General features: G+C 39.9%; 4 protein-coding genes across 4 annotated transcripts; 3 read left to right on the forward strand and 1 right to left on the reverse strand.

The window, feature by feature from the left end:
- The first annotated feature begins 18,870 nt into the window (after nucleotides 1-18,870).
- Nucleotides 18,871-145,013, forward strand: ST8SIA1 (ST8 alpha-N-acetyl-neuraminide alpha-2,8-sialyltransferase 1). The gene is made up of 5 exons (XM_048955637.1): nucleotides 18,871-19,146; nucleotides 46,246-46,390; nucleotides 79,154-79,263; nucleotides 84,357-84,449; nucleotides 129,253-145,013. The coding sequence occupies exons 1-5, from the start codon at nucleotides 18,908-18,910 to the stop codon at nucleotides 129,737-129,739; spliced, it is 1,074 nt and encodes a 357-aa protein (XP_048811594.1). The 5' UTR covers nucleotides 18,871-18,907; the 3' UTR covers nucleotides 129,740-145,013.
- Nucleotides 145,014-210,801: 65,788 nt separating this feature from the next.
- LOC125687960 (C3a anaphylatoxin chemotactic receptor-like) lies at nucleotides 210,802-218,039 on the forward strand. Its single transcript, XM_048933353.1, has 2 exons — nucleotides 210,802-210,945; nucleotides 212,531-218,039. The coding sequence occupies exon 2, from the start codon at nucleotides 212,532-212,534 to the stop codon at nucleotides 213,921-213,923; it is 1,392 nt and encodes a 463-aa protein (XP_048789310.1). The 5' UTR covers nucleotides 210,802-210,945; nucleotide 212,531; the 3' UTR covers nucleotides 213,924-218,039.
- Nucleotides 218,040-242,373: 24,334 nt separating this feature from the next.
- LOC125685979 (sulfotransferase 6B1-like) lies at nucleotides 242,374-248,058 on the forward strand. The gene is made up of 6 exons (XM_048929526.1): nucleotides 242,374-242,518; nucleotides 243,371-243,555; nucleotides 243,788-243,914; nucleotides 246,400-246,494; nucleotides 246,668-246,854; nucleotides 247,940-248,058. Exons 1-6 carry the CDS (start codon nucleotides 242,374-242,376, stop codon nucleotides 248,056-248,058), a joined length of 858 nt encoding a protein of 285 aa, XP_048785483.1.
- Nucleotides 248,059-256,564: 8,506 nt separating this feature from the next.
- Nucleotides 256,565-267,072, reverse strand: CMAS (cytidine monophosphate N-acetylneuraminic acid synthetase). Its single transcript, XM_048968253.1, has 8 exons — nucleotides 266,836-267,072; nucleotides 264,904-265,046; nucleotides 264,542-264,697; nucleotides 262,856-262,989; nucleotides 261,913-262,007; nucleotides 260,616-260,787; nucleotides 258,600-258,750; nucleotides 256,565-257,804 (listed from the first exon to the last, which is right to left on the reverse strand). Exons 1-8 carry the CDS (start codon nucleotides 266,994-266,996, stop codon nucleotides 257,572-257,574), a joined length of 1,245 nt encoding a protein of 414 aa, XP_048824210.1. The 5' UTR covers nucleotides 266,997-267,072; the 3' UTR covers nucleotides 256,565-257,571.
- Between the last annotated feature and the right edge of the window lie 16,018 nt (nucleotides 267,073-283,090).

Genomic DNA, 283,090 nt, shown 5'->3' on the forward strand with positions numbered 1-283,090 from the left:
TACTGTCTTTTTCACGCTGTGGCTGTCTAAAGGTCACACTTTCATCTACTGTGTTTCATTAGACCTAGAGTAAATGCTTTTTCATCTCGAACATTTAATTCCTCTCCCGTTATTATTCTGGAAATGATGGATGTTTTTAACTGTTGCTGATTGAGATCTGGCTTTCCCTATTTGATCCACCTGGAGGAAGCCGTACTCTTTAAGTTGCTTTATGCGGTTTCTTTTTTCCATCATTAAAGAATATTTTAAAACAGTTAAAAGGGATCCATCTGTGCAAATGCAGTCGTCTGGAACACCATGCCTGACACATTTCTCATACTTAAAAAGCAATTTTGACAGAATAATTGAAGTTTCTGCTAATACAGGTACAGTTAATGCAAGATGTTCAAACCAGATGGGACTTCCAGGTGCAAGATAGCAAACAGGTTTGTTTTCTTTGTCAGGATCTGCACTCCAATAATAGCTGGTCAGGGACAAGCGCTAATGCAACTTGCTGCTTTCTCCTCGTATGAGAAATCCAAGTGACAGTAGGGTGAAAGTAGCCCTGCTCCTTGCTCCTATTTGCAGCTCTCACAAGTGCCATCAAGCTCAGGTTTAAACCTGAGCACCAATATTGGGAAGAAACCAGGTGGAATCACCCACTACGTCAGACGTGGTCCTGCACACAGATTGCTAGCAACTGACTGTAAGGTGGGGACAACAACAGAAGTAAGAAGGATGCAAGGAATGACAAATGATTGCGAAGAGTGAGATGTCAGTGATTGTGAAGCTTATGGAGAGCATTCCAGTGCTTGGATGGTGCATCAATATGAATGACAGTTTCCCTGGCAAGCACCTAATGAATGTCAGTGCTGAATGCAGCATCTGCCAGTTTCCCTTTGACCCTCGGTCTGTGTGGGCAAAAGCAGTTTTTTTGCTATGCAAAATTCGTGAGTTTGGTAGGTGGAGAAAGTACAGTTTGTGCTACAAATGAAATGATGATGTGCCATATCTTGTCTGTAGAACTGCGTCAGGCTTTGGAGGCCATGGTTACAGGCCCTGCCTGACTTCCCCCATCAGCCCAAGGCCCCACATCAGCCATGGGGCTGACAGAGCAAGGACTGGACCAGCAAGCAAGGACCAGCTCCCCCACAGTCCTGCCCAGCCTTAGGCCTTGCCGAGCCTGGGGCTTGCCAGCTCCATGCTATGCAGCACGGAGCTGAGTTTCAGGGTGTGGGCTGGCACAGGAGTTTAAACACAAAACATGGCTTGTTTAACATGTATAAAACCCGCATGGATTGTGGGAAGCAGGTCCTATTCCACACCTCCAAACGCTGCGCTTTGAATATGGTGGCAAAGGGAAATTGGCTGAAGGCTGTGGTGCCTGGTGTGCTGTTGTGACTGCCCAGGGAACTCGTGGGCTGGCAAACAGACCTTGGTGGTCTGCATCAGGCAGTGGGGAAACAGCTGATTAGAAGCTGCAGTTTTAAACTGGTAATTTCACTTTGGAAATGGCCTTCAAGTTTCAATTGACCCGCAGGCATTTAGGATAAAAATGCATATTCACATGAAATAGCTCACGATTATTTTTGTTGCAAAAGCATCTTCGTTAATGTGTACAGAAATATGCCCTTAAATCATAGAAAGGGTAGGAGCTAGGGAGTTTACTTACTGCAATTTGGGCTTTCTTCAAAGGAAGTGCTCCTAATGCTTCACAGGAGGAGTATTTCTGCCTGGAAACCTTGAGAGATTTGGAAACATCAGACAAATCGCTGCAATGTAAGTAAACCCCCCCAGGAACTCTTTGATTTCGTGGGAGTGCAGCTGAGACCATGGGGCTTTCTCAAGAGATGCCCTTCTCTGCTGGTGTGCACCGAAAAGCCAGAGGAGCAAGCAAGAGCAGGCAGAAACACTTCCTTTTTCCTGCCTTTTTCTGCATTTAGATGTGAAAATGGCAGCTTCTGGTCATGCTTTGCACTGGACACTGGATGGCAGAGCTGTCCGTGTTACATGGCTGTGACTCAGTTTCCAAGCTTTTTCTGAAGTTGTGGATCATGTTTTGGTCTCAGTCTGGGGGTTGGTGCTCTTTGCATGGGTGAAAATGGCTGAGTGAAGCTGATAGAGATAGTTATGATTAAATGGCCATAATCCCCCAGCTCTGTCTTCCTGCCCTTACTCAACCTGCCACGCACGCTCTTAGCTGCCCATGTGTGGAACTGGGTGTGCAGGGCTATCACAGCACACTGCTCTGGAGGGATGACTTGCTTACGCCTGAAACCTGCAAAGGGGCTTTTAAATTGTCACTTTAATTTTACATAGATCAGCCATTAAACCTACCCAGAGGCTGCATGAAGAGAATGCAACTCGGCACTAATGCTTTCACAATTTTGTTTCTGTTGACAGCACAGGGCTGTCGTGTTGGAGGTGAAACGCTCTTCTGATGCTGCTGTTGCTCTCGATATTCTCCACAAACAGCAGCAGGAGGGCTGAGACAAGGGAAAGGCAAGAAGGTTAGTGGAGAAAGAGCGTTAGCGAGGCAGGCAGGACAAGGAAAGAATTTGAATATCTACCAAGCAAAAAGGACAGAAAAAAAAAACCTAATTGGAGAGACAGACAAATAACAATTCCAAAACCAGAATAAAAAAGAAATTCTGAAAATAAAGTGTGATAATATATTGTTTTAGCAATTAGTACGGCAATGGCTTGCTCCCTTCCCATCTTTGTGGTGAGGGACACAAGAGTCAAGCTTTTGAAACTACTAAAACGAAAGACGTGGCTGGGAGTCTGAGGTGTCCACACTGCACATTTATGCCTTGCGCTGGTGGTCCCTCTGAGATAAACACATGGAGCAGTGTTGCTCTACTGGTTCTGAGAGGGAAGGTGCACAGGGAGGAGACCATGAGCCATTTGTGGTGATGCTGCTGTGCTCACAGCTCAGCGGCACGCTGCCTGTTTCTGAGCACTGCTCTTTGGGAAAGGTGTGTCCAACAGGGGAGAGCTCAGAACTTCAGCAAACACATTCTGAAGGGAAGGCTGAACTCAGCTGCAGTCAGATGGGGAAATGCTGGAGTTTCCTACATCTGCAGCAGAAGCTCGGGTGTAGGGTGTACAGGATGTAACAGTCCTCGAGTAAGGTGGGGAAGGTTCAGGTTATGCACATAGGCATGGTTTTGCAGTTGTGAGGAGCAGGAAGCACTGCCAAGTTGCTTGGGGAAGTCAGTTATACTCCACCGAATGCCTTGGAGAACTGGTGAGATGAGAGCCTTCCAGGACTTGCATGAGTGCCTTTGAGCGGGAATTCATTGGACAACCTCCTGAGATCCTTTTTGTTTGTCAGACTTCATGCTCCAGGTTCATGTGGGTTCAGTTTAGAACCAAGAAAAATAGGTTTCTCTGCAAATATTTTGATCTGGCCTGAGTGGCTGCTCCTAACCTGTGCTCCAGTAACTTCCTGAAGGAAGTAATGGACTTAATTATATACAGCTAGAAACAGACAGTGCTTTTTACAGTCACCTTGCCTGCAAATAAACAGATGTTATTTTAATAATGCAGTAAGACTGGCATGAAACCCAATGCAGTTGTTTTTTATTATGATTTGTCTGAGCTCGCTATTGAGTCTGGCCTTAAAAAACCTCAACGGACCAGACAATCAACCAAAAACAGCCCCTGAAATCAAAGGGTTTCATACTGTAATGGTTATATCAATGTCTAAATCATTTATGTTAAATGGAAATGTGGAAATAGCCTGCACAAAGTTTTCTCGGATCTCAGTCATAATGTTATTTGAAATACATGCACATAAATGTGATCTATTCTGCAATAAAACAGTTACAATGACATTGTGGTTCATTAAATTCAATGAGACATTATTTCTTGCAATTAAAAAGGTGTATGGTACAAGCAGCTGATGTCTCGCACCCCCTGGCCGTACTTAAGGGAGAAATTTCTTTGACAGGAAATAATTTGAGATTTTGCAATGAAATTGCCCATGCCAATAGGCAGCCTGACATGAGAAGCTTTGAGTGATGAATGGCTTCAGTAGTTTTGCCAAAGGTTTACTTGATACAAAGAGCCAGACTGTGAAAAATACTAACAGATTGCCATTAATTTCTCTGCAGCTCATTCTATCAAAAACTTGCATAGCTGATGGTTCCCAAATACCTGCCATGAGACTTTTTGACTGCCCTGAGTGTAGTGCAGAGCCTCTCTCCTTTTTTTTAAGAAGTGATTGTGGTTGAGCAGTGAAGCCCCACAGTGGAATAAAGATGTGTACATAGAGCTCAGGGAATGGGTGATGTGGAGTTGTGGCTGGTTCAGCTGTCACAGAGAAAGCTGCCATTACCTCAAGACAAAAGGGGATCAGAGGGTGATGGGAATTGGATTCAACCTGTTGAATCCTTGCCAGCAACTCATGATGCCTGGTGTCATGATGGTGAGAGTATCAACAGAAGCCAGCAGTAGGAATCACACTTGGATTGGGATTGAACTGCATGCTGAACTACAGCAACTGCTGTATTTGCTAAATGCAATTCACGTGGGCATTGTGTTTTCATATGTTTTAGATCACTCTACTGAGTCAGAAAACCTGTATAGAATCAAATATCTTCAAACAATTAAATTTGGAGTCTGAGCATGATAACAATCAGTGGCTATTGCGATCAGTTTGCTTTCTCTGGAGCTGTCAAGTGAGGCTTTTTTGACAGCATTTAGCTGCAAAGTCCAAGGCCAACAGGTGAATCATCAGTACAGAAGCGATAGGACAGAGCAGTGAATTTAAAGAAAATGGAAGACCTTCACGCTGTGATGGAGCACAAGACCATAAAGGTTCAGGCAAAATGGATATCACAGCTAGGCACATGCAAAAGAAGTTCTAGTGCAGCTTTGAACAAGGAAGCAACAGGTTCCTACTTCCCTTCCTTCCTGCTCATTTCACTGTGGCATTTCATTCACTTTGAGCTGAGCAATGGGCTTTGTGTGCTGCAGGTATCCATGGTTCAGAGTGGGCTGTGTGGTTTTGCTGGCTTTGTTTCTTTAGAAGTTTGTTCAAAATGAACTGCATCATTTTCTTCAGTAGGAGCTTCAAAGAAAGAAATCAGGGTAAATATTCCATCAGAAATAATGTATTAAAAGATGAGAGTTAAAACAGGGAACAGCCTGAGTACTTCTTTTCCTTTGCAGAATAATTGTCCATGGAATGTAATACAGGAACGATTTGTGTACTACATGTGATTCTACATAAGGACAAAAAAATGTACACTCCAATGGCAACCAAAGATATTTCTGGCTGGCTAGACACAGTTTTAATTCATAAGATTTACTTGAATGGTATAATTATTAATTTTCATCATGTTGGCTATATACAAATGCCAAAATCAGAAGACTGAATTGGCAGCCAATAAAATACAGTAAGCCCATAGGAAACATTCCAGACTAAAGTAATTTACAGATTATGAGAATGAGTGGGAGTAAAGCAGCAAGAGACTAGAATAATATCTATGACAAGGAGGGGATATCAAATTAAATACAGATTTAATCTCTATTGCATTTTACTTTCTCTTCCCCAAGAAAATATCACTGTATTAGCCCTGTCCCTCCGAATGACAGGGCATTCAGGTACTTATGATCGTTCTCTGACATAATGTCTAGAAAAATTCACCAGTTGCAGAATCCTGCTGTCATAGATGTGTGGGGCTGAAGACACCTGAAGGCTCAGAAAGGTCTTAAGGCTGATTAATTCGAGAAGAGAATGTGAAGCTGCACAGAGGATGGATAGAAGTATGCAGAGCTGTAATAAAGCAGGGAAATACCCAAGTGCTGACATAGCTTCTAAAAGTAGTGGGATCTTCATACATTTTCAGAACACTGAAGAGCATAAAAAGAATGGAAAATCAGCATGTGTGGGATTTAGGAAACTTTGAAAAGCCCCACTTTTAATCTTAGCTCTTAGTCTCATACGAGGCAGTGAAATATTCATAAAATCTATTTTCATCCTTAACTTTCCAGTTTTATCCACGGATATCAAGTCTATGCGTGGTATTTCTGGAGGCACAGAATTGTAACACGTACAAGCATACCCTAGAATATGCATAAATATTGTCGCTGCAGCACTTTTTACATAAAGATGTGCAAATTTGTCAGTCTGACCTTACCGTTTCTTTTTAACAGTTAAAAAAATCCAGCTAACATTTGAAGATTATACAGCAATCACGCTGAGATGCACAGCTAGATGGCTTATGGACTAACTGAGGCAAAACATGCTGCTCCTGGGAATCTAATTATGAAATTTAAGGAAGTCACTGCAAATTGAACATGGGACTGCTACAGAGATAACATACAAGCCAATAAATCAGTGGGCTACAGACATTATGGTAGTTATTTTTGAAATGGATAAGCTTATGCTTGAGCTAATTCCTTTCATATTAGAAAATTGAGATAAATGAATAGATTAGTAAACCATTTTACAGTGCTTGAGTGCTTCTGATGGTTACCTGATCACAGTTCAGTCCCAGGAGGAATCTCTCTAAATTAACAGATAGAACCAAGTGAACTTTGTTAGTGGATAGGCTGCAAATATAAAAAAGCTGAATGTCTCGCTGCGTTCTTCAAAGCTAGCTGGCAGTAGAAAGAAAACCTTCTTAGAATTGAACACACTTTGAAAATCAAATCAATTTTATCTCTACAATTTCCTTTTTTTTTTTTCTTCCTCCATTCTGTAATATATATTTCTGTTCCTTATGGAGTTAAATAACATATTTGGTAGGATTTGGTCTACAAGACCCTTGTGCTGTGAGAGGGGTAGATGAACAGTCAGTTCAGAAATACAGTTTCTGAAACAGTTCAGTTCAGAAAAGTTCAGAAATAGTTTTATAATGATATTTTAGAGTTGCTGTGAATCATTTGAGTTATGAGTAATTAACCCCTCTGGAAATCTGACTCTCAGGTTGAGTAATCATAAAATGAATCATTGAAATTGGACATTTTGAGTTAATCAGCCAAAAACTCGCAGTCACCATTAGAGCAGATAGTAAGTGCATGTGCTTCTCTGATCTGTCTCATGAAGGAAAATAAGCAATGTCTGAATTGATCTAAATTAGCACGGTATCCAAGATAGAGTAGCAAAGACTTGAATTCAATCCCAAGATGGGAATTTTGCCAGACAGTAGCCCCTGTCAGTGCTCCGGATTTAACGATCAGAAAGAGTCCAACTGCAATGAATTGAGCACACTTTAGTAAATCAGTTCTGTGCAGGTATGAAATGCAATTTGATGATCTACCTAGCTCTTCTTTATGCATTTGTTTCCTGTTCAGCCTCCAAGAATGATCTTATCTCTCTAAAACTACAACACATAAAAACAACTCTGCCAGCTTTCCATCTGAGGATTTTTTTTCTGCTTATTCAACATCTATGGATTCTGAAAGTCTGCAGGAAAAAAATGCACACTTTGCAACATGTTTGATGTTTATAATTACTGTAACTCCAAAACACAGCACATTATTTATTCCAACGACAGGCTGCAGCAGCAAAAAAGTGTGAGTGTGTCCCCTCCAGGTTTCAGCTGTGAGAAGTATTTTGACATTTGGACCCACAGTACATCACTGCTCATGGGCACAGTTGTTTTTCTTTTGGCTGCTGAAGAGTCGCTTCCAAGTTTGCCACAAAGTTTGCTTTTATGAGCACATTTTCCTACTATAATTGCTTACTTACACTCTCATTTGCTTTAGACAGAAAAAGATGGCTGCTATCCTGGTCTGTACTTACTGGTATAATCCTCTGGAAAAGTTTCACTGCTGTCAGAGGGACACCACAATGTTGGGCACTACTTATTGTAACACAACAATGACAGCTGCGATGGCAAGATAAAATGCTCCTGCAAACCTCAAGCTAGCACTCAGCCTGACAGCACCTCAATCACCAAGGCTCCTTTGGAGGCCAGCAGCTTAGGAACTGAGCCTGGCTTGGGCCTTTCCAAGGGCAGGTTTCTCCCATTTCTGGTGTCAGCTGTTACAAATCATGATCACAGAAATTGGAAGGTCACCCCAGCGACTGATAATGCTGTAACAATGCCTCTTTGATATTATTTTTCTTTCCTTGGGATGATCTGTTCTGCCATCCAGATAAGACACCAACAAAATCACCACCAAACAGACACTATGAGGATTGTGAGTTGCTGATTACATTATACTTCCAACTTGGAAACAGAAGTCACATCTAAAACCAGTTCAAACCCAGAAGCTGAAAGCAAGTATCTGGAGAATTCAGCATCAGCTTCAAGAAATCTACCCTCTGTGCCTCAAACCATGTACTGTTCACTTGGGGTCACAGTTTCTTTCCCTATTATATGCTTCAAAGCAGAGCCAGCTGCTGTATAAGAATTCACAGAGGTTTTAATTTCCTTCTCTGAAAAGATCACAATTCCAAAAGGCAAGCTCCATCTTTTTTTTCTTCCCAGTTTGTGGTTATGATAATTGTAATAGCTTTCATTGCAATTCAGAGCTTCCTGGTGTCCTGGCATCAAAAAGCTTGCTGGCTTCATGAATTTTGGTTAAGTGGTTTACGTTTCAAAGCTTTTTCCAAGCTCTACTATTTTGGAAAACTCATGAATGCAATGTCTGAGTGTTGTCTGTGCTGTCTGAGCAACCAGATCTGACCTGCTGCAATGGAAGAACATGAAGAGGAAAAATAAAACTTCACATATTTAACCTTTTCAGTCAAATTTATCTTCCCAGTGTATTTTTCTAAACTTCTTCGCTAAGTATTAATGTACAGACCTTTTGAGTAGTCACTTCTTGTACCTTAGACATAGTAGTTAGGGGAAAGGACCACCTTCTATGGTTTTGTGGAGCAGATTTCAGCTGGGATCATGTGCAACTTCACAATGCATTTTTTTGCAAACATTTTGCAAGGATATCTAAACCTGTTTCAATCTTTGCATCTGTTAAAAAAAGTCTTATACTGCAGGTAAGGACTTTGCTTGTTTCAATAGCTTTTTTATTTTATTTTATTTTATTTTATTTTATTTTATTTTATTTTATTTTATTTTATTTTATTTTTGTGATGGTGGTTGTTTTTCTTTTTGAATGTCATTCAATAATGTGTTACCTGATCGGTTTTCATGACTGCTTTTTACACACCTACCTATATTTTCTATATTTTGTGCCTTCTAGTTCAGCAGTCCATGTTTACGGTGGTACAACCACACCTGTAATCTTGGTGTAAGGAACATGTGACCAAATGCCTGTTTAATTGCAGGTCTTGTCCTTCAGTTCTGACATATGGGAACTCTTTGTTCTCTCTGGGCCCAAATAATGATTTATGCAGCCATGTTAAAATATAAGTTGAAAACTGCTTGAAGGTTGGAAAGTATGTTGTGTCTGCAAAAGAGTGCCTCTGTTGATATTTGTGCTCCCATCCAGCTTATGTTACCTATTAGACTCTACACCACCATCTGGTTGAATTAATGACTTGTGAAACTCGCCTTCTCGATGGCAGACATCGCAGTGTGACATTCTGTAAAACAAAGCAATCCATCTTCTGTGTTTCTCCTCTAGAGAGAAAACTGTTATTTCCTTTCAAACGTTTTGTGGAACTTGCCTTGAAATAGAGTGAAAATGTGGCCCTGGAAATGTTTTTAAACTTGTTTGAAGAAATAACTTCATAAAAACAAACATGGGGAAGTGCCATAAACAAAGGTGTCTTACATCCAGAGTTCGTGCAACCTGGACAGCATGGGAAGGATTACAGTTTTAACTGACAGCTGTGAGAGGACTGCTGTGACCTGAGACTGCATTGTGAAACTGAAATGCAGCAAAGGAATGTACAAGTTGTTCTGGACATTGTTCCCAGCTTCTGGGCAACACTGCAGATCTCTGCATAATGCTGCCTTTCCTCAGGAACCTTATGGGGTGCTTCTTCTTGTTTTGTGTTTTCCTTCAGCACAGAGAATATATATACATATTTTTTTCTAGTTTAATCTGTGTCCTTCAGTGAAAAATCTCTGTGGCAAGTCTTGCTTTTCGTATATTCCATCATATTTGTGAAGAAAGAAAATAAGCTTTCACAGAATCACAGAATCACAGAATCACCCGGGTTGGAAGGGACCTCAAGGATCATGTAGTTCCAACCCCCCTGCCTAGCAGGGCCACCAAACATACACATTCAGATCAGGTTGCCCAGGACCCCGTCCAACCTGGCCTTAAACACGTCCAAGGACGGGGCATCCACAACCTCCCTGGGCAGCCCGTTCCAGGGCCTAACCACTCTCCTAGTAAAGAACTTCCCCCTAACATCCAACCTAAATCTTCCCTCCTTCAACTTGGATCCATTTCCCCTAGTCCTGCTGTTGTCAGCCCTTTTGAAGAGTTTACTCCCCTCCTGGGTGTAGGTTCCCTTCAGGTATTGATAGGCTGCAATGAGGTCACCCCGCAGCCTTCTCTTCTCCAGGCTGAACAAGCCCAGCTCCCTCAGCCTGTCCTCATAGGGGAGGTGCTCCAGCCCCCTGATCATCTTAGTCGCCCTCCTCTGGACCCTTTCCAAAATCTCAATGTCTTTCTTGTACTGAGGGCTCCACACCTGGACACAGTACTCCAGATGGGGCCTCACAAGAGCCGAGTAGAGAGGGACAATCACCTCCCTGTCCCTGCTGGCCACCCCTCTCCTGATGGAGCCCAGGATCCCATTTGCCTTTTGAGCTGCCAGAGCGCACTGCTGGCTCATATTCAGTCTCTCGTCCATCAGGACCCCCAGGTCCTTCTCTGCCGAGCTGCTCTCAAGGACCACTCCTCCCAGCCTGTACAGGTGCCTGGGGTTCTTCCGGCCCAAATGCAAAACCCTGCACTTTGCCGTGTTGAACCTCATCCGGTTCACCTGAGCCCAGCCCTCCAGCCTGTCGAGGTCCCTCTGAATGGCATCCCTTCCTTCCACCGTATCAACCGCACCACTCAGCTTAGTGTCGTCAGCAAACTTGCTGAGGGTGCACTCAATTCCCTCATCGATGTCATTAATAAAGATGTTAAAGAGCACCGGTCCCAAGACAGACCCTTGGGGGACACCACTTGTTACCGGCCTCCACCTGGACATAGAGCCATTGACTACCACCCTCTGTCTGCGGCCTTTCAACCAATTGCTTATCCATCGGGTCGTCCACCCATCAAATCCACTTCCCTCCAATTTGGAGATGAGGATGTGGTGGGGGACCATGTCAAAGGCCTTGCTCAGGTCCAGGTAAATGACATCGGTCGCCTTCCCTTCGTCCACCAATGCCAATTTGCCCATTAATGAAACTTTAGATTGCTTTTTGGGTCCAGGTGAACCAATACTGCATAACTTTTGAGAAGAATTCTACAGTAGACTTGAAGCACTTCTCTAATATTAGCTGCCAGTGCATCCAAGAGCTTCAATTACAGCTGAAGTTGTCTCTGCAATGTGTGACTTACAGAACTGCTTTAGGCTTGAAAAAGTCTGTTACAAAGCTCAGTAATTAGTCCTCAGTCATTAGTCAAGTCATTTGGGTTCTCTGCTTCTGCTGGGGAATACTAATAGTGGCAACCTTCTTCTGGGAAAATAAACAAACTAACCACAGCAACAAACAAAAACTTCTGAGATCTACTTAAAACTGCTCGTATATAATTGTTATTGTTACTATAGACAAGCGTGCTTCAATTAACAGATTTGGAAGAACTCTCCTGAGGTCAACATGTAAATTTTGCCTTAACTAAATGGGTTGATGGAAGATTTGGTTAATGGGACCCTTGCAGACAACTCTAGCTCGGCACAGGACCCAGCAGTCTTTTACACTCTTTCTGCACTTGTTATTTTATCTAGCCAGGCTGTTCAATTTTCTATCACTTCAGCCTTGCTTTTTGCTCCAGATTAATTCAAGTTTCCACTCATTCTGTGTACTCCAGAGGTGGTTTTTACCCACCATCCTGCACAACACGGGCCACGAACAGCAAATGTCTGTAAGACTTCCTCTTAGATGGTCTGTCTCGGCTTTGAGGGTTGCAGCCATCCTTGCAGAAACTTCCCTTTACACACATTTCTGTATCACCCTTGTTCACTTTAGAGACAGACAACTGAAGAAATCATATAACCTACCCACTGACAATTCTCAGCAGGTGCCAGGAGCAGAGAGGAACTTCTGACGCCTCGCAAAAAGTCACGGTTCTCCTTAATGATAACTAAGGAGTGCTTGTCACAGGAAAAGAAGACAAGGCAATGATATCAATAAGCTCTTCCCTCTCCTCAGCTTTTCTTTCATGCACTTCGTCCTAGTCAAGAGGGATTACTTCTTGCAGACCAAATTTATTACGTCCCTCTGTCTATCAGACATGACCTTCTCATGAACAGGCGTTCCTAAACAATGCTGAGTTATGAATGATGAGTTCCTGACAGCAACAGCTCAGATGGAAATTTCAGCAAATGTCAGACATGAGGTCAGAATTTATCTGAGTCCCTGAGGAAAAGGAACTCAACAAGGAGATTCGCCTGAAGTCTGTGTGTGTGCATGTGTGTATGTGCATATTGTCATCTAGGTTTGTTACAGTAGAGCAGACCTACTGGATCCAATTGTGCCTAAGGGTCAAACCCATTAAGGATTGTAATAAGTTTACTGTGATTTTATAGATGCATCTACTTCAGTTGGATCTAATTATGCCAGTTGTGTGAGGATCTGTTTCATGAGTGTGAGAGGAAGGTTTGGATGTGTGCTTGAATGGAAGCAGGCTGATCTTGGAAGGGAGTTTCTTGTAGCAGGTGTGGCAGGACGTCCTTCCAGAATTTCATTGTACTGCCTTGTCTTCACTTTACTGGGTCTCCTGGCCATCCACATCTCTCATAGGCACTGAAGCCAGTGCTGCACAATGAAAGTCTGGTCTTTATAGCTTTCCTAAAGACACCGTACTGATGTACAGCAGTGATGGCATATTTGTTAAAAATTGGCTGTGCTCATCTGTTATATAAAAAACCCACCATTTATTTCCCTGAAAAACTGAAAACCACAGTACCTGTGGGTAATGGCTTGATGCATTCCATGTAGTAATGCTTGTAGATTTTTACTTCTTTCCCCACTTTGTAACTAGGTAACATTACTGATCACATACGAAGATGTTTTGAAAGTCCTTTCAGCACTGCTCAGAACAGAGGTTCTCTGTATTAGGGAACAAACTCTACCTTTGATCAGTAAGATCCTTTTTACCATTTTATGTTATCTTTTTCCAATTCCTCTCTGTAGCTGAAAAGATGATTGTAAATGTTGTCACAGTAATAATATTGTTACAGCATGATAGCTGAAAAACAAAGATGTGGCAAAATTTTCAAGGAGAAGTAATACACACACATTTTTTTCCAAGGCCAGCTGATACACCCAGTTAAAAATGGGTTACATTTAGGCACCACGCCTTCCCAGGAATATTAATTTGATATTGTACTTGGCTGCAGTTGAAATTCTGTCCCTGCAATAGGATTATATAAAACTGTCTGTTAAGTTAGGGGCTTAAAATGTTTTGTCACTGAGAATACTTGCTTGTTAGTGGTTTTAACAGTGCTGCAAAGTAAATCGTGATAGATAGAAGCAGCATGGGGATTTACCAACAAGTCTTTGCAGTGGCAACTCTGAGTGCTCATAAATGCATTCACAATGTTTGTGTTATTTGTATAAAAGATGCGTAAGTTAGCTTTTTTTTTTTCAAAATATATCATATGAGTGAATACAGTGAAATCAGAATGTTCCAAGGTGACACCATACAGCAGCTGACTTAAAATGGCATCTAGGATAGATGACGATTTCTAAACATTTTTCTGTTGAACATCTGGCCAAAACACATACAAAATGAGCACAGAGTATTTATAGCAGTAGGGAATAAGGGCTGCCATTATACACTAAATATCAAAATATCAACTCTTTTTTTTTTTGTTTTTGCATCTCCCTTCTCCCTTAGAAAATAAATCCAGCCTTTGCATAGACTCTGCTAACGTAGCATGAAATTCCACAGAACTGAGGGCACAGCATAGAGCAAGGTATTTTAGTCAGATGGTAATGAAGTGCAATTGAAAGATAAGAGATTTATCTTGTAGGTGTATTGCCCAATAGCATTCTCATAAACTGAAAGCCTGGTATAGCCTAAAAGCTGATCCCAAAGCAGCTGCTCTGCTGAAATCTGCAGAACAGAAGATGGGTGGGATGTTGAAACAGGAAATAAACCCATCATTTTGGAAGAAATAGGGCTTAAGGGGGGACAAAGACAAGGCACTTTAGGGTTTATGTGGAAACAGAAGATTCCCCAACAGAAACTATGCAAAAACTGGAATTTTGAAGGGAGACAGCTATGTTCTCTGTGTGTGTTTGTGTTGGGGATAACGGAAGGAGGAGGTGCTGTCTTGTAACTCTCAGAAAAGGTCTTTGCCCTTCCCTGTGCACAGCGTTCTCAGGTAGAGCTGCAGTGTAAAGCAGAGTGTCAGCTCCACCCTCGGGCAGAAAGGGAAATGCAAAGCCAGCTGATGAGTACAGCGAGTGCAGGGATGCTCACACACGACGTGAATGAATGCCTGCGTGGTTGTGCAGTTTATATAGTTGTGATAAGTAAACGGGAAAAGTAAAACTGAAAAGATGTGCTGATGGATTTTGCAGTGAACCCGGAAAAACGGTAACAGTTTTCTTCCTATTAGTAGATATAACAGTACTTCTACTTAATGTTTAAAATGCTAGTTATTCACAGTTCTCACCCACTGATTTTTCTTTCTGCTTTTCAGCTGTACCTGATCTGCTTATGAACCATGTCCAGAATAGTTGGCCTTTCCGGTTGTGGACCTTACCTTGGACCAAAGTTATGGAGATGAGATTAAACCTTACTACCCAACTACCATAACAGAGTGCAGCAGTGAAGAATTACAGCTGAATTTCTCTCTTTCTACTGTGATTTATAGTCATGGATTGCCGATCATTACATCTTCACAATGGCTGCAACCTCTCACTGAAGTACTTAGGAGCGTTTCTTTGAAAGCAAGATTCATGTTCAGCAGTTTATCTTACCTTCGGTTTGTTCTCCACCTGAAATCACTATCCGTAACATAAAATATCAGTACGTTTCTTTTCAGGCTCACAGACAGAGAGAAGGGAAAGAGGAAAATTCTACCTGTGTAATAATGAAGCCAGGCATTTTTCAGTCCTCCATGACATGCCAGTTACAGTAACAGCATAACAGGCTCTGCTTCATCTCTGTCTTCATACGTCTGGCTCCTCGTGGGCTGCAGGCAGGAAATGGTGATGGAGATACAGCCATTGCTCTAGACAGACTATGGATTGTCACAAATTCAGTGAATAGCCTGGGGGCTTGAGGTTGGCATATATTCAGGGAAAAAAAAAAAAAAAAAAAAAAGGAGAGGAGAGGAGAGGAGAGGAGAGGAGAGGAGAGGAGAGGAGAGGAGAGGAGAGGAGAGGAGAGGAGAGGAGAGGAGAGGAGAGGAGAGGAGAGGAGAGGAGAGGAGAGGAGAGGAGAGGAGAGGAGAGGAGAGGAGAGGAGAGGAGAGGAAAAGGAAGGGAAGGGAAGGGAAGGGAAGGGAAGGGAAGGGAAGGGAAGGGAAGGGAAGGGAAGGGAAGGGAAGGGAAGGGGAGGGGAGGGGAGGGGAGGGGAGGGGAGGGGAGGGGAGGGGAGGGGAGGGGAGGGGAGGGGAGGGGAGGGGAGGGGAGGGGAGGGGAGGGGAGGGGAGGGGAGGGAAAGGGAAAGGGAAAGGGAAAGGGAAAGGGAAAGGGAAAGGGAAAGGGAAAGGGAAAGGGAAAGGGAAAGGGAAAGGGAAAGGGAAAGGGAAAGGGAAAGGGAAAGGGAAAGGGAAAGGGAAAGGGAAAGGAAAGGAAAGGAAAGGAAAGGAAAGGAAAGGAAAGGAAAGGAAAGGAAAGGAAAGGAAAGGAAAGGAAAGGAAAGGAAAGGAAAGGAAAGGAAAGGCAGCGTTTTTTTTTATCTTATACGCTCACAGATTAAAAATGCTCCCAAATCTTACGTCTATGCAGGAGCAAGTCTCCTTTATTAAAGAAGCAATCTCTTCCTATATTAGTTAGGCAGGGGTTATATCACTGATGAAATTAACAAATAATTGTATAGATTTCATTTCCGTTTATTTCTTTGTATTTAGGTTGGACAGTTAAGGAACAGCAGTCCTTTCTATTTTCTCTTTGTTCTTTTTCCACTTTCTGCTTTCCCATGTCACACCAAGACTCTGGTTTGTCTCTCTTCTCAGCTGAAAGTGAGCGAAGAGGCAGAATTTAATTTGGAGTACTGTTTTCTGCTTTTTAATCGTTCATAATTATGATAAGTCTAGCTAACTATATTTTGAATTAGTCTCTCTAGAGATTGAATAGTTCTATTTGGTTTTAGAAGAGTTGATGGAAGTACTTTATTTACGTTACTGTTGGTAAATGACTTCCTCAACAAAAATACAAGTCCATTTAGGGAAAGTGAAAATATTTATCCTGCTCAAAATATTTCTGTCAGATGTTGGCCAACAATACACTTCTCAATTTCTTTTCCTTCCCATTTTGTCTTGAGAAAACAGTTCTACTGCTCTAGACAAATTTAGAACATAAAGTGCGTATGAAAGCAACTTTTTCATTCATTAGACACCACCTTGTTAACATCTTTTTGGTGGCATGTATTTCTACACAGCAACACACCATGGAAGACAGTATTTTTCCTCCTCTCAAGTGCCAAAAGCATGTTGAGATTCCCAAGCTTGCATTTTACTGAGAACTGAGCAGTGTCTGCTGGTATGCAGCTGAAAATTCTGTCTAAACAGCAAGTTCTTGTTTATGACTATTTAACTGCTACTTTATGGTTAGATATCCTACATTAACTGTTATCAAGCTTCCTCTTTGCTTTCTTTCCTTCATCTAAAGCTTCACTCATTATTAGTTCAGGGGGAAGTTTTGGACAGGCAAAAAAGGAACCGTGGAATGTGGGGCTGTCTATTTGCAAATGCAGAAGCTGGTTGACCAAACCTCTAGTTCTCAAGGGAACCACAGATTTTTCTGATTGCCCTTTGCGGTATGACTTACTTTCCTTCCCGCTCTTGAACAATGCCAGCAGGTTGGCTGGCATGGACAGCACTTCTCTGCACCATGTATTGTGCTGACATGCCCTCATTTAGGCAGAGGCTACTCTTCTTTTCTTGAAAGATTGTAAATGTCTTCTTGCTTCCATGGATGTCCCAAATCTGCCACCAAGCCTCAGAGTGACCCAGGTAGCACCAGAAAGCCCCGAGCGCCTTGTCAGTCGCCTGGACCAGGAATGTGGCCATGCCTGCATCCCTGAGAATGCAGTCCATGCATCCTTTCTCCAGAGACACAACCCATGGTGCTGCTTTTTTAATGTTGTTTGTGTCTGATAGTTTGCTGAGTTATCCACAAAGCCACCCCTTGATGCTCCGCATTGAGGCCACTCAAATGCATTACATCCATACGTGTTAGGGGCTGCTGGATCTGCTGGAGATGAGCTCCGCAGAGAAGGACCTGGGTGTCCTAGTGGGCAAAGAGGTTGACTGTGAACTATCCTGAGCTATGAGCTGTCCAAGCTACGTGAGCTTGCCTTTGCAGTCAAGAAGACCCCAGTCCTGGGGTGCACTAAAATGAGTGTGACCAGCAGGCCGAGGGAAGCGGTCCTCCCCCCTGCATATCTGGAATACTGTGTCCAGATTTGGGCTTCTCAGTTCAGAAAAGACAAGGATCTCTAGAAATTCTAGAGTCCAGCAGAGGGACACAAGGGTGATGTGGGGCCTGGAGACACTTTTGTATGAGGAAAGGCTGAGAGTCCTGAAGCTGTTACTGTTTATTCATCTCTAAGTTGTGGCAGTCAAGTCCGTGGAGGTGAAATCTTTTCGGTGGCAAGTAGCAATAGAGAAAAGGGCAAAGGGCAGAAACCAGAGCACAGAGGAAGTTCTATATGAAGGAAGAACTGACAGAGTGACAGAATACTGTCTGTAGAGGTTGTGAAGTCTCCTCTGGAGGTGTTCTGAACCTGTGCTGAGACACTTTCCTGTGTGACCTGCTTCAGGGAACCTGCTTTACGAGGGAGCTAGATGATCACTCCTTACGACCTCTCCAATTCTGTGGTTCTGTGGTAACCCGCAGCCTCCTGACCCGAACCCAGGGCTGACCCAAGAGAGCGAGACTTAGGCTCTGCCCTGCTGCAGACGGGCCGCTCGGCAGCCGCCTCACGGCGCCGGGCCTGAGGCGAAGACGCGGGCAGTCTCCTGCAGGTGACAAGATGGCCACCAGGGTGCGCTGCGGAGCGGCGCGGCAGCCCCGGGCCAGAGGCGGGAGCGCCCCCGCCGGGGGGGGGCCGAAGCTGCGGCTGCGGGCCGGGGCTGCGCTGTGGCTGGGGGCCGCGGCGCTTCCTCAGCCCCGCACTCAGCCGCGGGAGGGGCGAGGCGAGGCGGGGAAGCGGCCGCGCTCCCCTCACGGCGCTGCCCGCGGGGGGACAGCCCGAGGCGGGACCTCCGCTTGGACCCGCTGAAGCCCGGTTCCTGGCCGAGCAGGGAAGGGGCCGGAGCCGAGCGGAGCACACCTACGGGGAGGGATGGAAATGTACCGGTGCCGCCCGCAGTGAAAGGAGAGCGGCTCGGCGGGAAGCGGAGGGCGGGGAGCGGAGCGGCGCAGAGCATCGCATCGCATCGCATCGCACCGCATCGCATCGCCTGGCGGGGAAAGCGAGGGACCAAATGCCTATGAAGAAGGGCGGCAGCAGCCACCACCGAGAGAGCTGCCAGCCGCGGCGCAGCCCCGGGAGGAGCCCTGCCGCCCGCGGGGTCGAGCCGCCCAGCGGCGTCCCGCTCCACCCCGTCCGCCGGGGCTGCGATGGGCGCGGGTGGCGGGCGCGGGCCGGGCCGCCGGGCGTAGGGCGCGGGCGGCGGCGGGGCTGAGCGGCCCCGCGCGGTGCGGGCCTGATGCGGGAGCGCAGCCCGGCGCCGCGGCAGCGCTGCGGGAGGAGGATGGCGGGGCTGGCTTGGAAGTGGCCGCGCACCCGGCTGCCCGTGGGGGCCAGCGCCCTCGGCGTCTTCGTCCTTTGCTGGCTCTACATCTTCCCCGTGTACCGGCTGCCCGACGAGAAGGAGATCGTTCAGGGGGTGCTGCTGCAGCAGGGCAAGGCGTGGAGGAGAAACCACACTGCGGTCGCCGTCTTCAGGTAGCGGCCCAAGGGCACGCGGGGACGGGGACGGGGGGCCGGCGGTGCGCGCAGCCCCGCGCTCGCGTCTCCATCCCCGTCCCTTTGTTGTCGGAGCCCGCGGGGCGAGGGCCGGGCCGGGACCTGCCGACGGCAAAACTTTTCGGGGTGGCTCGTCCTTGCCGTGCCGGCTGCGCGGATGGGGGCTGCGGGAGGCGGGCTCCGGCTCTGGGGTGAGCCCGACTTGAAGGGTGTGCTGTGGGGGGGTGCTTGTGTGCTCTCCGATAGGTGTGTGTGTGAGAGAGAGTGCGGACAGATCACAGATCTCCTTTTCCGGGGGGAAGCTGGATTTTGTCTCTGTCCTCTAAGGAGCGCATATGAGCGGTGATCAGGCTGCCCTCAGGAAGGCTCCCTTTCTTCAGCAGCAGCCGGAATGACTTTTTTTTTTCTTCTTTTTTTTTTTTTTTTTTTTGTCCTGCTTTTGGTTGTGAATGCGACTCGGCTTTTGTTTGTTAATTGTGAACTGGGGCCGGTGTGTGCGGTGTGTGATCACTTAGCATCTCGTCCGCTGGTAAACCAACTTTGTGGGTTTCCAAAAGCGCACCCTTGAGCCTAAGAGCAGGAAAGAAAAGCAGTGAGAGGTGACAGTGAGTTTGTGGTAATGCCATCTCGTTGGGTAGGCCTGAGAGAAGCCCTCCCTCTAATACAGAGCTAACAGCTCCTCGTCCTAAAGCATTGGATACAAGCTGGGAGGGCAACTGCATTAGTCTTCTCAGGCTTTAATTTAACTAAATCTCATTACGCCACAGATACACATTTTTGGGACAGATGATTATTTTTTTTTAATATCCCTGTTAGTTGATGTAGGAAAGAGCCGGATGCATTATTTTTCTTGTTTGTAAACCAAGTGTTGCTTTGAAGTCTGAAACTACTGCTGCAACTTCAGTTAAAAAAAACAATTTTAAGACTGTTTCAGCCACATAGTTTAGAAGCAAACTCTATGTGGATCTTCAACCATTCCACTTCCCTGTATGTTTTTCCAGTGCTTAAGCTTTTAAGTGGCTTTCTCAAACATGCTTATGGAAGATTGTATCTTGCGGTAAAATGATCTGCTATTTCTTGTCTCTGCCCCTTGATCAGGTACTGCACTGCTAAACAAAAGGAACCCTAAATCATTTTGATTTAAGAAATACGTTTTATTTTTAAAGGAACTTTTCCCTGGAGATACATATACTGAATAAACAAAAGTCGTCAAATAATGGTGACATAGAACTCTGTACTCTTACTGACATAGATCTGCTTCTCTGCGAATTGGTAGAAAGTTATGAAATCAAAGTCCATATGAGGTAAACTGGTCTATATTGTGAAGTAACTAAAGGAAGCAATGTCAATCTCTGTGCTACCATTCCTTTAAGAGGTTCACATTTCAGTTTCTGCTGGAAACTGTCTGTGAATATGAGCTTTTGTTTTAACAGCTCCATATAGCCTGTGTGTGGACCTCGAATCAGTACTGCCTGCTATAATAGCCTAATACTGGGTCGATTGCTCTTCTCTCCAGTCTTCCTGCGCATGTTCTGGTTCTGAAACAGTTGTGAAGAACAAATCTGCTAAAAATCTTTGAGGAATTGCAAATTCTCACATTACTGTTTTGTAGAATACAGTGTTTGCATGTATTTCTTTGTATGTTATGATATTGTATAATAATACAATACAGGTGTTCAAATATCCAGGTTATTGCTGCCAAGAAAAGAGCTGACTGTTCTGTATTTCTCTTACTTGGCTCCTATTGAAGTAGCTTGTGGTCCCCAAGCAGCTAACTTTATATTAACATGTTTTTCAAAACTGGGCAGTGCTGCTCTGTTACTGCAAAGCAGCTGAAACTCTCTAAGACCTGGGTTGGAGTGTTAGAGAGCAGGCATTCTTCATTATCAGTGCTGGATGCATGGGGGGAATGCTCCTCCAATTGTGCATGTCTTGCACAAAAAAGGTCTTCAGCGTATATATATTCAGAGGTCTTCTGAGAGGTACATACATATTCAGTACAAAGTCTCATGGAACCTCGCTTATCTATGCAATACAAAGACACACACCCTTCCCATTATCTAAGCAAACTACAAGGTTATCCGTTAAGGGATTTATCAAGCTGCATCTTGTATTAGTTCCCTTTGTATTCTGTATCTGGAGAAAGAGAGCATCGGTAGCAGCTCAGCAAGGTCAGAGAAAGCTCCTGTGGTAACCTGGGTTGAAGCCTGGCAGCTGAGTAGCAGCAGCTCCTTAATTTGCACCGTGGCTCCTTCCTTCTCCTGCCTGTTAAAAGCAGAAGCCTTATGTGAAGGTCTGACATTCTCATGCGGGTATCCATACTGTCCTCGTGCTTGCATAATAATTTAAACCAGGTTTTGCAAGTTTCGTGTTTGAATATAGGCTAGCAGAATTGTTTTCCAAATATAAGCACCTGTGTAAACAGCCATGGATTTCTCAGTCTCAATCCTTCACTTGCAGTATGTACGGCTGTGAATAAGGACAGGCTGTGAGAGTAACAAAATGAGCAGGATTCAGCCTTTGGCTTAGGCATGAATCTGTTTCAAGCATGCTCTCAGCCCTGAATTTGTGTGCAAGATTTTGTGAGTAATCTTCGTGTGATGTTTGCGTGCCGGGTCCCGCTGCCATCAGTACCGTGGGTGTCTGTATAGCAGTTGTCTAGGATCTCAGATGGAGGGACAGGTCCAGAAAAGCCTGAAGATACAGATGAGGTTATTTATTAAGAGCCCTTGGTCCAAATCCTTTCCTCTGCTGAATATAGCTTTCTGTGGAGCCTTCAAAGGGCAGCCTTCTGCCCGTTCTGGGCATGCGAAACACAGCCTCATAACAAAATACTGCTATTAACATCCTTTAAGTTTCAAGATGCTACTGGCTGAAGACCATCTAACTCTGCTGTGGAAACATCTCATCTCTGACCATTGCTGAATAGCAGTCTGTCAATAAGATGGTAAACTGCTTGATCCCTAGTTGCCCACTACACAATCATCAGAATAGGAGTGAGACTGCCATTAGAATCACAAATGTTTAAGGCCTGTAATTTACTAGGGGATAATGACTGGTCATCCTCTGAGGTGCTTAACATTATTGCTCCCTAATTGTTTTACAAATCAATTTTTTTAAGGGCTTAGTGCTGTTTAAATTATTTAGGCAAGAATTTTGTTAATTGAGGTTTGTTATTAATGAAGTAAGTGAGGTGTAAGAATACCTTTAGGATTATTTTATTTAAAATTACTGCAGTTGATTAAAGTCAGAGCAGAATCTTTCCATCTGCCTTATAAGCTCTATGCAACCATACATCTCAAGTGCTCTATTTGTATCTGACATTTCTTAATTTCTTGGCCAGGGTGAACTCCTCTGGAGACTCAGCAAGATTTTTTGGACAACCCTGTGGTCTCCTATGAAGACAGGTTGAAGGAGCTGGGTTTGTTTTAGCCTGGAGAGTAGAAAGCTCCGGGGAGACCTCTTTGTGGCCTGCCAGTACATAAAAAGGGATCTACAAGAAGGATGGGGAGAGACTTTATCAGGGAGTGTAGTGACAGAACAAGGGGAGCTGACTTCAAACTAAAAGAGTTTTTATATTTATATTTATATATTTATTTTTATATATCTATATATATATTTATATTAGAAGAAATTCACAGTGAGGATGGTGAAGCACTGAACAGGCTGCCCAGATAAGCAGTGTATGCCCTATTCCTGGAGATGCTCAAGGCCAGGGGTGATGGGGTCCTGGGCAGCCTGATCTGGTGGCTGGTAGTCCTGCCCACAGCAGGGGATTTGGAACTAGGTGGGCTTTAAGGTTCCTTCCAACCCATTCTGTGACTCTAAATGGTCTCCCACTGCATTAACCTAAAGGTTTTAGTGGCAATTAGTGTCTGAGCTAGAGGTTAGAGACTCCTCAGGAAGAGATGGGACAATCTCATGATGAGGACAGTGGAAAGGCTGCACTTGAGATTCGCTTTGCTTTTGCTGCAGCAGCTTTGTGTGATGCTGGAAGGTTGCCCAAGCTTTATTCTGGGGGGACTTGGCAGAGCTGGCGGCAGACATTTCCTGTGAACTCACTGTTTGTGACCTGCTTCCAGTCCAAAGCAACTGCTGCAATTTGGGTCTGCTCCCCAGTGCTGTCACCTCCGTCCCCAGATTCACACTGGCCATGCTTATCTTGGCGGATGGCTTCTCTGCTGTTTTCCTTACTTTTGGCCTGTTGTCCATTTTCCAGGAGCAGAGAAGTGAAGCTAATGGCCTGAAATCACAAAGCAGTGGCTGAATGTCCACATAGAATATCCAGGCTTGATGGACTCCAGTGCTTTCATGGCTTTTAGGCTGTGTAGGTGTGGACAGACTGTGAGGCTTTTCTATGATTAGCTTTCAGCTGCCAAGCAAAAATAATGTGTGGTGCCAAGTGGGTCTTCCTACTGTGGTCTCTGTCAGCTGTCAATACCTGTACCTTGGATATAAGCACAACAAACACTGAAGAGCATCCTCTTGTACAAATAATTTTCATTTGAGATCACATTAATGCAGAGCTGGAATTCCAGGTCACCTCCCAGTCTGAGTGAGATGAATGCTATTGCCAAGTCAGCAGGAGTTTCCTTAGTTTGGCTGGCTTCTCTTCTGTTTCTTCTGATGGAGGCTCTGCACATTACATAAGAGGTGTGATCCTTGCCAGGATAATTCAAGGCAAATCTGAGATGAAACTTCACCTTGCTCAAGTTGACTAGATAAGAATTTTGCCCTGCTTAACCAGCTTTATAGGATACTGAATTATCCCCTCCTATTTCACTGAGACATGGGCAGAATGGCTTTAAGGTCAGAGCTGGGAACTGCTGGATTGAGGTTACTTTTGCCTCCATGTCTCATGAAGCCCAGTCCTAAAACTATCAGACGCATTCAAATTTTGTATTTTGTAGTTGCCAATTCCAGCTCATTTTGCTTTCTGGAGTAGGTGTCACTACTGCATGTCTGTATTTTTGTCTTGCTAACATTTTGAATGGCTTTTTTTTCCCATTATACATGCTACATTTGGTGACAGTTGGGTATTTGTTATTTGTAGTTTCTTAGTGTCTTCATCTGAGATGGGAAATGGTTCTGGCAGAGAGCAACAATTTGAAGAGCTGTTTAAAGATGAGAGAAAAATGGTGCTCTTATCCCATTTTGTTATTTGGATGCTGTGGCGAAGAAAGCAAGCTGTGGAGAGGTCTGGGTTCTCATTTAAGACCTTCAAGCTCTTAAATGTCTTCAAATACCTAAATTACATGAAAATTATGAGAATTAGTTATCTGTGTTGGTTCAAGGAGTCTTTGCAGCAAGGAGTAGCAAGATAGGAATTGGCTTCAGGATTCCTGAGTTGCTTCCTGGATCTCCTCCTGATGATGGTATCTTCCTTGCTCCTGAACAGGCTTTTCTTATAGAGTTTGTTTATGCCTACCACAGGAAATGTGCAATCAGACCCCTATTTCTAATACCTGCACTTGGAGATCTTAGAATTGCTGCTTTCTTTGAAATCTGTGAAGGCACCATGCTGCCAGCATTTCTGGGAGAGTGCAGCCAGTTCCAAGACTCCTTTCCTATTAGCTGGGAGCATCTGAAGGCCCAGAGCCAGATAGCAGGGAACCAGAGGAACAGTGATTTGCTAGAATTTAGGTTACCTTGCTAGGGCCCCAAATGTCTGCTATGTGCATATGCAGGTAGTACTGGGTTTATATAGTTGCACATCTGTATATTCTCCTTTTTTACCTTGTGGTGGATGTAATGGGCACTGAATAATCTGTACAATACAGTAACTTATGATTTATTGCCATGCTTGTAATTTTCATCTTCACAGCAGTGAAGCAAACAGCACATTTGATGTGTTTTCAATGACATAGATAAAAAGACCTATTTTTGAGACTTAGTTCCTACTAGGTAAATGCATGGAAAATGAATTACCTGTCTCTTTTCGGAATTTATCTTCCCATGGTGAGGATGAACCTCACTGAATTGAAGAAGCTATTTCAACTGCAGTCGTCCATCGTTCCAGTTTTCTAAGCATTAAAAATACTTAATTTTAAACCTTTCTATATATTTTCATCTTTTTCTGTATGCTAAATAGGGTTTCCAAAATGCAAGGAAATCACCCTTAATTGTTACACGTTATTGCAAAATCATTTAAACATAGCCATGTGCAGTTTAATTCCTACTGAAGCGCATTAATCCATGTTACATAGTATTTGTAAACCTCAGGACAGATTAGTTTCATTTTGTCCCAATTTTTGTGTATATAAAAACCAGTGACAGTTCTTCTCTGGGGTCTTACAACCCAGGTAGATTAGATAAAGGATGGGGTGGATGTGGACATCAGTATGTTTTTAGAGTAATTATTTCAGAAGCTCAGAGATTCTGTTATAAGCTGTATCTGTTGCTTTAGCAATTTAAATCAACAAATTGAGCTATTTTTACTTCTCTTTCTATTTCACCAATTTGGAAAAGGCCCTTCTGAATTTCTTGGTTTAGAAACTATTTTACTTGTTGGTTTTTTATTTGTTTTTTTGTGTGTCAAAAGTCACCCTGCCTATTTTTGGATTGTGTAGGGCGGCCATGCATGTAATTGAGGAGTAACTGCTTTAAAGTGTTTCCTGTTGAAGATGAAAGACAAACAAATGAAACATGTATTTCTTTTCAAGTGAAGGGATTTTAATGTTTTTCTTTCTGCTCTGCCTTGGCCAAGTTTTAGCTCTGGTAGTGCTATTTCATCTGTATTTGGAGTTTCTGTTGTATACGATGTTCTACTTGCACTCGCAGTGTTGTGTTATGGCATACCCCAGTGCAGGGTGATGAAGTATCTAGTGATATAGGTAATGCTCAGAAGCACCACAAGACTTGAGAACAGTCCAAAAAGCATTCAAATATGCAATTAGGGGGTGATTCTGAATCCAAGGCTCACTGATGCCTGCCTCTCTCAGTGACAGTCAATAAGAGTTAGGCTTAATGGGAAATAGGATGAAGACTCTCAAGTTACTCAGCTGTCTTTAAGTCTTTACTTTTCATTATCAAGGGAGACCTGATTCTGTTTCACTGTGTACTCTTTTTCATATGGATAAGGAAACAGATTTACAATGGAATTTAAGGAAGCGTTGCCTATTATAAGGCTGCCTCTCGTAACTGAACTTCAAGTTTGGGTCACAGCTGATGTCAGTTGGAAGTTCTAGGAGTAACTGCCATTCCCTACTAAAAGTCTTGCTTATAATGCGCCGTAAGTTTGCGGAGAGACGTTCTATGCTCTGAAGGATTTTCAGCCTGAGAACACATACAGTGAGATTTATCCCAGTTGTACCCATTAGGAATTTTGGTTAATGGAGTAGATTTCCCATTCATTAGTATATTTGTCACGCAAAGAAATAGCTGGGCTGTTTGCTAGCGACACACCTTCCGCGTGTTCTCTGGAAGAACCTGTGCTGGGGATCTGGTAGAGTAGTGGTCCTTCTTGCCACTCACAGCATCACCTGCAGGCACCAGCTTAGTACTGGGAACATGCTGAATGCTTTTCTGTAGATTTTTGTCATCTTTCCAGGCCTTCCACCAAAGCATTAATCTGTTTAAAAGGGGTTGGAGTAGCTCTTTATTCGAAGTATTCACTTGAGAAATTAAATTAATCCCTGTTCTCAGGTACTAATTTACAGTTTTGTTTTCCCTGACAAGTTGCAGTGTTAGAAAGCAGTGAGGTGATGCATTTCTGAAGCATGGAGGATGTTTCTGCATTATATCATTTAATGCATACTGCTGCCTGACAAGGTTAAATCTTTCCAAAGTCTCCAAAGTCTTTTGACAAAGACATGTGTGCTAGCTCTTGCAATCTAGTGACAATCTAGTGAATCTATGACAGACTTCATTTCAGGAAATGAAAATGAGTAAGGACTTTTTTAGGCCTTAACTAAAGTGGAGAGCTTTGAATGCATGAATGGGGGGCTTATATGCTAAAAGGCAAATAGAAATCCACTGTGGATAGTTGTTTTCCAAATGCCTAATTTCTGTGCCTTAATCATAATTCTGGGGGCCTGACTCATGGCTTCCAAATGGTAGGGATTGTTATGGTGAGAATTACATACCAACCTATAATTAGATGCTGCTGCTGCTGCTTCTTCATTTTTTTTTTTTATTTTTTTTTTAACTGAAGAAGCTGCAACAGTAAAGTGAAAAGGAGAAACAAAACCCATCTGGGCATTCCTTTATAGGGCATGCTATTAACTGAAAATTTTGTCTTGGCACCTAGCAAACATCTAGCACAAACACACTTGCTGAGCCTTACGGACAAATGCTGAGTGTCTCCAGGGTTTAATATGCTCTGTTAGATGAAGCAATAAAAATGCACATACTGTATTTATTCTTTCTATCCCACTCTAGTCATTGCCTTTAAATGCTTAAGCATGTCCAGAAGAGAATGTGGCAGAGTGTAGAACTTGAGCTAGCTGATCCAAAAATGGTAACAGAAACAAAGGAGCAAACCTATCATTAGAGAAATCACATCTTTTGATAGTACTGTTTAGACAACAGAACAAGTGAAAACACTTATCTCATGTAGTTCAGTAAATACTAATTGGTCCAGCATGTGATAACATGTTTATTTTTGTGTCGGGTCTTTGTTGAATGAACGTAATGCTTTTTCTCATTTTGTTTAAAAAAAATCTGTTTTTTGCTCTGCTTGTCAAACAGACCATAGCTGGGGAAAATCTTGAACTCTGAGTCTGTTGTTCTTCCCCCACTTCATCTGTGGAAGAAAGTATTGGCTGCCCAAAGTAGTTACAACTTCAGCTGCTTCTGTAAGTTTAGATCTACATCATTGATAAGGGCAAAATTACCTCTCCTGGCATTGGGGTGAGTGGTCCAATGGAGTTTTAAGTGGGATGAAAGCTGTCTTTGTATGTCACATAATCAGGAGCACGTCTGTAATGAGCTTTCATTTGAAACTGGGGGCCAGCTTAGGTGAATATGAACTTGCTCAGAGCTACAGATCTTAATAAGCTCTTTCCTGAATTTGACTTAATCATGTGGTTTCAGTTGTCTTGTCTGACTGTGCAGTGTGTTCTGTGTGACACTCCTTTTAATTTAAGATCAATAATTTAGTTAGCCCTAGAGGAATTAAGAAAAAAAATCCTAAGAAGTCTGATAAATAAGTTGCTTCCACTCATGAAAAGTCCTTCAGCCCGCAAATATTTCTTAAACAGTTTGATGACCACTAAGAACAAATTAGCTTTCGACAAATGAATAAATAGCTAGGCTTTGTCATTTCATTATTACTGTATTTAGTTCTAAAGCAAGTGGGTTGAGTGTATCAGGGAGGAAAATCTCCTGAAATATGTTGGCTCTGGTCTAGGCATCAAGCACATAAAGGTGATTTAAAAGTATTCTGAAACCAACCTTCAGGTGGTTTTCTTATCTTAAGATGCCTACTTGAAGGATTGAGTAGACTGAGTGATTTGTTTAATGAATTTTTACTTTTATCTTCACACTTAGCAAGCTTTTTTTTTGCATTAATTGCTTGAAGGTTTGTTTGGGATTTTTGCTTACTTTGTCTACCAGCATATTTTACATGTTGATACTGAAAAAATGATAAATAGAATGTTGTTCAAGAAGTACAAAAGCAGTTTGATTTATACAGTTTATATATGTGTATATTTTATATATATGCATATTTTATATATAGCATATAATATAGATTTAGTATATATTTGGGCATTCTTCTGGAAAAGTCTTAAACATTGATTCACAATTAAAAATATTTCGTATGCTTTCCCTGTGGAAGCTGGCAAACCATTCTCCACAAAAGAGTGCTACCAAAATCCCCTTTTTTGTTTATCGAAGTTTGTATGATGTTATGTGCCTTGATAGCTAACCTATATTGTCCACTCATCCATTTCTATTAAATTAAATCAGATCATGAAAACTATTCAGAACTGTTCTCCACCTCCAGCATTCCTGTAATACTCCTCTAGTTAGCAGACCTCCTCTAAGCTCTTACCTGTTTCTTTTTCTTTTTTTTTTTTGTCATCTCTTTGGTAGAGGGATCCATTGCTGTTCTGTGCATGGTATCCAGACCCTCTCAGACTCAGAAAATAAAGGAACAATGAAACAATGACAGACCAGCAGATATGCAGCTGTCCTCAGGGTTTCTTGCTTCCTTTCTCTCTCTGGGCCCTCGTGTTCCTGCCTGCCTGGATGCTGGGTTGCTGTGAAGTTAGCTGTGAGCTTACTCACAAGTGACATTCTAGGTGTTACCAGCTCAGGAATAACTTGTGCCCCAGTGTTTTTGAAGCTGCTTACCTTAATTCTTTGGATCAGCTCCAGAACTACCTCAGTAGACACCACCATCTTCTTCCATTTTGAAGAATAAATTCTTCTATAAATAGCATTGCTAATTAGGGTCAGCCTGTGTCCCAGTTCCCTCAGCTCCTTTGTCCCTTGTGAAGTGACTGTCACAGTGCTGGCTGAGCTGCAGCTGCTCTCAGGCAGGGTGCATGGGGCTTGTGTGTTTGGGTTTCCTTTCTACCCAAATTGTCACAAAGCTAGTGTGATATTAATTCTCTGATAATTCCCCTCCTCGTCTTTCAAGCATTGCTGAAGTTAACCAACAAATTCAACAGCCTGTGAGATAGACAGGTATGTCAACCATGCCTTTTTGAAATACATGCTCATCTCGCAGGTGCCCTCAAAATTCCTCAGCGGCTGCTTGAGCACTGCTTCTCTGGTTTCTGAAATGTTAAATCTGGTGTCCCCAGCCCTGCTCAGCAAGGAACAGCCCTGTCTCTGTGACCAAGGACACAAAGCTTCTCACAGCTACCAGACTTCTGTCCTTGTCCCAATAGATTTCCCTAGCACAAACTCAGCTCAGACCAAACCATAAACCATAGTGAGCTATTGAGCAGGCAACAGACAAATTGACTTAGTCTCAAGGACAGCAGTGTGCTTTTTCTTGCCTAAGAGAAACCACGTATGATATTCCTTCTTCTGTCCCTGTTTCATTCTTGTCCTGGTTGCTGACTGTTCTCAGAGACAGGTTGTTTTTTTACATAGTATTCGTATTCTTGGTGAAAACCTATTTTTCTGTTAGAAAGCATGTCAGAACCCTTTTGTCAGGTGAGAATAAGAGATTGTGGAATGGGGTTTCCTAGAAAGGAAGAAAATATACATGCTTGGAGGGGGGAGTATGGGAGGTGATGGTAGGGTAGTAAGACAGAGGGTCCCTGGGAGATTGGTGGGGGGAATAAAGGTTGGCAGGGTTTCTTACAATGGAGGCAAGTAGATTGTAGTAGCAGGGGCATGAAGAAGAAGAAACAATAAAACCATAATAAAGTCAAGAAATGCTTATGTTAAGCAATGTAACTGAGAAAGGACTGTGATTAGGAAATTTGTGTACAAATATGTGGGTAAATCAGACAGGCAATCAATTAAGAATGAAACATTCATTGAATTGGGCAATTTAAAAACAGCTCAGTTGGGCAAGGTAAACCAGGGAAGTAACAATTAAATCAGTGTGGGTTAAATTATAATAATCTCAGTTAAGAAGATTGAGTATCAGTTGAAAGGAGATCACTTCGGTAGATTGGAGATGGAATTTCAGTTACTATATGCAATATGAAAGAGGATATGAAACTGTAATAGTAGAGGGCATTTTTATGCCACAGTCATGGGAATCATTTTGCTCTAGAGATAGCGGTTAAAGCAATGAGATTTAGAAGCAGAGTGATGAAATATGTGGAGTACAGCCCACTCACTGCAGCTATCTCTGGTACCTGTCCTACTTCAGAGCTGTGGTAGGGAAAATGTCCATATGGTTAGCAATAAGAAAGCAAAACAACATTTGTCGCTCTGCTTTTTTTTTCTTCATTCTGTGGTTGTATGTTGCCAACTAGGCAATCCACAAAGTTGGCATCTTCTGAACTTTATATATGCTGAAGTTTCGACTACCCACTTGGGCACCAGCAGCTCATGCTTAGGATGATGAATTACAAGGGGCAATTCTTTGGCTGCTCATATAAAAAACCGGGCTAGTTATTATGGCTTTGTAGTGAAACTTGAAAATAGAGGCCCTCTTTGTTTTCTCTAGACGCACTCATAGCTTTTCTGCTGAACTGACTTCTCACTTGGTGCTCTAGTAGGACTGGACACATGGCTGGCTTTAAATGATGCATAGATTATGCATAGTCAGTAGCAAGGATTTAAAATCACACTGTGGTGAGCAGATGCTGCTATTCCAGAATTCCTAAGCCATCCACATTTGGATAGCTTTGTCTTCAAAGTGTGAACCAGCTCTGGGAAGCAGAGGGATTTTTTGGAGTGGGCATGGAGCTTCTATGCTTCTGGTGACTAAATGGCAGTGTGTTCTCCAAACTGATCTCAGCAGGCAAGAGGCAGAGTGGAAAGCAGTGAAATTCAGTCTCTCAAATCTACTCTGTGTTTATTATTTTGAAATGTTTTCTTCATTTAGTTTCTGCCCCGAACACAGCTGATTTCCTGTGGCTGTAAAAAAAATGCTCTTTGGGGAACTGCAGGGTTGATTTGTGAGAAGTGTGCAGCATAGATCAGTTGATAACTAACTTTTATTACCGTGTGTAAGAGCACAGGAAAGTCTTTTAGCATCCTGCCTCTGTCAGGGGCTCTCACCAAATGTTGCAGGGAAAGTCATGCAATAGACAGGGGTCTGTAGCGTAATCTCCCACAGAAATAAATGTCTCAGGTTCTTACAGTTATGAGTCTTACCCCCAGTAATTTAATTTAATGCTTCATTCAAAATTACCGTTGTCATTTGCAATATCTTTGGTGTGTACCAATCCCTTTTTAAACATCATTATGCCTAGGAAGTTCAAGTGCTCTCAGAGTGGTTCATCCCAAAATGTACATTTAATTCTTAGCATAGTGCTTATTAACTTACAAAAAATATATTTTCTCTTTTGCTGATGTACTCTTTTTGTACTGATTTGTTTATTTCTTTAGTTTATTTTTAGGTGGTGACATGGTACCAAAAAACCAAAATGTTATCATGCTGTTAAGAATGATATATCTTGTTTTCAGCCTCACAGTAAACAGTTTATTCACTGTGGAAACTGAACTACTGCTCTTGGAAATCGTTTAGTTACCATTTCTGATTTCTCTTTTCTAAATAACTGCTTGAATTTCTTGATGTGAATAGCATGGACCAATTAAAAGATACTCCTGTGGTTAAATAGTGCTTTATCTCCTGTTTTCTCGACATGCACCCTTGAGCTGCAATACTAATTTTCAGGGCTAGTTTTGGAGACTTAAAAAGCTGGGAACTGCACTGCTCCATTGCTGGATGCTCTCAAGCATTTTGTAAATTTTCACAGTCAAGTTCAGTCAAACATGTTCCCAGAAAGAAATTGTTGCTTCACCTTTTGTACAGTACACATCCTGTGGGTGTGATTGTTTTCTGACATTGGTCATGGAGACTAACATTTGTCTGTGTGACAGGACAAATTTCTCATGGTCATTCGGTGGCAGGAAGAAAAACCACAAAGCCAGCGATTATATTGGAGTTTCTTGTCGGTTTCTCATGAAATCAATTCAAAGCTGCCCCAACAAGCTGGAAAGGATGAAACACAGAAAGAGGAAGCATCCTGAGTGACAGTGTCTTTGGGTCAGAGGCTGCCTGTGCTCCCTGTCTCTGCTGTTGGACCCTCGTTCTTGACAGGTAGTTGAGCAGAGTGGGACAACCCATTCATTCCCTTGCCCAATGACCGTGGTGGGCCTTCTGGCTGCCAGGGTGCACTGCAGACTCAGTGCTGATTCAACCTGCTGCCAATAAACCCATGATTCTTTTTGTAGAGCTGCTCTCCAAGCCCTTATCCCCTACTCTGTACATACATCCAGGGGTGCCCCATCTCAGTTACAGAATCTTCATGCGGACAGTGACTGGCCTAGAATTTGTCAAGATCTTGGTGCAAGGCCTCTTTTCCCTCGAGGGAGTCAGCACTCCCAATTTAGCATCATCCACATATTTACTCAATGTAACTCTGGAGTTCTATAGTCCAACCTCCTGCTGAAAGCCTGGTCACCTATGAGATAAGACCAGGCTTCTCAGAACATAATCCAGCTGGTCTCAACCTCCACCCAGGGATGGCAGCCATACAACCTCTTGAGGCTGCCTGTCCCGTTGCATGGCTGTTCTTGCTGGGAAGAACCTCTCATGTTTCAGCTTAGTGTTGAAACACTCCGGAACCATTCCTTCCCCCAGCCAAGCTCCCCTAACCTCTCCTCACAGAGCCAGTGCTCCAGGCCCCACCTATCTTAATAGCCCTCTGCTGAAATTGTGTCAGCTTATCAACATATTTCTTATACTGGGAGCTCTAAAACAGTGTAATAATACAGAAGCAGTCTACTAACCACTTGTAGATGGAAGTGAAGCAATGGAATTTGAGAGGCAGAAAGTGAATGGGAAATGAGGAGGAGGTTCCTTCCTTGGGCGGAAAAGGAGACAGTGTAGTACTCGAGTGTGTTTAAAGGCTGTTGCTTTTCCCCATGGTGAGTGCCTGTTATGAGATGAAGGTAGAAGGCCTGAGTGGATGCACTGGATCTCTGCTGGCCTCTGAATTACTGTTGAATAGGACACTGTTGGTTGGAGCTCTGGGCTGCGCAGGCATCACATAACTCTCCGGGAGCAGTGCTGCTCCTCCTCCCCTTTGCTGATCAGTGAGATCACTTATACATGCTAGCCTGAGAGCAATAGCTTGGCTGCGAGCTCAGCATTTTATGTCTTGTTTGTAATTGTGGGTTCAGAAAACCTCCTCTCAGAATTCCTCTTCTCAGAACTTAGTTCCAGGCTTACTCTTACTTTACTCTTACCTTTTAAATTTAGATTTATTTGGGTTTATTTGGATTATGAGTATTCTGTGAAAGCTAGACTGAGGCAGCTCATTAAATGTAGGATTTCAACAGTCCTTCAGACAAAGATAGTTTCTTATATGTGTGACTATATGTCAGACTCTTCAGATTTTGTTTTTTATTTAGAATTTCGTGATGTTGCAGAATATATAATGATTGCAGTCATCACAAGGTAGCATGTTCTGCATCACTGTATTACATTTCCAGTAGGGAAGCTGTTTTGCAGCCCTGGAATGCTAAGGTGTCTCAGATTTGTTGCCTGTGCGTTTGTGCAGAGGAGGTGAGATTACATAGCTGGGGGCAGGGCCAGCAGATGGCAGAGGCAGAAGATAGAAAACAAACATTTTGGCAAAGTTAGGTAGGAGTCATAGCATGTAGTAATCTTTCTGCAATTTTGTGTTTGATAGGCTTTTAGGAATTCTTTGTATGAAGTTAGGCCACCAGATTAAAGGAGTGAAGTTGGACGCTCTTTGGGAGCTACTGAGTCAGGGCCTGAACCTCTGATTGATCACCTGAGGCGAGCCATGAGTCAGCCAGAGTAGCACAGGTGGAGGCAATTCACCTGTGCTGCCAGAATAGGGTGGAGCCTGGCTGCACCCCTCCTAGACCTATTGAAGAGCTGGCTACCAGTAGGGAGGGATCTCTTCTGGAGGTGTACTCTGCTGGGGTTTTGTAAGTGAGCTCAGGATAGGGGTAAGCTTTCTATCTATTCTCTTTTTGTCATCATTGGCTGCTTTGCCTAACTCTCTTGTTTATTTTGTAATTATTGCATCTTAATATTCATTGATTATACAGACACATTGCTTTTTTTTTTTTTTTTTTGTTTATTTTTGCTGTGACTTCAGGTCTTAAAGAGCTTAATACATAAATCATGTTTACCCCCTGGGAAACTGTTTGGTTGCTTTGGGTAATGGAGTTTATGGATTCCTTATTCCCAGAAGCAAGGAGCTTGGTATGGCAAACTGGGTTAGATTACACAGAGGAGCATAGCTCTTCTTTTCTTCATCAGCTCTTTTGTTGCAACTAACAACTGCCTGGTTGTGACTTCTACTGTTCCTTTTATGCATACTTAGCCAGTCATACGCCCCAGTCCACTAAGTGGTGTAGTCTGTTGTGAAATTGTATTTACAGTGAACACTGCCAAATACAAGTTCTTTAGTGGTAATGGCAAAAGAGCATGCAATGACTTGGAAGCAGAGGTTGTAAATATGAGATGACCTTGATGGCTGAAGCAATTTGGATTATGCTCAGGACTGCTTGGAAGCACTAACTAGATGTAGTGATCTGGCTGTGAAATTCTGGATGCTTTGGAAATGGGAGTTTTGGAACTATGTTTTCAGAGCCATTTAAATTTTTGCTGAAAGGCCAGTCCTTGTTCTCTGATTACATGGGCAAATTCTTTCTAACTGGTTTGGGGTAGTGTGCAGGGGGGTCCTGCCAGCTCCTTATGAAGTCTGGAACTCCTCAAATGATAAGCCTGTACTTGCCATTTGGAAGCACCATGTTGCTAGTACAAGCGCAGAATATGGGCTTAGAGGAAATTCAGAGTGCTTAGGTCCCAGCTATCAAGTTTGATCCAGGAAATTTCTGACATTTTATATTGTGTGGAATCAGTGCATATAGATACAGTGGTATACAGATGATTGGAGATCTGACTCTAGCCAAAGGGAACTGGTTAAAGCTGGGTTGCTAGTGTAGGAGTGGCGTGACTCAGAAATGAGATCACGTGGATGGGAAGTGGGAAAACTTCTACTGGGTTCTTCCATCTCTGCTTTTACAGTCCATGTTATTTTGCAGTAGTGAGCATTGATGGGAATGTAGATCTGAGCATGTGTAAAATATTGTCTGTGATTATATAGTGCTGTCAGTAAACCTGCAATACAGTTGTGAAGAAAATGGCAGAAGTTTACTTCTGCATCCACATTTTCACTTTTCTAGTGAGATGCTGGAGGGAGTTAGGTATAGTGGCAATTTCTTTGCTATGTTCAAAAAAACTTGCCTGTGATTGTGTTCCTTTTTTTCTAGCCCAGGTGATAAACAACAAAATTTAAAAATACATAGTCACTTATTACTATGACAGATTAGTTAATACTCCTACTATAGTTACCTCCTGCTGTAAGTAATGAAAAGACAGAAGTACTTGCAAATACTGGCAGCTCTCTTGTGCCTTAAGTACCTGCTTTAGGGTAGAGTAAGCATCCTTCTGTGGAAAATCTTGATGACTAATAGTGTAATGGTTGAGCTTAGGTGATATCACTTTCTTATGAAGACCTCTGAGACTTAACGTACATCAGTAGTTCACTATATTTGTGCAAAATGGGGATTCAGCTGCTAAGAGTTACTGCAGTGTAAATCAATTAATACGACATAGTGCTGTCACTGTCAGGAGAAGGAGAGTGGCAAGAACAAATGCTGTGATTCACTGACAGGTTTGGCATTTACTTCTACTTTATTCTGTTTGATTGCAACAGAATACTTGTTCTGCAGTATATGCTGACCATCAGTAAACTTGATTTTTTGCTAGATTCTCTACAGGAGAGACAAGCTGTGAAGATGGAGAGAGTACCTATACTTTTTCTTCTTGGGAAGATATTTGGTGGTGTCTCTTGAAAGCATCTCAGCTGACCGTTCCTGTAAGAATATATTCTGAGACAGAGTTGGTGAGATCCTTTCTGATTTTAGTTAAGTCTGTAAATTAGCCAAGGCCTGTATTTAAATATAACAGAAGTACGTGTGCAAGATTGCTACTTCTTTTCCTCCAGCAAAGACAGAAAAAAGTTATAAAGCAGTGGAATTGGAGCTAATAAAATAATTCTAAACTGAATGTGCCTTTCTTTTATTTGAAAAGACTTACTACACTTAACATGGGATTTGCATCAATGAAACTCGGATGAGATTTGAAGCACATTGGCAAAACTGTTTTGGAAATCTTGTAACGACAAATGTCAGGAATGCTAGTTCAAGATATAGTTCCAACATATTTCAAGTAAATGACTGTTTCAGTCTGTGATAATTTTGCCACTTTTTTTTTCCTCTGCGCTAGAAACCATCTTTCAGAAGGATCACTGAATTCTGTTCAGAAAGTACTTGGCCAAACTATTTTCAAAAGTGGTGCTGCTGGTTGCAGCAAGTCAGGCTGTACACGAAGCCACGTGTCGGTTCTTCACAGTGCATTAAATCTTGGCTTTGATCCCAAGTTGGACAATTACTGCTTAATTGGAAAATAATTCTAGGTACACAGGAGCAGCAAGGAAAAGAATGTTGTATGTGGTGTTCTTTCCAAGAAAGCTGAAGAAAGGTGTTACTTGGAGTTTATTGGATTCTTTTCCTCATCCAGTAGGAAATGTGACTCACATGATTGAAATCTCAGCCATATTCCATTCCCTTTCTGAAATACATTTCATTGGCCAATTTTATCCAAAGTAGGATAGAAAGTTCTGAAAAGTTTCATGAAAATTGGAAGCTATGTTGAAGAGAGGGATCAAAATCAAAGTTTCCTATTTTATATGACTAATCATCTTGTACTGATAGCTGGCAGAACATCAAGTGTGCTTCCCAGCCAGGTGAGCCTTACTCTGTCTCCTGAGCAACTTGGTAGTTACGAATTGTGGGAAGCAGCTTATGGAAAGTGAGAGGAGCAAGTTTCTCTTCAAAACAACTTCCTTGAGTTGTCTATTTGTGTGTTTTTGGGTTAAAGCGAAACCCCAAGCACAGAACTTTGTATGCCTTTGAGAGTAAATTGCTCTTTCATGTCTGTTCATGTGATGCTTTTACAGTTTCTTGTCTCTATCACATCTGTAGCCAATGGCTGTCTACAGGTTTTGCATCAAACCAGTAGAGAATTATTTCTTTCCCGTTTGTGCATGTGGTCTCAGTTTTTGGGACCATTCAAGATAGAATTCAAATAGTTTTCTCTGGCCAGTCTGCTTTCTTTGGAGGGTGTAACATAAACTGATCAAGTGAGTAAAATTCTCCATTTGGATTTTCTTAAAGCATAGGAATGCTTTTGTGAGCAGCATTATATAATACTTACGGGGCTTTTATCTAGCTTGCAGAAGCAGGTGGAGAAGTTGCTGTAGTGTGAAAATTGATCTAGGTCATATGTATCATTGCTCTAGGTATTGTAAGCCCAAAGTTAGGTTATTGCTGCTCAATTTATTTTTAGTGAATCATCATCTTCTGGAAGAATACAGCCATCCCACATCTTTGCTGAAGCTGAATATCTCTTGTGCTTGTAGCTGGGCAGAACAAGCAGCAGTTTTGCTGAAAGGAACCAGGTGATAAGAGCAATGCATTTTTACCCCTGTGGTAGCACAGTCATGTAATCTATCTTGCTGATTCAACTGCTGGTTCTGCAGTTTTGGAATACAGTAATTCATTAACTTCAACTCCTCTCTTTGATAGCAGCTTTTCTGGTTACGAATTTATAAGATTAAAAAAAAAAAAAAGGCACATGAACAGGTTAATCTGTTTTCCCTTCCCTAGTTCCTTTTTTCTCTGAACATTCTCTGACAAAAATGCCAGTTTACAGGGTAGTGCCATCTCATCCTTCTGGCACCCCACTATATGAACAGAGTTGGAAGGCCATCAGATGAGGCTGCTGGCAGATGGTGTTCCTGTGTAAGGTGCTGCAGAAAGAAGAAAGGCCTGCAGTCTCCCCCCCATAGCTGACTTTATAGGCTTTGTAGAACCTGCAGTGGCAGTTCTGGCTTCTTGGCTTGAATTCATCTACCAAATGTAGATGTCACCGTCTCAGGTAGTCACCATTCTAATGCTCGTTGGAGAGGAAATAAGTGTCTGTTTAGCTTGAGATGAATTGCATCCAAAAAGAAGAGCTCTCTGCTGAATATGAATAAGGTTCTTACATTTGCTGTAAAAGAAGCAAGGTAAACCCCGTGTTTTCTCTGCTATCAAATGTAGCTGTCATGTTTAAGGGCTACTGGTGGTAGTATTAGCAGAGCAAAGGAGTGGTCTGGTGCAGGGCTTGTGAATTCCAGCATCAAGTGAAGTAATTTCTCTTGAGCCACCCATACTGCTGGCCAGAAACAAGCATCGTATGATCAAATTCATCATTTCTCTGGGGAATGTGTCTGCCAGTTGCAGCTCTGAGGAGGGGAGGCAAGTCACTGCTGCTGTCTCTCGTGTGTGGGGTTGAGGTTTCCCTGGGAAGGGCATGTACAACTTGGAGGCATTCAGTATTCCAGTAAACTTAACTGTGTAAGTAATAAAGCTGTGCTGTTTTTACAAATTGCAAGTCGCAACTTGTGATTTTTATGATGGTTTCCTTACGTATAATTCTTCACACATCTGGTATAAAAATCCCAGAAAAAAATCATCTGACCAAATACTAGGATTACTACATTATAATTCATATACTGTAATTTGTGTTTCAGTGCTCATACATAGGCTTTGTGTGCAGCAGTTTAAAGCCATTTTGCATGAATCAGAATATGTTTCTATATAATATTCCCCCCAGAATAAACTAAAAACAGTATTTCAACAGCTTTCCAGGCCAAATCTACCCAGATTGTAAGTAAAAGAATTGGCAGGGGGAAAGGTAAACTTAAAACTTGTCAGATGTTTAGGTAGACTTCTATTCACTGCGAAATGTCCCAGCTTATTCTGGTTTGCAAACATTGTTCAATAATGAAGATACTCCCTGGCAACTTTTGTTCTTGTCTGTACTTCTACAGTGTAAATGTTGCGCTGTTCAGTCCTCCTCTTTGCTTGCAATATTAATGAAGGTATGGAATAAATTAATGTCACGCTATTAAAAGAATTGTGTCTGATTACAGTGGTAGGAAAATATATCCCTTTAATTACTCTTTTTTTTAAAAGATCAAAAGGCTTTTGATCAAATGAAGAATGCTCCATCAACTAAAGCAGCTGCATGTCTTTATCTTACCACCTGAAATCTGAGTATAATTCAAAAGGGAAACTGAAAGCAATGCAGACTAAATAATCAAAAATCAAGTGAAGATTTAGAGATTCAGATCTGAGAAATAGTTCATTTTGGTGAGAGCAGAATGTAGGCAAGTTTGGGGAATTACATTTTTGGTTACAAAATGCTGTAATGCTGTTGCTATTGCTGAAAAAGCCTTCTGAAAATACTGCAAATCCTTGAAGTTTTAAACACAAAATCAATCTTTGCTTTGTTTGGAAAGAAGGTAGATGAAAAGTTTTTTCCTTGATACTCTGAACAGTTCTGGAAAAAATACATCATTTATTCTGTGGTATGTTACACTGAAAAAAAAAAAGAGAATTTGGTCAAAACGAGTAGCAGATTAGGGTGGTACGATGTGATGGATGACAGCTCGCATTTTGCCAAGTGCAAGGCAGTAGGGTTTGTGCTGGGCCAAGGTAAAAGGGATAGGGAACCCATACACAGCAGAAAAGGTGTTTTATGTTTCTTTTGCTATCTGGAAAGTAAACTGCTAAATATACAGCGCAGGTAGCACCTAATGTTTTGTTCAGTGATTTTAAAATAGTGAAAACTCAATGATACATTCTCAGGCCATGTAAAATACTTCATTTCCATTTTGGGCACCTTGAGAAGACCTGGAAGAAAGTTCTAAAGGAAAATGCAGTGATGATGCAGAAAAGCTTGAAGCGTTTAATTTCGTTGTTGTCCTCCCTCCTTCAACTTGGCAATTTGTTGTAAATTATCCAAATGTTTTGTTATTAAATTTATTACTTTAAAATATCACAGATCTGCTTTTTGGAAATAGTTTTCACAGGCTGTCCTTACTCTGAGAAGTGTCTGTGGTCTCTGCAACCTCTTTCTTTTTGTGTAGGTTGCAGCCCCAGGCAGTTCAGTACCTGGTTTGCTTCAGCCTGTGACCTTCATATTTTCCTGACACCTTTCCTCTCTTGGGGAGCATAGGGGAAATGACCCTTGTGAAAACCAGATGCCTGGAATTGCTTCAGGGAGCATTGAAATAGGTTGAAATTTTCCTAACAAGAAAAACACAACAATAAATGTGAGGAGGAAAACTGCTGTGACTTCTAGACTTCGTAAAAACTTACCATGTCACGGAAAGCTTGGTTGGGAAGTAGATCAGATTCTCTCCCTGTTCTGCTCCATGATGGTTGCTCTTTTTCATATTTCTTTTTCACTGCATTTAGGTATATTCTCTGAGCTGAAGTAACTGTGGAATTTTCAGCAATATACCTGTGCAAAGTGATGTATTCTTGATTTAGGTGTCCTGTTCCTCTAAATGTTATCTTCATCAAATGTCTTGATGTTAGTGAATGCTTAAACTAGCATTACTTCCCCTCCCACCGTCTCCCCTTCCCCCCTGGCAGAGATTAATTCTTGACCTGTTACTTAAATGATCTTTGGGAAAACACTAAAATATAGTTGCCAGATGAGAAAAGGATCAGGGCACTAAATGATCCAGAGAACAGGCCCATGAGATAGAGCAGCCTCACTTACCTGATAACCTTCCTAATTTTTCAGTAGATTGTCATGGTTTTATGATTTCTATTATTGGTAACCCACATCATAACATTATGTAGTGCACTGGGAGTTAAGAAGTTAATGTTGCAGTTCTGTGGATTGTCAATATTTTGGCTATACCTTTCTCAGAAGAGAAGAATGAGCTATAGATCCCAGAAGACTTCATTTTCCATTTTCCAATTAGAAGGAAAGATAAAGCTGTCTGGGAGTCATGAGACTTTCTTTTCTGCTGGTCTTTGCGGTGTGTGCGCCCTAGCTGTCTCATCCACCTTTTCCCTTCCTCCTTTCTTAGGGCAGGGGTACTTTGCTCCCCAACCCCATTAATCATGGAACTAGGCCAAATCAGGCCAGAACTGTTGACGTAAATCCAAATGAGAAATCCCATATTTAGCAAAGCACAAGATGCAGTTACAGGTGGATTTTTCCACCCCAGGCTGCATTGGCAGTGGAAAAGCGTGCTGAAGAGTTAATCAGGTAAATGCGTCTTGGCTGTGGGAAGTGTGGGTGATAGCAGGGTGGTGTGTGGGAAGGTTTGCTGTAAAACTGTCCCTTGGGGCAGAAAAAGGTGTAGATAATGCCAGCTGTCAGGGTACCAGTAGGTCTTAATAGACCCTTTCACCCTTCTTCTTTCCCCTGTATGCCACGTTGTGCCACCTTTACCCACTGCTCCATCTCAGATGAGGCTTATGCCTTTAACCTTAGCCCAGCCAAAGGAGCTGGAGGAGCAGTGTTGTGCTGGGGATGCAGGAGCTGCCCCACCTGTGGAGAAGTAATAGCAAAAGGGCTGTCATCTCCTGGCTGACAACCTGTGCTGTGGAATTGCACGTTTCTGCTTTTAGATATTGTCTTTGTCAGTTTGAAGATGCTTGGGTTGCTTAATCTAGCTGCTGAGTCATTTTTGGCTGGGACTGATGTCAAACCAGGATAAGATATAGCTTTAATTGGCTGCAATTTGAAACTGAACTGAAAAGTTCACTAGTTTTAAGTCCAGAACTGATGGTTTATTTTTTTATGTAAACCTTTTCACTGGCTATGCATGCAAGTTTTGGTTTAGACTTACCAAAGAGATCTGGCTTCTCCCCTTTTAGGTGGGGAAGAGTATGTGTATGTGTGTATTAGCCCTTTGGTGAGAGGCAGGCTTTTGAAGCAGATCTCCTGATTGACCCCAGTTACCACATGTTGGTGATGCTCTCCATGTGCTACAGGCTCTTTGTAGGATCAGATGAGAGCTGGTATGCTGTAAATCCCATGAAGATTGTGTTGTCTGGGTGCAGGATTCTTGGGACTGGGATTTTGTTCCTCTTTTTTCAGTGTCTGCTGATCTAACCTCAACAAAATGCACTGTGAGGATGTGAATAACATCTCAAAATCACTGTTGGGCTCCTGCCCAGAGCAGCAGCTGCTGTTTGAGTTGATCTGCAGGGCCACTTCAGTGCTTGCTCTGGGCTAATGGCCTTGTTGGTGCTGATCAGGCCCAAGTCATGGATGTCTGCAGTGAGACATGTGAAGTATCTTTTATCCTGCTTCTCTCACAAGCGGGATTTATCCCTTAAGTGCTCTCAGATCTGAGTGCTTGAGTGCCTTTTAAATAGCAATATTCAAGTCGTTTAATTCGTCTTCTGAATTGGAGATAACTTTGAGTCAAAGGCACATAATACATGTCCTGCAAGCAGACTGGTGCTTGTGGTGAATTGAAATCCTTGGTTAAAAGCCGCTTCAGTTTTGCAAAATCTGCCATAACATTTTAGCTGTACGTTTTAATCAAGTTTGGCAAATCTGTTCTGACTCCATCATCCTGCTAAGTGCCCTGCTTTAGTTCCCCTTTGAATACCTTTTTCCTTTTTATTGCATATTTTTTGTGGAGCCTCTCTTACCTTATAATTTTTGGATTTGAATCAGAAAGAGAAACTGAATAATGTAAGACCATTACAGTTATTCTTTTGTGATAGAAAGCGTGTCTGTGTGCACAAGATTCTTTGTGCTAATACATGCAGGTGGATAATACTTGAACTAGTGTTCTGGCTATCTCTAACCTTCCGGAAGACACCTACTGCTTTTCATAATAGTTTATTAACTAAGGAACTTGCTGACAACTGGAAAAATGCAGTTCTGGGGAGAAGGAAGAGTAGGTATATATTATTTATCTAGTTAGACTGCGAAGAGAAGAATTGAATGAGAAACTGTTGCTCAGCTCATCCCTTTACCCCAGATAAGGAAAGATTCATTAATCTGAAGCAATCTCTTGATACTTTTCCATCAAGTTATCCTTTTTTCTTTTTTTTGTTTCTTGCTCAAAACAGATTTTCAGTGAAGATAGAGTTGCAAGTTTCGATTGGAAACTATAGTTTTGCCATACAGTTGTACTTAGAGGCTCCAGCTGATCTTGGATTACTCTCAGCTTTCTCAAAAATCTGCAGTGAGAGTTGGAGTGGAATAGAATTTCCAAAGGCTGCAAACTGAAGCTTGGAGAAAGCCAAGTAAAATCTCCATGCTCAAATTTATTTGGAATAGTACTCTATTATGCCTGTGTCAAACTGCTCTGCAAAGGATGTTTGGTGAGAAATTTCAAATTGCCTTCAGCTTGGTTTCCATTTTCATGGTGGAGCAGGATGATGGGAAACCTCCCTGGCTGTAGGTGTCTTGATGGTGTTTCTGGGAATGGTGTTTGCCACTCTGGCTGATGCACTGCTCAGCAGAGGACAAGATGGCTCTGCAATGTGTGGTCTAAGCTCCAGAAACAGTTTTGTCTATTGTTAACTGGAGGTCATTGCTAATTTAAGCTTGACTTATCCATTACTGGTCGATACGGAGAGGAATTTGGGTGCATACAGGGAAAACACGTGGTAACATGTCTGTGCTCACAGCATTGTGAGCAGTAGGGTGCTCTGGAGTCATGAGCCCTCTACCATTGGTAGGTAAGGTCTAGGCATGTGGTAGTGCCTTGTGCTCGGTGGAATAAATAGTAACATTTTGAGCCACAAAACAGCCTGACATAAGATTCTGGTGGAGTCTTTGTAAAAAGTGTCAGATTCTTTGGCTGAGGGTGGGCTGATCAGCTTGTTACATGCAAGAGCTTCCTCAGATCTTGTTCTAGAAGCTGGTTGCTATATACCAGCAAAAGGTGGCCCTTTGCTGGGGGTAGAGCTGTGATGGGAAGCTACAAAAGCAAATCACTAAACATCTCAAGAGGAGAAAGTTGGTGAATAGTAGCAATTTCCATAGACTGCTGCTGGTCACACAATCTTTTCAAACTGATTCCTGCCCTGCAAAGATCAAAAATCTACAGCTTTCACCAGATTTTCAGCTGTAATATGTATGTAAAATAATGTTCACCCATGTTGGAAGTATTAAATTACAACAGAAATCCATTTTAGGAGAAAATACTGTTTTTTTACTTTTCATTTTCTAGAGAAGAAAAGTAGCTGTGAAACTTCTGGAAAATTCTTTAAAAAAAAAAAAAAAGCAGAGACATTTATGTGGCTGACTTGTTTTGGAATAAAATCTCCTCTTTCACAGAGGAGAGCACTAAGTCAAATATTTAGAGACACTGATAAGTGATATTTTTCTGCTTGCCACCTGCAGCTTTCATGCAACCCTCAGGAATGACTTTAGTCTCTTTAATTCCTCTTTAAAATAAACAAATTATTATAACTTGTATTGATGATGATTATTATTAATATACCGTAATGACATAATTGTGCAATGTGTATTTTTGCATCTTAACTATTACTGATGCAAACTAATATGAGCACCACCTTTCCTTTAGCAAGCTTCTCTCATGCTGGCTTTAAGATATTCCTGCTCTGCAGATGTCAGGAGCTTTTCACCTATCTGTTAAGATATTAATTGCTGAGCTTGCAACGATACAGAATTTTTGCTCAAGTACAACCTTCAGCCATCTCACCATCTCTCAAATTGCTGCTCAAGCTCTGTAATGGCTATTTTAGGGAACTGGAAGTGTAAGAGGATATACAGTTTGGATGAGGAAAGGAGAAGTGTAATATTCGCTGTATATATATATATATATATATATATATATATATATGTATGCTATATATAGATAGCAAACTGAGATGACTCAAGTTGGACTTCATGCGGGCACTCCAGGCAAGCTCTAACACTGCTGTGAAAGTAGCACAAGGATACTCAATAACTGAACAGAGGTGGTAAATTTTTCCATTCTCAAGTTATGTAACTATGGGGTTTTATATAAGGCCCACTGTTCACAGCTGAGTTTGGGTTCTGAGATTTGGTTTTCAAAGGTGCTTCTCTGAGTGCTGTGTGTGCTGGAGAACCTGTTTTTTTTTTTATTAATTAGAAGTGATTGAAAAGAATGGACTGCTTTCTGCTAAATCTTTTTTTTATTTCTTTGCCATTCAAGAATGAATGGAGGGTTAATTTTTAACTATCTACTTCTAAAATTTTCTAAAAAAAAAAAAAAAATAAAATAATCAGAGTTGCTGGCTCTTCTTTAGGTAAAAACTAAAAAAAGTAATTAGGAAGTTGGTAAGTTAGAATTTGAATTTCTAGGTCTGCTAGCTTTCTGAGTTCTCTGTTAGTATCTGTTATCTGATGTACAGTGTGGTCACCTGCAGCCCATGATACTGCTGGGAAAACAAATGGCTTGCTTCTAGCACTCAGGAGCTGTGGGTCACTTGGGTGCTTGGGCCATCAGTTAAAAATGGGCTTTAGAGTTGGCTGCCAGAGCTATAACTCATGCATCTCTTTCTTTTTGTTGCCTTTTCTAGGAAGCTGCTGGAAGACTGCTGTGACCCTGGGCAGCTCTTTGCGATGACAAAACAGAACTCCCCAATGGGAAAGAACCTCTGGTTTGATGGGGAATTTTTGTATTCTTTCACCATTGACAATACAACTTACTCGCTATTCCCACAGGTTAGTAACATTTTTTTCTTCTTTCAGTATTGATATGTTAATATACTAAATGGTAATATGGTTCAAATGAATATGTTAGCTAATATGGTTCAAATGAATATGTTAGCTAAATGTTAGTCAATAAATACTTTACCTTCATTTCTAAATTCAAAACAACGTTTTTACTTCTGCATTCTGAAAATTGCAAAATAGCAGTATGTGTATTAATATTTCCTTGGTCACTTTCCAGTTGTGCAGATATACACAAGTAATGAAATAGGACCACCTGCCTTGGTTTTGAAAATGGTGATAAGTTCTGGATATTTTTAGAGTGTGATTTCTGTATTTCTAACAGTGATCACGCTCCTGAACTGGGATTTCAAACTCTGACAGGCAGAAACTTCCCTCAGTTCATCATGGACTGAAGGTCCTTGCGTAACTGTGTGCCCCAAGAAGCTGGCACTATAAATGAATCATCAAATCTGGCAAGACTGGTGCTGATGCTGTGTGAGCTGGCAGGGCTGTGGGGCTCACAAGTTGAATCCTGAGGATTCTCCTATAACACATAGACATCTGTCAGTGTCATTGGCATACGTATTCTATTTTTTTTCTTAAGCTGTTTGAAAGGGCAGCTTCTGGCCTGCGTTTGGATCCAAGTTCAGATTAGATTGGTTCCACTGATGTCAGTGGATTTGCTGCCACGTAGGCTGGCTGAGTTTATCTGGCTTAAATGTAAAAGGAGAGATATGTGCAGACCTAAATTTTCATTTCAATTGCTATGATGCTGATTATTTGGAGTAACTCTGTTTACCTTTCAGTTTCACATCTAGGCTTGCTCCCCCTATAGATCAGTCTAGCTAGGATATGGAGACAGCTTGTGTGAAGGTATCCAAGTCACCTCCAAATTAATGGAGTTTATTGATGGCAAACAGTGTAGGCAACAATAACAGAAGCTGATGTGACTTGGCTGACTCTTGTTGTGCTTTGAATACTGGAAATTGTTGTTCAGCAAGTTGCTTGTATTTTTATTTATATATTAACTAATGTTAAATTAGTTTATGATATTGGCATGGAATGTGGGCGGAGATATGGTTTTCGTGGCTATGGGTTTAAAGAAAGCCTAACATCTTGACACATTGATTGGGTTAGATGTTATTTTAATTTCTTAGATTAAGGGTATAGGTATTTTTTAAGTCTTGCAGTTGATGAGTCATTCACACAAGGTTTTCCTTTTGTTACTGTTCCATTTATATGTGTAGCAGAGTTTTGGCTTGTTAAACTGATGCTGCAAATAAACATCAAAAAGTAGTTTTGTTTATTTTTTAACAGTTCTCAGTTCTCAACAAAAGAATTATGGCTTTAAATTAGTTTAGTTTAGAGGTGAAAGAGTGAGGAAGGGCTAAGACATAGGGAAAAGTGATCAGAGCTGCCACTTCTTGTGTTAAACAGAGGAACGGTGTTCTGCTGTGTCTTATTCAGGTCGCTACCACTTTCATATCACTGCACTGTGCTTTCTGTAATGGACATCTACCTCCATGCACTCAGCATTCCTTAGGTCTGTTCCACAGCTGTTGGTCCCTGCAAGCTGAATAAACAAGTAGATGTCTGATGCGTGGAGGGTGCTTTCCCTGTGGTATGGGTAAAAAGGGGCAGTTCTGCTGGATTTCTCTCCCTGCCTTTGAGACTTGTAGAAGGCTTATAGTGGGTCCCAGAGTAGCAGCTGTAAATCTTTGTTTTTAATGTGTGTTAATGATTTGTTGCTACAGCATTGCTCTGTTTCTTGGAGAAAGCTAAAATCGTTGGTAGAGCAGTAAATTTTATACCTGCAGATGTTGTCAGCAACCACTTAAAATATGTATAAGGTTTTCAGTGTTCAGAAAGCCCTTGTCTGGGCTGGTATAGAGAGGTCATTGTGTTTTGTGCTGGATTTGAGATTTCACATTTGGTTTTGTCGGGATTAAACTCAGACACATCCTTCCACAGAAAATTACAGAGCACTGGATGGGCTTTTTCAGAGAGGTAAGTTCTGGGTAGAGAGGAGTAACGATCTCAGGAAGTCCAGCAGTTTCCAGGCTCCCAAGCCCTGTCCCTTAAGATTTTGAGTTAGCCAAATTGAGAGTAATGGCTCTGGGGAGGCCTGAAGAGATAAAAACTGAGGATCAGTGTGAGTTGAGACTTGAGGGTCTCTGATTGCCTTGAACCTGCCCAATGGGCTGCACAGAGGCTGTCACGGTACTGCTGGGTTGCTGGTGGGAAAGCTGGACCATTGTGATGCTCCAGCTCCAAAGCAGTGCTAGGAAGCAGCTATAGAATTAATTATAAAAATGCTGTTCTTTTAAGAATTGTCAGGCAGCTGATTTCTAGAAATGCTATTTGCTGCTTGTCCTTTTCTTGCGGGTGCTCTTCCCCATAACTTGATGTGCTATTCCAATGTATTCTGCCTGCAGGACTTTTGTAAGCCTTTATCAGATGATTTCCAAATAAGCTTAAAAGCTTATGAAAATTGATTTGCAGCAAATTCTTAAATGAAGTTATTTTTTTTTCTACGTCCCTCTTTGTTTCAAGAAAAATACCAGACTGTTTTTCAGGCCTCGACTTCAGAGAATGATTTCTGTTAGCTGACTAGCAACAGGCAAGCGATTTTTGTGATTTTGAAGATTAATATTCCTTTCAAATGTATTCAGAAGCTTAAAACACTTACAAAATGTGGGTAATATTCTGAAATGCTCAGGGGGTGTAGCAGGAGTGTAAAGGGCCACAGCTAAGATGATTTCATCAAAAAAATATTTCCTCCAAAATAAGAGGAAAGAGACTCCACCCCCATCATTCTGCTGAGTTTAAGCCTTTCTGTGCTTGCAGATTTCTCAGTGCTTAACTAGTTATTAACTTACAGGGTGAAGTAACACAAAACTAAATAGGAAATGTTCTGTTTGATGGAATAGAATAAGCTGACTATGCATCAGTGGAGACTTACAGAACAACGAGTATTTCAGAACTTCATATGCAAAGTGTTGTTTACTTTTGAAAGTGAACAGTACAAAATAGACTATTTTTCACCTGAGTAATCCAAGCAGATAAAGTTCTTACAGCTGGTTCAACATTTTCTGATGGATTGCTTTTCCTCTAAAAAATGCTATTTCATTGGAATATAAACTTGGTATCGGTTCAATGTTTTTTTCATATTTTCTTTGAAGTGAAAAGGCTAAAAGGTTTTGGTAGTGTTACAGTATTTCATTTTATCATTTTCAGAATGCAATATTTCAAATGTTTGTTTTTTATCAGCTCTGTTGCTAGCTTTTTTTCTATCCCCATGTTGTTTGATTGTAACTGTACTTGTGCTTCCTCTTCCTCTGTGTCATTTTTTTTCTACTGATTTCTGGAGCAGAAGTAGTTTTCTTTCTTTAAAACAAACAAACACAGAAACATTACACAGGCTGCAGCAACTTTCCTGTGCTGGAGAGAAAATGCTAATTGCTCATAGTGCCCCACGGTGAGAGGAAAGAGGTGTAAGATGTGGCTGATCACAGAGCGTAGGGTGCAGTGAGGGTGGACACCTCTTCTACATCTGATCTCCCAAAATGTATTATGGTGGCGTTGCCTGCAGCTGTTGGATTATATGATGTGAATTCAATTGAAGGCAGACATTTCTTGACAACAGCTTCACTGTATTGCTTGCTGTGATCTATGGCATTATTTGGCAGTTTAAGGAGACAAAAAGCATAGAGGCTGCATATTACTGTAGGTGTGTGTTTAATATTAACAAAGGGAGGTTATTCTTATTGTGTGCCTACCAGTTTTCTCAATCATTTCATGTAGGCATGAATTTTCAGTATTAGCCCTGTAAGTATGGTAATTTTGGTACATAGCTGAGGCACTGAAGGATCAGGGATGCAGAAGGCTGCATCACAAGCAGAATCAGTGTCGTGGCTGGATAAACCTCTGATCATCCAGGCTCTGATGTCTCAGGTTGACTACCAAAAGCCATGAGTGCCTTCCAAATGTGTTCCTTCCCACTGTGGTCCAAATATTCTTCAGGATGTTAAACTGTGTAATGTGTAGTCCTGTTCCTGGCATGATGGTGATGTGCGTACTTGTGACTCTTCAGCTGGAGGTTCAGTCATGTAGCTCTGGTCCTGTTGCATCGTACTGAGGCATGACAGCAGGCATAACTAGCATTTTCCACCCTTCATTGTCTGTCTAAAATAGGAGAAACCGCCTTCCATATATTCCCTCCAGTAACTTTTAGATGCAGTGCATAAACCACATTATTTTATTATAACCACAGGAGTAGTTTGGATGCAACTCAAAGCCAGGTGAAAGGAAGGTGAATTAGCAGCTATCAGCTTCTAAGTTAGAAGAATGCAAGCTCATTTCAAACATTTACTGAAAGAAATTTGCACCCCTTGCTGTTTTTTTTTTTTAACTCCCCTGAATTTGAAAACAGAATTCTAGACTATATTTACTATTAGGGCAAAAAAACCCCTCTTTCCAGTATTTAACTGTTTTTGCAAATAATAGGTTTTTGTTGCTGTCAAAAGCTTATAGCATAATTTTGAGTAGAACTGATACGAATTTCCAAGGCATATTCTTCCAGAAATGTTAAAAGGATGTTTAAATCAAGTGGAATTATTTCCTCTTCCATGCAAGTTATTATTTTGAAGGAGAGAGAATAGATTTCAAAAGAAATTTCAGAAGTTAAACTTCTTTTTTTTTTTTTTTCATTAGAAAAAATGAAATATTGTACTGTATTTCACCTGAAGCAATTGGATATGTTAGGTACCAGTAAATTAGTTCAAATTAGTATAATGATATCTCACCTGCTCCAAACTCTTTCTGAAGTTGTGTCTGCAAAATGTTGTCAGACAGAAGGATGGTTGCTTGCGATGAGTATCTCATGAATAATCATCTCAAATGGCTGATGAGAAAACCACAGGAGATGGCTTTGAATCACAAATTTGTGAAAGCTAGCAACTGTTTCTGGGTACCTTGTAAACAGAAGAAAAACACTGTCTTTCAAATAATTGATTAAATTTGAGATTTTGTCATTAATATAAAGGTAGGGAAAGTGTTATTGCTTCACTTGTAAGTGTAATGTGGAGACTTTCTCTGGCACTTGTCTGGGTTATCTAGGTGAGTGCTGTGTCTGATAACACCTTAATGATTAGGATCTATGGGTAGTTTCGACTGATTTTTAGACCAGAAGATAGACTTGATCCAAAAATGGTGTGTAAAATGGCAAATTGCTTCAAGTGAAGGGTATAGGATTTGATGGATTCTGCTGTTGCCAGAAGGTATGAAATTATTAACTTTGGTGTTGACTTTGGAAGTGCTGTATTACTCTGTTAAAAGTGTTCTGGTAATTTTTGCCAGCGCTCTGACTTACTGAAGTACTCTTTTCTCAGTAATTAATTGCTTCTTGGAGAAATTGAAATATTGGATGTCATCTGTGTCCTGATTTTTTTTTTTTTTTTTTTTTCTCTCCTTGATGTCCTGGGCAGGGGAATAATGTGCCTGCAGATATAACGACAGCCTTTTAGCAACCCTTATATTTTCTCCCATTGATTCTGCTGTATAAGTAATACTTGTGTGACTTCTTTTGTGCTGCATTTAATTAGTATTTGGGGAAATTTCTTATTTCTGTCACTTTTCTCTTCCTTCTTTATTCTCTCTATTTTTTTCCCTAAGCATGCTGCAATGCAAGTAGTCTTCTTGGTTGTGTCTACATATGTTTATTCAAAACAAAATTGTAGTAAACATATATTATTGCAATCATGGAAAACATACTGTATGTTAAAATGAGTAGAGGCGGTTATGTCTTGTGAAATGACATTAAGAATGCAATTAAAAGGAGATCTGAGTTGCTGGCTTCTGAACAGCCTATAAAACTGTCAGATTGTGCCTGTTGTAACTAGGATATGAAATGCTAAATGTACAGACCTGACAAATTTTGATCTTTTAGAGCATGTGTCTTCCCTTCAATACTAAGTAGTCTCTATAGCATTGAGGTAATTGAGATTAAAAAAACCTGTCTTAGTATTTAGTTAAGTGAAACCTGTACCCTCACTTTGATTACTGACTAATTAAGAAGTGTGTAATTAGACCATTTTGTGCAGCCTGCTGGCAAAGCAGGGATAGGGTATCATCTGCCATATCTGGTTGGTTAAGTAAAAGCCAAGGTCCATCTGAAACTAACTCTATATAGACAAAGTGTGAACAAGCCCAGTGGTGAAAATCAAAGTTATGCTAGAAAGTCTGTGAGACGGAATGTGCATTGTTTGAGAAGATTTGTAATGGGCTCTGATGTTAAATCTGTCACTGTTGATCACCAGATGCGTGCTTCGGTCTTTCTCTGCTTGCCAAAATGAGTTCGGCCAAAATGTGTTCAGCCAGACTGACTTATCTGCCTGGAGTGTATCTGCACATGCCAAACTGGCTTTATCTCAGTCAATGCAAATTCATAAATAGACACTGACCTTTCCAAATGTAGCAAACGGAGGGGAAAGGGAGAAGGACGTCTAGCTGCAAAGTGTCAGATGTTCCAAAGGCAAAGAAAGGGGAGGAGCCACCTTAGCTCAACATTTCTGTTTCAGTCTGAAGTGACAGAGTGTCAGTCACTTTCTGACCTAGGTAACAGAGAGGTTGATCCAAGCACAGTGCCTTTTTGATGGACTGACCCTCCGGTGTTCAAAAAACACAGATCAATCCTGTTATGCAAAAGCACCAGTGCCTCTGCCTAATGTTTACAAGTCCAAAAGTAAGTACACAGAAGCAAGTTATTATTCTTCAGTCTAACAGAGAGGTGCTCACGTTATTGGGGACTTGGTACCAACTGTTGGTGCTGGTGGCAGCTGGCCAGCAGTCTGCACCAGCCCTTAGTACTGTGGCCAGGTGTGTCACACTGGGAGATAATAAAGCATCCCGTATCAGAACGAGCAAGGTCATTCACAGGAAGCAAAGATACTTAGTTACAGCTGCAGAACAGTTCCTGCAAAGGAGCTGCTTCTAGCTACATGCAGAAGCTAGAGGCAGTTTACTTGTGTTCTCAGGATAACATTCACACTTTCTCACCAGCCGCTCACCTGTTCAGGTCGTGATGGGCATTTTTCCATGCAAATCCCATTGCTGTTTGGGAGCTGGGGGAGATGAGGGTGTGGTAGGGCAAATGTGGCTCTGCTTCTGCATTGTAATAAATGCTGAGCAGAACTTAAAATACCATCACAACCAGTGGGCTTGCTGTGAATCCCACTTCAGGCAGAAAGGACATGGGGTACTTTCAAGAGGATACTTCAGCCGTGAGAATGTTTCAGCTCTGTGTGACTTTCTATTTGGAAAACACTTGGAGTAGCACAGCTGGTTTATTAATTTGTATTAGTACCTGGGGCTGTATGGTTGCTGACTGGTAGAAGCAGGCCTGCTGAGAGTGAAGAGGCCGTGGCAGAGCTGGGTGTTGTGAACATGGCTCAGTGGGCCCTGTGGAATCCCTCTGGCAGAGGCAGGGAAGCTGTTGGGGCTGAGTGTGTGCTAGTCTCTACTCATTAGCTGCACAACTGAGCTTTTCTAACTCAAGTGAAATTTATTACAGTAACTAGAAGACACAGTTATGCTGTGGGACTGTAAAAGACAGAGCAAAAAAGACCATTTTGAACCTAAAGACAAAGAGGGCAGTGTAGGCTAGAAAGATCAGAGAGTCTGTGCTTGTGCCTGGGAATTTTGCAGACTTTTTTTAGTTAATGTTGAGCTGTTTTACAGGGATGTAAATTTGCTGCTTCAAAAGCTAGAAATGTCACAAGTGGAGGAACAACTTAAAGGGAGTAGTTACAGATGGATGGCTATAGGAACAGTGAACTTCCTGTAGCTACCAGTAATTACAGGGCGTATGATCTGCCATGCTGAGGGTATGAAAATACAAATCAGATATAGTTCTAGCCTGCCCAAAGGCAAAGCAGTTAAGATTGTTTTGTTTGGTTCATTGTGGCTTTGTATAATTGATGACAATCGTAGAATCATAGTATGGCTTGGGTTGGAAGGGACCTGAAGGATCATCAAGTTCCAACCCCTTGCCACAGAAGATAAAATTCTTGCTCAATGCAAGTTTTTTGCTGAACTCGTTTATATACCAATATTTCTGCCCAGAGGGCGATTAAACCTTCTTTGGAAACCAGTGCTTAAACCTTGAGTAAAATTTATCCTTTATATCCTGGCCACCTGCTAGTCTTCCTAATTACTTATAAATTTTAGTATTGAATTATCTTGTTCAGTCTATAAACTTCTCAAAGTCTATGTAACTGTATATACCAATTATTCAGTGATTATGTTGTGTTAAATTAATTTGCTCTATTCACTAGTTAGCTTTCTTGAGGTTTAAATACTTCTGAAGCAGACTTCAAATCAGTACTGGGGTGAGGCTTAGGTTTGGTTCCTTTTCATGCTTAGCATTTACTACCTGGCAAGAAGTCTGAGTAAGAACTGATGGAACGTTACTGTATTTCTGTTTCTCATGTGGTTGTTTGATTTCTTGACGTGGCACGTAAATTGTGCTGGAGTGTATGCCTCTGTGTATGCCTCTGTTCCTCTGACTGTTACTAAATATGGATGGAAGAACAACTTCAAGTCTGCAGGCTTGAAGAAAATCAAGGAAGGTTATGCTACTCCAGAAGCTATAAAAAGGAGTAGCACATTTGCAAATCTTGTAGGAGGATTATGTAGTGACTTTCAAAGGGTCCTTGATGTTGCACTCCCTCCTCTTGCTTAGGAGGGAGTGTAGGCCTAGCTTTACATTTAATGAGAAATCTGCTGCATTACAGTTTAGGAATTGACTTACATAGTTGGACGTGGTTGATTTAGAGTCTTTATAACCTGATACAGTATGGACGTGAAGGGCGGTTGGTTCTCTTCTGGAACAACTTTAGTTCATCTAAACAGTTCCCAGGAGGCAAGTATTGACTTCCAGATGGTATTCCAGACACTGTGGTGATCTTTGTATTACAGGATGCACCAGAAAAATCCCACTGTGCATATGAAGTAATATTTAGCTTACTGTTGTTCATATTAAGAATTCAGGATGCTGCTTTTTTTTTTTTAACTGTCTTGTTTAACAGAGCTTAAGCTTTTACAGCATTAGAAGAGATGATTTTGACAATGAAATCAGTGCTGCAAATTGTCCGATGGCCAATAAATACTGATCTGAGATGATAATTTTGTGTGCTGGCTAAAGAGGTGGACTATGATGGCATGATAATCAGCTGGCAGATCTTTAAGGAAGCTTTCCTCAGGGTACAAGAGCTCTCCATCCTGGAAGTCAGGAAAGGAAGGCAAGAAACTGGCATGGCTGAAGCAGGATCTGATGGTCAAACTGAAGAAGAAAAGGAAATGCACAGACAGTGAAAACAGGGAGAACTGTGGGAAGAGTATAAGGAAGCTGCTAGGTTGTGTAGGGATGGAGTCAGGAAAGCCAACACCCAACTTGAACTACACTTAGCAAGAGATGCCAAGAAGAACAAGAAAGGCTTCCACAGGTACCTCAATCAGAAAAGAAAAGTCCAGTAGGGTGTACTCCCTGTAGTGACTAACACAGACAAGCTGGTGACAACAGACAAGGAAAAGGCTGAGGTACTTAACGTTTTTCGCCTCAGTCTTCTCTGATAACTGCTCATCATGCAGCCCTCAAATGTTTGGTTTGGTAGAAGAGGGATGGGGAGGTTACCTCCTTCCCACTGTAATTGAAGGTCAGGTTTGTGACTACCTGAGGAACCTGAATATTCACATGGGTCCCAATGAGATACATCCCAGAGTCCTCAGGGAATTAGATGATGTAGTTGCCAAGGTACTCTCAATGATATTTGAAAAGTCATGGCAATCAGGTGAAGTCCTGGGTGACTGAAAAAAAGGTCACTCATTTTTAAAAAGGGTAAAAAGGATGACCTGGGGAGCTACTGGCATGTAAGTCTCAGCTCTGTGGCGGGGAAGATCATGGAACAGATCCTCCTAAAAGTAATGCTAAGGCATTTGGAAGGCAGGAAGGTGATATGGGAGAACTAGCATAGCTTCACCAAGGGCAAATCCTGTTTGACCAACCTAATGGCCTTTTATGATGGTTTCATTGCATCATTGGACAAGGGAAGAGCCACTGATGTCAGCTATCTGGACTTCAGTAAGGCCTTTGACACGGTACCGCACAACATCCTTCTCTCCAAATTGGAAAGATGGGGATTTTGATAGATGGACTGTTTTATGGACAAAGAACTGGTGGCAGGATTGAGTCCAGAGAGTGGTGGTCAGTGGCTCCATGTCTGGATGGAGATCAGTGATGAGTGGTGTCCCCCAGCAGTCAGTGCTGGAGCTGATACTCTTTAATATCTTCATCAGTGACAATGACAGTGGGGTTGAGTTCACTCTCAGCATGTTTTCTGATGACACCAAGCTGTGGAGTGTGGTTGACACACCAAGGATGCCATTCAGAGTGACCTAGACAGGCTTGAGCAATGGGCTCAGGAGAACCTCATGAAGTTCAGCAGATCCAAGCGCAAGGTCTTGCACCTGTGTCGGGTCACTGCCAATACAAGCTGTGGGATGAAAGGATTGAGCACAGCCCTGCAGAAAAAACCTGGGGGTACTGGTGGATGGAAAGCTGGACATGAGCCAGCAATGTGCCCTCACAGCCCAAAAAGCCAACTGCATCCTGGGCTGCATCAAAAGAAGCATGGCCAGCAGGTCAAGTTAAAAAAAATCTTGGGAACAGTTAGGCTGGAAGTTGAAGATTCCTGACAGCCAGAAGAGCTACATGAACATTGCCTTGTGGGAACACTGTCTCCAATGGCTTTATTTTTCATTGTGTAAAATATAGTGGGTTAATTGGCTCCAATTTATTATGAAGGTTCAGATGAAAGGCACTGGATTCCAGATGGTCGTTTGATCAGATGGAAATGACATGAATTAAATCCTAAATATCAGTTCTGTGAAAGCAGTGATGTTTTCTAAGAGTTCCAAATCATGCGGAAGAAGTTAAATACCTTCTATACACTGGCATGGGAATAGCATGATACAAGAAGAAAAAAATGGTCCATGGCAGGGGTCCTAGCTTTTCCTTTTGTTCAGAGAATGTGTCTCTGTGAGGAAGGGCATGCAGATGAAGCATATAATTCCTCACATCCTGTGCTTGGTAAGCGTAGTTGTAATGGTTTGTTCAAAACAACGTCTGGATTCATGGAACAGTTTAGGCAGGGGAATATTACACTGAAATATGAGTGTGTTGCTGTCTCTTGCTGATGGGGTTATCTAGTCAGCCATTCAGTCAGATAGGGATATATGTACTATGTAATGCTGATAGACCAATTTCAGATGTGTATAACATATCCTTACTTACGATTTTATGGGGTGTGACCAAAGTGTCTGCAACCTATTAAGTCCCATGGAAATGAGGCATTCCTACAGAGACCGAAGAAAAACATCTGCATGGTTAAGGTGTGAGCAGAGACACCAATGTTATTGCAAACATCTGTGGTATGTGTAAGCAAGCAGCTTGCTCAGACATCTATCCTCACTCACCTGTTTTGTAGCATCTCACTGATTTTTTTTGTTGTATCTAGTTAAATACATGTCATAGCTAGCCACAGATTTATGCTAGGGAATGCCTAGCAACAATACGTGTTGATTGAGAATGTGCTTGTTATCTTCATACTGTACCTGCTGTACTTGGACAAGAAGAGCCAGTTGCAGAAGATAAGTGATTTGGATGTGTCTTCTCAATTGAGAGACACCAAACCAAAGTCAACATGAGCTAGACTGATTTTACACAGTTGCTTTTGCACTCAGAAGACTGCACAAAAAAGTGCATTTGTTTGCAGCATGTAATCCAGACATAACTTTCTAACTTTACTTTTATAGATACAGGCTTTTAGGAGAAAAAGCTTCACATCTTCACACAGGGGATCCACTAGGCAATGCTACACCAAAGTATGGAGACACTGACTCTTTGCACTGATGTGCACAAAATTATTGTCTAGGTGGGATGGATGGTGGTATTCAGAAGTCAGTGCCCCCCCTCCCCCACCTCTGCTCCGTGTCAGATAGCTCTACCTGGGCTGTGCCTGACAGATATTATCTCATAATTTCTCCCAGCTTCCAGTAAAGGGAATTTCACAGCCCACTAGACAGTCCATTCCAGTACTTCTCTATCCTTACAGGTAAGCTGTGTTTCCTGATGTCTGACTTCAAAGTACCCCTTGGCTATAATTTAAGAGTTTATTTTATCTTTTACACATACAACTTTTAAATTTCCCAGCAGCCTTTTTCTGTATACTAAACAACCTTGACTTTTTCAATCAGACCATTTTTTTTTAAGCACTGATCATTTTTGTTTTTCTAACTGTATGTAAGGAGGACGCATGACAACTGTGTGGAGGTGGTACAAAACATTGGGGGAATAAAGGCCATATCCTCTGAAGGGCAGACTTTACAGGCGCCTATGTGCTGGAATAGGCTTGCATTTAGTGTTGCTAATCATTCCTGTAGCCAAATATCACTGGATGTTGCTGCTAATGAGGCAAACCTTGTGTTCTGGCACACATGCTCATTTTTTCTCACTAATAATACTCACTGAAGACAGAACAGGGAATGGACCTGAGATTTCTTCTCCTCTCTTGGGCAAGATGTCTGTAATCACAGCTCTACCAGAGTGCTTCAGCTATTCTAGCCTGTCTCTCCACCACAGTAAACTGAACATGTTCTGTGCAGGTGGAAGGTGGGCAGACAATTGTCAATGATCAGTGCCCTGTGCAAGGGACTCATTGAGGATTACATTAAGCTGCTGTTGTACTACTGTTTCTCAGTGTATAGAGTCAAGATGAATTAGACCTGACTGCAGGGCATGAAGTAGTACCAAGAAACACTTTGTTGATCGTTTTTAACCAGGTTGTGAATATAATAGGAGTGGGAATATTGAGTGTATTCTGTTTTTCAGATTGGCTAACTTATTTGCTAGGGCCTAGGCTTAATAGCAGACAGTTTAGGAGACAACAAATGCGAAGGCTACACAGATCTATTCTGTGATCCAATATTGCGTCTGAAGAAGAAATCAGAAAGCTGAAGATAAATAATCCTTGGTATGACTATGATGCCCTTTATAGCAATTCCCTCAAGCACTTTACAGTCATTCAAATTCAATATATGGTGTTACTGCACAGTTAAATCTATGCCTAGAAACCTCTGGAGACAGTTAAAACTAGAGCTTTTGCATGGGGAATATGTGGAGAAGAAATACTGCCACCCCCCCTTTTCCTGTACAATAAACATATATGCATGACGAACCACTACATCTTTTGCTTCACAGACCAAATTAAAAAGCATTAGATCAACAGTATCTTCTTATCAAGTATGGTTCTTCTAGGGAAGGGTGGATTTAGCCTTTGTGGCTGCTTTCAGGGTAATTTTTTCCACCCAGTTCTTGGCCTTTACTAGATTTTGAGCTGACAGATACAGTAATGACTGTACCTGAGTATCTTTTGGGGATTCCAGCCACATGCTGAGGGGAGCTGGAATGAAGTGGATATATTGTAACAAGCTCTCTGTGAGTATAGCTTAACCAGGTCATCTAAGTTGCGTGTATTTACAGACATGTAAAGTTGTAAGAAGTGACACCTTCTTAGTCAACACTCACCTTTCATTTCGCCAAGGTTGATCTTCCTACAGACAAAAGTTTTCCTTCCTGTCACTCTTTCAGAGCACATAAAGATACAGAAAAAGTTGCATTCTATTCTGCCGTGCTCCTAAATAGCATTGCCAGCTCGATAGTTTTCTTTATATCATACATTTGTTAGATGCTAAGATTTTGTATGACTTGATTACCTTTGCTTCTCCATGCAGGTGCCAGAGTATAAGGCAGATCAAACCAGGTCTGATTTGTGAAGAGGTCTAACAGATGTCTTGATGTCAAAAATTACATTTTCTAATAATGAGCACTTTCTCTTCAAATCTGTAAGAGCAAAGCTCTGGCTTGTCTGTTGAACCAGGCTCCTTCTATGCCTAAATTTGAGCTGAGGTCTGACTGAAAAATGCAAAAGCACAATTTTTTTTATTTTACTCCCAGACACTGAGCCTTTGTCTTGTCTTTTCTCAGAGGGAGTCACGTTCATGGCTTCTTAACATCGGGGTAGCTCTGCTTCATTTTCTCCTGGGTTTCAGTTGAAGGACTCTGTACTGAACTGTTGTTCGCAGCTCCTTGGTCTGCTGTTTAAGTTCTTTTTCCTGCCCTTCTCACCACAATTTTGTCTGGCTTTGAATTGTCTCCTTGGTAGTGTCCATACTTTACCACCTGCTGCCTCTATTCTTCAGTCTTCACTAGCATCTCTTTTTAGCTGGTCTTTTAATACCAGTTAGGGGATCAATTTACTCTCCTGTTAATATTTTTTGGGCTGCTGTCATGTCTCATGGAGATCACATAGCTTACTGAAGACCTTAGAGACAGAGAGTTGTTGTAGTGATAGAGACAAGGAGCATGAATTTCATTTTGCACCTATTTTACAACTGCCACTTTTCTGGCTTCTGTGAGGTTACATCTGTTGTACACTGCTGAGGGGATTTGAATCCTGCATGAGGCTGAGACAACCCCCTTCTATGTAAGTGCTCTTCCATTAGCCCAATGCTAGGGTGATTTGTACACCTGGAGTGAAGTTCAAAGTGCTCTAGAAATGAATTACAGCTTTTTGTGGTCAATTTTCCAACTGTAAAATGATCTACTCATGATTGGTGTCAGATAGGGGTTGCAGGTTTGAATTGCTTATTCCTTTTTTTTTTTTTCCCCCTGTGGTAATACTCTGTAATAATGTTCCCCTGTTATTCTGATAGCTTTGCTCTGGTTTTTAGGGTACATGAGCACAAGTAAAATAAACTCTGTAAAAGGAGGTAATTTTTTTTTTTTTTTTTTTTTTTTTTTTAATCAAAGCAAGATAAGTGTAGCTCTTGTAAGGCATACTTTCTCTGCAGATCCCACAGTACAGATTTTATGGTTATTCTCCATTTTCTGAATGTGGAAACACATCTTTCTAAAGTGATTAGCAAAATCTACAAAATAATTCCAGTTTAATGCATATATATATATATATATATATATATATATATATATATATATATATATAGTACCAGTTTTCTGTTCGGTTTTCCATGTCCAAAGGGAACAATGTGCAACTCACAGATATTTTCAATCCTTTTTAATATTGGTGCATTCTTAATTCACCTGATCTAAGCCGCAGAGCTACCAGTCTTTTCCAATACAACTCAGTGATTAAAGAGGACTCTTTATCTCCTTCCACTTTGGTGGGTGTTTAAGCTCATCTCTTTTGCTTGATGAAGTAACTTCTGAAATTTAACTGGCCAGTTTCTGAATTTCATCAAGCAGTGCAAAGATAATCAGGCAGAGTAGTTATCATAGGCAATTAAAGGGAAAATGATGATTCTGCAAAATGAGTATATGTGCAATGAAGGCTTTTGATTAGTTGGCATTTCTCTAGCTTCAGCTGAATTATAATTTTCTTTATTTTATTTTCCCATTATGAGAATCTTGTTGCTAATATTTATTTTGTGATTATTCTTTTTTTCCTTCAGTGAGAAGTTCTCTGTTACGGCATTCCACTTCTTTACTTTTTCCTCGACCCATTATTTAAGAAGATAGGTACATTACAAAATTTCTTCTTTTATTCTCTCCATTTGCTTTTATATAGCTTTTGATATTTTTTAGTTCACAAAGTTAACAGTTATGAGTCTTTTCAGTCAATGTATTATGATGACATTTGTTTGCGTTTATTTTAAATGGTTTTGATACTATTTTAATGTTCAGCAGATGAAATTTTGGTAAACCATATGAAATTATTTTGTTAAATATCTTATTGGCAGATGAGATATGGACCGTTTTTGAAATTTGTTTAAAGCATGAGTAAACACAGAAAATCTAAGATGTTTAGCATTCCCATTTTGATCAGTCACTTAACAGCACTTTTACCTGTAAAGTTAAAAAGTTCCTTCTGTCTTCTAGAAAATTGGCTGACATCCCATCCACTGCTTTACTTCCATGGAAGCTAAGTACAGTATAACTTGCAAAAATGTGACAGATCTGTGTGTGGCTTTGATGAGTAGCCTTTCTGCCACAGTTCATGGAAGTTCTCTTTCTAAGAGCATTTTCTCTGAAATTATGCTTTTAGGGCCTTTTTCATTTCACTAACATATGTCTAACTACCATTTACTGGCACTGCACTCCAAGTTCCTGTCAGAAGGAGTCAATTTAGAAAACATGGTTTTTTACTTTAACTTTGTCTTTTGATTGCCATATCTGCATGTTTTTCCGTCAACACATGTCTAGCTATTTAGTCAAGGGAGAAAAAAGCTGTCTCTGCAAAAAGGATGAGCTGAGTAAAAATGGTTTTTTACTTCGGCTGTGTGTTAAGAGCAATTTATGCTGTGCATTGATATTCTTCCTGCACCTTTGGGACTTGTAGGGAATCGTATGTGATATTTTCATTTCAACGGAGGCTAGGAAGTTTAATTTGAGGAAAGGAACAGAAAATAAATCAGTTTCAATAGAGGCTGTATTGCAGCCTATAGGTTCTTTGTGGTGTGGAGTTCCCATTGCTTGTGCTTGGAGTGCTGTGAAAAGAGTTCTTGCATACTAGATCCTAAGCCTATGTGTGGTACCTATTATTCTATCAGCCACACCTGCTTAACATCTTTCCTCAGATATTTTGACACCTACAGGTGCAAAGTGCTGTGTGTTATTATCTGTAATGCAACAACACTACAAAGGAAGCCTTTAACCCACCCTCACCTCCTGAGTAACTCCAGCTACAGGGTTGCATCGAATGATTCCTCAGCCTTGCACAACAGCAGTGTTTTCATTGCAGCAGGTTAGTGCCATGAATCTCCATCTGCTGTGCAGGAGCACAGTCATTGCTTCTAAATTAGAAATTTCTCCTTTATTTATCAAACCCCCAGACGTCAGTTCCAGTCACTAATTGCTGCAGTCTAGATCTTATTTCTGCTATCCCTGACAGTATGAATGTGGGAATAGAACTGCTGGCTTTGCCTGTCAAACTCTGTGATACCAGAATATGTCACTATAGATTAAAACATTGATTTTTAGAAAGTTTGCTACCTTGATCTACACCGTGCAGATGAGGCGTATGAAATATAGTACTTTATTGTTCAAATGCATGAAAAATCAAAACACAAATAAAATGTAACACACATCCAGGTTGCAATCAGAATACTGAGAAATGTGAGCTATTATCCTAAACATAAAGTTCACTGTAGAAAAATATATATTTTATGGAGAAAATATTTTAATTTCTATTTCTACCCCCATGGCAGCTTGAGCTACTAATTTACTGAGCTTCTTTACTCTTGTGATTTAGCTTTTTTAAAAGCACTACAGTGGCTGTGCAACTGGATATGAATTGTATCAGGGTTTGGAGACAATGAAAGTCAGAATCTCTTGGGTGTATGATCAGCTGTATGTAGGATATTACCTCATCCGCTGGGTCAACAGAGAGAACTCACTCATCTGTTGTGTTTATTGAAAAATCATTGCAATATTTTTTCATTAATTTTTGTTTGTTGTTTTAGCTTGATTCATCATAATTTCCCCCATTCACTGCTTATCCCCAGACAAAATAGTCTATAATTGCATTTTTGTCATTATACTCTCCTTATAAGTGTATGTGGGATATATATTCATATAAAATTACATCATTCAGTACTTTGGAAGTAACTGACGTTATTGGGTCTGCTAAGGAGATCTCTACTGAAAACTATTCATATTATGGCTTGATATTTCTCTATACATTTGTGTGCTTCTAATTAAGAATTACAGATCTTATTATCTTTGCTAACTAAGGTGTGAGCTTTTGCGTTACAGATCTTTCCCTTTTATTAACCTATAAGCCTCCACCAAAACCTAAGCTTCATTTTTTGTTTCCCCTCTTTGTTAATTTTTAACACTGTGTTCTTATCAGAAAAATGCTCTAAGGATGAAAAATTCTAAAGGAGGAGAAGATGACTAGCTTGTATATGGATGGCTTAGTGGTGAGGAAATGTGGCACAGGAAAGGACAGATACACAAGTCTCATTCATGGTATCTGAGGCTTGAGAAATCTGACGTTCCCTCTCCACCCCTAGTTGATGTGGCAGATGGCTTCTGTCCTGAAACATGTTGGCTTTCTTCTTGTTTCACTGTAGGAGAAATCTGTGGGTATGAAGTGAGTTCTTAGCTCTGTGTTGTCCTGTTACGTACCAATTGTTGCAAGTTCAGTGGAGCTGTACCATTTCTTTGATGTGTGGAATTTGGATGTTTGAATTTTAAGTTGGAGTGTGAGAAATGATGTAAACAAAATACTGTAGCCTGTCACCCACGGCTTTTCCAAACTTGATATGAGAGACCCATTTTGAATTCTAATATAGAACCACTGGTAGTTTATCTTAAGCATCAAGCCTTAAAACAACCTTCTACTCATTTCCCAGTAATATTCAAAGTGCAGCGTCTGTCAGTCTGCTGTATCTATAGATACACTGTTCAGACTTGAAACTCTAGTGAAAATTTCTGCTGCTGAAATGGAAGCTATGCAACTAGACTTCACTGTGAACGAAAATTATAGGCCATTAATTCATTCGTATCCATTAACTTTTTCATCTGAATCCTGATTTAATTTATGAGGCATTAGAAATTTCACAGCCTTGAGAGATCATCATCCAGAAATTAAATGAAGTTCTGTAATTCTGGTAAAGTTTCACTATGATATTTAATTCTGAATAAAACAATGTAATTTTCAAAGGAAATAAGATACTGTTTCTGAACTTCAGTATAGTAAAACTGATTCCTGTTATTAGATTCTCTGGGCAGTTCTATCTGGTGCTTTTGCTGTGCCAGACATCCCAAGGAGGTGAAGGAGTTTGTTTTATGCTGGACCAGTGTCTTTATTTCCAGGTCACCTCTTCTATCGTCAGAGTTGCCAGGTGTTTCACTCCAGCTCAGGAAGGACCTCTATCTTTCCCCTTGTCAGTGTGAGACCACGGTCAGAAACATGCCACTGTTATTCCAATATGTGGTCGTAAGTTGTTAGCACCATGGCCTCTATGCCCAGGTGTTCTTCTGTGCTGGCCTGTTAAGTTTTGGCAGCTAGCATCCTTCTGCAGGTGGGTATACGAAGTTAAATCAACCATAGCTTTTGACTATGTACCTAGAAGACGCACGAGAGGAAAAAGCTCTACATGGGTGTTCTACATATACTAGGCCAGTTTGTCTAGCTTGGTGGTAGAGACAATGAAGGTGAATACCTGAAAATGTGCCATGTCTCAGTAAGGCAAAGTGGAATCTGAATGAAAAAATGAAACAGTATAGGCTACAGGCAAGCACAGTCCAATTTCTTCCTGGTGAAAATACTGCAGATAATTGGTGAGGGGCATGGAAATGTAATGAGCAATAGAAAAGTGATGCTACTCATTCTCTTCATATTCTGAAATCACTGCATTTTTATTTAGTGGAAAAAATCAACGTGTTGCTATTAATGTGGCTGTTTCCAAATGATCTAACCAGTCTTTCGTTTCCAAATATCATGTGTGACATTGCGTGGAGATTGACACACACAAAAAAATTAGAGATTGAAGCGGTCCACTTGTTCTCTTGCTCTGCATGGAATTTAACAATAGTGAAAATACAAAAAGAGAAAAAAAAAATCCAAAACCAACCTGATCTGATTTTCTAATCACAGGTCACATTTTCAGAGACTGTACTCCTAGACAAAAAGCATGTTTTTTTTTTTTTTCTTTTCAAGTGTGACATTTTTAGCTGAAAAATATTGGGAGAGAATATAATGTACGACATTTGCAATGTCATTTTATAATTTTTTTTCTAAGCCTGCCTTTTATAGGCTATTCAGACATGAGTGGAGAGCAGCGCTTCTCGAATATCTCTCTTGAATTGACTGAAAGAGCTCTAAAAACAAGCTTGCAGATATTGTGGGGAGATGTAACTATACGTCTTATGAAAAGCCGACAGCTTTGCTGTCTCTTGCCATTAGACTTCCCATGTCAATAAAGAAAGCTAAGGGAGAATTTAGAAGATTAACTTTGATAAGCGTCAAAATCAGACGAGTTCTCAAAGGGTGGAAGACCATGACAGTCCTTGTAGGACTTTTATCTTTGTGAAGGGATGAAAACTGAAGAAATACAATGAGTATAAAAGGAGAGTGGACTGGTTTTCTTGCCCAGAGAAACATACGTGGCAAGGATGTGTGTTTAAAAATGCTACATGGCAGTTACAGGTGTCTGTCATGCTGCATGTGCATGTTGTACACTGCCAGGTGTGAGAGAGGATTCAGCACAGGGCTGATTAATGACCTCTTGTCCCTAAGGAAGATTAAATGTTCCTAAGTGATAAAACTCCTAACTCTGATCTCTCTTCTTCTGAGTGATGAAGCTGAAATGTTTACTGGTAGGAAACTTCTCATCCTAGGCTAGTGTCTGAGAAGGCCTGAAATAGGTACCAGGAACTAAGTGGAAGGAAAATTCTTGAGAAGTTTGCTGGTGTGTGATGCTTAAGCACACAGGGAGTAATAAAACCAGTGCATTCTTGTTATGTTAATTGCTTCCTGCAGAGTGAGTCATCTTGATTATCACTAGATTACCTTTGAATTGCTTTTTGGTTTGAGAATAGATGTTAGTGAAAAATGAATTCATTTTAGTCTAATAGGATGCTTGAAAAATTATTCATTGGTTCTGACAGCATGTTTTGGAAAAAAAAAAAAAGAAATAAACCAAGCAATTTGATGCCTTATTTGCTAGTCTGATTTCTGTGGCATTTTATTTAGCTGGCAGAATAGATTTACAGCTTCTTAAAATTTGTGACATTGGCTTTTCCAAATTGCCACCTCTGGCAGGGAACAGTACATCATTTTTTGAATTATGCACTCAATATTTGCTTGTGTACCTGTAAGACATTTCTACTGACCAAACTGAAGGAAGAATAGGTATCAAGGTATGAAGAAGTATTAAGTGCTGTCTCAGAGAGGCCCGTGGTTCCTTATTTCTTTAATTCGAGTGAAAACCAGACCTCAGAAACAGCACCTTCCATGATACAAACAGAAATAACCACAGCCAACTTGGGGGATGGGGAGGCGCAGGGGCTCTGTGTGCTTCTGGTGGGACTCTGTGAGCCTTGGAGGGTGCTCTATTAGTTCATATCAGTCAAAAAATTACTAGTAGAAGGGCCCCATCCCACCATAGCACTTGTCGATCTGAAGCCGACCAGGGTCATGACATGCTGGCACAGGTGGGCAGAGGCTTTGACTGGCCCCTTTGGTCAGCCCCTGTCCTGCTGCTCCTCAAAACGCTACAGGATAAACGCTACCAGCTAAACAATCATACAGGTTACTGTTTAAAGTCACTGAACTGACACTGAAGCACATGAGAAACAGCATGTATTGAGCATTTCCTGGAGCAGGAAATTGGACTAGATTGCTTGATGTCACTCCCAGCCTGAATTATTGTATGATGCTTAACCCATGGGAAGCACAAGCAGATGAAAAAAGGTGTCTCAGTAGCTGAAATTGCCTTAGTGTGCACAAATTAAATGGACTTCCAGTTTTCAGATCCTGATATGTAAACTGCACTCCTGAGACTTTAGTTGTAGGTTGGTTTTGGTCCCTGAAGTCAAGACCCTTGTTTTGGTTTTGTCTCAATGGAGGAGTTATTTCCAAACTTCATTTTCAATCGGTTTGCAACAAATAATAAATTCTGTTTGTTGTCTGAGGAACCAACTCTGTTACATAGTGAAATGATACTGTCCCCCATTTTAATCTTATACTGCTAAGTATTTTATTATTGATACAATAATAAGTTATTCAAAGGAGTTCAAACAAGAGAGACTCGTGGCTGCCTGTGTGCAGTACTGTTCATTTTCAAGATGTGTTTTCATTACTGGAAAAATAAAGCATATTATGGAAACTGCATTGATTTTGTAATCATCATGGCTTTTCCTCCTGCCTTTCTGGACTTCTGAACCTCTTTCATAACTTCTAAATACTTCCTTTAAAAAAAAATTGGTAGCCACTCATTATATGTAAAAATCCTACTGTTTTGCTATCTGTCTTTTTCACTTCTCAGCAAGGTTATATTAACCCTTCGATTCTGCGGAGTGACTGGCTGAAAGAAGGACAGTATTCTGAATGAGGGTCCTTGCTTTATATGCAGTTCTTTTTTCTTCTGGATTTTATCAAGAATTTTATCCAAGAATAGTGTTGTTCATTTTTCAGCTCATAGGTTACCTTTTCTTGTGTTAGTTACGTTATGAGGCAACATGCATGCCATCTAGGTATGCATGTGGGTGAAGAACAAGCTAAAGACATAAGATAGATATTATTGCAGGCTTCTGACCTGTTTGAATGTAACAGATCCTTGGAGCATAGTTGTACGTAGTTATTCTTCAAGCTGTTTCTCATTTCCTTGTGTATTTTATGTATTTGATTTGACTGTGTGCTATGTGAGATTTAAAATCTATAGTTCAAAGTGAAACTTTATATAGATAGATGAAAGTGAAACTTTCTTAAGAGGCTTAATTTTTCTCATTAATGGAGAAGAGAAAAAATTATCTGGGAGAATTATTAAAGAAAGTCAACAGTAATTCCCAAAAACCAAGCTGAGTGTTTAAATTCCACTCATCCTCTAATTGCAAATTTCCTAGAGAGATCAGTCCTTGCTGGCTGACTTTGATGTCTTTTTAATTAGCGATTCTCAATAGATGTCATTGATTCTTCAGAACTATTTAGAGGTAAAGCAAAGGCAAGAATCTTTTTATTTTTATTATCAGATCTTTTTCTTTTAGAAGTTAGTTTAATATACTAGCTAAATGGAAGTATACTGCTTTGAAGATATCCTAAGAAACAAAAGCCAAAAGTTTCAAACTTTGATATTTGATCATTTGATGACTAAATCCATTTTTTGGTGCCTATGGAAGTTGAATTGGTTTCTTTTACAGCAGATCCTTATTCATATCAATGGGATCAGAGAGCTCTCAGGCATTCAGAGAGCTATTCATTTGCTTGAGTATTAGTGACTTTCATACACAGTGGAATTGGAAGCCCTTGATATTTTACTGTGTGCACTGTATGCTACTAGTAAGATTTAAAGAACTTTTTTGTTTCTAGCTGAATGTGCTTTTTAGTAAATCAGCCACATATATGCAGATTTTTGACATCGTCTTCAGAGTCCTGCTTGCTCTCTTTCCTATCCCCATTCACGTTCAACACAGGCTATTACTATATTTCACAATTATTTATTCTAGTTCAACTACCTGCAGTGAACAGGGAGTTCTACAGCTAGATCAGGTTGCTCAGAACCCTGTCCAGCCTGATTTTGAACGTCTCCAGGAGTGGGGTATCCACTTCCTCTCTGGGCAACCTTTTCCAATGCTTCACTACCCTGATCATAAAAAACACAGTTTTCTTATATCCAATCTAAATCTCTTCTCTTGTGATTTGAAACCATTTCCCCTCATCCTATCACAACAGACTCCGCTGAAGAGTCTGTCCCCTTCTTTCTTATAGCCCCTCTTTAGATACTGAGAGGCTGCTCTCCAGGTCTCCCTGGAATCTTTTCTTCTCCAGGCTGAACAACCTCAACTCTCTTAGTCTGTCCGCATAGTGGCGGCATATGTACGAAATAGCACTGTGAGAACCTTTGTTGTTTTAGGATAATAAATGAGCAGTATCCCTTACTTGATCAGGAATTCAATCTTTCAATTTCCAGATATTTTTCTATACTTGGCTGCCTGTTATCCCACACTCTGGCAAGAAAATAATTCAAAATGTGAGTAGGGTTTCTAGTCTTTCCTGCACCAGCTTTAAGAAACCTTGTGATTTTCTTTACTCTGTCTCATTTTGTCTTGTTACTGTTCTTCCATCATGAAAGCACTGAGGGAGAAATTACAGTTGGAGGACATTGTCACCGGGCAATCATATGTAACTAGAATATTATAGTTAATTACCAAAAATTTAAGCTCAGAAAGATAAAATGTGTGTCTAAATACAAAACTTACTTGGCCAGAAAACGTCACGCTGTAGTCCAGGAGATTAATTTTAAAAGTTTCTGCTGCATTTTATTCGGGCTTTGGAAGAATTTGTTAAAATCACATTACAGCTACTCTTGTTGTCTATTAAACGTGCATAACATTAAAAATGTAGTTTTGTCCTCGAGTGATGATGAAATATCCTTTCTTCCATGAAATATCTACTCAAAACTCCAAAAATACTTAAGTGTATCTTTGGTTTGAGCATAGAAGTGTTGTAGCAATGTAGTTCTGGCACACAGCATGTGAAATTCTTTGCTTTTTCTCATCTGCTTAAATTTAGAGTAGATTAAGAAAGAAACAGGAAAAGTAGAGGGCAGGGAAATCCTTCAAAAAGAGTGTCTGAAATTAGGTCTCCAAATCCAAAAGATAAGTGCTTGCTGATAAATATTCAGCGTTGTGTAACGTTAAGTAACCACTGGAGTACCTGGTATGTTTGAATGTTTTTCTGCCATAGTATGCCAGTGAACCAGAAGACAAATTGCAGTCCCATATGTAAGTGCTGTACAGTGTGAGTTGACAGTACTGAGTCTTGAATTCTAACTGTAGGGGGGTTGTGTGCATAGCTTTTGAGGTGCTGGCAGAGCAGAGCAAGCTCGAGAATCCCATATAATGGATGATTTTTTCCTCTAAGCTCAGCATGGAATCTGATGTTGTCAAATGTTCAGATAAAAGTATTGCTGACTGTTTCTGTGGTTGCAGGCAGAGCTTATTCATTCAGCCTATTAATTTAATTTTATTCTTATTATCACATAAGATTTAAAAAAATAAAAAAATCAAGTTATTCAAATGTATGGGAAAGTGTCTAGGGAACCAGCATAGACAGTTATTTACAGATACTGGTCAAGCTGATTTTGTACTTTAATCTTTCCTTTTGTACACTTTACCTAGGACTTGGTTTCTTCAAGGAAAATCAAAATGCAGCTATATAGAAAGTACCTTAAGTCTTTTGTGAGATCTTCCAGTTGTAGAAATGTTGGAAACTATAACATCTTTCTGAGTAAGAGAATCTACTCAACTCCAGTAGGTTGAGTTCCTTGTTCAAATTAATCATGAAAAAATATTTCCTCTTCCTCGTTTTTAATTCAAAGTTCAGGGGTTCCAGTAAATTACAGGTTGTAAAGCTTAGATCCAGAAGTCTTCCAGAACTTTCAAATTTTCCCACTCATTAATGTATTCTTGTCTTTTAAGTCACACAGAATAGAAGCTTTCCTTTTACTTTTCTGGCGCATTCGCCATTTAAAATACTGTTTATGATATAGCCTTGAAAGTCTGTTTTTTAAATGAAACTGCTACAATTTCCAAACGTATTTTTTTCGTAATCCCCACATTGTGCTATCCTGGCTGTATGAAGGCTGGTTGGATAAAATTAAATGCTGTGGTAGCAATTTGAAGAGTTCTTTTAATCCACTGCAAGTGAGTACTTGCAGCGACTTCATACTGGGTGGAAAGCTATTACAGAACATGCCATTTTGAAGTTCTTGCTAAGTACAGCCTGGACTAAAAGTGACTACCAGCTGGTTACTGGTACTCCATGTTTCTTATGAATATGTTGGTATGTTGTAAAGTGTTCTCTTCTGTGTGATTGCTCTCCTGTTAATATTTCATGTATCCTTTTGAATACAAGAGGTTTTCCTGCTGCAGTAGAGCAATGCTAAGTCTAAGTGACATTTTGTCATTGCATGATCCCATACAAATGCATAACAAAATATTAATCTCATGAAAAGTAATATAATCAGAAACATATATTTGCGAATGGCACAAATTTATATGAAATTCAGTGTTTAATTCCAGTTCAATAATGACTGCTGTGATAGCTGAGATGTTCTTGAATGGTGTTACAGAGAAGTTTGCTCTTCTTGGACCATTTCTCTTTTGTATGGGCACTGAGCTTCAGATTTCAACATTTGCTACTTAACAGCACCTGTGTGGAGCAATGAAACTATTTAAGGTAGCTGGAGGTTCATCTTGAGATTTCTTTCCCATCTCCTAGAGGGATTTCATAGTCACTGTCACAGTTCCTTGTAGTAATTTCTTTGTGGTCAGATATTGGAATTTGTTAGTATCTGAGTCCAGTACTTTAAAAAGCACACTCAGCTAATCTATTACTGTTCATAATTAGCATACACAAAAGGTTAGTGTGTTAAGTACATAGCTGAGTCTGGCAGGAGTTTCATCTTGATCTGTTGCACACACAGTTAACTATGGGTCCTATCACTATCAACATGGGTGGATAGGACAAGGGGGAATGGTTTTAAACTGAGATAGAGCAGGTTTAGGTTAGATATTAGGAGGACGTTTTTCACACTGAGAGTGGTGACACAGTGGAACAGGTTGCCCAAGGAGGTTGTGGCTGCCCCATCCCTGGAGGCATTCAAGGCCAGGCTGGATGTGGCTCTGGGCAGCCTGGTCTGGTGGTTGGTGACCCTGCACGTAGCAGGGGCGTTGAAACTCAATGATCTTTGAGGTCCTTTTCATCCTAGGCCATTCTATGATATGAGTCTGTGAACTATGCTTGTTCCTAACCCTTTGTTTTATAACAGTGTTACCTTAAAGGCAGAATTTTTGTTTGCTTCTTGCTTAACATTTCTCGTATTCAGAGAGTACAGAGAATTCTTTCAAGTTGTAGCGAAAACATTTTTAAAAGTCTTAGTGGAGAGACTTTAATTGTGATTTTGACATTTTTCACATGCAAAATATAGGTGACATGGTTTCACAGCTTTTGTGATAGACCTTTGCATGAATGCAAAACAACTTAGGAATTACACAGCGTTCAGAAAATCTACCAGTAATGTGTCACTGTGGTTTCTTAAAATCTATGCATCTTCTAGCCCCCGACATTCTCTCAAGATTTATGAGAAAAGATTTTCTGTCTTTCCAGCACACATAAACCCATTCTAACCCATTTTTCTTATTTCTCCGCACAAAAATAACTTCTAAATTATTGTTAGACTGTTGGATGCATTTCAAACTTTGTGCAATTATTTCAATCAGTAAGTATAAACAGAAAGGCCAAGCTGAAATAGGGGTATGATAGAAAATGTTGAAAGTTACGAATTACTACATGAGACCTATTATGGCATCATAAAACAGCCTGAGTTGGAATGAACTCACAGAGGCCATCAAGTCCAACTTCTGGCTGCATGCAGGACCACCCAAAATCCAAACCCTGTGTCTGAGTGTTGTTCAAATGCTCTTTAAACTCTGCCACTTGTTGCCATGCCCACAGCCCTGTACAGCTCATTCCATGCCCACCGCCCTGTACTGCAGCCCCTGTCCCTGACCCCCAGCTGCCCTCCCCTGACAGCTCCATGCCGTTCCCTCGGGCCCTGTCGCTGTCACACAGCAGAGCTCAGCGCTGCCCCTCCGCTCCCTGTGGGGAGCTGCAGCCGCCATCAGGCCTCCCTCATGTCAAACCTAGGCTTTAAGTATTTTTTTTTAATGTGAAAACAGTTATTTTCCTCAGAAAATATCAGTTACTTTTCAGGGATGAAAAGAATGTCAATGGTGGCGCACTGTCGGGACGGGCTGAAGTCCTCTTTGCTTCTGGAGGAGTAGCTCCTCCTAACACAGTCGCATTTGCAGGATAGCTATCAGTAGTTGCCCCTTACTCTGGGCTGGCACCCATCCAGCTCACTTGGGACTGCAGCACTGGGGCTGAGAGAGACAGCTGAAACGTGAGGAGCTGCAACCGCCCTCTGCGATCCCCTACAGAGGACACACTGTCCCTGTGTGAGTGATGTTGATGTTTTTGGAGCCAGCTGCTGTCGAGCCTTCATGTCTCCCTGCTTGACAGCTCCAGTGGAGGAACAAAAGGCCTGCTGTACAGAAGATGATTTGTAAACAATAAAGCAAAGAAGGAGTGTTTTCCATCCCACCATGTCCAACAGCATGAAAAACAATGCCATGTTACCTATGGTTAAGACAAATATAGGCTTCCTTTAAAGCGTCAGCTGCTTCCTTATGCAGAAGGGTGAAAAGAATAGTCAGGGCCGAATTTGGCTTCTTGTTGACTCTTGCAATTTTTTTGGCTCCTTAGAAGAATTAGGAGAACTAGGCCTTTTTCTTCAGGATGCTGTCTTCTCAAAGGGAACAGTAAAACACAGCATCTTGTTCCAAATCCAGTAATGCACATTTGAAAACCCATTTTATTGTAATTTATGTTCCCAGTGTTTTTGACATCATCAGTATTAAATCAGAGGCTGAACACTGTAATTTTTTCTGTTTTTCCAGTAAGAACTTGGTTGCTGATTAACTGTCTTTGGCAGTGAGTGGGTAAAAATTAACACATTAACAACTTAACAATGAAATCAAAGTGAATTAGAATACCATTATCTAAAATAAATTATGTTTTATTAGTACTGTGTAATGTTCTTTTAACTGATGACGATGATTTATTTTTACTTAGATGAATGATGAAACTAATCAGTGAATTGCTGGATAGATGCTCTGTTAAATTACTCCTGTATTCAATTGGGAGCCATTAATCTATTGCTTTGTGTGCTTATTTGTCACTGAATTCATAGGGGGATGTGCAGCTTCTTACCTCATTTACATAAATAGGAACTAGAGCATCTTCACTGGTTATCAGTGGAGTTTCACTATTTTGGTGTTGTCTCTGTCTTACGTTCCGTTTGAAGAGATACATTTAACAAAGCACCTTATGAAAACTTTTCATTTTCTTTTTGTTTTTAAAACTTTTTAAGGATTTGACCGTGCTTATGGCAGTATACAAGGGTTTGTTTATTTTTCTTTTTTATTCTTTCAGTTAATATTATCTAATTCTATTGTAATGATTGCTTGAAGATGGATGTGCACTGGTCACTTATTTTTATATTCTTTCTGTTACACTGGATAAACTGGTTTTGCTGTGCTGATTTTTCTAGTCCACCCACAGGAATCTGTTCATTAAAATTTAATCAATGAGGAAAATAACAAATCTGTTGACAGTAAAAACAACGCAGATTCAGGAAGCTAATATAAATGGAAATGCTTTTATTGCAACTTTACAATCCAAAGCAAGCATTTGTCAGGCCAGATTATAATTCAAAGGAGAATAGCAACTGAGCTTTTTTGAGTATTTAGCATAAATGACAGCTGGGTCCCCAGCACATGGTGATTTTCCTAGCAAAGAGTTACACTGTGGGAGGTAAAGAGGAAGAGCATTAGAAAATTTTTTATTAGTTCTTTGAAACATATTTTTCTAGTAATAAAAACTCAGAAGAAATTTTGTTTTTACTGTGTAGAATTCTTTCCAAATAGCACCGTCACCTTAAAAAAATGTAACATTCTTGATTGAAAATTGCCTCCTACTGACATTTTATGCCTAAGACTACTTTACAAAAAAGGTAAAAATGGTTTAATTCTCTACTAAGTTACAGCATTGATCTACCTCTTCAACATAACATTCAAAACATCTGAAGACAGATTACCTGTGCCATGAAGATGGCATAAGATTAGTTAGAAAGAAAGAGAGTAGTGAAAGAAAGCAAATCATTGCTAGAGTCCATCTTCAGCGCTTTTTGCTCTTAAATGAAACAAAACAACCAAACAAATGACTAGGTTTTGATAATTATTTAATTTCAACCTTAAATCCACAGTCTGTAGCCTGTGAGGCAGTGGTAGGAACAAGTGGATGCGGGGAAACCTCTTGAAAGCCAAATAGTGGTGTGGAAAGGTATTACCAGGTCTAGTAATTCAACAGCATGCTAGGGCTGAAGCTTCCATATGGTTAATTACCTTGCAATTTTGCTTAAGATGTTTGCATTTTATATTTTGGTCAACTCAAAGGAAGGAATGAGCTGAATGCTTGTGTAAAGTCACAGAATGAAGCCCGCAGCACTTTAGCTTTGAAGATCCTTTATCTGTGCTGTCTATCCTGTGAGTATCCTTTGGAGGTCCTGCAGTGGGTTAACTCTGCAGCTGCTAACTGCATCACAGGGTTATGATTCCTAACAGTTTCAAAGCCCAGGAGTCTACTGCTTTTTCTTTGCCTTTTGCAGAGACAGAGGAGCCACGTGTTTCATAGCAGCTCATAGGCAACACTTGAATTGTATGATTTGTATACGACTGGACAGTTTGTACAAATGGACTGAGAACAGAGTTCCTGAAATGTCCCTGCAGTTTGAGCAATTTGCAGGTTTGTAACCTGAATGACTGAAGAACAGTCATGTGCAATGTTAAAAAAAAAAAAACATGTTTCTCCCAGAGCATGCTAAGGAATTTCTCTTCATTAGGGTAAAAGCAGCTGAAATGCCTCCAAGCATCAGGGACACTTAATGTCTGCCTTGAGTTTATAAGTATAGTCTTCTGGGAGCTGAACCTATTGAATGTTTTAAGCTAAACAATGGCATGCAAACTGTCTATGTCATGTCCAGAATTTTCATTACTTTGTTGGGGGAGGCAAAAGCTTCTGTGGGCTTTTCTGAGAGTGGTGGCTTTTCACAGAGAACTGCACTCAGCTTGGTTTTCTTCTTGTGTATGAGTGGATTTCTTCACAGATTAGGCCACAGTGGCGGTTTTATTTGCCACTTCTTCCTCCCTTTAACTCCCTCAAATCATCCTTTCAGTTCTGATCTTGTTTGTCTGTCTCTTGGGCTCTCTGAAGGGCAGGAGTTTCAAAGATTCATGCGCTCGTGGAAATGAAAGTATATATGCAAATGATAAGTAGTATAATCATCTTTGAACATAACAGGATATAAGCCTCCTTTGAAGGACAGCAATTCATCTCTAGCAATATCAAGGGCTGTTTGCAACTCAGAATTTTGAAGCATTTAGTAACTCCTTAATGTTTGTTTTGGGGGTCTAGAGAAATTCAACGTGTACTGAAGTCATAGAAATTACGTGACAGGGTTACCACGGCTCTTAAGTTAATGGCTGCTGCCTTTGTGATTTATTTGTCGCAGCCTTGTCTTTGCATAACTGGCTGTCTTGGAAGAGCTCTGACATATCTTGAATAAGAATGGTGATGTTATTTATGAAAACTTACCACTTCTAAATTTCCTCCATCCCTACCCCACTCCCTGTACTGAACCTGTGAGCTTTCATTTGGTCAGTGTCACCTCAACAATGAAAAGTCCTTTGAATTTCAAGGTATGCTGCTAGTTCAATAGCTGGGTAAATTAAAAAATGTTCTTGGGAAGGCGAATGCAGAATCAGAATGCAGTTGCATACTTAGTATTGCTCTGCTGTGCTGTCCCTGGGTTCCCAGCAGTGGCTGGGCCTCAGTAAACTGGAATTGATTTTTCTACTCTAGCATATATTAGGATACGCAAAATGCTTTAATTTATTTTATTAGATAGCAGATTATGTTTTTATACTAGCTGAATGGAATCTAATTTGCTGAGAATAGATGGTGAAGCAAATACATCTAAGGGAGAAGATAAAGTAGAAACGAATACCAACAAATGCAGAGTTTGTGCTGTAGCGCTGGATCTGTTTTCTATGCTATGTACACTGCTGTAATGCCTAGTGAATACATTATGCAATGTTAGATTTTGCTCTGTACATTTAAGTGACAGTAAGTGTTGCCACTGTTGGAACTTGTTGTCCAGGTGAAAATAATTGTTTTGCCATGCTGTATCCTGTCACAGTGGCGTTTGCATTCTCAGAGGCCCAGACAGTAGCTTCCGTCTCTGCTGCAAAGTCGGGTTTTGACAGGTTTGATAAATGAAAAATTCCTGCACAATTTTTTTTTTTTTTTGCATGAGGAGAATATTAACTCCTGTGTTGTAGATGGAATCCATTCTTATAACTTTATCATACTACTTGAAATTCCTATGCTGTTCACCCCTTGACCCTGTTTTACATATGTATATATATATACACACACACAAACACACACACACACACACACACATATCTATACACACATATCTGTGCTGGGCTACACTGATGTACTGTGAGCTATTTAAATGACTGCCTCAACACCACTAAAGGTGAATGACTCAAGGCTGACAGGAAGATGTTTCACATGTAGCTTTGAGATCCTCTGGAGTGAAGAAGACTGTGCAAATCGTATTTAATACTGAATTTGATACATAAGATAGCATGACAATTTGACCTTGCAATTTAATGCCCTGCTCAGCTGCGACAAGGGCTCCTTAGTTAAAATGGTTTTCTAATTTTCGTTTGTGCTGTATTTGGAGAGCTGAGCGCTTATGAAGCTGCTGGGATGCTCTAAATATCTTTATGCTTTCGGGTGACCCAGCCCAGTGAAAGAACAAGGGAGGGATCCAGGGTAACTCCTGAGTCCCTTTTGTACTCACATTGTTCCTTCTTCCTTCCTTTCTTGTCCAGAGCTGTCTTTTATGTAAAAGGTCACTTTCATAGTTTTTTTTCTTGGTAATTTTTTTTCCTCTCTCTGCAGCTTGGCTAGAAGACACATTTGGAGTGCCTATCTTGGTCATTATGTTTATCACAACTTTGTAACTATGCAGTTTGTTTATGCAGAACTGTTATTCTCTTCTGTGTTGCATCTTTTTTGAATTTTGGTTGGGGAAACAGGGATAAGAACTGTCCTTTGTCTACTTACCAGCTAATTTCTGGACTTTTTTCCTAGCTCCTCATTCTCTGTTTTCTTTCCTCACTTTGAGCCTTGCCAGCTCCCTGGTTCTCCAGGAGCAGCTGCTACAAAGATGTATGTGTTCTCCTCTGTAAAAACAGTCCTTGTTTTGTGTTGCTAGGCTACACCCTTCCAGCTGCCACTGAAGAAATGCTCTGTGGTGGGAAACGGTGGGATTCTCAAAAAGAGCGGCTGCGGAAAACAAATAGATCAAGCGGATTTTGTCATGCGGTAAGATGGAAACCTCAATGACAAATTGTCTGCCCTTCCCCCTGCTCAGTCTTTTGACTTTTCAAAGCTATTCAGTTGTGATTAATCAATTATAATTTGCCTTGGGTACTTTTTTTTTTTTTTTTTTTTTTTTTTATCCCCTTTGCAGGATGTGATTTGGGTAGAAGTGTGAGAAAGGGCAATAAAGTTTTGGCTGGCCTCTGCAGATATGTGTGTACTGTGGGGGAAATCTGCAGATGGGTGCCTTGTGGTTGTGACAGATCATACAGTGTCACAGACAGGGATTTAGGAGCTTTTTAATTATTCCTTATTGGAGTCTCGTCTTGTACTGTGCTTCGTCCTTCACAACTCTAAATGCAATCATATGCAACCCATTAAAATCGTGATGAGTAGATACTGATTCATAGGGCAAGGATTAATAAGTTGGGACAAGCTAAAGTATTTCCACATTTTTCCTCCCTTCAGATTAACTTCTGTCTAAGAGAAGACAAAACCGTTTTCCTTGATGCCATCTTGTTTTGAATTCCCCACATTTGCTGTACCTCTAGTTTTTGAAGTCATAGGAATTTGTCAGAAGGGTGCTGAATCGGCTACTGCTTTCTTGACTGAATTTGGCACTTTGTAGATCCGCATTCTTTAAGGAGGAGAGACAGAAATTGGCCCCTTTTTGGTAAACATGAACAAGAAAAACATTGTGGGGCAGAAACTGGAAGACTGCTTCTGAAGAGATGAGAAATGGAATTTCTTTGGTTTTTGAGGTAAATGCGTAATGAGCTCCCGCTTTAGCAAGTCTACTTATTGAATCCTGATAGCTTATTATAAGGCCATACAAACTTGCTCTAAAGCAGACAGAATTACTATAATTTTTGGCTTGCATCTCAAGGAACAAAACTGCTTTTGATGTTAAAGTAAAGAAATACAACAAACTGAAGACAAAGGCACAGAAGGAGGGACTCAGTGTGCTGATTGCCACTACTGCAAAGCTCCTTCAATGTTCCAGAGACTAAAATAAGAAACTGCAGGGTATGATATGGTAATATTATGTAGATGCAATAGGAAGTTAAAATACCATAGGAGCAATCAGTTACAGAAACAATAAAAGCATTTTTTAAAGCAGCTGTTAGATCCTGATCAGAGAAAATGACTTTTTTTCTCTCTCTAGGGAGGGTAAACTAGCCATTGTCTGTACTGAACTTATTTTGGATTGGAAAGAAGCAGTAGGTAAAAACCTGCAAAAATCCCAGAAACTGCCTGCAGGCTGTATTGTATTAATGGTACAGTCATATTTATGAAAATATTTCAGTTCTGTTGGGTAAAAGGTAATATGCCACTGGGAGAGAATATTTTTGTAGCAGGTGGAAAATTTAGCAGATCTCTAAATCTGATCTCTATAATCTGAGAGCTGAGAGAGGAAGAGAATAACAATAACTTGCATAATATTTTGCATTTTCTAATAGGAAATGTGTCTGATGGCTTTATACTATTTCTGCAGTGCAAAATAGTTGTGGCAGGTTTTGCCATTGTTCATTCCTTCGATTCACTTTGCTTTTGATTTCACTTACAGCACAGCTTATGGAAATACGATTGCAGCCATCTTCTTCAATAAACACTAATCACTAAGGTTAATTAATGAGTTTAGACTCATCTCATTTCTGAGCATCTTCTACAAACACAGTTGTACCGACATAGAGATTAAAAGAGCAGCAGTTTTCAGCCCGTAGGCCACAGCACACTTCATCTGCAATAAAAAAGGTGCATGGCATACGGTCTACATGTTTAGTCAGAGTAGTTACCATAGGTTTTTATTGAGTTATGTGGGTGTTTTTCAAGTTTGTAATGTTTATTTTTAGGATGTTTCTTTTAAAATTTTCCCTTTCCCTTCACACAAGCAAGTATTTTAAGAAAGAAGTGTTGGATACTAAATCATAAACAACTATTTCTCTGTATTTGAGAGAAGATACGTATTTTCACTGCATTAGATTGTGAAGAAATATTTATATGTCTTGTGATTCTCCCTGTCTCCCAACTACCTTTTATGTCTCTGCTATGGTTTGTGCATCTGCCAGGGAGAGGACTGGGGGATGTTTTCCATGCTGTTTGCTAGTGAGTTTGTTCCAAATATGGAAGAAACTCATCATCATGTCCAAGCTGACTAGTGGCTATCATGACTTGGGAAGGACAAGCTGCTATTTTTTAATTATACTCTGCCATGCCATCTAGCCATACCAGCACAGATGGAGCTGTAGATGTTAAATATGATGCTGCTTTTGGGGCTATCAAACAAGTCCAAAAAAATATTGCTTTCATTTGCTATAGCTAATTATAGTCTTGACTCTGGTCAAGGTGCTACAAAGGAGTAGAAATGAATATTCAAAATCCCATTTAAATTCTTATTATTCCCTAGCATTTGGTATACGTACAAATAGCTAGGTAATCACATAACATCTGTCAAATGCACACGCCGTTACTCAGCCAAGCTGCCGGGATTCTCTGCACCTGAAGGAGTTGTACTTATCTCTGGGCGAAACTCAGAAGAGGTGTTTATGCCCTGTGAAGTTTGAAGGATCCCTCTCATTTCAGTCAGCTGTTTCTACCTATTGAACTGGAAGGCCTTGCATGTGAAAAAGGTGTGCATGAACTGCTGTGCTTTCTTGATGATTTTTTCCCCCCATCAAATCTATGCCTTAGCAGGGAAATACAAAAGTAAGTTGGCCAATAAGTTCTCCTCTTTCATTTATGTTCATATAAAAAAATGCTGACTTCAGACACTGTCCTGCTTCTACCTTCTTTCCTGCATGTTTACATACTCCTCAGTACCAGGAGCAAGAGTAAGATAATAAAAAACACATGCATCTTACTGTGAATCTTTTACTTCTTGGTACATTACTCACCTGCACGAAGCTTAGCACTCTGCTGACCCGTTCGAGAAAAGGGCAAAGAGTTTCTGAAGATGGACTGACTTCTTGCTGAGTTTCCCGTTGGCTGCTTAGGCCACTTCTTAATATTTCACGCAGGACAGATCGGGAAAGTGATTTACTGCTGAAGGGAGTTAGCGTGTTTAAGTATTGCTTCTGCAACTGGTGTGAGAAATAAATTAAGATGATAAAACTAAGGAGATATCTTGGTTCATCACAGTGCTTTTAAATAAACTTCAATCAAAAAAGGCCATATGAGTCTATGTTTATTCAAATCAGGAATCATTAAACTGTGGCCTGCCAGAGGTCTCTTATTCCATCTCTTTAATCTAGGGCAAGGTCACCTGTACACACATCTTTCTTCACAAACATTTGTTTGACCTACCATTGAAAACTGCTGGAGCTGTGCTCCTGAACCAGAGTGCCACAGAGTTTAATGGGAGCATGGGAAGAAAATGAAGCTGCCTCTCCCAGAAGTGCAACCCACGTCATGGAGACCCATGTCTCCCTGGTAACAGAGGAGAAGTGGTGGATTTGAACTAACAGCTCCCTGCCAGGCTGAGGCCCTGGGGCAGCAGGGAGATGCACCTCAGCCTGTCTGTACAAGATTTTGGGGGAAAAAAAAACAACAGCAAAACCACCTTAAAAAATCAACCTAACAACGCTACCAGTCTTGCTCCAGAAAAATTCCCAATTCCAATTTTCTTTGAGAATCTTGGTTTTGTTTTTACCCTGTAAGCACTAGTATTATTCTTCATATCTTTGGTTTAAGAAGTTAGACAACTCTGAAATTGAAAGCAGTGTTTTGACGCTCGTTTTTAGTGTAATTGCTGTTGTTGAGTTCATTTCTCATGACTAATTTCTATAACAGGGCTGAGTCTTGGATACAGCTTGAATTTATGTCATTTGCTCTAAAAGTGATGCCTCCTATTTATTTCTAAGAAAACTCTAGCAGATACAAAGAGAACAATCACACTATTTGATAGAGCAAATTCTCAGCTACAAAACATTATTTTTCGAGATAGTCACCATTAGCTACCTTTTTTGCCAGTGATGAACGAGAGCTGCATGCCATGCTCATAAGAATCTGCACCAGTGGAGGTGACCCGCTATCACCCTGCTGAAACACACCTCCCATTGCCTCGTGCTGTCATCCAGTGCTTGGTTTCCATCAACATTCACCAAGCACTGATGAATCTCAGTGAGTGCAATTTTTTTCTGCATGGAAGAATTTAATTCCACACCTTTGCTTCATACTTACTTCCGTGTCAGATGCTGTTTTGTCAGACTGCCCCTCTGCTGCCCTCTGACACACAGCAACAAGCTGTAATGGAATATCAGAGGGAGGGTTCAGCCTCTACTGCCATACCACCAACATCTACTTCTGATATTGTGGGACAAGATATTAAAGTGGGAGACATTACTTTTGGAGCAGCCCTCATATTTTCACCTTTATTTACAATCCTTCCTTCTTCTTCCACCTCTTTAATTAGGAGTATTTAGGACTGCTCCTTGTTTGCATGTTTCTCTCCACTTGTTCTTTTTGGAGCCCTGTTTGCTTGCCAAAGTAGATCTACTCGGTTACTTTATCTTTTTTATATTATTGCCTTGTCTGCCAGAACAAGACTGTAGAGAACATAGTATGCACACTGTAAATAATCACTTGCATTTTTTTCTCTGTATTTTCTTGGTAAGTTCTTTATACTGAAGGGCATTTACCTGTTGTTTGCAAGACGTATGTGATGTGTGTGATACCAATCCAGAGCCTGATGCTAGAAAACAAGACAAAGCAGAGTGAAAAAGAGAATTTGGAGGAGAGAGTTTGAAAAAAGTTTTGGCTGTAGATAATAACAGCTGTAGCCTTTCAACCTGTCAGAGGTGCCAGGTCACTTTGTTTTTGCTTAATAGTTCATAGGATCATGTCTACAAAAGATTTTTTTTTTTAATATATATTTCCCCACAGTCTGGTGCAAAAATGCCCTATTGTGCATATGGGATGTAGTATAGTATAGTAGGAGAATGCCTAGCTTGGTCCAGTGTTTGTACAGCACTTTCACATTTTCTGTCAGCTTGCAGTTCTTTTTCTAAAACTGCAAACTTGCAGAATAAAAAAGACTGGGGATGAAGCCTGTCAATCCTGACTGTCAGTTAAAATCTTGAATGTCTTTCTGTGCACAGGTGCAACCTTCCTCCTCTATCCAGAGAATACAGCAAGGATGTTGGATTGAAAACCCAGCTGGTGACTGCAAATCCCAGTATAATTCAGAAAAGGTAGGGAGCATGTTGCTCTGTCTCTGGATTGGAGAAACAGAAAAGAAAAAATGTGTCATTTGTGTTTTAGATATTAGTGTGCCAGAGTTATGTCCTGATCCTGGAAAAGATGAAATGCACAGTGGTTTCATGTTGGGTGAAATAAACCTAGATTTTTTCACTGTAAGCAGGGAAGCTAAGGAAGGCTGGCTTCTTGCAGTTTTTTCTTCGTTTTTTTTTTTCACATCTGTACCTCCAGTTCCCTCTCATTACCTGTATCACTGGGTATGTGCCAGAAGAGCTTTGGCTGCTCTCAAGCCAGGCGCATACCAAATGGGTGGACTACATCCTGCACTGGTGGGGCCAACTGGCTGCTGTATCCCACAGTTAATGAAGATGCTAATTTTGATTGCTCTTTGGTTCAACTCTGATAACTTCTCTGTCCTTACTCTCTTTGTATTATTTGTTTGATAGTGACTTACAAGTACAAAGGTGATTAGGATAGACTGATCAGCAGGTTTTGATCAGACAAGCTGTGCTTCTTAGGAGATTCGGATAAAGTTTTGGTTTTTATTAGCTGAAATTTTCCAAATTGCAATAGCTGTTGAGAGAGGGGAAGAGACAAGGGAAAATATGTCAGTGCCAGCTCTGATTGTGCCTTACTGAATTTTAATTGCCATGTTATTGTTTTTTTTTTTTTTTGTCACCCAGAATAAGGTAGGCTGTTCTCAGACAGAATGAGATCTAGTAGTAACCTGTCATTTTCACTGAAAAACAAAGAGAAAAGGCATAAACCAAGGGAGTGAGCAGGAGATTAGGCATAAAAAGTATAATGCAGGTATGGGGAGGTGAAGGATTATGAAAGAAAGCAAAGCAGTGAAATAAAATGAATAATAGAAAGCCAGGTATGTGAGAAAGAAGGAAGGCACTGAGCAGAACTGAAAATTGATGTTTGTTGCTATCTAAATGTAATATTTTTCTCTCTGCCAGGAATCAAAGAATTGACTAATTGTGAGTGAAAAAGATGGTTTATATGACAGTCTTCAACAGAGTAGGAAAGAGAAGGTGATCAAGAGGGAAATGGAGAAGTCATCAGCTTCAAGAGCTGTTTCAAGCAGAGAGTGTGTGAATAGGGGAAGGCACAGAAATGCCGTTAGGGTAAGATGAAAGCAAAACAAACAGAACTGGAAGAGAATGCACCAGGTGCCAGACAAGAAGAGGGAACTGCTCAGGGCAGGGTCTGAGGATGAGGGATCTGAAAATCCTATGGGAGGTACAGAGCTAATGAGGTTGATTTAAGAAGTGGGATGAAATGTCCAGAACATCACATAGCTTGGCAGTACATTGTGGATAATGTGAATAAGAGCAGTGAGAAGTACAATGCTTGCAAAGGTTTTTACAATTGTCAAGGCAGAGAATTGTTAAACTCATGAATATTTTCTGTGTCTCCTACATCCTTCATCAGTGGCTAGAGAGAAAAGCTTACTGAAGTTAGTATTTTTCAGAGAAGAAGAGAAAAAGGAAAAAGAGTTTTAGTGATGGTACAGGAAGACTATGGAACTATACTAAGGAGACTGTGGAGTTAACCAGTACAGAAAAAAAGGAAGGAGTGAGCACCTGTGAAATGATACCCTATGAGAGAGGGATATCAAAATGGGAGTGAGCTGACGAGGAGGGAAATGGAGGAAGAGAAAGGGGAGAAAGAATAGGATAACAGGAAATGGGATTGTTTTCAGTGTCCATTTTCAGCATGAGTGGATGATAACTGTGATGCAAGACATTTGATGAGAAAGTAATGTGGTGTTTATATGTATGTTTATTGATCAGATAAGGAGATTTACAACCAGTTACTAAGAATAAGATCGAGAACAAATTAATAGTGCTGAAAAATAGCAGAAACCTCCTCTGAGGTTTGAAGCTCTTGAGAGATCTGGCACTTATTTTCCTCTGCCTGGTCAGAAAGAGATTTTTTTAGAAATGTGTATATTTTACTAATGTTTCCTGTGTGCTCTCTAACCTCGTTATTTGGACTCCTGTGTGGTAAGTTAAAATTTAATCAAAGGTACAAGTCAGGAAGTTAAAATACAAAGAAGACTACTGCCCTCCTAAAGCAATCAATTTCTGTAGAAATAAGCTTTTTAAGGAACTGAGATACTTATCAATGTAGACTTTCACAACATTCAAGGACCTTCTCAGAGTAGTGACTGATATGTATCTGTTTCTAAGCTTTAAGTTAACTAGCTTCACGTAATGGCATTATTCATTATCATTCCTCCACTGTCCTCTTGTCCTTACTTTAAGTAGGTTGATATTGATGAGGCTTGACGTCTCAATTATCTCTCAAGTGTGTTATGGCAGATTTAGTGAATTAGTCCCACCATACTATTCATTGCTTCTAAAAGATATATCTTTACTGGATAATTTATGATCAAGCATATTAGGTAGGGCAAAGTTTTCATATCAGGGATAGGGAAGTAATTTTCTGTTTTGTTTTTTAAATCAAAATGATTTATTTCAGATAACTAAATTGTTGCTGATAATTAATGTTCAGTGATATTTCTTCTAGCTTGAGAGCCTTAGGATGGGAGAGTAAAAAATTTCACTCTGGGAGTACCTTGACTTCAGTGATACTTTCTAAATGTTACCATTTACAAATCCTTAAGTAAGCAGATAATAATGAAAGAATTAGAGATCAAGTTCCTGCTCTGTTTAAAGAAGCAATATCATTATGCATGCAGGTAGTAGAGATTTTGTGTGTAAAATATGGTGCTCAGTTCTCAGCTGGATTTGAAAAAGTATGAGGAATTTCCTACCCTAATGTTGCTTCTTAACATAAAGGAGTACTGACAGCAAAGGTATTATGATAGAAATTTCCCTGGCTGACTAGGAGATTCATGATGACTGCCCCAATTTCATTTTTCATCTAGGATGTGTCACAGGCATCTCCCTCCTATTAGTCCCTCTAGCCTATGTAAACCTTCCTGGCTGTTCTTAGGCTCTGTGGAAAAATCAGCAAGGTAATGTTGCTTACTGAGATTGTTTCTGTATCATTTCTATATCTAGTCATTTACGTACAGCTGTGGAGCAGAGCCTGACTAGTCAGTGGATCACACTGGGACATGAAAACATTTATGTAGATACTAATGATTTATGATCAATGACGGATTTTGACTAAGTGGTACAAGGAGTCACTATTTAGGATATAGATATTATGTGTTTCTTGAGTCACTGATTAAGAGCTGTTTCAGAGAAGCAAACTAGCAGTTGGATACTATCTTGCAACCTTCAGCAACTTTGATAAATATCTGGTAATACACCTGAAAGTCTGAACTTTCAAATAATCTGCAAACAAATGTTTTTTGCGGCAATCTTCCTTTCTGTTTGCCATGATTTTTCACTCTGTCTAACCTGTGTACACGTACATCATTGTTAATGTGGATGTAACAGCCCAAATAGATGGTTTCCTAGCATCCACTGTGTTTCAGATCTACTGATATCTGTTGGTAAGTGTTTCATCCAGGAGCTGTTTGTGTTTCTGACCTGTGTGGAAATAATCTCATTAGCAAGTGGCACAAAGAACATGGTAGTATTCTTTATTTCTCGTAATTCAGCATCATTATAACTAACAGAAGCCCCTGAGGTTTATAACGCACCTCCTGACACCTTACGCCTTTGAGACGTAATCCAACATCAGTTGAATTGTGTGAAGCTTCTCTCCCTTTTCATTTCAGTGTGCTTGAAGGCACACTCTTTGCACTTGGGAAAGAGCAGACAGCTGTGCAGCTGCTCTTTGAGCTGCTGCTGTTGTCAGCTTGAAGAGCAGATTGTGAAAGAAGTCTTGGAGTCACTGCCCTCACAATCCCTGCTGCATGATGAGCAATTAGGTCTGCAGCATTCTCTGGAGAAATACCTCCCAGTCTCCTGCTCAGCCTGAGCCCTCCATGCTGGAAAGTGGCATAGGATAGGCAAATAACATGGAGAAATCCTGCTGGCCTAGCAGGAAAGGAGAGCCCTTAAGTCTTTGTAGTGAAGTCTCTCAGTAGTTATATAACACTGCTAATGGAAATAGTCTGACTGAAACTTGAAGAGCAAGGTTTAGGGTCAGTCATCAGACTTGACAGTTTGGTATGAGTTTCTTTTCACTGAATGTGAATAATTTTTTTGCATTAAAATTAATTCACTTTTTTGATCTCAGTGATACTTCTCAATTTTTGGCAACATCCATTTCCTGCACTAAAGCAAGACGAAGGAATGAGACTAAAGGCTAACAAATGCAATGACTCTCCCGTGAAGCTTTGAAATGTCAGTTAAATATCGCTGTTATTTATTAGGTTGCCACAAAATTTGAGTGGGATTAAATTGCTTTTCTAAGGCGCTCCCTGAACCTAAGAACCAGCTCATAATCTTTTCTAGATTCAGTCCCAAAGACAGCTTTGAGTCCTTATGTCTTAAGCCATTAGGAATAAAAAGACTGAACCAAGGCAATTATTTAATTCGCTAAAAGCTTATTTAATCTTCGATTAAACATATGCACAGTGTTAAGTCCTGTTGCTAATGCTCATGAAAATAATACATCAGAATTCCTCTTGACTGTGTCTTTGTTAAAGACAATATATTTCAATCATAGGTAGTTACATCTTACATTAATAATTGAAAAAGATCATAAAAACAATTAGAGAAAAACCATACAAACAAAGAGAAAAATAAGTTATTGAAGTAAAATGCCTTGCTCACATCTTGTTCTTTTTTTAGGAATAAAGGGGATGGAGGGATCTTTTCCTGTGAACTCATTTTACCATGGAATTTTAAATAATTTGAGCTGTTCTTTCGTTCCTGGTAGCTACTGTTGATACTGAGTGTATCTCAGGTTATTCCATTGAGATGCACTCCAAAATGATAAGAATCACTGTTTTCATTCACATCGCAAAACTGCCCTTTTACATTCTACAGTATTCTTTGAATGTTTCTGCCAACAGCAAGAGGATAACATCTCTGAGAAATTATTCTTATTGGCAAGATACAGAGTACAATAAACCCTTCTGTATACAGAGAGCCCCACTGTCTTTCAATCAGTCTTTCCCCTAAGGTGAAATTCATTTAAAATCTTTAAATTTGCTGACAACTGAAGCCCCGCTTTCTCTCTGTGAGGAGCACCTGTTTTTGTCCTCATTTCTACAGAAAATGTGGTGTTGGAGAGGACTTCCCAGTACTGCCATCAGGTCAAAGGCAGAAGCAGTTAAAAAGTTCAGGAGAGCTGTAACACTTTCCTGGGGTGCTGTTAGCTAAGGTGACCGGAGGTGAGACAATACATAATCAGCAAAACTGATTGCTAGATATTAGAAAGAGCATCCTAGAGACTGCTGTTCAATTCATGTAGCTTGTGTTTAAGAACAAGCCTGATAGGTTGGGCTGTATGAGTAGAATTTTCCCAAGGCTAAGGGTAGACAAGATGTTATTTTGGGAGAACCTCTGCTCAATTACTCTATAGAAATCTCCATACTAAAATAATTGAAAGACTAATTGATAATGGGATAAAATGAGAAATTATAAATGAGATCTCAAGAAATCATAGTTCGATGCTCTAAAAAATCAGTTTTTTATTAGTGATTATTGTAAAGATAGAAGACATCAGGATTAAAAGAATTCATTTGGATTTCTGATAGAAAAGTCTTCAAATTTCAATATGACACGCATTTATTGTAGAGCTGGAGAGGCATAGGATGCATTATCTTACATGTATATTTGTGCATCCACTACTTTAAAAAGGGATTTTGGTGATAATCTTAATTATCTGTATTGCAAATGGCATTTTAATTGCAAATTTTTGTCTTACAAAAATCACCAGTACTTGCCCATATGTGCTGATACTCATTAACACATTGTCTCACACATTTTCATTTTTTTTGGCAAGTCGCTGCAGGAAAACTGTTGCTTTTTCTTTTCTCCACCCTCCTGCTGTCTTAAGACCACTATCTTGAAGAGTCTGCCAGCAGTACCAAACAGAAAGACAACCAGCTGTCTGGTTTTCCATTATTAGATTTGTGAAATGGGAGATCTATATATGTCCTTGAGCAAGTAATGCTTTTAATTAAGGTGATTTTTTTCATCCGTATGTTGATGCACTTGGACTTGATGTGAGAGCTACTAAACCCATTGCCTATATGTGGAGTAGTGTACCCAAGTACGTCCTTCATATTTAAGTATGGAAGTAATGTCTTCGAAATTAGTGAAATAACTTGTATGAGTACGATTTTTCTAGATCAATCCATATAGTGTCTTCTATGAGCAGTCAGATTTGTTCAAGGTCACATCCCAAAAGATTTTTAAGTGCTCAATCTCTTTTTAGGTAACCGATCATTCTATCGTAGTCTGTGGCTTTTAAAATTTGTTACTATCAAAATAATATTAAAAAAAAAAAGGCCTTTTTTGAGAGGCATAATAAATACTTTAGGGCATTATTTCCACGCGTATTTCGGTGAAAAGACTAAATAAGTAAAACAGATGGTGAAGAAAAGGATGAATGGAGAGAGAAAATCCAATGTGGAGTCTTTTAAGGGGAACAGATTTTCTTCTGGTATAAATCACTGCAGTAACTATTGTAGTGCTTTATACCAATAAGAACTTGACACAGGATTTTTTCTTGTCAGTTAAAGTTCTCTCTTTTGCTCTTGGAGCCTTTGGCTGGACTTATCTTCCAAACCGAGTACCCTGAGGGGGACAGATGAGGCACCCTCTTCTTCCCTGTCTGCTCTGGCATCTGAGTAGCCTTCTCTGTCCATCCTTATCCAGAAAAGTGTAGTCTGTCCTTTGAGGAGGAAATGTAAGAAATTTGATTTATTAGAAAGCATCTCTGCCTTTGGTTGTTTTTTTTTTTTTCATACTATTACACTAGCTCTAAGCTAAATTTGCAATTAAAAAAAACGAAAGTATGAGTGTGAGGTTGTGATTCATGAAAGTGGTTTTTGTAAGCAAAACCTGATCTGATTCAAAGGACAAATGGCTTGAGTCAGAATGTTAAAAAACTCCTCTGTATTTCTTACACGATGCTGTTAAATTGCTCAAAATGAGTCACTGTCAGCATCAGAGAACTTTTTTCATCAGAAGCCTTTTATGCATGATCACAAAAATAGGATAATTTTCAGTGAAAATACACCTCCAAGTGGAGTTGAGCTTTTTTATTTTATAGCGAAACTGCTGTTTTTCTGAACAGAACAGTTGAAAAAATTGGCATTTGCTTTTTATTGCCTCTAGTTTACTTCTATGGAAATTTTGGGTAGTTGACATCTGTTAAATTAGTATTTTCCTTACATTTGCTTAGATGAATGTTTAGCTGTAAAGATCCTTGGAGAGCAAGCGATATACTTGCTTCAGATGTGGCTGAATACTGAATCATTTTGTGCAGGACAGTTGGTTAATACAGCATGAGAAGGTATAGGTTTAACAGTGAGAGTCAGCTGCTCTGGTTGTAGAGGCAAACATGGGGCTTGCAGTTGGGTGGCCTTTCAGTGCCCCTTTCAGGTGCTGGCTCTGGTGAATAGTTATTTCGTGGTTTCCATATTAAAAAATTATTGTTGGGAAATTGAAATCAACTGTAAAAGGATATCTGTTGTTCTCAGCATGACACAATTTTTGTACCACTTTGGATTAGGTGAATATTAGCAGCTGACTCTGTCTCTGAAGTTTTATGAAGACCTGAGGCTGAGCACTTCTACCATATCTGTAAAGTCATGAGGAAATTCATTATGAGTTCTGAGGGATAAAGGAGGAGGGAGTGATTTACCTTTTACCCGTGTGTAATACAGTCATAATACGTAATACAGTAATATGTGTAATGTAGTCATAATAATGTAATATAATGTGTGGGGAGACCTCACTGCAGCCTTCCAATATTTAAAGGGAGTTTATAAACATGAGGGAAATAAACTTTTTGCAAGGGCAAGTAGTGATAGGACAAGGAAGAATGGTTTTAAACTAAAGGAGGGAAATTTTAGATTAGATGTCAGGGGAGAGGTTGTGGAACCGATGAATAACCTCACAGGTGGGGTGTGCAAGGCTAGATTGGATTGGGCCCCAGGCAGTCTGATCTAGTACTTGGTCCAGCAGTTGGCAACCGTGTGGTAGGGGGTGTTGGAGCTTGGTGATCTTTGAAGTTTCTTCCAATCCAAGTCATGCAATGAATCTATAAAGAAAGCTGTACACTTTATCTCACTGATCTGTCTCCAGAGTTTCCTGTAAGGCACATCTTTTAGTATTTTATTTTATTTTATTTTATTTTATTGAGAGTTGAGGCTAGTTAAAGGAGCCCCATCCCCTTTCTTCTTCTAATGCTCCATATTAAAAAGTAAATGTTGACTCCACTGTATTTTATTTGCTTACTGTTTGCCATTTCTGTTCCTTGAGTTTGTTACTCTAAGCAAGAGAAGCAACCTTGTTTGGGAGTTATGTATTTGAAATGTTAAAAAACTACCTGGACAGGTAAACAGCACTAACAGCAGAAGGACAGGAACAACCTTACAAAAGCACCTGCATGCTAAATTTAATCTTTTATGGTTTTCTATTTCCACCAGTTTCTCTGTGGAATGACTGAAGAGTAACACAACTGATAGTTGCATGGAAAGCTACAAACTATGATCCATAAAATTCCAAATTACAGTTTTGCAGTCGAATACTGAGAAGTTAATAGAATTCTATTAGAAGTGGAGTAATAGAACGCCTGCAAGACAGTACTCTTGCATCAGTGAGGAAACTGGAATCTTAGAGAATATAAATGTACTGAAAGAAGAAGGATGTCAGCTACAACAGGTAATGTGGACAAAATAGTCTTAACAAAGGATTTAGAACAGAAGTGAGAACAAACAACATGTAGGCTAAGGGATCCATAAATAAATTAGAAGTTAGAGGGATCTGGAGAATTTTTTTTAGGAGCTTCTAAGTAAATAGCCATAATGCTATGAGAACTGTCAAAGAAGGATCTTTTAGACTATTTTTCACAAGTTCTCAGGGAATGCAAAAAAAAAGAGAATAGTACCGGTATTAAAAGGGTGGTGAAAAATGCAGATCAGAAGGAATTAGTGACTCTGACTAAGTTTAGTACATGTAAAAAGAGTGGAAATGATTAAACACTGTAGGAAGTATTTAGATTTTCAGAAGGCCTGCCGCAGAAGACAAGAAAAGAGTAAAGGGCATCGAAATTGAGAAAAAAAGTATCTTCAGGAATTAAAACCTGTTTCCAAAGCCAAGGAGTATAATGCATGGAAGTCAATTATTTGTTGGTCTCAGAAAGTTCTGAACTTATTCTAATACTGATTAATTTATGTTTCAAGAGAAGTCTTGAAAATGCTAAATAGCTTAATTCTGACGGCTCCAAAATGTGTTTTTAAACTGTTCAGGAAGAAGTGTCAGGCAGCTCTACTCAAACTAATTACAATTCATTAAAAGATCTTTAGAAGAAATACTCTGACTGTATTGTAGAGATGTCCGTTCCATTTGTATGTAGACTGACAGAATGAGCAATTAGGTATACATGTATATTTGAAATGGGTAGAGTACTTGCAGAAGCCAAAATTTCAAAAAGATAAATAACTTTTTTACTGGAGTGGTCTGATCTTTGTATTTCTTCTGTGAGTAAGATAAATTTGTGAAAAAAAACATAAAGTCAGAACTGAAGAATTCTGTAACATGACCATTTCACAGCCAGTTCATGGAAAACTCATCAGAGGCCTTTCAAGAGGAACAACACAGACAGCATTTTCTGAACAAGAGGATACAGCAGAAGTTTCCTCTGTATTCAACATGCCCAGGAAGTTTTGCTTCCTTTTTCAGTCCAGGTGCATGTCTAGTGTCTTCCAAAAAGTAATAGTAGTATTCTCGCAATTGAGTAGTAGTATTCTTGTAGTATTCTTTTAGTAGTTTAAGGAACTTAAAATGTAAGGTCTGTAGGGAGAGAAAATATTAGGTCAAAATATAGACAAACATTCAATCACAGGAGTCGTTTCACAAAACATAAACAAGAAAAAAGTGTGGAATTTAAAAGCAACTGTTCTGAGAAGTATTTCTCATTTGTTGTTTTTTGTTAGTTTGTTTTTATCAGATGAATCAGCTGACACTGCCTATCTTACAGACCATACCTTGTTTATCTGCTAGAGGGGTAAAGTCATAGGCTTTATTTTCTTTCTCTTCTGCTTCATCTGTACCCTGGAAGTGTAGCAATATTAATCCTCTCAAGGGTTGACCTCAGACCTACTGAAGTCAATGAAACCATGTCTGCACTGCAGAAAAAGAGCTGCTTCCAAACTAGACAAAAAAAGGTGTATGGTCTGTGTCATACACAGTCTGTCATACACAAACTCCCTGGGCCATGTATTCCAGTATTTGGAATACTGCCCTTACAGGAAAAAACGCCTTTCCTCTGTTTAAACAAAATTTCTTATTTTCTTGTATCAGGTGCCTATACTTTTTGAGGTGTCTAATTTGAAAGATCTGCTTAAATGTGCAAGGCTGAGAATACTATCAGTAGATGGTGGAACCTGAGCTGAAGCTCCAGGACATAACTATGCCTTTTTTGTAATGAGATTTTAATCTCCTCCTTTCCCCACCCTCTACTCAGTTTAATTCTATCCACTAGATCTTTCATATAATCATAGAATGATGGAATGGCTTATGTTGGAGGGAACCTTCAAGATCTGGAGATGGGGCATCCACAACCTCTCCGGGCAGCCTGTTCCTGCACCTCACCACTTGCTGAGTAAAAAATGTCTTAGAATCATAGAATCAACAAGGTTGGAAGAAACCTACATGATCATCCAGTCCAACCGCCCACCTGTCACCAATAGCACTCTCTAAACCATGTCCCTCAACACAGCATCTAAACATTCCTTGAACAGCTCCGGGGTCAGTGACTCTACAGGGCCAGTCACTCCTCCAGTGACTCCCTGGGCAGTCCATTCCAGCACCTGACCTTTTGGAGAAGTAGTATTTCCTTACATACAGCCTGAATCTCCCCTGGTGCAACTTGAAGCCATTCCCTCTAGTTCTATCACTAGTTACATTGGAGAAGACGCCAACCCCCAGCTTACTACTACCTCCCAAAATGTCTTCATAAACACTTTACATGAATCTGCCTTCTTTTAGTTCAAAGCCATTTCCCTTTGTCCTATCACTATCAGACTGAGTGAAAAATCAGTCCCCCTCCTGCTTGTAAGCTTCCTTCAAGTACTTGAAGGCTACAATGAGGTCTCCCTGGAGCCTTCTCTTATTCAGTCTGAACAATCCCAACTCTCAGCCTGTCTTTGTAGGAGAGGTGCTGCAACTCTTTGATCGTCAAGGTTACCGTCGGCCTTCAAGGGTGCAAGCTTACATTGCTGGCTCATGTCAGCTTTTCACCTGTCAGAACCCTCAAGTCCTTTTCCACAGGGCTACTCTCAGTGAGTTCTCCTAGTCTGGATTTGTATCCGTGCTAACTGCTCTCTGCAATTGCTCTTCCAACTCATGTACTAAGGTGGTATAAGTAGTTCTTGTCGCTGGTATTTTAGATCATATACTGTTTCAGAGGGTTTTTTGTTTGTTTACTTGTTTGTTTTTAATTGGAGTCTAGTGTAATGCTGGTTAAGCATTACCTTCCCCTGGTGAAGCTGTGCTGGCTGTCTCAGATCACACGCCCATTCCTCATGTGATCAAGCATGTCATCCAGGATGATCTGTTCCATGATCAGTGCCGAGTTTGTTCTTAAACTTTCATTATTTGTAAAATAAATAAAGGACGAATGGCCAGGAGAGTAGCCTTGAAAACCTGAATCAGATTACAGATTAAAGTAGAGTAATTCTGAGCAAGATTATTGATATGAAAATGATCACTGTCCATGTACAGTCCTTTTTTGTGGATGGAAAGCACAGCTGTGAGGGTCAGTGATGCTCATTACTCTTTAACCGATTCATTATTGATGAAGGATGGCTTACCATCTGCACATGTTCTTCCCATCAGCTGACCTAGCTGGGGCTTTAGCAGGGACATGCTAAATGGATGACTGTCCCAGGAGTCCTAACCACACTGTCCTCAGGTCATGCTCTCCACTCTGTCCAGCTGTATGTCTCTCAGTCATGCTGATTTTCCTTGTGCCCTCGTTTAGGCCAGTAAAATTTAATGTAAATGCATGACAGGCTTAAAACACTGAGTGCAAACTACTCTCAAGTAGAACAAAAGCAAGCCTTTGTACTGACATGAAGGTGTCTTGATACTGCTAGTAAGTGAAATCCAAGGCCATTCGTAAATACAGTTCCTTTACTAGTTATCTTCTGGCTCGAGTCCCTTCATGCCTTGTCCCAGAGGGTCCTCCACTGAGAGCTGCTTTAAGCTGTTCTCATCCTTCTGTATGAGGCAGGAAGGAGCCTTTGGAAAAGCTGCAAAAAGTGGGACTGGTTCTAAAGCATATTTGGCAGTCAAATGCAAGGTTTATTGTTAGCCTTAAAGAGGGGTTTCTGACTGTTGATCTTGAACTGTAATGGAGAGAAGGAACCAACAGATTTTTTGGCTGGGACATGATATCAAGGAGTTGATTTCTGTCCCACTTTAGAGGGTTTTTATTTCTAAATGGAGTAAGTTTAAGTCAAGCTACTGTTTACAAACTGTTGTGGAGCAGGGTCATTTAGCAAGACAGATGAAATATCATTGTCTTTCATTTTTTGAATGGAGCAGCAGGAGAATGAGGGAGACAGTGAAAATCCAGAGCACCATCTTCCTGGCTCTTTGCCCAACATTCAATCATAAGTGCTTGTTGTGGTGCCTAACATTATAAGCAGATTTAAATCCATGGCTTCTCATGCTATCTCTTTTATGAGCATTAAATCTGCATTGAAAGATTAATGGGACCTGCCAGAGAAGCTGCTTTTGTTTGCAGAGTTGCTAGTTGCTGTTCACACATTGTCAGAATACTGCAAATTTTGGTTCTCATCTGTATTTTTCCTCATGTAAGGGGCACGTACTAAGTCCAAGGAATTTTCCATTAGCAAGGACTGTCAGGACCCCGAGCATCCCACTTTCCCACAGAGTGGATGGTATCCATCAGTTTTTCAGGGATGTGTCCCTTCCTGTTGGTTTTCCACTAAGCAGAAGCACAGGAAGCAGCCACAGCATGTGAGGACCTTCACCATCCTCCTTTTATTCTTCGTAATGTTAGTGTTCCTGCTCCTGAACATTGCTGGGTCAGCTCAGTTCTGGCATAATATTTGCCCTGCCTCTCATTTTGCTCTCTGCATCTTTGCCTGTAAATGTATCTCTGTGAACTGAGGCCTTAAATAACCGCCATTAGCAACAGTTTTCAAAACTCAAGTAGAAAAATTGTACAGTCGTCAGTGCCACTGGATGTTATTTACTTGCTTGAAGTAAAATATGTGTAAGATATTAAAACATATTAATGTTTTTTTTCCCCTTTTGTGTGTACTAATTACAAATAATAATTCTGTCCCACACAATAAACTCTCCTGTAAGGGAGAAATTCTCTCTTCACATGAGAAAGGCATGCACCATGACAACCTTCAAAATGTGGTTCATTGCCTTCAGGTGACTTGTGGCAGATGAAGCCCTGACCTGAAAGTTTCTGTATAATTTTGCTTATTTTGCACTACTCAGAAAGACTTCTAATCTAATTCCCCGAAGGGCATATATTGTTGAGTGTGGAAGGGGCATTGCAGTGGACATTGCAGGAACTAGGAGGCAAGATTTCTGTGATGTCAGAAAAGGTCATTTTGCTTCGGATTACTTGTTTGAAATATTGGCTGTAAGGATATGTGTTGGTTGATTTTAGAATAAATATTTTTAGAGTTCCTGGTGAGTTTGTGTAGAATGTAAGTAATGCTGTTCGGTTAATGCTGTTTTTGCCATTGTAGCAGAGTGTAGTTTATAGTGATGAGCTGGGATATTAGATAATCTTATTCCTGTTGTCTATTTCATGCTTCATTCTGCTCTTTAATACGTACTTGTATATAAAGTGTCCTTGTCTGACTGTAGGGCTGCATGTGGGCTGAATCTAGCCATTTGAAAGCTTCTTTCTGCTCTTTCTCCTTTTCTGTAGAGGAGATGGGGAGGAACTGGCAAAAGCAGCAAATACAGTCTGACTACCCAAATGACTACTTCAGTCACAGCCTGACATACAGATCTGTAAGCAATTGCTGTTGCTACTGAAACCAATGAAATATGGGAGGGCTGGCAGCTACTGCACGGTACGGAGTTGGAAGAGAAGGTTGCATGAGAGTGGTGCAGAGAAGCCCTAGATCCACCTCTCATCTGTCTTGCACTATTCCCCACCCACCTTCCCCTTTGTCACTAAACATGTAACACACTGAACAAGAAGCACCAACTCTGTGTGGTTGGAAGCAAAACTATGTCAGTGCCGCACAATATAATGCCTCTGACTGATGTGGGGCAGCATGTTCCTCTGGTGAGACGTATGTTCCTTCTCTGCGTTGCTTATCAATCAGTTGTGAACATCCTTTGGCAGCAGCCTGGAAAAGACTTCCTGTGAATTGCTCAGAAGGTTCTTCACAACTTTCTTTCATGCCGTTTGGCAGAAGCTTGAGTTGTGCAAAGTGAATGAGTGGTTGCGTGCTTAGACTACAACTGTGAAGTGCAAGCTGTTCAGACAGCTCTGACAGAAGCAGCAGCCTGAAGAAAGAGGACATCCAAGTACATGACGAACTGACTGCTTTTAGGCTGGTGGCACACTAATAGAGCTGGAAGTAAGTTGTCACGTATCCTCTAACTTGCTAAGCAAATTTACTCAGACCTGGATTTTTCTTCCCTTTCTACATTTGCTCACAACAGACAAGCACTTTTCTTCTTAAAATTTGCTGAATCTGTACATTTGCCCTGAAATTTGGGGCTGAAACAAAACAAAACTTCAAGAGAAAATTGTTTATGAGAAGTAAACAATTTGACTATTTCCCACCTTGCAGATGCTTTGGACTTCATGCATAGTGAGAGCTTGATTGATTGTGGAGGGTTGAATGCTTGAAAGAAACTGAAACTGAATTGCACTACACAAGTAATTTCCACCAAAAAAAAAAAATAGACTTCCATCACATTTTTTGTGCATGCCTGGACCCCTTGGTGGATAGTTTAGCAGTCCTATGGAAAACTACACTGTTGGTTTGCTTGCTGTGCCATGTTCACTTAATTCTGAGTCACTGTGAGTTCAGGCAGGAATTATCAGCAAGTTTCTTCTTTGTGTTTAAATTATATAAAGCAATCTGCTTCATGCCATGTAAGTCTCAACTCAAAGATCTGACTGGATTAGCTATGCAGGCACAGCTGGAGTTACAGATAATGGATAACATCCTCAGCTGGTGTATTATATTCACTATAATTCTAGGAAGCCAGCAGAGCTATACTAATTCCTGTCATCTGAACAGCAGTACTTTCTGCATTTGCACTCTATCTCTCAGCTGCCAAAGCTTATGTTTGGGCTTTTGTGCAGAACTTAATGACATCCCTTGTGCTTGAATAGAGCAGAGTGCCCTATAAACAATAGGTTCTCTTACAAGTGATTGAGCATTAATGCTGGAGGTCCTTTTGTCTTTTGTTGAAATTGAGACGTACAGAAGGACCAGATCGATATTAAATGTGAGGTACTTGTGATTTTCATGAGTTTTCTTTTATAATGAAAGTGGCATCAAACTAAAGGTTGTTATTTAAATGAGTAATTCATGAAATGATATCATCATCTAACACGTAATTAATCAGAGACAGATTCCCTATTTCCTTTACCACTTCAGTTATTTTCGCTTATATATCAGCTCTCCAGATGTCCAAAAATTACTACAGAAATCTGTAGGAAATTAAGCTGTTTTTCAAGACACTGGACAACAGTTTCTGAGTGTTTTTCAAAATTTCCAGTGCAAAAAACAACACTTATTTGTGTGTTTGAGTCCATGTATTAGAATGAAGAGGATTGAAGGAATATGAACAAAGCATTGATTCAGATGTAATTTAATAGCCTTGCTTTTCCGTGTGATAACATACAGAATTTCCTATTCTAAGTGCAGTTGTTCACTCGGGGCAGCTGTAGAGCTGAGGATCCAACCACACTGCAAGTCATCTCACCTAACTGCGGACATCACAAAGTCCAGACTTTGCAGTTAATGGGGAGAGTACTTACCTGTGAAGAGATCCTTGTGTTTCCAAATGTCTGTCACCATCAGCTCCTGTATCTTTTGTGGTGCCTGTGCCTTTAAATCCCTCTGATTTCTTCAGAAGGTGTAATTGGATATTTTTGTTGTATGTAGCAAGGAATGCTGTCTAATATTTTGAAGCATGACATTTTGATGACTACCCATAAAACAGCAGTATGTTTCTGGCCAACAGAATGCTAACATTCACTTCTCAAGGAAATCAGCGACAGCAGCAGCATATTATTTATTAAAAATAAAATAATAAAAAAGTGATGCTATCCTGTTTTTTAATTCATTGTTGTACATTTACAGACTCCCTTAAAAGCTTTAGGCCATAGTGCATTTTCTTCTGAAAGGGTTAATGCTGTGACTAAGGAGGAGATGTGTTCTAGTAATCTTTGTTTATAGGTACAGCTTTGTAGCCGTACACAGTGAACAGTGCTTCTTGTTTTGTTCCAATATTCTTAAGTATTGTATGCACAGCAGTTACAATATTGGAACAATAAAATTGAGAAGCAGCCTTGTCATGCTACTGATATTATGATCAGAGTTGTCCATTCTGGTTTATGAATTTCTTCTGCTGCTAGGTAATTACTGAAGTACTGGTCCGTTCAAAGCCAGTGTCTGGTACAGATACAGGCACCGTCTATTCTTCTTCACTGCAGCTCAGCAACATGACCAGTTTTTTCTGCTTTTTTTCTGTGGTATGCTGAAATTGATTTTGCTTTTGACTGGACATTTAAGTTAGCTTGAGCGTGAGGGAAAGCTCCTTTCCTCCCTTGTATTTAAGTGCACAAACTGCAAAATCTGCAGTTCCACAGCTTCACTAGTAGCTAAGAGACAAGAGAAGTTTGATTACTGAGAACTAAAAGTGGCACCTGGCACACATCACACATATCAAACCTAGTAAATCTGCAAAGCCAGTGGTTCAGCTAATGGATGGGTTACATGGGGCAGCAGTGCCTACTGCTTCACTGTGTTGTAGCAGAATTGAAATATAAACCTAGGAGATTACCAGGTTCTGATCTCCACTAGCTGGTCACTGAATTATGCCAAAAAACAAGAAAATCAGCTTTTCCCTGTGTGCATACTGTTCTAATGAGTTAAAAATAAATTAATGAGTGTAAAGCTACCAGCCCCTCTTTCCTATATGCTTGCTATTGATTCAAGGCACAATTTATGGAATTTTGTGTGTTTTCTGTGGCTTTAACTCAGTGCACCTGAGTGCTTCGCTAGCAGGTGGCAGAGCTTTGCACTGGAATGTCTGGAGAGCATTCACAAGTTTCGTTGTGCTATCTTTTCCTGGATGCAGCAATCTCTAGAAAACTGCTAGGGAAAGAGGTCATTATATTTTAAATTATCACAATGACTGTGAGTCAAAGCCTGCAGCAATTCTGCAAATCCATTCATTTCCATTTAGCTTTCTGTTGTATAACGTAATTCCTTTAAATAGTCTTTTTTTTTTTTTTTTTTTTTTTTTGTCTTTGCTATAAGACATCAGACATAGAAGTGGCAGATGATTATTTACCTCTGTTAGTATCAGAGTATCTCTCACTGTGGCAACTCAGTCAACATCATTTTAAAAATTAGCCATAAAGGTGCATTTAGAAGTGAGACATAAGAAGTGATTTGTGACAGATATACACTGTTGTAGGGGCTGGAGGGAGGAGGAAGGAGAGGTACTGGATTTTATATATGTTCAGTCTATGACAGAAGAGCAGTTGGAATAAAGCATGCTGTGTTATCTGGAGGGAGCATTATAGTCCATAATTTTTAACACTCCACAGAGAACTTCTGAAGTGCCTTCAGTTCTATTTGCTTCAGCACTGCAGAAGGTTACATGCTCTTATGAAGAGTTCCTGTTGTAGGATGAGAGGGAGAGCTTACTGTAAAGCTTTTTCCAATCAGCAGAACTGGGAAATTGATCCCTGAATTACATAACAACCATGCTAGCTAGAAATGGGTACGTAACAGCTGTTTTCAATATTAAGCATTTTCTTCCCAGATAACCCTTCAGAAAAATCAAAGTATCGTTGTTTTTTGTTTGTTTGTTTGTTGTTGTAGTGATAATCTGAGACAAATGCATGATTCAGAGTACTTAAGGACTGAAAGGGGAGTGGAGATCCTCAGTTATTTCCCTCTCTGTTACAACAAGCCCTTCCTTCTCTCACCCCTAGGCTAGTGCAGTATGCCCGGTTCTCAGCATCCAGACATATCTTGCTGAGTCACAAAGGAAAGGACTGTGTGTCTGCCTTATTCCTGGCAGTACTTGTAACCCCCAGGAAAGAAATACTTTGAAGAATGATTCAACAATAAAAGTGAAACCGATAAAAATACTTGGCCTTTACATTTTGTTCTGCACTCACTTTTCCTTTATCTCAATTTAAATTAAATGAAAGATCTATAAATGTGTGCTCAAAAGATTTGAGAGTGAAAACTGTTGTTTGAAATCCTAAATATGATTAAAGCTTATTTTCTCACTGATCTTTGACTCAATTATAACATTAGAGTTTGCTTCTTGTTGGACATCATTTCCTAGGGAGCAGAGGCAAATACACAGGAGTACACAGCTAATAGGGCAGTTCCTTATTACTTTTGAACGTCTGGTTTCAAGGCAGACAACAAAATCAATTAATGCAAATGCTGTGTATGTTGCTGTGCATTATTTTTGTGGTAAGAGCAATCTGTGCATTGTTGTACTGCAGAGGATGTTATAACATCAGTGAGTTTTTGGCCTTGGTAGAGAGGTAACATTATGAGAAGCTGGTGGAAGACAAAGAGGAAAGACCAACAGAGGAGAGAAAGGGAGGGAAAATGCAAGAAATATTGTGGTGTAGGTACAAGCCCCAAAATATCAGAAAGCTTTATGAAATTTTACTTTGTGATATGAGGCAGCTACCAAGGGTTCTCCAGAAATGTATGCATGTGTCAGGTGGGAGCACACATACCAAACTGTCTAACTAATTGTCAGTGTTCCCATAAGCAAAATAAATACTTTCTGTAAATAAATATTTACATATTTATATATCCAAGTGCACCAGAAACAGGCATTTACAATAACGGTGATATTTGCTTTTTCTTCTGCAGAGCTCCCCTCTGCAGTAACTGAAAACCATTAGTCCAGAGAATTTTAAATCTTTGTGAGCATGTTGCCTTGTTAAATGATGGATGTATGTGTTTTTGTACTGTTCATTAACCTAGAGGAAATTGTTTATAGGCTTGAAATGGGAAATGGAGGAGCCCTAGAAGATTCACTGCAATTTGGCCGTCCATGCAGCTGGAATTCTCTACTATACCACCAAAATTAGTCTGTCTGTTATTGGCCTAGCAACAAAACCACGTGTAAATGCCTACCCTCATCTGCCTAACAACAGAGAACATGCTTGGCCTATCTGGTATTTGATGAGGAGAAACAGGCCTAGTTAGTCATGGTGGAGTCACTGAGAGTATTTGTGATTTAAGTGATTAAAGGCTAGATCAAAGCGCTGATTAACATTTACTGTGAAGTTAGAACTACTCAGTAATGCTCTGCAGTACTGATCAGGAGACAGATTCTCTGATTTTTGTTTGCTTATTTGTTTGCTTGCTTGTTTTTCTTCTGGCACGAGTCAAGTTAGTCTATCTTGTGAAGTTGCCGCTGGCTCTTGACATAAATGTAGTGGTTCCACTGGACAGCAGCTCTCCTTGGGTGACAAAGTGAACCAACATTTGGAAGTGATAACACCTCCCCCTACAAGGACAGGCTGAGAGAGATGGGGCTGTTCAGCCTGGAGAAGAGAAGGCTCTGGCAAGACCTGATACAGTATTAGTACAGTATTAGTACCTGATACTGATAAGTACAGCCTTTCAGTATCTAAAGGAGGCTATAGGAAAGAAGGGGACAGACTTTTCAGCAGGATCTGTTGTGATAAGACAGGGGGAAATGGTTTCAAACCAAAAGAGAAGAAAGAGATTTAGATTGGACATAAGAAAAATGTTTTTTACAATATGGGTAGTGAAGGACTGGAATGAGTTGCCCAGAGTGGTTGTGGACGCCCTGGAGACATTCAAGATCAACCTGGATAGGGCTCTGAGCAACCTGATCAAGCTGTAGGTGTCCCTGTTTATTGCAGGGAAGTTGGACTAGATGGCCTTTAATGGTCTCTTTCAACTCAATTCTATGATTCCAATTTTTTTTTTTTTTCTTTTCTGTTTTTACCCTTTAAAGCAGAGTTTAAAACAAGGTTATGAACCCATCAGCTTTGCTATCTGTACCCAGGCATGAAAATGCTTCTCCCTTGACCTGCCATCCTACACACTTTGTCCTCGTCCCTGGTCATGGCCTGTCAATCACTCAGCCATTTATTTTCAAATAGTTTCCCAGAGGAACCTGGCTGATGATCCTTTTCCTTTTCCACATATTGTGCAGTGTTTAAAATACACTTCCATTCCATGAGAGTCTTTGTTGTCTAAGTGCATTTCTTTTTGCTAATTTTCTTGTGGCTTTTTGGGCCTTTCTTCTGCGGAACTAGACTGTGCTGTACATTTCCTTCTTTCATTATCTGTCTTCTATCTTCCCCTACCTTCACCCAAGAATCTCAGAGAGATTAATGGGAGTAGAGAATGTGTAACAACATGAGCTGGCTCGGGTCTCCATTTGTAACCACAAAGCCCCATGATCACAGCTGGGCACAAAGCCAGAAATGTGAACATCTATACACAAGCAGTAGATAAACAGCTGGGGTTAAACTGTTACACTGCAAACTGGACAGCAAACTGTTACAGCGCAAACTGGAGAAGCTTTGCTATAAAACAGTTTCAAAACATCTAAACTGCCTCATGTTTTGTGGTCCTTTAGTTATAGCAGTATGGGCTAAGCTTGTTCTGTATTATTTGGTGGTTGAACAGTGTAAGTGTGCTTCGTTTTACTTCTTCAGCTGTAAACTTTTCATTGTGCAGACTATGTTGGAGATACACTATTCCAGACACCACTCACTGAGCATGATAATAGGAAAAAAAAAAAAGAGGGAGAAACGTCTTAATCATGAATTATAATTACAGAATTATAGGCACCACAATATCCTGTTCTTAAAGTATCAGCTGACTGGTCCTATGATTCTGCTTAAAGAAATGGGAAGCAACTGGATAATGGAGCTAACTGTTCAGTGTTGGGCCAGCACACAGTTTGCAGGAATAGTGGTGGCCTCCAGGGTCTAGGCTGATGCTCTTTGGTGCTAGGAAGGAGATGAAAGGCTTTGTTCAACAGAAGTTTGCAAATCATGAAAAGGTTCAGGAACACCCTGCAGCATCGGGAACTTTTGGGCACAAACCATATCCTGGAGAAGACAATATAGTGATTTTGAGAAGTGTTTGCACTTGCATATGAGCCTGTATCAATTTAGGTCACGTTTGTCTTTCTCACTGTCTCACAAACCAAACTCAACCTATGATTCCCTTATGCTTCACATATAGCTACTTTTTTATAACTGATTTCCACATCACTGTTATCTTGATGTTTTATTGGGGAATTTTCTGACTATGCTTTTACACCACATCTCACAAAACATCTTTTCTCTGTTTCTAGACTCAGTCTCTTTTAGTTGGTCGATGCAACCTTTACATCTTTTTTTTCTGTGCCTTCAGCTTATCTCATTATATGACAACCCCAGCTTTGCAGCAAAGGCATGATTAGCAGTTTAAATAACCTGCATGTGCTAGATTATGCTAATCTTTGTAGCTGCCTCATTTCACAACATGTTCAAAGTGCTCTAAGGTAAAGATAATTTTGTACAATGCTTTTTTTTTTTTTTTTTTGCACAGTGAGGACAGTGTTAAGCAGATCAAATGATGAGTTGAGAATGAAAAAAAAACAAACAAACAACAAAACAACAAAAGGATGGGCCATCTGCTATACAAGACCTTGCCTGAGGGAGTTAAAAGCAGCGTGATGCTATTATACCTTATTTGTGACCACCTGTGCTGGTGCTGTACAAGCAGGCTTTCAGACTGTGCTGATGGGGCTTTGTTTTTATTCATGATTGCAGCAGCAGTGTCTTCACTGCACTGGTGGTGGAATTGTTTATTTTCATCATTCCTGTCATTTTGTGCATGATAGTTATCTTCACACACATTCCTTTCCCTGTTAATTGCTTCATCCAAGTGCTTAGAGTTAAAGGAAATTTTTAAATGGCTGTTCTTCAGGGTTAGTGACTGATTCTTTGCATGTCTGACAGACTGTCATCAACTCCAAAAGGTTTGGATAAGGTCCCAGAGACTCCTCTTTTCTTCTTTTCCTACTTCCCCTGACAATTGTCCATGTTTCAAAACCCTGCTGATGGACTAATTGTGCTCTAGTATGAAAATCTGTAGTGACTCCACTGAAATCAGACATGACATCAGCGGTGTTATTCAGGCAGAGGGAGCTGGGTCTGTTGTTCTTCTGACTCAGCAAACTTTTCTAATCCCATAGTAGTATATGGTAGCAGTGTGTCTTAGTTTCAACTGGGAAGGAATTGTTTTCTTCAAAGTGTCTGGTATAATGCTGTGTTTTGGTTCTAGGAGAAAAACAATGTTAATACAACAATGTTTATAGTTCCCAGCTAAGCAGAGTTGCACAGTGAAGGGGCCAAGGAGCTGGGAGGAAACAGAATTAGGATAGCTGACAGGAGGAGTTTTGAAGGGGTAGGAGTTCATCTTGCTCTCTTCTGCTGCTCTGGGGCTAGCTGGCCATCAGTCAGGGGGTGGTGAGCAATTTCTTGTGCATCAATTGTTATATATACATTTATATATATGTGTGAAATATATATATATATGCCTTTGTCATAATTATTATCTTTTCCCTTTTCTCTATATTAGTAAATACTTTTATCTCAACCCACAAGTTCTACTTTCTTCTTGATTCTCTTCCCCATCTGATGTGAAAGTGGGGGAGTGAACGAGTGTGTGGTGCTCAGCCATCTGCTGGGTTAAACCACAGTGCTGTCAGATGCATGTCTTTCAGTATTAGGCCCAGTCTCAGCAATTTAGGCACAGTGCAGGGGTTTGTATGTGGTCAGTGTTTGCACTGACAGACTTTTTGTCCTTTTCAATAATTCTGTTGTCTATCCAGCTGATTTGGTTAAGATTCCGGCACTAGATAAGGCATTATTCTTTGCTGGCAAGAAGATTACTTGTCATAACATGCTCATACTGCACTGTTAATGCATAATATACCTATCCATCATCCCTTAAATTTATGAGGATAAATGCCATCTCTCAACATAAGCTGATATAGATCTTCTCAAAAGTACATTCACCTGGGATATATTTCAGGGTAATATTGAATTAATCTTTTTTAAGGTTTGGATAACTTAATCTCAGTGAATTTCTTGGTGTGACAGTGATGCAGCTAGATAGTAGGTCCACTTTCATCAGGTGATGACAACCTCACTTCCCAGAGAATCGTTATCATGGATTTGATTTATGCTGTGTGTTCCTCTGTGATGAAGGCAACGGGAATTTCTTTTTAGCATCTCTGGGCGTGAGTTCAGATCCTTCCATTTGAGAGACATTATTGTTTCTTCTGTGGCACATTTTAAAAGTGTGGTAAATTATATTTTTCATTATTTTAAATGATGTTTCCATAACATCTTTGTTTGCAAGCTGTTGATTTCTACAGTGATATCAATGTCTGCCTCTGACCATTTTCCTGTGATCTCATTACAGCTTTCTCTGTCTTTCTCTGAGCTCTCTCTGAGGTGTGCATTTTCTTTCAGTACAATGTTCATAATTTTGAGAAGGTGGCTGAGGAAAGACAAAAAATGAAGGCTTGATTATTTTTTTCTTAATCAGAGCTCTGAAGTTGTGTTTATCATTCACTGGTGGATGTGTCTTTCTCATAACTGTTGTAAGGTGTTAATATATAATAAGCATAATTTTGAATATAGCTTTCTTTAGAAGATTTCCAGAACCTGGATTATTATCACCCTTCGTGATAAAGCAAGTAGGATTAGGATCCAGATCTTGTGTTTTTGATTATAAAAAGCTCAGGCCTTGGTGTTGGGACTGCAACTTTTGGGTAGCATTGAGATATGTTTTTCAAAAGAGTAATTAATTTCTTGAAAAATGTAATTTATTGCATTTCTACAGTTTCCTTTCAAAACTACTTGCAAGTTCTTATCAAGCACGTGGTAATTTATCCAATAAACAAATTAGTTAATTTTGAGTTTGAGTTTTAATCCTCTCTGGGATGCATTGAAGATACACCTATAGATAAGCATGACATGGAGGGTAACAAATCCAAACAGAGCATTTTTCATGGCTTGATTAAAAATGTTTCAGAACATTTTATTCTTTTATTTCCGAGATGAGAAAAATATTTGCCCTGTTAAAAGTTGTTAGACGCAGATGCCTGCTCCAGCAACCCATGTCTCATCCTTCCCAGCTCCTGGAACCCAGCTGAAGACACAGGGTCTCAGCCTAGGCTGAAGGCTATGGCTGCTGCTTTCCTCTTTGCAGGTTAATCCATACAAGCACAATGACTGGCCCCTTTAAAACCCTTTTCTGTCAGCCCCTGCTTTGTTTACGCTGCTTCTCTCTTCCTCTGCATATCCTTTCAGTGTGTGTGGCGGTACCTACTTCACTGCTGTGTGTCTGGGATTTCAAAGCTCAGGTTGATCTTCCTGGAAGATCAGTGTGACCCCAAGGTTTGCCTACTGTCATTATCTCTGTGTTTACTTTGTCAGGTCTGCATCTAAATGTGTTTGCATTTTCTATCTTCCTTTTTTCTTATCATCCCAATTTAGGATTTCCTCCATCAGTCAACCCTTCTGGAATAAACACTCACCCTCATACTTCTTCAGCAGTCAATGTGACTAACCAGGTTTGGTTCTCTTTACTGCCTCCCTTCTCATTTCTTGGTCAAATCTGTGCTCTTTTATGGTCTTATTTACAGCATTATCCTTTCCTTACTACTATTTTTCTTTTTTCTCCATTGAAACTGTCTTTGACCACATTGCCTTAAAGGAGCATATATTCTACTTCAACTTTTCCTACTTCACCCCTTGTTTGCCCAGGAATTAGTATATAATTTTCAAAAGAAATAAAACTGTGCAGTATTTTTTCTCAATATAAAGTTTAAATAGGAAAAAGCTTTTTATGAAATTGGACACTGAAATATTTATTAATTGAATATATAAGAACCATGTGGATGTATATTAAAGAAGAGGGAAGCACAGGCGGGGTGCACAGATCTATGAAATTCTTCTGACACTACAAAAGAAGTAGCAGCAGCTGAAAGTGGTAGACTGGAGTAGAAAGTAGGAACAATATTTTGTGCTGACTAAGATAACTGAGCATCTGGATGGAAACATCTTGAAGAATAACATGAAGGGAAATGGTGTTATGGGAAGTATCCGCCAGAATTATTTTTACTAAGAGGGAACATCCCTTTTTGTACCTCTGAACACAACATTCATAATGAAATCTTTCCTTTGTGTTTGTCACTTAAGCTAGCCTCCAAGATCCTCAGTTTTTCATTGCTGTGATGTTACTCATCCAGATTTAGTACCAAGTGCAGATGGCATTCATATGGGCTTAATCCTGCCTTTCAAATCGTGTATCCTGTCATATCCCATTAGTTTCTTTCAGTGCTTCAACACAGTAGGAAATAGAAAAATCCTTTGAGGAAAGCATCTTGCAATCTCCAGCACATGGAGAGTAATTTAAAAATGTTGGCAATGTTTTTATCCTCTTCTAGTACTCTGAAAGAAGTGTAGTACATTTCAGCTAAGCTCTGATCCATTGCCCAGAAACATCAAAATGGGAGGTAAGCAAAATCCCTAATAAAAAAACTGAACTTATGATGTGCAAGACATTAGAGAACCCAGCTCCCTCCCTATCTTCCATGCTTCTCAACAGGAACAGGAATAAAAAGCAGTAAAAAGAGAATAGCTGTCAAAACAAGGAATTGTGATTTCTATACATCTTTTTTAGGTAGAACTTTTAGTTTTCAGTCAGTAAATGCATTGTGGATTTCTTGCTAGCTAAACCCACCTAATTTTGTCTTTACATTTTATACTAGCAAATTCTTGTAAATGAAAAGTATCTTTCCCACATGAATCTCCCTTTCTAAGTTAGATAAGTTCATTCTTAAAGATTGAGTATCCATAACATCTGTAGCTTTTGGGATAAAGCTGAATGATTGAAATTAGTTCTGTTTTATTTGGATAGAAAAGCAATTTGCACAAACTGCTTTTGTATTATTAAGTTCAACCACTGTCTTTCTGAGGAAATTTGTTTTTATCTGCTTTTCAGGACAGTTTGCTACCATCTGTTCTGGGAAGTACTAAAAGCTTAATTTCTCCATAATTAGCTAAACAAAGAGTGTACTACACTAATACCTTCTTTCTATTCCCTGTCTCCCTTTTTTTTCTTTTTTTCTTTTCCCCTTATTTGCTAGCAGTTGTTCTTTTTAAAATTTTTGATCTGAAAAAGTAAGCAGTGAAAGCATAGTGATTCTCTGGATGTGTGGAGAACTTGGGTAGGTTGATACTGATTTTTAAGATTTTTTCATCTTGGTTTCATCTTTTTTTTTTCTGCTACAGCTGATTTGCTGGAATAGGAAATGGAAGTCTGCCAAAAGTTCATTCCATTGAGATAAACAAAATGGTACTTCTGAAAGATAAAGTAGTATATTTATTAGGTATTGCCTCACCCTGTGTTGGCTACTTCTGGTGGGTTGCCAGCTCCTGTGCACAGGAAGAAGTCAATGGGATAAGAAGCTGCTCAGTATTTGTTGGAGTACAGCTTCCTTACTGACAATTTGAGTATCTTTCACATAGTTTTGTTTTTCAGAAGCAGCTTTGATGCCTTCATGCTGAATAGCATTCTGAAATTCTGCTATTTAATCAGACTTTACATGGAGAGAATGTGTAATCACATAATGTATGAGTAATGAGTATAGAGAATAAGTATGAGTGAACACATCAGAATCTGACCAACAATACTTATTTTTGTTTATTTCCATATAAAGACCGATTGCCTCATATTTGTTTATCTTCTCTTTTTTTTTTTCCTAGAAATTTCTGCAGACCAGAGTATGTCTGTTTAACAGACACAATTCCAGAACTGACACCTACTTTGAGTGTTCTGTCTCTTAAATCTGTGTGCTTTTTTTCTTAAATATTGTTAGAAGGTTTACTGTCATTGATATAAAGCTGTCACATTACACTACAAAACAATCACAGGGTGAATGGGTATGCACATGTATTTCCAGTGTGTGCTTTGAACGCCTTAAAACCCACTGCCTAGTCCAAATATGCCCATCCAAATTACATTAGAATAGGTTTAAGTGTACTTCTCAAATCTGCTTCTTTTCCTTGTTCTTGTAGAGTGTTCATCGTTAATCTATTCAGCACCTCTCCTCAGTGAACTCATACCATTTAAGTGATCTTTGATCCTTAGGGACAAAATAAGTTGTATAAATATGATGATTTGGTGGTGACAGATTGGTGGAAGGGGAGAAAGCAGCACTGAGAGCTCCAGCTGTGTTCTGAATAAAACCAAGACTTTGTGGAATAATAAGTCTGGAAAGTTGGATGGAGAGGAACCTTATGAGATTCAACAAGGGCAATTGTGAAGTCCTACACCTGGGGAGGAATAATTGCATACATTAGTTAGGAGCTGACCTGCTGGAAAGAAGCTCTATGGAGAAGTACCTGGATGTCCTGGTGGACAAAAGGTTGGCCATGAGCCAGCACTGTGTCCTTGTTGCCAAGAAGGCTGATTGTATCCTAGAGTACATTAAAAAGAGCGTGGGCAGGAGATCGAGAGAGGTGATCCTCCCCCTCTATTCTGCCCTGGAGAGGCCACATCTGGTGTACTGTGTATGATTCTGGGCTCCTCTGTTCTAGACAGGCAGAAAACCTCTTGAAAGAGACCAGCAGAGGGCCACAAAAATGATTAAGGGCTTGGAGCATCTCTCTTTGGCTGATATTAGAGAAATGTAAATAGGGACCTTTTTAGTGCAATGAAGATGTTAAGTCCCCTGGAAGTTTTATGAAATATCACTGTATATTTTGAAGATAAAAACTGGCAATACCTTTTTTTTTTTTTCCCACATGAGTTTGAATGTTGCAATCCTACAATTCTGTTGTCATTAATAGTTTTCAAACACAACAGAGAATATTTATAGTGAGCTTTCTATGTGAAAGCTTTGGGCTTCTGGTCTATCATATATATATATGTATATATATATATGTATCACAAAATAAAGCATGCCATGAAGCTGCAGAATATTGTTGCGGAAGAAAACGGAGGGGTTTTTTATGATTCAGGGCAGCAAACCAGGTGGTGATTACTTAAATCTTGCAGGAAGTTTCCCAAAGGAAATGAAATGCAGGAAGAGAACAAACAGGATATTTTAGGTCAGAGAATGTACGCATATGGAAATTTGAAGCATGTGAAAACATGCAGACCTATACTCAGCAGTAAAAGTAAAACATAAAACTCTCGACAGTGCACAGACTGTGTTATAAATGATATATTATACAATACTCTGTCCCCTTCTGTTGCAGTGGGGAATATTTTGCTGTGATATTTTCTGTCCTGCCCACAGTCCTTCCAGCTTGAGTAGGACTGGGCTCTGCCCCTTCCTCAGCCTTTGGTGACCTTCTCCTGATTGTTTCCTGCAGGCATTATCTGGAGCATATATTTTACTCCCAGTTTCAGCTGTGAACCTGGCCGGAAAGCAAAGTGGTGCACAGCATTTGGCTGCCTCAGAAAGTCTGTTTATGTGCTGTACCCACACACGATAACAAACCTTTTACCAGCATGAAGATTTACAGCAGCAACATATTTGCTTTTTATTCCTCCATCACACTCTGTACTGGCTTTTTTAGGCATCACTAAGACCCACACTGGTTGTTCCTGGCTAGCGAAGTTACAGCAACTAAAGACAGGTCCTCTGGCTGCCTCCCTGTGCAGCAGGAAACTCCCAGTTGTAATCCCAGAGCCTGTGACAGTGGCAAATTACGGCTTTTTTCTCATTTCTATTGCTCTGCATTGATGTGTTTCTCTTATTTGAAGTGCCTTAGAGATGAATCTACACTGGTAAATAAAAGAGGACTAAGGACTAATCCATGATTCCAATACCAAGCAGCACAGTGCACAGGCTGGTTTACAGGGTCATCAGCTCAGCAATGTGTTTTGATCTCTTCAGTGTCTTGGAGAGAACTAGCTGGAGTATCTGGAATATAGCTAATATCACTAAGTTATGTGAACAATCAGGAATCCAGTACTTTTTCTTGCTTTGGGGTCATTTTTAACAGAGACAATGAATTTCTGAACACTCTTAGAGCAGTACATTTAGATGTGACTGTACAAAACTGTCCTCTTACAAACAAGATTTGCATAAGTTCCTGGTGTTCTTTTGGGTATGTGAATGTCTAGAACAAAAATGAGACATCTAAGGTGGTATTGCTGCACTCAGTTTTGTCTATATTTATCTTTCAGTGTCTTGAAGGGGTAAGTGGTATGGAGCTGCACCAAACCAAAGGTGTGCATCAACTCTTGTAAACTGAGATACTTGGGCCATTTCTGTGGTATTTGAGAGGCGGAGTTTTAATGTCCTGAAGCTTAAAGGAGAAAAATCTAAGCAAAGTGTTGAGAGAAAACTGATTGCTCCGTCTATACCGAGCAAATTTTTTTCCGTGTCTCTATTGTGAATAGTGGGTTTATTCATAGATTTTGACATGCAAGCTACAAGAGCCTTTAAGATCATCTGTAAGCATTTTTTGTATAGCAAATATCAGGTTAGAGGCAACAAGACATTGTCAGTGGCCTTGATTTCTTATGCTTCTTCTGTAGCATCTGACAGTTGTAGCATTTGGTTATTTATTACAGGTTTTAAGGTCATTACAAGACATCAGAAAACATGTCAGGGCTGTTGGAAGTTTCTGTTGAGCCTTCTGAAGCGGGCATCTCTTGAAGTGCTGACAAGTGGACATCTAGTCCAACAAACCTCTGCTCCTCACTGTCACCTCAGTTCTGCAGAATGTCCTCAGCAGAAGCTGTATACCCAGGTGATCCTTCCACTCCTTTGTTCCTCAGCCCTTGTTCCCTGGGTGCTGGGGAAATTTGTACATGTTACTACATCCAAAGGAGTTGTACACAAACAATTTCAGCTAGATCATGCTGAAAGAGATACCATTGCTGGGCTATCCCAAGAGACATGGTGGTTAGTATACTGTAGCTGAACTAGGTCAGACATTATGTGTATGCCTTACACATACCTCTAGTACTTCTTGATTCTAAGAATAACCAGAAGACTAGCTGACATGTATTGTCTGAACTATTTTTTCCAACTGCTTTCTAGGCAGCAATTCATTAGGCAAATAATTATGCCCTAGAGCAAAGTGTTTCTGCTTTTGAATCCATACTCCTAGATCTGTTGAGCAGAAAATGGAACTGGGTGTAGCTGCTGGAACTGAGTACGAGACCTTTCTGTCAGAGCATTCATGCAGTGTGCTGTCGTGTTCCTTGTCACTTCATGCTTGAATATGATCGCTGCCATCCCTCTTTTCTCCTGGTACATTAAACAACCAAGGCTCAGGAATGCAAGTGATTATGCTAAATGAATTGCCTCCATACCCTAGTGTATCGAGATATTATCATTGTTTTTAGATGAATGTTCACAGAGTGCTTCTTGAATAATGCAATGTACTGGTAGTTTTTAAAACATTAAATATCTGGCATGTGATATTATGAAGAAATCAATAATAAAAATCAGTGTATATCCATTGAAATCTGAGAAATTGTGTCAATGTAAAGCATCAAAAAGCATCCTAGTATTCCTACCTTTCTGAGATTTTTTTCAAAGTAGAGAAATCTTTCCAAATGTGATATTGCTCAGGTTGTTCTTTTAAAAAAAAGAAATGCAGGTGTAGGGGAAGGTGGAAGAAATGTTCTGATTTTTCTAATAAGCAAAACCAGTTTGAGGTGAAGTTGCTGATATTACAAGCAAAGTGCTAGATTGCTATAACACATTAGTTTCCTGACCAGTTTGACAAGACAGAGCAACACTGCATACTGTAACTTAGAGTAGTACAATCAGAGAAGGGAAATCTGGCCTTGAGGCAAATTCAGAAAAAATAAGTTGCTTGTTGCAAAGTGTATTAGTTCTTCAAGTCATTATCTAGGTAAAGAGAGCTTCAGCAATAGCTCCCAAGTTCTTCTCATCAGCATACAAGGTATTCTGGCAGGCATCGGTAAAACAAAAGGCTAAATTCCATCAGTTCTGTTTCTTTGGCTCCTTTGAGAGTATCTCAAAGTGGTAATCTCATATTACTGAGCTTCTAGGGATATAAAGATCTAGTAACTGGTGGATGGTTTTCACCTTTGAGGAATGTAACTGCATTTTCACCACTCCTCAAGTTGGGATTTATGGCTGTGGCTGTCCTTTATCCCACGTGAATTATGGCTAACCCCATATTCTTCAGAGCCACTGTCACATCTGACATTTAAAGCTACTTTTAAACCTACAGTCTTGCCTTATCTGAAAAATGCTATGGCCTTATCAAATGGATGCCATTATGGTATCCTGTCTTCGTGTCTCTGCACTGTGTGTGGATCCCAGACTATACCTTCTTCACTCCAAAATACCTTTTAGCCTGGTTGTCAGGTCCAAACCTAAAGGTTTTTCATATATTGTGTTACTGCTGCTTCACAGAGGCAAACCATGAATGAATAGCTTTTCTTTTTGCTTGATTATAGAGTAATGCTTTAAAATAAGGGCTTAATCATTATTTACATCTTTGTTTATTGTGTTTATTGTAATCGCATAAAGCATGTGGAAGTCATTTAGTATTAATGTGATCATCAAAAGTCCTTGAGTAGAATTTCTATTGTAATTCAGTATTAATTATTCTGAGCATTAAAGGAAAGGAGCTTAGTCTTTGTGCTGCCTGAATCTGAAAAGAATCACCTTAATTTTGTAGAAAGTCAAACTTTTCTCCTTAATCATTTCAATGTGAACATCTATAACAGCCAATGTTCCCTGGGTTTCAGAGAGAAAAGCTAGCTCAAAAGAGGACATAAAAGCCACACATGTGGTTTCACATATAATGCTTGTTGGGAAGGTGCTTACTTTGTCCTCTGTAACCCATATGGTGCCAGTGGGTCCCTTCAGTCTAATTCCTGTCAAGGCACTGTTTTGATAACTTCATGAAGGGAATTATAGAATCATAGAATCATAGAATGGCCCAGGTGGAAAAGGATGATAATGATCATCAAATTTCAGCCCCCCTGCTATGTGCAGAGTCACCAACCACCAGACCAGGCTGCCCAGAGCCACATCCAGCCTGGCCTTGAATGCCTCCAGGGATGGGGCAGCCACAGCCTCCTTGGGCAACCTGTTCCACTGTGTCACCAAATCTGTGTGAAAAACTTCCTCCTAATATCTAAAGTAAACCTCCCCTGTCTCAGCTTAAAACCATTCCCCCTTGTCCTATCACTATTCACCCTAGAAAACAGCTGTTCCCTCTCCTACTTATATGCTCCCATCAGGTATTGGAGAGCTACAATGAGGTCTCCCCAGAGCCTTCTCTTCTCCAAGCTACACAAGCACAGTTCCCTCAACCTTTCTTCATAGGAGAGGTGCTCCAACCCTCTGATGTTTGGAATTGGTGAGAAGACCTGAATCAAATTAAAAGAAACAAAACTGAGGCTGTCTGCCTTTTTTTTTCTTCTACTCTTTCTGACTAAAACTTTCAGATAATATAGTTTAAGTTTTCCACAGGCAATCTACAAAATCAGGCTGACTAATTTCAGCTGAATGACATACAGCTTTGTTCAGAAAACTGCCCAAGGAAGATTGTCCTATTTTAAGTGAGAGGCAGTCACTTCATTCACTGAAGTTAGTCACTGAAGTATTAGGTCCAAGTTCTGTTCCTTTTTCTATTGGAAAGGACTTAAATATCTTATCTGTCATCTAGTAGTAGTAGTCCTAACCACCAAGAAAGGGGCATGCAGAGTTTTCTTGCATGGTTCTTAAGAATATGAGAAGGCAGTACAAACTCTGAGTTATGTTAAACAAGGGGCATGGCACTTACAGATACGAGACAAAAGAACACAGATTTCATTTACAAAGCTACTCATGTATTAGATAGTATCAATGCCACTGATACCTTTCTGGCATTTGAAAACTATGAGTAATAGTGAGTTGAGTGTCTTGCTCCACTTTTCTCCACAACTATCTGTATTTATTTATTCAGGGACAAGCACTGCCTTACAGAAGTATTACCCTAGTCCTAGAAAACAGAATCTATTTCCTGCTACCTTAAGAGAAAAGACACTGTGTCTCATTTGAATGAAGTCAGTGAGGAGAAAAGATTGAACGAGTTTTAGCACTTTCAAAAATACCAAAAGAGTTGAAGAGATTGGCAAAAGCTCCAGCATGTTTCAGCTATATGTACTGTACTTCTATTGTTGTTGCAAGTGTTCTAGTCATAGCAATTAAGTACAGGCTGTACTACAACTTGAAGAGAAACCTTAGCAGTTTAATAATGTTGAAAAGGAATTAAGGAGCATTCTCAGCATTAAATACTGTGCATCCTGGAAATATGTCTGGATGATACACTCAAAATTGTGAATTTTCTTATGGGTACCGTACTGGGAGCACACTGTTAGGATCTATCAAGCCTTAAGAAAAGGTAAAATAGAGAAACGGGAAATTACTGGAAACAGATAAACATCCTACCAAAAGCTGAAGTTGTTTCCGAACAAAGGAAAATGAAATCATTATAGTTTCTGGCTGATTTAATGTCAAATGTGTGTGTATGTATGTGTGTGGCAGACAGAAAAAATTTCCAAAAATATGATATGTGTATGCTCAATTGATTATAGAATCATAGAATATCCCGAGTTGGAGGAGTCCCATAAGGATCATCATGTCCAACTTCTGGCTCCACACAGAACCACCTAAAAATCAGACCATCTGAGGGTAGTGTCCAGATGCTTCTCGAAGTCTGGCAGCTCAGGAGTGTGACCACTGCCCTGTGGAGCCTGTTCCAGTGCCTGGCCACTCTCTCAGTGAAGAACACTTTCCTTATATCTGGCCTTCCCTGGCACAGCTTCATGCTATTCCCTCGGGTTCTATTGTTGTTCACCAGAGAGAGAAAATCAACTCCTGACCATCCTCTTCCTGTGAAGAAAAGTAGGCCATGATAAGGTCTCCCCTCAGTCTCCCTTTCTCTAGGCTGAACAAAACAAGGACTTCAGCTGCTCCTCATGTATTTTCCCCTCTAGACCCTTCACCATCCTTTGGACACTCTCTATTAGCTTTACGTCCTTTTTGTACTGTGGTGCCCCAAACTGCACACAGTACTAGAGGTGAGGACGGACCAGTGCTGTGTAGAGTGGGACAGTCACTTCCTTCAGTCTTTTAGTAATTCTGTGCTTAATGCAACCCAAGATGTGATTGACCTTCCTGGCTGCCTGGGCACACTGTTGACTCATGTTCAACTTGCTATTGACCAAGACCCCCAGATCATTTTTTGGGTAGCTTCACTCCAGCATCTCATCCCCTAGACTGTAAGTATAGCTAGGATTGCCCCTTCCCAAGTGCAGAATCTGACACTCTTGTTTAACTTCATGTGATTTTTTCCACCCTGAACAGAGTCAACAGCTCTTCCTGATCTAGTATCATCAGCAAACTTGTACAAACTTGTACATCAGTACATCTTCTAGTCCTACATCCAAGTCATTTATGAAAACATTAAAATTTAAGAACTGTCCCTAAAATGGAGCCCTGGGAAACTCTGATAGTAACTGGCTGCCAGCCTGATGTAACTCCATTTAAGGTAATTCTTGGGGCTCGACCCATCATCCAACTGTTCATCCATCTCATTATGTCTAGCTGTATGCTGGATGTTTTGTTCAGAGTACTGTGAGAAACAGTATAGAAAGCTTTACAGAAATCCAAAAGATAACATCAGCTGACTTCCTTGATCAACTAGATAGGTGACCTTGTCATAAAAGGAAATTAAAATAGTTAAACAGGACCTTCCCCTCATGAACCCATGTTGGCTGTGACCAATGACTGCATTGTGTTTCAGGTGCTTTTCAATAACTTCCAGAATAGTTTTCTCCATATATTTTACCAGACACTGAAGTGAGAATGACAGATCTGTAATTACCAGGGTCTTCTTGAAAAAGGCCATTCTTGAAAATTGGAACAATATTTGCTAGCTTTCAGTCAAGTGGGACTTCTCCAGATTCCCCAGAACATTGAAAAATAATTGAGAGAGGTCTTGTGTTAACATCAGTGAGCTCTCTGAGTACCCTGGGATAAATCCAATCAGGCCCCAAGGACATATATGCATCCAGGTAGAGCAGCAAATCCAATTAAGCCATCAGGTATAAAAGAAGTGCTCAGAGAAAACAGGGCCATTGCAGACAGGTTGTATGAATTATTTGCACCTGTACTTACTGTGGAAGAAACTGAGGATATTTCCTGTGCCTCTGGGGAGATTCAGTAGGCTGAAACTGAGGTATTTATGTGAACATAATTGACAGGACTGGACTCATCTGTGAATATGGAAGGAACAGGAGTGTGTGTTTCTTCACTTAAAACTGCACTGATACTTGAAGATGGGGAGGTGTCAAATAAAGGACTGGTGTTTAAAAACACTTTAACCTAAAATTGTTCAAGTAGGTCTGATTTCAAATTGGTAGAGACTATTTTAAGATACTACTAGCAAACACCCGAATATGCTCTTGTGAAGAATCAGCAGCGTTGTAAAACTTCTAGAGTTCTTTGAATAGATCATGAAATATGTGCATAAGAGTACTATAATGGCTATAGCCATTAGATAAAGTCTGTTTGAATTTTCAAGAGGCTTTTCACAAAGGAATCGTGACATGTCATAAGAGAGAAGGTACTTTATGTCATAAGAGAGTAGGTACTGGGTGAAATATTTGGTTGAAAGGATGCAGGGAATAAGACATTAAGCAAATACTTGAAAGTAACTCCCTGGGGTTACTACACATACAAACAACTCACGTATCATAAAATCTTTTGAATGGAAAATGCATGAATGTGGACAGAGTTCAAATATACTTGTTGTGTTCCTGCTCTTCCTCCTGTGTCCGTGTACAAGTTGCAGAGCGAAGGGTAGGCACTTTCAAAGATCAACTGAGCAGTGAGTCAACACATCTCGAATATGATCTGTTAGAAGTCTTGAGAAACACCTGCCAATCCTTCCAGGCATTACTGAACACCACCGGAATTACTGAGAAATGTTGCTGTGAATTGGCATCATATGAAAGTACATTCTGAAAATCCATTTAAATTAGTGACTTCAAGGTCTAGCAACATCTGCAGTCCTTGTTCTGGCTTGAATTCTCCTTATTCACTTCCAGGGATTTTAGTGATGGCATGGACTCTTATGCCAAGGTCTTGAAGGGACATCCTTGACTGTTAACTGCTAATGTTTTTTTTCCCTCCTATTCTGTCTTTTTAGCTTCTTGTCTGGCATCCACTAATCTAAATACTCCAATTTGTTGCCTGATTATAAGCAGAAGTGGTGACAGCTGAGGCTGTATAGAGGGAGAAGCTAATAAAGGAAATACAGAGATAATTTTTTACAGGTTTTAGAATTTTGTAAATTGTTTTTACCCCGTTTTAAATATTGTAAATTCACCTCATATTTCTGTGGACTACGAACAAGTTTTTTGTTATGAAACTTTTAGAAAACAACATTCTTTAATATAGATTTGTACTCTAGCTGTGGGCCATGGGACACGATCTCTGGGACCACCAGTGGTCCATATGCTATAATTTAATTTTTTTGGGTGTTCATATACTTTAAGAAAGAAACAAAGAAAGAAGACCTGTTTTAGCTACAATTATTGTTGTAACGCCTATCAAAGCATTTATTCCTTTAAATTATTTCTCTTCAGTCTACAGCTTATGTTGCACAGGACATCATTCAGAAAGAAACAGCTTAATGCAAACTTTTGTGCTTTTCTCCTTGAAAAGAACTCTTAAGAGGTTGAAGGGAGGATATAATTGAATGTCAATTTCACAGATCTATGCAAATTATAAATATGCTAAGGAAGTGATGAAAAACACTTAGTAAACAGCCAAGTATACTAGCCAGAAAGTGTCCTCCCCTATAAATTAGTCTTTCATGGCTGTAAACTTTTCAGTATGTTTTATATTTGGGTTACAGAACATTTAAGGCCAGAATTAATAGGCAGAAAAGCTTTAATGTTAGTAACATTTCTTGCAGTGCTGTAACAGGTGGCGATGTCTTGTGACTCATATCTGGACAATAATTAAAACCTAGTTCAAAAACCTAGAATTGGAGGAGATACAGTACTGTTCTTTTTCCATTTGGACACTGTCCCAGAAGCAGTGGTCTGCTTTAGAGAACACAGGTTAATCAAGAGGAAATCTTCTGAAGACTCTGTGTTCAACACTTTATTGGGTAATCCTAAGATCTCTTTGGATATGTATCAAGAGGAAACAAAAATGATCAGGCCAAATTTATTCTTAAGGAACTTAAGGGAGGGGTAGAAGAAATGGTCTTACTGTAGGATGTGGGTTTTCTTGGAGTTCTGATTTCCATAAAAATTTGAGGAAATGCGTGATCTGATGATTTTTCTTCTTACAGACCTGGTCTGTATGCAGTCCAGTAAAATTGAATACTAAAGATATCAGGATTACTTCTGTAATATTTTTTTTTTCCTTGTTGGTTGCTTTGGTTCACATTTCATTGTTTTTTTTATCCTTCTGGCTTTCATCTGTAAATGCTGTGAAATATTCAGCAGATTTATAAATACTAGGCAGTAATTTCTTTTTGACAATGCATGTAGTTTACAGTCATGCTGTTCTGCCTATCCTTTTATATTATTTCCACTTCTCTGTGACTTTAGTCGCTGCAATCTTCAAAGAGTCAAACCAAGACGAGCAGCTCATCTTTTGAAAGCTAAGATTCAAACTGTCAGGCAACAGAATGGATTGATGTTTAGCTCTATCAATTTTGGAAGGAGGTATTTATAAGCACATTCTAATTTGAGCTGGCAGAATAACGATCACACACAGTCCCAAAAAAAACAGTGAACACTGATTTTAATGTTTCATTGCTTTAGTGTATAGAGCACCTCAGTGTTCCATTGAAAAACAGAGAGTCAGCTTTCTTTTGGCACTATATATAGTATTCCCAGCATGACAGTGTAAAAGTGGAAATGGGTGGAAGTTTAAAAAAAAAACCCTAATTAATACAGAATCCAATCATAAGATGATCTTGCATCTTCAAAGGGATTAGAGTCTACCTCTGCAATGTCTAACTGAACTATAAGTACATCAGAGTGTTCTGAAGGTCGTTGGGTGAGAATAGCATAGAATTAATAAACAGCCTGGCTGAAAAAGATGTAATCCCAAGCACTGCACAGTATGTTTCCTTGATTTGGGGGCTTTGGAGCTGACAGTGGGTGTGAATGTAATCCCTAACCTGAGAAAAGCTATTAAAAATGTATATAGGAGAATCAGGCTAATTTGTTCATGTTTAATCTTTGGAACCAGAGATGAGAGTAAAGCGTAGGATTTTTGAAGTTGGAAACCTCTATAACCTCCGTAAAGAAAGAGGAGGCAGTGTGGAGTCTCAGTGATCTGCAAGGTGTATGTAACTAAAGTGAGCGTTGGTTGAGAGGAGCTGAATGGAAGATTTGCTACCTTTGCATCCATAGTGGGCAGTTAGATTGGGGAATAAGGAAGGCAAATGGAAAGGGGGAAGATGGGGATAGTATCACCCCACCCAGCAGGGTGACCCTACTGCTTGTAGAGGGACCCACAGTGAGAACAGGGCTGAGTTCCTCGTGCTTTAGTTGTTTGATACAAGACTAGATGAAAGAGTGGGAATCCACCACAGAAATAAAAGCCTTCTGCATTGATGGATGATATTTGGCATCTCTAATTTTTCTGATTTAATTGATCAGTCTTTGTGATTAATCATGTTATTTTATACCTTTTCTAACTACTCTGAAGTGCATTGCATGCCTGATTTTTTTTGTTTTGCTTGAGTCTTTGAGCAGACTTCCAGAGAGATCAGAGTTGGCTTTGCCATTTACTTCAATGGGATTGTAATTCAATCTTGGATAAGGTAGCTTTCCCTAAGTTAAGTAAACAAAGGCTTATGTAGTTGGAAAACTTGGGATAAAACAAGAAAGGAGACGAATTATAGCACATTAGATGCTTGTTTCTGAATCCCTGTGTGGACAAGAAGAATAGCAGACCTTGCACCTTATGCATGCTGGAAGTGCCAACATGGAGAGTAAGCGCATGGAAACCATGGTGCTCTTAGCTCAGACACAGCCCGTGTTTTAGTGACATTGGCTACGCAAGCCCCAGATTGGGTGTATAATCAAGAAGTGTCTCGTATGAACAAGTTTGTAGGGCATTAATGAGTGCACCCCTTTTTGAAAGACTGAGTGCACTGAAATTCCTGGGTCACAGAAGTGAAGGATCAAATGTGTGGTTGCAAGCTCACTTGTGACCCAGCTGTAAGTGCATGTAAGCAACTGCAGCAAATTGCTTAATCATTCTTGGCTAATGCTGCCATCAAACTATCTGGAACATTTTTGTAAGGTTGTCTCCTTGCTGTAAGGACAAATGCACAAGTATTTATATGCCTCTTATTCTACTCGATTCCCCTGACATCTATTTGTCTTAATTCCAAAATAATACTCTCAAGCTTTTTTTTTTCTTTTCTTTTTGAGAAGTCAGCTTTCAGTTAATCCAGAATGCTGAACTTGTGACTTTGCAGATGGCAGTGCAGTTAGTGACTGATGTATCTTCATAGGCATGAGATAGTGGCTCGCAGGGGAGATCAAAAGGAAACTGAGATGCAAGAAAAAGCTGCTGTTATTAGCTGTCAGTGGATTAGCTTACTGTATCTGCAGCAAGTTCCTTGTGGTTGCAGGAAATCATCTCTTAGTATGAGAGAGCACTCCTGTTCCAAGTATCTGCTAGAGAGCATCAGGAGGAACATTAAGAAACAGGTTAAAAATAAACAAACAAAAAAATCCAAACCACTTCATGCTCTTAAGTCTTTGGTTGTGCTGTCAACAGTGAACTGGCTCTGGAAATTTTCTCTTGGATGCATCATTCTGTCAGAGAAAGTAGTCCACAGCATCTGAGGGCATCCTACAGCTGGTAAAAAGGAATTTGTTTCTCTGGTATCTGTGCAGCTGTGCCTACTTGTGCCTGTTGAAAGTCATGCTTTTTAAGTTGATCTGTCATATGAACCTGACAGCAAAAATGTGTTGCTGAGGATTTCATGCGCTTGCTGGCCACTAATGAATGCAGCGGCAGTGAAGCACCCAAGCTGAGCAGGCTGCGATCTGCTTTCAGCAGCCTTCACAGCATCATCGTCTCTCCAAGCTGCTGTCAAGCTGCCAGGACACAAAACTGCCAATTACTGAGCAGTTCCTGTCTTCTTCAGGTGCTATTCAGGGCTTGGGAGATTCCAGCTCCAGTTTTATCTGAATACTGGCAGCCTGCCATGCATTTATATGAGCTTGACTGCAAAGGTCAGAGCAATTTCATGCTTCTCGCTGAGAGCCGAGGAGTTGTCAGAGATGTGCTCTTGCACAGGAGATTGGATCTTTTGGTAGGTTTATTTTGAAGTCCCATGACTGCAGAGCAGCTACACTGCAGCTATTGAAAATACTAAATGTTCAAAACATGTAAGGCAAGCAGACACAGGTGCACCAGAAAATGTCCAGTGGAGAACAACCAAGAGGATGAAGAGTCTGGAGCACCTCTCATGTGAGAAGAGGCTGAAAGAGCTGGGCCTGTTCAGAGGAGGAGGCTCATGGGGATCTTAATGTATACAAACACCTGAAGGGAGAGTGCAATGAAGATGGAGACAGAACTCTTCTTGGCAGTTCCCAATGCCAGGTACCGGAGGCAATGGGCACTAACTGGACATGGACCTGGGCACACTGCTCTGGAAGTTGCAGCATGAGCAGAGGTTGGAGCAGATGGGCAGAGATGTCTCTAGCAACCTCATTCCTTCTGCAAGTCTGTAAAGCACTAACTAGGAACACGTGGCTCCTTATTTCTTATCTAGGCAAGGACTAGCACAAAGGGAGATGTTTCTGTGTTCATCTGGATGCAAGGGTTGTACCAGGATGGCAGCATTCTTGCTAGTACAAGTGGGAAGAAGCCATATCAGCACACTCATGCATGCGCTGCTGAGCTAATCAGCTACAAAGGAAAAGCCCTTCTGGTCTCTCTGTTCTTTTTCTCTGATGAGAAGGATGTGGCATTGTATCCCAAAAGCCACTGCTGGGGTGAGATTGCCTGGAGGGCTCACTGTCTACATTGGTTGTTAAAGGAAAGTACACTTGAGCTTCAGGTAAAGTATATTGACACTTGTTGATGTGTACAGTTTGTCCCCAGATTTTTCAATCTCTAACCATCCTGTGAACAGTCAGAAAGCTGGACAAGCCACCTGTTTGCACAAAGAGAAACAAAAAATACAATTTGTTTCTAATAATTCCCTTCATGAGGAGCACAAGATGGGAGCAGCTTTTTGGCTGTTTCAGGTCATCAGACGAGCCATAATCTGCGTGTTTTATGCTTCTGCACGATCTCCTGGCCACCTGTGTCATGTCCATCTGTTGATCTGGGCACGAAGTCTACTGATATGGCTATACCCATAACTTTTTTTTTTCCAGGAAGTGATGTTAATGAACAAATCTTTGCAGTTTGCTGTTACATGACAAATGCCATCCATTCTACATAAAGTCCCTTTGCTGACCATTATCATAGCAGTATCATTTACTTCTTATTACTTCTAAGGCATTTTGGAAGATTCATGTAGAATAAATGTAAATGTGTCGTGGCAATGATGGTGTATGAATATTCAGAGAAAATCCTTGTCCCTCTATGATTATATCTGAGCATTTCAAGTGTATTCAGCTTAAAGCTGCACAGTGCTTTTCTGTGAATAGTAAATTTGCTGAAGAATGAAGCTTTAGAATAACCACATGTATTTTCCACGTGAAGTGATTGTTGTTAGCCAGCTGTAAATGGAAAAGGAGGTGGTAAAACTGGCTTCCAGGACTGACAAGGCTGTATGTGTATTCCTCTCCACCACTGCGAAGGCAGCTGAAGCTGTGTACTCGAGTTCCTTGTGCTGTGAAAGGAAGTTTGAGCCCCTCCCAGGGTGCTGCCTCACATTGAGAAGAGTGCAATATGCTTAAAGCCTGCTCTACCTTTCATAAGCTATTAGAGAATTTTTAGGATAGGGTCTGAAGGCTCCAACACATAGGTGAATATTGAATATTGAGATTATTTTCCCCCTCAGTGACTGAGTTTTCTGATGAAAAAGGAAGAACTTTCCTAGGATGGACCCAACTCCTATACCTGACAGGTTGTCCTGCTGCTCTTCAGGGAGAGAATAGCAAAGCTGTTTGGGGGAACACTTACTTACAGGTGTGAGAAGTCCCATAGGTGGTATGTAGGACAGTGAATTTCTGCCAGGGTACATTGGCCTTTGCTGGCCCTCTACATCCAACTGTGTCTGTTCTTTCTACAGAAAAGAATGCCAAATGCAATATTATGAAATTATTGTTTTGCTTCATATGTTCAAGTTGGATAAATTTCTTGCTTGGATGACACGGGCTTTGTCTCCATTACTTACTCCACACAGAAAGACCAGATCTGCACAGTCAAACAGTGATGAAGAACCATGCAGATCTCAGGGGTTTTGCTTTGGAACAGCTTTACTTTAATCCCACCAGGACATGTTGAAAGAAACTTGTGGCAAATCAGCAGACCAAATATTGAATTTTGAAAGTGTCAGCAAAGTCTTTTAAATTAGTACTAACATTTTCTTCTACCAGAAGAAAGACTCCAAAGAATCTGACGTGTTCATGAGATACTTCTATGTTGCTGAAGTTTGATTTTTTGTTGGTAGTTGTATCAGATGAAATTTTAGCTGATGCTTCTTGAGGTTTTCTGACATCCTATTCAAACCCATATATCTTGCTGTGTGTGTGATTTTTACCAAAGGGGTTTTTATATCAAATGAACTCAGAGCGTATAAAAAAGGTGCTCTTATACCTACCTCTCTACCTGTGCCAAAGGAAGGAAAATGTCCACTGCCAGTGTCTCAGTTTTCTTGTTCTGACTCTGCTGTGTGATTATGAAATCAGTTGTGATACATACACATGTCTCAGCCACAAGCAACTGAGAAAGAGGAGGCAGTAACAAGATGAGAAAGTCATTCAAGAGCTGAGAAAAAAATTAGGGATCATGTTTGGGAGAACATCCCAGCTGCTAAGCAGGAGGCGCCGGTAAGGCTTGTGCAGAAGTAACATGGATTCTCCTTGCCTACTTGCCTACTTGCTACTGGTGCTCTGAAGGCTGCAGCGACTCTGGAAAGGGAGCAGATAATCAAAGGTGAATCACAGTGATTTTCTCATGCTCAGGTGATACTCAGAAGTATCACCTCGTACAGGCCACAATCCAGAACAATAAGTTCTCCTGCTTCTTAACAAGTTTGTTTTTTAAGTATTGGATTTTACTAGTCACTCTGGCTGACATCTCTGTCACTTGCACCCAATGGAGCATATTCAGGAAACTTTATTGTTTTTCTGCTGTGTGCTTTGTGTAGTGTTAAACATCACTGAGGCTGCTGGTATGTGTGAACTGCCTACAGCTTCCTGCCAGATGTCTCATTCATCTTGGCATGCCAAAAGTACATGGGAAGGAGAGGTTATATTCTTGCTAAAGTACTGTTTTTGAAGTAGTATTCAAGTCTAAAATCAAGAATGATGTAGATATCAGTTAATCAAGAATAATGTAGAATCAGCTATTGGCTACTTAAAGAAGTTGTAACCTGATGTAGATTTTGTAGCAAGAGTTAAATGAAACCATAAAAGCAGAGAAATAACGTGGATGTATACATTGCCTTCCCCAACTAGTCTCCCTTCTAACTTGCACATTACAAATATTAACTGCTTTTAAACCTACTCCCTGTGTAACTCCTACCTTCTTAAACATCATCCCCGAGTGTCATTTGGTGCCTGCTGCTACATTTTTGTGGTGCCACTTATCCTAAAGAATTCTCTGAGATTTTTCTCAAGTTGAGAATAAATGGCTATGGTATCATAATCTAATGGAAATATAAATCTCTATGCGGACATAATAAAAGCAAATCTTACAAGTCTTAAAATTTTTATAAGGCCACAATTTCTATTTGATTATTGCTTAGTATTGCTTGTTCAACATGTAACTTGGATTCTTTTTTAGTACACCTTTAGGAAATAAGAACAACAACACAGACTTCAAAATCTACCTTAAAGATTTATATGCCTGAAAATGTAAAGAAAAATGTCACTAAAGTGATCAGTTTTTGGGAAAATTATTAGTGTTCATGAAGGGTTTGTGAGGAGATAAAATCAGAAACATTTTATGCTTTGGAGCTAGCAGGATACCAGATGGTTTTTAACTGTCTGTTCAGGTTCACTGTTTCAGAAGAGACACTCAGAAATTCATCAGGAATTTCTCTAGGCTCTGGAAAGGTGTGCAAATCAGTTGCAAATCCGTGTGTGAGTAACAGCTTGTAGGTGGCTTTTGAAATGAGTAGAAAAATGTTTGTATGACCAACAGACTTTTCTCTCTCATTTTACAGATTCCAGAATCTGCTTTGGTCTCGAAAAGCATTTGTGGACAGCGTGAAGGTGTATAATCACAGTTACATCTATATGCCGGCCTTCTCAATGAAGACAGGGACGGGCCCCTCCCTGCGCGTCTATTACACCCTGAAGGACTTCGGTGCCAAGCAGGCGGTGCTTTTCGCCAACCCCAATTTCCTGCGTGACATTGGCAAGTTCTGGAAGAGCAAAGGTATCCATGCCAAACGACTTTCCACGGGACTTTTCCTAGTCAGTGCTGCCCTTGGTCTATGTGAAGAAGTAACAATTTATGGCTTCTGGCCGTTCTCAGTGGACCTGCATGGGAAGTTTATTAGCCACCATTACTATGACAATGTCTTGCCCGATTCCGGATTCCATGCCATGCCGGAGGAATTTCTACAGCTCTGGTTCCTTCATAAAAGTGGTGTACTGAGAATGCAGCTAGAACAGTGTGAGGACCCTTTAACCCAGTCTTCTGCCTAAGGATCGTAGCAGTCGGTTTGGGAGATCCACTAGTTTTTAATTTCCTTGCTCTCCTACAGAGAGTTCTGATCTTCTGTTGATTCTTTTTAAAGGGAAAATAATCATGGATCTGCATGGACCGTAAAAATGCTGCTTGAAAGCCAAATGGAATATGTCTTTAATGTATGTTCTATGGAACTGCGGTGGGGGAAACAAACCTCTCCATCAAGTCCATTCAGCAGTAATGTGAAAATAATGTCAGAAGCAACTCAAATGAACTTTCTGGGTGACGTTTTTAAATGACTGATGTAAGAAGGGCATTAAGGCTCAGAGAGAAATGGGGCCACCCACAAGCTTTTGCTGACAGTGCCAAATATGACTGTCTGTTCAAAGATCCATTTCATTCCAGATTGGCGCCTCATATAACTCTTTTTTTTGTTTTGTTTTTCCTTCCCTTGTGAGTGTGCTTGTGTGTAGTGGTAAGGGGTGTAGAGGAAAGTGTGTGTATTGTTAACTCTCTTTGTTTCTTTTTTTCCATTTTTTTGTTTTCCAATGGAAGAAAGGTGGAAGGTGTGAAAGCCTGAGGAGCTGAGTACCATCAGCTCCTAAGACTTGTGAATGTGAAGGGTGCTGAGAATCTGGTAGAAGAATGTATTGGGAATGCCCTGCTACTGAATATGGATGAACCTACCTGTTGTAGGTTTTGTCAGGATAGTTTGGTCATTGCACTTATATCCATATTAATGCTACCTTATGGGCAACAGCTGGTTAAGGTAAATTGGCTTGAAGATAAAAGTTGTGGTACAAAAACAAAAGTGCAGTGCAACCAGGTTTTAACTGACCAGCTGCAAGATTTCCGTAGTGACTTTGGTAGCAGGGATTGCTCCTTACTTGTTGTGCTATTTTGCCTTTGGGATTAGTTCCGTGTTCATTTGGACTCCAGATGTTCAGTGACTATCAAGGGGATTTGAGGTGTTCAGTGAAATGCAAGATAAGATTCTTCATGTGCTTCTAACAGAAAAACTGCAGAAATGAATGTAAGTGTCATTTAAAATCAGTTGAAACTTTGAAAATCCTTTCTCTTTGTGCTACTAGCTCCTCTTTTCGGATTGTAACATTAGCCTTAAAGCCTTGTACTTCTGTTGCAAGATTGTCTCTGGTTAAAGAGAGCCTGAAAAGTAAAACAGCCTTTGGGAGCACTGAAAAACAATATAGCCAGCGAGAAAAAAGTGAAACAAAGCAAACAAACAAACAAACAAAAAAAAACCACCAGAAAAGGCAGGCACTTACGTAATGCAGCCTTTCTCTTTGCAATCAGAGAATTATGTAAGCGTGCAAATTGCACTGCGGCTGCTCCGGTCAGTGCAGTGCCTAAAGGACTGTTTTATTTTTGGATATTACTTGGACAGCGGATGATCCTATTGCCATGTAAATGAGAAATCTTTTTGTTTGCTTTGTTCTAACACTGTAGGACAGGAAGAAAATACCTACTTGGTCCAGAGTGCAATTTCAGCTGCAAGATGCTATCACTGTTAACTTTATAATCCAAAATCATGTTCTCTTTCTTCTACTTCTATCGTTAGTAGCTGAAATTCTAGTCAAAATGTTGAAACAACAAAACTGTCGTCAGGTTTCCACAACAATTTCCTGTGTTACCTGTTTTAGCTCCAAAGTGCTAGTATTTTGGGGGAGGTGTCCTATCATATGTTGGCAACCGCTCTCTTTGTAGACTACAAGCTGCAAGTTATATAGATATAATTAAAAAAAAAAAAAAAAAGCAACACCCCTGGCTCTTCTTTAAATATGAATAATTCGACTATCTATGTAGGACATTGAAAAAATGCCTTATTTTGCTTTTTAAAAATGTGTTTTGGAATAAAATCTTCTTCCTAAATATGGGTATTCCAAATATACATTTGGGCATTGTTCCTTAGGATTACAGTGTAGCTCTAAATTGCAAAGGGGAGATTTGGATTAAATGCTGTTTTAGAGATTGTTCTGATAAAATCTGAATGTGCTTCTGTAACCCATTTTATCTCTGTCCATGTGCTTTTTTTGAAGTACAATCAACACATCAATAGACCATCACTGATAATTCATTCACTTGGATTATATTTTATCTACGATATGGATACTCAGTAAGGAAGGATTTTCTTTACTGCTCATTAGGACAAATTTTTACTGAGCTGCCTTTTGTAGAAAACACGTGCCTGTATGGGTTTTATGAGATGTATGAAGTTTTGCACTTTTTAGTTCTTAAAAGAAGATGCTATCTGTGAGAACAGCAGTCAAAATATTGTGTGTTAAGATGACACTTCAGAAGGATGCCACCATATCCCAGGGGTGTGGGGAAATTAGGAGAGTAGGGGAGAACTGCCTCTGTGCTTGTTATTTTTGTCATTTGTACCAGCACTTGAGAATTCAGTTCTGAACTTCTCTGGCGACTCTCTGACACCCTGGAAATCCCTTCTCTCATGTCCTGGGGAAAAGATCTCAGTAAAAGAAGAGAAAAAATGAGTATTTTCATAGGAAACCTCAATGCAGTATTTCATAACAACTGGCTTGCTTGTGTTCAGTTAGTGCCCCATGTACCTAGGAGCATTGTATTCTCCGTAAGGCTGAAGCTGACTGAATCTTGTCTTTGTGTGTCCCTTTTGATGTTTGCAATCCTGAGGTTTGCAAGAAGATGGTTTTCAAAAAATGATGGGGATTGAAGAAACTAAGTTGTTTGTGATAAGTGTGGCTAATGTTGGAAAAATTGGTAGTTTGGGCTCTGTTCATATCTACTTATACAGAATATAACTGCATCTTACAGTGGCAACCACATTTGATAGGGAAGTAAAGGCTTTGGGGATAAAGAATTTTCTATAACTTCCAAAAAACTAGTAGCTTAGGAAAGGAGAGAAACAAAAATAAGTTCCTCTTTTGAGAAGGCAAGTCTACAATGGGAGCTCAACAGAAACCTGTTTTAGTTGGCTGACTTGGCACTTCACACAGGCACACTGGCCAAGAAGAAAGTTTTTGCCCTACAAGTGAAAAAGGATGCAGGAGGGTTCTGTAAGTATTTTGTGGCAAGAGCAGTCACAGAGAAAATGAAAATCTGTTGGGAATCTGAGAATGGCAACTGCCTAACAAGAATCTTGGAGTTGATACACTCCATTATTTCTGCTACTTAGTGTGAGATTTACCTGGTACAAGTCTAGGGGAAGTGGGACCCATGTATTGGGATTCTTGGTATGAAATGTGGAGTTACATGTAAGGGTTTGAAGTTGTATTACTTTTGAAGAGGAAGGCTACACCAGGGAATAGGTGTGGTCACATCCAGGACTTAAGCATTAACATAGAAATCAGCTTCTCGGAGTTAGCAAACTGTGGGTGGAATGAATATATCCATCTGCATTTAGCTGGGTGGTTAATTTCTGTCCATTGACAGTAGTGTCCTGAGATTTCATTGCTTTAGTAGAAGTGAATAGAAATCTTAAGGTCTTTTAATGAAATTCCTTACTTTAGTTTTTCTATTTCCACTGCCAGCCTCTGAGTTTCTCCAGTATTGAGGTTAATGCCTGCACCAGGTTGAAAGCTACTGCAATTCATCTTCACTAAAAGCTAGTTCAGGCTTGCCAAATGATTTGTTCATGTTCTTAGTTATTAATTTCTTCATAGAGCTGCCAAGATACAAAAATGCTGGAATCATTGCTCTATAGAGGATGCCACCTGATTATAAACAGAACGATCAAATCCCCTCATAGGAATTGTGCATGGAAGATATTTGGCACTGAAATCAGTTTAGGTATAATTTTTTCGGGTGCTTAAGTGTTTCTAGGGAGACTAAGGCCAATGTATGAACTTCTGCTAAAACTGTGTAAAATTCCTCCTTTCTGTTGGTTATGAATCTTTTGAAGCTCATTCTAAAGCAAGCAATTGAAAGAGAAGCTGGCAAATTAAAATCATAAGAGTATATGTGCTTATGAGAATAAAAACATTTTTATATTTGATACAGACCTTGCCATAATTCCGAGGACTCTCCTTCATGAATGCTGTGCTTTATGTTTTTGTTGATACAAAGATTATCGTTTGGAATGAACTAGCTGCAGAAGTCAAAGATCAAAGCCTCTGTTACAGCTTAATCTTTATAGAATGTAGAAATATTGGCTTTTTTATCAACCTCAATACACTCACCTTTTTGTTAGCTTCATCAGAATGATGTCACAGCATACGCTGCTGAGTTTGCATCTCTTCAGAAGCTGAAGCTATAAGCAAGGCATCTGCTGTTTTAAACTGAATGTCTGAACCGTGGTAGTTGCACAAAACACTTCCTTCATGCATATTTATGAAAACTAGCTTAAAATCTGGTTCACCCTATCCTGAAATTGACAGTGAGAACAGAAGTGAGGAAGGATGCAATCTAGAAGTGGGGATGATGAAGGAGAAAAATGCTAACTCACCTTTTGCTACCTGCTTTGGTTCTCCATCTCGATAGATTAATAAGCATTGGACCAAGTCCAGATTGTACAAAGGACAGGCAGTTTCCAGAATGCTGGATGATGATGGAAAAGATGAAGATCAAATCAGTGGTGTAATAAATTGGACTGTAGAAATTCTAGATAAAGATTGCCCATTCCAAGCAACCGCAGGACATTTTCTTCTGACGATGACTGAAAAATGGACCATCGTCTGTGACATAAGGTTTTCTGCAGGATGGCAGCAAAGCAGAATGTGATGGCGGATGTTGCCAAGAGGCAGTGAACTGATTAAGCAGAAGTACAGCAGAACAAAGAGAGATGATGAAAAATCCATCTTTCCCTTCTCTACTTCCATTCACTCAGAAACAAAAGTATAACAGACTTACTGGCTATTGTCCTAAGTCACCACCTCCTTATTGAAAGGATACTGTGGGATTTAGTCGTGGGTTATTAGAGTTGGGGTAGTATTGTTAAGTTGTGGTTGAACTTGATGATCTTTTAGGTCTTTCCCAACCTGGGTTATTCTATGATTCTATCTGTTAGCTGATGTTTCCTACTAACAAAAAGTCAGCAGACCTTGTCTGGAAATGGCTGGTCCTCTGCATCCTGGCTGTCTGAAGGGTGCTCTGGAGACTCTCCTCTATGCTAGGACATCCCTAATGAGATCTGCTCCTAATATCACACAGTCCCTCCACTTGGGATCATCTGGGCTTTTTTTTTTATGCCCAAGAAGTCAACAAAAAGTCATCTCTTTGCCATCTTCCTGATGATCATCCTCCTTGGGTTTTGAAGGGTGATTTAAAAAATCAGCCATTAAGTAGATAATGCACTTTGTAATTTTCAACCATATTTTCTTCAAAAGTAACTGATAAAACCATGAAGAATTAGCTGTAAGTTGAAAACATGACTTCACTTAGGAACTGATAATTCAATCACTGGAGAACAAAAAGAGCATGGCAGAAGGCTGTGCTTTTCATAATGATTGTTGTAGAATGACTTCTAGTTCCTCAAATTCCCAGATTTCATCACTTGGAATCTATCAGGTGCTTGACTTCTTGGTGGTTTTTGAATGAAACAATTACTGAATGACCTAGTGGCCTGCTAATTAAATACTAGGAAACTCATTTTCCTGAAGGAAAGACAAATAACCAATAGGAGGTTCAACCCAGTATCCCTACCTGATATTTCTTTTGCAGCAACAAGAAGTTAAACAGTTAGTTATTCCTCTCTGATTATTCAGGATGAACCCTGGTGTATTCAGAGCCCTGGTGTATTTAGCCTCTTTAGCTTAATGCACGTACTTAAAATGAATGTCACCATATATGTCACCCCTAGTTCACACATACAACACTCCCTTGAGCAGTTCAGCTGTGCCAAGCTCAGCAAACTGTGGCATTAAGCAAGTAGTCCTCACCTGTGTGAAGTCAGCAAGCATGGGCAGGACAGAACTGACCATCATCCACCTCTGGGACTGCGCAGCCTCCATGTGGCTCCATGTAGCACTGCCCTGGGTACCATCAAGCAAGTGCCACTGCAGAGCAGGCCTGAGATATGGCAAGGTTATCACTTTCTTCCTTCACAGCCAGAATGCTGGGCTTTCCGAAAACAGTGGCAGACAATCTATTGCTTTGGAGACCAACCCGCTTCTCACCCCAAAGCAATTTTGATTGCTGGCAAGTCTCAGTAGTACCTATTAAAACTGCATCTTAAAATGATCTCCACCTACTCTATGCTGTGGTTGCATTGGTCAACTGTTAAGATAAATATTTATCCCATCTTGGTCCTTCTAAGGCAAGCAACACTCAAATCACCTTGAATTTGCTGTGTTATTTAGTATTTTCACCTTTCAAGTTTAACCTTTTTTTTTCTTTTAGCCTAGACATAGTTATCATGACTCATATCACGAGTCAACCCAAAGGCAGCATAAGAAAACATCACCACAAATAGTTGTTCTCAAATAGTTGTTGGGTTTAGGTTTAAGCCACTGATCAATAAAACATGAAAGTACCTTTTGAATAATTCCTGGTGTTTTCTAATTGTACATTCAATGAACTGTTTTGCTCAGCTAGGGCCCATAGCAAAGATGTGTTACATCATTTTCTTTTTATTGGAAATGAACAATTACAAAGGCATAACATTTTAAATTCTTAAAATATTTTAAATTCTTAAAATTCTTTAAATTCTTAAGAAGAAGCTAGCAAAACTCCGTATTTCATGAGAAGCTTAGTTTTTGTTTGATTGCCTTGGTAGTAAAGGAAACATTTTCACTGAAAAGAGGTGCAAAGAAGAACAAAGATTTTGATTGGAAAAATGTCCTCTGAAGGACTGAGGCTCAGATGTAAGGCTCTCTGAGGGGTCTCAAGACTAGGATCTCACCTCGCTGCCCAAGGGCTGAAACGAGCATTGAACTGAGGTGAAACAAGGCCTTATGTGGTCATACTGTTGCAAAAAACGCTTGGCAGTATGTTGAAAACATTTTCTTTGAGTGTGAGACTTCTATGCGTGAGGAGCACACTGAAAGGTGAACATCTTACAGTGTGCAAGGCAAGGACATCCAAAAAAACCTGTTTTTTAAATTTATCTTGTAAACAGAATGCTCACTGAGCCAATGTTGAGTTAGATCAGCATTCAGTGCTCTTGAAATTCCTACCCCATGAGCATTTCCAGAAAAACATCCACGCACAGGCAGAAGTAGTGTTTTTTTCCTTTTTTTGTGCTCTCCAGCTCGCATTGAAAATGGAATGAAGCCTCAATCAGAACTCTTATTTACCCTTTTTAGAGGTCTCTGTAAACTGCCCAGATAACATATAAGCATACAATCAAGTAGATATAAAACAAAGCAGATAATACGTTGAAGTTTATAACTCAAACACTGATATCTTTAAGAACTACTACAGAATAACTTACTTAGTGAAAATAATCACATATTTTGTGAAAAAGGATCTCAATTTTTGTTAAAATAGATACACCAGTAGCTGAAGAAGCAATTCTCAAGTTATTCAGTGTTTGTAGATTTTACTCGAGTCTGTGCTTCTGCAAAGCTTCCAATTTTAGGCTACTTTCATTTTTGTCAAAATGAAACAAATAAAAAACCCAACCAAACTGAGAACTTCGGTTTAGATCTTCTGGAGCCTGTCTGTTACTGTTTCTGTACTGACATTTAGGGGTGGCATCTAAAGAACCAGATGAAGATCAGAAAGGAGATAAGGAAAGTAACACAGTTTTTTGATAGAGGAAAAGGAGACACCTACATTTCAATGCTTTGCTGAACTGGGACCTGAAGTTATACAGATGCAAGTTCTTCGTTCTCTTGCTTCTCAGCTCCTCGGTTCTTGTGGTACTGGGGAAAAATCTGCCAAGTCCACAGGTTGTTTCAATCCTCCCTTGCACTATGGGAGTATGATGAACTTTCTTCTTGGTATTCAATGTGGAAATATGGAAACACAACACAGGACCATAGAGCACTCCAGTTTTATTAAAGCTGAATGTGACCAAGCTGGCATGCAGTATTTCATGTCTTTCCAGTACTAATTACTGCATCAACTCTAAAGTACAGCAGAGACTTTCTTATCTCTCATGCCACTTATAGGATGTTTGATGTCTTTCTTCCTGCTGTGAATGCTCTCTTGGGTGAATAGAGACTGTACTTAGCTTGCTTACTGAGAGAGAGGTGCTGTGAGAGTTAGTTACCTCACATTTGGAAAGTAAGGGTAGAGATTTAATAAATTGCAAAGCTTTATCTCTTTTCAACAGCTAAGGCAAACAAGTAAACATACATATTTGTTTGACTGAATTTATGCGTCCAGGTTAAAACCCACCCTCATGGTTAGCAAGTACACAAAAGACATTCCCTTCAGATGATGCATAGCTTGCAGAAAGCTCAAACTCATAAATTTTAATGAGAATAATAGGTTTTCTTCTGTCTGCCCAAATCTCCAATTTATAAACCAAATTCTCTGCTCTCTTCTACCATTCTGACTCCGGACAAATCAATAGAATTGCAGAGATTTTAATCAGCTGCCTGTTCTCAAACCTGAGGGAATTCATCCTACAAAAATTTTAAATTGAGCTGTTTCCAAGCAAATCCAGGCAATGCTGCCTACTTACAGGCGCCTAAGCTACGGGATTTTTCCCCACAAGTGAAGATCATGGATGTTTTCTGCTGTACTTTGATTGCTGCTGTGAGGCCAATACCTTTCTGCATTTCAAACATCTGCTGCACTGAGGTATCATGATCTGAAATCAAATCATGACTTATGTCATGTCCTATATGAGGAATTGTTGCAGCAAGTTGCAGAGAAGTGATTCATGTACTGCACTATCTGCCAAGTAGATTTTGTGAGGTGGATGAAAATGAAAAAAAGATTTTTCTGCAATGTGAAGCTTCTTCACTGACTGCCTGTATCTGAGAATTGCATGTTCTCAAGTGATTTATCCTCCGTGATGGATCTGAAGACTGTTAATGTTTCCAGTCATTGTCAAATCATTTTTTCAGCCTTTAATAATGCAATGAGATGATCTTTCCCCCCCTGCTATTCAAATGCAATTTTTCTTTTCCGATAATTCTTGAAGGGAAAATTTTTTCTACTGGCAATTTATGTCAAAGGCTCAGCGCTGGTCTAAGATATCAGTTGTCTTAAAATGTTGAAATGGTGGTTCTTCTGTTTTCTCCCTGTGTAGTGCACTCTTTCCATAACTCTGTATATGATGACTGACAACAAATTACTTTTCCTTTCAAACATTAAAACTCTGAAAATTCTTCTGGCTTTTGTGGAACACCTTCTGACTGCAGGTGTCCACGTATTAGACTTCCTGCAGCCAAATCTTGAATCTTTGCATTCATCTTTGTTAACTCAAACTAGCCATTGATAAAATACAAATTCATTTCCAAAATAGCTTTCAGTGTAAAATGAGGAACCTTTAACAAATGCTCATGGTTATGACCTGCTACCACTGAGGTGAAAAAATATTTTTTGTTTTCACTGCATTCAATATTTTTTATTTTCACTAAAGTTACTATCTCAGATGAGGTATAAACAGCTGAAGTCCATATATCCGGTTGTCTTCATGGTTTCTGTACATTCTTTCTTTTCCATTGACCTTCCTTATTTTTTGTTTGTTTGCATCTCTGTGACTGTTTTGCAGATTCTCATAGAATCATAGAATGATTTGGGTTGGGAGGGTCCTCAAGGATCATCAAGTTCCAGCCCACCTGCCACAGGCAGGGCAGGGCTGCCAGTAGGTGAAGTAGCAGATCAGATTGCCCAGAGCTTTTAACACCATCTGCCTTTTATCTAGCTTTTAACACCACCAGGGTTGGGGCATCCATAGCCTCTCTGGGCAACTTGTATGTATCATGTACATAATGTAATGCATCCTATCTCTAAGTAGAACACCCATCTAAAGTGTATCCTTTCAAAGAGAACTTTGGCATTTTTTCACCTGGGAATTAGCATATGCCTTCTGTGCATCCAATATCAAAATCAGTACTAAGTGTGATGTACAGCAATTGCACTTTGTAAGGTTTCTGTTCTTCTGGAGTCTTACCAGCAGTCTGCATTTTAAATGAAGGGAATTTTGCACTCTTCTTGAGTGTTCTGGTCCGAAAGCACTGATTCTGGTGTTAGTGTCTCGGCTCTCTTAGAAGCAGAAGCAATGTCAAGTGCTGTAGTAACCTGATAGCAATGCTGCCCTTCTTCCTATGTTGTGGAAAGGAAAGTGGTGCAAAGCATTTTCATGCCATATTTTAGCCCTTTACAGGTTACCTTCCTTTAAAATTATTATTATTATTATTAATGAACTCAAGGACTCAAGGACAAAAATAGATATCAAAAAATAGATGAAATTCTGTCCTTACATGCAAATTTCAAGACTCCTAAGCCGCTGTATTTCCTATGCACACAACTCATCCTGCTTTAACATGTGATATTGCAGGTTCCATCTGGCTGTCTCTGAAAGCTCAAGAGAAAAGCAAACACAGATATGAAGGAAATTAAAGGTGCCTCACTGTGATATTTTTATAGAGTGGTATGTTGCTTTGATAATGAACTGTGAAACATAGCATGCAGATGCAGATGAATGTAAATGACTGCATGTGTTTTTCTTTTAATGTTGAGTCCATGAGGTGGATTATTAGTATAAGCTCTGTATTGTAGAAACACTGAAAAGAGAAGTGACGTGGAAAGAAGATACTTCTAGCGATTTGTAGTGAACCACATCTTCTACCTGTTTTTTCATGACCAACCTCTGATTCTGGTAAATGTAAGCCTTACAGGTTTGATGGTAATAAACAAACTTACAAGTGGAGTAGCTCTCTTCCTAAAGTCCAGTATGCCTCCTTCCAGCACTGTAAGGGGGTATCTGTCTGCATTTCCATCAGGTCAGACCTATTTCCAGGCTTGGGTTGGCAAGGCTGTGTTGGTGGGGATATCAGTGTGACTCACACTTAGTGTGTGTTTCCTGCCCACTTATTTCGGTTATCTGTTGGTTGCCACTCTGATAAAGAAGTGACTGTGGTTTGGCGTGTAGCTGCAAGGTTCCTGCCCTCACCTTCCTGTCACTCCATCTGTGCACTTCAGACCTTCTGCTCTGTATCTGACCCCACTTGTGGGTCTGGCTCTGGGGGCAGCCTGCTTGTCAGGGCAAGCCTTCCTCTGGGTGGGGTGCTCAGGCAAAGTAATTGCTTACAGCAATGGAGAAATAGGACCGAATTTGAAATACCACACATGTATTTTTGGTAGGAGCTCAGTGGTTGAAACAAGCTGACCTGGGATCAGTCTGTGGTTTGTAGTAATGCTGGCATACAGGAGCACAGGCAAGGCAGACGCACGGTGTCTCTTGGCTTCTAGGGACTGGGCGATTTTGGGAGATTTTGTCTCATACAAGACTGATGTCAGCTGGTGATGGCATCATTTCACAAAGAGCAATGGGATGTGGGACTTTAGTGTTAGATGGTGAATTTTGCCCTTGTGTTATGCTAGTAATTTGATTTGCATCTTTCCTATCTTGACAAGTTTATAGAAAAAAAGTGATGATAGTGTGGTAGTTCAGTGTCTTGAGATGGTTTTAAAGTGGATAAGCAAATCATTATGCCTCTGAGGTCGTGTAATTCTGTGGATTTGTCTTACCTCCAGTGACTGACATGTAATATTAATCATTTGAGATCTATGTAAACTTCACATGCTGGAAGTTGTGTCAAAATGGCACAAGCACTTGGTTGAACATCCTGAATCACGATCATTCTGGCATGCTCAGGGGCAGAGGTACTTGTGTAGAGTGTTTCAAACATCGCAAAGTGTGTTGTTGTTTAGCGTATTGTGGTTAGGGCTTCAGTCTAATTGTCCCCAACATAGCAAATGTTCGCTGTTGGCTAACACTGTTACAAGGACTGAAGGGTTGACTTTCTTTGCCTGGCAATAACATATTTTCTATTATGTCCAGAGTCTGTTCATTTTCAAGTAGCGCTCTGTGCTCCTTTGAAGAATGTCTTTTTTTTTTCCCAAGTGGTTTCATCGTGTATGTAGCCCAGAATGTCTTTCAATAGCAAAGTTCGTTTTGTTATTGAGTGTATTATTTATTAATAGTACATTGTTGTCACTTCCTAATCACATTTTACAGAATATACCATTAGCATCTCATGTGATTTTTTATAAGGGAAGTCTTATTTATAATATTCATGCACGTGGGCAGAAACAAATCTCAATTTTATAGCAGTCCATGCCTTTTTTCATAGCTGAAGCATTTTGATGAACACAACTGGAAGGGACAGGCTCACTGTTTTAATTTTGATGGAACTTTACATAGGTAACTGTTATGTTATTTATAATTTGGTTTTACTGATCTTAACAAATAAATATCTCCAGTTTATGAAATGAAAATATTACTTGTGGGCCTTCTTTTTTTACATCATTTCCCCATTATGTAATTCAGTATGTCCAAATAATGAAAGCTAATTCCTCTTCTATTTTTGTCCTGCATGGTCTTTTGTCACATCAAGGTTTACATACATTGTCCTCATCTGATATTACTATGCCCATCTTCCTGTTTACTCAGATCCTTCTCTTTCTAGCTTATTTGGTGAGACAACTTTATGTGTAGAATGTTTGAGAATTTATTGGTAGTTAAACTTGAATCTTTTTTACCTTCCCAGTACACTGACAAAAATGACTTTGAGTGTATCTAGAAGTTCCAAGGAAATACAACCTCTTTGTTGAAGAGATTCCCACTCTGCATTCAAACTAGTTGAACCCCCTTGCTTGGAATGGGTGTTTCTATACGCAGTCTTATACTCACATAAAAGACTTCTACCACATTTCTTAAAGCAAATGGTGATTCTAGATATCTGAATTTCAAATTGACCAAGCTTAGATGTCTTCAAATTTTCAAGAACAAATTTTCTTAGAACAAACCTCTTTGAGGTAGCAGAAGCTTGGCATCGAGTTCCTTTTGAGATTATGAAAATCTCCTTCTCACTTTAACCCCTCTGTTAAAACCTGTGGAAGATATGGGATAAAATGGTCCTGACCATTCCAGAGGCATTTGTAGGAGGATTACTTATTCTGATAGATACAGTCAAGCTTGCAAGTCATGCTTGACCAACCTGATAGCCTCATATGGTGACACAATCAGCTGAGTAGATGAGGATAGATCTGTGACTGTGGTCTACCTTGATTTCAGCAAGGCTTTTGACACTGTTTCCCATAATATTCTTGTAGGTAAGCTTAGGAAGTGTAGAATAGACGAGTGGAGAGTGAAGTGGACTGAAAACTGGCAGAGCTCAGAGGAATGTGGTCAGAGGCGCAGAGTCTAGTTGGATACCTGTAGCTAGTGGTATTCCCAGGGGTTGAGGCTGGGCCCAGTCTTGCTCAACATCTTCATCAACGAACTGGATGAAGACACAGAGCCTACCCTCAGCATGTTTGCTGATGACACAAAGCTGCAAGAAGCAATTGACACATCAAAAGGCTGTGCTGCCATTCAGTGTGACCTAGACAGACCAGATAATTGGGTGGAGAGGAACCTGATGAGATTCAAAAAGGGCAAGTAAACAGTCCTACACCTGGGAAGGTGTAACCGCACACACTGGAGCTGACCTGCTGGGAAGGATCTCTGTGGAGAAGGATCTGAGTGTCATGGTAAACAACCAATTGGTCATGAGCCAGAAGTGTGCCCTTAAGGCCAAGAAGGCCAGTGGTATCCTGAGGTTCGTAAATAGAATGTGGCCAGCAGGTTGAGGGAGGTGATCCTCTCCCTCTTCCTTTGTTGAAGCCTCATCAAGAGTACTGCATCCAGTTCTGGTCTCTTTGGTTCAAGAAAAACAATGGCAGAGGGATACAAAGATGATTAAGAGTCTGGAGCATCTCCCTTTTGAGGAAAGGCTGTAACCCTGGGGCTGTTCAGCCTGGAGGAGAGAAGACTGAGGAGGGATCAATGCTTATATGTATCTACTGGGTGAGAGTTAATTGGATGGGGCCAGGAGCTTTCCAGTGGCAGAACAAGGGGCAGTGGGCACAAACTGGAACACAGGAAGTTTCGTCTGAACATGAAGTTCTTTATTGTGGTGGTGACAGAGCTCTGGAAAAGCATCTTCCTTCAATACACATTCAGTGTGGTAGATAATTTCCCATCATGTACTTCAGCCTTTTTTTCCATCTATTGCACCAGAGACCCTGAATCCTTTTTACTCCACATTAAGAGATTAAGGCTCCTTGACCTGTTTAGTTGTTTTTGTTAATGCAGTAATCCTATCTCTATTGCCTTTCCCTATGTGGCCATTTTTTCCCCCTTTTTTTTTTTCCTGTTTCTATTTTTTGACGTAGAAGAATTAGAATCCAACAGATATTAAATAAGAGGTGTCTTTTTAGTGTTTGGAGTGGTTCTCAGATTAGACTTTGCTCATTGCCAGTTTTTAGACTCTTGCCTGGCAACCTCAAAGTCTGCGAGTCTGAAGAGGATATCAGTTGAAACTAAATTCTAGAATGATAACTTTTTACTTTATTTATTTGTTTTTTTTACATTACTGTTCTATTTCATTTCTATGTACTTCCTGTTTTGCTATGAGAAAAGATACCTACAATAGATTTCTGACTAAGGAGGGAGCAAAATTACATCACTTTTGGATATTTTTTAGAAAAAACATTAGGACACACTTACTATCAAAACATCTGCATGGGCTAATTTTCTAAAGACTAAATTTCTTTACCATGCAAGATACTGTGAGACTGAATCTTTGACTGGTCCACTCTTGTTAAGTCCATTTTTTTGCAGACATTTAACAATAAACAGACTGTAATGTGTTTCATTCTCTAAAGACCCAAACTGAACCAGCTCTCACAGAGCTCCCAGTACTATTTTCAATATTTGATCTGTCAGTTCTTTCACTTTGTACTTTCCCATTCTTATGTACCTATTAATGAGTGTAAAAAGCAGGATATTCTTAATCAAGATCAGAAATGCAGGTAGCTTGAAAAATGTTAAAAAACAGTCGAGTACATGTATATACTGCCAAAGAAAAATTCAATATCACAAAAAAGATGCCAGATTGTTTGTCAGCCAGCATATGCAAACTGGTGGGGTTTTTGTTTGTTTGGTTGGTTTTTTTCTTTCTTTTTTTTTTTTTTTTGGTAAATTTGTATTTACTATTTAGAATTAAAACCAGTGATACAAGCGTACCTATTAAAATCAATACAAAAATAATTAATAATCCAGTGGATTATTTTCACAAGGTCTGCATTCTTTTACTGTGTAAAAGGGGTTACTACAAGAAATGCATCATAGATCATGAGGAATAGCTGTTCAAATGTTTTTGAAACTATCTGTCATAATGCTAAAAATAAAATACAAATGTATGTGCCAGATCATCCTCAGACTGTGTGTATGCTGTTTAAATTTAAAAAGAAGAACTTCAAAATAAAGCAGTGTACTTGAAAATCATGTGAGTGTAACACTTTCCAGGAAGGAGATGAGACTGTGAAAATATGCATGGGAGAGACAACAGAAAGTTTAAAATAGTTCTACCACAATCTTGTTTACAGTTCCAAGCCAAAACTGAGCATTTTTGTTTCAACATATGTTCCAGAGTTCCTTTTAGAACGCAGATCCTCCATTCAAATTCAAAACAATTCCTCCATTCGAATGATTAAAAAACCTTTTGGTTTGAAGCCCTGAACAGGTTGAACAAGTATTTTTAGCAAAAGCAAATAAAAACATCTAACAATCCATCTATTGTAGATCAGATGCCCAGCCTGTCACTGTTAACAGCTTGCTTTCTTCAAGCTCCCCATCACCACATCTCCCACCCACTGCCATTGCAGACACTTCCTGTCTACAGACAAGAGCTCTGTGGGAGAAGCCACCTTTGGTGACATACCAGATGTGTCTGGGGACAGGCAAATGATAAAAACATGACAACAAAAGGAAATTATGAGTGACAGTGGTATGGCCTTAGGTTCATTGAGTGACATGCCACTTTTGGTTTAAATTACATGTGGCCTGTCAAACGTGATTTAGCTCTTGGGATTATTAGCTGTCTGGATGAATAATTGTTGGAGATATCAGCCATCAGCAATGGCTGATAAAAAAAGACAAATGCAAAGTTTTCCATGTGGGACAGATTCCATCAAACTACAGCGCAACCTTTGTAGCAAAAGGGTTTGAGCAAGTGGACAGCAATTTGAGTGTTAATTCACCAGCACGTGCCTCTGATGATGAGCACTCATTACGTGGCATAGCCAAGAGGATGAGGGAGGGGAATTTTCCCATATGAGGCTATTGTAAGTCTGCATTTGGAGTAGTATGTCCAGTTTTGAACCCCTGGTACAACAGATATCAGAAAAAAGGAGTGAGTCCATGGCTGTGGGGTGGGAGTGCAGGACACTCAAAGGGAACAGAGGCAGCTGTTCATCTCTGCTTTGTTACCAGAACAGACTGCCCAGAGAGATTTTAGAGTTTCCTTTCTGGAGCTATTCAAGGCCTGTCTGGATTCTTTCCTGTGTAACCTGCTGTATGTAGGGGACCTGCTTTAGCAGAGGGATTACCCCAGATGATCCCTAGATGCCCCTTCTGATTCTGTGATTCAGTGATTCTGTGATCTCAAACAGAGAAGTCTGAGGGGTGATTAACGATGCTTTTCAACTTTCTGCTGGGAAGGCGACTGGCAGCAGAGCTAGAGATCTACCAGAGGTACACACTGAAAGCATGAAGGGCAACAGCTACAGGTAGCAAAAGGAAACATCCTATTAGGTATAAAGAATAAAATTCACTGTGAGGGTTGTCTAACCCTCCAGGCACCCTAGCAGGCTGTGGTGTTTCCACCCTTGGCCATTTCCACCCAGTACATGAACAGGACAAGACCTAAGCAACCTGCCTGAATTTTAAAATTAGAACTGAGCTCCAGATGTCCTGCCCAATCTGAACTGTGCTAACTGTGAGCTGCAGAGATGTCAATAATGTTGCTCTGTGATAAAGCAAGACCCAGAGAATCAAATCTAAAACTTCTATTTGCCTTCTTTTAGTCCATTTCCTTTGGAGTAGTTGTTATTTTCCATTTCTTTCTGGGCTCCCACTTTCTTCCTCCTTCCTGAGCACAGCTGTTTGTGGTGATCTCGGCCCACCTCCTGCTCTCCTCCCACTCCCCACCTGCAGGCTTCATGTCCTCCCAGCTTCCTCCCACTTGTTTCCACACAGATCCCCACCAGCAATGCTAAAACTGCTCATCTGCATTAAAGACATCTGATGCACCAAGGCAGATACCATAGGGAAAATGCTGCAGAAATAGCCTGGAGGAAGCAAATTCTTTTTCACCAGCGCATATCTTGATGGTATGAACTTTAGGTAGCTCAGGGCAATGGCATTGAATAAATGGATAAAAACAGGAAGAAAAATAACTATTTAGTCAGTGTACAAAGCAGAAGTTTATGTTTGAAAGAAAAAAAAAATAAAAATAGCTCAGTACAAACACAAGAGAAGTGAAATGAGCTGGAAAGTGAAGTTACACGGATAAACATAATTCTCATATCTTCTAATTCTTAAGTGCCCAGGTTCATGACTTAGAGTTCTTTGATTGCATTTCTTTTGGATATACTTTTAGGAACATTTATTTTGACTAGTAATTTTGAATACTTTTCAGGGAGGGAAGAATAATATCTGGAAAGTTTGTGTAAAGGTATAACCTTAGCTCAATGTAACACACTGACTGTTCCTGCATGAAATTTCATGGGTACTTCCACAAGCACCGGCCTATAAGGAGGCTCTCGATCAAATTGAATGTTAATATCAAGATTAATATCAAGATTTAGTAGAGTTTTATCTGGGTGCACCCTGCTTTCAAACAACCAGTACTCGAATCTTCAGAGAAAAAGAAAAGAAAGAGAGCCAGCTAGAGCAGGAAGTCAGAAGCAGATGAGGGTATGAAGAAAGTGAAGCAGATTGGACTAATTTTGATCCTTGTATTGCATTGTGAGTTTGCCCAGCTATTACCTCACAAGCTCCCTCCCCTTAGATGTATCATAGAGTAACATCTTCATCCAGCTTCTTTAGATGAATCACAGAATCACAGAGTTGCAGGGCTTGGAAGGGACCTCCAGAGATCATCGAGTCCAACCCCCCTGCAAAGCATGCACATTAGAACAGGTTGCATAGGTAGGTGTCCAGATCAAAACCAAAATGCAACTAGTACTGTGCAATAACACCAACATAATGTAATAATAGTATAACGTAAGGGGTGCCCCTTTACTTTTCTTCCTCTGACACTTCTTGAAGCTGGGGGATGGAAAGTCACGTGAAGCAGATGTCCCTGTCTTGTTAGCATGCTGTACATCACAGAGGGCCTGTAGGTTTCCAGTGAAGCCCTTTGGGAATTCCCCGTGTGGAGGCACAGGAGAATGCTCTTTTTTGTGAGTTCCTCTGGTGACTGCGAGGTTGGCTGCACCTCAGCATTTTGAGAGAGGCTCATTCTCTTCTGCATTTGGATTCCTCACTGCAAAATCTCCAGAATCATTTCAGTCACCTCTCTGTATGCAAGATATATATGCAAGAGATTCATGAAAGAGAAATGCAATACAGTTTCTGATTTACCACTGCCCTTTGTCTATGCTACACTGTGCACTACTCCATTTCATCGCAGCCCTCTGTAACTCTTGGGTGTTGGCATCTCTGAGTAAGTCTGGCCTGTAACTCTTACATACCAGCATGTGCTGTGCAGTACGTTAGTGGGGAGAGTAAGAGGAGTACAGAAAACCAATCCTGTTAAAAATGTGCTTTTGCAGATGATGACAATGTCATGTTTCTGACAAATACTGGTGTCTAATCATAATCCATATGAGTATTAATACTGTAAAACTATTTATTATATATTATACTTTATATCATATCATATTATGATATAAATTATATTATATATTATAGTATTAACTGCTATATAACTGCTGTTATAAAACTTCACATTTTTAAAGCACATGCAGTTCTGAGTTGATAAATCTCCTGGTCTTAATCTTGCAAACCCTGCTGGCATCATGCAGAGCTCAAGGCAGATATATTTAGAAAGTAGAAACAAGTATTATGCAACTTCTTCCACAAATGCCTGGCACAGGCTGTCCATCTCCAGTATTTACAGACAGCAATACAGAACCACTGAACAGAGTAAAGTACCTGATCTAAAATACTCAATGAACAGTGGCAGAAGGAAGCCTTCTAAATAAAACCTATTATCATTGTGTATCAAGAGTGATGCACCTGTGAACCAGCATGTGTCCTCTATTAAGACATCCCTGAACCCCTGTGTCTGACAGAGATGTCACAGTTCACCTCACAAGCACTGCTGCTCCAGAAACCAGGGTATGTCAAAATACAGGGGATGACCCACAGGTCCAGCTGGTGTTCCCCTTGGTGCAGTACAAGGAACAACAGCAACTTATTGTAGATATAATACTGAAATTTCCCTTTATATGTAGGGATTTCTTCTTTGTTCTTAGCTGGCATGAGGGAGAAGCAGTGTAACCTGCACCTGAGTGAGGGTATGTCCCAGAGGAAAAAGGGATTCTCTTGGGAAATGGTATTTCCTGGCCATGGAATTATTCTGTGTGTGCATGCAGAAATCATCAGTTTATCATACGTATATTACATGACAAAATTTTGTAAACACGAATACCTGAAAACCAGTAGTTTCTTCCTTCTCTCTTGAGTACCTCTATAAGGGCCTTATAATTTTGATCATCACCCAGATAAGCAAGCTGCAAAGCCCCCAGGTAGAAAAAGAACATCACTTGATCATACTGTAGAAATAATTTATAGTCTCTGGATCCAGCAGGGTAATATCTGGAGGCTAATGAAAACAAAGTTTATGGAAGTTGTTAAATAAACAATCCCCAGCATAAATTTGGTGGAATTGGTTTGCTTACATACACAAGATTTGGAAAGTTATCTGCACAGCAGTTGAGTCTGTTAATAAAGCACTCAACCATGTTAGTAAATGAAGCGAGTTGACATTTGTATCCATGTTATTTGTCTCATGTAATGCCATCTCTGGCCTGAAATAATCTTTGCTTGATTCAAGTTCAAACAAGATGATAATTTATCCTCTAGCTGTTGAAATATCAAGTAACCAACAACTGCTGGAACTTCCTTGAGCAGTTGGCCTCATTGGCTCACTCTGTACAGCAAGAGCCTCATGTTCAGCTCATTGCATCATCAGCAGCAATTTGGGCAAGATCTTTACATCTTTGTTTTCCTCTTCCCTACTCCCACCTTTTTTTTTTTTTCATTTCATTAACAAATTTCCCTGTTATCATTTGCTTATGCTTTATCCTTAGTAATGGGCAATTACAAGATCAACTATGATCTGCCTTAGTCTCACTCTGTGTTGGAAGTACTGTGTTTATAAGGCCCTTGCTTTGCTCATATTCACTGTGTACAATCTCAGTTGTGTCTCTGTCTTGAAAATGCTGGGCTTGAATTGAATTAAAACTAGAAGTTTCATCAAACAAAGCTTCAGGAAGAAAAGTAGGAAATGTTCCTTGTCATGGAGGAAAAGGATGGGCCTTTTTGCACCTTTCTTAGAGAGCTGGGCATTTGATATTTAATGACTTGCCAGAGCAATATTTTCTTCTGCTTCTTTTCATGAAATTGGATTGTTGAAGTCTTTCTCAAGATAAAGTGCAATTAGAAGGAATGTGTTCATATTTTGGTCAATTTCCAGTAGTACACAAACCTTTTGGCATATACGTAGTAAAACAGAATATGAACAAGACTTTTGATTTCAGATAATGAACTGAACAAATCTCAGGTGCAAAGGGAAAAGTTCACCTCTGTGTGAATGCAACTTGCAAACAGATGGTTTGGATTTAAAGAGTAGCAGGATTTCTGGAAAAATTACACAGGATTAATAAAACTGTAAGTCGAGTTCAAGCTCAGTTCACCAGAAATCTAAAGTCAAGAGAATTAGAATCTCTGCTCCAGTGTGATTTAGAAAGAACAGAAATGAATCTGCCAAGAAACACATACTGGAAAATCTTGCTAGTCATGTACCTTTCTGTTAAAGTTAAAATTTTCAGGGAATTATCCACATCATTGTAAGCACTTCATAATGTTACTACCTTCAGTTCACTGTTCTTAATTTGTTTGTTGATACACATTTAACCTTTAAAGACAGGCTTCCAGAGTAAAATTTAACTGTACTCAAGTACTCAAGATGGAGAAGATTATATGAAATAGAAATCAGCAGCAGAATTGAGAGCTGAAATGTATTGATAGTCTCTTTTAATGTCTTTTTATTCAGATGCAAGTATCTGGATAGTAAACACATAATCTTTCTTGTACAGCAACGAAAGATTAAGGTTTGGGTTTTCAAAATGTCCAGTGGTGGTTTAGCTCCATTCTAGGCAGCTTCCAAATTCAGCCTAGAGCATTCCTGGCACCTGGTTTTCAGCAGATCTCTGCTTTACTCTATCTAAGAACACTTTTGGACAGGTTCCTCTCCTAAATAACTCTCAAAAAATAATGCTTCCAAAATCATTAAAAATAACACAGCCTGTTTTGGGGATGATGGTTTGTTTTTCTGAAAAAAAGGAACCATCCTCTACAGAGCTCATGCATAATTTCAAAAGAGCTAGATATATGAGCAAATGCAGGGGTCTGGAAGGACAAATACCACACAACTGGTTAAAGTAACCATTATCCACAGCTATTGACACTGGCTGACATCTCAGTGCCAGTGGGAAGTTTATACAATACATACAGGGCCATGCAGAAAGCTTTTTGTCTAAGCACATTTGAGCTATTTGACAGCCAAATAATGGATTGATGGTAGATAGCAATGGATGCCACAGTAAAAGCATTCATTTCAGTGGGGTGAGATTTCAACATAGCATAACACAGTGGCTCCTAGTGGTTTGGGTTGTCCTTAGTGGATTCCCATGCTGGAGAAATGGGGATGAGTTATGATCTGCTGTTTTTCATTGCCAGAGACTTTATGGCTCCCTCTCTGCTAGTAAGCTCTGTGGTGCCTGGATTGGCTCCCAGACACAGGAACACCATCACTCGTACTAGTAAGCTGTCAGTATAATCCTGTGCCTTTGCCAGCTGGGGCCCTCCCAAATGGTTGCCAGGCACAGTTTAGTAATGAGGACAACCCATGGATCATTCCCAAAAGCACTTTGTATGTCAATCTCTTGTTTTGGACAGGATTTTATTAATGTAGATGTGGGCAAGACCAGTGGGAAATCACTGGGCATAGTTTATTGGTATAGATGTAGCCTCTGGACCCATCTGTTGAAAGAAGGTTTTGGAAATGGATATTGCTTTTAGTTTCTGCTTTTCAAATGTGAAGAAAATTGTTGCCAGTTGTTTGGTAGGCATGAGTGAACCAAAAAGCATCTGCAAATGTCTTATATTCTTCGATATTGGAGTATGGGAACTAGGTTGTTTATGGAATGCAGTGAAGTAGTTTGAGATCTGTGTGGGAGGAAACAGTGGTAGATTGCTTGGATTTTTATTATTTTTGCTTCCTGGCCTGACTTTTGACAGTTATGATGGCATGATGTAACATGCTATGACATCAGCACAGAGGGCCATATCCGCACAGGCTTGGGCTCCTGAACATGAGGGTCTTTCTGTTTGTGGTCCTGAGGCACAGTCAGTAAGGCATTGCTTGGAGTCTGTGAATAGATTAAGCTGTGCAATCAAATAAACTGTCTCTAATTAGACGATTCTACTTTGAAAAAAAGTAGAAAGAAATAAAACAAAAAAAAATTGTTTGTATGGTCTGTAGCATATAGCACATATTGGCAGAACATGGCAGATTCAGATATTTGCAGAATGCACATTAACATTTACTCCAAAGTGTAAACAATAATAAAAAATGAATGATCACAAAAGCTTTTCCCACAGCACTTAAGACGACCGCCACAGAGCAATTAGTTATGCAGGGACTGCACCAGTATTCATCTGTGTGTTTTAACAGATTAAGGTAATGTCTGCAGTGTGCAGTTGTAACTGCAGCTGGTAGTTGATTTTGATGTGAGGATACTGTGGGTTTCCCTGACCAATCAAGTTGTTCACACTCACAGTAGTGGCCAGGAAGCAGGTCCTGGAATCCATGTGTTTGCAAATACAAAAGCTACAGTTAGAGATGTTCTGACAAAAGGCATAGGTTAAACTGCAAGAGGAAAAACTGTGCCAGGAAATGTTGTTCTGTATGGGGCAGATGTGTACAAGACTAACGGGAGGAATAGCATCAGTGAACTGTGTGAAGCAAGAACAATGGATGATCGTGTACCTTGATTTGGAGTTTTTGGCTAATTAGCAGCATGTTTTTCCTGATGCAAAACAGACTGGAAGTATCAGGAAGCTAGGCCTTTTGGCAGACCAAGTATGTCCTAGCAGAAACAAAGAAGTAAAGGCCCACACTTAGTGTTTTCCTTCATCCTTTTCTACATCAAGCCGACCTCTCAGCTTTGGCTTCAGCTTTGGTCAGCAGCTGAGGCTGAATTGGGACGGGCTCGAGGAGGGACCTCATTGCCACAGGGGTGGTTTCCTAGTGACAGTCACAGAAACGTCGAACAGTTGAAAACAACACATACATTTCAGTGCTGCTGAAATACTTTTTGAAAAGGAAGAAAAGATGAGTGCCAAGACAAGATGAATGAATTCCCATGAAGAGCTTAAGGGAAAATTAATGGAAGTAACTGTCTTTTTGCCTGATTTTAACCTATGAAGGAAGTGAGGAAAGATGTGTGCTCATTTTCTCTCTGACAGCCACCATGAAGCTGAGGTGATCTATTTTAATCTGCCTTTAATTCAGCCTGAGAGTCTACCACTCAGTTTTTATGCAGAGATGGTTTCTTTCATTTTTGGTTTCCTATTTTCTTCCTTTTCTTTTTTAATTGCTGTTGTTTGTATCCACATCTAGTATGGCTTACATTTTAAATCGATGTTTTCCTGCTCTGTATTAAGGCCAGACACCAGTTGTGGCATGCTGGTATGAAGGCCCGTGCAGTGCCAACAACCTGATGGCATGGATGGCATGGCTGGGTCATGGCCAGGCCTTGTCCCTGCTGCAGAGACCACAAATTTGTGCTGCTGACACTCCACGTGGAATGGGCGGCTGTGGATGGGGCCTCCAGCTCATCTGGTAGCAGCTCTCCAGAAGGAGCATCTGGTAGCAATACCTTTGTGAGGCCAAACATGCTGCAGTGTCCATTGGTTTCACTGTATGTGCTCAGCCTGCTCTGCACACAGGCACAGGATCATAGAATCACAGCATCAAGAATCATTAAGGTTGACAAAGACCACTAAGATCATCTAGTCCAACCATCAACCCATCACTACCATGACCACGTGTGGCAACATGACCTAGATTTTGAACTAGCAACAACAGATCCCATATTTTCTGACACTAAGAGGTTTTGCCTTCTGCAACTGTTCTATCATGCCTGGTTTTCTGGTTCAGACCTACTTCTGACAGCACAAATCCCAATGTCTGTAGTGTGATTGTTGCTCTGACTGTTTTTAAACAGTTTTCTGTTTTCTACTTTCATTATATTTTCCTGTATTTATTGCTTTTCATCATTAATAACTTTTTAAATTTTACTTACCTTATTCTGGGCCTCCATATTCCTATTTTAGTTTCCCAATCTACATTAAGCATGTTCTCTTGTTTATAACATCCATTTATTTGTAGCACACCACAAATAGTCTGCTGTGGATAGTCCTGGAATGATTTATTTTGTGACCAGAATTTCAATTTGCCTCCTTCCAGTTCCTAAATTAGCTGCCATCTTTAATAAAATCAAATGTTTCACAGCACGAAAATAAAACATTTTCACATCTATTCCCCCCTTGGTTGTGCACAGCTTCATTTCCCTGCAGCCACTCTCCTCGACGTGGTGCTCCCAAGGAAGCACTGCACCCTGATGCTGCAGACACAATGAGTTCCACTGGTCCAAATCCAAACTTGGTAGTAGTGCTCAGCCAGCTCATTTTTTTGGCTGTTTGTAACACAGATGTTGACTTGGTGATAAGTGCCCGGACATTTGTCAAACCTGGCAAGCCCTGTTGTGGCTCCTTGTTTCTGACAGCCAGCATTACACTCACCAGAGCCTAGACAGAGCAGTGCAGATCTCTGTAGAGAAAACTGCTTTCTGTGGAACACTCATTCACATCAGCACCTTCTGCCAGTAAGAAGCACCTTACATAAGGTTGGTGCAGGAGCAGAAAGGGGTGAACAAGGGCAGCCCTCCATTGCTCACAAAGTGTCCTTAAATGCAGGCATGTGACTCCTAGGGGTTCCATCCTTTCCAAGGGGCATTTATGCCTTTGTAATTTCTTCCCTGTTTATGTTAGGCTGGTAGAAGTGGAGGAAACAGTAGTGAAAGAGTTATTTTGGTGTATTCTTGGAACATCCTCATGAAATCAAAGCTGCTATAGGTTATGGACTGACACCATGCACAGCTCTCTGATGTGCAGCAGCACACACACAAAGTGACTTTTTGCAGCATTTTTTCTACATTACCTGATAAAATTCAGATCTGAACACGCAAGAGATTCCAGGGCTGCTTTGTGGGGTTCCTGTGAACGTGAGGATGTTCAATATCCTCATGTTGTATGTGTACAGTAAGTATACCATCCCAGGAAAGAGACACAAGACACAAATATTTGAAGAGGTCTTGAAAAAACCTTAATTGATTTTAATGCATTCAACCAACTGCTTTTTGATATCACCTCCTCCACATGTGAAAGCAATTGGACTTTGGCTCCTTATTCATTTGAAATATCATCTGTATCATTTTCGTGTTGTGCCTACTAACAGAGAAGCATCACAAGTGCTGGCCTGAGAGCTGACAGTACTGATGTGATCAAAGAGTGAGAACACAACAGGTCTGTGTGGCCCTTTAAGACAGGGGAGGCAGTTGGAGGAGAAAAGCCGAGTTAAGAGGGTCACAGGAAGCCCTCGTGCACACTGGGAATGTGGTGGCCACATAAATCTCAGGCATGATTCCTGTTGACTGCTCACCTACATTTGGAAGGACCAAAAGAGCTGTGTCCCTTCCTGCTCCCTCCCATGCACCCTAACCTGCAGCCCCAGCTGGAGGTGGATGGATTGGCAGGTAGCCTGCAAGGAAAGGGTTGTGCTCAGCCCCTGCTCACCTTCCTCCTCATCACCATGGACAAGTGATCTAACGGCATCTTGCAGGGGTTGAAAGAGGGGCTTCACATGGCTGCTTATATCCCTGACTATAGTCAGAAGAAGCATCCTCTTCTGTCCTGGGGAGCTCTAAACACAGCAACAACCAGCCAACCATGCAACATCAGTGAGCTCTTCTCAAGGAGAAGAAATATCTTCTGCCTAGATCCCACAAACCTTATTAGGATGACCTTATTACTAATGTGTCACTGAAGAAAAAATGATCCAGAGGAGGAAGATCATGCACAAGGTTTGCCTGAGCCCCTGGTGAGAATCAAGATCACAGGTAATATAAAATACATCTCAGCTTATATGCCACCTTCATCAGTGTGAAACACAGCAGCCTATGTGACTGAAAGCAAGACGACCACCTGGCTGCAGAGTGTGCTTTCTGCTTCACTATGCACAGTTGCCACTCTACAGAATAGATGCAGGAAATCCTCACTAAGTGGTTACTCTAGGACCTCAGAAACAGTCTTCACACCTTGGGAAGGTGTGATTATACAAGAACAGAGGTTTTTAGAGGTGTCACCTGAGGTTAAGGCTACGTGCAAGTATTGTGAGCAGACGTTCCAGGCTGAGATAAGCAATTTTTTAATACTGTCGGGGCTGTTTTGGGTTAGTTCCCTGTCTCTGCAGGACTTCTGCATAGAATGCTAGGAAGATCTGAGCCCTCTCCTAGGGAAACTCTGGCAATGAACACTGAAAGATCCTGATGTGATATTGTGAGACTTTGTATAAACTTCTACTGTCTGTAAAGGCCTTCAGCACGTGAAGCTCTGCCTCTGTCTCCCTGAAAACTACATTAGAACATGATGGTCCCCAGGGCAATCTCTGTATGATGGAGAAAACACACTTAGATGAGAGGCACCACTCAGGCTGTGCCCTCTTCCCCATGTCATTATCCCAAATGACAATTTCAGTCCTTCAGGGTGTTTAACAAACAGAAGAAAACAAACAAACAAAATATCTATGAAACAAACAGGAAATCTGTGAGCTTACTATTTCTAATCCTATAATGGGTGATTTTTGCCCTCAGAAAGAAATCTGAGGGAAAGAATGGCTTAATTAATGTATGGTAATTAAGGAGTGGTATCAATTTTAGTCACAAAACTTTTGGAAGTAATTATTACATTACTGTCATGTTGTGTTTCCAGTCCTAGCTGGGAAGATGAAGGGACCTGTCATGGTTTTATGATTTTAGCTATTGGTATTGCACATCATAACATCATGTAAAGCTTGGGGAATTAAAGAGATAATACTCCAGTTCTGTGGAATGACAACTTTCCAGATACCCAGCTCTCAGAAGAGAAAAACTACATACCCCAGAGGACTTTGTGTTCAGAGGGGAAAATAAGACCCACAAGTCAGAGACTTGCTCTCTCTCGCTGCCTGGCAGTGTGTGGGTGTGCTCCCCAGCCATTTTGCCTTCAATTCAGAGTAAGGTCTTTGGTTTCAGACACTCTTTTTTAATTTGATTTATTAGCCTCAGTTCCAACTATATATTGCATTACATTGTGCTACCTTGCATTCCGATATCATATCTAGTAAATTAACTTTCCTCCTCCAGGTTGTTCCCGCTGTTTGTAGGCCCATCTCTCATCTTCCTACCCTTTCCCCTTCCCCTTTCCCAGGTAATGATGAAAAGAGTTCCCTGCCCCATTAGTCACAGTACTGGGTCGAATTGACTCGTAAACCATCAACACCCCCTCCTTTCCCTCCTCTTTTGAGCCTGTGGGCTTCCTGTTCCCCTGCCATGGACACAGATAGATCTAGATAACCCTGTGACAGAACCATAAACTCAGCCCTAGAGAACAAGCTGGTGCTGAGCCAAGGTCTAGTTTGGTTTAGCAGAGCTGTGTGGCCATGGCCACATTTATTGAGAAAACCAGTTTTGAGCTATGAGAAATTATGTGGGCTAAAGCCATGCAAGATGAGAAAAGGGAAGTGGTGAAGTAAAGATGTTGAATCACTGATATTAGCAACTACCAAAATCAAAAGAGGATTACTGGCCTGAAGTGGTTCAAGACCTTAAGAGGAAAAAAGAAAAATAATTTAAAAATATATCAGAAAAAAAAAAACAAACAAAGAAAAAAAAACATTCAAAACTAAAGGTAGATTGATGATTAAACCTTCCCAAGAAATCACTTGCCCAGATCATTGGTACTTGTACAGCAAAGACTTGATATGTGTTTACCATAGTGACACTGAATCCTTTCTATTCACTATGTGAATCACCCAAGAAGTGTTTGCTTTGTATTTGCAAAAATTGTGTGAATTCTGCTTGAAATTTTTTTTTACATAGATGTGTACAGAAGCGAGGGGTGGCTGCAGAGAGGGATTTTCATAAGTAGGAAGGAAGCTAGAGCAGAGAGCTGGTGTTTCTGTTGGCAAAAAAGATATATATATATATATATAAAAGTGTAATAACTTCACTGGTAACATATGCACCTCATGTCTATTCTGAAGTCATCTAACTTGATGGTAAGGTCACTTGTCTTCCCCTGACTGTTAGGTTGAAGAAATCAGGATCATTGCCTGCCTGCTAGGGTGAAGAAAGCTTTGTTTGCACATGTTCGCCTCTACAGAAATATTTGCAGACCTATGATCATCATTCCCCCACTGCCTCAAGAAACTTAAATTTGAGTTCTTCAAGACTCTCTGCAGAATGTTTTGTAAGCCTTTGACATCCTCTGGATTGTTTTTATCAGCCTTATACTTTTTCAAAAGCTTTCTTGAAGTGTGGGCAGCAAAGTAGCTTGTAACTATTTCTAAAGCAGTTGTGCTAGTACTAAATGCAGATTTAGTAGACTATGAACCATCACTGTCTGGATTTTATCCTAACAGAAGGTTATATTTTAATTATATCAATTCATGAAGAAGTTCTTATTTCCTTCCTTCTTCACAAGGCTTATTAAATCATTTCGTACATTGATAGTCTAATATTCTTACAGATCTCAAGTGTCACATCAGCTATTATGTGTGTGTTTAGATTTCAGCATTGTTCTCCAGGCTAAGCCTGGAGCTTGAAATCTGATCACACCCTGGTTCAATGCAAATGTACTCAATATTCTCAGCAATTTTCTTTTTGCTACTGCCTATCCCAGTCATTTTAATGACAGCTCTGCTTTGTGCAGTGCAGTCACTGTAACCACAGTATCACAAGGTGGGAAGCAGCCTTCAGCACAAGCAATATTATGCCCTTTTATTATATATGGGACATTCTGTCTAGTAACTTATATAGTGACACTTTTATTAGGTTCTTTGGATTGTCTGCATGGTGAGTATTTGGCTATTGCTTTTGGCTGGTCAGGTTCTTTTTTGTGCTATCCCTTTCCTAAAAAGGTGATCCTCCATGTGGAACGTGCAATTTTTGGAGCAATAGTCAGCTGTGCAAGACTGACTGTTGAGATCATCCAAACCACGTTATTTTCATCTGTTAAACAGCTGTCAGCAATTGTCTAAATGGGCAAATTACAATTCTTTTGGTAATTGTTATTAGTTTGGCCTAGACTAATGCAAATGTTTTGCTCTCATGAAAGATAGGCACTTGGAGATGGAACAATTGGCACAAATTAATTGTCATTACAAGTTAAAAGCATGCTTGGGAAACATTATATATTTAACTAATGCCCCTGAACAAATGATGAAATCCTTAATTCCTATGTTATTGCTAACATGTATGCTCTAAGGCTAATATAACAATGTTGCTTTTGTTGCTTTCTACTTCCTCCCAAGCAATAGCTTTTCACTATTTTGAGTTCTGACTATATGGTCATTTCACAGACCTAGAGGACAACGCAAGGTGATGAGATGGCAAAAACTGCAGAGCCTCATCAAGCAATTATACCATACTTTAATCCTTCACAGCTGTCAACAGGCAACAGAACAGCAACACTTCTGATTTCCTTTTCTCATTGATTGTGGCTGCAGGTGTGGGATCAAAGCAGAGTGGAAGGAATTTTAATTGAAGTAGGAAATTTTCCAAGTTAGAAAGTTCCTTATGGAAACTCTCTCTTAGTGAGAGTACAGCATCAAACCAGAGAGGTGTGGATGCCCCATCCCAGGAGGTGTTCAAGGCCAGGTTGGATGGGGCACTGGGCAGCCTGGTCTAGTATTAGATATGGTGACCCTGCCTGCAGAAGGGAAAATGGAGCTTGATGGTCCCTGAGGTCCCTTCCAAGCCAAGCCATTATATGATTCTATGATGGGGAGCACACTAACCCCCCTGTGATTCTGAAAGAAACAGTCAGAGACCTACTGCTCCAACTGGACTGTCACAAGTCAATGGGGCCAGATGAGATCCACCCGAGAGTGCTGAGGGAACTGGCGGAGGTGATAGCCGAGCCACTTTCCATCATCTGTCAGCGCTCCTTGTTGACTGGTGAGGTCCCAGAAGACTGGAGGCTTGCCAATGTGACTCCCATTTACAAGAAAGGTCATAAGGAGTATCCGGGGAACTACAGGCCTGTTAGCCTGACCTCGGTGCCAGGGAAGGTTATGGAGCAGATTGTCTTGAGGGAGATCATGCGGCATGTGCGGGATGAGTGGGGGATCAGGCCTAGCGAGCATGGGTTCATGAAGGGCAGGTCCTGCTTGACCAACCTGATCTCCTTCTATGATCTAGTGACCCATCTGGTGGATGAAGGAAAGGCTGTTGATGTGGTCTACCTAGACTTCAGCAAAGCCTTTGACACTGTCTCCCACAGCATTCTCCTGCAGAAGCTGGCAGCCCGAGGCTTGGATGGGTACACTCTTGGCTGGGTAAGGAGCTGGCTGGAGGGCCGGGCTCAGAGAGTGGTGGTGAATGGAGTCAAATCCAGCTGGCGACCAGTTGCGAGTGGTGTTCCCCAGGGGTCGGTGCTGGGGCCTGTCCTCTTCAATATCTTTATTGATGACCTGGATGAGGGCATCGAGTGCACCCTCAGTAAATTCACAGATGACACCAAATTGGCTAGAAGTGTGGATCTGCCTGGGGGTAGCGAGGCCCTACAGAGGGATCTGGACAGGCTGGAGAGCTGGGCTGGAGCCAGTGGGATGAGTTTCAACAAGGCCAAATGCCGGGTCCTGCACTTCGGCCACAACAACCCCAGGCGACGCTACAGGCTTGGGGCGGTGTGGCTGGAGGACTGCGTAGAGGAAATGGACCTGGGGGTATTGATTGATGCTCGGCTGAACATGAGCCGACAGTGTGCCCAGGTGGCCAAGAAGGCCAATGGCATCCTGGCTTGCATCAGAAACAGCGTTGCAAGCAGGAGCAGAGAGGTGATTGTTCCCCTATATTCAGCACTAGTGAGGCCGCACCTCGAGTACTGTGTCCAGTTTTGGGCCCCTCACTGCAAGAAAGATATTGAGGCCCTGGAACGTGTTCAAAGGAGGGCAACAAAGCTGGTGAGGGGTCTGGAACACAGGCCATATGAGGAGAGGCTGAAGGAGCTGGGAATGTTCAGCCTGGAGAAGAGGAGGCTCAGGGGAGACCTCATTGCTCTCTATAACTTCCTGAAGGGAGGTTGTAGTGAGCTGGGGGTCGGCCTCTTCTCTCGTGTCATTAGTGATAGGAATAGGGGGAATGGCTTCAAGCTACGCCAGGGGAGATTCAGGCTGGACATTAGGAAGTATTACTTTTCAGAAAGAGTGGTCAGGCACTGGAATGGACTGCCCAGGGAGGTGGTGGAGTCACCGAGCCTGGGGGTGTTCAAGGAAAGGCTGGATGTTGTGTTGAGGGACATGGTTTAGTGGGAGCTATTGGGGATAGGTGAACGGTTGGACTGGGTGATCTTTTAGGTCTTTTCCAGCCTTGGTGATTCTATGATTCTATGATCAACATTTCATGAATTTGCATCTCACAAGAGCACATTGGAATGGCTGAAAAAATCTGAATTTTTGGTTTAGATGATAATAGCTATGTGGCAATTCTTACGATTCAGGAGAAAACCTCCAGTCAATAGTTTTTGTTTTACACAAACGAGCTTGCATAAGTTCATAAAGAACTGCTAATGACTTCACATTAAAAAAGAAGTCTAAAGAATTACAGTTGCAGATATCTAGGAAGCTCCCGATGGTAAGTGAAGGACCTGTATAGGGGATAGAAATACTGTATGGAAGCATTGATTTCAGATTAAAAAAAAATAATTAAAAACTGAGTAAACATATTAATTTTCTTGTAGATCTTAAACAGAAATACAAAATATGTTCTGCTCTCCACCATATAGACACTTCTTGGAGGTCAGTTCTAAGTCTGATTCTAAAATGATTTGTGTTGGGTACTGCTTGTTTACCTGGCTTGTTTTTATTTATGAGTTTTCTGGTGTATTCCTTGCAGAGGGCTGCAATAATAAAGAGGAAAAAAAAATAGAAAAATATATCCCCAACTTAGTTCAAAGAGAGGGTTTGAGAGGGTGAAGTAGTGTCGAACTTCCATGGCAAAGTAATCATGCTGGCTGTGTAAAAATTTTGTGCTATCGCTTTGTCAGTTTCTACTTGCTTCTCTGCTTGATAAGATACTGCACCACATCCTTAGAATTTTCCAGTTGAAAACCATCGTAAGTGTTCTCCAGCTCTGCAGGAGCAGTCATTACTTTTTAGTATCATTGTTTCTGATATCTTTTTTCTCCTAAAAGACCATTACAGAACTATAGTACTTTTTGCTATTAGCATTCTTCAATGGGTGCTGAAGTTTTTGCTACAAACTGGAGTGACATTACAGTCATAGAAATATGAGAACGCCAGTTTTGTTTTCAATCCATCCTCCACTCCTGTCTGTCTCATTAGGCTTCCCAGCAAGCTTTTCTCGTGGAACATCTCCATGTTACCACTGCATCACCATTGTGTTCTTTTGGCCACGTCAGTCTGTTATTCAGCCACAGCAGAAATTCAGCTGTGGTAGGAAATGCAGAAGAACCTGTGTGCAAATTCACTTTTAATAAGGGATTTTGTGTATTTCAGTATTGCTTCTGCATTTGCTTGGTCCTGGTGCCCAAGGTGCCAAAGAGAAATAATAGGCAAGATGAAGCATGGTGGAATAAAATTGAAATAATAGTAGGTGGGATCCATGCCTTGCTAATGCTTTGTTGGTACAGAGCCAGAGTTGCACTGTGATGCAAAATTAGTGAGATGCCACAACATCTCCATAATCTCCATGATCAGTGTGCCCCTTTGCAAGAATCAGCTTTTATGCAATAGAATCAATAATTCAATTACTCTAACAGCAAAACACTAGTTGTGTACCAAAAAATTAAGCCAAAGAAAGAGAGAGAAATCTAATTATTACATATATAAATCTTGCTTTCGGTAGGCCAGATTTGGAAGATCAATTTAAAGTGCAAATGGCTGTGGCTGTAGATCTAATTTAGTGATAATACAAACTACTTGACAAAAAAGAAAAACAGAAAGAAAGAGTGATTGAGTCACGCTCCTCAGTTTATGAAGGTACATTTAATGCTATTGTGTAATTAATGCACTATAATAACTTCAAATTATTTTGCTTTAACCAAAGAAAAAGTCTTGTCTGCTATTTCATGCATGTTATTTAGCAACAGTGATTGGAAACCATGGAAGTTTGAGAAACTCATTGTCAGTTTTTGAAGCTTTCCTAGTACTTATCCTAGAGGTGATTTAATGATTCATTTACAGAATTAGAATAATTCAGTCTGTTTTAAAACTCGATCATGTTGTAAATGATTTCCTGGCTCAGAAGTTACAGGGAAAATTTCTGTAGGTCTCCAGCATCTAAGTCACTAGATATGTATGGCACATATGGAACTCCTTATGGGAATGAGTTTAGTATGGATGTAACAGAGCATGAAATCTTTCATATCCTTGGAGGACAAAAACTCATTTTGTAATTATTTATTTTGTAATCAAAAGTATTTGATGCATGATTCAAAAACTTCGTGCTGTATGAGCGCAGAATACTTCAATTGTGATACAAATAGGAGGCTCTGATGAAGGAAGAGAATCTTCAGTGGGTGCAATGTAGCAACTTGACAGTTTTGGAGATATGATAATGGAATGGTTGAACTGATGCATCCCAAGCATTAACCCTCAAATTATGTTTCTGGAAGGGGAGCAGAGAAACCAACATATATTTCACTGTGGGTTGCTGGTGTTTAGGCAGACGGATCCCTTTTGTGCTTAAACAGACCCATGGTATTCACTGGTTAACTCACATCCTTTGGCTGTTTTGATTTATCAGTATTGATATTTATTACTCTTGGCTACTTGCAGAACTCAATTTTAAAACTGAAGACAAAGAGAATTAAAACTAAATAATTCAGAAGGTGTCATGCCAGATTTTCCTTGCAGCTATTTTCACCCTTCGATCTTTTTTTCTCTGAACTGATGATTTTAACAAAAACCTCCACTTTTTCCACAAGAAAAAAAACCAAAACAATTTAGAGCTGTGTCCAGAGAGGGAAAGCATTACTTTGTCTCCTACAGCTTAGCTGCTTGGAGGATTATCGCTATAATATGAGATTTTGGTCCCACTTAAATGAGTGGTGAAATCAATACTAAAACTGCATCCACTAAGTGTGATTAATACAAAACTAACAGAGTGCAGCAAAAAAGGTGTTCCTTTTCATGTTGAAAGACTGTGAATCACAATGTCCAGAGAGAAGTAATGAATACAGCCCTCTCTAAATATATGGGACAAGATAATCTTCTGCATTATAAGTGCTCTATAATTCTCATTGGCTCAATTACAGGAAGCTTTGTGCTAATCTTCTTACTTTGTGTCCAGAAACTATTCATCCAAAATCTGTGAAGAATCATATGAAAAAAATTCAATTCCTATGAACACTGGCATTTCCAGGGCTGCTCGTATACAGCATTTGAAAACCCCAGGAAAGAGAACAGCGCTGAATATCCACCGGCATGTTTTTACCACACTGCTACTGCTGCTGCAGCTGTCTCAAAAGATAATGGTCATAACAAACTGAAGATGCATGACAGAAAGTGTCAGAACTGGAGCAAACCAAAGCTGGAGAAAGGACAGTCGTAGGGACAAGCAGGAACAGCGAATGCATGCACAGGTATTTAAGAAGCAAGCTCCTTTTCAAACAAAGGGAGAGATATTGTGAACAGGACTGACATACGCAGCACCCTGCTCACTCTAACCTAGCCCCAAGATCTAGCTTCAGTTGTCAAATTTTCTTTCTTAAATGAAAATGCTGTGATCTGCAAATAGTAATAATAAAATCTGCTGGCCTTACAGTGTTTTTCATCTACTCTAATGTTAACGTGGGACAAATCTTTGCCTACAAAGGGCCCATGTTGATCTAGATAATGTATGTTTAGCTCTTACCCTCCAGAAAAGCATTCAGGACTATTGGGGAAGGGATTTGTTTTCATAATTTTCCTGCTTTCTGCAGTGATTCCATTGTAATTGCTTGTCTCTTGTCTTGAAAATGAGAAGTTGAGAAGTTTTTGCCCTCTTTCTAACTGAAGTTTTCTAACATTTATTTCTAACTCTTAGCTCTTATTTGGCCTCTTCTATGCTGCGTTAATGAGACCACAATTACATAATTGGAGACAAATGCAACATCTAGAAGATTCTCTCCTTTTCCAATATTCAGTTCTAAATGAGTTCACTGATAGTTTCAAGGTTTAACTCCATTATATATGGATCCAATATCTAACTTATAAGTATGGTTGACTTCATATTGCTGAATAACCTCTGACTTATTGGGAATGTGATATCTTGTATCCCACTGTCAGGTCTATACCTGCACGTCAAATTTTTTAGTTTAAGAAAATACTGACAGAAACGATTTTATTAGTTATATGACTCATGAAGGAACAACGGTTTGGAGGAGAGATAAGAGCCAGGAAAACTTGCTCTCTATTTCCTACTAGGTAAGATGGATTTTATAAGCATAACATTGATGAATAATTACAAGTCAGAACAAAATGGATGGCATGTTCAGAAAACAAAGTATCTTGCATCTGTATCAACTCGCTGTATCATCTTGCTAAGAAAAATTCTTTTAATAGCTGAATGGCAAAGGAATGCTTTGAGATGGAGGAAATTGATATGTTCAATACATATTTTGGACTAGATCCAAAAAGAGATGTAATCACTGCACTGAACCTGCACTGACCCCATTTACTCTCAGATAACATACCTGGAGATATCTACATGTGAATATGAAGAAGCCCTGAATCACTTGGGTACCGCAGTTCACATTGTGAGGTAGTAAGAGCATCTGTCAGTTTATATTGCCATTACACACACTTGGTGTGCAGTGCTCTGCCTCTTCCCAAGTCCCCTGCCAGTATTTCCACAAGAGCAGCAGTAGGTCCAGGGAAAGCTCTGCCACTCAAAGTTAGCAGAACCAAAATCTCATGCATAACTACAGGGGAGAATAAATATCCCAGGGGTCACACCTGTAACAAACTTTTGCTTGGTGCTTCTTTCAAGGTTTAGTCACATTCATTTCCCTTATTTTTTCCATGAGGCAATATGAACCACAGCTGTGGTGTCACAAAAACAGGCAGAATTCCAAACCAAAGCCTGACTATATTCCCCAGACTGTATTTATTGTTTCATCTCTTTGGCTTCCCATTTTTTTTTAGAGCTTTACTCTACCTAGTAAAGCTTGCATGTTATGTTTTCACACTTAGTCCCAAGTCTTAATAATGTACATTTATCCATATGGTTTTTTGGCAATGCTGAGTGAGAATATGGAGCATATGGAGGCAGCTGAGGGACACGAGCAGTAACAGCTGGGTTTGGGAATTGAACAACACCAGAAACAACAGGGAGGCAGGGGGGCATGTGGTGATGGCTAAGCATGGACAAAGCCAGGAAGTGTTGCCTCCATCCCTCCTTGAAAGGCTGAAAATTTTTCGGCATTTCCTTGAAGATGGTCTTCCAAACATGCTAGAGTAGCAGTCCTCAGGAAGATGGACTCAGCTAACAGGTTGTGCTTTTAACTGGAACAGCAAAGCTGACAGCCATCTCTTTGCAGCATGCATCAAAGTAATCCATTTTAATGACCCACCATCAGGAACTTCCCTAATGAAGATGAGCAAGGAAGGAGTGCAAGATAGGAAACAAATCAGCCCAGATGCACTAATGAGTCTGTGAAGGACAGTGGCACAAGTTCACTTATTATTGCTAATTGCCTTGCCTATAATGGGCATGTTTGAACCCTGCACAAAAAGAACAGCTTATACAAACATGCCTTCACCCAGAAGAAAGCTCAGAGAGCACTCATCAGTGTAAGTTTTTGAAAAAAAACATGACTAGCATTAAGAAAATAGCCTGAAGAGACCGTCTAGTCCTTTTTCCCTTGCCAAGGTCAGATCAAGTCTAATTTGAACTATATAAAAAAACATTTAGCTAGTTTTTCTTTATGAAGACTAACCATCGAGCTGATCTTTATAGTCACCTCCGTCAAATCTATTCTTGTGGTTTACTATTTTCATGATTAGAAGGTTGGTTGTTTTTATTTTTTATTTTTGGTAATGGCTACCATAAATCTCCCATGCTGTAATGTAAGTTCATTACTTCTTAAACCTAATGAGCTCTGGACTCAGAGAAGCAATTATCCTCATTTGCTGCAGTTATCTTAAGTGTTTTTGAACACTACCATTGCAGCTCCGTTCAGCTGGCTCTTTGACTGAGCAGTCCCTCTCCTTGCATGAACAATGCTGCCTTTTAAGATACATTTGATAGAAGGGGTCAAACCCCAAGAGAGTATTATGACTGAGATGCACCTCCCCCTCCATTACCCTCAGTGAGTTTCAATTTTCTCATCTGTTTGGATGGTAAGTCCTATTACTTCTTGTTTTAGAGGAGTATTCTCCTTTTGCACTCTTGTGTTTTATTAGTAGAAACATAGAATCATTAAGGTTGGAAAAGACCTCTAAGATCATCCAGTCCAATCCCCAACCCATCCTCACCATGCCCACTAACCTCATCCCTCAGTGCCACGTCTATAATGCTTCTTGAACACCTTCGGGGACGGTGATTCCAACTCCCTGGGCATCCTGTTCCAGCGTTATGATATGTACAAATGTACCGCAGACAAATGTTATGTTCTGTTATAATGTTTGTGTTTGCATTCATTAACTCTTTTGATCAATTCCTGGCCAGTTCTGCATGGAGTTTTGGACACTTCACACACTGGATTGCAAAATACTGTGGGCTATAGTAACACAAACACTATAGAAATGTCTTAAGGCAAACTGGTATTTTGGATTCTAAAACTGCTGCCAATGTCCCAGGCATGCCCTTCTTTATGCAATGTGCTATTTCTGTTAGAGTAATTTTCACTACAAGTAGAGTCCATGGATAGATATGTCTATTTATACATGAAAGGTCTCAATTCACCTACAAATGAGGTTCAATCCTATTTCACCCGCACACTGCAGAGCAGTAAAATCTGAGCAAAGTGGCTGTAAATTCTCTCTAATACACGCATATTTATTTAGCTTTAAGTAGCTTCATGGTTCCTGGTTTCATAGCCTTACTTAGCTGCTTATTTTAATGTTAATAACATTTTTTCTCTTGTTTAATCTAAATTTTTCTAACTGCAGTTTAAGCTCATTACTACTTGATCTATCTTCAGTACTAATGAGAAGATGTTTTATCCTGGTACCTTTAAAGCAGGTTTTTCTCCATTAGGAAAACATTAATGTCTCCTCTTGGTCTTTCATCTGCCGAAAATTCTCATTCCTTAACATTGACTGGGCATTTTCTTAGATCCTTTTTTTCACTCCCTGAGGTCTTTAAGCTGCAGCTCTTTAAGCAGAGCACCCAGACTGTAAGTGCAGTGTTCCTGGCTGGAATCCAGCGACCACAATGGAGATGTATGTCCTCTTGTGGCCTGCTAGCTTTGCTCCTCCAGGCAGCGCAGCAGAGTGCTCATGTCTTGTGTGACAATGTCACTTGCCTGTAGGTATCCACCACGATAACAAGATTCTACCATGTTACTTTTTGCTGTCTGCTGGCTGGAAACTGCTTAATATACAGCTGTCTTTTATCATGAGTATCAATTTCTGAGGTTGAAAGAACAGAGATTTTTTTCTGGTTCTGAGGCAGGTAAATCCAGCTGTCTCTAATTCCTTGGACGAGGATGATGTGGGAGCTGTGAAATGCCCAAGGTGAGAATCCCATCTCTGCATTCCTACTGAAACACAGAGGACATCATGGTGGCTCTCTGACTGAATGGAGGAATTTTCCAATGACTAATGTAGGGCTTTTTGGGGAGGAGGCTGGAGGATGCAGGGAGTGAGCATCTGGGAGCAGAGCCCAGAGGTGGCTGAGGAAGCAGACCTGTAACCGACTCAACGTGGCTGCACAGAAACACTTATAATGTCTTTCAAGACAATCTGAATGATGTAAGTGTCCATGACTTAGGAGAGCCTTTCTTCTACACAGCAGCCTTAGAAAGCCACACTGTGGGCCACATTTCTATCTGCTATCATTCAGGTTTTATCTTCAGATATTTGCACAGGCTGAAGATTTGGCAAGCATACATACCCATTTATGCATGTACATGCATTAGGTTAGCATTAAATGTCTTAATTATGGTGCTCAGGGCCCTCCTATCATAACACATTTCAAAAGAATCTGTCATGTTGTTGGACTGCTATCTTTACAGCAGTCGGTACTAGAAAGTGACATTGTGCTAAACTGCTAACAGCTTCTGTGCTGCTCTCATGAGGAGGTAATCATTTACCTGGACCAGAACTGTATTCCTGGAATGTTATTTCTGCATATAATGTACAGCTCATCATGGTTTGCCTTTTGGGAATGGATTGCTATTAGAACAAGTAAAGTAGCAGTGCAAGGCATTTATTTTCCATTCTTGGTAAGGACTCACTTTTAGTTAATGAATTGGAAAAAGTACATGAAATTAATGGAGCAAGGTGTTGTCTAACTGTGAAGCAGGGAATGCTATTCTGCTGGCTCTGTGGTTCCACCCTAGTTAAAGGTCAGGGACTTGCTGACTCTGGGCACAGTTTGCTTCATAAATGATTGATAGCCAAAAACAAGCATCATAAATCCTATTGCTTGTGGAACTGAAAGAGATTTTCAAAGGCAAAGGGAGTAATCAGGTATTTAGCATCTATTGCATGCTAACAGGTACCTAATTCACACCTGTCCTTTTAAAAAATCTCTCTTAATTACTATCTTAGTGCTTGGTAATCCATGGGTAAATATTCTGTTTATTAGAGGATAAATCAGCATTAGGAATATAGCTACGAGCATCTGGGCAGCCACATGTGTTTACAGTTCTGGTGAGGACACCAATTGCACTTATACTTACAGCTCTGTTAACAACATGCTGTAGGGCGCTTAGCAATCCACATTCCCTTCCTACTTCCTGCTGGGAATAGGCAACTGGCAAAGTAACATCTGATGCCCATATTGTGATATCGACCTTTCTGAGTTCTATGGATAACAAGTGCCCTTTAACATTTAGCAGGCGTTGAGATTGTTCATTTTCCTCAAAACAGTGGAATTTTACAGCATTTTCTGATTATTTTATCAGCTGTTGGCTTTGCTAAAGCTTATGGTGTCCAGTCAGGTGTTCTAAAAATAAGACTTCCGTGTATTACTCATTTTGGCAACAGTTAAAGAGAAGTAGGAAAAATGGAAATGCTCGCTATTTCACAAGAATTAGCCCTTTAAATACAATACCTCTTTCTACCTAGAGTATGTGATTAGCTTGGGAATGTGACTGCAGCTGTGATACAAAGAAGTAGGTAAGTTAAGGTTCATAGGGAAGGTGACATGTCTTTTGCCACAGATTGTCCGCCCCCTGTGAATCTGAGGAGCCCGGCTGCCAGCAGAGACTGCCTGAGCTAGAAGTAGCGTGCTGTGAAGCCCATCTTTTCACCACATGACAGCTCACTGATGGACTGCTTCCCCAGCCTTATGGCTCTTCTCAAGAATAGACACTAGCTGGCAAGGGCCAGTTCCATGAAAAAGTAAAAAAGAAAAGAAGAAACTTCTCCAAGAGGCTTAGTTGAGCAGTGAGACACTTAGCAGACGTGGCGTATCTTCTCCTGAAACAGTCCTGTGATGCTGTTTTGAAGTTCTTAAAGAAGATTGCCTATGGAAACTAACAGCATATCTGAAATCTAACAAAATAGTTGCTTCCCCCCCCCCGCATCACATCTCATCCTTACAAATGACCAGTATGAAGAAATAGCAGTGAAGGAGCCTTCTGAAGTGATTAAGAAATAAGAATATACCCATAACTTGGATGTGGAAATAAACTTCCTTCCAGACTCAAAAAGGATGGGGTGGAGACTCATCTACTAATCAAAAGGCCAAATATTTCTTCATCAGAGCCTTTTTTCAGGTTTTGAAGTTTTCCTTTGACAGATGATACTGGTTTCATTTGTGTGCTTTGTGTGCTGTATTTTACAGCCTCTCGAAAGTCTGTGGGGTCACGTCTTGGAAGTAGGATGCTCTGCCTTCCACAATGGCTCTGGATTTTTCTCTGTTTTAAAATTTAGGTTTCTACTTTTGGTTTGAATACATTTTGGCTTGATTTTCAAAGCATTTTGATCTTTTTTTTTTAAAATAATAATTTATTTTAAAATAAATACAACATACAGCTGGTTCAGAGTATTTCTGAGCCCCAGAGGGCACCTTCCCCCAATCTGTCCTTCTCCCCTTCTTAAACTGCATTGTTCTCCTGCTCTTTGGCTGGGACGTATGAGAGCCCCCAGGCTTGTGATACCATTAGCACTACCCAAAGGAATTTTTATTTAAAGTGAACTGTAAAACAAAAAGAAAAGAAAGGAAGAAGAGGAAAAGGGGAAAGGGAAAGGAAAAGGGAGAGGGAGAGGGAAAGCAAAAAGGGGAAGGGGAAGAGGGGAAGGGAAGAGTTGCCCAATTCCAAAGCTACACATGTGCATTCACCTTGCATATGTTCTATTTTGCTCTTCTGAGTGACTTTTTTCTAAGACCTTTCAAATTATTGGGCAAAAAGGACAGAGTGCATTTGATGTTGGTCATTTTATCCAAGGTTTGTCGCAAAAGTAATGCCTCTCATTTTATTATGTTAGCCCCCAACCTCTGAGGAGGCTGCTGGTGGTATGGCAGTAGAGGTAGAATCTTTCCTCCAATATTTAATCACTTCTTGTTGCCATGTGACAGATGGCAGCAGAGGGGGAATCTGACATGGAAGTGTATATGAAGCAAAAGTATGTGACTGAATACCTCCATGAGGAAAAAATTTCACCCTTTGATATTTATCAAAGCTCGTTGCATGCTTGTTGATGGCCGAATACTGGAGGTGAGCACAGTGAGGGTGTGCATGATATGTTTCAGAAATAACACCATCATAGAAGCTATGAAACAGTGGGTCCTCTGCTGGTACAGATTTTATAAACACAGCATACAGGTTCTTATTCATTGCTGAATGAAAATGCCTAATTTACTTATTGTTCATTGCTGCTAATTGCAGCAAATATTTTGAAAAAAATAGTGTTTTGTAGCTGAGAATTTGGTTTATCAAATATTGCTACTATGTTCTTTATAGACACTGTATTTTCCATGGAAATACATACAAGGCATTACTTTTGAAACAACATATGTAAATAATGATGGCATTACCTGATGAGAGAAAACACTGCTGAAATCCTGTTTGTTGACGTTTAGCATCTAATAAACAGTACTTGAACAGAAGGTGGTGAGGAACACCACTTGCATTCAGTAGGATAATGACAAGTGGGAGTCTGATCTTGCTTTGCTGAAGTCAGTGAGAAAGCTATGATTAACTTTGACCCAATACTATTTTTATTTACTGAACTGCCTTTTTCTAGATAGCTTTTCCTGAAGCACTTCTGGGAGGTGTGTTTAGAAAGCTCTCCAACTCTGCAGAAATTACTTGTCTGTTCCCTGGTGGTGCTGGTATTGACATAAGCCAGGAACAGACAGGTAAGCTAGCAGTCAGAATTCGTGGGAAGAGCTGAATAACATCTGTCCAAGGGAGATAGATTGTGATACATGTTGCTTAAAGACACAAAGGGAATCAGAATTTGAGTTCTGGTCCACCTCCCAGGGCCTAAAGGAGGAGCGTCCTTGAAAACAACTGTGCTCTGCTGTCTGCATGGGCAAAAGCTTTGTCTGTGTGTATCAGCAAAGTGTTGCTTATCAAGGTTATTACACTGCACAAAGAAAAGTCAGTCATGTAAAACCTGCATCCCCACCCGTCCTTTCCGAGCTATATTATGGGAGCGTCTGGGTAGCTGAGAATATCTTAGCTTAACTGTGTTTTCAGAGGTCAGAATGTGTTTGTGACAAATTAGCAAGTTATTCTATCATTGACTCATTTACTATTTGTCACTGATACTTTATTATTGCAATACTTTCTTTTAGAACTCGCACTTGAAAGAGAAAGCATCCAAATAAATGTGGTAGCTGGAAATAAGAAAGAACTGCCTGAAAAAAGAGAAACCCAGAAGTGGAAATGAATATTACCTGTGGCACTGATTGGATTATTGGTAGCAAATAGGCCATGTTAGCAATGAATGCACAGAGAAGTATGGTTTATAGCAGCAGTTACATAAAATGTTTTGAAATCTGTTTGATTTACATGCAGCTAGGTCAGTCTTATGTCAGCACCTAGGCAGACAGAGCAGACCTGAGAGTACAGCATACCTTTGTCGTCACCTTCTAAGTACAAAGCTGTGGAGCAACTGAAGGTTGTTTCAGATATTAAGATGGTATAGAAGCTTGCAACAAAACTGAATACAAGGTGAACACTAACAGGTTTCTGTACTGTGTACATGTGTATACACCCTGGAAGTTCATGCTGCACGGTGTATTCCAACTCATTCTGTTTGTTTCCCTAGATGCATGCACTGGTGTAGAGGCAAAGCTGGGCATCCTGCCTCGGTGACTTCTTGGAGGATAACTTCTCAATTCCTTTCAAGTACTTCCTTTGAGTTTCCCTGTTGCCACTTTTTATTGCCTCAGAGGCCCCTGACTCGTTTTTGTAAGATTTCAAGTGTGCTGTGGCATTTACAGCACATTTCAAGGCAGCAGGTTGAGGGCACCCACTAGCACTCTTGTTCCCCTAACCTAGCTGTGCAATCCCCAGCGCTATCACAGGAAGGCTCACCATTAGACTGCTCCCCCTTCAAATGTAATTCAAAGCCCTGTCAATGAGCCTTGCTAGTTTTTCCCCAAGGACTTCCTTCTTATTGAGCACATCAGTATGGATCAATAGTTGCCAGATCTCTTCGTTTGAAGATGTGTTTATTAGTATGAAATTCTGTTAGCTACAGAATGACTAATTGCATGAATTGCCAGTTTTAGGAATGGTAAATAAACCAGTTTTAATAAAAGCCAAAGGGCCCTATTATGTCAGTTTTGAAGTAATTTTGCATGTTTAGGTCACATATGTATTTCTGAATGGCTAGACTCTCCAATGTGCTCTGGGCTGTTTATCAATACAAAGATCAGGATGAGTAGGATACTAATGTTTCTGCTGCTGGTGGACAACTTGTCAATATAAAGTAGGTGTTGAGTATTCTCCCATGTTTTCTTTTTGGAAATGAACAATTTTCAGGTTCCCTCAGCCAAGAACTTTCTCTCTTATGATTATCTCATAATACAACCAATATAATGTAGTCTGTGAGATCAAGTCTAGATTTTCTTTACCCAGCTAGTTTGGGGATAATCCAAGTATCATTTCTGTAAGCCAAAATTTGATGTAAAACACTCATAACTATACAGTTGGGATTGCACTTGCACAATATGCATTTAAGCAACAGTAAAGTTTTAATACTCTTAGCTACCCTGAAATTCCAATGAAATGTGATGATATACTTAAATATATTTTCCATATGCTTTGCCAAGAAAAACAATTTTCTCAAGATTTCAATGTTTTCTGATTTTGCATTATAATGAAATGAATAGTTATTGTAAGCTTTCCAAGAAAAAAAAAAGAAAAATAAAGACAGACGTCCTGACACTACAGCCTGGAGGATCTGAAATGATTTAATCCATGTTTCAGAGTACTCAAGGGCTTGAACTTCAAAATGCCGCACTGCAATAATGATGCACAGAGGTGATGAGATAGTGCCAGGATTCTTCAAGCATGGAAGGGCAAAATCGTTCTCTTGGTACTCAGGGCACTGTTTTGGTGCCCAGCTGTGAATAACCTGGCAGGGCAGCCCGGCTCTGCACTTCCTAACCATTTTTACCTCTACCTGTCTTTTCCATGACTTGCTTGTGGGCCTGGGTCACTGCTTTCTCCACAATCTCACTGCAAAGAGAGGCTGCACAACAGACTGGGAAGCAGTTTTACTACCCCCCCTCTCCATTTTCATGTATGGACTTTCTATCCGAGGGCAGCCAATGCTGTGTGGGTGGAGGGGTGCCCAGGCTGTGGGGCAGGGGCTGTGATGATGTATACCCTCCAGAGAGGTCAGATCTGGTAGGCAGGGGAAAGGATGATTTGGCCAGTAGGAACAGGATATAGAATATACTGGTTGGATATTTAGGTTGGATTTAAGGGGAAGTTCTTTGAGAACTTGAGAACCATGAGAATGGTGAGATGCTGGAACAAGCTGCCCAGAAAGGTTGTGGATGCCCTGTCTCTGTAAATGTTCAAGGCCAGGTTGGATGGGGCCCTGGGCAGCCTGATCTAGTATTTATTAGATGTGGAGGTTGATGGTCCTACCTGAGGTGGGAGGTATGGATCTTGATGATCCTTGAGGTACCTTCCAACTAAAGCCATTTTATGATTCCATGATTCCATGATTCTATGATTCTATGAACAGAATGGTGTTACCCATTGCCATTGAAGCACCTCTGAAATACCAGCTGTTGTCCAGAGGTTTGATGGTATTATATCTAGCAATGAGACCCTCATTGATGTTAATCTTTTGTAAAAATAGACATCATATTCCCCAGAAAACGGCCTAGTAATGATGCTACCTGTGATACCAAAGCTGCTGAGGACATAAATGTTAGCCTTTACCACTTTACGATAAGAAATTTTATGTGGATCTTACTTCTCAGGCAAGATTTTGACCAATGTTTTTCCAGCGTATTATCAATATTCAGTCAATAGATCCACATGCAGAAGCTTGGCATCTTGCTTTCCTTCTTCCACTTTAGAAATGTGTGATTTTATTTAAAGGTTTTGGATTACTATTTGCTTTAATAAATTTCCTGTTCTGGAAAGATATCCATCCCTTTGTCTTTGAATCAGCCTACAATGGGCTTTTTTGCCAACCTCAGTTTGCTGAATTAGGTTTTTCTTTTCCAAGCTGATGCTTGTTAGATATTGCTGCTACCTTAGTTTGGCAATTGCTGGCTGGTGCCAATACACATGGGTTGCTCCAAAAGTAATGCCTCCTACTTATTTCTATGGAAACTATGACAGATACAAAGAACACAATGACACTACTAGAGTAAATTCTCAGGTAATTCTTTTTCAAAATAAACACCACCAGTAGCTATGCATTTTTGCCAGCAGTGAACATGCACCTGCATGCCGTGCTGATAAGACTCTGCGTAAAAGGAGGTGACCCATTTTTGCAGCTTCTGAAATGCACCACCACCCACCTTACCCATCCACCTCACTGTGCTCACATTCATTGCTTGGTTGCAATAAACATTCAGCAAGCATGCATGGGTGCCATTTTTTCTGCATGGAAGAGTTCAATTGTAAACCTTTGCTTCATCAGCACTTCCGTGTCAGATGCCATTTTGTCAGACTGCCCCTCTGCTGCCATCTGTCACACAGCAACAAATGTAATGGAATACTGATGAGTAGGTTCAACTTCTGCTGTAATACCACCACCACCTGTCTCTCATGTCATGGTCCAGCATCATAAAACAGGAGGCATTCATTTTGGAGCAACCTCCGTAGTTTGAGCAAGGAGTGGTTGTGGGAAAGAACAGTACATCTTTTCCCCTGGGAATAAAAAGCATGCATTTATCTTCTGTAAAGCTACTCAATTTAGAGATATTAATTTTTCTGGGAATCAGAAGCCGTGCTGCTTTGATGTTTCATTTAGCCAGTTCGGACTGGAGCTCTCAGGGCAATAGCACTAGAGCATCAGATCACAGTAAGAATGACAAAAAACAGTGTAAGAGGATGGTAGCTGCAAGCCAGCCAACAAAGCACTGAAAAGTTGAGTAGTGAAGGTGAGGACAGACATAAGATAATATCTTACGGATTTGTGTGTTTTATATCTCTACTCACTGCTGGCGTATCAGTCGCTCCCTGTGAATTACCTTGTGGCTGGATAAATTATTTGTCCATTTATTTTTCCTGAATTTTGTATTTTCTTAATAAGGCTGATGCCAAATTGTACGTGCATTTGATCAATGCGTGTTGAGACTATACTTATTTAACATTTTCTATTTTTTAATGGATCTGAGTGGGTTAGATGATTTACTAGTGAGGTATTTTTTATTTGCTTTATGAGCACTTCTTTGTCAGGTATTTTCTGAACCAGCTGCTATTTTCTCATCCTATATCTTTGTTGACTTAATCTTTTCTTTGGGGAAGAAATTACTGTACATAATGGCAGACAATTATTGTGCCATGCTCCTTTGCATGAATATCTCAAATCCTTTCTGTTTCATTGTGTCACATGCTTCTTCTAGGTTGTCTGTTCTGAATCTCCTCATCTTGTGTCTATTTCCTGCTTTGTGTTACTTTGAATTCCAAGTCTTATTTGTCTGTTTCATCTTTCCTACCTAAGGATGAATGTGTTCCCTTTATTCATGCATTCTCTCATATCTTCTTTGTGAGGGCTTGTCTGCTGGCTTTATTGCTCTCATTGTCATCTTCTAATTTTTATTTCCATAACTCATAATTTAGCTTATTTGGGGAATGCTTGAGAAAAACAAGACTGAAACTAATTTTCATCTGAATGCAGTTACAGTTCTGACTTTAGTTAATTACCCTTGGCTACTCTATTCACATTTCAACACTTTCAAAAAGCTTTGGCTATGACACCTGTAGCTTATTCTGAAACAGTTTTTAAGTTAGTTTTTAAGACTACTATCTAACTTTAAACTAATGTATATTATGACTGTACTAATATCTAGTTTTCTATGAATGGAGACTTGCTGACCCAGGTGATTCATCAGTCTACTGGCTCTATTCATGTTTACCATTTTTGGACAAAAAATTCAAGTCAAGTTAGAAGACCAGTTCCTGTGAATTCTAGGGGCTGAAGGCTGAAGTTTTGGAGGCTTTTCTGAGATTCCTAGATGGCTTTAGTTCCTTGAATTCCTATCTGGATCCAGTGACTTTTCAACAGCTTTTGGGTTTTGTGAATGAAAGGATTTGAAGAATAAATCTGTTGTTGCCATGAAAGTTGTTCTCTTTATATTTGGGAGAAGCTGGAGGTGTGAGCTCACCTGGTTACTTCTGCTTTTCCTTCTTTTTTTTGTGTATTTTTCTTTCCCAGTGTGGCCACCTTACATTTGGAATATTTTTCGACAAGTTTTCATGACTACAAAAGAACAGTCCTTTGAAACTGATTTTCAGAGTCATATGGATGGGCCAGATCTGATTTCTGAAACTTTTCTGCTTTAATGCCGGTCTTTGAGAAAAACCATTAGTCATTTATATAACATGGAATCTCTTGAGATTTTCGTACCAACTCCAGTTCATTGTGGGCTTTTTGTTTGTTTGTTTGTTTGTTTGTTTTGCTTTTTGAGGGAGGCAGAACATGGACTGTGAAACAAAGCAATGAGCTGATGTTGAGGACCTTTGCGCTCCTCTCTCATTGGCCTCCTGCAGCTTTGCCCTCTTCATCTTTGCCTCCTCTCTCCCTTCATCTGGATTGTCTGTTTAGACAACAAGCATTTGTGTGTGTGTGTGTCTAAGGTTATTTCATGCTTCTGTTTTACAGTGCCTGCATCAATTGCAAACATAGGTGGAGTTGAAATACAGATCTTTAAGAACAGACGAGTTTCAGCTGACATGATTGCTCTTTTGTTGCTTCTGAAGAAGAGGATAATCTCAAAAATTGATTGAAAAGCACTGCATGTAATGTCTCTAATTCTGGATTTTAAAAAATATGTTTTCTTTTTTCTTTTCCTTTTCCTTAAGAATAAGTGAGTCTCTTTGGGCTCATTTGAGGTAGCGTTTTCTGTTCACCCCTTCTATTTTCCAGACTGTATAACTCCATACTCCAGCCTTCTTAAGACTAAAGAACTGCATTTTCTTCAAAGTCTGCTCAGGTGTTTTGTTGTCTCTTTATTATTAGGCAATCCCAAACCTGGGAACATGATTCCAAGGAACAAGTTCAGACTGAGAACAGTGTTTCCACTCTTTTCTCTGCTGATCTAAGACTCACCAAAAATTTCTTCCCTACTGCGTTTCCTTGCTGCCCAGGTGTGATCCACCAGATCACACCAAACACACTGCACAGGAACAGGAACTGCTGTTATGAGTTACAGTATCCTGGTACTGCTTGGTAGGGGCCCCAGCCTTTGCTTGCAGTGACCTTACTGCTCTGTTAACAGATTTCAACCTGCCTTGTGTAACTCTGCTCACCTAAGTCCTTTGGAGAGACTGAGATGGTTCTCTAAAGAGAATAGAAAACCTCCTGATTCCCTCACCAGGCTTGTGCTCTCTTTAAGCAAGATTGAGACTGAGGGATTTCATAAACCAGTAATTCATCTTGCCTCAGTGTAGACTGAGCAATACACTAGCCAACCTTGTACAGCTTTGTGCTAGCTGCTTGGATTCCCTGTTCACCCTTTCTTTTAGGATGTTTGTGTCACCTGTTGCACAAGGAGGCAGCAGCAGTGACTTTCAACATGTTCTCCCCAGCACTAGGCTCAGTTTGCTTTTACTTCTTATCACCTGGGTCTACTCAATGCTAAGCAAATCTTGTTGTGAATGAATCAGCAGAGCAGCCCCATGGGAGGGCGAAGTACAAGCACATCCTGCTCATATCTGTCTTGGGAGATCAAAGGGAGCTGGAGGCAGTGTCCTGGATTAGTTTGTCAAAGATCGTGGCTATAGGATCTAACTATACTTGCTGATTCTCTACCAGTGGTTAATTTTAATTATTTCTTGTCCTTCGTGCAATAGTGGATACACTCTTGTTTAGTGAGTCTGAGCTATCAGTATGACTGTCATTTTATGACTGCCATTTCCAGGAGCAGAAGAAAAAATATTCTCCCTCTGTCCTCTTCATGGATTTCCATTTGAATTTATGGCATGGGAACAGAGCCTTGCCTATGAATTTCAGGCTCATGTCTGATGTAAATATTTGTCTCTATTTTACGACTGCAGATCTCAGGTCTCTGTTAATTTGCTCTACATGCAAGAAATGCAGGACATCAGAATTTTTTACTCTAAATAGGCCGACAGATCAAGACTACAAACACAGGAAGAACTGGTTTTTGCTTTCTCAAGGGAATCAAAATAATAATAATGGAAAATCTAATTTTGTTGGAGAAAGGAAAACAGTAACAAAATGCGATTGCTTTTAGTTGACAAAAATATTTTTGTTTTGTTTCCTGGTGTCTTGTTTATTTATAATTAGTAAGATCCTTCAAAGTTTAAGTTTAGGCACATCTTGATAGAAAATCTTCAGTCAAGGAGACTGAAAAAGGACACACTGAATTTCTCTCTTTGGCTGGAGGGGGAGATGGGCCAGCAGCATCACATAGAAACTTCAGTGCTTTCTGCTGGGAGGCTAACTTGTTATGGCAGTAGCTAATGTAACCTCTTTCACTGCCTAGTACAAAGACAGGTTGCTAGGATGTGCTCTTACCACCTGATGGTGGAAAGATAAACACCTTGTGATGAAGTTAGGTTCATAACCCCTTCTGTGTTGCAAGAACAAAGAGAAGATGAGCATCATTGTCCTCCCCAACAAAGGAGGGAACATCATGAGGTCACGAGCAACTTGTTCTGCCTTGCTTGTCCTCCCATAGTAATATATATAAATCATTTTTTGGAGTTATGATTGGGAGTGTCATAGCTGAAATAGAAGATTTGGGTTACTGAAAATTTGAAAGGGCAAAGGCTTGAATTCTAGATAGCATAGTACTTTGCTTTGGAAAATGCATGAACTACTTTGGCTGCACTGTTGCCAGAATATCACATGAATGTCCTTTTATTTTTTATTAAAAGTTCTTCTAGTATTGCAGTATTGTTGATACAAACAGTAAACATCAATTTGCAGTGCTTTAGTGGAGGTGCTTTTTTGTGTATGTTATTTTCCTTCTTTTGCTTTTTCTAATGTTTCCTCATAGCTTTCTGAAGCTATTTTGTGAAGCTTTTTCCATGGCCTAGCCAGGATGTATTCTGTAAGACCAAAGACTGCAGATACCACAGTGCTCCACAGTCAGTGGCAGGCCGTAGCTTTGGTGGCATTTGTACTCTGTGGGAAGTGTAATGTTACAGAACTTAGTAGCTGAAAATGCAAAGTAGTTTATTTCAGAGCAGGACTCTCTTGTTCTATGTGATTTCAGATGATGGTAGCAGAAAACCAGCCTAAATTTCAGCAGAAGTTCTCTTGAAAGCCTTAAAAGCCATCATCTTTAGATGTATCCTGGCTGACAGCTATCATAACTGTGGGTCTAGAATAGGAGAGAATGAGAAAGGGAGATCTTGGATACAGATAGTGATCACATCTAGGATTTAAGTCTGGGGCTAGATTTTTCAATAACAGGCAAAACCAGTGCCTTTGATGCATGTATGCAATAAAGACATTGAGAAGAGCTGGATTTTTGGATAAGATGATGGTCAAATATAGGGAATTGTCCTAAAATCATTTATTGTACTCTGCACCATAAAATGGGCCATTTTATGCATTTTCTGCCAGCACAGGGAGAGAGTAGCAAATTGATGTCCTGGCATTGTTAGCCTGATGGGGAGCTGGAGCTGCTCCAAATTCACATCACTACTATTGTGATGAGAATCTTAGACTCCATTTTGAATTGAAGAATTCAGGAAATTATGAACAAGGTTGTCTGAAAAGATGTGCTCTGAGGTTTAGCTGCCATTATCAACAACAACTTTTTTCCTAAGCATAATTCCTCGTCAAAATGTCTGTTTAGTCAATCTCTATATTCACAGTGAAAGGTCAGACCTCAACAGATAGGGGTGTTATGGCCCATCAAGCAAATAAGTGCTCACAAGGTGCTTAAATGCATACTTAGAAGAGCCTGTATTTAAATCCAGAGACTGTAGCTGCTCTGGAGGAAATGCTTCAGCTTCTTCCCAGGCTCCAAACAGCTTGGTGACTCACTTCACTCTTCCTCTGAACTGCGGTTCTCTACCAAACATGTTCTCAGGCAGCAGCAAGATGCTGGAAGAAGTGGCACCCAACAGGCAAGTGGAAAGAATGCCAAGTGTAGAAATTCTACCCTTTTATCTGCATGTGGACAGATAGAACTTTTCACTTTGAAGCCCACGAGGGACTCATTAAGTTTAAGACCTCCCTCAAACACAGTCTGTATTAGTTAGCTGAGTGAACTGTGGCTGCACTCATCTTTCTACACTTTCAGTATGAGACCAGGTACAATAGAATGGCCTGAAAGACACCACAGGATCTGGACCACGTCTCCAGGAGAACCTGAGAATGGATATCTGTAAGACAGCAACAACCCCCTATGTCACACAGGCAGCAAAATCTGTACTTTTCCCTCTTGTGCTGAAGCTTTGAGGCTCTAGAACAAATTCTTGCACCCCACAGGATGCTAGTAAGGGGCTGTAACATAGGAGAGTGACTTCGGTTTTGAGTGCAATGATTGGTTAGGGATACACCGCTGCTTGCTGCTGTGGCGTCATATTTAGCAACTTTGTTTATAGCAGGCTTCAATTAACTGGAAGGAAAAATATCCATGAGCACTGATGACTGGAACAAATAAATACTGTTTTCCTGACATCAGTAAATTCACTGATATTCACCAGCTGGTTGTCTTGTTTGGCTGTTCTGCGTTATTGCACTTGTACTGATAGGGACTGACTTATTGACAGAGCTATCTCACACAACAGTTTTTCTCTAAAGAGCTTTCATAATTTTGCTTCAATAAGCTTGCTTTGCATGTTAATGCATGCTATACCATATATGTCATAATCCTTTAGCTCAAGAGATGTAAATAGGAAGAAATGTCTTTTAAATGCAAAATAAAATCAGAGGTCAGAGAAAAGAAGGAGGTGTTAAGAGTGTCAGTCTGATTTTCTCTGCCAGTGCAAATCATTCAGTGAAAAAAAAATTGTATACACATGCGAGTGTGTGTGCATTTACATTAGAGTATGAAATAAATGCATTTCCTCTTTCTCTGGAGAATATTTTGTCCCACCCTTTTAAAAATGAATGTTGACAGGAGGTTGGTGCATAAAAGAGAGCCTACTGTTATTTATGTTGCTAATGGCTGTCACTCTAAGCAGTAAAATAGAATGAATACATTAAAAATTAATTATTCAGCAGCACCTGCTGGTATCCCTAGAAATACTGCAGTACATTTCTGGTAAATATTTTTGCATTACTCTAAATTTGCTACCTAACCTGCCAGTGAGAAGATTGCAATACAAGGAAGGGGAAAAGCATATTTTATTTTATTTTAATAGCCATCAATTTTTTATTTTTTATTATTTTTTATTTTTTAAAAATTAGGATAACATTTCTCTAACTGAGCTCTACCTCTCCTGGGAGCAGCAAACCAACCACGGAGGATCTTGGTCCCATCTGTACAGCAACAATTAAGAGCATTTTAACTCTGTGTGCAGGGGGATGAAATTGCACCATTGAAGAAGCTGTCTGGCCTTACCTCAGCTCACCTCCTGGATTTGCTACTCACTCATTTGCAGTAAGCAGAAGCCATCAGCAGCTCCACAGCCTTCCCCTGTGCCTTAGCTCATGTTAAGGAAGCACTACCTTAAGTGTAGCTTAACTCAGAGTTTACAACTTACTTGTGACCATAGATGGGCAAGTTATCTAGTATAATTCCCTTGTGGGCAAAGTCTCCATGGATTCCACTGAGAAAAAGTAAGGCTGCTATCCCATCAGGTGCTTTCTTGCATTATTACAAGGCTAGTATAGCTAATTTGCCACATTGATTTAAATTCTGCTTTGGGTATTGCTGCAGATACTCATTTTTTTATCTAATCTCCATCCACACAGCAGCAACGTTACTTATCTGATATGCTCAAGACTTGGCAGAATCTGCTTTTTAAGGCAAAGACATTAAATTTGTTCCTCATTTCCCCTGCTGGCTGGAAAAAGCAGGCCCCTGTGAGCTCGCTTGTTGTGATTTCTGGCCAATATCAGACCCACTTCTTTTCTGTGGTATATCAGAAATTACAAAACTGTCTGTCCCATTCCTGGCAGTTTGTCTCCTCCTTTACCTAAGATAACCTCAATGGGGACAAGAGACAAAATGATCACAGAAGGGGGAAGGCTGTAAGAGGCATTTACACTGAAAGTGTCACTATTTTTCTATGAAGTGACATTGGCTATCAATGTGTATTCTTTCATTTATGTTAACTGGTTATAAGAGTTCATTACTGCTGTAGGAGAATCTAACATCTGCTTTTTTTATGTCCACTGGCGAGCCTGGAAAGCAGGGAGGTATGCCTGCTCACAGGATGTTCTGCACTCTTGAGCATAGCTGTGAAAGGAAAACATCTCAGAATCTCATCAAAAAATAAGAAAGGGCCAGGGGATGCCTTTTGGCTCACAAAGCAATGCAGAGACATTTATGAAAAGAGGTATATTTTTTCTCACAGCTTTCTCTGGGTGCCAAAATACAGGGTTGGGCTGATGATATACGTGGGGCTTTGGCTCCTTGTACCTGCTAAGTGGATAGAAGAGCCAAGCAGTCACAGCAATGGATCTCTTTTTTGCTCATTTAATATCTTCACTTCTTTTCTGCACTGGGGGGGAAGCAGAGCAACTGAGGATCTCTATTTCCAGTTCACATTTGCGACCCAAGTTTCCCCTTACTCTAGCCAGGGTGTAGAGCATCAGATATGGAAAGGGAGTCATCATTTCTCAGATAAATTATGGTTTGTAAACTGCTCACTCAGCAATCCCTCCATCTCTAGATTAGTTAATCTCTGAAAAAGGCTGCCCTATCAGCACAGAGTTCACATTGATTTGTATGGGATCAAGTAGTATTATCCTTAGCAGGAGAACATCTGTATGATGCTATTTATAATCTGATCTTCCAGTTCTACCGATAAAAAATGTGTGACTGCTTCTGCCAGTGAAAAATATTTCACTGTTGCAGCTGGTTGGGGGAAAAAAATAAAAAAAAAAACAACAACAAAACCAACAAAGAATTTATCTGTGATGTGTTGTAACCTTTGAAAAAAGTAACAGAATGGGTGCTCTCTTAAATTTCAGCCACGTTTGCACTAATTCTCTGTTGGCAAACATTTTGCCTATCTGTGACCTTGGAGCATCTGGAGGTTATGAAACAAGAGAAATCATTCTATTAGAGATAATATGAAAAAAATATCTCTTGTACAGAGACCATTTTCTGACCTTGGTGACTTTTCTCATAACAGAATATATCTACTTATCTGTGCTGCTTTCTTAAAGAACTTCAGTTATCTAGCACAGAATGGTGGAACTTGATGATCTTGAATGCCTTTTCCAACCAAGAGGTCTCTATAGTTCCATGAAACATTTAAGATACTCTCCAAGGTCCATTCTGAAATCACTACTTTGTTTTTCTCACTGAATCCCAGCCAGACAATGAGACTAGATTGATTTCTTCTCATGCAGGCATCTAAGCTCTTACAGAGCACAGTTTCTTGATAAATGACTGAAAGCAGGAGCCACTAACTACTAGGCTTTCATCCTGCTGAAAAACTAAGCCATCTCTCTCTGCACCCTTTTGTTCCAGGTTGTCATTAAGAATGAATTGCACTGACAAGGGCATCCTCATTATGATGAGGCAGTTTCTTCACAATGAAATACAGTTCATTCAGCAAAGACAGAAAACAAATCATGTCCAGCAACTGCATAACTAGAACGGAAAAGCTAAGCAAAAAGGAAATTACTGTATAGGTATTAGCTTGTATTTTATTTAAAGCTTGTATAGCTTGTATAGCTTTAAATGGAATACAGTGAGGAAAAAATCTTTATTATTAATTCATATAAAAATGTATTAGGTTAGAAGTCAGGGGAAATTTTTTTTACTGAGAGAGTGGTGAGGTGCTGGAACAAGTTTCTCAGAGAGGTTGTGGATGCTCCATCCCTGGATTGGATGGAGCTCTGGGCAGCCTGGCTTAGTATTTGATCTAGCAGTTGGCAACATTTCCTGCAGCAGATTGTTTGGAGCCAGATGATCCTTGAGATCCCTTCCAATCCAAGCCATTCTATGGTTCTATGATTCTGTGATTCTATGAAGGAGATATATCTATAATGGAGATGAGTGAAAATACTGCGGTGAAATACTTCGGAGTGCTTTTCCCATCTCATCTTTTCTGCATTGTCTGGCCTGTGTGGATGAGATCTAAGCACTTGCTGAGCTTAAACTAATTTTGGGAGGAGGTCTGGAGCACTCATTGCGCTCTCTGAGTTGAACAAGAAAATAAACATGTGAAGGAAAGATGTATTGAGCTTGGGGGAAAAAAGAATCCTGTTGATCCAATTTTGCCAGTCCTGAACTCTCAGCTGAGACCATAAAGACCATTTTGGGGGGAAATTATATTACAGCGGAAAAATTCTGTCTTTTTTCAGCTTGGCAATACAGCTTCCCCCTTGGCTCTGTGTGAAGTTTGTGAGGGACCAGGACAGGGGTCAGGACTGAAACATTCAGGGCAGTTTGAGCAGAGGGAAGTGATACAAGGACTAACAGCACTGACCAACATCCCCCCAGTCAGTGCCCCACCTCTGCCGTCTGCTGTTTTGTCACACAGAGGGCAAACGTTCCCCTGAGATTTATCATCCTGCTAATTAAGCAGCAGCTGCTGCCCTCCATGTAATTTCATCTGCTAGTGGCATGCACACTGTTTGGAGAGCTGTGAATTCCCCAGTCATCAGGTTTCCCTGGGCATGAATTTGCTTCCTCTGATGCTGGAACGGTAAATAACAAACCATCACAGCTCAGGCTCATTTTACCTTGACATTCTTGAGAACCGTAATTGGTGTATTTGATTCATTTTGCTTACGGCAAATAAGTAATTATGATCCAGGGGCTGAAATATCAGTTGCTGCACAAACACTGATCGTGTAGTTACAAACAATTATATTGACAGTGATACGCCTCCAGATTTAGTTATTTGGAAGGTGCATTGCACAAAATTTAACTGCTCCAGTTGCACATACATGACTTCAGGTAATATTCTCATCATAGCCAGCAAGTTGGTTTCGCTTGCTGGTTACTTAAAGAACTCTACCAATGGAATACCTTAGCAGGTTTGGCATATGCTTGGTATTTTGTTTTCCCTTTCGATATTTCCTTTCATCTGTTTAAGCAATTAGTATACTAATCTAAATTCATTGCTATACTCTCTTCAGAAATCTTGGATAGATGTCTAAATCAGAATGATTTTTTTCTAAACCCAACTGCTGTGCAACAGAAGGCAATGGGTGCAGAGAGAAACCAGTTAGTTGTGAACAGTCACATACGTACAGTGATTTTTGTGAACTTAGTGGCTGAGATGCTGTGTGAGTGGCTCAGGCTCAGCAGCACTGAAATGAACATGCATGACTCCAGGGCCAGTGTTCTGGTGCCCAAAAAACACATAGCATTGCTGGGATCAATCTTGAAAAGCACCATCATACACAGCTGTCCACCATCTCAAAGGATGCTGGTAAACTGGAAAGGACTTCATAAACTAATGTTGGAATGACCTTAGGGCTTGAAAATCTGCAGTGCACTGGGAGATAGGGAAATTCAATCAATTTAGCTCATTAGAGAGAGAATGAGGGCATTAGTTGATTATGGTCTGAAGTAAACAGATTTTTCATTAGAGAAAATTGTGGAAAAATTAAGGTCCAGGGGAAATTAGATTCATCTTTCCAAATATTGATTTCTAAAATGTGGAAATATACCTGTGGCTATTTTCATGTATGAGTTCATGTATGGATATACCATGCATCTGGTAAATATACCTTTAGTACTCACACCTCTATACTTACAGTGGACTCCTCTTCATTCAATGGAAGAACAAGAAGTGACTTGGATAGATCACTCTTTAGCTGGTCTGAAAAAGGTCAGCTGAACTGTGCTTTGGCAATGCCTTTTTTTTTCCACTGTCCATAAAGAGTCTAGCATAGGTGCTTAGAACCAAGGGAGGAAACCTCTCCCAGTGTACATTTTAAAATAATATGGATTTCTGTGAATGGGAACAGCTTGCAAAGGGAAGGTACAGGTTTCTATACAGTTTGCTAACTTTAAATCATGATTGACAGGTTTTTAAAGATAATGGTCTTCCTCACCCAAAGCCTGTTGCAGGAATTTTTAGGTAGAATGCCTTGGACGAGGACAGATAGTTGTAACCATTAAAGCTACTAAAATAATTTCAAATAATTTCCTTGTCAAAAAACGTAAAAAATTTCATTGATAATCATAAATATATAGGAGGTTTTACAGATGCTCGAATTTCTGTGTGCAGTATGCTAAGTAGAAATCATGCTAATTTGTATATACACCAAGCTGAAACTAATCAGCTTTACATCAGTATCCATGCATGCAGGCATAAGTCAGTACATAAATAAGTAAAATGATCTTGAGGATTTTCTGCTTTTAAAAGATAAATGACATGAAAAAACAGGGAGAGAGACCATAAGTTTAAATCTTGTTTTATCTTCACCAAGCACAAAGTGTTTTCTGAATGCAATTAACCAACTAATGTGAAAATAAATTCTAAGTGAGTAGAGACATGCCACTAAAAATGTCTCAGCTGCTAAATCCTAACCAGCTGATGAACTTGCTATCTTGCTGGAAATTTTAAGAACAGCTTTTATTTTCTATTAATGTTCTTTCTACTGCTTGTAGTCAATTTATATGTCTGTGTGTAACATCCTGGAATACCGAAGTAAAAATGCACTACCAGAGTGTTCATTTCACTTTGATAAGACAATAATGTTTCCTGATCGATAGTAATTCACTGTTTCAGTTGAGTGTGAATGTCACACCTGAAATAGGCCAGTACACCCTGTGAGGAGCTTAGTTCCATACGTTGCTACCTCATCTGAAATGTACTTTTCCTCAGAGAAACAGGAAAACAAATAATGAATTTTCCTGTTCAACCACCAGCTAAATGGTGTAGGAGTTGAGTAAACTGGCAACAGATTTAAATGCTTACTGTGCTGTAAAAGTATTTTTCAAGCAAAGACCATTTGTCAAATGAAAGGTCCTTCTCAGCCCTGCTTGTAGTCCACTCATTGCGCTCAGCATGTGCTGGCAATAGCTGTTAGGGTCAATGGGAGAAATGATCATGTGTGGCAAGTGGAATATTTCACTAAAGGTAGGAAGAGCCTCAGGTTCATTTGACTGAAAAAGCATGTGCTGTGCTTGCCTTTTTCATAATATTAACAAAAAAAAAAAAAGGAAAAAAGAAAAAAAAAGCAATTGTCTTTGCTAAAATGCAACAGACTGTGCCATGCAATTAGCACAGCTGCTCAGGAGCACCTGGAGTTTTCAGACTCATTTTACAACACAGGTGTCTGCGGGATACAAATACTCCATTAAAATATTGGATTCAGTCCTTTACTGAAAATGGGCCAAGCAACCCCCTCAATCCACAGTGCATATTTATGGTCATCAAACTGGGCTCCAAAATGCCTCAGCACCAGGGAAAAATAACACATACCCTTCTCTGTACAGTGTTAGCTGTTCAGATGATCTGTGATGAGCTGTCAGAAATGCCACAGGCTCCCTGTCTCACCATGAACCATGCCTATAATGCCAGGTATCCTTAGCTTCTGGAACGGTTTCCAATTGGAGATGGCAGGTTTTGTCCTTCATGGCCTACTGAGGCTTTGTTGTTTGGGTTGTTTGGAGCCTCTAAAGTTACAGATATAGGGATATCAGACTTCCCCCTTTATTCGTCCCACTCAGTGAATTGCGAGGGAGATGAGTTTTGTATCTGCTCTGAGTGAGGGATGTCCCTGGTCTGCAGGGCTATGCAGTGTTAGGGTCACTGTCATTCAGCCACTGTAATCACCCAGGCAATGTAAAAAGACAGAACAGTCAAGCAATTATTCAACATACTATCTTTAGTATTCACTGTGAAACAATGAGTCAGGCAAACCTGATAACAGTAAAAACCATGCAAAACAGCAATGAAACCATGCAAAACAGCAAATTCAGGGAAATTTGGTAACTGTGAAATGTACTGACTGGCTTGGTGTATCTGACTGGTACCATCATGAGAAAGAGAGATAGATAAATAGGAAAAAAATGAAAAGAACAAGAGGTAGATATATATATTCATCATCCAAAGATCCAGTGATGGAGTCTTCAGTTCTTTGGTCAACCTATTGCCTTTCTGAACAGGTACTTTTATACAGCCAGTAGTTCCATGTTCTTAAGGGGTGGTATCATTGCTCACACATTCACTGCTTAGGTCCAAGGACTTTCTCAGAATGGATAGCTGTCATTTCTGGGGGTCTCAGGAGGTTGAACAGGCAGAGCACACCCATAGGCTTCCTGAACTTCATATGACCTTGTCTCTGTGCATGCTCTGCTGGAGACTTGAAGTAACGTAATCTGGATCCAACCTTCAGTAAAGTCCTCTATCCACAGCCCTTTCCCCACCACAGAGCCTGGATTGTGCAATCGTTTTGAGACAAGTTCCTACAAATTCTCTCTCTAACTTCCTGAAGAGAGGTTGTAGTGAGCTGGGGTCAGCCTCTTCTCTTGTGTAACTGGTGATAGGACCAGAGAGAATAGCTTCAAGCTGCGCCAGGGGAAATTTAGGCTGCACGTTAGGAAACACTACTTTTCTGAAAGAGTGGTCAGGCACTGGAATGGGCTGCCCAGGGAGGTGGTGGAGTCACCGACCCTGGAGGTGATCAAGGAAAGTTTCAATTTTGTGTTGAGGGACATGGTTTAGTGAGAACTATTGGTGATAGGTGGATGGTTGGACTGGATGATCTTGTAGGTCTTTTCCAACCATGGTGTTTCTGTGATTCTGCATGCATATCCTTTGATAACTTCTTGACACCCCTCTTGGCACAGGCCTGGAAGGCTGTATGAGACATTTTCCCCTGCATTGTGCCTGTAGTAGAGAATGGTGCCAGACAGATTTGTGAGGACTCAAGCAAAAGACGTCCAAGCAAAGGAATTAGAACACAGCGATGCTCAAGGTGGCTACATCCAGCCTGCCAGTTTATGTTATTGTGGCTTTATATATATACCTACTCACATCATTAAACAGGATATGGTAGTTAGATCAGTTGGGTTATAGTCTCCTGCATGGACTGAGGGCTTGCACTTCACTAAGCACAAGGGCTGCTTATTCTGACTTGCATACTGGTTCTCATCTAAGAGAATTTCTCAGGATGTGTGATCAATTATTTGGGATTCATTCAGCCAAACTTGGAAAAACCTCCTTGGAATGATACATGTATAGTTAAAACTAGATATTGGTGCCTATGAATGGAAGGTGGAAGTAGAACAAAAGAGCCTATTAAAAAGCAAACAAACAAAAAGAATCCCGGAAAACTTCACTTTCTTTGGATCATCCAAACTGTGTTAATTATATGCGTAATTAACAGGAGTTTGTGAGGATCTACTAATCCTTCTCCCTCTCAAAAACCACATTTCTTGCCAACATCAGAGCTTGCATGTTTGGAAGAAGGAAGCTCAAAAAATCTAAAAGAATATATTATTGGGGTAAAGCACAAGGAGGTAGACTTTTAATACCAACATCTCTGCCCATGTGGCCTGCCTCAAAACATGAAAAGGTGTAGCCTTTGGTGTGCTTTCAGGTATGTTGCCTTATGCTATTGCCACCAAGAGGTTGCAGTAGAGAAGAACACCCATGAGTTGCAATGTATGGATCAAACCTGGGGCTTAAAAAGGAGCAACCCGAACTCCCAGATTTTTCATGTGGTAAATGGCATGGGAAACAAACACTGTAGTCTTGTGCAAAGGGAATTCTTAGTAGCACAGTTATATAGCCAATATAGCTATTATTTTATTAAATGAGAGAACAAACGTGAAATTTCAACATGTATGAGTACAGGTTTTACCTGGCACAAGTTACCACTCAGGTCTTTCCAAACACCTCAAGGGGAAGGTGGAACTAATTAATGACTTTAGCAGATCCCTCTATATGCTCCCTGTAATAGTAAGACACATGATGTAATGTCACAGTATATTTATTGGAGGTTAGGGAGCCACTGTCCCAGACTACCAACTATTAGGTTTGAGTTATTAAAAGGTCATACTGGGCAAAGTTATTTTACCTTCTGGCCATCAATCCTCCAGTATTCCTCAGAACCTTGTTTATACCATAAAAAATAAGTGCTCTCTGCTTAAACCTCTTGGTTAAAATGACCAGCAAAAGTATTAATCATAATGATAAAACTCAAGGTTTCTATACAAAAGCCCTAGTGATAGTTGTTAGAGCAAGAAACTTTTAACTAAATCTTTCTCTCAATTGCCTGTCTTCCACCAGTGTGCTATATCATGCTATAGCTATCATCTGACAGTCCTAATTTCACTCAATATGCCTAAGCACATATGTTTTCTTTGTGGCATTGTATGTGGATGGTGTCTAGGGGAGATTTAGGAGCTAATAGGTTCCATATGCCTAAACTGTCATCTGACTGTTAATGGAAATGTGCTCCCCTTCATCTTTGTCTGGGCTACTCATACCGTGTGGTGACAACAGAAAAGAGAGAGGCAGACTGTGACTGAGAATCACAACCCAGCATAACAGAGACCCCTTCTCTCAAAGGCTAAGAAAATGAGCAACCTGGGATGCCAAGTAGGCCCACGTGTTTCAGATACCATTTATAGTGTTCTGGGTCTAGCAACCTGACTCGACACTGTGGTACGTGAAAGAATTTGTTCAGAAGAAACTTGGAAAAGTCTGAGGATTTCCTTCTCATTTAGCTAATCCACGCAAAATTTCATTGGACCTTTTTAATGGGTGTTAGTCATAATTGTCAACCACTAGGAACACTTTGACCTTAGCACTCAAGCTCAGGCAAAGCATTCAGGCAAGGGGTCAGTCTGAAAGTTTAAGAGGTTCTCTAATTTATTAGAGAGAAAGGAATTTTGTAATGGTGTTCCAAGCTATAAACCTATTGGTGCGAGTGCATTGTTTCAGTCACTTTTAAATGTGTCTCAGACTGCATGGCCTCTCTTCTTTCTATCAGAAATTGTTTTAAACCTCTGGCTGCTCTTTTGAGTTCGTGAGGAGGAGAAAAAGACTGGGGTTTTGCCAAAGCTCAGCCGTATAGATCAACATTATACATTTGGTGCTGTTATGTAGGATTATTTTTTACAGTTCGTGGACTGCTTCATTAGTGTGATGAATGCAGTGTAACACTCATGGCTGAGTTGCCAACTCTTTCTTCTGAAGCATTCGTGTAACTTGGAAGTTAATGCAATGATTGATGTACTTGTCATGTAGTGGAACACCATATTCCTTGTTACTGACTAGCAAGGTTACTGACATTCATTGCTTTTTAGAGTTGTCACTGTTTAAAGTCTGTATTTACCATGTATTATATATTAATCATAAAGTTACCATGCATTGCATCTGACAAAATCTTTATCTAAGGGATATTTTATGCAGGAAGAACGTGCTAGTAAGTCTTCATGCATTTTGTGAAGACAAAGGGCCAGCTGTGTGCCTAAGATGGGGTTTCAAAGTGTAGCTAAAGGAACAGGAAGCTGAAATTCAGTAAGACTTGGGAGTCAAATTCCAATATGTTCCTTTGAAATTCCAATTCCAGTAACCAGGCAAGAAGTAACAGACTTCTGTCTACATTATTATCAAGATCTTGGTGGTGTTTGTATCACAAGACCTCATTTTGTGACATCAACAAACATGTGCCTAATGGCGTGCAAGTAGCCATTCTCACTTCACTAATTAGCCATGCGCATAAGAGCTTTCCCAATGCTTTATTGAGTTGGAGTTTGCTTTATGACTTCTCGGAAAGTCTGCAAAATATAAACACTGTTTAATTTATGGTGCACTGTAAGGCTTATTTAATGAAGAACAACACCCCGCTGTGTTAGGAGAAGCAGCACAAGTATTCTCATTGTAGAGCCTGTTTTCAATATGATCAGAGCATACTGTACAAATTGCAGGTTTCCTGTACGTGCCATTATTTGTATTAACTTTGCCTTTTTGATCAAATCTTTTGAAATAGTTTAATCCAGTGCACCACCATGGGGTGAATTTTTAAATCTTTTTTTCTGAAATCATTAGAATCAGAGTAGTTGGAACGTTTCAGTTACAAAGTGCAAAATGCAAAATGCAAAAGAAAAAAAAGAAAAAAAAAAGCCAGTGGAATACATGAAGAATAAGTATCCACTTCTTGTTATGTAAGAAACAGAGTTCACTGAAGGAACTCACGGCACTATTCCTATGGGACTTCTGCTTGAAGTTTAGGCTTAGATGTTCTAAAATAGTCAGTGTTTAGCAAGCTATGGGTGCCTGGAGTCCTTTGGTGTTGTGGATCTCCTGTGTACTTGTACTCTGCTTTTCTATCTGCAAAGTAAGCATTTTCTTACTTACACAGGTTGTGAGGGTAAATATATCTTTAGCACTTCAAAAGCACTGAGACATTACTGTACTAGTGAAGAAAGAAATACTTTACAGGCAGCAGCTGTGTAATAAACTGATCTATTAAAGATCTGTGGAGTGAGTCACCAGATAATGTTAGCTGCCTATCTCCACTGAAGTTGAACTGATGGCTTGAGTCCTTCATCTCCATAAGTTCAATCTGGGTCCTTTATCTCCGTGTTGTCAACCACCATCTAAACATGAAGTTGCAGCACCTCACTGGATTCTGGGCATTACACCACTATCCCCATTTGCATTTGTGCATCAAGAAAAATGGTAAAAATATGATTTTCTATACAGTTCTTTGACTACATTCAGATACTGTGAACACATCACTGTAAACTATTAGGAGTCAGGATAATTGGGTGGAGTGAGTAAGAATTAAATTCAACAAGTTAGAGAACAAAAAAGTGAACGTATAATATCTTGTACTGGGCAGATCATACAGGGGGAGCCAGAATTTGACCCACTCCTCTTAGTTAAAGTGAAACATATGGGCTGAACATTAATCAGTGTTATATTCCTAGTGTAACAGTGTCAAACCAGATTGGTATGGATTTAAACCAAAGATCTGGTTCTTTATTTGTCTGGCACAGAAGTGAGTATTCAAACTGCTGCAAATTTTAAATTGACACATTTCCACACTTAATTGTCTTGTTCATAATAGAAGCGAGAAGTAACACAAGCGTAATTCTCATTTTCTTCAGAGTAGGTGCTTCTTCCAATTTTTTTGTGTGCTGAAGTTTTGTGGACCACTGTGTCACAGTGGTTTGAGCACTATCACACTTTGTGTTAGAAAATTTCCATATTGGGCACCATACTGCACATAGAAAACTGCTTCACTTCATAGCAACTGAATAGCTGGTCTGACGTCTCCTGGGATTTCTGAGACTTCTTCATTTTATAGCAAGAGCAAAAATTCATTCTTTCTCTCAGTTTGAAATTCAATATTGCATCCATGTTGGTTATAATCTCTCTTTAGATATTAAAGTATCTGTACAATTTTTTAGGAGCTACTTGCTCTTCAGTATTTGAGATCCAGTATTTAACTGATGGAGATTCCAAACCTGTAGGTATTCTTTCTTATAATTTAGCATTCTTCACTGTTGCGTTAAATGAAAAGCTTTTCTCAGAGAAATCTGGGATACCATGCTACCATGTGATGCGTGATAAATCCAAGCACTGAAAACTACAAGCTCATACCAATCCGTTTTTAGATTTTGTTTTGAATTGCGTCATCCATTGTCTGAGCGTTCCATGACATACAGTTATTGTGTGCTTTATTTATGCAGCTTATCAAATTGTCGTTAAGCATTTACTCAGAACCATAAATGCGCCATTAGTGAGCAACACACCGTCACTGTATATATATTCTTCTAGGTTTTTTAACGCAGCACTCTGGGTCTGCTGGCTAATTCTGGATATGTCATCATCTAAATGCACAGTCATTCCAGAGTCAAAGAAGTGAACAGACACGCAAACTGCTGAAATGCAGCAGTGATCTGCGTGGTCATGTGTCAAAATCCACCTCTGAACTTCAGTGTCACAGGAACCCTGGTGTTCGCATTCTGCTCTTTCTGAAATGGGTGCTTAAGGAAGCACACATTTGTCACTGTGACAGCTTTAGATGAGGCAGTATTTACCAGTTTCACAAATTACTGTTTGCATTCTCATAATGATTGCCAGTGTGAGACTGTTCTATTGGCAAGGATGTTGAAAGTAAAGAGGTCTCTGAATGTGAACATTCATGGTGGAAATATGGCACACCCTCTAGAATAATTGTGGCCTGAAATTGGTACATCCCTGTCCAAATGCTGCAGCAGCTTGAAATTATACTAGTTAAGGGTCCTGCAATGGGCATAATGTCATATTATTCTCATATATACAACTGGCACACATTTAAAGTATGCTGTAGGAGGGATTTTTCTAGGATTAGATGAAAATACTTAAATGCTATACCACTTGTTGCTGGGGAGTTGATAAAAGTCAGTAACAACAGTTTTGTGGACAAGAGCTCTCTTCTGCAACAGTGCCGGAAAGCTTCCATTTCATGTTTGTTGTGCTACTCGAGACTGCAGTGTTGAAAACTGAGTTTGCGTGGAAGTGTTTCCTTCTTTCCCTCTTTCTGTAGTCTGACTGTTTTTCTGTTTTCCGTCTCCATCTCAGCAGTGTGGCTGAATAATTTCAAAGTGTAAATCTTGTTCTGGAGAAACAAGGGGCTGAGGAGCTTTTCATGTCCCAGATTCTGACACGCTTGAGAGGATCAAACAAAACCTGACGGCAAAAGATAAGGGGCCAGACCGGGAGCAATGAGGCAGTGCCAGCCCTTGTGCTTACCTGTGCTATGGGGCAGTACAGCACTTCTGCGGCTAACACTATCTCCTCACCATCCTTCAGCTCAGTTCACTCTGAGTTGAGTCACTGTGGTAGGTTTCCCTTAATGTATCTTTTTTCTTTGAGAGCAGCATTAGTTCCTACTTGACAGTCCCTTGTAAAAGCACTGGTTGGTAACGTGCCTGAATTAGGCATGCACACTTCTGCACACTTCCTGGTGGGAACAGCGCTTTATAATTTATGGATGTATTTTCTCAAGTAATAACTCAAAATTACATTCTTTTCTATTTAATCTTTTTAATTGGCATCTCAGAGGCTTTGCAGGAGAGCGGCTGCAGATTTTCCACTTTCTATTGGATTATAATTTTTTTTTATTTAAAAAACCAAACTATTAACTACTGCATGCAGAGAAAAGCACATTCTTTGACAACAGTCCCTGCATGAGGATTCTTAATTAAATTGTACACAGCATGTTGCAGAAATAGCAAGGTTTGGGAGGCAGGAGGTGCACATATAATTTGGCATTTTACACAACAGTTTTGCATTTCAGCACAATTCTTCGCCTTCAACGTGAAATATTGCTAGAGAAAATGATCTAAACATTAGATATAATTTGTCTTCTGCTAAGCTCTAATTACTTATCTTTCTAAAAGGTTGTTAATTAAGCTCCTTACTATTGATGTTAGTATATATACCAAATTTATTCATGAAAACAAAACAGATTTAAGACATGGATAAATTTCAAAGCCATAAATATATATCCATTGATGCATGGCTCCAGTTGTTTTATTTATCAATTTAATTAAAAATAACAAAATAACAAAACAAAACCCTTTCAAATGGAAAAGGGAAGAAAAAAGATGAATAATGATGCCCGTTCATTAGACCAGTTCTGTCCGTGATGCTTTTCATCCTTAATATCTTCATTCCTTCTATGTGCATATGCATACACAAACACATGCTGCAGAGAAGCACAAAATCCACTGACCTGACAAAGGAGAAAGGAGATTTTAGGACTGTTACCTAAAATATAATGCCTATGGGCTCCTTCTGCTTCAGCCTGATTGTAGGACAGCAGCTGACTCCATTGCTTGCAATTTTTGTGTGAAGGTAATAAATTAACTCCTGAGCTCTGTTTATGCCCACACTGAACTGAACTGAACTGAACATCTGAACTCTGTCCAGCTAGCCTTTCTGGGCTAATTCTTCTACTTACCTTGGGCTCTGGGTTACATGATCTTTGAGCTCTCTTTGACACAGTGTCTACAACCCTGGAATCAATCAAATGTCTGTGGGGCCAGTGGGGGGAGACCAGAATCTCTCATGACCTGGCTGCTTCACTTCTGGATATCTCATCTACCTCTTTTCCAACAGCAGCTTCAGACCCACAATGTCATTTCCATAGCCAGGCCATGGTGTCTCTCTGTGTAACATGAGCACAATGGGTGGTTCCCCAAACACAACTGGAAAGTGGAAGCCCAGCCTTGATGGGCTCACGTCTGTCCTGCCAATCCATCCCTCCTTGCATTTCTAGTGGGTACCCACCAAGCAGTGAGAGCAGAAAGTTCCAGATAGATGTTTGTACAGATAGGATCTGTTACCGTACAACATGGTATTTTGGATGAGGGGAAATGGTTTTAAACAGAAAGAGAGAAGATTTAAATTAGATGTTAGGGGGAAAGTTTTCACTGAGAGGGTGGTGAGGCACTGGCACAGGCTGCCCAGAGAAGCTGTGGATGCCCCATCCCTGAAGGTGTTCAAGACCAGGTTGGAGGGGGCCCTGTGTTCACTTAGGAAAATCCTCTATTTGTCCTGTGTATTATGTATAGCAGATACAGCCATTATTTGCCTATGTGGAAAAAATTTCATGATGTCTAGCACATCTTCATACAATCTGAAGTGCTCACAAAGCCTTCAGAGAATCTGAAACAAAACCTACCAGCAATCAGCAAACTCCTTTTTACAGTCAGCTCAGTATAAAACAGAAACAAATGCTGTTTTATGTTCCTGGGAATAAATTCCCCAGCCTTCAATATTCAGGTCTCTGACCAACCACTAAAACAGTCTGGCACAAGATTGAGAAAATCAAGTCTACAACACTTGGAGATGAGTTTCTAGACTGTACACCACTTTTCTGCTTGTTTACTGAGATAGCCTTATGCCCACATGTAAAAATCACCCCCCACAACACTGTTATTATTTACTTTCAAATGGAAACTCTCTATTAATAAACACAGAGATCCAAATATGCACTTTACTGCTTCCCTGCAGGGAGGTCTTAAAAAAATGCTATTAGGACCCCAAAAATTCAAGTAATCTATAAGGACAGCTCTCTTCATTATTTCTTCAACATCATTTTCTTTACAATGCGTAAGGGTTTGTGGGAGATCATTCTCACGGGAAGGTATGGAAAGCCTAAGTGATGTCAGGAATGTACTAGCAAAATCCAATAAATCCTTTCAGCAGAAGATTTATTTGGCCATTTTCAATTATGGCAAAGAATAGGACAGAAATAAAACCATTGTAACCAAGAGGAGCAAAATAGCAAATCTGCTAGCTTGATATGAACTTCTTGCTCTTTAAGTCACTGTCTTCATTTGTGGTGGTTATGTATTGGTGTAACTCTGTTATTCATCTTGGAAAGATTCCAAGCACAGTTCTTCTCGAACCCTGGGGAGCTGGCCTGGACATTTACTTGTATAAATCCATGTTACCCAATGTAGATAACAACAGAGCAAAGCTTGGATCTGATCCTGATCCAATGGTGTTTTTTGTTGTTGCTGTTTCTTTTGTTTTGTTGTTTCATTTTGTTTTGTTTTCTTATGTATTCAGTGTGTGATAGGAGCAAGAGAATACTTCAGTTTTCAGGCCAGCATTCTCTTGCAAGAGTAAGCATCCATATAACATGTTCTGATTTGGGATATGGGACTGGAGGCTTTGAGTTGCCTCCTGACTCACTGTTTTCCACATGTGCCAACAAGTTGTTTTTGCTGATTTGAGAAGGGTCATTCTGGACGCTGTGCACGAAGAGGCTGATTCAACGCATTTGAGGAACTGGCATTGTACAAAGGGAAAAGACTTCCTACCAGTCAAAGAAGGGGAGGTTTCTGCTGGTCGAAAACAACAAAAAACTTCCAAACTCACTTAAGGCTTACCCTCACAATTGTTGTTCACTCAAGTACCCTGCCCCAGACTTTTCAACTTAGATTTCAGAATGAGCTACATGTTCATTAATATAGAAGTTAATTAATTTTGCTATTAGCGATATTTTCAGCAGAATAATAAGATATCTCTTTCCTACTAAATCAAACCTGCCTGCAGTATGTCAGAATGAATAAGACCATCTATTTAATTTCCTAAGCATTAAATAATTTAAGCTTCCTTGAAGGGGAGGACTGTGTGTTACTGCCACTGGTGAGCAGATACAACATAGATGAACTTTCTTGAGGGAAACATGCAGAAGCTGAAATATCTCCTATCTGTGTTTGCTCTAGTTTATCTCTATGCTTTACATTTATTACTAATGAGTGCTACTAATTAACTTTGTTAAAATATCTCTCAAGGGAGTGCCACGTATCTGAAATGTGATAATGCCAAATGCATTATTTCAGGACACGTGGAGCTGTCTGTCAGTCCTTCAACACGTGCAGTGTGCATGAAGAACACATTGGGAGGAGATGTCCCAACCAGGAGCAACGCTCTGGTCACAATACTATGCAATATGCCCTATGCTAGTCTTGCCATGAGGAGTGAAGAAGTCTCCATTGAAAATGAAATAATCGAAGGACAAAAGCCTGAAATGAAGAAAAACTACAGCTGGAGAGCTTTTTCAGAACCAGCTCCTTTGTGTCATGGAATCATAGATTCATAGAATCATAAAGGTTAGAAAAGGCCTCTGAGATCATTCAGTCCAAACATCAGCTAATCACCACCATGCCCACTAACCGTGTCCCTTGGTGCCACATCTCCATATTTCTTGAACACCTCCAGGGACAGTGACTCAACCACTTCCCTAGGCAACCCATTCCAATGTATCACTACTTCTTCTGAGAAGAATGTTTTCCTAATATCCAACCTCCCTTTTTGCAACTCAAGGCTACTACCACTCGTCCTATCTCTGTTACCTGGGAGAAGAGGCCAACCCCCACCATGCCACAACATCCTTTCAAGGTGTTGTAAGGAGCAATAAGGTCTTCTCTGAGTCTCCTTTACTCCAGACTAAACAATCCCAGTTCCCTCAGCTGTTCCTCATAAGACCCGTGCTCCAGAACCTTCTCCAGCTGCCTTGCCCTTCCTTGAACACTCTCCAGGGCCTCTCCCAGTCATGATTCACCAACGACTGGGAGAGGTTTGTGGAGACCTGAAGTTGTGGAAAAAGGAAAGAAAAGAGAGGGAGAGAGAAGAAAAAAAAACTTTCAGAAACACTAGAAGTAACATGAGAGCTCTACTGTGTGGTGCAGTGATATTTATGTAGCTACATGGAAGAATCTGAAGTGCCCTGATGTCTGCCCTCAGGATATAAGGGAGATGCAGCAACATTTGTTCAGGATAGAGATGTTACAATAGGGGAAGTCATGACATACCATCTATTGAGATGGAGATAAAAGATGGAAAGCAGAATGTGTTTTGCAGACTGCAGTCGTTGCAAAAAGCAACTGAAGCTGACCTGCAGGCTTTTCCCTGCTGAGACTGTTTTCATTCCTGGAGAGCTGTTATAAAAGCTCCCTGTCAGTAGCTTTCCGCTTTTGGCTGCCAAGACTTGCAGTCTAGAAAGGGCTTCCCCAAGGCCAACTACAGAAAATACACCACCTAGCTGTGTTCATGCCAGATTCTGTAGGGCAGAGGGAGGATATCTGAGAGAGCACTTCTCTCCACAAGAACCCCAAGAAGCTGCTCAGCTGAAACATGCCCTCAGGCCCACCCTTGCGCAAGCATCATCCAGCCAGCACTCTACTGTAAGGGAAACCTGCACAGACTGGGAGAAAGAGAAAAAAATACCTCTCTGTATTAACTGAGTGCTGTGATCTGCCCTTTAGACTTTCCTGGGTTTCCCTCTTGTGGAAGAGAGCTAAGCAGCACCGCGTTACAAACATTGCAGTATTCAACATACTTGTTCTCATGGTGTTTACTAAATAAACAGGTCCAAACACTGACTCAAAATAATGTGGGAAGTCATTTGCAAATACATCTTGATACCAAAAGCTCATCTCCAGCCAAGTGGGCAAGTGGAAGGTCCCATTATTTACTGGTGCTGAGACATTGGGGACCTGGGTTGTTTTCAGATATGCCAAAACATTTCCTCTCACTCATAATCGGAGTGGAGCAACTTGATGCGTGTGCATGTGTCTGTGCATTTTCCTGTAGCAACTGGTTGTGGTACAGGAATAATGACCTTATGACAACTTGTGAACACAACACCCTACTGCTGTAACTGCAATCACATAGCTCCTAGGAATCCTCTGTATTGAGATTTTTGTTGTGGTCTTTGCATAACAGGGTATGTTTTCCCTTTAAACTATGCAGTGCAAAAATATAAAAAGTAATATATTTGAACCCTGAAAGTCTTAGGTAAAAATGTGAAATGGATGTGGTCCTGTTTATACCTATCGAGTAAACCTGACATATCAGAAGCTGGGCATTATTAGAATTTGCTGCTTACAATATTGTGGTCTAAAGAAGATAAAAGCATGGGGGAAAGTAGCTTCTCTGGCTGTGATAATGTTCAGGAATTTTATTGGTCTCTTCTGTTGTAAAGAGAGAGATCTAGATATAGGAGCATTACGAAGATACGTCAAAGCTTTCCCATTTGAGTTGTTGCAGCATCACAGATTCCCTAGGCTGGTAATTCTGATTAATTCTGACATCTGCATTCTAAATCAATTTAATCGATACTCAGTGAACTTGGCCAGCATGGGCAGCATACCTTGATTTGTTCTAGCAGCAAGGAGCAGACGCTGTTTCCAGTCACTCCGTATGCATGTGTCTGGTCACGACCACAGAGCAACTGTACACAGAGGAGATGGGGGACTTGGGCTTCACTGAAAGAGCAGTCTCAAAACACACTTTGGATGTGTCTCTGTGTTTTCAGACTGCCATGCCATGGTAGTCCTGGTCACGCATTGGTAAAGGATGATCATTAGATTTGTACTAATGCATTATTCTCATTGTCATCATGGCTATTAATCTTATATGAAACTCCCTGATATCCTTACAGACATCTTCTTTTAACATAGGTGAAATAATGGCACCATTTTAATTTGTTGCACATATTTTAATCCATTAGCTGATGACTTCTGATAGCAGTGTGTAAGAAAATTGGATCGGACCACAAAAGTGTCTCATGACAGTCATATGCATTATTCAGCTTATTTCACAATCCACAGTTAGATTTTCTTATGTGACAAATTCAGTGCATTAGAGACTATGAAAAAGATGAGTTATATCTCAACTGTGAAGCTTTATTAATGTCACTGCTTTCCATCAACATTCTTTAAAATCCATCTTGACTTCTTAAGAGATCATAATAATTCATCTTTCCCCATTCTTTCCTCAGGAGAGTTACTTCAGTAGTAGATCTTAATAGATTATAATATAGATTTGCCAAAAAAATAAGTGAGCATTCACTTTCCAGGTCAAACCAAAGGTTCCGTTGCATGTATATTTTTCATTCTTTCTGAAGATAGACAGTACCACTGCACTGCAGGAGATGAGTTGTTTTTTTCAATGGCACATAGTCTTTCCAGTATCAGAATGAACCAAAACTGCATTTATATCACTATCATAGTGATGACACTGCAATGCAGTGTCTGTGGTAATATGATTTAACAGTGTTTTTATCTGCTTGTAGGGCATACCAGTGACAAAATCTCTTGCTGAGAGATTTCCTTTTAATATACAAAAGATTAATTTTGGGAATCCTGTACATAACTGACACTGGGCTAAACTGTAGCACTATGGCACTCAATACTCAGCTACAAGATCTGGATAAGTATTTATTAATCATATTTCATACAAGTGGGAGAAGAAATTAAAATTTTCTACATAGTCGAACATTTATTTTTAAGGGTAATGCAGTTTAGCAAAGCTGCATCAATTACTTGAGCTCCCATAATTAGTGGCATGTACTTCCACTCTAATTAAAATATTAAAAGCATTAGTTCAAGTTATTCCCTTACTTGTTACCATGTAATGACTTAGATTAACCATTGTGATCCAAAATGCCTATCATATCCTGGGCTGCATCAAAAAAGGGATGACCAGCAGAGCAAGGGAGGTGATGGTCTCCTTTTGCTCTGCCCTCATGAGCCCCAACCTGCAGTATTCCATCCAGGCCTGGGGCCTCCATCACAAGATGGATGCAGAGCTGTGGGATTGGAACATGAGAATGTTTAGGGGGTTGTACGTATCCTATGAAAAAAGACTGGGGATCTGGGACTGGTCAAACTTCAGGAAGGCTCCAGGTAATTGTGGTATTCCAGTACTTAAAAGGAGTTTATCAATGGAATAGGCTCCCCAGAGAGGTGATTGAGTCACCATCCCTGGATGTGTTTAAAAACCTTTTGGATGTGGTGTTCAGGGACATGATTTAGTGGAGGGTTGTTAGAGTTAGGGTAGTATGGTTAGGTTGTGGTTGGACTTGATGATCTTTAAGGTCTTTCCCAACCTGAGCAATTCTATGATTCTTCGATCAACTGGACTTTTTACATGGGCAGACAGTAATAGGACAAGGGAGAATGGTTTTAAATTGAAAGAGGAGAGATTTAGGTTAGATGCTAGGAGGAAAATTTTCACTGAGAGGGTGGTGAGGCAGTGGCACAGGCTGCCCGGAGAAGCTGTGGATGCCCCATCCCTGGAGGTGCTCAGGGCCAGACTGGATGGGGCACTGGGCAGCCTGATCTGGTGGGTGGCAGCCCTGCCCATGGCAGGGAGTTGGAACTTGATGATCTTTAACATCTCTTCCAACCCAAGCCATTCTGTGACCCGATCTATGTGATTTACCATAGGAATGCTGCTTCTTTCCAGTAAAGAGACTAGATTTCTTTTTCTAATACATCAAAGTCTAACATTCTTATATTTACAAGGGAAACAGAACGAAACTTTATTCATTTCTGCCAATGTGGGAGAAGCTCCAGTTGGTTTTAGGAAGTCCCTTCACAATCAGGGGACTTTCAGTCACTGTGCATGTAGCATTGCAACCAACCCACAGGAGCAGAACAAGAACCAGTCTTTACTGTCCTCATATTTGAACACACAACAAAAAAGATGATTATAAGATTTGCTCAAGCATTCACAGATGTGACATCTCAATATTTAAAGCATCAGCATGTTACCAAGTCAGTCTTTTTTCAGCTTAATTAAGACCTTCCTCTTTTGAGACATCATGATTTCTTAATTCTTTTGCTGTTGTCTTCTGTATTGTCCTATCTTGGTTTTGTTTTTTTTTCTTTTTTTTCTTTTTTTTTTTCTTTTTTTTTTCTTCTGGTTTTACCATTCCTTCTCTTCTGCTGTCCATACCATTTATTATCAGAGAGACTATGACAAGCTCAGGCCAAGGGTGGGATGAGTCAGTGAAGACCACAACACCTTCAGAAGTTTAGGTATCCTCAGCCATATCACTTCTTTCACAATCTTAAATCCTGTTTCTGCTGGGAATAAACATGTCAGCCCTTTTATTAACATAAATGACTAAATATTTTTTGGATGAGTAGAAAAAAAGAAAAAAGAAGGAAAAAAGAAAAGAAAATAATGCAAGTAGCTATGATGACAGAGAGAATTCAGAGATTTCAGATGACAGAAGTCAAATATTAGAAGAATTTGCTGTTAGAGTTTATAACAGTTAAGAAAAGAAAGCAAGCTCCTGGGTGACTCCTAGCTTCCAGATGCAGAGCACACCTGTACAACACTTCCCTGTGCAGTGCATTCTGACCAGTAGAAACCTCGTGGTACATTTTGGCTTAATTTATTGTGGTTGAACATCTTTTCCTAAAGCTCTTACTCTGTGTTTTCTCACAGAAAATTACTCTTTCTGCAGTACATCTAGCAGCTAAAATGGTTTATAGCAGCCGACATCAATGGCAGCTATTAACACATTATTTGTTACTTTTCCCTTTCAGTCTTTCATACAGTAAATGGCACAGCTATTGACTTCATGCAGTCAGCAATTTTAGAGAAATAGAGATACTTCAAGACAGTTTCAATGTGAGTTGTGTGGTTATTTTTTTCTCCTAACCACAGCAGGTTAGACTCAGGTTGCTGAAATGTAGTGTCATGATAGAAATGCTCCATATTTTAGACATAAAAATAACCACCTTCAACACAAATAAAAGACTAGATGATGTAGAAATATGGAATCATAGAATCCCTAGAGATGGAAAGGATCCTTAAAGGTTATGTAGTCCACCTCCCCTGAAATGAATATCTGATATGGGAGTGTGTATGATGAAAAGGTGTGTCATTGAAGTCCTCCATGTGGAAAAGAAAGGCAGTCAGTGACATTCATCAATGTATGCTGAATGTTTACGGAGACCAAACAGTGGATGTGAGCACAGTGAGGTGGTGGGTAGTGCTTTTCAACAGTGGCAACAGTGAGACACCTCCTCAAATTGACTTCTCCATTCATCTTTCATGCTATCACTTAGATGTCTTTTTCACAAGATGAAACATTCTCACTTGTATAGCATGTCCACCAGAAGCCATTCTGAGCCATGACTGTCCAGTCGTCTATACAATTTCTGGTATCAGAACTGTTTTTGTGATAGAGGATCAACACATAGCTCAGTATTCAAGATGCTGCTGAATACTTCCTGAAGTATTTATCTTTTGAATTCCATTGCATCTTTACATGTTTTTTAACAGAATTTTATGCAGAGACACCTGAATATGAGCCAGCAATGCGTGCTTGCAAATCAGAAAGCTAATCTTATCCTGAGCTGCATCCAAAGAAGATGGCCAGGGTGAAGGGCATCAATGATGATACCAAGCTGAGCGGTGCAGCTGACACACTAGAGAGAAGGGATGCCATCCAGAGGGACCTGGACAGGCTTGAGAGGTGGGTTCATGCCAACCCCATGAAGTTCAATGAGGCCAAGTGCAAGGTTCTGCACCCAGGCTGGAGCAATCCCAAGCACGGTTACAGGCTGGGTGGAGAATGTCTTGACAGAAACCCCGAGGAGAAGGATTTGGGAGTGTCAGTTGATGAAAGATTCAACATTAGCTGTGTGCTTGCAGCCCAGAAGTCAACCATCTCCTGGGTTGCATCAAGAGAAGTGTGACCAGCAGGTTGAGGGAGGGGATACTGCCCCTCTACTCTGCTCTCATGAGACCTCACCTGGAGTACTGCATCCAGTTCTGAAACATCGGGATGTTGGAGTGGGTCCAGAGAAGGGCCATGAGTTAGACTAGGTATCAGGAAGAAATTCTTTATTCTGTGAGGGTGGTGAGACACTGAAACAGGTTGTCCAGTGAGGTGTTGAATGCCCCCACCCTGGAAGCATTCTAGGCCAGACTGGATGGGCCTTTAAGCAACCTGGTCTAAAGGGAGCAGCTCCTATAACAGGGAGTTGGAGCCAGATGATCTTAGAACCCAAACCGTTCTATGATTCTGCAAGTCTATGATTCTCCCCCTCTACTCCACTCTCATGAAAGCCCATCTGGAATAATACTTTTAGAACTGAGATACCTGGTACAAGCCATGGACCTTTTGGATCAAGTCCAGAATAGGTCCATAAGGAGGATCAAAGGGCTGGAACACCTCTCCAATCTCCTATGAAGACAAGGCAGAGAGAGTTGGAGTTATTTACTCTAAAGAAGAGAAGGCTCCAGTGAGACCTCATTGCACAGGAAAGACGGAGAGTGATTCTTTACCAGGGAGTATAATGATAGGACAAAATGTAGTTTTAAACTACAGTACGTTTAGATTAGATATAAGGAATAAATTTTTCATGATTAAGCTAGTTAGATACTGAAAAAGATTGCCTAGAGAGGCTGTGGTTGCCGCATTCCTGGCAGTGTTCAAGGCCAGGTTGGATAGGGCTTTGAGCAATCCAATCGAGTGGAAAGAGCATCTTTGCAGGAGGAACTGGAACTAGCTGATCTTCAAAGTTCCTTTCCAACTCAAACCTTTCAATGATTCTGTGGGTTTTTTTGGATGTAACTAACTATTCAGTGACTGGTAGACTGCTGCAGTTTTGTAACATCTGAAAGAAGCAATGTCAGTTGTAACTTGCATTAAGATTTTAGTCAATTGTTTGTGGTGGCCAATTGATAGTTACCATCAAGGTAAATTTCAACACAATCATCCTCATAGACACACTGATGGAGTATGGGCTAAATAAGAGGACAGTGGGGTGGATCGAAAAGCAACTGAAGTAGCGGACTCAGAGAGTTGTGATCAGAAGAGCTAAATCCAAGTAGATGCAAGTCAGTAGTGGTATTCAGCAGCAGTTAACACTCATTCTGGTACTGTTTAACTCTTTATTAAAAACCTGGATGGTGAAGCAGAGTGCACTCTTAACAAGTCTGCAGATGTTTCAGAACTGGCTGACACACCAGGTGGTTTTGCTGGCATTCAGAGGAACATCAACAGGCTAAGAATTGGTCAGGGAGAAACATGAAGAAGTTCAAGATGGGGAAGTGCAAATTCCAGCACCTGAGAGGAAACAACTCAGTGCTCTTGTACATTCTTTGGCCAACTGACTGGTAAGCAGCTCTGCAGAGAATGATAGTCTTGTGGTTCTGGTGAAAAAAAAGCTGAAAGATGAGCCAGTGATGCACCATCATAGCTATTAAGGCTAACAGCACTCAGTGCTACATTAGGAGAAGTGCTGCCAGCTGGCACAAGAAAGGGATTTTCCCCTTCCTCAGCACTGATGAGACTACATCTAAAGTGCTGTTTGCAGTTCTGAGCTCTCCAGTACAATAGAGACGTGGACATAGCAGAGTGAGGCTTGTGAAAGGCCAATAAGATGGTTAAGTGACTGGAACACTTTTCATGCAAGAACGAGCTGTGATAGCAGAGACTGTCCAGCCTGGGGAAGGGAAGGCTCAGGGCTATCTGATTAGAGTATGTAAAGGAGAGGGAGCCAGACTCTTCTCAGTAGTGTATGGTGACAGGTAGTTGGCACAAAGTGAAAAATGGGAAATACCGACTGAAAGACAAAAGTACACACTTTTTTGTTTGAGGGTGGTTGAAAATTGGAACAGAATTTCCAGAAAAGCTGGGAAGCCTCCTTCTGTGGAAACTTAAAGCAGTCATAAGTAATCTGCTTTAGCTAATCCTGCTTGGTGCAGTGGGGTATACTAGACCACCTCCAGAAGTTCTTTCAGTGATTCTGTGAGTTAGAGACCTTCCAAGCTGACTCTTTAACAACTGGGGAAGGGTGAAATCTGGAAGAGAATAAATTAGTATAGTGTGGTGATTTGGGATTGCATCCCAACTGCTATCAAAGGTCTAATTTGATCAGTCACCATTTTCTGATAGTAACAAAATATACCATCTCCTTTAAATGCCTACATCATTAGCTTTTTCATTCTGAAGTGGGTGCAAAACACATTACTAGTGGAGCTGCTTCAAATTTCAGTTGGCTTGGAAACATACACAATGAGGTATTTCATAATCTTGTCACTGTCCAGAATTAGCTGGCTGGACTAAATGTAATGTACTTGTTATGACAGGGTTGCAATGGGAGAAGTTTTAACTGGAGGAATCAGACCTGATCTGGTATAGACTGGTATAGAAGGGTCTTCTTGCAAGGAAAAGTTTGACTGGAGCTAGCCAGTCACATGCTAGTGAAAAGTATGTGCATCCTTTGGCCAACAGAAACACACAGGAATACACTCCTCTCAACAAGACACCAGTGCACAGATCCCTTTCTAACCAGGTCTCTGGATTCCCTCAGGAAAGACAGCAGCTGAGAACAGACACAGATAGAGGAATTGTCTTTGCAGGCTGCTGATAGTCCATTTATCTTTAGGGGAAGAGCGAATTTCTGGCCTGTCTTCCTGTCTGTGGTTACATGGCTTTTGTGTTTGAGTCAGCATTCGTGTGTTGCACAGAAGAGATAACATGCTTTGAAGCAGAACTCCCCATAGTTATGGTTCATTTTCCATTTGAAATCAAAGTACTGAGGCCAATTCTTGTACACCCATGCTTTGCCATTCCTGCTAGCAGTTTTTCGACTTCCCAGATTAGGTGTGTTGGGGGGATTTCTATTGTTACTTGTTTTAAATGTCTTGGCTTTTCTTATAGCCTGCCAGCGTTTTGTGGTATCAGCATTTCCGCTGACCAATCCACCATTTCTAACATTTCATCAGGCCAAGTTCCGTTTTCTTTTTCCTTTAAAAAAAAATAAATAAATCATGCACGCATGCACAAAAAATAATAATAATAATAATAATAAAGTTTTCCGTATCTGCTGTACGGAAAGGTAACAAAACAGACTAAAATGCCTTTGATCTTTGATACATGCAATTATGGTTTCTTGAGTACAATGTTCTGTATTTTGTGAACTAAACTCAGGCTGGGACAGAAGCTGATCTGGATTGTCAAGAATCCAGTACAATAAGAAACTGGATGAGCTAAATGAACGTACTGATGTGAAAAAAGATGAAGTGGCTACAAAACAACAGATCAGACACCTGATGGTATCACGCTAGGTTTTGTATTTGTGAAGTAAATGAAGAACATTTCACTGTTACGTTAGTAGGCAAGACAACTGATTTGGCATTGAGATTTTGTGTCTTCTTACGGAAAGTTTAAAGTATGCGTCTGTAATTATCACTCTTTAGCTTCCCGATTTTCTTTGACGTAGGACAGTATTTCATTTTGACAGTGCTGAAACCGCTTCTTATGGTTTTCTTGCTTTGCTACTTACCTGCCAATTGCCTTTAAATCTTCAAATAAGAGACGCTATAAGCCTCTCCCTCAGGGTGGGAAGGTTACCTTGCATACACATGCAAATTAAGGGAAAAAAAAGCAGTTCCTAAAATGTAATGAGCTTCTTTTTTTGCAGTCACTCTGGACACAGGACCGATGCTTCCTGTACCCTGATGCACTGCAATATTTGCTTCACTGAGGTAGGTGCAATAAGCTACAGTCTTGCTTTCTACTTTAATGTGCAGTTTCATATTATTCACTCTTGAAAACCTTTGTCCCCCCCTTCAGTTCTCATTTCCATCTTCGTAATTGCTGCTTTCCAATGACTTACTTCATAGCTTTCCTTACAAGTCAACTCACCTAAAAGACTGTGAACAGTTATTACAAAAAAAAAAAAAAAATGTTAATTGCAATGTCTGTTGTAACCATTTACATAATTTTCTTTGTGATGGAACAGTTCAAATGCTGGAGTGATGTACTCCATCTTTAGACTATATGTTATACAAGAAAGAGAAAGATTATTTGGATGTGGTTGTTCTTATTTTGTTTTATTTTTAATAATAGCATAGATTTAGACCTGCACTTAGCAGTCTGTGACTGGCATCTCATTACTGGCATAACAGAGGTTTAAATAGAAACAGCCTTGGTTTTCTTATTCATGTAATCTCAGTTACTTGTGCAGGTTGTATTCAACTCTTGCCTATGCATTTTCTTTGCCTTCTGGAAATTCTTTTACTGATCATTCAGCAACATAACCATCTTCATTGATTTGTCAAGACTGTAGTTAACAGGGATTTTAAAAACAATTTTGTTAAAGCTTACAAGATGAATATTAAGCTCTTTTTCTCTGACCTGCTTTTGCTTTTCTAGATTTCTTAACTTTCTCTTCTTAGTTAACTAGCATCTACGTCTAAGAATGACTGAACAAATCAAATTTTTCTACTGCCACCTCTCACAGTTTTAAACCACTCCAAGATGTTCTGTGACTCAGCTTCACTTTCATGCAATATAACAGCTTTTCTTAAACCTAAGTGGTTCAATAATCGTATTACTATTGCTCCTTATTTCTTTTTTATTCAACTGTATCTCTGTCATTCTTAAACCATTTATTTCTTGCCTTTCTCATCAAGACTAGCTTTCCAAAGATCTAGCAAAGAGCTCAGGACATATGTATAGGCTAGAAAAGAAAGGAGAAGGAAGTGCTTACTGTGACTTCCTTAAAAATGTCCTTTAACAAACAGAGTTGCTGTCTTATCCATTCTATTTATAATTTCCAGAAAGTGGGGCAGAGTTATTCCAGTAAGATAATCATTGCCTTCTCAACCTAAGTCTATTTAACTGGTTATACCAGGAAAAGATTGCTCATTTGAAAGGGAAACGAAACTAAAATGCTGACATCATTCTGTAAAAGAAAATTGCATACAAAGCAGGAAGTTGATCAGGAAAGAAAAATGGTGATTTTGAGGGCATATAAATAAAGTGGGAACTTCAGTAGAGAATAAAAAGAACAAGGCTGAAATCAAAAAGGATGACAGAAATAGAAGAATATAAGTGCATACAGATCTCCTGTTTGAATAGTGGACTTTTCTTAACTAAGCCACTATAAGAATGATGAAGCTGAATAATTTCCAGATTAGTATAGGTAAGCATTTAGTGCAAACAAGTATAGGCCGATGCCTTTGTATCCATCCAGCTCAGTACCATTTCCTGACTCAGAGATTCTTCAGTACAGACAAAAAACCTGGGGAGGTGCCTACTAATTTCTTCTCTGTTTTCTAACTACAGAATGCCTCCACTCCTGGTTAACAGCAGTTCACATGAGCAGGATGCTATATATTATGCACCAGAATCCATTGGCTCCCTGGTTATCTTCATCCTCGTTTTCATCATAGGTATCCCAGGCAATGGGTTGGTTATCTGGGTAGCTGGTTTGAAAATGAAGAGGTCTGTGAACATCATCTGGTTCCTAAACCTTGCTGTGGCTGACTTCATGTGCTGCTTATCTCTGCCATTCTTCATTGTTCACTTGTTCCTCAACGAACACTGGCCATATGGTTGGTTTCTCTGCAAAGTCATCCCATCAGTCATAATCTTCACCATGTTTGCTAGTGTTTTCCTACTTATGGTGATCAGCATCGACCGGTGCCTCCTAGTGATGAAGCCCGTCTGGTGTCAAAATCATCGAACAATTAAGTTTATTTCACTACTATGCAGTGGCATTTGGATCCTGGCCTTTATTTTCTGCTGTCCTGTCTTCCACTACCGCAACACGATCACTGATGGTGGAAAAACTGAGTGTGGGTACAATTTTGGAGATTATGAAATACTAGAATATATGGATGACAGTGATCCTGTAACTGGGTTATTGGAAGAATACTCACCTTTAGTACCAGCTGTCACATATGTTGGCACCATCTTTGCTCATCAGCCTACTGATAGTTATAGTTACCTAGATTTTCAAGCAAACAGCATATCCACCAACAAAGGCATAATTGCAGAAGCTCACCTTTCTCATGCCACTGTAGATGTGAACTCCTTGTTAAATTCGACTGCCTCTCCTGACATCAGGCTACTGGAATCTCAGAGTGATCTACCTAATACCAACTTGCCTGTACCATCCAACAATGACTTCAATTTAAAGCTACTTGATCCTCCTCTTGATTTGCTTGATTTTGACAGTGTCTTCAGTGGTAATGATTATGCCATGCCCTTTCCTTTAACTGTAATAACTATTACTAGGGCTGTCTTTGGCTTCATACTTCCCTTCTGCATAATGGCAGTTTGCTATGCCCTTATTGCTTTCAGGATGCATGCAAGTAATTATCGTAAGCCACAAAGCAAGATGCTGAGAACTATAATTCTTGTGGTAGTTGCATTTTTTGTCTGCTGGGCTCCCTACCATATAGTTGGGATTCTGTCCCTTGTGGCTACTCCTGGTACAGAACTGAAGGAGTCACTGATCCTCTGGGATCACCTCTCTGTAGCACTCGCATATGCTAACAGCTGCATCAACCCTCTGTTATATGTTTTTGTGGGGCGGGACTTCAGGGCAAAAGCAAGGCAATCACTGCAAGGAGTCTTGGAAGGAGTCTTTACTGAGGAACCAACATGTTCAAGCCCTTACTCTGTTGACAGAAGCAAGACTTCAAAAGATAAGGATGTTAGTACCACAGTCTAATGCAGGACTTCCCATCATTACTGCAGAAAGAATTCTGTACATCAACAACTCTCCACTTTTTTTTGCTTTAATACATCTGATTACTGAACAGAACTGCACACAGGGCACAGTGATGGTTCACATCAGATCTGCTAATCCACTTTATATCCTACTATAGCAAGATGGGAAGTTGGAAATACTAAGAGTAATAATCTCTTGTGAAAGACCAGTGAAGCAAGAGACCCAGCATACATTAAAGAGTAAAGAAGGCTTGCAGAATGGTTTGTAGTGCAGTCATGTACTTCAATTTCTGAACTGCTGAATAACAAAATAATCAGTTATTCGCAGAAGTCTATTAAAGATGTTCTGCATCTCCTGTCTCTGATAAAATGCAGGTGAAACCAACACTGATGTCTCTCCTCTGACTATACTTGGTTCTGAAATTTTTTTTTTCTGAAGATACTTAGAGAGAGAAGTGCTACATTTTACTACAGCATTGCATAGGAACAACACATACTCCAGTCAGCTGCACTGAACTGATTTTCATTCCCTGGTAGATGTACAAGGTATCATTTTTATACCAGGAAATATATCATTGTATAGTGGTAACTGCACTAATTCTCATGCTGTAACTATCTATGTTCATTAGTATGTACTCACTGGCTCCTCAGCACTCCTACCATTAGCGTCCTAAACTTTCCTTTAAGGTGGTGTTTGAGGCTGCCCAAATATTCCTACTGTATTTTAGCTTATTGCAAGCAGAGTTTGAGGAGCTTCTCAGCCACAATGTAGTTTTCACAGCTTTTCTGGCCAAGATGAAAGTTGAAAGATGCACTGGTCTTAGTGCTGGGAAAACAGACAGCTGTTAGGACTTCTGACTCTTGATAACCAGAAAAGTCTCAGTTGCAATGTACACTTAAGTGGAGGCTGTTAATTTAGTAATGTCCACACCTGAATTTTCTTTTCAAGGTAACTAGTAAACAGGAACCAAGCCCACATGCTAGACGCAGCCAAAAGAAATGCAATACTGGCATGAAAGTGTTAAACCGTAAACACTTTTATTTAAGAAAGCATGCACAAAAATAAATTTGTGATACCTCTCTGCCTGACCCTTGACACAAAGCACTGTGGGTTGCTACTGTGGAGCTCTAAGAACTCTGCATGGCAGGTTTGATTCCCTTCACTCCCCACAGCTGGTATCAGTGCAGAGACCCAAATAGGCAACCCAATGCCTTCCCATCCACTGGCAATTTACATGTAATTCAGGGGCAGAGGAATGAGTCACAAGATTTGACATGCATTTACATATGCAAGTGATGGTTGTAATGGATGGATGCAAGTAATACGCAGATGATGTAAATATGCAAAATGTGGGCACAAGCATTCGTGGAAGGAGTCATCTTTCTTTTTTCTTCCCGTGGTTTCAGATTTCCATGGGCCCAGCTCTGCAATATGATCTGCAAAGCGCTAACTGGCACCAATTACAGGTTGGTTTTGGTGCCACATTCCACAGAAACCCAATCACACATGCTTCCAAGCTGCATCGTTACCATCCCGAATTGGAGGCAGCACAGACAACAGTTAACTCCATGTTAAAGTTGGCTCTGGGATCCCTCATTCCTCATACTCAATGATATCCCCACCCTATACACACACATAAAAAAGAAAAAGAAAAAAAAAAAAAGAAATATCCCACTTCCACCTCCTTCCTGCAGTCAGAATAGAGGTTTTTACTTTCTTTGCCCCAGGTTTGTCAAAGCCACCATGATGTTTTATTTCTGTGTTGTTCCCCTTACTGATAAACAAGGAATAAAAGTTGGGATGGGCTTTACAAAATACTAAAATGAAACAAGAAGTTTGACAGAACACAACTGTACAAGAAAAAAAAACAAGAGAGGGAACAGAGGATACAGGTTAGAGAAGGAAGAATTTCAGCACACACTCCTGTATCTTTTTTGCTTTCCTGATTTGCTAGCAGAAACAATTAATTGGGGTTTACACTCTATTCCATCATCCCCTCCAGGTGAACTGCAAGGAGTCTGAACCCTCCTCCCCCCCCCCAGACCCCTTTTTCTACACTATACATGATACATGCTTTACAGTTACCTCTTACCTGGGTGATTATCTACACTATACATGATACATGCTTTACAGTTACCTCTTACCTGGGTGATTATATCCTTGAGAGTCCAGGGTAGAAATCAGACACGTTGGAGTTGGATCAGAGAAGAGATGAGGAGGCTGGGGTGCCCTTGACCATAGGATTTCTCTGTGGAATGAAATGAAACAAGCTGTTAATGGTCTAGACAGCTGTCTTGATCCTGACTAGTTTGCATTTCAGCCATAGAGCAGCTCACTCTAACCTGCAGAATACTGAGATGTTCAGTCGCCTGTCCTAACCAAAAGCTACAGCTTGGTAAAGAATCTTGTTCTTGGCACCTGCAGAAGTTTCTCTTATTATTTTGAAGGACATTTTTTCATCCAGAAATACCAGAAGATGGCTCAAAGTTTATTTTTTACTGTGCTGTGCTAACTCAAGTTATGGCAGATAGCTGTACGCGTTTTGATACATTGGCTAAACATAGTCCTGCAAACAGCAAAAAATATGCAGACTTGTTTCTGTTTTGATAAAGGAGTTTTAGAACAGGTTTCAAGATTGCCGAAAGAAATAATCAAATTTTTGCTATACTTACAACTCCACTTTCATTCAACATAAATATATTTTTCAGTTTGAATATGTAGAGTTGAAGTCAGACATTCAACGTAAAAATGGAGTAATGGCTCTTTATCAGACTTTTTCAAGAGGAAAATATCCCTCTCTTCACAATCACTCTCTATTCATGTCATTTCTTTGGGCAGTGTGCACATTTGTGAACAACTGCTGTCAAGAACGAGGCACAGGAAGAATAAAATTTCATCAAAAATCTCTGATGAGCACCTTGAGAACTCACTACGAATTGTGACCACGGCCACTGAACCAGACTGATGTGTTGGTTTGAAAAAACAAAGTGACATATACCATTAGTTTTATGCTTTTGTTGCTCTCTTTTTAAAACTGTACTAATAGAAGTATTAAAAATTAACATTCGTTTTGTTACTTATTTATTAACTATATTATATTTGGCTGCTCCAAAAGTAATGCCTCTTGTTTTATTGTGTTGGCCCATGACATCAGATACATACATTGGTGGTATGGCAGTAGAGACTGACCCCTCCTACCAATATTCCATTACATTTTGTTGTCATGAAACATGTAGCAGTGGAGGGGCAGTTTGACAGAGTGATGTTTGACGAGGAAGTGCATATGCAGCAAGGGAATACCATTGAATTCCTCCATATGGAAAGAAAGGCAGCCAGTGACATTTGTCACTGTTTGCTGAATGTTTAGGGAGACCAAACCATAGATATGAGCACAGTGAGGTGGTGGGTGGTGCATTTCAGCAGTGGTGACAGTGACAGTGAGTCACCTCAGCTGCTGCGGGTTTTGAGGAACATGGCTTGCAGGCTCTTATTTATTGATGGTGAAAATATGTAGCTAATAGTGGCAAGTATGGTACAAATTATTCTTCTGTAGCTGAGAATTTTCTCTATCAAGCAGAGTTACTGTACTCATCATATCTATTGTAGTTTCCATGGAAATACACAAGAGGCATTACTTACAGAGCAACCTATGAATATGCAGCCCAAAACAATTCCTCTTCAGCCAGTGAGGCCCAGACAAGCCACAAAGCTGGAAACACATGACTTAAGCTGTCTAGATCCAGGATGTAAACTCATGACCTAAGCTGTCTGGATCCAGGATGTAATCTTGAAGAAGTCAAGGAAACATCTACTTTGATGCTTTTGCAATGTAAGCAAATTAAAATTTTCTTGGCAAAAGGCTCTTGGCTTATGCACTTCATTTCCAGTTTTCATAGCCCATGCAGCTGCTGAGGATTATTGCAGACGCTGCAACAAATTGATAACCACTGCAGATGAAGCCTTCAAAGAAAAAGTTCAGGTTGCTTGGCAAGTTTATTGACTATATATCTGTTATCTACAGCAGCTGCATCCTCATAGAATAAATGCATTCAGATTTTAATTGTACAGAGATAGCTGAATTTTTAGGCAGGAGTGGAGAAGTATGAATGCAAAAATATGGAAGATCATATGGATATGCAGAATATGCCTACAGTTTCTTAAGGAAAGGAAATTGGATATAGTAACTCAAAATCCATTTCAAAACAGAAGAGCTTTTCTTCTGAGCATTCACTGACTAAAATGCAATTAAAAACATTAAAGATTTTGATTATGATTATGTAGTATTTAGTGTTTTGGGGAATAAAAATCTTTTTGTCCTTGCTTTGACTTTTCGAACAAGAGTAGCCATGCACAGAAATTCACACTTGAATCTACAGATGATACAATTTTCTTTTCTTGACATTTTTCCTTTACATAAAATTGCAACTTTCAAATAGCTAGGCCAAACCACATTTCAGAATATAAATAGGCCTTAATCACACAGAAAGTCAGTCCCTCTCCTTCTAGCTTCTTAATTTCCTGTGGTAGCAAAAGCCTTCCCACACAGGATTCTTCCAGGCTGGTTTTCAATTAGTCTTCTCTGGCTACCCAACTGTTTGTGCAACGGAGAGGAAGAATCCTTCAGTTATTAATGAGGAAAAGCACTCCATAAAATAAAACGGCCCAAGTTTATTCTTCAAAAAGAAGGCAGAGAAGACAGTCAATAATCAAAGTTAAATTTGAAGAGTACTTTTTATGTGGAAAAATGTCAAAGCTCTGTAATCTGCTCATTCTCAAGAAGGTGGAGTAAAATATCTGATTAAGACTGAACAGCACAGTTTCATGAAAATTTTCTTCAGGAAGGCAAAAGAAGGGGAAACTGAAACCATGGGGGAAAAGCTGATATCCTGTGTGATATTAGCTAAATGGGAATTAAGCCTTTGTCCCATCCCGTTCCCTGGTTTGTTTCGTCCAGTGAGTAATGTGACCAGCGACTAATGTGTACTTCACTGACTCAGATTAGGTGCACCAAAACAACCTATTATGTGTATTCTGAGCAAGCTGTTGCATATGATCACATATATTTTAAGCAAACAATGTATTAGCTTATTAACTAGTCCTTATTCCAGGGGGAGGGGGGTTGCAAGCTGAGGAGTCTCAGGCCAGCTGAAGACAGCTCTGAAACTCTCCTCCAGTGTCATGACTTTACACGCCTTTTACATGTGATTTGCCATGAGAAGTGAGGAGGTTTGGACTATTACAAGTTATGCAAGCTGAGATAAAGATGGGGGTATGAAAAACACATGACTTTGCAGAAAAGCAGAGAAACTTTCATTTCCTTGAGACCTCAATTTCAGTTCCCAAAGACATGAGAAGTTGTTCCTAGGTTAAGGAAGGGAAGGGAAGGGAAGGGAAGGGAAGGGAAGGGAAGGGAAGGGAAGGGAAGGGAAGGGAAGGGAAGGGAAGCAATAATTGAATTTTTTATACTTTCTCATGCTAGAAGTGTTTCTGGTTTCCTCTTCCAGAGGAAAAGTCTTACATGTACGTAAGTCTTCAGTTGTGTCACTCGTGTATTCTCTATTGCAATTTAGACATACTCATACATAAAGGAGTGCCACACACTTGGAGAAATGAATAAATAAAAACAGATAGAAACAGCTATGGGAGTCCCACAGGGATGCATTATATTAACTTTTCTCATTTTCCATTAGTCTGAAAAATGATGCTGAGGTTGCTTTTCTTGGGAGCACAGATAGAAATTCCAACTTGAAAAAGCCATTCTATGGAGACATCAGCTAGTGCTTTTATAACTGAGTTACATACGTCAAATGGCAGTAGAAAAAAGAGTTCATTTCTCTGTTGATGAATGATGAATAAATGAAACAGAGATTTGCAAGCATGTTACTTTTTCTGTATATACATATCACCCACAACTCAGCAGAGTTTTCTGTAATTTACGATCACTTGTTTCCTTCCCTCATTAAACTACATACCTCTGTATTCTACCCTTAGGATATAATCTCTTGACTTCAGTGTTTTTAAACACCATATACAACAAAATATATAAGAGGCCTGAAGCAGAGGGACTTACAGGAAATACTGTGATCTTTCATATCTCAGTTGTGATGTGGCTGGTTCATGCAGAAAGGTCGAGGTCCCTGCCAGTGGCTGATAGCAGTAAGCCGACCCTGCTTCTTCATGGAAACTGCTCACAGAGATTGCCAAACACAGAGGAAAATCTATGGCTTTCAGGTGACAGTACTCTAATTTGTCTGAAAAAATTGCAGCATCTAAAACCAGACATTAGTTTCCCAGAATTTCACGTGGATGTAGATTTCCACACTGTCTGCTTCCTAAACCACAGTTCTAGGAACTACACCCTCCCACTTCTGCAGAAGAATAAGAGAAAGGGAGGCATCCTATGTGGATCATATTATCATACACCACATTTGTCTCATTATATGCGCTGATACTGGGACTTTCCATTGGTGTTTTCAGCTATATATATGTAATCCCTCATGCTGTGCACTCCAATAAACTTAATTTAAATTAAAATGTGCTTTTAAAAAATCATCATATCACAATTTAAGGATTGGGGGGGGGGGGGGGGGGGAAGGGGTGAACATTTCCTTTTAGCTAGCATCTGTATTTGCCTGCCTTACTGAATAGTATTAACTTATCATTTGAATTTTAAATTCTGGCCATTGGATGCTTTTACAACCTGTGCTCTTTCAAAAAGCTTTTCAAATTAGCTGCTCTCTGCAAGGCTGGTGCAGACCATGATGCAGGACATCTGTGCTGAAGGACTAGACCTCCCATGTCTATTAGTTGGTGAAATGTCAGGTGAGTGTGAGGACAGAAGAGGTAAAGCTGAAAATAAGACAGAAGTCCTCACCATCCTCCAGTTAGGCCTGGCTGCCTCCCAGTGACTGCCCTTGTAATTAAGGCAGTCTTCTAGATGTCAGAAATACTGTGTGTGCAAGATATTTTTATATTTAAAGGACGGGCTGCTGTGGGCCATTTATGTTCTGTGAATTTAAAGAAAGTGGAAGGAATCAGGAGGAGGATAGACCCACAATATGCCCCAGAGTTAAACCTGACTGTGGTTTTGTTCTGGAAAATTCCCATAGGTAAATTATCAAAGATATTCCTGAATCACAGAAAACTTGGATCCAGAAGTAAAAAAAAAAAAAGTTTATTAAAATCAGCTTTGATTTGTCTGGGACCTCTCTGTTTTGATGCTGATCTGTCTTACCTGTCTTCTTAGTGTGAAAAAACAGCAGCACAGATTCCCTGACATCAGCTTTGAGCCTAATAATTCTTGAACTATTGACTAATTTACTCAATAGATTTCATACTGTTTTGAAAGACTTATCTCTGAATGTTGTTTTTTACTTTCCTTATAGCTCTGCCAGATAAGTGCTAGAGGAGCTCCCAACAAATTTATTGGAATTAAAAGCAATTACTGTTAGCAAACAGCCTTCAAAGAAACATATGTTCGTCCAATTTAGTCCTGTCTGTGTTGTGTATCTGAAGTTAGCATATATTTTCACTGGAGAAGAGTTTACACTGTTACATCAGTCGGAGGACTGTAGCAGGATACTGGCAGCCAAGAAAATGTAATTTTTTTAATGTGGACACCTCTTGGCTGTTTGAGGCGAGTGATGCAGCTCCTCTAGGAAGAAATACATATTAAAATGAAAGGTCAGCCTAAACACTTCAATTATGATCCCTCCTTCCATGGAAGCATTGCATTTCATCTTATATTAAGAGTTTTAAAATCTTCCTTTATAAAGCATGCATCTCAAAGAATCATTGTGTGTTTCCCTCCGAATGAATGAAATGTAATGCATCCACAGAGAAAAACTTGCTGTCTCCATTTCCACAGAACCAGGTCAATGTTTCCATCCTCCCAGTAAGACAGATGGCTACCAGAGCAGAGGATTATTTTTGGATGTGGTGATGAAGAGAATTGTAAACTTATAAAGCTTTCAACAACATTGAAAAGATCCTCAACCCGGGAGCAGCAGTTTAGAAAATGAAAAATGGTCTTTTTTTTCCCCATCAGTCTGACATCTTCCACATGTCCCAGTACTTCATATGCTTCTGTTCTGGAATGAAGTGAGTAGTGGGATTTCCACGACAATCCTTCTTGCTTTCTTCTATAAATTCAAGTTATATGAGTGGAAGTGTGAGTTCTCTGCCTTTCCATGACTTTTCTGATTTATCCTCTCAGAAATTGGTGTTCTCTTTCTCCTCTACCAAGCCACAACTGATTATCTACTTAGTGAGCAGTATCACAGGTAGTGCCATCCCTCCTGGGAACACGTACAGAATGTGCAACGAATCTGATGTCCCAATAAATAACAAAAATGCACACATGTATATATGCAAAGATCATAGTATCAGAGACCACGGTGCGTTTGCCTGAATTTGGAGTGGGATATATACCCTACCCTGCTAAACACATGAAACAGATGGCTTAGGGCAGGAATGTGCAAGCTGCAGCCTGTAGGCCACATAAGGCGAAGCACAACCCATCCTATGGCTGCCCCCTGCTCTGCACAATCATGGACGTGGCTCTGACCTACCAAGCAGCCCAGCCTAGCCTCAGCCGTGTGTGTATTGCTCAGCAGCAGCCAAACATCGGTGTGCAATAGGCACTGTCTGGGCTGAAACAATGACGAGGAGTGCAGTGCTGACTCAAGGTGTGGAAAACAGTTTTATGCATTTGTTAAACACAGTCAGTCCTGTGAACAATGAGAAATATATAGCCTTGCTTTCTGATTTAATAAAGGGATATGAGAACAGGTTTCAAGACTGCTAAAAGCATCATCCTTTTTTTTTTTTTTTTTTTTTTTTTTAAATTGATATAAATAAATTACCAGAGAAAAATATCCTTTGCTTCACAATCACACCTTATTTGTGTCATCACTTTTTGGCAATACGTACATTTTTGAACAACTGTTTCCAAAGATAAGAGTAGGAAGAGTAAGATTTCATCAAAAATCTGATAAACATCTTGAGAAGTGATTAAGAATTGCAACCGCTTCCATAAAACCAGAAAGCAATGCATTAGTTTCACAAAAACAAGGTCAAATATCCCGCTAATTCTGTTTTTGTTTCTCTAATTTTTTTTATATTTTAATAAAAAGTTTTTTTAAAGTAAAATCAATTTTGTTACATATAGCATATGGGCAGTGTTTGCTTACATCTCAAGTGATCTCAGAGTTTTAGACCTTGGATTTCTGATAGCAAGTTGATTGCTTTCCTAGATGGGTTCCTTCATTCTCTACTAATGACTAAAAATTTCATTAGCCCACAGTGGGCAAACAGACCTGTTTACTGCATAACACTGTTGATTTTAGGATTGGGGAATATAATTTCTTACTCAATCCATGTATCTGCCTTCCATGGAACTGGTCCTACTTTTGTAAATGTATTCCTGTTGGTTGCCTTTTATTTCTTAGGGACATCAACAAACTTTTTAAGGAATGCAGTTCTGTTTGAAAAAGGAATGTGTCACTAATTTTGTACTCTTCCACTGTGCTAGATTGTGGTAAAGACAACATGAGGTATGGATGGATGCTCAGCTGGAGTTCAAGCCAGAAATCCTGGAGTGTCTTATTTTTAACTGGAGAAGTGGAAAACTAATACACAGTCCAGATAACAAGTTTTCCCCAGAATTTTCAAGGCAGTGTATTTGCAGGAAACTAATTAATAGTTTCAATGAGCAATCATGTAAGAATTCTGAAAGGTAAGGTTATGTTTCTTTAGCCCCGGAGCAGAAATTAGAATGTGGCTGCTCACAGCCCTTCAGTGCACACTGGATGACTCCTTCTTAAATAAAAAATAGAAATAAGATATAGTTTCATATACACCCAGATACAGAATTCCAGTATTAAATTCAATGCCCAGATATTGTACAAAAACACAGATTTAATTGATGTAGCTATTCTTTACTGCTTCACACCCTTTTTTTTCACTTTGCAAACTCTGAAGCAAATTAGTATCTAAAATTTAAGTTCTTACTGTTATGCCTTAAGCACCACTATCTGTCTTTTTATTTATTTTCATTTATGGTAAAAATAATGCCACTAACCACTACTTGCTCACATCTGAAGACTAGTAAGGAAAAATTTTCAAGGATTTTTAGCTTGTTAAGTAGAAGACAGAAGCGTCAAACCCTGATCTAAGGGCTTATTTTATAACAACATGGCTAACTGATGTCTTTGGGGAATTCATTTCTAGTAAAAGGAAATTAGAGCAGATGCAGGTTCACTGCCAGGGCTCCTCTTAATGAATTTAACTTTTTTTTTTGACACTAGCAATGTCACTTTTTCACCCCAGTGATCTGCAAATTGAAACAAACAAGAGAGCGTGCTTGATGATGCCAGATTTCCTACAGATTAGTTTGGTGCATTTCCTCCTCTGCCACTGTTGCAACCACCTCAACTAATCATTCCTGTTTCCTTGGAGTCCTTGCTCCACTTAAAACTTGTGCTTAAATGATGGCAATTATTCCTCCTGATCCATGGGATCTTCTGTTATCAGAAGATATCATTCAGCATTGTCCAAGAATAACAGATCAGAATCCTTTCAATGACTCCAGAGACAGGAGTTAGATTAAATCTTTTGAGCAAATTTATCTAAAATGATTGGGTGTGCATTATTTGTTCCTTTTTTCTGTCAAATTAGCCAATTAAAAAACAACAAGAAAGCACTTGGTACACACCTAGGTTAGTTCAAAATGCTCTTTAGCAGTCAGCTGGAAAGACATATGCTTAATGATGTGCCATCACAAAATGCCTCCAGGCCAGGACCTTGCACGGAGCTCTGTTTATAAAACAAGCTTCTGTTTGCAGGATTTACAGCTAGAAGCTCTCTTGTGGCATGAGATATCACCCAGACTGCATCTCACAAAATATTCTCTGTCACAATATTTGCTGAAGATGTGGCTGAGGACTTCATATTGCCCTCAATGACTGTCTACTTGTGTCTTTTCATGGTAATACACCACTTATATGAAATCCTATGTCTATATGAAGTACAGCTGTATGTTCTTCTTGGGAATAATTAAATTACAAAGCCTAAAAAGGCTTCACTGCATTATTCAAATGTTTCCTCACTCAGTGGTAAGGCCTTGCTATAATTACTTGACCCAACAGTTTTCTGTGACAGTCTGGACTGTTCCCCAAATCCACATTATGTTCAGCAAGCATAAATCAACATTTCTAGGGCACAGTTCATCTCAGACTCTTGTTGACTTCTTACTTTTGCAAGCTGCACAGTGAAATGCCTATGTCTTGCCTTGACAAAGTGAGCTGAGCGAGCACATCAGCCTCCCTCTGTGCATGCTCTGTAGACCAGCTCCCCATTATCTCACAGGGAGCTTAGCAAGCAGGCTCATAGGTCCTCCAGGGAGGACACTAAAGTTGGGTAAGATGAATGCCAATGCAAATGGCTGTTTGTTCCTTGTTTTCAGAAGCATTTGCAATCTGTGCTGTCTGCTTTTCATATATACTTTGGTTTCTTCTTACCTTAGCCTGGTTTTAATGAAAAAATTATATTTTGGTAACTGATTTATGTTAAATAAATCCATCCTTACCAGAACATCAAAAAAACTGGGTCACTGAGTTCCTAACAAACATTTTCCTTGTGCATAAGGTTTTCCCAGGTAAGTAAGACCATGCTGGGTGTGACTCAGCCTGTGTTAACCAGAGTGACATTTGGAGACAGGTATCCCATGCAGCTGCTTAAATTGACATGAAGGTGCTGCTTTCACTGAACTAAGCTGCCCCTTAAACTAGCAACTTATGTTTACTCTCCTAATCTGCTTATGCAAATCTGGATGCATTTCCAGACTATTAGGAATCTTCCAGTGCACAGAAACACATATGGTCTAGGCACACAGATCAGATGAAAACATATACTCCAGTGGTGTGGGTTGTAACCACTCTTTCAGGTACAAGCTTTCAGGCGAGCAACCCGATATCGGGGTTTAATGTGCAGTGCAGAACGCATATGGACAAGAGGACAAATAGCAGGACTATCTTTTGGGTTACTGAAGACTGAGCCATGCAAGGCAACATAAACATGACAAGCAGTTAAAAGCAGTTTCAGGCTCCTTTTTTTTTTCTACTTTCTCTTCTCTCCACTTGATTATTTTGTTAGAATCTTAATCTGTGTTACCGGATCAATACTACATCTAGTTCAAACACACACAGCCTTCTGTCTACAGGAGTTGGAAACAGGGAAGGGAGCTAGAACTGCAAAGCTCTCTCACATGGATGCCATCAAACAAGATTCTACCTCTGAAATAAAATGCTCAAATTCAACTTTATTGGTATGTGAAAAAATGTAATAATTTGCTATTAACTCACTGCTCTGAGGAGAATAATATTTGATCCTTCAGTGATGTCTTTTGACACCAGATCGCAAAGGAGGTCATCATCAATATCCCTGTTTCACCTCTGCTGCATGAACAGGAACAAGGCCATTGTCAACACACAATTGCTGAATTAAGAACTGAAATGAGAGTCCTGAAAATTTGTGCAGTAAACAACCCACTGCCTGCAATATGTTGTCAAAATGAAATTTAATATTATTTTGCTTAGAAATCACGCAGAAGAGAAATTGAATAAATTCTTTCAATGCTCAGTGGATTTTCTGCTAAAATCTTAAGTGTCTCTGGGTACCATTTCTTTCTTTGAAGAAGAAAGACAGAAATGAAATAGAAATATTTTCAGTGTCTCCAGCACTTGCTGGATGCCCCACAGTACAAGCAGTGAGGTTCACTGTCTCTTCAGTTATCTGCGATGAGGGCAGCCACGGAGTTTTCCTAAGGGGAGAACACTCAGAAAATCATTAAGCTTTGTTGTCAGGAGCAGCCATGGCAAGACAATATGTTTGCAACAGCCAAACCTCACTGTTTCTGCTGGTGGGCTCTAGTGAGAGAAACTTGTTATTCACTCTCCTGAGCTGAGTTGTGCTTTCTGAAAGAGGTGTTTCTCAGAGGCATATAGCTTGGGAAAGAATAACGCCATGCAGATCACTGGGCAATCAGCAGCATATTATATGTCTGTTTATGATTGTGGATGCCAGATGGAATAATTTAAGTGACCTGATCCTTATTTGCTCTTCCTTTGTCAGTAGTATCAATCAGTGGCATTAGTCCAGTGTACATTTGTGAGAAGGAACCTTTGTACAAGGACAGGAATAAAATTGGGCATTCAGAAAGATATGAGATAACAAAATCCATCTCACCTGATGAAAATATGTGTTAGAATTCATGATATGTCACTAACCCATTAGGCAGTTGTTCCTCAAAGTTACTCTAGGCTCTTCTCTTGGTCTCTTTGTTGTGACAGCGTGGGCCAGGTGATAAACCTGAAAGCCTGCATATATTGGAAAGGGAAGGTCTGCTGTGAATTAAGTGCAGTATTGAGACACATAGAGAAACAGGCAGCACCCAGCTGTCCTAGGATGCATGGAGCCTGCATGCCTCTTTGTCTGCTGAGATGGATCCTGGGGGTGAATGCACTATGAACAGATGTGATAAGAAGGTTCCTGGGGGGAAGGCTGCCAGTGAAAAGGTGATTTATCCTCTTTCTGGAGAGGATACCCTGGGTGGAGGGAGACCACAGTTAAGAAATAAAAGCTTTGGGGAATACATTGCATGGATCAGAGCAAACCTGCTATACATGTTAGTAGTGCCAAGGATAGAAAGAAGCATTGACAAAAATAAAGAGGGGTCTGCTAGAGTAAGAATTATGTTTAACCAAAGAGGAGGAGTAAAGACTGTATAGGGAGAAATATAATGTCAGCACTCAAAGATCCGAGGCAGTCTGTAGCTTAGTTCAGCTTGCCAGAATTCCTCATTCAAATAGCAGATGGAGCAAAAATAAGTTTGTCCTGTCCCTCAAATACGTGAACCAAAAAATGGTAACTGTAAACAAAGAGTTTACAGCCTTTGTCTGAAACAGGCTGTGGGGGTTGTCATACAGAGCTGAAATATATTTTTCTCCCTCTACAATTTGCTTTGAAAACTGTAATACTCTCTCAAATTAAAATATTGAGTTTCTGTACAGCCATGGGAAGAATGTAGTGTTTATGCCTCTGGGGGTCCTGAAGAAAAATTGCTTGGGTAGGCTTTACATTATTTCGCAGTAGCTGGGGCTGATGTAATTATATTGACACAACAAAAGTCACAAGTATATTGATTTTGGAGTAACTTCTTCCAACTTATTTTATATTTTTTTGTGTTGGCTTTTTCCTCCAGACCCTATGTTCTGTTGTATATACCTCTAGGTTTTTGAGAGCAGCTTCAGAGTCCACCCTGGAAGTTAGCTCAGAGTAAGCTTTGGAGCTATAAATTCTCAGCCTGTGTGAGCTAACATTTGCTTATCAAAATAGGCAAGGCTGAATCAGGCTCCAAATAAACACCACAAGTGATGGGCCTCCTTTCAATGCTACATCAGGCCATCAAGCCCAGTGTCCTAACTTCCACCTTGATTCAGACATCAGAGTGGAAGGAGTTCAGACAGCATCACATCTACAGATTGATTCCTTAACAGGAAACTGAATCTTCCCAAAGAACTAGTTCATCACCTCTGACACCTTCTCTTTGCTACTAGTCCATACCACTGCAGACAAACTACAGCTGAAGTTCTGAAGCAGGTTACTGGCTGAAACAAACACAGTAGACGTATGTTTTCCCTTGAGTAAGGTAACACATACAGACCACTGCAGGGTACCTCAGTGATCACTTCTGCACACCTGATTCTGAAGTGCTGGTGCATGCACAACTTGAAGTTGTTGAAGATTTTGGATACTTTTAAAGATGTCTTTGTTCAAAAGAATCTGTTATGGGCATAGATAATTCATCTTGATATGCTTTAGATGCATACAAAATTATTCACAAGATTCTTGTTCTCCTTCAACAACCTTTGGGATGTAACATCCTGCTAACATTATTAACAGCTTCACTAACATAAGCATAACTCTACATTACAGGGTTATTTATTTTACTGGCCTTAAAATCAGTTCCTCTCATAGTCCTATTCCTGTAGGCATGAGTAATCAGCCACTCTGAATGTCTGCCTACAGCCTTGGGACTGCTGGCTTCATCATGTGCTCACACTGTAAAATTCTACAGTCTTTAAGAGTTCCCTCTATACACATTCTTATTTTAGGGTCATTGATATTTCAGTCTACATGGCAATGATCATTTAAAAGAATTTATATAATCCATTGGTGTTATCAGTACTTCTTAGCTACAGCAGTTTCACTAAGGCATTATTAAAATTGCTTTACTACTCTGCATAATGTACAGCCAAGCTTCTGACGTGGCTGATAAAGGTAAAAGCTCCTTTTAAAGCATCACCTGCTTTTCTGCAGATGCTGGCTGGCTTTTCTGTTGCAGTGCTTCTGCATCCATCCACCCACTCACACTGGAGAAGTAAGCTCACACAGCTAGGTCAAGTCTTGTGTTTCTACCCTTCTTTCACATCAACCATTTTGGATGGCCTCTTTTTGCTTACATATTTTTGAATATTTTATTCTACTTTCCATTTTTTCATATCACGCTTCCTTTTTTTTTTTTTCTTTTTTTTTTTTTTCTTTCTCCCTCTTCTGTGCAACTATCCTAACTACTCCTATAGTAATCTGGTTCAGAGACTGTATTTTCCCAACTGTTGGCTGTTTTTGTAACTGTGATATTTGTTTTTTAGGACGGCATCTTCAGTGTTCTCTCATACAGGCAAGATATTTCTTCTGCACAAGGTAAAATAAAGGTTTCAAGGAGCAGTTGAAAATGCAGCAGTGAGACGTGAGCAAGCGGGTAAGATTTCCTGTTCATGAATCAATATTTTTTTGTACTATTTACTTCACCCTGTACCCAGTCTACCCAGAATAGGCATATATGTATATTTTCTCTGGGTTCATGATCTACTAGATGTAAATCATTAAGATATTATCCCAATGCAGGAAACTCTCTACAGTGTTTTGGCAGAAAAAATATTGCCAGAGAATGGTATTGTTCTCTACTTCCAGGGGCTACATGGAAATTGTAAGCTGATGATACTGTTTTGATGAATATTGAAATCTATTAACCCCTCCCTGGAACATACATTTTCATTTTCTTTTGACAAGCTTCAGTAGCTAGGTCATTTGTTGTTGATGGCAATACCTACTCAGACGAGTAAAGCCCCCAGATCCTTGATCTATGTAGCCATAATCTTGGTTAGAATTTCACAGTCAATGTTAGAGACTGATGTCTCTAATGTTAGTATCCTGAAGAAAACGGTCCAAGGTCTGCCAGAGTCAAACTCACTGTCAGCTTGGTTTGGCTGGTTTCGATCAGTATCTGTGACACACAGATGAGCTGCCTGAACAGTATCGAACAGTATACGAAGAGTCGAGAAACCCTTTTAGCTGCCCTGAGGGCACTAGAAGGAATTACAAAACACAACAGCAAGAGGTAGGGGGGCAGAGTCTGTTCTCCACCTGCTGGGGTATTTCCTCTGTTGACACTGTGACACTGTGACTGTGACACTGAGAAATTGTCTTTACTGTGGAATACCATCTCTGATTTCTTTCCAGTCCCTTCACAAGGCTGAGCAACCACACTGTCACTGCAGGTACTTACTTCTCTGTCAGTGTGTCTCAAAAAGAAAGCCATTCCACTTCAGAGAACTGGTACAGTCGGTAACTCAGAGGGGATAAAGAGGTCTTGTCATAATGATCAATCTTTGAGAAAACCACTTGGGCTTGCTGAACTGATGTGTAAATGAATCCCACACTTTTTCTTGATAGTGAATATCTGAAAATGAGGAGATTATGAAATGAACAGATTATGGAATCAATATCTTTCTCCCCAAAACTACTACAGTGATAGAATCCCAAAATGTGAAAAACGCAGACCAAGTTACATTTTTGCCAGAAATATAAATACTCCTATCTTCAGAAAGTATGTATTGGTGTTGTTTTATTTACTGCAGTTGTTTTGACAGCTCTGGAGATGGACCCCTATTTATAATTTGGACTTCACTATATTTTAAAATGGATAAAAATCTTAGCGTGCTTTAGTTCCTGTGACTATAGAAACAGCTAAATATCCCATATTGTTCTTTTAATTCCTCTCTACGTCACCACCACAGTCAGCGTGAAATTTTACATAATGTGCAGCCATCTGAAACAGCTGTATAAATAGAGATTTTAACTGCTACAGGGATAACTCCTCCCTGTTGTAATTCCTTGGCATGCAGTGACTTATTCCCACTGGAAAGAATAATAACACAGCTGACTTTCGTGCGCACATGTGCTCCATCTACTTATAAAGCTGATGTTTCAATTAGAAATTTCTAGCAGGTCAACCAAACAGAAGTACATGAAAACAGACAGAGTAAATTATCTACATGGTTAGATCCAGCTGTTGGAGCTCCCCTCGAGGGGCTTAGCTGCATGTATTTCAGTAAAGTTAATGGGAACCATATATTTGTCTTCCCTCATATCGTTGACATTGCACCCCCTATGGTTAAAGCTGAGCAATTCTCAGAATTTTTGCTTTCGTGGCATCTTGCAAACCCTCTGAGCATGCTGCCTGCCATAGGCAATCTTCCTGCCTACCACTGCTGGCTCTCCTTTTTCCAAATACATCTCCTCACTCCTCTGTCAGGTTTACATTCATGTATCACAGCTGCACATAGCAGCTCCAATTGCAGTTGGAATCCTACGGTGTTACCCACTGTACACATTATGAAGATAGTAACTTCAGAAAGCACTGTGTCAGTAGACAGAGCAGAGAGGCAGAGAGTGATGGTAAAAAAAAAATAAAGACTTAGCACTCTTTAGTGTAATCTATCTGTCTGATTAGGCTCTTTCTTCTTCTTAATTGTAGTTAACCCCAGACATTCACCTTTCCCAGATGTTTCTGTTATGTTTCCATGCTTTTTTATTCTCTTTTCACACAGCACTGTGTGAAAAACACACTGTTGTTTCACTGTTCACTGTTACACACTGGCAGTAACACTTTCATCCAGCCACTTTTTTAATCTCTATCCTCTTTATGGCCAACATACATTAAACTTCACCTCTCATGCGAAGGTGACCTTGGCAAAATGTCTGTTTGACAAATAAATGTCCTAAAACATGGCTGTTGGTGCATTCTGATTGCTGTAATTGTTCCATGCTTGTCCCATCGGTTCTGTTTTGGCTGGAGAAGGTGATGGAGCATTGTGATACATAGAGGTGAATGCTGATACAGACAGAGCTAAGCTGCTAAACAGGCAGCTAGAGAATGTCATTTCCACATCATCTGACTAAATTATATTTATGGCTTGGACTGAATTCTTTTATAGAGTGCACATGTTTAATCAAACCTTCATTAATAGCCTCCTGGCATCTTTAATAGGTAACACCCTGGGGAATGGAGACTTGTACCTGAAATTTTACTGTTGTTTATTCATGGAATACAGACCCTCCGGGAATACCCACCTGCTTATTCATTGAATCCCTCTCTCTCAATGGAAATTTTTCTGCCAAAGTCTGTTAATAGGCTGAAGGTTGAGGAGATTTAGTCTGGGAACACTGGAAAAGCCAAAGTAGAGATGCTAATTCTTGAGCAAAAACTCCAACTAGTAAAAAAAACCAACAACAACACCTACTAGGACTGAATAGCTTAGAGCATTTGTAATGGCTCTGTACATCCAATGGTTCACATCTCAACCAATGGCTCAAACCCAGCGCAGGTTACAAGCAAGGGAAGCTCCATCCTTCACTTGAATTCAGTCAGTGCCTAAATAAATGCTGTCCCCTCCTGAGGGCTGCTGTTACAAAATTCCACCTGCTGAGGACACCTGGGCATTTAGTACTCTAAGCACTTTTAATGTTCCTTTCTAAAATCCACTGTGGAAATTGTGTCTGTGATTTTTCTTGAATTAGCTCACTATGCCCTAATTTTCCTAAATTAAGGAAGCTTGTGCACCCTGTAAAAATACCTTGCGCCCTCAGAAATGTGTGAAATAGTAGCAGCAGGATTATCAATCCATAGAAAAACATTCATGAATCTCTGTGGGAGCAGAGTCAAGCTCCACAAGGACAAATAAACAACTTTGGTACAGACAGTACACATTATTGGGCATTTTTTTACTGGCTTGAGTGCGACTCCTAATAGTCTCACTACTTGCCCAGCGCTTGATTAAGTTCACTTTGTTTAATCACTGGTAGATAAAAAACCTCGTATATCTACCTTCAGGTTTTGGCAGAGATTAATTAGATAATGAACCAGATTCCTAAGGTATTAGGATACCTTAATTCCTCCCTGAGCTACAAAGTGCTTTGCATACCATTTGTCCTAAGTAGTGTGAGTACATACGTGTCACAGCTGGGGACACTGTTATGCAAAGTGATCAGACAGAACTTCTGGAGGTGGCAAGCAGTCTACAGAAGCAGACACTTCCCAGTGTAAATGCTACAGACTCATAGAATCATAGAATGGTTTGGGTTGGAAGAGATCTTTAAGATCATCAAGTTCCAACCCCCCTGCTGTAGGCAGGGATACCTCCTACTAGAGCAGGTTGCTCAAAGTCTCGTCTAGCCTGGCCTTGAGTGCTTCCAGGGAGGGGGCATCCACAACCTCTCTGGGCAACCTGTTCCAGTGTCCTAATATGTTCTCAGAATGTCTACTTAACATGGAGAACTGGACCAGTTTGTGTGTTGCTGAACAAAGTTCACTTTGCTCAGAGTCCATGTGAATAGAAAATAGCCTTTGGAAGAGATCTTTGCATAGGAAATCGGTCTACTACAGTGAATCAGTAAGCTTTTAAAACATTTTGTTATATTTCAGAGAAGCAAGAAAACAAACAATGTTCCCCCCAGATAAACCAACAGAATAAGTCTAAATTAATAGCAGAATAACTTCCCAGAGCAAGGAATCTGTAATTCTGAGTATGAACATGCTGTGGTGCCTTTTACCGCGTTATACACTAACATAGACACTTGCATTTTTACTTTCCAAGATTCAGCAGCATTTTCTTTATTACTTTTATGTTCCAAATACAGTCACTTGCCCAAACATGAAAACTTGTTCTCTTAGCCTTCTATAAGTCCTGACTAGGACAATTACCCTAAGCCTACACTGTTGTGTGACTTCACTTTTAAGAAGACTAATCCAAGCCTACCAGATTCTGAATCTAGAAGCATTTATAGCTGTCAAATCTAATGAAACTCAAGTGATTGATCTTCTAGGTAGCAGTTGCAGCATCCTCCAGAAACTACTTTAATATGAGACCTGTGGCAAATCCATAGAAATAGGGTTGTTTAGATGCTCATTTGACTTCCTTTTTTTCTCTGGTTCATTTAGATACAATGGGCCATAAGAGGATAAGAGGGTTGTAGAAGCAGATGTGAGTGGAGAGTTTGTCCCACTAGGTGTAACAGCATTCAGAAGGAGCTGGAATGGACATTCAGAGAATATTATGTACTTCTGGGATTTTGTGTACATACCACCCACAAGTTGCAAATACGTTTCTGACAGCATTTTGGTTCTTTCTTGCACGCATTACTGATGCTGCAAATTATTTTATTGTTAGTAGATTATGGATTTGATGCTCCTGTAACTGCTGAAGAGATCACTAGTAAGAATATTATTTTTCTTGTTGCATGGCTGCTCTCTGTTTTGATTTATTAATATGTCCAGTATAGCAAATCATTTGTAATACTGCAAATTAATTTAAGATTCTGCTGTGGTTTGGTTTGATTGTCTACTGGTTATGTCAGAATTTAGGTGATACATTTCAAATTATCAGCCCAAATTGCAGGGTTAGTTTCTGCATGAGAAACAAATCTAAAAATATCTTGTTTCTTTCAAGAACAAAGCCATCCTGCCTGTGATGCTGTAACACCCAAACTACACGTGAACGATATTCACTTGAACGTGATAGGAAGAAATGGGAAAAAAACAATGCCACAAGCAGTCTTTATCAGCATTATGAAAGAGAAGTGCTGTCAAGTACAGATGCTTTCAACTATGGGAAATTTAAAGGACTTTATAAAGAATAAAAATAGCACCTTCTATTGGCAAAGGGTTGAAGAGAAGAGTAGCAGAGGATTGTAAGGACTGCAGGTAACCGGAGACAGAAAGTAGAAGTGAAGAGGTACAAGTGAGGTTAATGCAGAGGTAAAAGTGAAGGAAAGATGCTGGTGGGTCTGGAAGGGGGATCTGGTATGAGCTGAGGGTCTCAGGTGGAAGAAAGAGACTGGAAATTTCTCTCCCAGTGGAGCCGTGGCTAATCTATTCTCTTGTCCTGCTCTTCAGAAATCTAGCTAGAAAGGAGAGACCGATTCTCTTACATTGCTGACAGCATGCATGCTGATGTAGAGAAGAACACACAGCCTGAGTGTGGGAAATTGGCCTCGAGTCTGAGGAAATCCATCCCCTACCCTGAACCCACTCATACATAAGTTAGAGCATGGCCTTAACCTCAGTCTTGAGCACCTAGACCTCCATGTAAGCTATCGTTTTCTTGAATACCTGAGTTTTGCACCTCTCATTTCCTCTCTCAAGAGAGAGTACAGGCTCTTTTATCTTTCAGAGGTGTTGAGTGAAGGCAGAGAGATGATGTCAGCAGAAGGAGAGACGAAACTGCAGGTAAGGGCCTGATTTGATGTTCTCTAATAAACTGCTGGCTGTGATGTGCCAATAGAGAAGCAAAAAGCGTCAGTACAAATCAGATTTCTCACTGTCTTTGTGGCACAGTTAGATCGATAGCGCACATCCACAAGGGAGTGGTGAGAGAAGGGCTGGAAAGGAAAGTAGGAGGAAAGGAGTACATGCTGAGAGGACATCAGAGTAGAAGAAGAAATTCCAGCCTCTCCATTAGCTACCAGAATGCCTGCTGATACGTCTGACAAGATCTGAGAGCACTGACCAAAGTTGTACCTACAGAAAATAATAGCACATTTTGCTCTAATTTTATGAATTTTACAATGAACAAATTCAATACTTATGTTATTACCTAAAATCAGGATCTTTGCATTGTAGAGGTCAAAACTGAAAGTGACTAGGAAGAGCATACAAGCACTGCTGTTTACCACCCTGTAATTTATGTATTTATAAAAGAAGGGATCTTTGCTAGACTAAGTTCTGTTTGTTGCTAGTCAGTAAAAATTTGCCTTAATAGTAAAACTGGCTGCTGTTCAGCAAGTGAATAAATAAATACCATAAATCTGATCTGCAGTTATTTAGAAAATAATTCACATCAATCAAAATGTTATCTACTCATTTAAAAACAGCCTGTGGCTTACTGCTTAGCACAAAAATACATCTCTAGACTTGTGCTTCAAGAATAATAAGCATTAATTCTGCATTAAAATGCTTCCTCTTGGCTGACTTCATTGTTTTTCTATTACACCTCTTTTTCATGTTTTACCAAAAGAGCAACAGAAGTAATGGAAAAAACGTTTGAAGATTTTGATATATATACATCAAATGAAAGTGATGCAGTCGTTGCTTATTGTGGTGTCTGACAACAATGGCAGAACATTGATGGCAAATCTTTCACTAAGCAGGATAAATAACTTTACAAGCCTAAAGAAAATGAATGGGCCTAACAAGTTTGTAAGATGTTAGCACAAATCATAAACAGGCATTTGAAGATCTATCTGCTATTATGAATAAAAAAAAGTCCAGATTACATTTACATGTATTCATTTCACATATTCATACACTCATTTTCACATTTTAAACCCATATCTTCCATATGTGTGACTTCTGCATTCACATTTAAAGAGGCCGTACACATAAATATTTCATTTTTGTATTCTTGCAGCTTGTTATATGAAGTGTTTTTATTTCCATGCTGCACAGTAATTTCTTTTTCATCAGCCAGACCTCAAAATGAAAAAGCCAGATTCATTAATTCATGCATAAACATGCTGTTCCCATTCAAATCAGTATTGCATTGCATGTTCTGAATCTTCCATTTTCTGCACAAGTAAAACAGGAAGAAACATTTTTAAAATAAATATATGGATTTGAGCCAAAGACTAGCTATTCTTGAAACCTTGGAGAAATCTGAGTCTGGATATTGATATTTGCATTTACTGTCTTTATTTTATTTTTCATAAAAGATCATGTTGGAAAAGTGACTGCAATTGATTGTGCAGAAGGGATCTCTGCATTCTTTTTCTTCCAATAACTTTTCTTTTTAACCCTCATCCAGCTCCCTTCTCTTCTTTTTGTACAATAATAACAGGATAGTACAAGTATGAGAAATAATGATCTGTAAATGCAGGAAATTGAGGGCAATTTTGTGGAAAGCAGCTGGAATTCAAGATCTGTAATGCTGGCATTAATTTGCTCAAATTTATGTTTAACCTGTTGATCTTCAAAAACATTTTCTTTTCTTAAGAGAAAATAAAATTGCTCATGATGTTATTACTAAGCTGACAGGATAAGAGAATTTTGAAAAAGTAGGATGATTACAGCTCACTTGAAGAAATTACACAGTTAATAAAGATGCTATTGTTGTGAATAGAAGTTACTGAAGCTGGCTATGACTTGATAAGATGTGAAACCTATTAAGTCAAATTGAATTTTAAAAATGAACTAATAAATCACCTCACAGTACACCTTAATCACATTAACTGATATCTTTTGGCAAGGTGACTCAGAAAACAGAGTCAGTGTGAAATATTAAGCCTAGAGACCTGAATGATATTTAGGAGATCTTAATGTGGATCCACAAATTAAAAATTTGGTGCAAATGTTAGCCTAGCAGTCTCTAGAAGTTGTCAGTTTCATTTGTTTGGATCAGATTCTGATTTTCTATCCAGGTAAAAAGGGGAAAATGCTTTATTTCAGTTAGATCATAGCTTTTCTGATATAGTTAGTAGTAATATAAGATTATTCAACTTTATTCTAGAAGTTAAAAGACTTCAGAGATCAGAAAATTTTTAACTGAGTGTGGTAAGGTTCTGGTATAGGCTGCCTGGAGAAATTGCGGTCGCCCCAGTACTGGAGGTGAGACTGGATGGAGCCCTGGGCAACCTGATCTAGTGCATGATTTAGTGGTTGGCAACCCTGCCCACAGTGGAGGATTTGGTACTGGATGATCTTTGAGATACCTTCCAACTCAAGCCATTCTATGGTTCTGTGACAGTCCTCTCAGCCATGACATTTACCTACAAGACCTGCCCCTCTCCAAAGAGCACAGCTCTGCAATATTATGATTAGCTGTATCAGCTGGCACAAAATATACTTGGGCAATGATGTGTTGTGAAAAGGATCTAATAAGGTCATGGAAGTTTATAATCTGACCTGCTGTAAAAGAATATGACTCTGCACATTGACCCTCTTCATACTATACCTAAACGTGGATGTAATCGTTACAGATAGCAAGCTTTTGAAATCAGAGCTGTGAAATCATAGTATGTTTCTAGCACTGATCCACAGAGAAGTGAAGAGAGGTCTTTTCAGCCCACATAGAAGAGTCCAGGAACTGCAAGAAAGCATACTGAGCAGAAGATCTGCATTTGGAAATCCAAAGTAATGAAATGTCTGTGGATGAAGTAGTTTTGACTAAGTCACATCACCTGACAGCTGGGAACAACTCAAAGTGCATTGATTTCCAAAGTCTCTTCTGCCTCTCCATTCATTCATCAAAATGACAATATTGTATTGCATGGCTTTAGGTCAGGTAACCAACACAATTGATTTCACCTGCGTATTTTTGACAACATCACTTATTTCCCTCAGTACTACCACCTGAGATGTATTTGAAGGGGATCGATGTTGTGACTAGCCTCAGCAGAGAGATCTGAAATTAAAGGAGACGAAAATGCTGCTGCTTTTTATCAAACTGGAAAGGGAATGGTGAGCTTGATGTGAAGGTGACAAGGTAGAAGCAGCTCAATTTTTGTGTTGTTCAAGAAAATGGAATGAAGTCACTCACCAGAACAAGGATACAGATGGCATAAAGTAAGTCTGATACAGAGGCAGAAGCAGCCCAGGAGTGCAGTGTTCACCTACCAAGCCGTATTTTCCTCAAACTCCAGATTCAAGACTGCTATAAAGAAAGCAGGTCTCTGTGAAACCCTGCTGATAAAATGTGTGCTCCATCTTCATCAACAGCAGTGCCAAAGAACAGGACAAAAACAATGCTCAGTTAAGAGAAGTTACTCAGAGTCTGTGGAGTTTATGCAACAGACACAGGAAGTTTTTAGTACTAGCTTGCCATGCCTTGTTCATCTGGCTCCAAACGTGTCAGCTGTAGTCTATATTTTGTGTTTTAATACAGACTAAAGAGACAGTGAAAGCTGGAGGGAGAACTTGGTTTCATATTTATCAAACCCACTCTCTCTTTCTGTTGCATTAACATAAAAAGCAGAAGTTTGCGTGCAATCCTGCAAAGTGCTGAGTACTCTCTTTTTGAGAGTACTCTTCCCAGAATAGGCCTTATTTTTAAGCATAGGCAAGATTTGTTGAGGAGCACTGATTTCCCCATGGATTTTCATGGATTTTAAAAACAGAAGCTAGTATAAGAAACAATTTAGATGAAGTAAAAGAATTGGAATTTGCCATGCTACTGTATTGCTTCTGTTCTACACCTTGGTCATTTCCTTTACAAATGATTAATTAGGCTCCAAGTGATTAGATTAGGCAAATGTGCTGACTCAGAGCTTAATAAAAATATATGAAGAAATTAAAGGGAAAAGACATAGTAAATAAGTAATATATTTTACAGTGAGCTTATTTTTGCTAGGTCAAGGCAATAAGTCTCTTAACCTACACTAACTGCATGTGAAGTATGACTGCAAAATAACCTTGGAAATTTTTCAGAAGTTCAGACTAATGCACAGAAACAGGATTCATTATGCCTCCAAAATTATTTTGTGCACTGAATTACCCACAGTGAAATCTGTTGATAGAAAATGTATTTTCAAGATTTAGACCATAAAGTGCGAACTAGGAGTAACTTAGGTCTTCAGATCAAGAAACAAGGAAAAAACATTGAGCTTGTCACCACTGAGAGATCCTTCAAATTCTATCTAAGTATCAATGTCCATGTGTTTCTCATGCCTTTCATTTTTCCAGTAGAAAGGGCTGGGACATTATGCAGTGGCCCATCTTCCTCAGAAATATGAATACATATTCAAAGCACCTAGCTAGAGATGTCCCAACAACCAATTCATTAATTACCTCCTGAAAGGTTTCCCTGTCTCTCTTCTCATCCCTAGTGGTAGGGCACACATCTCCAGAGCATAACTGACATGATTCTGACCCATGTCTGGCCGTGCAGGATTGGCTTTATTGATGATACAAAGCATGTTTTATAGGCTGTACCTGTTTAAGACCAGTTTATTGGCAAAACAGGTGAGAATATATAGGTTTCTTGACTTGCTGACTTATCTTTGACTGGTAGGCTGGCAATACTGCCAAGAAAAAGAAAAGGAAAAAGAAAAAGGAATCATTCATATTCTGTTTTTTTGGTGGTTGTTTTTTTTTTTTTTTTTCCCCTGGACATTTAATTAGAAAGAAGCATGTGCGGAATTTGGTAACATTCCTTACACCTTGTCTGTAATTTCAATGGGTCAAGTGTTCCTTGGAAGGCCATGCCCATCATCTCCACTTCATCCTCGGTACATATGGCAGTAAGCAGCAATGATTAAACCTAAACAGTTATTTATCACAAAACAAGGATCAAGAAATTTCTGAAGGTTTGGTTTGTTGTTTAAGAAAAAAAAAAGACCAAGATTTACATGCAGGTTCTCAAATTCAGTTAAATACATTGAAGGACCTCAGCAGAATATCTTGTAGGAGATTTTCAATGGGAATAGTGAAGTCACAGAATGGTTGATGAAAATAACATAAAGATGATTGAGGGGCAGTTTACAACTGTCTTTCTTATTCCAGGAAATTTTTGAGACTTAGGGAAAAACAAACTACAAAACCACAAAAAGAAATCCAGAAAATTGAAGACTGTAGGTGCTGGCATCACACCAGGAAAGATTAATGTATGGCAGTGAAAGTGAAATTTGAAATATTAAACACCCTAAGATACATTTATTCAGATTTGAGCCATTTATTTTCATGTGATTCATTCACATTTCTTAAGGTAATTTGGACAAACATGGAGCTTTCAGGTGGAAAAACACTCATGATGATTTCTACAGACTCAAACTTTAAAAAAAAAATACAGTTCATAATGGGCAGTGAATTGAGAACTATATCTTTCTTGCAAGTGCCTTTATTTTGATGAATCTGCATTTTCTGTGGAAAGATTTAAAAAACTTCACCCATTCCTAGTCATAAAACATACAAGATAAAAACCCACTCCTCTTACAGATATGACAGCTCAGAAAATGATTGTGACTCAGGATTACCTCTGTTTTTAAGGTCAGGCTGAAATTCTGAAATGCTCAGAAAATTAGTTCCTTGACATCTCTGAAGCATATGGAATCAACTTACAGTTTTGAAAATACAGGCCACCGCATACATGATAAAATGAGAACCCAAAGTATTTCATTCACATAAAGCAAGACACTGCTTCCAATACAGTACATAGGTTACCTCCTATTTATTTCCATGGACACTACAATGAAGAGCACAATAACACTATTTGATACAGCAAATTCTCAGCTACAGAACACTATTTTGCAGCACTGTCATCACCAATAGCTATACATTTTTGCCAGTGATGAATAAAGGCCTGCATGCTGCATTCATAAAAACCGGCACCAGCGGCAGTTACCCACTACTGCTGTCACCACTGCTGAAATGCACCACCCACCTCGTCACTGCACTCACATCCCCTGGTTGGTCTCCTAAACGTTCAGCAAGTGTCAATGAATGGCAATACGTGGCACTTTTTTTCTCATGGAAGAATTCAGTGACAACTTTCTGCTTCATACGGGCTTCCATGTCAGACACCATTTTGTCAGACTGCCCCCCTGCTACCATTTGTCACACAGCAACAAAATGTAAAGAGATATTGGTGAGGAGGTTCAGCCTGGAATGCTATTGCACCAACATCCACTCCTGATGTTGTGGGATATCAAAAGACAGGAGGCATTACTTTCTGAGCAGCCCTTATATAAGTTGTTGAATCATACTGATCCTATTTTATGACAACATGAAATGATCAGTCTGACATTTTCCCCAGTTAATATAATTTCACTATCACTCCTTTTCCTTCTCTGGAAAGCTAATAAATGACGACACGCATTTTTGATGACACTGCATTTCTGTTATTTATCAAATGACCTCTAATATTTCAGTTGCCTTTATCAGTTAACTTGAAAAATCAATATCTGTGAGAGATTTCAATATGCACAGCAAACTATATAAGCATGAGGTCTGTATTGCCGGCCTCAATTTGTTACTTCAAACCATCTGACCTAGAGGTTACTCTTAAACCCTCTCGTCATTTCACTGCTATCTGATTTGCAGGAATCATAGGCTTAAGCAAACATGTCCAACCTCAGTGAGGCAGAACTCATTCACAAGTTTAAGGGGATTTCCTTTACCTCCAGGTCTTCTCCAGAGCTTTTAAATTCCTTGGATGCTTTTGATGCTAGAGAAGATGATGTCCTTTTGGTTTCCTACCCCAAATCTGGTAAGTTCTAATTCTATATGTTAACTCCAAGATGTGTCTATAGTTCGTTTCATGTTCTCTCTAAACTTACTTGTGAAATGTCTGTAAAAATAAACAAATAGGCAAGGATGTTTGAATATGTGTGTATGTTATTCTCTCAGTCAGTATTGAAATAACAAAACAAATTAAAAAACAAACAAAAACAACAAACTAAAGCAAGTGCAACAAAAAAAACCCACTATTTGTTTAAATGTTGGTTCTGTAATACAGAATATTGTCAGATGTTTTATGTGTTCAGAAGCAAACAAATATTTGTTTATTGTAAGTAAAATCTATACTCAAAGAATTTTCCTGAGGCCTTTATGCATTTAATTATGAGCAAGAGAAGAGGTGTATTAAGTGATTTTTATGGCTTTTGACTGTAGATACTTCTTCCTTCTCTCCCCAGTTCTCTCACAGACAGAAACTCATACCAGGGTGGAAGCTCAATTAGTTATCTTCCCAGTAGCCACAGTTACCATAATGAATCCTTCCCTCCATCCCTAAAAGACAGATTATTTAAAAATAAACAACAGAAATAATATAATCACCTCAGCTAACAAGGAGTCTGAATTTTATTCCATTTATCTAATGAGTTTGTTTGGATACAAACATCAGTGCTTTTCAGAGAGTTTGTAATTCAGCCACAACAATTTTTCCAGTATTTATGGATCTAGAGCCAACAGAGTACTCAATTACACAGTTTCTTGAATATTGGGGTTTAGCAAACTGTTCTCACACACAGACTGCATGTTCCATATATTTTCTCATTAAAAAATCTTCCTTCCTTTCTCTTCTTCTTTCTTTTTTTTCCTTAAAACTAATTTCCTGAAGGCACTCACTGGCTTGCAGGAGTCATAACAAAGCTTTACAATACTCCCATTACATTAACAACTCCCATTGAACTTGGAGACATGTCCAAACTGGAGGAACTGAATCAACTGTCGTCAAAGAGAATCATTCCAACACACTTAGACTACAACATGTTGCCTCAACATTTTAAGAATAAAAAATGCAAGGTAAGTCAAAAAGTTACAAAAGCTGTAAGATATATTAAATGTCTGTTAGGCATCTATTCTGTCTTGTTGATCCTTAGACACTTTAAAATGACTTAGAGTTTCCAGAGGTGGTTTTCTGTGTACATGAGAGGCTCATAAAAATCAGCTCTGAGCCTCAGATTTTATGTTAGAAGTTCTAAGTTTCAGGATTATCCAAATCCAACAGTAATAACCATTTTGTCTTCATTTACAGATGATCTATATCAGCAGAAATCCAAAAGATACTGCAGTGTCCATGTATCATTACTACCGAGAGAATCCAAACCTTCCCACTGTAGATACCTGGACTGCTTTCCTTGACTTGTTCTTAAAAGGAGATGGTAAGGATAGGTGTTCCGTTTTCTTCCTTCAGCTCATATTACTATTATTAATATTCTATTATTATTCTAAACAGAAACAGTTAAGAAATATTAATTTTGTGAAACTCCTTGCTGAACTCCTAATTCACACATCTTCAGATTTATTATTTTTCCACGATAAATTATAATGCTAAACAATGAGCAAGTAATAGGAAAATGTCTTCAGCCTTTCAAGGATGTATTTTGACAGGTGGCTGCAGACTGGTGGGGTAGACATTGTTTGAAGATGCCAAGAGGGCAATATATGGCTTAGTGTCCTGCAGAAGGGCAGGTGGCACACATATGAAGGTTGTCTCCAAGGCTGCTCGGAGAGCCTAAGTTTACAGGCTTAGTGCCTTCATCTTGAAAGTGGTCTTGCGTGACCCTTCAAAGGGAGTCTAGACGCTTTCATATGCACCTCTGAACGCACTCTGCCTGATATGTTGTCTTAGTCCTGGAGTCCAAAGACCAAGGACATGAGTGAGATTTGTGTGAGTGGCAGAAGTGGTAAGGAAACTGACAACAGGACTATATTCTGGTTATCCACTCCCACTTTTAGTGTTTTATTACTCCTTTGAGAACATGTGTTCCTACCCACAGTGATGATAACAGCAACAATGATAGACGAGCTTGAAAAATATCAAAGCAAACTGCCAGGGCAGTCCTTGTCAGCTTATATCAAGGCTCCAGAAGTCAGTCTGTATTTTCTACTGATTCGTGGATCCTGTGTTCCTTGTTCAGAGCAGCCCTAAGACACATGCTTCGGTGATGTGCAGGATCTTTGCTTGTTTAGTAACACCCTTGAACATCAATTAGTTAAAAAAAGAAGAGGATAGTACAAAATTTTAAAAGCATCTCCCATTTGTCTGTGAATTAATAGTCTTCTGCTGTTTTCAGTGTGGTTATGCATGGTACAAAAAGATAACTGTGTTGGTTACAACATAGATTTACGTAAGAGGTGATACTGGGAGAGAGGTTGTGTTTTTTGCTCTTAATTGAAACATACAAAGATTGTGTTGCTTGGCTCGGATCCTGCAGTATACTTGCAGAGTTAAGAGAGAACAGAGTTAAGTTGAGAACAATGGTGAGGACACCCAGAGAAAAGGGATGTTGTCTCCAAAACTGTTTGCTGTACCCCCAAAGTCAAAAGGGTCTCTGAGTTTCAGGTATTGGAGGCAGGATGGCTCACCCCTATAGCATGAACCCACAGAGTAATATCACAAGAATATTCCACAAGAACATCAAGAACAGCAGAGACAATAGAGACAGTAGTGGTCTTATAACCTAAGAGCTTACAGGACCTAAAAGTCATCGTTCCTTTTTTTTTTTTTTTTTTTTTTAAATAGGCAATCTTAGTTTCTTTGGACATTTGTCCTAATAAATAGGTTATCACCCTGATAGAAACAGGAAAGAAAAGCAGCAGATATACCCCAAATCTATGTGTAGACTCTTTGACTCTGGAAGCCTGCCCATTTCTTAGGACTGGGCACTTGCACAGATGTGGGTTAAGGGGAAGCAGGTGCATTTGTTGAACACAATCCCAGTGGGCTTTAGCAGGCTTTAATTGCACACTGTGGTGCACTGGTGCTCTGCAATTAGACGGTTTTCTGGCTACAGGCTGAAGCATTCAGCAAAATACCTAATGCGTCTCAAGGTTTGCAAACAAAATGATGTCCTTTACGATACTTAAATATTTTACTTTTATGGTAAAGTATCAAGCAAGGTCACAGTTCACTACTGCTCTGTCCATGAAGTGCTCATTATCCTGGAGGAGGCTTTCAGCTCATTCGTCAATGCAGTCAGCCTTGTCTTTGAACCAGAAGAGTCAGAATTGCTTTTGTAAAAATAAAGCTGAAATTTAGCTGTCTTCCTATTATTCAGTAAAGGGAGCATTCAGACAAAGCAAGTACTGTGCATCAATTATAAAGCTATGAGTTACCTGTGTGGTTGGTTGACTGATGTATTTTTATAATAAATATTTTTTCTATCAATTCTTCCTTGACTTTTGAAAATATACATATTTCTTCTTTGCTAGAGCAATAGTGTGCTCCATTTAAGAGACAAAATGTCGTACTTACAACACATTCATTTCCTAGTTTATTTTCCTAGGTTTTTATTATTATTATTTTGACCATGGATCTACAGATATACTTGCTGAGATGCTCAGATCTTCTTGTGCCCATACAATTGCCTTCACTACAGGCCTGTCCCTAGATTTGGATTTATTTCTACTGTGGCACTATGTTCCATAATAATCTGTCACTTTGATATTAAAAAAAAAAAAAATCAAACAGGAATGGTAATTTCTTTGGGCTGTAAATTTGAATCACTTCACAAAAAAGAATTTAATCAGATTTAGAGGAACATAGGGTACATACCAAGAAGGAAGCATTCCCTTAAAAATTTGTGAGATACGGAATTATTTATTAATCAAGCATACATGAATCTCTATGGGTTTTCTTTTCAGTTGTCTGTGGATCCTGGTTTGACCATTTCCTAAGTTGGGAAGAACATAAAAATGACAAAAATATACTGTTTTTGTTCTATGAAGACATGAAAAAGGTAAATATGCACTCTGTTCCTGTTTTAGAATGAATTGTTGATAAATAGAAATAATCAAAATATCAAGGAGGAAATTCTAATGAAAATAATAATTTCCATGTCAAAGGAAAGTCTAATTATCACCTCAGAAATATGTAACCTTTATTCTTCACTTTATTCTTCCTGTATCTCAGAATCTCCCAAAGATTGTGAAGGAAATCAGCATATTCCTGGGTATAAGCATCAGTGATGAAGATATCCAAGATATCTGCAAGAAATCATCCTTCTCAGAGATGAAAAAGGACACAGAAAAAGAAAACAGTGACCCCAGTCACACCGTCTGTGCCCTGACATCCAACAGGAAGCTAATTTTCCGAAAAGGTAAGTTTACTGTCCTGACTTTATACAGAATCATCAACTGGCACCTATCCTACAGAAGCCTAGATAGATTTGAAGACATTTAGAGTCACTCCCAGGAAACAGCAATTGGATTCTCCAATTCGAAGCCTTTTGAAAAAACGTTCACGAAGATCTTCAGTTGAAAATGCATGCTTATGCTGGAGAAACATAGCATATGTTCTTATGAGGGGTTCTGAAGAGTTTGCTCTATATGAGCTTTGGAGCTTAAAGGGAAGCTCACTGAACATTACTCTTTATCTGCATTTTTGTATCTAAAGTTTACCCTCAGTCTCTCACAAGCCTCTATGTGTCTCCTCTCAAATTACCAGTCAAGGTCACTTGGTCTGCTAGAATGGAAAAGGTGCATTTCTTAGGAAGGAGTCTGCTGGCAGCCTTTATCCTCTGTACTCCCTGTTATCTTACTGAAATGTTCCCCCCAAAAAGAAACATGCTGACAATGACAACAAAAGAATGAATGACTCAAATCATCCTGTGACCTCACAGATCACCTTAAGCTCTTGGCCAAACTGAGATCTGCAGTAAAACCTTCAGCAGTTCGCAGCTCATATGTGACTTAAAAAACATGCAGAGGAACTGTTTTCTTGCTACTGGGGGTTTTATATGCTGACAAGGATGAGAATGAATTTCAGCTAGCAACTATTTGCCTCTACTAAAGAAGTCCAGATAGAGATTTTTAACAGCAAACATCTAAGATGAGGCAAGATGCCTCTGCTGAGATGAGCAAGAGCTCTATTTCCATCCTGAAAACCTGTTACTCTTCATTGTTTCTCTTAGTATTGCTGGCACTGCCAGGTGACACGTTATGAGAAACAAGCCTTAGGGCTTAATATGGATGATGATTCAGCTTCTCCCATCAAAGTCTCACCAAATCAATAAAATAATTACTCATAATCATGACCTATCATGACATATCACAGAGACTATGGTTGATAATACAATAACAATTTGTGCCAAGTGCAGCATTAATAAAACTGGTCTGCCTTTGATTTGTTTCATTGCTATATATTGCCAGATTCACTGTTCTTTTACTGTCTCTGCTCCTCCAGGTACTGTTGGTGACTGGAAGAACCATTTCACTCCAAAACAGAACTTACAGTTTGATGAAGTATTCAGTGAGAAAATGAAACTCAGCAAAATGGCAAAACACCTCACCTATGAATTCTAAATTCATAGAAGAACAATACTTAACCAAAAATGCAGATAGAGAAATTTTGGGAAAATCTGGATGAGAGCTAAAAGAAGTTCAAAGAAAAACAGCTGCTCTTGGAACTGATTCCATGAAGGTGGAAGAAGCACTGACCACGTTCATTTACCTTGTTTACATACATTTATCTCACCTATCAGCCTTACTTTTCACATAGTCAAACGATAGAAATGTGAAGAAGGCTTGTAAAATAGAGATTTGGGGACAGGAAAATTCTGGCACAATGCTGGAACTGAACTCAATCAGAGGACATATCTACATGGTTTTATAGCCAGGTGTCAGACCCATTTTTTTTTTACAACTAGATCTACTTCAACATTTATTTATTTTTTGCTCTAGGTGTATACAAATGGACTTCTTGGATCAGGTTTAAAAATTTTACCTAAATATTAAGAAAAAAAATCCTGTAATAATCTGTATGTCTAAAAACACATCATAAAAAAATGACTATTTAACCCTAGACTGAACCCCTTTCTCATCTACTGTGATTTGGAAAGTGCCTATTTTATCAGACTTTGTTACTGATGCTAGAACTGAAAAATGTAGCAGTACATTTGAAGATTTGCAGTTAAGTTTGTGTATAAAATTTTGGTTTGTTTTGTTTGATTTGCTTGTTGTTTTTTGTAACAGTATGTGCTTCTCTGTTGTAACTTATTTCTCTGTTAGATATTGTATAATATCTGTATTTTAAATGAAACTAATATAAATCCATGCAGATTTCAGCACTGTATGTTTTTTCACTCAGCTTTCTTCCTGAAAAATGCCTATTTCCAGTGTTTTGATGAAACCATTTTATTTCACAGCCCTTGTTCAGTAGAATACAGTAGTTTCACTGTGGCAAACAGAGCAGAATATGGAGTCACTTTAAAGCAAACAAGACATGTTTACCCAGCCCCGATAAGACAGGTATTTTAAGAATCAGCTGTCTGTGTTCACATCTAAGGACTGTTCTGGGAACAGCGTGAAGACATTTCTTCTAATTTACTGAGTGATGTGGTTTCTGTCTGCACCTTCAATTTGCTTTGCAGGCTAACGTTAAGTACTCTGCTCCCTCTCTGCTCCCTAACCAGCTCTCACCAACTACATAATTCCCAGCAAAAACTGTCTGAAAAGAAACTCGTGCAGACAAGCACTGTTACTTTGCTCCGATTCCTCTGTGCTTTCCTTTGGATGAGCTGTTTCTGAAAAGTTGTGGTAAGACCTTATTAACAGTGAACAATTCACGCTTTCTCTAGACACACAGCTCTTTCAATTCACACCTTGTTCGCAGAAGGTAACATCAATACTGACTGGTGTGCATCTGCATGAATGATACAGGTAGTTACATGCTGAGGACATAAGTGAGAGGTAAGCCTATTTAGCAACACTCCATTTCCATATATGAGTTCAACCCAATTCAAGGCAGATGATGCTCTGAGCTCTGTTTTATGCTAACCACACATTTGGAAACCAGAAGCTTGTTTGTGCTGCTTTGCTTCTCTGATACTAAAATCTCTCTCTTTTTAAAATGTCATGAACAATTATTATCCTTGGATGCCTTTCAGGTGTCCTTCTTCCACTATTAATAAATGGAAAGAGATCAGCTAATGTAGATGTGTTTATTAACTGAGTATGGCAATGATTCTAAAGGTCACACAGCATTTGAGGAAAGAGAATAACAATGTTGGTAGGACTTCTGAGACAAAGACAAAGGCCCACAGAAGCCTTTCCCCCATCTGAATTCAAGATCTACTTGAAAAGGAGAAATAAAGAAATCCAAACATCAACTCACACAGTTAACTGAAGGGAAGGAAAGCAACAGAGAAGTGAAGGAAGGCTTTTGATTTGGGCTGGCAGAATGAGGCAGTAGGAGGCACACTGATTTATACAGCTTTACATAGCATCCATGTACGTGCTCACAATATCTTACTGTCCAGAAAGGGACAGAGTGGACATGACATCTGGATTAGAGAGAGGGCTAAAGCATACAGCCCTGAACTGGCTGAAGGGATACCATTATCACAGAATCACAGAATCACAGAATTGTAGGGGTTGGAAGGGACCTCCAGAGATCATCGAGTCCAACCCCCTGCCAAAGCAGGTTCCCTACAGTAGGTCACACAGGTAGGCATCCAGGTGGGTCTTGAACATCTCCAGAGAAGGAGACTCCACCATCTCCCTGGGCAGCCTGTTCCAGTGCTCCGTCACCTTACTGTAAAGAAGTTCTTGCGCACATTTGTGCTGAACTTCCTATGCTGCACTTTCTGGTTGTTCCCCCTTGTCCTGCCTCCACGCATTGCTGAAAACAGTCTGGCCTCACCACTCTGCCCCCCACACCTTAGATATTTATAGACCTGGATCAGGTCCCCTCTCAGTCTTCTTTTCTCAAGGCTGAACAGACCCATTTCACTTACCCTTTCATCATAGGAGAGATGCTCCAGCCCTTTCACCATCTTTGTGGCCCTCCACTGGACTCTTTCCAAGAGATCCCTGTCTTTTTGGTATGGAGAGCCCAGAACTGGACACAGTACTCCAGATGAGGCCTTACCAGGGCAGAGTAGAGGGGGAGGATCACCTCCCTCGACCTGCTGGCCACGCTCTTTTTAATGCATCCCAGGATGCCATTGGCCTTTTTGGCCACAAGGGCACACTGCTGGCTCATGGCCAACCTGTCGTCCACCAGGACGTCCAGGTCCCTCTCCACAGAGCTCCTCTCCAGCAGCTCATCCCCCAACCTGTATTGGTGCCTGCAATTATTCCTATCCAGATGCAAGTCTCCAGCCCAAACTGTATCTGTGCTTGGGATTGCCCTGACCCAGGTGAAGGCCCTTACACTCAATGGGTACATGCACTGGGTTTAGACAAGGCAGAGATGCTCAGAGGGTCAAACTGTGTATTTGTACCCGTTTGTCATCTAGAAAAGTAAACGTGGTGGACAACAAGGAATTTCCATGGGATTTTCCTCACAATCAACAGATAGATGAGAGAAAAGATTCAGACACAAATCACAAAGAGCCAAGGACACTTTAGCTGTGAAGACTACTGGGGATAAGAAGGGAGGGAATCAAGCCTTACAGAAAGGGCCAAGCGTGGGGATGAAGGTTGCTGCTGAAAGAAGACACTCAGAGAGGGAGGAAAGGACTGTTCACAGCCACATCCTTCCCACCAGTTCCAGCCTCGCAGGTGACCACAGACAGCTTTCTTTCTTGATGCAACCAACCACTACGAGAGATAATTCAGCAGTAACTTTCCTAGCGGCTTTGGTAGAAGACAGTCCTCATCTTTTTCCCCAGCCCTGCCTGCCCCAGCAGACAGGCCATAACAGGGCACAGTGACTGGGCAGTCTGTGCTTGGGGTCGCTGGGAACAGGCGGAGCATGGAGGAGCGGCGACACCTTGTGGCCCGGAGAGCACCGACAGCTGCTCGAGGGAAAGCCACAGCGACGGGAAAGCGCGGAGTCACGAATTACACTGCCGTGCCTCTTTTGAAGGCTTACTGGTTCCACAGGCCAGCGCTGAGTGGAGAAATAGCTTTCTTGGAAACCGCTTGCAGCCCCTGAGTGCTTGACAGGTGTCTGCTCCAGCATGGGCTCTGCAGCCGTCCATTCAGCAAGCTCTGCCGGGCAGAGGGAACGCAGCATTTGTTCTTCACTGACATCTGTCGACTGCAGTGACTTAGTTGCAAACCCCTGCACCAGGATGCATTTGCACAGGGCTCCATGAAGCTCAAAAGCAGAAATGGACAGTGAAGAGAACCAGGCAGAGGTCTGAGGGAAGCAGGCCAGTCAGTTTCCAGGTATTCTGTTACTCAGTCCTTATGCACAGCCTGCTTACAACGTCCTTGTTTCTGATTGCCATGTCTGCAAGATTGCCATGTCTGGGGATGGTCAGTCTTTAACCACTGAGAATCTATGCAGAGTGATGGGGGGTATGACAAACTGTAGGCATGTAAGCAAATATTAATGGCCAAGGTAAATAAAAGCAGATTTTCCCTTTCTGTCTGCAAGACTTTGCATTGTAACAAAGAATAACTGGGGTCTGGTTTTTTTTGTCATTTATGACCTTGGTGAACTACCTCGACTAATCCAACAGCCAGGTGGTATCACTGCTATTCAATTGCAGCTGCTTGCCTGCTGCTTAAGGGGGATGAGGAATTAGTTGCAGCATTGCCTGCTGGATAAATTTACCTACCTTACAATAAAAAAATGGCACAATAGGACTTCATTGGCAGGTGAAAGAAGTGCAGCATGAAGCCAGCTCGTGTATCACTGCTAGCCAAGCTCAGACACCAATGACAGCAACTTAGCTGGAGCAGCCTAGACTGAGTAACCTTGCTTCTTGACAGAGGCATCAGTAACCTGCAGCATACTGTGCAAGGCACAGATCCAGTTAGCTTGTTACTCTCTATATTGTCACTGCCAGCAACCTTACCTTGAAAGCCCCCCAACTCTCTTAACTTCCATTATAAATCAAATGTGGTGCTCTCTAAACACACAAGGAAGAAACCTGGGGAGCCTTACTCTTCTATTAGCTGCAAGGTGCTTACTGGCAAGATGATAAAAATCTGGCTGTGTATTAAGCAAACCGAAGCAAGAAGTGAAAAAACAGCATGTCTTGCTGTCAGCTCAGTTTTTTTTACAAGACTGCAGAAAGAAACAACTATGTAGATGTGCAGATGTGGCAAGCTAGAACTAGAATTTGTTTGCAAGTCATCAAATTCAGCTAAAGAACCCTTCATACTCTGGTCTTATTCAAGTGTAGCTCCATATCCTTTAAGAGAACACACAGAGGCATTCATAGAATCAAACCCAAAAACAGATCACAATAAATGCTTTGAAGAAATCTATAGGTTTATTAAGTGAAATGAGTGGAAACTTTTTATATCCATTTACATCATTAATCCATCCCATTCACAAGCTTTTTGGACCTGGCTCCATCCAATCAGTTGCACCACCTTGGCTGGGCATCACTGATAAAAAAGATCCATTAGTATCATGTCCCCTTCCAAGCTAAGGCTGCATTGCTGTGGGTAAGATGTAAGAAGGGAAAAAAGCTGGGGGAATAAAAGTAGCTAAGCTCTTAAGTGGATTACAACTACAACCATGTTCTCTCAGGGGATGTAACTCTTCACTATCTGTACAACTTCAATGTGAGTAACCATGCTAGGTCAGATGTCTGTCAGCTTAAACTAGAAACTTGTCTGCAAGTGTACATGAACAAATAGGACAAGCACATGATATTCTCCTGAATGTTTTTCCAACCTCCAATTACGTTTTGTTTGAGAACTTCCTGTGCAATTTACCGTGTCTATGACTGATGGATCCCAGTTTAGCTGATGTCATCCCATTCTTACAGTTTCTGTGTTCAATTTTGCTTTATTAAGTTGTTTTGAAGATTAGATTATTGATACCTGGTAGTAATAGTAATGCCATGTTCTTTTCCTTACTGTGTCAGAGGTACACACTGTTACTTCAGAATGAACCATACTGTGATACTGTGAACCATACCATGATACATACTCTGAAATAAGAATAAAAATGCACCTGGGAGCCTCCCACACAAGGAACAAGAGGAAGAAACCAAGGTTCAGAATCTGAGGAAACATATCGTGTTTCAGACACACGGACAAAAGCTGTTTGAAATGTGCTGAGGATTACTAAGTTTCTGAAAGCCACATCCAGCTTCAGAGATCCATGAGCTGCAGATGTTTGGAGATCATGGGAAAACTAGAAAGAGCTGGCAATAACACAACATGGCAAATTTAAGTTTCTTGGGCATTTATTTTTGGTCACTCTTCATTTCTGCAATAGTCTTTCCCTGTTCCTCTTAATTTTATGGATATGTAACATAACTCCCTTCAGTCATCCTTCCAAAGTGAAGAATTCTTACTTGACTATTGCTCACACAGAAGTTGATTTCTTCCTTTTATCACCTATTTTACCCTCATACAAACCTTTAGTTTTACAACTTTTCTAATATGTAAGAAACCAAACACATATTCAGGATACATTAAAATCACTGATTAATACAGTGGAATGATGATTTCTGTCCTTTTTGCTGTATACCATTTTTCTAATCATTCCTAAAAACTCATGGGTTCATGCACAGTTGAGTGATTTTGTCTTATTGCTCTTGTAACACTGACATTTAGGATGATTAGTCCTAATGGGTATCCTGTATTTCTGGAAACAGGAAATAATTCTTAAAGAGAATATTAATGGAAAACATATTATGTATTACAAAGAAAAAACAAGCTTTCTCACATGGACACTGGAAAAGCCACTTAAATGCTGTGTGCTTGAAGTCTAAAAGTATTACAAACTTGAAATATTGTACAATCTCTCTGAGCACACCAGGCTGAGATTTACGTGATTCATATTGATCTGAAAATGAACTCAAGTCAGAACACACTGGATCGCTCTGCAGGAAATAGCACAGAACTTGAGAGAGACATACACTGAACAGGGCAAAGACCAGACCAAAACGATGGAGCCCAAAGCAGGTTGAAGGATAACTTATCTCTATCCCTCAACAGAGGTTAAGAAACAGTGATAGTGTGTCCATCCTTCTGCCCCCTGCTTAGAACGTCTGGCAAGAGCAACCCGTCGAAAACAGCAGAGCTCTTGAAACCTACTCAAAAGCAGAGTTTTCTGAGAACATTCTGTGAAAAAATCCTTAGCACACGCTGCTCGTTGCACAAGGATCCTGCCATAGAATGTCAGAGCTGGCTGCGACAGCTCAGAAAACAAAGAGATCAGTCCTACTCTTCACAAATACATGTTTCACAGTACACCAAAACTACCATTTTTTTTTAAACAAGAACATTGTGCAAGTGAAGGTTAAGTTTATATAATGGGATAACCATACAGACACAAACACTGAAGGTTTGTCTCCAACAGCGGATAAGGACAAAGATACTGGGTAACTGACTCTGTGTTGTGTGATTAATATAGGCACCAATTAACTCTGCCTATCTTCACGGGGTCAATTCATGTCACATGGACTTGGAAGCGTACAATTTGCAGTATACAAATCACTCTTTGACCATTCTTATTCAAAGGGCTAAAGAAAATTATTTCAAATTTCATTTAATTGGCTACATTTTAAAAATAGCCTAATATAAATTATTACATAGTTTATCCTTATAAGTTGTTGTAATTGTGATAAATATCCTACATTGGCTAAAAGCTGGGGGAAATATCTTCTTCACAGACTTCTAATTGATATTTGAAGACAATTTAAAAAAACAAATGTGCACTTCTTTTTTTCAAGTCTAATGACTGAAGCAACATTATTGCAAAATTAGTTCACTATAACAAAAATGACCACTGAAATCTAGTCTAAGTGAACTACACACCTCAGGTGAAAGGCAACTCCAGTGCCAAGGCATGTAGTGGAAAAACAGTCAGCAAATGGTACATCTTTCAAGATTGTACCATTTTTGTACTCAGAATTTCTTTTCATGGTAAAATTCATCGTCTCAATCTCTTCTACTCTGTTACACCTAAACCCATCTGATTGAGGAGCTTCCATAAAAACAGAGCAATCGAGGCATCTCTTGGGATATTCTAGTTTCATAGTCGGGATTTCCCTATATTCCAATGTAGAGCAATAGAAATGGGAACCTTTCAGGCAGTGGATTTTGCCTCCTATATCCTCAGACTGCTTTTATTTCGTAAAATTGCTCTAGAGTTCTTTTATTGCACAGTGTCTTCTGACATGTCCAATTAAAACTTCTACCGGATTTTTCTCAAAGGAATTTGCCAAAGTGAAAAAACCTATCAGCTACCATTCCTTTCTGCTGAATCATTAGAAGAGCTCTTGATTTAAACAGAAACCTACACGTAGTACAGACAACTCTTATTTCTACTACAGTTGCACTTAGTCATGCTTTTGCTTTCTCTTACATAAGAGGAATGGGAGTCAAGTTCATCGCAACTTCTCTAGATCTATTTGTTCACAGGAAACTGTCCTTGAACACAGAGTTACTAAGTACCTTGACTACGACAAGGTGAAGTAAATAGGAGCTTGGCCAATTTTAAATGACGTTATTAAACTGAACTGTTCAAACGATCTGGACTTCTGCAATGTATTACATTGCTTATGTGAGTAAAATGACTCATCGACCTGTACCAAGTTCATAGTTCCGTCCAAAATATGGTGCTATTGCTATCCATGGTATTTATCTAGTACAGAGCCCTAAAACTCAATGAAAGGAATTATTTAAGTGATAACTGAAGAGGGCAATAGTGCAACTAATTCACTTTTCAACTATTCACCTACCTACCTTACTGCTACAGCTACTAAAAGATTTTTCAATTTAAGATTTTGCTTTAGAAAGGGACACAAGGTAAACAAAGTTCATCAACAAAAAGCAGGAAATCAGTGGATCTTATTTTGGAAAAAGGTACAGGAAATCTTATGTTGAGAAACATAAAATAAAACGATTAACTATTATTACTCATCTCAACAAGAATTGCCTATATGGCCATGATTTTATTTGTTTTTTATTATTTTTCAGCCTAACCCAAGGCTGAGCCCAACTCATTAGTAATACAAGGATTGAAAACAGATGTGTATTTTCAATGTCAGGTCTACAGATGTTTACAGATCACTGAGTTCTCCACATCGAAACCCAGTAAAATTTGTATTTTACATAAATACAAATGTATACACACCAACTTTAAATTAATATGCTAAATATAATCTGAATGTAGTTTATATGAACCCAAAAACATCAACTATGATTTTTTTTCCCACAGCAATTACTTTTCCAAGGAAAGATTTCAAAGGTTAATAGGAAATTTAGTTTCAAATTTGGGGCATTTGGTTTTGTTAATTCAAGCACTGAAATAAAACCCCATATAACCAGATTCAAAGGTAAGAGGCATAGTTCCAAATGCCTCTTAGTTGTATATCAGCTTAAATTGAACACATGCTTAAATACTTTTCTTAACTAACATTAACTAGTTTTACACTAACTCCACTTTTTAAAATACAGGATATACTTCAGCATATACTGGAACTCTTCCCTGCTGGAGAAACATGCATCTCAAGAAAAGCTAGCATGTAAGTACAATATCATACTGACATTTGATAGAGGAAATGTACATAAAATGACCACAACTTACAGAACAAACTTTTTAAGAGTCTCAATTACAAATCCACAAATCACGAAAAAAATCTTTATTCCCTGCATATATCTGGATTATAAAACAAAGATACATCATTCTTGTAGAACAAATTTAATGATTAAGAGTAGATTTAGAGGACACTATTTTTGTAGTATTTCTTCAATTGCACTTAAATAGCTTTTAAAATAATCATAAATACAATCATGAATGTCAGCACTTAAAGTGGAACCTTAAATTAGAGGGAAACATTTTATAACTCTAATACAGTGTAAAACCATATTAGGAAAGGGAGAAGTGGAAAAACAGAAAACAACTATGCTATTGTTTTTTTCATTAGTTCCTTATTTCCATTTCTGCTGTTCTCATTTTCCCCCTGTATTCTCTCCTGTTGAATTCACTTCTTCCATTTGCTTTCTTGCAGAGTTCACTTTTTCTAACAAGAGGAATATGTGCTCTGCAAACTCCCGGACAGCACCGCAGCCTCCACTGCTTTTACAAATGTAACCAGCAGCCTTCTGAGCCAGTGCACAAGCATCAGCGGGCACACCACTCATGCCAGCTTTCTTCAGGCATTCCACATCAGATTCTTCATTTCCTATTGAAAAAAGTGACAGATATGTAAGAAAAATACCACAGAGGAGAAAAACGGAGAAAAAAATATTGATTTTGCTGTTTAAATATTAATCTAGTTATTAGAATTTCTATTTTTGCCACATTTTTTATCTGAGAAGCTCAAAAGCCCTTAAGTACATATTTTTAGAAAATCCCAGTGATAAATGTCAACACTGATCATACTTTACACATAATATTCAAGCAAGAGTATGTACTTTTCATAAGAGTAAAATTGTTTGAGCAACTAAGCAAGCACCCCCAGGACTCTACAACTAAGCTGCCACTGAAATACAGTTTTGTATGGGATCACATAGCTTTCAGTTTTAATTCTGCATGATTTGTTTCTAATTCAGAGTATAACTTGAATGATACTAATCTGAAATCTAGTATTAAATAGTACAATCGAGTATTAAATGTGGAGGTTGGTGGCCCTGTATCTGGCAGGGGGGTTGGAGATTCATGATCCTTGAGGTCTCTTCCAACCCTGGGCATTTTGTGATTCTGTGAAATGCATTACAATCAATTCAGAATTGTATACTATAAATGTACACTTCTGCAATAAGAAAAGCTTTTCTAAATCACATTATAAACTTAAGTAATATATCACACTTACAAAATTCAACAATGATTCACCATTGCATTTAATATTTAGATTGTACCCAAGTAAGACTTAAAATATGCATCTGCTTTTGGTGATAATGTGTTATTGCTTGTGCTTTAATCCCACTAAATTCAGTGTAACAGCAGAGGCCAAAGTGTTTTAAAGAGAGAAACTAACCTAAATAAGCAACTTCTTTCCAGCTCAAACCAATGTCTTTTTGCCAGTCCTCCAGGACTCGTAGTTTATTTGTTGCATTAACTTCTGCTACACATCCCAGCTGCATGGCTGACAGGGATTTTGAACAATCTCTTTCAGAGATGAGTCGAACCTATTGAATTAAGTCAAGTTAGAATAAAACCTACATACAAAGAAAAAAGACCAGTAAGTTGATATATGGTGAAAAGAGTACAAGTGTTGTTCTTGGAAACATAATCAGGTATCAGAAGAGTTTTGCATGACTCGTTTCCTCATTCAGAACTCAGAACAGAAGTGATTTGTGTCCAAAAAAAACCATATTACAGTCTTGAGTTACGAAGTGCTTTGGGAAAGCAAAAAAATCATTCTGTAGGTTTCCCTGAGTTTCCCCAAAATAGAAGTTTACCTTTGTCTTTTTATATGCACCATGTACCAAATAAAATACTGGATATCACAGCACAATGCTCACTGTTTAATGCAGCAGTATCTGATCTAAGGCAAAGTAGGGTATAAGAGAGCTTCTGAGGACAGTTTCTGAAATATCTGTGGAAGCAAACTTTTGAAGTACTTTTCCTGATTCCTCTACGTAACAACATTACCGTTTTAGCTACAAAAGGACTTGAGAATACCAAGAGATTAATACCACTAAACAGATTGAAGTGGTGTGGCATATGAATCTCTTGAGATTTAAATTCAAATATGAAATTTAGAAACAATACATAGGGTAGGCTAAAACCAGGAGACAACTGCAGCAAGATTTTTGAAGATCTACAACACAATCTCTCCACATTTTGTCTCCAAGTGTGGACAAGCTTATCATCCCTAATTGCTATTAAACGCTAGCAAGTATTTGGCATTGATTTTAAGTACAGAATGAATGGGATTGGTGCACAGAATAAGACTGTGTTAGCATCATACACTAGAAATAAAGTAAATGAAACACAAAGCCCAGGAGGTTTTTAATAACAGATTCCAAGTCAGTGAAAGTACAGAAACAGGCATCCACAGGCAACAAAACAATTACAAGCTTCCTCTCTTTTGCCTCACAGAAGATAAAACTAAGGAAGTTTTGGAAAGCCACCTACTCTACTCCACTGCCCCAGGGCAGCACCACCTACATTTTAATATGTAAAGAACGTCTTGCCTAACCTGTTACAACATCAGGAAAAAAAACCCATAACAGAGACTTCAAAATGTATCTGCAATGGCCTACTTGGGGTTTAACTAGCTTTGCCATATCCATGCTTACCTCTATACGCAATAGGACTCAGACTAGGCCCTCTGAAGGCAGCCCATATCTGTATCTAGTTCTTACCTCATTAAATTCTTCAAGCTACACCAAAGGCAGGTGCACACAGAGACAATAACAGGAAGGCTAGTTTCACATAAATGCAAGCAAATACTCTGTTCAGCAGAATTCAACAACAATAACAAAAAAGTGACATCAATAACTAAGGAAAGCATCCACATTATAATTTGTGTTTTTTCATTTACATTAAATTGTTACCACGTAAGTTACAGTTAAAGCAACTATGCAGATGGACGTGATTGAGGGGGTTTGATTTCTCCTCAGCCACAAAAGTCATCTAGGATGAGCCAAGTAATTTTTCTGGGTATCTCTTCTTCTTACATAGCTGAGTGATAACAAGCATAGTCCTGCTTAGTAAAGCTATTGCAAAAACACAATTTCTACAGCAGAATCATGTCAAAACAAAAAATAACGATATGAAGCGACTGCTAGCTTATGTGTGTCTAGACTAAACAGCTCACAATATGATTGGTGCCATCAAAACATCATCTAAATGTCTTCCCACATTTTTCAAGGATAAAAAGAAAAAGATACCATAGCTGCTACAGATGAGATTGAGCATGTTATCAAAACGTATTCATTTTCCTCTAAGGAACCTGAGAACAATGATTGTCCCAAACCTGAACCAGAGTACTGCGCTGATTAATCACAGCAATAAATAAAGCCTTACACTTCAGAACAATCCTCACCTGGATTCCCCTTTTCTTTAATAGATTGATACCAACAATATCTCTATAATCGTAGGAGACCATTTCCTTGTGATCTTCTGTGACATAAATGCGACCATTTGTCAGGCATCCATCAACACTGCAAACCAATAGCTTCACTTCTTTTAATGGGTCCTTGCCAAAATATCCAAAGCTAAGACAAAGAAATTATCTTTTCAAATGGAAGTTTTTGTGCACTCTGAGAACAAATATTTCAAATACAATTGTGAACTCCAGGCAGAAGAACTGGCTTTAAAATTCTCATTTTTCCCCCTAAGGTCTTCCCTTAGTATCTTTACTCTTCAACTAAATTCTCCCTCTTCAACTAAAAAAAGAACAAAAAGCCAAAAGAAAAGTAAGTTATGTCTTCCATTGAAAAATCAGAATGAGATTTACTTAGTTAGCATAAAAGGTTATGTTCTATATGGCACTTGTGTTGGGAAAAAGCAAAATGGAGTAAAGGATGAAAAAGGTACAGCAAACGTATTCAATTCCCATCTGCTTTTCCTTATAGAAATACAGAGTAGCCGCAAAGAAAAGGCAGCAGGCAAGATGTAATCAGCCCATACCTTCTACTTGGACCACTCTTTACACTCTATAGCTTCCTGAAGGGAGGTTGTGATGGGGAGGGGGTCAGTCTCATCTTCCAGGCAACAAATAGAGGCCAAGGAAATGGCCACAAGTTGCACCAAGGGAGATTTAGATTAGATATAAGGAAAAACTTTATCTCTCAAAGAGTGGTCAGGTACTAGAATGGCCTGCTCAGGGAGGTAGTGGAGTCACCATTCCTGGTGTTGTTCAAGAGGTGTCTGGATGAGGTGCTACAAGATATGGGTTAGTAGCTTAATGCATAGTAAGGGTGATAGGAGGACAGTTGGACTAGATGATCTTGTAGGTCCTTTCCAACCTTGTGATTCTATGATTCTACTATTCTATGATTTATTCATGTGCATGACCAAGCATGTTCCAGGCCATGTAAGCTTAACAAGACAGCTGGAAAAAGCAGAGATTATATTAATGCATTGCTATGAGATATTGAGGATTACATTCTTCCTTTTCCCCAGACTGAACTTACACAAATAAGAAAAACATACAAATATATACCAAGGTAATTCAGATGATTTTAACAAAGAAAGGAAAAATAAAGTATTTCAATTATCTTGAATAATTTGTTAAATTGAAACTTAAAAAAAAAAAAAAAAAGCCTTCAAATTCACATGAACATTCATTGAAACAATTACTAATTTTAAAGAAATAAAAGGAATTATAGTGCTTTTACCTCAATACTCTTTGCTCTGCAATAGGCCAGTCAATGTCTATATCAATATCCACACTGTGCTCAGCACGCATTTCATAGTAGGCCATTTTACCACCCTAAATAAAGTAGAATTCATTACAATTTTCTGCTCAAGTTAATACAACTACAAAATGGTACAATTTAGTACTACGTAATGAAAGCTAAATATCTGGTTGCACTGTAGTCACAGCAGCTAAAAGGCAAGTGAAGCACCAACAATGACATATTCTGTGTTACACAGTACCGAATATTTGAAACTTTATAAAAGCAATGGTTAGTATCTTCCTTCCACAGCTAAAGGAAGCATGCAAGAAAGATAATATATATTACAGTTATTAGGACGTACAGATTTCAGTAGGTCTTTTCATACAGTAAAATGGCAAACCTATTTTGCACGGGAAAGGTAAGGGATTATTTTTGTGGCTCTGTATTACTACACCAGTATGCAAACATCAGGAGAGAATAACAGATTGTTTAAATCACAGCACGAAACTGGCATAGGACAAAGGGTGTAAACTGGCCAAGAATACAAGTTCATAGATTCAAGTAAGAAGCCCATGGCACTACATTAACATAAGCTTTTCACTCAGTAATACTAAACTGAATTATAAGATACATACATACAATAAACTTATGTGAAACTCAGTATTTTAGGCTTTTTTATATATATATATATATATATATATATATATGTATATACAAATATATATAAAATAACATATTGTTTGTACAAATATATTTGCTCTGAACTGCCCTGATTACAAACAGTTCTGTCATGTTGCAAGAAATAAGCTAACTGTCCTGAGGCCAAAGTGCTGTTAGCAGACTGTGTAAGAAACAGAAACAACACTGAATTCAAATCCCTCTGTGACAAGAGTTAAAAGATGTGTTATTATGAAGAGCCAAGAAAACCAACAGCACTAACCTGCAAGTAGCCCTTCTCGATCAAATGCCTCTTAGCAAAATAAAATGAACCATTTTCATACAGCTCCCCAGGCCAATCTTGCCGCCGGTACCGCTTTGCTGGATTCAGGTTTTGGGGCTCTGTCATTTTGTTTTCTGTTAACAGAGAGAAATGGAAAAAAAAAAAAAAGAAAAAAAAAAGAAAAACCCAGCAAATTTTCCAGAATCCTCATTCAGAATCACTTAATGACTTTCTCTAAAAACCTTCTGTTGAAAAACTAAGAACACAATTCAGCCACCATCCTCTTTCATTATTTCTCTCATGGCTTTCACTCATTTACAAAGAATCACCAGATTTCTTGCTATTTCTCAGAACTATGGATAACAAAATGGAGGATTGTCCTACTATCTCCTGGTACTTGGTAGGGAAGGGTTGAGCTTTCAGAGAGGGTACACAGAAAACATTCAGCTATGTACACCTGGAAACCAGAATGTCCCAAGCACACAAGAGCTGAGGGGATCAACACTGAAATATTTCAGTGATATAAGAGCTTGGGAAGAGAAATTTTATCTGTGAAAATATTTTGGTACTTCTCCAATATACTTCCTATTGAGAGACACACATAACATTAACTATTTTCAATTTGTTCAATTACAAATAAACAAAACAGCACCTCTGAACAAACAAAATTCCCTAAGATCCCATGCTGTTGTCAATGCCAGCAAAACATGCAGCAGAAACTGAACGAGAGAGCAGAGATTTACCTCTAGTATCAAGCTTCACCTGTTTCATTTTCCTCTAAAGCATGACACTTGGTAAACTCAGAAAAAAATACATCTGAAGCATTATATATCTCAATAGAATAATGTTAATACTTGAGGAACACATTCGTTTTAAAAAAAAAAAAAGCAACAACAACAAAAAAACAAACAGATGAGACAGTATCTGAACTAGGCATTTTGAGGAAAAAAGGCACCAAACATTTATGCTTTAATCACAGAAATAAAAGCAACACAGACAATGGGGGGGAATAGTTCTTTGTACAAGCACAGGAGGTACTCTTACAGCAATGAAAAGATACAATCTTTATTTGAAAATAAAGACTTCAGTCCTCTTGGCAACTGTAGCTGAGAGGCATATCTGCTCTAGGAAAAATAGTTGTATTCTTCTGTATGAGCTAATTACCATGAGTTCAGTCCTCATGAATCAAAGGCAGTTTGCAATTTCACATAAGTCAGCAGACAAATTAGCAGGCTGAAGCAAATCTTAAGCCTCCAGGCTAGGAGGCTGTCATCCTGTCTTTACTAAGATCTCACATCACATATTTGCAGCTTTTTAGCTATTGCACAGTAAGACTAAACATCTCCCTAGTTAAGACATGACCTCAGTGTCATGTCTACAAAATCACAAAAATCCACCAAGCAGGCATAAACACGTAAATCTGGGAGTTATGTTTTGAGTTAACATGTTAACAACATTTCCATTTTCAGCATCTTATCACTTCTAGAAACTAATACAGAATTGCTGAGTAATGATCAGTAATATTAAAACAGCGACACTTAAAAGTGATCTCACACCTCCCCAGGAACCCAGCCCATGCTCATGATATCATTTCCAAATAAATATAAACGTCTTGAGTATGAACAATAAACCCTTGAATAAAACTCTGACTAATTTTAACTGCAGCCACGAACAGAAAAATCTTACCTCCTTTTTTTACCTCGCTCCATCTAAACTGATGCCGTCTCACAACAGAGAAAACAGAATCAAAGCCCTCCTTTTGAATCAGATTTGCTACTTTTATGAGATCACTGGGATGCAGACAGGGAGATGTTGCTTGGATATTTCCTACAATATCGACCTCTGAAGAAAAATAAACATACATTTATGAAACAATGAATATTTTTAATGTACACAACCCCAAAGCGTGGGATGAGCAGAGGCCATAAAAGAAGGAAATCTTTCCAACTTTTATTTACTATAGTCTTTAGTTATTTTTCTAAATAGTAAGTGAATCACCCCTCTGGGCCTATGACATAAAAACTCAGTATGCCTCATTACTGATTTACCATGATGATGATTAAGAAATTCTCTGATAGTTTCTAGAGATGTAGAGGAGTCTTGAGATACTTCAGGGCTTCGGCGATGAACTTGAGCACCAAACTGCTTCGCAACTTTCTCAATTTCATCATGATCTGTAGACACCCACACACTGTTGGCAGACATCAACAGAAATTACTGATCATATAAAGAACAATATCCAGCAAAAGGCTTGTCTGACACAATCTGCTCACCTGAACAATACCCTGTGCTATAGTTGGCAATAAAGGAACTATTTGTATTTGTGAAGTAAAACTGTACATCAATCCAACATGGCACTTTCAAGAACAGGGATACAATATACACCATGTACACTGTAAAACCTCAAGCCTGAGTTGCATTTCAGTTTAATGCTGTGAGGTGCCTGACCTGCCATATATACATGTAGCGTAAGCAATGTAAAATTCAGATGTGCAACCAGAAAATTCAATGCCAACTTGCCACAATATTAGGCATACTAAAATATTACTGAATTAGTGACTAGCATGAACAATTTACTCAGAATAACAGCAGGGTTCAGAAACAAGGCCAACAGCAAGTAAAAATGCCACTCTGTCAGAAGACAAGCTTGTTCTGCAAGAATTTTAAAGTGCATTAACTAGGCTTCATATAATCGCAGAGAAGGAGATGTTCAAGTGACAAACACATCAGTTTTGGCGCCAGAAACCTTCAGTACTGGTAAGGCAAGATTGTACAGTTCAGGGATAGTAAACATTTACAAAGGGAAGGACCAAGTCTGAGCGTTATGTGATGGCAAACACTTCCGCCTGAGTAAGCTACCTGTAAGGTGGTTGCTGTCACCACTATGACCAGGAAAAAAAAAAAAAGGAAAAAAAAAAAAGCATCATACAAAACTAAAAATTATGATAAAAACCTTTATTCTCTCAGAAATCTTGGTGTTTTCAATGCACTGCACATAACTAGTGGTGCTTTAGTTAATTTTTTTCCATTCAAAGACATCGTGAGATCATCAGAGCCAAACTGTATCTGACAGTGACACAAAGTCAAGTCAAACCCATATAAATGAACGAAGAGGAAGTCTTTTCCACAAGCTGCCTGAGCCTGGCTAATTCAAACAGTCACTGCCCATTTAACCAACAGTTTGGCCGTGTAATGGGCAAAATGAAAAACCTAGCACGCATATGTGCATCATATTCACAGTAAGTCATGAAGCGGTATGGATTCACATGAGGTAACTACCAATAATCTAGAAGTGATTCTAGATTACTAGAATTATTATAATTATTATTACTAGAATCTAGATTACTAGATTAATAGATCTCACTGTTCCTTTATAAAAAAATAAAGTCAAAGACGCTTGTTGTACTTTTTAGAATAGAATAAAAAAGATTTTCCAGAGCAGATAGCAGTACAGCCGCTGTGAAGACACAGAAGATGGTGCATACTTTAGCACTGAACCCAGCTGGGGCTCATTTCTGCACTTTAACACAAAACCAGAGAGTCAAGTCCCTGCCCTTAGCATAGTCCAGCAGCTTGACATCAGGAAGTTGCACCCAGGGTGCTGCACATCAGGAGCACCCTCATCGTGCGCTGCCTTCAGCTTCATCTATTAGTGCGCGTCTGCACAACTCTTTTTTTGTCCTGGCAAACGGCAGAATCGTGCAACAGCCACGTAGAAACGTGTAATAGCCAGGTAGAAGTGCGTAAAGCCCACAGAATAGCACCAAAGAATATCCCAAGGGGGCTCCACGCACGGCCACAAGCTGGGCTCCCGGCACACACGGTTATTCCCTTTCCTTTGACATTTGTCCATCACTGGACAAACCCAAGGGGCCGCCTCGGCCAGCCCCCGGCCAGCCCACAGCGGTGCTGGAACACCGCGGTCCGCTCCGGCCCACGGGAGCCCCCCGTCTGCGAGGGGGCCGATGGCGCATGCGCACCTGTGGAAGACGCCTGCGTCGAGGGCGGCGCGCAGCACCCATCCGATAAGCGGCACTCCCGCCAGCAGCTTGATGTTCTTCAGCGGGATCCCCTTGCTGCCGCCGCGCGCCAGCACCAGCGCGGCCAAATGGGCGCGCGGCTGCGCCTCATCCGTCTCCATGCCGCGTTCCTCTGGCGGGCGCCACCGCCCCGCCGTGCGCCACGCACCCCTCCCGGAGCTCTGCGTGCATGCTGGGAAGTGTAGTCCTGCGCCCGCCGCGCCTGCGCGCTGAGGCGGGGTCGGGGAGGGGAGGTGTCGCGGTGGGGTTAGTGCTGCGGTTGTGTTTCTTAGCTGGGAGTGGGTTGCTCCCCACTGCTCCCCAGTTGGTGCGTGGAGGGCTGTGGAAGCCCTAGACGATGCAGTCCTGTAGTTTTCCGTTGTCTGCTGTCGTAAATCTCAAACTTGAGTGGGTTGTCTCGTATCACGTCCTTCCCGTGTGAGGAGTTCCGGCAGAGGGCAGAGTCCTCTCACGGAGACACTTCAACGTGTGGAGAAAAATCTTTCACTCTTTGCTTGTTTCCCACCTGCGTAAAAGTGTGCTCCAGCATAAAACCGATAATACAATCCGTACAGGAAATCGAAGTTTTAAAATAATTTTAAGACTGGAAAGTGGAGCCTGCTGAGCAGCATTAGGATGAGATAGAATGAGAGGGAATGCTCTCAATCGCACCAGGGGAGATTCAGGATGATTATAAGAAACATTTCATCTCCGAAAGAGTGGTGATGCATTGGCACAGACTGCCCAGGGGAGGAGTGGAGTCACCGTCCCTGGAGGTGTTCAAGCAATGTGTAGATGTGGCACTGAGGGATGTGGTTAGTGGGCACGATGGATTGGGCTTCTCAGGTAGCTGCTACAATATTCAAAACATCTGCGTGTTAAGTAGGAATGGGTATTTTGGTTTTTCTTTATATCTAACCTAGATCTACCCTCTTTAAGCTTGAAACCATTTCCTCTTGTTCTGTCACCACAGACCCTGCTAAAGAGTCTGTCCCCTTCTTTCCTGTAACTCCCCTTTAGATATTGAAAGGTACTCTGTCTCCCCATAGCCTTCTGTCTCCACACTGAACAGCCCCAGATCTGTCAGGCTATCCCTTGGATCATTTTTGTGGCTCTCCTCTAAATGCATTCAAACAGGTTTATGGCTCATCTGTACTGAGGGCTCCACATCTGGATGCAAATATTAAGCAGAACACTGCAAGTGAGGGAAGCAGGAGAATTAGTACCTTGTGTGCCTTGCAGATTGTACTTTCTTTTGTACATCTCTGTATAGTTTTTCTTTTCTTGCACAATATTGGCGTAATTCAGCCAGTGGTTCACTTTGCTTCTGCAAGAGTTGTTACATAGCCAGACAGCTCCCAGCTGTGTTTTTGCATCTGGCAATACCTGAGCAAATGCAGAATCTTGAATTTATTCTTAAAACAACCACTTCGGTCTCCAACTTAAAACATTTTAACATGAACTGTGTTCCCTCGGCTTATTTTTGTGGAAGGTATGTGAGATATTGTCAAGACTTTTACTAAAGTAAAATGTATGTATGAGATCTGCTCTGTCTTTCTGTAGCCACAAGCATGGTCTTGTAAATTGAAACTATACTGATGTTACTTGTTCCAGGTAAGTTATTACTGACCGCAGTTAATTGATTGAGTTTGTTTTACATACTTACCAAAGCTTGTTGGTTATTTATTCCAGCATTCTTCCCAGATCAGGGGTTAGACTAATGGTCCAAATGCATCTGTATCAACATCTTGAGGTCAGATCAAGCATGCACTTCTGAACTGAGTCTCAAAGTGCATAAACTTTTACTATGTCCCAATAAAGCAGATGTAGTGGATTGTTCCCAGCCTATTCCTTTTTAACATAGGTTGCATTTTATGCCTTCTGGTTCCTGGTAACTCAGATTTCATCAGCCAACTGTTTAAATACCCAAGGATGAAATTCAACTTGGAGCTAGTTTGATTATGTATTACTAACCTAAACACATTCTGACTTGTCTTTTCCATATTTGTACTGTCATCTTGCTCCTGAAGATAAGAATGCTTGCTCTTTTAATAATAGAGCTATGGAGAACAAAACAAAGAATATAATACTTTGTTTCTTTGGAGCATGCACTCTGTTTTATATAATTGTGAAACAGCCTGCAGGCGTAGGTTTCCCAGAGTGGAGGAGAGGGTTTCAGTTCTTCTATTAATGCTAGCTGACATTCCCACATCACATAATGTGGTGTACAGTCTCATGACTGCGCAGCCTGCCTGCCCTCAGTCCTATCATGTCAGACTATCCGTGAACCAAACCAGCTCATTTCACGGAAGTATGCTGATACACTAGCCAAAATAGTGGGAATAAATCTATTTTGAAAATATGTTCCATGCCATACTATTCCGCTGGGGATAATAAAATCTGCAATTTTCTTTCTGATCACAGTTTCATTGCTGTAAAGTACCACATTCTGTTCTTGCTCAAGAAAAAAGTCAATTCATTCATGTCTGTGCAAACAGCGGGGAGACAAATTAACAAAATTTGAGGTATTATGTAGATGTGTGCTGAGGTATTACTATAATCACAGTTAAAATGAGATGATTTACTATGTGAATGTCCAAGTTTTGGCTTGCCTGGGCCACACTGAGTAAAGAAGAGTTGTCTTGGGCTGCATATACACAGGCTTCTCCAAAAGTAATGCCTTCTGTTTATTTCCACTGAAACTACAACAGATACAGTAAGCACAGTAACTCTGTTTAATACAGCAAATTCTCAGCTAAAGAACACTTTTTGCAACATAGTTCCCACCATTAGCTATGCATTTTTGCCCACAGTGAGCAAGAGTCTGCATGTCAAGCTTGTCAAAACCTGTACTGGTGGGGGTAACTCAATATTGCTGTCATCACTGTTGAAACACGCCACCTCACTATGATCACATCCACTATGTCTCCATAAACATTCAGCAAGTGTCAATGAATGTCAATGGGTGCAACTTTACTTCATGGAGGAATTGAGTGACACACCTTTGCTTTATTTGCACTTCCATATCAGACTCCATTCTGTCAGACCGCTCCAGATACTTCCTGCTGTGGATCTGCCCTTTCTGCCATTCACACTGGCTGTGATGTTGCTCTTAGCCTTTAAGATTGAAAAAGTGTGTAACAGTGATTCTCTGAAGCTCACAGTGAAGCTTCATGAGGCATAGCCTTTGTAGTATGTTAGTGAATGCTTGACTTCTCAAACTCAACTGTAAACTGCTGTTGACCTAACTGGGGCCAGGCTTTAATTCTGTGTGCCTGAAATTCAATTCTGTTAACATCAGCAGGGCCCCAGGTGGTTCCAACTGCAGGTTTCTGTCTTCTTCTGGAATATGCCTAACAGTGAGTACTGCAGAAACAGATAAGAGAGACACATGGAAGCATGTAGTGGAAACCTCCGTCAGTGATTCAAGGATACATTACACCTGAATAAACTGAAAGTTACTCTTTTGATGTCTTTCTGCAACAACAGGAAAATTCAGAGATCTAGATCTTGCCTTACCTGCACTAGACCTTGGAAAGCTTGTGTAAATTCTGTGGAGTCCTGGAGTCAGATCAGTATGAAGGAAATAAGAAATGGACCTCAGAAAATCAAGCAAATGACCTGCTCTTGCTATTGGAAGCTTTATGCAGCTCTTGGGCAGCACTTTGTCCACAGATGATAAGAGCTAGATGAATAATGATTAACATGGATTGGAAAAAACGGGCAACTCTCAAAGGTTTGAGAGTTCCAGAAATCACCTCTGAAAAGCGGACAGAAGGGAGCATGGTGACTTGGAGCTTACATTTGACTTGGTGTATTACTTAGACATTCTGCAGAGCTGGAATGGAGCAAGTTACTCTGCTGCAGTATAATGGAATGCACTGTGTTTAATTCAGTGCCTGCTGGATTAATTCGGTTCCCCTTGACTGTCTGGTGTACACAGAAGAAATCAGAACCAAAATACATATATTTAACAGTAATTTCAACCTAAGTGAAGTTTTCATTATTATTACTATCACTCTTATTACAAGTGATGTTGACATTACCTGCCTGGCTGTGAATAGTTATTAATTCTTGTAACAACAGTAATTTATATTTAATTTTTACCTTGAGACTACCCAAACCATTCTGTTAAATCAAGTTCTTTATGTTGCAGATCTTTGCACTTACACTTAATTTTCATTTTTGTGACTTAGATTCACCTTATCTAAATCCAGGCCTCTAATTAAGGTAATAAGCTAGAAGCCTGAATACCTCAGGTTCTTCCTACAGCCAAAAAGGAAGCATACTTTCAAGTATCCTTCAAAAGATACCTTTAGAGACTGGTTGAAAGCACCTAAACTTTGAATTGTGCTCTGCAGAGGATGCACCAGAAGATTACTTCAGCTGGCAAATGGGTTTGAGTAATGCTGGCTATCCCACTGCACTGATCTTTTTCAGATTCCAGCTTAACGTGTCCTAATTTGTATGAAGGAGGTTAAATTCCTGTCCAGATGTGCAGAAAGAAAATTTCCCCTAATTCAGACTTGTGAAGATCTTTGTTAACTTTATTGTTTGTTCATTGAATTTTCTTCCTGAGTATGGTTTAGTTGTGGCTTTCTCTAAAATCTCCCTCAGAAATTCCCTCCTACTTAGAAGATACTCATGTCTTTTAGCTAACTGTCCTCCAGAGATTGCACTCGCATGCACTCTTATTTCATGTAATGAAAAGCACTTAGATAGCAAGAACCACTTTTGCTCAGTGCAGTCAGCAGAGGACACTGACTGCCAAATGCTCGTCATTTCTCTGACTGACAACAAAAAGCTTGATTTTGACAGATCTTTCAAATGTTTTAGAAATCAATGCCTGTTATAGGGTGGTCCTTTTTGGGGGGGGGGGGGGGGGGGGGGGGATTTTGCTTACTTTAGTCTCCATAAATCTTATGCCAAGTTGCTGCTTTTGCACATTTTTTTCCTCATTTGTTTGAAATATACATCTGTTTTTCTTATGGGCCAGCAGGAAAAGGAATGCAGTATATCATATACTGAAATCTAGTTGCCATCTTCCTGTTCTCAGGGTACAGCATCTTCCACTGACAAGTCATCTGTGCTGAGCTCTTATCAGAGTGCAGGTCTTTGGGGCTTGACCTAAACATCCCATTACTCAATTTTACTGCTGAGAACAGAGCTCTGGGAACACTGTCTGAGGGATGGTTCATTAGCAGTACAGGCTATTCCTTCGTTCCTCTGCTGTCTCATCTGGTGCTTTCACTCACGTCTCCACTCATGATGGGTTCATAACGCTCTTAATATTTTTTTTTAACAAATCTGTACGAATTTAGCAGCCCACTTCTCATTTTATCTGTGCTTTGGGTCTTTAAACAGTGTATCTGTCTGAGTCCATGAACACCCTCAATCTCTGGCCCCTGTTTTCCCGTAGTAGGCATTAAACTATTTATGAAATGCATGTTTATTTTACATATTTACCAATTATTCCATTTGAAACATTGAAATTTATGTATAGTTCCTCCTTTTTGTCTGACATGGACCATTCCTGGCTGCTGCTAATGATTTTGGTCTACCAGATGCAAGCCTTTGCATACTGCTTCTCAGGTGAGAAACCTATGGTTTAAAAGTGTGGTCTAACCAGAACATAGCTTGCTTTATTTGTGCCTGGTATATAGCAATTAATAATTTCCTCTGTGTAAAGTAGTAGATTTAAATTACAAACACTCACGTAGCTCTGTTATACTCTCACATACTGTTAAGTCTCCTGAAGCTGCTCCTGTAAGAGCCATTAACTCAAGAGCAGGGCTTGCGTGCCGTTCTGACAGTCGGTGGGAACACTGCCATCTAGTGACCATCCTGTACAGAAGTAAAATGAGCTGAGAAAATGGTCATAAAGAGACGGAATAAGAACTCTGTTTAATTACCCTTCATACTCTAATATTGATACTGATGTGAGCCCATGAAGAACTGTAAAACCAACAGCTATTTTTACTGGAGAAAGATTTCCAGGCAGGTATCTATGATTATTACACAAGAAAATCTTCTGCAGATGCCATTATTATCATTTTCAGTTTCTAATTACTATCTTTCTAAATTATTTTACGGTTGTGTTGACTTTTATTTCCTTCTCTTCCAGACCCAAACATTCAGGTACAGACCAGATGGCAGTTTCCTTTTAATGAAATGATTAACTTGTACGCACATGTTGCTCTTCCTTTCAATATAAACACTCTCACTGTATCTAGGACTCAAGCTGGATGGGAAACAAGTACAGTAGAGTGTTGTTGTTTGGACCAGTTCCTGTTTCCAACCTCACTGCTGGCTGATGACCCACAGAGCAAGCCCTGGATAGAAAGCACATGCTCAGCCTGAAAATCATTTTGCGGGGTCAGATAAATAGTTCTCTTAGTAATTTTTCTATGAGCATGTGAATCAGAGAAGGCTGTACAAAAGATCAGACAGGATCAGGATCACCTTTGCAATCCGTTCTTAGGAAATCTACTTCCCGCTCCCTGCTGCTTACGCAGTGGCCGATAGAGTCAGAGAGTTCTTATTTCTCTCGTGGCTCTTTGTTTAGCTAACTGTCTTCTCAGACCCAAGGATATTTTATGTCATGTTTCTGTAAGGTCATTTGCCTCAGAGCAGCTGCAGAGCGTATGACAGTGCTCAGGTCAGCACGTACGATCTTCCTGCCTCACTACAAGGGACATTTTTCAAACGTGGTTCTCACACTCCAACTGACTGGTTCACAAGTAGTCATTCTGAACTGCCCACACCAGAGCATGAGCCATATCACACTTGTAATTGCTCTTGTGAAGGCAAGTCATGCCAAATACATGCCAAATAATACTTGTGATAGATTTTACTGTTTCATCTCCCTCTCCCTCAAAAAAAAAAAAAAAAAAGAAAAAGAAAATTAAAAAAAAAAAAACCCACAAATGTGATACACTGGTTATGGATTAAAGAATCATTTTATTTTGATAATAAAGACATAGAGCATTCAAAGTATCTACGCTATCATCATAAAGTTTGAAATGCCAGCTTTAATCATGCAAGTTTGATTGACCTACCCTGATTTTACTGGTGGCTGAAGTGACTGATACAGCTAAGAGATGATTAGAGTGACCGAGCGCCTTAGGTGATTCATGTGCTCTCTATTTTTTCTTTGCAATGTCTTGGAAAAAAATTGGACCCACAAATCCCTTTTTTTGTAGAGAGAAACATTATCTATTTATCTTACTATCTTTTTTTTTACCCTTGCCTTTGCAAGTTTTTTGACATTTTTTCAGCAAAATCTCTAAAAACTGCTCTGGAATTTTTTATGATGTGGAAATAAAAACTAAAGTCCTATCATGTTCCCTCAAATCATATTTCAAAACCATGTTGAAAAGCCTGGTCTAGATCTGGTCTTTTCTGCTCTTCAGTACAGTGGTCTGCTTTCAACTATTTGAGCTGCAGTTTGCATGTATGACACGTCACGTGCTGTATGCAATATCTTAGAACAACTTAGGAGATTCACAATTGTTTTTTTTTCTAAGTGATTCTAAAGAAAGATCTCTGTTCAAGCACAGGAAGCTGCTGTCCTGGGAAATTTCCACCAGATCAGACATCACTAATTGTTCCTAAGGAAATGACAGCTGGAAAAGAGTTAATAACTTTTGATAATACTTGTAAGAATCTATACATTGCATGGAGCCAATTATATGTTCTCTTACCTACTGCAGTATTTGAAATGCATGACATTTCCTTTTGTGTCAGTAACCATTAAAACTACCTGAAAACAGATCTTTGACATGGAAATATTTTTTTCTTATGCTGGATTTGTTGTGTCTCACTGAGCAAGTGCACAGAGAGCATCAAAAGGATTGCTGCCCTTCTGAAGTTTGATCTCCTCCTGGTGCTGGCCATGGTTGTGCTGACCATGGTTATTTGCAGCTACCTCCTTTGACAACCACTTTTCTCTTCAAGTTAAACTGCCTCGTGTCTTTCTTCTCATTTTCCTTAATCAGATACTCTCTTGGTTCAAGCCAAGAACTTTTGGTATTCACTAACGTGTTTCTTAAAGCCTAGAGGAGTGATACTTATGGGATCTGATAGCAAGCACTGCTGATGGAGAGGACGAACCTTCCCCTGGCTCACTCTCCTTTCTTCTACAGCTCCATACACAGATGGAAGCTGTCTGTTACCAGTGTTCAGTGCTTCAAGTTATATATGAAAAGGAGACTAAAATATTATCAGGATCATTACAAAGTGTTCCATGCGAGGAAACTTACATATAGGTAAACTCACTTTCATTGAACACTTGTGCTTGTGCAAGATAAAGTTTATAAATTTGGAACTGTTTATACTTTTGTAGTTGACATTGAGTGAACATGATTTTTTAGCTCCTGAGATTGCAACAACTTCAATACTTCTTGAAAAGATCTGAAGGAAAGTGATGTTGTAGATACCACCTATCTATGATGGATGCTGTATCAACACTTTCATTGGGGATAGTTGATCATGAAATACAACGTTTTTTGTAAGGGAACTATTGTTTTATTGTTACAAGCTCTGTAAATTTTCATGGTGAAAGCTGAAATGCGTATTTGCAATAGAGAGATCTTTGTGAACAAGAATTCTGTTTTTGACTGATTAAAGCAGGTATAGAAACTGGGGCAAATACGGTGGGAATGTGATCTATTACAAAACAGCATTTCATTTTGTTTTATTTATCAGGATCATGTTATATTGGCTTCTTTAGGCATAATGCTGTGTGTTAGTACATTAAGTAACTCTATCATCCCAATCATTCCTGATCCTCCTTTTTTTCAAGAGTTACATATGGCAAGTTTTTCAGAAAATCTGATTCACAAGGGTGTCAGGAATCAGCATTTCCTCCCAGCTTTAGTGAGGAAGTACTGAACAGTGTTAAACACTGATTCTGAAGGGAAGATTTTCAAAACATGGGGTCTAAAGTGAGCATCTAATATCCTAAGAATGTTGAAACAAGTATCATAGGAATCAGAAAAATATATTTTTCTTGCATTAGACTTCTCAAAATTTTGTTAAAACGTTCATCTCAACAAATAGGATGTAGTAAGGACTCAAAAATGCCAAATAGAAGGTTTTCCAGTTTATTTCTCTCTGTTTTGCTACAAAAAGAAAAAAATGAAAGAGTGAGAAAAAGACAAAAGAAGAAAAAAGGTTGTATTTTTCATCAGTAGAAAATTACAAAAATATTTTAACCTTTTGTTTTGTTTTGTTTTTTGTTTTTTGTTTTTTAAATGAGCATTTCAAAGCAGGATTTCAAACAACTATCCTTGTCATGGATTTCCTATCAGCTACTATAGAACAGGTTTGATTAAACATTTGTTACTTGGGCTGAATGATAAAGATCAGAACAAGGTATCCTTTCCAACCACAGGGAGCATATGAATTTAAGAAACATCAGAACACAGTTGGCACACAGCTGACTTGCCTGTCCTCATCACTATTCTGTTCTTTTCTGAAATTGACCTCTTTTTTTCTTGGATCTCTCCTTTCGAACTGCTTTAGCCAAATGTCCAGTCTTACCTTACAATATCTTGTTTTACACAAGACTGTCTGCTTAATGTAGTAAAAAGGCAGTGTGCAACTGTACTTTCCTCAAAAAACACAAATTCCCCTGGAATTGTTCTTTTATTTTTCTTCTCTTCACTTTTTCTTACAGTGTTTTCCTGCTCTGTGGAGCCACACTAGTCAGAATATCATTAGCTACTTTTCCCAACAATATAATACTGCCATGGCAACAGATAAAGTAAAGGCTGTTTGTGAGGTTCTTTAAGTGGAAATAAAAGCATCTGCATATATATTAGTTGCTCAGGACACAACGCAGTGTATGAAAAACATATTGGCTGTGTTGCATTCCAGTTTCATGAACTCATGTTTCTATCTAGGATTTTCTGAGAAGGGATACGGGAGTTCTACATTCTGAATACAACATTTCTGACATAACATGTAATGTATGTTGATTCTTGCAACTAATGGCTGTTGCCTTATGTTTCAAATACAGTACCTACAGTACCAATTATATTCTACTGCTCTCAGACGTCCCTTAGCCACATCTAGCTTTAGTTTCCGCAAGTTGCTGCAAAGGATCTGTCTCACTGTAGATAATAAAACACTCTCTTAATTCAAAACATCTATAAGAGGAGATTTGGATCTCAGTTGTACAAATGGAGTTAATTTTCAACTGTGGCCGGAATGGTAAGTGATGTGTAACACATTATGCATACTCGTGTACATACACTAGCTTGCGCCCTGATATAATTGGGATGAGGGATACATTGGTTCATTCGAATGGCTGCATGTGGGATCATGTGCAGTTGGCTTACAAACAGATTCACAAGCTGAAAATGTTGCTGAAAAGAATCTGGTCATATTTTTTTGATGATGCCCACGTTGCCTCAGCATGTCAGCATTTCATATGCAAGGTTACAAAATAATCTGCTAGTCCACTTGGAATGAGGTAGTGCTCCCTATCAAACCCATGAATATTGCAGGGACAGGATGTAAAACAGGGATTGAACACTAATGAATTTCTGTTTAATTCCCTTGTACATTTCTCAGGCCATTTGCTTTATTGCAGCAAATACGATATAAATCTCCCTGAAGTCATGCTAATAAATCTTACGTTGCCTGCCAAGAGTCTGCCTGGAAGCATTATGCACTTTGTGGTGTTAGTTTTCTACTACTGTTCTACTGGAACTGTTATTTCCACCCCAAAGACTTGTATTTTCTACCATTTTGCACCATATGGAGTCAACTTTATTGCTGTCTTGGAACTGGACCGAATTGTGCCGTAACAATTTATCTCACTTTTTCTGAACTTAAACAAACCCTTTGACCATGCTTTCAGGCTTTTCAGGATCATGATGAAGAATTACAGAAGTACCTTAGGTATACCTTACAAGGGAGCTTCAGAAAGTGTTTTTGGTGAGACGGTAGGGACAACATTCCTTGGTACTTGTTGTTTCTCCAGCGTGCTGATCACTGGATAATTTAGGACATTTTTATTTGTTTTCATTAATTTTCTTCTGTGTGTTCTGTTAAGAGATTGCCTTCCACTGCCATACCATTGACATGTCCTACTGTAAAGAAATAGAAATATTTTAAATTAATCTTAATGCATTTGACTAACTTCTGTTACAGATTTTAATCCTTATAACCATGAGGTTTAATAAAGTTCTGTGTGTTGTAAGATATACTTTAGACTTATGTTACCATTTCCTGATTTCCAGCAAAGATCACAGATGGAAAGAAGAGGAAAGAGGAAAGAAAAAGACCAGGTAGTTAGCTTTTAGTACTCACTAAATACAAAAGTGGTTGAGATGTCAAAAAACATATTCAGTCTTCCTCAGGTACTACAGTTCTACTGCAGCAGTTAATTTATCCAGACAGTATGTAATTAATTCAAATACATCATAAATGTATTCACAGTAATTTTAAATATATACAGAATTTTACCTATATTTGAGATTTTTACCTTTTTAATATAAGTGAATCTTAATAATAGAAGTCCTTCTTTATTTCCAGAAACCTGAACAGAGACTTTATTAAAAAACTTTGAGATTTGTGAGATGTGACTTCAGAGACTGAACTTCAAGGTTCCAGATAGAAGTCAGACGTAGCGCCCTTTATGGTTAAAGATTTGTTTTAGAAAAGCAGGAGACTGCACTGCATATCTTGCCTGGAAAAAAGAAAAAAAATGATATGGATCTTCATAAGGATTGAATGCATCCTATTATGGTAGTGGCTTTTTGAAGAATGTGTTATATATATGGTGGTAATAACAAAACAAATGATGTGTTTTGGATACAGCAGATGTCAACATTTCGGGTTAGCATAAGCAACTGAATTCCATCTTTTCCGATATTTCTTATAGTTTTGATTTTTCATCTTTCCTTGCATTTATGCATTTATGCCAGCATAGAGCATAGCAGTGCTCGAGTACGATTGACATGTGTCAAAATTCCAATCAGAGGTAGTAAGATATGTTGGAAGCGGATTGTGTGGGTCCTACTGGTCTAGTAATAATGGTGGGATGACTTCTACCAGATATTTGTCATTTTTACTGCACTTTCTATCACATTCTTTTAGACTCTTGCTATACATAAGAACATAAAGTGGTCACATGGAAGAATATCTCATGCTGATATGTTATTTCCATATCACAAAAAATGGAAGGGAAGACATGGATACAAGATAGAACTTCCATAAATGCTCCAGTAATTTAAGTTTGTAATTCTCATTTCTAAACATAGCATAACAGCAGAAATCAACTTCCCTAGTTCTATGTGTGTGAGAACCACTTAAGTCTAACACAATCATATAGACTCTGGTAGTCTATGAGGTGAAATAGTCATATCCAGAAGTGAATGAGTTCTCAGTATCTGCTCTAGGATGCATCATTGCTTTAGGATGGAAAGAGTTGATACCTAGAAATATATTTTTTCTCTGCAAATTCAGTATAGGGAATCCACTATCAGACATAAGTGATCAGTTATCAGCCATCTAATTCTCACCGAGGTGAGTTCTGCATTCTGTGATGCCCTGTCAGGCATTTGCATTGAAATTAGACACCTAAAAATCTTTTTAATTTCTGATGATGTGCCTAGAAGCCAAAATTTGAAAAAGGGGACTAGTTTAGGTAGGTGCCTTGTTGACTACGGGAGAAAATGATCCTTTCCCTAGTTTAGTCTTACCGTGTTTGCCAAGAGGATAAAATCAGACTGCTAGCTTGGCTGCTGTGGGAATGAGATTTTAGGTTCAACATGCAATAATTGTCTATATTGCCAGTGTCAGCCCCTGGCAAACCACTGTGAGGAAGCATCGTGAAGGATGTGTGTGGTAATGACAGTAAGTTGTGTTTCAGCCTTGTGCTTATGAGACTTGTGCAGAAGCAACCCAGATACATGCAGCAGTGCAAACCTCTGAGTAAACTGCAGCATTTCACCCCAGTTCAGCCAGTATTTCGAAATACCAAGATAAACATAGCATTGCGTTTGGTGCCTGGGAATCACCACTTACACTGTGCTGTGCATCAGAGATCTGAGGGATGGTAAATCCCTGCTCAAGCCCTTTGGCTCTGTACACCTTTTATAGCGATGAAGTCTGAAGTCTGGGATTTTCTTGTAGCTCTCCATATAGAGTTCTTTTCTACTTAGGTTGCTCTGTTGAACTTTTGCTGTATATATTTTCCACAACATTTTTCCCCATAGAAACAAGGAGTAATAACTTTTTAAAAAGCTGTGGAAAATATTTGAAATAATACCGGTCTTCTGCTGCTTTCTCTTTCCAAGCTTAATCACAATAAATATTTAAAAGAGACAGAGAAGTTATTCAAAGGACAGGCTGCATTTTCCAATATATTAAAAAAATTTGAAATAGAATATTGATGTTTTGCTACTTCATTAACAACTTTTGGTTGACCTATTTTTTGAGACAAAATTAAAACAATATGAAACCTTTTTCTTTTAATTAAGACTGTTAGCATAACTAAAATTAATCTTGAATCTGTGTCAGTCTGGTCTTTTTATATGATGGCAAGAGTTCTGACACAGCACTTCTAGCATTTGGTACTGTGACAAATTTAGAAGTAAAATAAATACTTGATAGACCACAGCATATATAATTTACAGCTAGAATTGCCTATGCAGTTTTATTAAAAGCAAAAAGCTTTTATATAAATGATACACATAGGTTTAAAGCATTGATGTCCAACCTCCTGTCTTGCCTGGGCCACACTGAGTGAAGAGGAATTGTCTATGGCCGTATCTACAATTGTTGCTCTGAAAGTAATGCCTCCTAATTATTTCCATGGAAACTACAACAGATATAAGGAGTGCAATAACACTATTTAACAGAGAAAATTCCCAGCTACAATACACTATTTTTCACTATTCACTATTCACTATTTTTCAACACAGTCACCACCATTAGCTGTGCATTTTCACCGATGATGAACAAGAGCTGCATGCTGTGTTTGTAAGAAGCATCACTAGCAGATGTGACCCTCTGCCACTTTTGTTACTTCTGAAATACACTGATATCATGGATGACATAATAAAATAGTAGGCATTACTTTCAGAGCAGCTCTAATACAAGGTAGCAACTTTCAGCGCTGCCAAAATCGTAAATAAGGGCAACAGTGTGTAAAATTTTATCCCTGGAGGTATTCAAAGTTAGGTTGGATGGGGCTCTACAATCCTGCTCCTGGAAGGGGGGTTGGAACTGGATTGTCATCGAGGTTTCTTCCAACCCAAACCATTCTGTGATTAAATGATTCCATGATTCTATTATTTGATTATGAGCATCAGTGAGCCATGAAATGCATGTAGAGGGAGATCTATGGACTGAGCTGCAATACGGGGAAAAGCTGAGAAAGCTGTAGTCAGTTGAGACTCCTCAGATTCTTGATCAGCCCATTATGTGAATTGTGTCCAGAGCACAGTAGCTTTTGCTGTGTAGTGTGTTAAACAATCCAAGGCAATTAGAGTGGAAAGTGCTCAGAAGGGAGCTGTGGCAAATTAATCCACAGCCACAGTGGATTGGACTCACATAAGTGAGTATTACTCTATTAAAACCTTTTCCCACTCCTGGTATTCATCCATCATTTAGATCCCCTTGGGTTCAGCTGATTCAGCCTGATGCAAGCCTGCAAGCAGCATGGAAGCCATCATCAGCATCTTAATGGGCTCTGGCATTTGACTTCTGCCTGCATGAGAGCCAGCAGCCCAAACTCTTTTGTAAGATCCACACATTTTCCCCTCTGAGTCACCAGGTAAAGTAGTCATGATACTGTACTCCCAACTCAACAGACCCGGTGTCAGGGATGGGGACAGTAACAGGGTCAGGGGTGGGGACAGTGTTGGGCAGGAGGCAACGTGAGCTGGAGCTGTAGAGCAGTGGCTGCTGGGCCTTTGGGATGTTCACATGAGACTGGAAGAGGGGATCAAACAGGCATATCCCAACATTGTCCTGTTTTTCCCTTTAGTGGCAGATTCAAATGCATCCCTGAACCATATTGAATCCCTGTTTTTGTTTTGTTTTGTTTTGTTTATTTGCTCTTTTTTTTTTCTGCAAAAAGAATAGCAACAAATGTTTTGGAGCAGAGCAGAAAGTTTTCTGACATTTCAGAGTTTTACTTTTCTGCTTTCCTTAATTCTTTTAAATGTGCATTACAAAGCCCTTTAGCTTGTCACATAGAAAATAAACAAAGAACTTCATTTAGAAAACAGCATAATTATTCATGCAGGCAGCTGCTATCTTTATTTTTCTTTCTTTTTTTTTTTTTTTTTTGTTTTCCTTCCTTTTTAAACAATTTGATGGAAATGAGTGAATAAGATTTTCGTGTTTTGGTAAACAAAGATCTGATCATAAATTTCACTCACTTGGCTTTGAAATTGTACCTGTTTTCAAAAATGCTGCAAGATGTGTTAAAGATTTTATTTTAAAACTCTTCTAATGAAACATGGATTTGTAACAGAACTCAGATTGTTCCTCCTAAAGCATGGAATGTTCATACATGAGAGGGAAGAAAACTTAGCAAGAAACCTGAAAAGCAAGTAAAACATATTGATTGCTATGTAGGATGACTGAAAATTGTCTCAGTTGCTCAGTGTATTATGTATTGATATGTCAAGTCAATGGAAACTATCAAAAGGCATCAATTTTCTTCAGATCTGAAGTCTCCTGTTTGTGTCCCTACAGTCAGAAGGAAAACAAACAATAATAAAAACCATAGAAAAAGGAAAGACTGCATTTGCCAAGATTGGGATGGATTCCCCTACAAGGACGGATTTGTCCATCCCCTACATTTTCAGCTCAGAGTTTTCTGAAATACCTTTCATAGAATGAAAACATGATCACAATCCACTGGAAATCATTTGCTCTTCAGTGATTTCGATGGGTCCTGCTGGGTCTGAGCAAATTGCCCCAGAGAACTCCAGGTTTGCCGCTCAGCATCTGAACCACCATGCTCTCAAACGTTCTGAGCTGCCAGCAGATCTCAGATCTGACTCAAACACCTTTGCCATTTTTGGCCTCAAGCTTTATGACTTGGTAGCATGAAATGATAGAGATGGAATACCTGCACCCTGTCATATCTTGGTTCAATGGCACTGTAAGAAAATAGATGACAAACCAGCCTGCTGCATGTAGGCAACTTAGAGATCTTTAAACAAAGGAATGTTTAGGAATCATTTGG

The sequence above is a fragment of the Lagopus muta genome, chromosome 1 (genome assembly GCF_023343835.1).
Source record: "Lagopus muta isolate bLagMut1 chromosome 1, bLagMut1 primary, whole genome shotgun sequence".
In the NCBI taxonomy this organism is placed as follows: domain Eukaryota; kingdom Metazoa; phylum Chordata; class Aves; order Galliformes; family Phasianidae; genus Lagopus; species Lagopus muta.

What these genes read in the sequence shown, in the direction of transcription:
- LOC125685979 (XM_048929526.1), top strand. Translation starts at nt 242,374, where the DNA reads ATGTCCAACCTCAGTGAGGCAGAACTCATTCACAAGTTTAAGGGGATT. An exon ending in TTAAGAATAAAAAATGCAAG is followed by an intron (nt 243,556 to 243,787) that starts GTAAGTCAAAAA and finishes CTTCATTTACAG; the next exon opens with ATGATCTATATCAGCAGAAA. An exon ending in CTTGTTCTTAAAAGGAGATG is followed by an intron (nt 243,915 to 246,399) that starts GTAAGGATAGGT and finishes TTTTCTTTTCAG; the next exon opens with TTGTCTGTGGATCCTGGTTT.
- LOC125687960 (XM_048933353.1), top strand. Translation starts at nt 212,532, where the DNA reads ATGCCTCCACTCCTGGTTAACAGCAGTTCACATGAGCAGGATGCTATA.
- CMAS (XM_048968253.1), bottom strand. Translation starts at nt 266,996, where the DNA reads ATGGAGACGGATGAGGCGCAGCCGCGCGCCCATTTGGCCGCGCTGGTG. An exon ending in GACGCAGGCGTCTTCCACAG is followed by an intron (nt 265,047 to 266,835) that starts GTGCGCATGCGC and finishes GTCTGCCAACAG; the next exon opens with TGTGTGGGTGTCTACAGATC. An exon ending in GAAAGAAGTTGCTTATTTAG is followed by an intron (nt 257,805 to 258,599) that starts GTTAGTTTCTCT and finishes TTTTTTCAATAG; the next exon opens with GAAATGAAGAATCTGATGTG.
- ST8SIA1 (XM_048955637.1), top strand. Translation starts at nt 18,908, where the DNA reads ATGCGGGAGCGCAGCCCGGCGCCGCGGCAGCGCTGCGGGAGGAGGATG. An exon ending in ACTGCGGTCGCCGTCTTCAG is followed by an intron (nt 19,147 to 46,245) that starts GTAGCGGCCCAA and finishes TGCCTTTTCTAG; the next exon opens with GAAGCTGCTGGAAGACTGCT. An exon ending in CCCAGTATAATTCAGAAAAG is followed by an intron (nt 84,450 to 129,252) that starts GTAGGGAGCATG and finishes CTCATTTTACAG; the next exon opens with ATTCCAGAATCTGCTTTGGT.